Genomic DNA, 212,664 nt, shown 5'->3' on the forward strand with positions numbered 1-212,664 from the left:
GGCTGTGGCTCAATCAGTTGGGCTCCCATCTACCATATGGCAGGCCCTGGGTTCGCATCCTAGGGTCTCCTTGTGAAAGCAGGCTCACCTGCATGGTGCGGAGAGTTGCCAGGCCCACAAGTGCCACAGAGAGCCAGCCCAGCAAGGTGACATAACAAAAAAGGGAGACAAGCAAAAACACAGAAGAGCGCACAGCAAATAGACACAGAGAACAGACAGCAAGCAAGTCACAAGGGGGCAGGGGAAATAAATAAAAATAAATAAATACAGACACAGAAGAATGCACAGCGAACGGACACAGAAAGCAGACAGCAAGCAAAAAAGAGTCACAAGGTGGGGAGGATAAAAAAAATTCATCGAGCAATTAATAATGATTTGTTAATGACTTTGTATCTCTATTAAAATAAACAAAAACCAATGTTCTTTTGGTAGAAAATGGTGTTTTTTTTCATCCCAGCTGAAAGAAGGGCCATTCATTTGTCCCAATACATGACATCTTGGATTCTATCACCAACTTTAGTAGACAATTCAGGCAGAGTCTGATAGCAAGAGCAACAATCTTTAACTCATTAAGTATAACGCTAATAACTAATCCCAACATGAGATGATAATGGTTTATTGGAGACACAAAGCTTTCTATGCTGTCTCCTACCCTAATAAATTCAGTCGCTTTGAGTTAGTCACTCCTACCTCTCTCTGTTCATTCAAAAAACATTTATGATGTACTTTTTCAACCTGACCCTGTGGTGGAAATGAGTAGATAAGGATGAATAATCACATCTCAACCCTTTCTGTGTCCAGGCCAAGTGCTTATGAAGAAGGCTAAAGCATATGATTACCTTTCTTCCCTTACAGACTTTGTGAGATTTCAAAAACAGTACGGAACATAAATGAGGGTGAAAAGACATCTTCCTTGCTCCTGAAATCCCATTATCTATTCAAAAAGCTAAAACTGTCAATTATAATCCTCCCCAGCACCATTTCTTCCCACTTACAAAATGATAGCATTAGAAACTGTAGTCAAAGGCAGACTTCAATTCCCCTTTTGAAAACCTACTAGGGAAGCAGATGTGGCTTACGTGATAAGGCCTCCACCTACCATATGGGCCTCCTGGTGAAAAAGAGAAAGCATGTCTGCGGGGTGAGCCAAGGTGAAGTACAGCAGAGACCAGGAACTGAGGTGACACAGTTGACAGGGAGCCTCTCTCCACATCAGAGGTCCCCAGGATGGAATCCCAGTGAATCCGGGAGGAGAAGACAAGAAGACATAAAAAGAAATAGATGCAGAAGATCACACAGCAAATGGACACAGACAGCAAAAACAGCAGGCAGGGGTGGGGGTTGGGGTGGGGGTAGAGGCGGGGCCAAAAAAAAAGGAAGAAAAAAAATTTAAAAATCTAATAATGAGTATGTCTTGCCAAAGTTAATGTTTATGAGGTTCCTATAACAAGAGCCATAAAAATGATACCATTTGTCAAAGTAATTTTACTCATGATAATTTTTTTAATCCAAACTAATATAGAAGCCATGTAGGGAGATTTTCATAACATTATCTGTGATGTCTAAGAATGGAGACATTTCAGTTATATTATGATTGACAACTAGATGAATTAAGGGATATTGTAAGAATCTTATGACAATAAGAACAGAACTATTATTTAATGGAAGGCTTTAAAAAGAATAATGCAACATGTGTGTGTCCCCACCAGGGTTTCTCAACCTTGGGACTATTGATGATTTTGACCAGATAAGTCCTTTTTTTGAGAGAGAGTTGTGCATTGTAGGATGCTTAACAGCATCCTTGGCATCTACTCACTGAATACAAGAAGCAACCACCCAATCCCAGATTGTCGTGACAATCAAAAATATCTCCAGACATTTCCAGCTGTCCCATGGGGACAACATCACTCCCAGTTGAAAGTCACTCTAAAATCACAGCTATTTAAAATATATGCACATATGGACAAAGCTGGAAGTAAATGCAAAGGAAATTGAAAAGACATTTGTAATAAGATTATGAAGTTACTGAAACTTTTTAACATTCTCTTTAATATTCTGGCAATAAAAAAATTAAGAGGTGTTGACATAAAATTGAGTATTGTGATGATGATTCACAAACTCTTCTAAGGAGCCTTAATCTTTAAAGATTATTATGCATTTTCACTATTGGAGATAATTTTAATCTTCCCACTGTAATCATATCATCAAGAGGAACTTTTAAAAATGATTTCAAAATCATTAAAAAAAACAACCTAAAACCAAAACTGATATGTGATTCAGATGGGGAAGAAGGACCAAATGAGTCATTAAAATTAGGCATGATTCTGACTCTGCAGAAAGCTTCTTGGAGCTTGTTCAAATTCAGAATTGCCACTGATTTCAAAGGAAACTTTGCACGAGAAAAAAAAAATCAAAATTATTTCACTCGTGATATCATCACTGGATTTGAGGAAGAATTTAATGTATGTTAGGCTTTAAACAGAAAGTTACTTAAAATATTTCAACAAAATCCAGATTTTAAAAACTGCATTAAGATTACAGCATCTAACATTTGCGGACTGCTCTGCAGTGTTCTTTCATTTAACGGATGTGGGCACAAGAAATAGAATCTCGTTTATGAACATGTGCCAAGTAATATGGCAAGGATAGAATATGGAACAAAGAGAGTAGGCTACTCTAAGACCGCATGGCTGTGAAACAATAAAACCATTGTCAACTTCTGTATGGTCGTTCTGTTCCTTACTTCAGATGATTAAAAACTGTTTTTTAAAGTTTCAGTGGCATTTTTCTGAAAGGCAATATATGTGAGAAGTGGGCGATCCAGTGGAACCTAAGCCTTAGTGGAGAGAGGGATGTGGACGGTTGACATACACTCTCTCCTGTTGTGGGTCTACATTTGAATCCATACGCAGGCACTGGAGTGTGACTCGACTTATAGAGAAATTATGCAGGAGGCGTGGGGGATTTGAAGGCTGAGGAAGAAAGGAGAGGGAGAAGGTTATGAACAGGTATCTGGAAAGAGGGGCGTGGACAGCATGGCCTCTCACTCCTCCACCTCCACCCCACACCTAGGACTCCGGGTCCTTGTTAGTATCAGAGGCTGGAGAAACTTTCGCAAGGGGCTGTCAAACTCGGCACATAAGAGCACCATTTTCAGTACAGCTTGGTGCAGCAAAACAGATGCAGCAAGTGCTCTGTCAACAGAAGAGCAGAATATACACGGAAGGCCCCAGGCCCCGGTCAAAGCCTTCTCAGCCAGGTTTGATCAGGAACTTCCACCCGGAGACCAGACCACCACAGGAACAGAAGCAACTTGTGATTTTTTTACTAGGAGCACACTTCAAAAAACCAATCACAACTCCCCAAATAACTGGTGAAGATTTTGTGAGGAGAAGTTATTGAGATCTTTTTGGTAGGTTTTTATTGTTATAGAACTTTTTGGTTCCCACAGTCTGACAAGGTCTGTCAACATTCTGATTATATCTGATTTACCAAAACAAAAAACAAAGAAAACACTAGTTCCCAGTTTTATATTCCATAGGCATTCCTTACTTTATAAAATAAATATTTTGGTAAAGTTCACTATAAAAAAATATGATTATAAATAAAATATAATGCTACTTGCTTGTGGGTACAGTATTTGTACACAGTACCCATTAAAAATTATTTCCAAGTGGGGAAATTTTTTTTTTAATAAACTGGGTTAAAAACTTTTAATAATCAAGGGCACTGAAATGAAAAGTTAGGCTGGAGCAGGCTAGCCGTGGCCAAACCAAAAAGGATTTTCCTTTGTTACATATCCCTTACTTCAAAATTATTTTTCTGCTGTTCACCATTGCCATGGTCTCCGTGCTCACAACTACCAGATCTTAAATTCCTATTTATGAAACCCACATTAGGCTCTACTCTTCTCAAGTGCACATGAATCATTCTCTAGGACAGACCATATGTTAGGTCACAAAACAAGTCTTGAGAAATTTAAAAAGATAGAAATCATATAAAGTGTTATCTATGACCACAAAAGAATGAAGCTAGAAACAATAACAGAAGAAAAACTGGATAATTGACAAATTCGTGGAAATTAAACAATACACTCTTAAACAACCAATGGGTTAAAAATGAAATCTCAAAGGATTTAGGAAATATCTAATTCCTAGGTGAATAAAAACAAAAGCACAACATACCAAAACTCTTGGAATACAGCAAAGGCAAGGCTAAGAAGGAAATTTGTTTATTTTTATTCAATTTTATGGAAATATAACAATAAACCACACAATTCATCTACAGTGTACAACCAATGGTTTTTGGTATAATCACAGAGTTGTGTGTTCATCGTTGCAATCAACATTACAGCATTTTCATTACTCAAAAAAAAACCCAAAACTTCCCTGCCCCATAGTAGTCACCTCTCAGTCCTTCTATCCTTAACCTGCCATACATAACTGCTAATCAATTTCCATCTCTATAAAATTTTCTAGGGTGTACTTTATTTTTTAATATATTTTTATTTATTGTTAAAATATACTTAGATTACATAAAATATTACATGAAAAATATATAAAGGATTCCCAGATGACCCACTCTCCACACCTCCCACTTTTTCCCACATTAACTTCTTTGATTAACGCGGTACATTCATTGCAACTGATGAACACATTTTAGAGCATTGCCACTCAACATGGATTATAGTTTACATTGAAGTTTACACTCTCTCACAGTCCATTCTGTTGGTTATGGCAAGATAAATAATGGCCTATATCTGTTGTTGCAATGTCATTCAGGACAATTCCAAGTCCTGAAAATGTCCGCATTTACACCTCTTTTTCCCTCTCCCTGACTTCAGCACCTACAGTAGCCAGTGTCTCCACATCAATGATATAATTTCTTCCACTGCTAGCATCACAATAAGTCTATAGTAGAACACCAGTAAGTCCACTCTAGTCCACATTTTATTCCCCAGTCCTGAGGATTCTGGGATAGTGATGCCCACTTTACCTCTAATTGAGAGGGGCTTCAATCCTTTATGGCTAATGGATGGACTCTCTTGCTTGCAGTTGTAGACTCTTCTCAGTTCTTTCGTGTGGTGGTTGTCCATCCTCACCTCCTTGTTAGTTGTCCTGGGTGCCCATCTCTGTAAATTTATTTTTATTTACATTTGGTATAGAGGGAGTTAAACAATATGTAGTACTTTGTGTCTGGTTCTTTCACTTAGCATACTAACATACTTCCTTTTTAAAATTTTTTACCATTGATGGAAAATATTACTATTCTTTGCAGCTCATATTCTGCTTTGGTTGTATATTTTTCTCTATTTTTAAAAGAGTTTCAGATTACATAAATGTTACATCAAAAATATAGGTGGGGGGAATGGACATAGCCCAAGTGGTTGAGCGCCTGTTTCCCATATACAAGGTCCCAGTCTTCATTATGGTTCACTTTTTGCACCATGTACTTTAATAGATTCTGACAGAGGGTATACTGGCCTGTAGCCATCATTGCAAGATCATACAGAACAATTCCATGTCCCAAAGATGCCCTATGTTCCACCCACCCTTCCCTACTCGCCCTCCCTCCCCCCCAGAACCTACAGCAACCACTAAGTTTCAGTTTTTGAAGAATAAGGTTTATAGTTACATGCATTAACATTGAGGGCCTGACATACTGGTCTGTTTTCTTTTATTAGGCACTGCCTGTGTACCAATACGTTCTAGCCCCTCTATTTGAGAATGTAGCAGGACTCTCCAGGATGGGAGTTTAATACTTTCTTGTTTATTGTGTAGGTCTCCACCCACTGAGATAACACCCTATACCAGAAGGAAGGAAATAACAAAGATTAGAGCAGAGATAAATGAAATAAAGAGAATAAAAAAACAATAGGGGAAGTGGACTTGGCCCAGTGGTTAGGGCATCCGCCTACCACATGGGAGGTCCACAGTTCAAACCCCGGGCCTCCTTGACCCGTGTGGAGCTGGCCCATGCGCAGTGCTGATGCGCACAAGGAGTGCCGTGCCACGCAGGGGTGTCCCCCGCGTAGGGGAGCCCCAATGCTCAAGGAGTGCACCCTGTAAGGAGAGCCGCCCAGTGCGAAAGAAAGTGCAGCCTGCCCAGGAATGGTGCCGCACACACAGAGCTGACATAACAAGATGATGCAAAAAAGGAAACACAGATTCCCGTGCCGCTGACAACAACAGAAGCGGACAGAGAAAAACACACAGCAAATAGAGAGAACAGACAACTGGGGGGGAGGGGGCAAGGGGAGAGAAATAAATAAAATAAATCTTAAAAAATATATATAAAAAAATTATTCTTTCTTCACCTCCACATTGGTCTTGGGGATTAGTTTCCCACTGAACAGAAAAAATTCATGTATTAGATATTGAACTGACTGCTTTCTGGATTTTAGGAATAAAATGTACACAGACAGCATGGTAAGTACATAAATATCCCAGGACTTTCTTCTGTCAAATATTGCTTTATCTTAATAATTAAATTAAATGCATGTGTATTGATTTTTAAAATGGCTTATATTATAAATGATTACTATAAATGGAACTTGTTCATTTTAAGAATTAAACATTAAAAAGAGACCATCACTTTAAAAAAAAAGAACTGTAAGAGGATATTGTGAACAACTGTATGCCAACAAATTATATAACCTAGATGAAATAGATAAATTCCTGGAAGCACACAAACTACCTATACTAACTGAAGAAGAAATAGAAGATCTAAACAGACCAATGACAAGTAAAGAGATTGAATCAGTCATCAAAAACTCCAATAAAGAAAAACCTAGGACCAGATGACTTTACTAGTGAATTATACCAAAAATTGCAAGAATAATTAATATTAATTCCACTCAAACTCTTCCAAATAATTGAAAAGGGGGGAGCACTTCCTCATTCATTCTATGAAGCTAAAATAATACCAAAGCTAAATAAAGTTATCACCAAAAAAGGATATTACAGGCCAACATCACTTATAAATATAGATGCAAAAATTCTTTTAAAAATACTAGCAAAAAAAACACAAAAACCTGCAGACCAAACCCAAAAGCACATTAAAAGAAGTATATACCATAATCAAGTGGGATTTATCCCAGGAATGCAAAAGTATTTAACATGAGATAATCAATCAACGTAATATACCACAAAATTAGAATAAAAGGAAAAAACACACCATCATCTCAACTGATGCAGAAAAGGCATTTGACAAAATCCAATACCCCTTCTTGATTAAAAACATCCAGAAAACTAGAAATAGAAGGAAATTTCTACAATGTGATAAAGGGCATATATGGAAAAAACACAGCTAACATCCATACGCAATGGTGAAAGATTGAAAGCTTTCCCCCTAAGATCAAGAATGAGATAATGTTGTCTGTTTTTACCACTGCTATTCAATGTTGTTCTAGAAGGTTTAGCCAGAGCAATTTGGTAATAAAAGAAATAAAAGGCATCCAGACTGGAAAGGAAGAGGTAAAACTTTCCCTATTTGCAGATGATGTGATTTATATGGACTATTCCAAACAATCTGTAAGAAAGCTACTAGAGCGGATGATAAACAAATTCAACAAAGTAGCAGTTTACAAGATAACACAAAAGTCAGTGATGTTTCTATATACCAGCAGTGAGCAATCCAAAAAGAAAATCAAGAAAACAATTCCATTTACAATAGTAACTAAAAGAATAAAAGATCTAGGAGTAAGTTTAACCAAGGATGTAAAGGACTTACACAAGGAAAACTACAAAACACTGCCATAAGTATTTTAAAAAGACCTAAATAAATGCAAAGACATTCTGTGTTCTGGATTGGGAAACTAAATATTGTCACAATGTCATTTCTACCCAAAGCTGTGTGGTACTGGCACAAGGACAGACATATAGACCAATGAAATAGAATTGAGAGTCAGAAATAAACCCTCATATCCATAGACATTTGATTTTTTTTATTAGAGAAGTTGTAGGTTTACAGAAAAATCATGCAGAAAATAAGAGTTCCCATATACTAGCCCCCACCCAACCCCACCCACTCCACACATGCAGTTTTCTCTATGGGTGTTTTTTCCTATCTTAGTGCAGCAGCACCGCACCTGCACCTCTCTGCACAGGTCTGGGACAACTTTTTTCTTTTTCCTTTTTTTTTTTTCTTACCAGTTGGTCCTGGAGATCGAAACCAGGTCCTCATATGGTAAATGGGAGCTCAACTGCTTAAGCCACAGCCGCTTCCCAGTTTTTCCTATTATTAACACTTTGCCTTAGTGTGGTAACTTTGTTACAATTGATGAAACAATATTATTATTTTATACTGTTAACTATAGTCCATACTTTACATTAGTGTTCACTGTTCATGTTGTACAGTCCTATGGATTTTTAAAAAATTTTTTCTAGTAACATATATACAACCTAAAAATTCCCTTTAATTGCATTCAAATATACAATTCAGTAATATCAATCACATTCACAATGTTGTGCTGCCATCACCGCCATTCATTATCAAAACCTTTCCAATGACTAATTAAAGCATGAACTCCCCATTCTCTACCCCTACCCTGACCCCTCTAGTAACCTGAAGTCTAATGTGCTTATTTGAATTATTTCATGTGAATGTGCTTATTTGAATTATTTCATATCAGTGAGATCATAAATAGCTGACCTTTTGTTTCTGGTTTATTTCACTCAACTAGATGTCTTCAAGGTTTATCCATGTAGTTGTACGAATGATAACTTCATTCCTTTTTATGCATGGACACTTGATTTTTTTTTTTTTTAACAAAGGTGCCACATCCACTCCATGGGGAAAAATAGTGTGATGCTCTATTAACATATGGTGCTCAGAAAACTGGATATCCACATGAAAAAGAATGAAGTGGACCCCAACCTCATACCATATACAAAAACTAACTAAAAAATATTAGCGCTAATATGATAAATTCTTAGTCAAAACAACAGGGAAATGTCTTCAGGGCCTCATATTAGGCAATGGATTCTTAGATTTTACATAAAAAACACAAGCAACAAAAGAAAAAAATAGATAAACTGGACTTCACCAAAATTAAAAACTTTTGTGCATCAAAAGACATTATCAAGAAAGTGAAAAGACAATCAATAGAATAGGAGAGGGCGGCGGACTTGGCCCAGTGGTTAGGGCGTCCGTCTACCACATGGGAGGTCCACAGTTCAAACCCCGGGACTCCTTGACCCATGTGGAGCTGGCCCATGTGCAGTGCTGATGTGCGCAAGGAATGCCGTGCCACGCAGGGGTGTCCCCCACGTAGGGGAGCCCCACGTGCAGGGAGTGCACCCTGTAAGTAGAGCTGCCCAGTGTGAAAGAAAGTGCAGTCTGCCCAGGAATGGTGCCACACACACGGAGAGCTGACACAAGATGATGCAACAAAAAGAGACACAGATTCCCGTGCCACTGACAACAACAGAAGCGGACAAAGAAGAAGATGCAGCAAATAGACACAGAGAACAGACAACCACGGTAGGGGAGGAAGGGGAGAGAAATAAAGAAATAAATAAATCTTTAAAAAAAATAGAATAGGAGAAAATATTTGGAAACCACAATCTAATAAGAGTTTAATATCAAGAATATATAAAGAGATTCTATAACTCAACAACAAAAAGACAAACAACCCAATTTAAAAATGGACAATGTGTTGACAATGTGTTTGGAAAAAAATATGTTAAATGTACCCTATAGACCATAGTTAGTGATGACAGTTAGGTGATATTCTTTCATAGTCAGTAAAAAATGTTCCACAACAAAGTAAGATGTTGGTGGAGGGGTGCGGTATGGGAATTCTGTACATTATGTATGATTGTTTTGTAAGTTCAAAATTTCTACATATATATACATATAAAAGAAAGAAAATGGACAATGGATTTGAGTAGACATAGTAGACATTTCTCCAAAGAAGATACATAGTTAGCCAATAAGTACATGCAAAGATGCTCAGCATCATTAGCCATTAGGGAAATACAAACCAAATCACAGCAAGACACCACTTCACCTCTACTAGGATGGCTATTTTTTTAAACAAAAAAGAAAATAAAAAGTGTTGTCAAGGATGAAGAGAAACATGAATGCTCATGCATTGTTGGTGGGATTTTAAAATGGTACAGCCACTGTGGAAAATAGTTTGGTGGTTCCTTGTTACTTCATGACCCAGTAAATCCATTTCTGGTTATCAAATCAAAAGAATTGAAGGCAGAACATGTATTTGTTCATAGTAACATCATTCACATTAGTCAAAAAGTAGAAACCAACCAAGTGTCCATCAACAGATAAATGGATAAACAAAGGTATATGTGTACAATGGAATATTATACAGCCTTAAAATGGAATAAAATTTCGATATATGCTACAACCCGGATGAACCTTGAGGACGTCTTGTTGAATGAACTAATTCAGACCCAAAAGGAACACAGGCCTCACATCCTTTTCAAGGAGAGGGAAGGATGGGGCCAAAGATGGTGCCAGCTATATCTGTCCCTGTTGTATTATTTCATTGACCAGAACCATGTCACATGGCCAAGCATTTGGCTGGGACAGCTCATATCTAGCCCAGAATGAGTCATTGTTGCCCTAACAAAATTAGAGTTATCCCAAAAAGGAAGAAATGTTAATAGTGTAGGTAACTCAACAACGGTGTCTACCACAGTCTTCGAACCAAAATGTGCTTTTCTGGAGTGTAAGCGATCTAACATGACACAAGATCATGTTTTTCAGGTGACAATGCATCAGAAGGCCTGAAAACTGTTCGTGACCCTAAAGATGGAGATTCTGGAGTCTTTATTTTCTAGACTTTGAAGAGTTTAGCTTTCTATAGCTGACATCATTTAATTGTTTTCTGCAATTATATAACAAAGCCCAGGAAGAATCTACAGTACCACAAACATGTGGGGCTAAGACAATAAATTTATATAACATTTTAAGACTTTATTTCTCCTCTCTAAGTTAAGTTTTGGGTTTCTGCATATCTTCTTTCATATGGTGACTTTTGGCTCACCAATGGCATCAAGAAGTGCACCATCATTGTTGTCCAGCATGCTGTAAGAACTCTCGTAGGTGAACACACACAATTAATATCTATGGTAAGTTCTAAATGTAGCTACGTATAACATATTGTAGGCTCATATATGAGCTTGTCACTACGGATCAACAGTTCCCATACTCATGCCCAGCATACCCTGTGATAAAACCTTATTCATATGGTGTGGACCATTGACCATGAGGTGCAGCGGTGCTCAGAGATGTATTCACCAAATGCAATGAATGTCTGATGATGATGGAGGAGTGGGGTGAGGGGAGTGGGGGGTATATGGAGACCTCATATTTTTTTAATGTAACATTAAAAAAACAAAGACAAAAAAAAAAACACCTTATACAGCTCTATCTTGCTTGAATTCAAGTTCCAAATGCAAGGATCTTTCTTTTGTTTCTATCACCAGTGCCTAGAACAGTGACTGAATGTATTAGTCAGCCAAAGGGGTGCTGATGCAAAATACCAGATATTGGTTGGTTTTTATAAAGGGTATTTATTTAGGGTAGGAGCTTACAGATACCAGGACATAAAACATAAGTTACTTCCCTCACCAAAGTCTATTTTCACGTGTTAGAGCAAGATAGTTGCCAATGTCTGCAAGGGTTCAGGCTTCCTGGGTTCCTCCCTTCCTGGGCCTTGCTTTTCTTTCCTCTGTGTACTTACTTCCTGAGGCGTCAGCATCAAACTCCAACATCAAAAACTCTCAACTCTGTCCTTTGCCATGACTTTTATCCATGAGTCCCCACCCACCAACAGGCAGGGACTCAATGCCCTACTGACATGGCCCAATCAAAGCCCTGTCATAACTCAATCACAACCAGGTACAGACCAGATCACAAACATAATCCAATATCTAATTCTGGAATTCATAACCATATCAAACTGCTAAACTGGAATATACCAGGGCTCAGCAAACATTTCTTAATTGAATAAGTGAATCTCCTTGCTTCCCCTTTTCCACCTCCTACCTCTTTTTCAGAAGAAAACCATAATATGCTACGCACATGAGGTACTTTACCATGAAAAGTAGAATTGTGCCCTAGTTCCCATTCTATCGAGTATTTTCACATATTCCAGTCAGCAAACGGGTATTATGAGGAAGAGGAAATGTACAAGGGACTAAGAGGCCAGTTTTCTCTTAAAGCAGCAGACTCTCCGTGGAAGCATAAGATCAGAAGTTCCCACATGCAGGATGAGGGGACTGGAGAATCAATACAGGTAGTATATGATGAAGCCAGCTCCCACAGCTCACAAGAATCAGTTGTCAAAACTTCAGTAATTTTGTGAACTGGTTGACACCATGTTGGTGCTTGAAATTGATCTTGGTGGGCGTATTTATAACAAGGAAGTTAGCAAATGCTACAAATCAGAAACTGTTTTCATTTTTTTTCCCCAGAGAACCAGTTTTTCAAAATTTACCAGCACACCACTGAATAGAGGCCTGTGATGGAACGAAGAACCACATGCTTAGATGCCTCTATGAGTAAAGGCATATGGACAGGGAAATGGATGTGGCTCAACCAATTGGGCTCCCGTCTACCATAAGGGAGATCCATGGTTCGATGTCCAGGGCCTCCTGGTGAGGGCAAGCTGGCCCATGCGGAGTGCCAGCCTATGTTGGAATGCCGCCCTGCACAGGCGTGCCCCCCTGCATGGGAATGCCCCCCAGCATGAGAAAGCCGCCCCATGCAGGAGTGCCAGCCGACGCAGAGAGCTGGTGCAGCAAGATGACACAACAAGAGACACAGAGGAGAGAAAATAAGAAGACATAGCAGAATAAGGAGTTGAGGTGGCGCAAGAGAGTAATCGCCACTCTCCCACTCTGGAAGATCCCAGGATCGGTTCCCGGAGCCACCTAATGAGAATACAAGCAGACACAGAAGAACACATAGCAAATGGAAACAGAAAGCAGACAACAGAGGGTGGGGGGCTGGAGAAATAAAGAAAATAAATCTTTTAAAAAAATACACTTAAAAAAAAAAGGCATATGGACAAAGCGATCAACTCCATCAGTGCTAGCAGCAGAATCCTCCGAATGGCTGGAAAGGAAGAAACAGTTGCCCCTCAGGGGTCATCATCAAGGATAAGACCAAATTAGTCCTTCTGTAGCAGAGGCCAGCAAGGACCCTGATACCACCTGCATCCGTGGCCCCCTTCCCCTACTGTTACAGAACTGTATAGACCATTACCCTGAGCATTTATCCTCACAATAGAGACAGAGTCCACCAAGAGACTGTTTAAAATGACTGTTTAAACAAAGAGACTTTTGATTGGCTAGTTTAACATTTTTCACAGTGTAACGAAAGAAAGTAATGCTCCACAAAATCTCCTTGAGGCATGGGGAAATGGTTTGCTGCAGGAGCTGGGTGGGATTCTTCTAGTTACTAAGAGAAGAGAGAGGTTTTTAAAAAAAATAGATGGTGAGAAAACACTGTCATAGACGAGAGGACAGACATCTATGCTTTCTGTAGACTTCCTGATTGAGTCAGCTTTCTTTGATCTGGTTTATATTAGATTCAATGGTTGGGGTGGAAATTATATATAAATACCAAATAGGATCCGTTATTCTCAGTTCCAAGAAATCATTGTAATTTTTATCTTTGTAATAATGGGGGTGGAGAGTGGACTAAGGTAAGGAATGTCTACTGCATCCATTACTGCATTTTTAAAAATAGTGATTTCACATTTTTACAGAACCATTTTGACCTGGCTACTGTAAAACAGCTGTTTCAAAAAGTCCTGCTTCAGACCTGTATTCTACTTGATCTTCCAACCTGAATTCTACTTGATCTATCCTCACCACCTCAGTCCCTGCTCCCTGAAACTTCAGACTAAAGAACACAGGAACATTTGCCTGTAGCAGAGGTCACAAAGAATCTATTGACAAATAATAGACGGCTTTTTAAAAGCAGTAGGAGCAGAGGTAAAGCCTATGCAAATTCTTTTTCCATCCAGGAATAATTTTTTAAATCCTAGGCATTCATCTCCTTGTTCGTGATTGAATTATCACCTCAATTCCTCACACTTACAAATCTCTTTCTAAATATATTACACCCAAATCACTGAAGTTTCTCAGTCCACAAAACCACCATATGTTAGAAGTGAAGGAGACTCTGACTTCATTTAGCTCACTCCACTTTTACCACACAGGTGAAGAATCTGAGCCTAGCCCAGAGTCCATAGCCAAGAACAGCAGAGCTGTAACTCAGCCCACCTTCCTTCCCTTCCATCCACTGCTTTTGCCTGGCTGTCCCCTTTTCTTCTAGTGTGATTTAATCACATAATCAATTTTTTTCTTCTTAATTGCATTTTTATAATGTGCAGGGCAATTATTGAAAATAATATAATGAACTCAACAAGATTATTTTGTGTGGTGGAGACTGCAGAGAGTTGGAGAATAATGTTCAAGAAGAGAGAAATGGGATAAATCACTATTTTTTAAGGAGGTATCAGGGATTGAACCCAGGACCTCAAAAGCAGGCATTCAACCACTGAGCTACATCCACTCCCCTGGTAAATCACTTTTTTTTTTTTCAAGATTTATTTATTTATTTCTCTCCCATTCTCCCCCCCGCCCCAGTTGTCTGTTCTCTGTATCTATTTGCTGCGTCTTCTTTGTCCGCTTCTGTTGTTGTCAGCGGCACGGGAATCTATGTTTCTTTTTGTTGAGTCACCTTGTTGTGTCAGCTCTGTGTGTGTGTGGCGCCATTCCTGGGCAGGCTGCACTTTCTTTCACGCTGTGCGGCTCTCCTTATAGGACGCACTCCTTGCGCATGGGGCTCCCCTACGCGGGGGACACCCCTGCGTGGCACGGCACTCCTTGCGCGCATCAGCACTGCGCATGGGCCAGCTCCACACGGGTCAAGGAGGCCCGGGGTTTGAATCGTGGACCTCCCATGTGGTAGAGGGACGCCCTAACCACTGGGCCAAGTCTGCTTCCCGGTAAATCACTTTTGATTATCCCTTTCACATGCCTATCCCCTCTTCATTCCTCATATTAAGCATGTTTTTAGATATGAAATCTTGAATATTTCACAATTCACAGAAAAAAATAGTGGTTGGCCAAAATCACTTTTATGCAAACAAGTTGCTTCTTTTTTCTCAGCACACTGCATTTCTGAAATACAATTTAATCTTCCAGAAGGGATCAGTTGATATGCCAAATTCCAGCCTTGGTGTGAGCATCTCACACTTACTTGAACTGAATCTGGTTTATTCTTTTTTCCCCTTCCCTGCCTCCACCCCCACCCCCACCCACACCCCCACTCACACCCACACCCACACCCATACCCTCACCCCCACCCCGCTGTTTTTGTTGTCTGTGTCCATTTGCTGCACGATCCTCTGTATCTATTTCTCTTTTTGTCTTCTCTTCCCGTCTTCCTCCTCTAGGATTTCCCAGGATTCGATCCTGGGGACCTCTGATGTGGAAAGAAGTTCCCTGTCAATTGCGCCACCTCAGTTCCTGGTCTCTGCTGCGCTTTGCCTTGACTCTCCCCTTCGTCTCTCTTTGTTGCATCATCATCTTGCTGCGTGACTCGCACAGGCACTCAGCTCACTGCACAGGCACTTGGCTTGCCACAGGAGCACTTGGCTTGCCATGCAGGCACTCGCATGGACACTCAGCTCACCACGCAGGCACACTTTCTCTTCTTCTTTTTCACCAAGAGGCCCCAGGGATCGAAACCAGGTCCACCCATATGGTGGAGGCCTTATCACTTGAGCCATATCTGCTTCCTGGTTTATTCTTGTATAGTCTTTCAGAAAATATTTAAACCTTGTTCTAAAGAATATAGGAATAACATAGAAGCTAAGGGAGGAGTTCCTTCTCTCCCCTCCATATGGTGTGGTGTGTAGACGTGAGTTTGGGGACAGCTGACACCATTTTGTTAGCATGGGAATTGCCAAAAGGAAGTCATGGGGAGCCCTAGGATGAAGCTGACTCTACAGAAGGCAGAGGAGACAGACCAAGAAGAATAAGGTCCTTGGTGACATTGGATCTGCTACACCAAGCTTACCCGAAGCTCTGGAGCTGTCAGCTGCCCAAGCCAATCAATTTCCTTTTTCATTTAAAAATACTTAAGGGAAACGGACTTTGGCCCAGTGGTTAGGGCGTCCGTCTACCATATGGGAGGTCCGTGGTTCATACCCCGGGCCTCCTTGACCCGTGTGGAGCTGGCCATGCGCAGTGCTGATGCGCGCAAGGAGTGCCGTGCCACGCAAGGGTGTCCCCCGCGTGGGGAAGCCCCACGCGCAAGGAGTGCGCCCGTGAGGAAAGCCGCCCAGCATGAAAGGAAAGAGCAGCCTGCCCAGGAATGGCGCCGCCCACACTTCCCGTGCCGCTGACGACAACAGAAGCGGACAAAGAAACAAGACACAGCAAATAGACACCAAGAACAGACAACCAGGGGAGGGGGGGAAATTAAATAAATAAAATAAATAATTAAATAAATAAATAAAAAATAAATAAAAATACTTAAAAATAAAAGCAACAGGGAAGCAAATGTGTCTCAAGCTATTGAGTGTCTACCTACCACATGGGAGGTCCCTGGTTTGGTTGCCGGTGCCTCCTAAAGAAGACAGAGAGCTGGCGCTACAAGAGACACAAGAAGAAAGACATAACAAGAGACACACAAATCAGAGAGTGCAGGTTTCCATTGCCCCGTAAAGAGGACAAGCAAGACAGCAAGTTGACACAAATTGACACAAGAAGAAAAACACAATGAGAGACACAACAAATGATGAAGCACCTCTCTCCCGTATCGGACGTCCCAGGTTCAGTCCGGTGCCTCCTAAAGAGAAACAAGGAAGGTGAACAGACACAGCAAGTGCAAACAATGAGAGATAATAAATAAGTAAACTAAATCTTTAAAAAAATAAAATAAAAGCAACAAGGCCCAAGTTGCAAGAACAAGAGGCCGCAGGAGGAAAGAGAAGCATGAAAAGAGAAAGTGAAGCTGGCCACAGACAAGTGCGAGCCCCAGGCAAATCCGTGAAGGAGAAAAAACCTCATCCTCCATGTCCTTCTTCCCTTCCTCGACTTCGAGGCCTGTGCTGGACATAGCTTAGGCACCACCTCAGCTCCTCTGATTCCAGCATTTCCGCCTGGTGGGCTCCAAATCTTCGCAAGGGCCTCTCACCTAAGCCTGCCTCCCACAACTCCTGCCTCTTCGCCAAGGCCTCACTGTCTCTGAGGGAGAGGCGCCTGGGGAACCTTTGGCATTCACACCTGTGTAAGCCTGCCCAACAGGGGAGCCAGGCCGTGGAGGGAACCTTCCACCCAGTGCGGGGCTGGAGCTTCCCCTCTCTGCCCACAAATGGGCACAGAGACACACTGCACACTGCTGCCTGCTGCCGATTTGAGAATCACCCTGTACTGCTCCCCCTCCTTCCCTGCTCTGCTTCCCCCGTCCTTCACGCCTGCTCCCTGGGGTCACACTTCCCTCTAAAGTACTTGCACAAAAGCCATTTGTTTCAGGTTCTGTTTCAGGTTCTTAACCGCCAGGGCCCTCCCTTGGCCGCCTCCTCTGGGCCTGTTATTCTGGCTGTGCCCCCATTAACCCTCCTGATCTCTCACTGCCAAAGAAGAGGACGCTTCTCGAATATTTCACAGGGTTTCTTCTCTGGCCTCGAAAAAATAGAGATGAGCCTGGGGTGCCCGGAAGTGAGAGGGACACCAGGGTCACCCTGGGCGGATTTGTGGCGCTGTTCCACGTCCGTCCGTCCCGCCACCCTCTTCTCATGCAACACCGTCACTGGCCAGAGAGAAGCTGGGGGCAGGCAGCTTGGCTTTCTTCTCCTGGTCCCAGTCCCCAGCAGGCACGCGTCCAGCTTGATCTGCCCCTTTCATTTTCTCAACCAGTATTTATTAATTGTCCTTTATGGATAAGGTACACACTCAAGTGTTTTGGGGACTGTAGCAACGTACAAACCACAATCCTCATTTCTCCTCTGAGAATTCATAATCTAGAACAGGAAATGAGAGGCATACACAAATTATGATTTTTTTTTAGGAGGTACCAAGAATTGAACCTGGGACCTTGTATGTGGGAGGCATGCACTCAATCATTAGCTACATCTGCTCCCCCAGACTATGATTTGTAAAAAGTTGCTACTTTATAAGTGTCCGAGGAGTTTTAAAGAAGACAATGAATCAAGCCCCTTGTGTGGCTCTTTCCCTCAAATGCTATATACACATCTTCTCATATAGCTGAAACATAGCTTGCATTCAATTGGGAGATCTGTCCCTTAAAGGGTCATGCCAGTCACCCATTAAAAGTTATATAGACTAAACATGGAAAAATGAAAATGGTTCATTTGTTAGAGGGATGGAATTATGAGGGATTTCCCCCAAAAAAGTTTTGATTTGCATTACCATAATATAATCGCATTTATGCATTTTTTTTATGTTTAGGAAAAAGGCTAAAAACTGTTGTCTCTATAACTCAGCTCTAGGGACTGATTCCCAAGTTAGCCCAGTTCATCTCTGAAATAATCTCCTGAGGACCTGAGAACTCTGCAGGGCTCCACAGAGCACCGACAGCTTTCTAAAATCATAACAACACGTATTTAAACCATTTGAGGATATTTTATGTATCTATAGTAAAGTATTAAACATTTGAAAATTGATGTGCCTATAGAGCTCATCTCAAAACCATTGTTGATTTTTTCTACATCCTTTTGATATTGGTGACAACAATCCCACACAGGCACACTAACCATAAGTAAAAGCTACAGGACGCTGTGTTAGGGAAGCAGGTGCTAGCAGCTACTGGTTTACTAATTACTGCTACCAGATTATTTGCATTTAACACTTCCCAGTCTAAGTCAAGAGACCACAAACGGGAAATGGGGCTCTACCAATACTAGGAGCCTTTGGCAGCCATCAAGCCAACCCAACCTTCAGGACTCCCAACCCAAAAAAGGGCAGAGGGCTAGTAGTGGCTCCTCCTCTGCTGCAGTCTGGGACCCCTCCAGAAATATTCTTCTACCCCTTCTCCCCATCGGTATCCTCCAGCACTGTGCCCAACTCCAAACTTTCAGGAAAGCACTTAGAGGGTATAGATCTCCATTTTAGTGGATAATTTGACCAGAGTGTATCTGAATCTGTATGGTAAGCCATGGTATGGCAGTGTTCTATAATTCTTGGTGCTATCACCGATGGGTGTCCTGTATAAAGCTTAGTAGCAGACTTACTGGAATAAATTCAGTAATAATAATAATAATAGCATTGATTGTGCTGGAAACATACCGCATGCCAAGCACTTTGTTAAACACTTGACATGCATTAACTCAAGTAATCCTTACAGGAACACTGGCAAGTCGAAACTCTTACTATATTTTGCCAATAAGGAAAGTGAGGCTGGTTGTTCAAATAACTTTCCTAAAGTTACGCAGCTAATAAGTGACTGTTATAATCAGGTTTTATTGGGTTGCAAATAACAAAAAACACTTCCACAAAATTAAGCACCCCCTCCCCAAAGAAAGGAAATGTATTTTATTTTAAGAACAAAGGGTCTTTCAAGGAGCCAAAGGGGTCAGTTTGCAACACCAGGCATCAAGATGGATTGGAATCAGGAAATGGAAGTCTGTTAGGAAGCAACGCAGTTAATATCTCAGTCTCCCTCTCCCTCTCTTCTTCTTTTTCTTCCTCAAAGTCTCTGGCCTCAATCTCTGCATATCTGCATCCTCTTCTTTGCTCTTTCTCTTCTTTGCTCCAGACTTATGCTGTGCTCCTCCATATGTGCATGGCCAAATATACCTGCCCCCATCTTCCAAGTTTACTTGTTCTAAATCCAAGTGGTCACAATTCTTAATCTCAGGAGACAGAATCTAATTAACTTTCTTTTCTTCTCTGATTCCATCAAATATGTCCAGGCAGGCAGACATATAATATAAACATGGTTACAGGGCACTTCCCTGGAGGCAGTTCTTAGAGAAGGAGGCTTGTGGTATGAGCAGACTTCCCAAAAGGTATATCCTCCAGTGCTTAAGACTGGGGTTGGAACTCAGGCCTTTCTGACTACAAAGCCAGAGTTCTTAACCACCATACTACTCTGAAAAAAGGAAACAGAATACCCACTGGATTTCCACCTTGTTAAAATAATAGCAAAAAGTGTATTTTTTTAAATTAATCTGGATGAGATTCATTATAATATCCTAAATATTTTTGTGGATCTAATGTATTTAATGATTTTTAAAATTACAGTATCATAAAACATTTAGATTTTAGAAGAAAATCCAAAAAGGACTTCAATGTCTAGCAATATGGTGACGTAACTGGTCAGAGAAATCCTCAGAACAAAACTCCTAAAAATGCTAAAAAGAGTATAAAAAACTTTTTTTAAAAATGCATGGTTGAACTGGATGGTAGTTAAATGAAATCCTTGGGATCAGTGACAACAAGAGAGCGAGATTACAGAGAGGTAAGCGAGTGTCATAAGTGGTGTTTGCCCTGGAGGTATCTGCTGATCCCTGATGACCTAGCACTTGAGTTTTAATAAATCTCTTGAGCATGAGGGCAACAGGAGAAAAGTCTTTTTTGAGATGAGATGTTAGAAAAGAAACCTCCATATAAAGCTAAAACATCCTAAAGATAACTCACTAAATGGATGATTAAAGGGGATAAAACCCTCATCAAACAGAGGAAGATGGGGAGATCCTTATCTGCCTTCGCCCTGAGAAATCCTAACCACGACAGTGCTCTCACAAGGATTCTAGACACATCCACACGGCCTATATGGCCCCAAATCCCCAAGCTGAAAACCTAGTTCAACTGGTCAGAGGTTGGTAATTCTTCCAAGCATCTGATAGGTAAAATCAAATTCTCTTTTTAAGCTCAGGCATTACAGAATTCCCACAGATGAATTTGCAAGCAACATGACCTCACAATGAACAATCATAAAGCACATGAGGAAACAAGCCACCATAAGTGAGTGTCAGCAGAAACAAAAGACAGCAGAATCAGACCTGCAAAAAAGTTTTAAATATTGAAATGATTAGTCACAGAATATATTTAATGCTGAAAGTGTAATGAAAGAAGAGGAAAATATAAAATTGGCCAAGAAGATTTGAACAATTAGAACATTTAAATAATAAATTTTTAAGAATTAAAATTAAAAACTTCATGGACATTCTCAAATAGAGAACATCTCCCAAATAAATGGGCAAGAACAGATGTTCTCAAATAGAGAGGCAAGAATATCTTGAGTGAATAGGCAGTGCCTAATAAAACAAAACAGACCAATATGTCAAGCCCTCAATATTAAAGCATGTAATTATGAACCTTACTTTTGTAAAATAGAAACTTAGCCTAGTAATATATTTTACCAAAGAGTTATCTCCTGAAAACCTCCTTGTTGCTCAAATATGACCTCTCTCTAAACCAAACTCAGCATATAAATTCACTACCTTTCCCCCAATGTGAGACATGACTCCCTGGGATGAGCCTCCTTGGCACAGGGATTAATACCAAACACCAACCAGTGATGCATTTGAAAAAAGACATTTACCAAAAGGGGGAAACATCAAATACAAAAGAGTTTTTATGGCTAAGAAATTTCAGAATGAGTTGGGAGGTCTTTCCAGAGGTTACATTTATGCATGTCTCAGGCAGATCTCACTGCCACTGTGAACAAAGTCTCAAATACCACCTAGATATTATAAGCAAGGCTCACAATCCCTTGAAATCTGTCAGTGGGCCTTACCTTGGAATATATGTTAACCTATTTCCCCAATGTAACAAAGTTAGACTCATTCATAATTTCCTTACACAGGATTCTTCTATCCCTTTTACTTGAGTCTATAATTAGCATATGGATGTCTCAGAACTTAAATCTTTGGTCTGTTCATATTCCATTTGAGCTCTGAGTTTCAGAGGAGTTGCAACCAACTCTAACTCTCCAGATCATTGGACTTGCCCTGGACAACTAACAAAATGATGATGATAGACAACACCTATACCAAAAAACAGAGAGTATATACAAATGCAAGCTAAACAATTCCTTCCATCTGCCCCATAAGATCTAAGCCCTCTCTCAATCTGAGGCAGAGTGGGCATCAGCATCCCCAAATCCTCAAGGTTGAGGAATGAACAAACATAAGGGGGGATGCAATCATGGACAAAGTAAACTTATTAATATTGTAGTAATGAAAAAACACGTAACATTGTTATAAAGATAGTGGTTACAGGGAAGCAGATGTGGCTCAAGTGACTGCGCTCCTGCCTAACACCTGGAGGGGTCCCAGGTTCAGTTCCCAGTACCTCTTGGAGAAGATGATCAAGAAGCAAGCTGCCATGATGGGCAAGTGCAGCAAGCTGATGCAACAAGATGATGCAACAAAAGAGACTCAAAGAGGAAAGACAATGAGAGACAGCAAACAGGGAGCTGAGGTGGCTCAAGCAATTTAGCACCTCTCTCCCACATGAGAGGTCCCAGGTTCAGTTACCAGCGCTTCCTAAAGAGAAGATGAGCAGACACAGTGAGCACATAACAAATGGACACATAGAGCAGGCAGTGAGCACCAACAATTTTGGGGACAATAAATAAAAAAAATAAATCTTTTTAAAAAAAGAGTGGTTATAAGAGGTTCTGAGGGGGAGGAGGAGGAAATAATAGGTGGAACATAGGACATTTTTAGGGCACTGGAATTAAGTGTAAACCACAAAATAAACTATAGACCTTGGTTAATAGTAATGCTTCAATATTTATTCATCAATTGTAACAAATGTTCCAAACAATTATGAGGTATTATTAATAGGGGAAGATGTGGGAGGGGAAGGTGTGTACATGGGACTAATTTATACCTTCTATGTAACTTTTCTGTAATCTAAAACCTCTTTAAAAATAAATTTATTATATTAAAAAAAAAAAAAACTAAATGGGTATCTCACCCTCCTGATTTCCAAAACTTACTACCAAGCCACTGTAATAAAACAGTGTGGTATTGGCATAAAGATAGCCATATAACCCAATGGAATAGAATTGAAAGTTCAGAAATAAATCTACATATCTATAGCCAGCTAACTTTTGACAATGGTGCCAAGTATATAATTAGAAAAAGAATGGTCTCTTCAGCAAATGAAGCTTGAAAAACTGGATATCCATGTGCAAAAGAATGAAAGTGGACCCCTACCTCATACCAAATGCAAAAGTTAACTCTAAATGGATCAAGGACCTAAATATAAGGTCTAAAGCCATAAAACTCTTAGAAGTAAGCATAGGTGTAAACCTTCACAATCTTGGATTTGGTAGTGATTTCTAGATATGATACCAAAAGCATGGCAACAAAAGAAAAATTAGATCAAATGGACTTCACCAAAATTAAAAACTTTTGTACATCAAAGGATGTTATCAAGAAAGTGAAAAGACAAGGAGGAAAATAATTTCTAACCATATGTCTGATAAGCATTTAGTACCCAAAAGATACAAATAATTGATACAACTCAATAACAGAAAGATAAACCAATTCAACAATGGTCAATGGACTTGAATAGACATTTCCCCAGAGAAGATATACAAATGGCCAATAAACACATAAAAAGATGCTGAATATCATTGATAATCAGGGAAACATAAATCAAAACTGCAATAAGATACCATTTTATACCCACTAGGATGACTATTATTTAAAAAACAAAACAAAAAAGAAAAGTCTTGGTGAAGGTGTGGAGAAATTGGAAACTTTATACACTGTTGGTGGATTGTAAAATAGTGTACCCACTATGGAAATTAGTTGGGTGTTTCCTCAGAAAGTTAAACACAGAATGACCATATGACTCAGCAATCCCACTTCTTGGTACATACCCCAAAGAAATGAAAGCAAGGACTTGCACAGATAATTGTACACCAATGTTCACAACAGTATTATTCACAATAGGCAAAATGTGGAAACACCCAAATATCCATCAACAGATGAACAGATAAACAAAACGTATTTACACCTGTGGAATATTATTCAGCTGGAAAAAAGAATGAAGTTCAGGTACATGCAACAACATGTATTGCATGATCTCACTTATATGAAATACCTGGAATAAGAAAATTCATAGAGAGAGATAGTAGATTACAGGTTACCAGGGGACAGAGATTGAGGGGAAGGGAGAGTTATTGCCTAATGGGTACAGTTTCTGTTTGAGGTGATGAAAACATGTGGGTAATGGATGTTGATGATGGTAGCACAATATTGTAAATATAATTAATACCTTTGAACTGTACAGTTTAAAGTAGACATTTTGAGTTGTGAAAAAAATGGGTTATTTATAAAGGAATGAGAATCAAACCGGCATCAGTTTTCTTATTAAAAAAACAGTAGATACTAGAAGATATTATAGTAATATCATTAAAGTTCTGAGGAAAAATGATTTTTCAACCTACAACATTATACCCAATCCCCTACCATTCAAATACAAGAATAGATATTCAAGTGCTCCATAAGTTTACTTTCCTTGAATCCTTTTTTAGGATGTTACAATGGAAGGTACTGCAAACAAATGAGAACATAAACTATTTAAGGACAGAAACCAGACAACAGTGGATTCAACCAAAAGAGAGTAAAGAGAAATTCCAGAATAAACATAGAAACAGGTCTTGAGATTAACCACAGCATAATAGAGCAGGAAGGTAGAGGGCTCCAGGTGTTTGTCTCCTGGGAGAAAATAAAGTGATTTAAATAGGTTAAATAGAATAAGTGAAATGTTGGAAAAAGCTGAAGATATTCTAAAGTCTCAATAAAAAGAAGATAAAAAGGAAAGGCTATTAGAAATTTCAGGAAAATAAATCTTTGTAATAAAATATGGATGGTCCAAATACGAAGCATTACAAAAACTCATAACATCATGCAATTAATAGGCCAGGGAAAAAAATAGGATGGGGAAAAGTTCAATATTTCTACCATGAGTGTCTCAGACATTACCAAAGAGATCTCACAAGGTGTTGTGCATACTTGGATTTCAAAAGAGAGCCAAAGACATTTTCACAGAAATATCACATTTTATGTGTAATATAAAATGCAATCATATATTAGGTATATAACAAACTACATACACAACAAAGGTTTGCAAGTGAATAGATGATATATACAGTAATTGGTAAATGCTATCCATAGTTAATACGCCTATTTAATTAACATCAGATTGAATGCCAGGCAAGTCACATATCAGTTGACTTTTCATCCTATTTCATTGCATTTTAGGGTTTTTAACAGCATTCCTTAAAGGTGGATCTTCATGTAATAAAAATAATTGCATAGTTTTACATTTTCATATACTTAATTTTAGAAAAAAATTGCTGGCATCATTTTAAGAAATGAGGTATATAAAAACTGTATTCCATGAAACAGTCTAAAATTGTTTTAGCATAAAATATTAAGAAAATTAGAATTACAGATTCTATTAGGTATTTTCTAAAATTATTTTTAGTCATGTGCCTTGATCTCCACTGCTAAATGTATAGGTATATACAATGTTCTATATCCATCAGCTTAAAGTTCCAATATCTAATTTTCACTACAACTTAGAACCAACTGGTTTTTACTTGGTATTGACATTTGCATATTAAATTTGAGAATGAGTGTTATTTTCATGATTCTATTAGCAGATGGTTTGTTATTTGGATCATGCTGGGGGAAAAAAAATCTGAATGAGCAAGTTAGTACACTAAAAGCAGTAAAAACAAATGAAAAGAGAATTAGTAAACTGGAAGATAAATGTCAAGAAATTGCTCAGAACACAGCACCAAAAGAAAAGGGATATTTCTAAAAACATTTCAGGAGGTAAAACATCAAAAGCATCCGTAAAATCAGGAATAAAATAAGGATACCCCCTCTCATCTCTTCTATCCAATATTACACTAGGTGTCTAACCAGCCCGAAAAGACAAGAAAGAAAGAACTAGAAATGTAGATATAAAACTGCCAATATTTGCAGACAATAGAAGATATAGAATAATATACAGATTTTTTTTTAGAATCAAGAGTTTGGCAAGGTTCTTAGATACAAAAATCAATATGCAAAAATCAACTGCATTTCTATAAAGAGTAAGAAATAATACATATAATTTTTAAAATACCACTTATAATAGAAGTGAAAATTATAAAGTATCTATAAATAAATCTTATAAAACATGTTCAATAGCTCTATGTAGAACAATATAAATGGAAAGACATATCTTTTTCATGAATAGAAAGACTCATAAAGATGCCCATTCTTCCCAGATTGATTTATAGATTCAGTGCAATTCTGAATCATAACACCACCAGGTCGTTTTCTTTCATGGAGCATTACAAATTTATTCTAACATTTATATGGAAAAGCAAACAACCATTTTTTGCAAGATACTCCTGATGAACAGGAATAGAGACTTGCCCTACTGAATAGTAAGACTAACTGTAAAGCTGTAATATTTAGGACTCTGTGGTTTTGACTGAGAGACAAACAGAGCAGCAGAATGGATGAAGAATCCATAAATAGACTCACACGTAGAGACCTAATATATAAAGAATTGGCATTGCAGATCTGTGAGGGGAAAAAAAAGTATATATACACTATTCAATGATTAGTTTGAGATGAATATTCATATGGAAAAAAGCGAAAAAGATCCCTTTTCCACCCCACCTCACCCCCCACCACCCACAAATTAATTCTAGATGAACTAAGGACTTTGGGGAAAAGTAAAACTATAAACCTTTAGAAAAACATATGAACCAAAAATGCATTCAAAGTAGAGAAAATTTCCTAAAGACACAAAAAACAAACTTTAAATGAGAATATTGATAATTTCTACTACAAAAAAAAGAACTAAGGTTGATCAAATGACATGATAAAGAAGGGAAAAGACAAGCCTCAAACTGAATGAAGATATTTGCAGCACAATACTGACAAAGTAGTACCTGGAATGTTTTCATTTCCTAGCTGCTAAAACAAATGCTACACCATGGGTTGGCTTAATAACAGGAAATTTTTGACTCATAGTTTCAGAGGCTCAAAGGCTTGCTTCTTCCTGGGATTGGTATCTTCTAGCTGGCTGGCAATCTTTGGGGCTCCTTGGCTTTTCCATCACATGGCAATGCTCGCAGTGACCTCTTCTTGTTTCTCTTCCAGGTTCCATTGACTTCCAGCTTCTGGCTGGATTCACCTTCCCTTTCCTTTGCTTACAAGAATTTCAGCCATATCGAACCAAGCCCACCCTCATTCAGTTTGGGCACACCTCAACTAATAACATTTAAGTTCCTATTTACAAATGGGTTCACATCCACAGGACCAGGGATTGGGACCTAAACATACCTTTTGGGGGGAACATCATTCAATCCACAACACAGAATATGTAAAGAACTTCTACAAATTAATTTTTGTGAAAGATGAACAATTCAATAGAAAAATAGGTAGATGTGAACAGACATTTTACAGAGGAGTAAAGAATGGTCAATAAACAAGAAAGATATATCATTAGTAATGAGAGAAATGCAAATTAAATATGTTATACCGTTTCATACCTATTAGAGTGGCAAGTACCGGGTGTTAGTGAGAATGTGAAACCCGGGAAACTCAGGCACTACTGGTGGGAGGATAATTGGCACAACACTTTAGAAAACAATTTGGTATCACTTAGCAGAGGTAACAGATGGGCATGCACTACAGCCCAGTATATCCACTCCAAAACAGCCTATTAAATAGTAAAAACCTGGAAACAACCCAAATTTGCATCAAATGGAGGAATTGATAAATATATTCGGAATATTTCAGCAGTGAAAATGAACTACAGCTACACATACCACAAAAACAGTCATAGACGCATGTATATCTATGATTCCATTTATATAAAGCTTGAAAATGGCAAAATCAAACAATATACTATTTAGAGATACATTTGTATATGGTAAAACTATAAAGAAATAACAGACAAGACTTTGGTGGGAAGAATTGAATTAGGGAGTTGTACACAAGCGCTTTCGAAAGCATTGGTAATGTTCTACCTAAGCTGAGAGATTTTTGTTTTATTATTTTTCTTTAAACTGTACACATACACAATGCATACTCTTTTATATGAATGATATATTCACACATTTAATTTAAAAGATAATCTGAGTTCATTTTTTAAAATCATTAAAGTTGGAAAAATGCACAAATATTACAAAATTAAAGATTCAGTATTGTATGCAGCTCATATAAATTGATCACATAACTACTAAGACCCTATTAGAAAAACAAACAGAAGCCATGAAGACACAAATTCAAACAAGAGGAAATATAAATAGTGATTAAACATATGGTATTTAAAAAATCCATCATACTAGTATTAAAAATAAAATGAAATTTAATATTTAAGTTGTATTGTGTCTCAAATTAAGAAAAGGTTTTAAAAATATCATAATTGTTAGCAATATACTACTGATGGGCATACAAATTGATAGAAATTTCTGAAAAGTAATTTATCAATTGCGATCAAGAATCCTAAGGTGGGGTGGGGGGGTATATGGGGACCTCATATTTTTTTAATGTCACATTAAAAATAAATAAATAAAGACAAACAAATAAACAAAAAAGAATCCTGAAGTGTTTCTATCCTTTGGCCAAATAATATCATTTCCATGAATCTGTCCTATGGAGATAATCCTTATATGTGAACAAACATTTTTTGTTATGAAACAAATAATTAATATTTATTTACTGCTTATGCTGTGTGCCAGATACGGTGCTAAATAATTTGCCTGTATTGCACTATTTAAAATTAAATATAATTATTATCATTATTCCTTTTAATATGTGTCAATTTGAGGGTTAAAATAGTTATCACATTCTATTGTTTTATTTTGAAATTCTTAATGAAGAAGATTAAGTATTTTGTCCACATGCTTCTGATCATACATATTCATTCTTGGTGAATTGCCTGTTCTCATACTTTTCTAATTTTCTATTGATTTCTTATTCACATTGTCTTGGGAAAAATTTCTACATATTAAAGTCAGTAACCTTTTTATTATAACATACATTTCAAATTGAACACATTTTCTTATTTATTAAGAAAAAAAACTAAAGTATAGTTCTATGAGATAGGTGGCTTTTTTTTTAAGGCGCCAAGGATTGAACCCAAGACATCATATGTGGGCAGCCAGTGCTCAACCACGGAGCCACATCAGCTCCCCTGAGTTGATTTTTCCATTTGTTTGCTTATTTGGTTTTGTTTGTTTGTTTGTTTTAGGAGGCACAAGGAACTGACCCAGGGACTTCCCATGTGGGAAGCAAATGCTCATCTGGTTGGGCCACATCCACTCCCCAAGACAGGTGGCATTTATAAGCCCCTTCTCATAAATAAAGAGACCAAGATTGGATAGGTTATTGCCCACATTACTTAGCCTGAGAGTAGCAGGGTCAGGATCTAAACCCAGGCAATGTGATTCTAGGGTTCACATTTTATAGAGTTTAAGTGTCACAGTATAGTGTAGCATTGCAGTATTGTTTCTAAAAAACAAAAAGTAACCAATTTAAAAACCTGGCAACAACTTAAATGTCTATAATAACAAACTAGTAAAATAAAGTATGGTATATTTATGCATAATAGGAAGGGGCGAATTACTCATTCTGAAAATTTTTAGTACACGGGAAAGCTGCATCTTAGAATTGAAGAAATATGGCATCATGATTCAGTGCAAATGTGCAAATGTATCACTGTTCTAAAAAAAACTAAAAAGGAAAGTCCTACTCATGATGAATCAGTAGTATCATCTTAGCAAAGGATAGCACATAGGTACGGCTTCTTCCATTTAATTTTAAGAGGTAATGCAATTTACATGGTCCAAACATCAAAAAAGTATAAAAAGGTACACAGTGATGTCTCAGTGCGCCTGCCCCCGTCTCAGATCTACTTGGTTCTCATCGTCACCCCAACATATCCTTGATATTAGTAGGTTCTTACTTAGTCTTCCAGAACATTTGCTACCTGGTGCAAGACAATCTATATTCTCTGTCCTCTCCCGCTTTTATACAAATAACATACCATTGTGTGTTGAATTGTGACCCCCAAAAAGATATGACTGAGCCCTAACCTGCAGCACCTGTGAATGTGACCTTTTTGGGAATTGGGTCTTTACAGAAGTTGTAGTTCAGATGAGGTCATATATATTGGATTAGGGTGGGTCCTAATCTGATATAGCTGGTATTCTTATAAGAATAGGGAACTGTGAACACAGAAACAGACACACGAAAGGAAGAGGCAGAGATGGGAATGATGCTGCCACAAGCCAAGAAACAGGGGACTATCAGAGCATGGCCTTGCCTACACCTTGATTTGAACTTCTAACCTCCAGAAAGCCACACAGTTTATGGTAATTTGTTGTAGCAGCCTTAGGAAACTAAGACACTATACACATTTTCCAGCAACTTACTTTTCTCAATTACTATGTCTTGAAGGTCTTTCAAAATCACCACAAAATGTACTTAGCCTTTTTATAGCTATATAGTTTTCCACAATGTAGCTACTGCATAATTTATGTAACAGGTTCCCTACTAATTGACATTTAAGTTGCTTCCAATTATTTGTTACTACAAAAAAAAATGCTACAATGAATAATATTTCTTAGACACTATCTCTAGAAAATATTATTAAAAGTAAATGCTAGGTCAAAGGGTACATTCAGTTGTAATTTAGTAGATATTGTCAAATTAATCCCAAACAGGCTAACCTCTTTATGCTGTCAGATCTTTCTTCCCAAGAAGAGAGTCTGCCTTTCCGGTTATCCCACCTTTCTTTTGGAAAGCAAAGACAACACATCCTCCCCAGATGGATCCTTCATCTGTCTGCCCATTGTTCCCACTTGTCTGCTCACTGTGTCCACGCATTGTCTGTTCACTTTCTTTAGGAGGCACCAGGAACTGAACCTGGGAAGTTGCCTGTAGGAGGTGGGGACCCAACTGTTTGAGCCACATCGGCTCCCTGACAACACATTTTGAACCCATTCCTTTTCCAAAAGTAGGACACAAAACTACATATCAGGACTTTAGTTATGCAAAAAAAAAGAGATGAGAAGGAAATAAGTAATTACGTTAACATTAAGAAATCTATTGGGAGAGGGTGGGATTATGGATTACCTCTGTATTCTTCTTTATCCTTTTTTATATTTTCAATTTCTTGCTTTATTGTGTTTTGTTACAATGGGCATGATTGCTTTTTCAATGGAGGCTTTTGATAAAGGTGACCTTGTACAGCTTTTTGGGCTCACTCTGACACAATGAGTCAGTTGAAGCAAAGTGACAGGTCTCAGGTCCCATTAAACTATTCATCTTGGCTGGACGACAGTTCACATTTCCTACTTCTGAGTGTGGGTTTTGTTTTGTTTCCCATTTCCCACCCCTCATGGCTTCCTGCAGGGACAGAGCTTTTAGTTGCTTACTATGGTCTGGAAAAGTGGGTTCTGTAACTTTCATTCTGTTATTATGGAGTGTTTTTAAGCTTGATTTAGTGCTGAGTTTCTAGACTGAGGCCACATTATCCTGAGAATAATTGTCTCCTGAGAAACCCAATACATTGCCACCACCTCTCTGAAGACTAAGCTGAGTGCAGGTTCACCTGCCAATTCCCCCTCTTTTGTCCAACAATGTCATTGCCCAAAATTCTACCTGGATCTTTGAAACCGATGTTTAACCTGTAGAATAGGGGAGAAAAAAAAAAGATGCATTTAAGGCTTTTGTTTGGTGAAATCCAGCCTAATATTGTGACCAATAACCATAAGGTAATAAATACAGCAGAAATTCTACACTTTGGGGAAGACATTGTTCAATAGAAGTGAGGCATTTAAAGACGTACTGTGTTAATAATAGGGGGACATGGAAAAAAATATACCACATGGACACAATAGAGCATAGTTAGTGGTAGTAGTCTCACAATATTATCTCATAATCTGTAACAAATGTTCCACAACAATGTAGTGTGTTGGTGGAGGGGTGTTGAATGGGAGTTCCACACATATAAGTGACTGTTTTGTTAAGTTCACAACTTCTCCAATAAAAACATTTTTTTTTTTTAAAAAGATGAAGCACGGTACAGCATGGGAAGCAGGGGAAGTTAGGAACACATAGGTTTCTGGAAGCCTGTGGGAAAAAAGCACAGGTCTGCAGTTACACAGTGAAAATGTAAAATATTTTTTTGAAAATCCCAAAATAGCCAATAACTTTTCAAAGTAGTAAGATTTAACACTATTCATCAGAATGAAAAATGCTTTAAAGCATGAAAAATTGGTCAGGAGGGTTAGATGCTTCAAGAGGAAGTTGTAAAAATCAAACTCCCCTTTGACCTTACTAAGTGTTATATTAAGTGAAAAGCTCATCAAACGCCAGTAAAAAAGAACTATACCCTTGCTTTGAGTTTGACCTTTCTCAAAGCAGAATGTGGTTTTGCTAAAAATAAGTAAAGAATCTATCAAGGTCAAGACATACTGATTATCCTACAAAATTTGGCAGAAGTTTTCGCCTACATATATCAGCAATGCTAACAATTTCGTGGAAGAATTTGTGTAAGTTGAGGCATCATCTCATTTTAGGAAACTTTGTTGTCTTAGGAAACCACAGTTTAGAGATGTGTAATTTGATTTTCCATAAAGAATTTCTGAATGGAAAAATTTTAATCTAGAGATTAACTGAAAGAAAATTTTACTAAAATTTTCCTTTATGGGAAATTTCCAATGTGGCATAAATGACTTTCCCCTCTTTGGTCAATTCTTATAATAATTCCTTTTTTATGGGCTAAAACCAGTTTGAACTTCATATTTCAGGAAGAAGGAAGGAAGGAAAGGAAAGAATAAAAAAAGCAGGCCTTAAAATTCTTTTAAAAATAAAAATAAAAAGTGCCTTCCCCTTAATTACATAAGGGTTCATTCTAGGTAAAATTATAAAGAAGTTTCACGTTCTTCTGCTACCACATCCATTCACCCCAATATCCTTTCCAACTGTTTTTTTATTTCTTCAAATACTTGTTCCCAGCTAAATTCAAAAATAGGAAGTTACCTAATAAACAAATCCTCACTAAGATGGTTTACCTTTCCAAGGAATATTTGCATTTAGTAGCGATTTCTAAAAGCCGAAAAAATCTAAAGGCCAAAAGACCCTATATCTGATATTGGTATTTTAGAGAAGGAGAGCAAGAGGAGAGGAATGGGGCCCTTGCAGTATCCCTCATTCATGATTCAGACAGCCATCTCCTTAAGGTTAGTCCAAATCCCCAAAATGTCCTAGGAGAAGGATCTTGGTTAATTCTACCTTCAATTAAAGTAAAAAGGAAAAGATTTAAACTGATATATAAGTTTTATTTTTATTTTTCTAATCAAATGATACCCTCAGTCCATGGTTCCAAACCATATTTCATTAGGGTTTCATTTAATGCATTCAAAATTTATTTAAAAGGAGATTCAAAGAAAAGTAGTAGATAAAGGTATATACCACACAAAATATGAACTTCAGTACAAGGAATAATTAATCCTCCTAATTATAAAATCATCTTTTTCTGTTACTAAGCAGCTTACTAAATTTTCCCAGATCAATGGCAATGAAAACTCTCACCTACTATAGCAGAATGTTTGTACATTTCCTGACTTAAAATGTGAGGTGGCTTAGAAAGATTCACAAACTATACAAGATTAAAATGAAAAAAAATGAAGAACAATAGATAAGTCATAAATGAAGGTTAGATGATAAAGAAATGATGTGGTTACTATACAAAAGTCACACCATGGGGCTCTTTCCCGTTAAGATAGGTGGCTTGTAGATTCAGCTCTGAGCTTCCTAGCAGCAAAACAAGAGGGAAATAAGATCCGTTCAAATAATCAAAAGCAAAGTTGGAGTTCTTGTTACCCAACTCAAGAAAAGAGGGCCCAGATCTTGTTAGATACAGCGTTACACATTTATTTAAGCTGTTCCATGAATATATTACCAAGGACCAAGACATAGAATCATGGAAGAGTCAGGACATACGTAAGGGAGAGCAAGCCCCTCACTGAATCTGATGGCGAAAGGGGAATCACAAACTAACTCCAGCAAGGCCTCTGGGGGATACAGTGGCCGCCTGGCTCATCGCAGCCTAGCAGGGGAAACTCAATGTCCCACAGTTAAGAACAACCACTGAGAACTCCATACAAAATAATATAAGAAAAATGAAAAGCGTTCATGATACAGCATAAAGAAAAGAGTAGACGGTATGAAAAATGACTGATGATTACATGAGAAACAGAGATGGGAATGTGATGAGGATGGGGATCAAAGATGCTGCAAATGTAGTTAGAAATAGTTTATCACAAACATATAAATGGACATAAAACTTAAAAGAAAATACGCCAAATATTAGTAACTCAGTTCTTTGAGGTGAGAAAACTTTGCACTTCATACTTCTCTGTACATGTTAAAACTTATTTAAATTTAAAAAAAGAAGGAAAATAGAAGGGGGTACAATGGTAAAGGACCCCTAGAAAAAATGAGTTTTGAGCCAAAATGTAAAAAACAGACCTTGGATGGTCTCAGGGGAAAGACATCCACATCAAAGGCTGAAGTTGTTTCTGCTTGAAAAGGTCTTGGGTTCATTTCCCCAAGTTGTGCTAACTCAAAAAGCACCACACATAGTCCCTATTTTTCAGAAGCTAATTAGGGATATAAAAATTATATATGTGAAACACTCAGAGACTAATACATGGACACGTAGAACTGATGATTTTTGATAATGATTGTGTAACTATATAAGTTTTATTTTGTGATTGTTAAAAACTTCCTGACTAGCCCTGCTTGTACTCCCTTATCTTGTTTTACAACTTTAAAGTCTTATGACCATGGGAGCAGATGTAGCTCAAGTGATTGAGTGCCTGCTTTCCATGTACAGGTCCAAGGTTGGGTCCCCAGTACCTCCTAAAAACAAACAAACAAAAAAACCAGTTCCATTGGGGAGTGGCTGTAGCGCAATGGTTGAGCATCTGCTTCTCTTGTGCGAGGTCCCCAGTACCTCTTAAAAATAAATAAATAAATTCTTGTGATCACTAGTCAGCCCCGTAATGTTTATTAATGAAGGAACTAACCTACCCCAATTCCTAAGTTATCCTACTGGACAAAGCTAGATCTAATCAAAACTGGCCCGCCTGACACTCACAGTAAGTAAACCATAAACAATAAGTGACCTATAACTCATTATAATGTTAAAAATCATCCCCATCATATTAAGGTTGCCATTTTCTTACGTTCTATGATTACGCATGTAATCAGTTTGTCCCTGCTCAATAATTAGATAATTTCTGACTTCATCATCTTGAGCCATTACATTCATTATCCTAAAACCCACCTGTCTTTGAATTCTATAAAACTATCAGAGTGACTGTCACTGGGAGACAAATTTTAGTCCCCTAAGCCATCTGATCTTCTTGCTTTGCACTTGGCAATAAACTCTCCCTTGGAAACCCCAATGTCTCAGGACTTGGTCATTTGAGCTCACTGGGCAGAGACACGCCTGCTTTGATTGGTAACAGCAAGAATAAATTTCTTCAGAAGGAATAATTACTATGGACTGTAGTGAATAGTAATATATTAATATTTTTTCATCAATTGTAAAAAAAGAGAGAGAATTAGCATAAGTGACAGAAACCAAACACAAAGTGCTGCATATTGTTTGCCTCCATTTATATAAAATGTAAATATAAGTTAATTTAGAGAGATAGAATTAGATTAGTGGAAATGTGTGGAAGAGGGTGGATAGAGGGATTGAAAGGTAACTGCTAAGGGGGTAGGGGTTTTTCCTTTTTGGAGTAATGAAAATGCTCTAATATTGACTATGCTGATAAATGCACAGCTCTGTGATTATACCAAAACCCACTGAATGTACACTTTGGATGAATTGTATGGTATGTATCTCAATAAAATTGTGTTTAACAAAAGAAGTTTCATATACTCAACCTCAAATATACTTTCTACATGTTTTAATCAGTCACACATCCTTATACCATCACCACACCACTGATTTCCTGGAATGGTCTAGAAATAAAGAAAGGAAAGAGAGGAGAAAAGGGAGAAAAAAGGGAAATCGGGAGAGGAAAGAAAGCAATGAATGTCTGGGGTAACTCACTAACTTGCAGGGTTATTGTATGTCCTAGAAGACCACAACAGATGAGCCACAGTATCAGCTTAGGAAATAATTGTTAGGTTTTGAGGGACAAAAGTAAAGGTTGCCCTAGAAGGATACAAAGCAAGTCGCTCACCCTGTGACTAAAATATACCTAAACACTTCTGGTTCTGTTGGGTTGGCTATTTTTGAATGTGGTTTCAAAAAATTCCTCCCCTTATGTTTCTCAATCCTGTTTGTATCCCACACAAGTTCTGATGTCATTTCCTTTTGAAGGATACTTAATTATCTTGGTATCTTTTGGTAATCCTGTGTATTAGTCAGGGTTCTCTAGAGAAACAGCACTCACAGGAGATATCTGTAAATACTATGAGATTTTTATAAACTGTCTCATGCAACTGTGGGGATGCATGAGTCCAAATCTGGTAGGGCAGGCTGCAAGCCAGGAATTCTGATGAAGGTCCTTGATGAGTTCCCCAGGAGAGGCTGGAGGCCTGAAGTAGAGATGGGGGACCTCTCTTCTGATTGCTGAAATCACCTCTCCTTTTAAGGCCTTCATCTGATCGGATGAGACATCTCTCATTGCTGAAGGCAATCTCCTCAGTTGATTATAGTTGTTACCAACCATCTATATAATCAATTCACTGATGATTTAAGTCCACAAAACGTCCTCACAGTACAATTTGGCCAGTGCTTGCTTGACCAAACAACTGGGCACCATTACCTGGCCAAATTGACACATGAGCCATCCATGTCAATTAATAACATAAGCCACAAGACACCTGGCAACAGATGCTGTTATCATAGCTGCAAAATATATCTTAAAACTGCATTTTAATTTTACCTTTCTGAGTTTGAATAAACAATGACTCCATTATAATGCTACTGAGCACATAATGTGAGCATTCACAATACTTCCTCTATGGCAGGGGTTCTTAACTTTTTTGTTTCACAGACCCCTTGCCAGTCAGGTGAAAACCACAGACTCCTTACTAAGTTCACACTATATTGTGTATTATAATATATATATCACACCCATATCAACACATCCCCACAAGACCAATGTTTTTTTGAATTTCAATTCAAGCTCAGGGACCCTGGTTAAGAACCCCTGCACTATGGTAAGAGGGTTTGATTGCCCTTTTCTCCTCAACCCTCAAAGACTGAAAAGCCTGTTGCCTGGTTAAAAACAAATGCTTTTAAGTCCTACAGACCAAAAGCAATAAACCATATTTACCATATTCTTTGAGGAAATATGCAAATACTTTCCCCACTGTTACTGTATCTTAGTCTTCAATGAGGTGTATTTTTTCCAGAGAAAATAAAAGGAAAATCTCATGCAGACAACAGTGTTTAAATGAAAGGGGAAAATAAGAACATTCAAATTTCCCTGAAACTAAATTGTAAATTTCAACAGCTTCCAACAATTACTTAGCTCTTATGAGACATATTTACCATGGCAACCACCACATCAAATTTCTCTTAAACAAGTTCTGAGCCATACTAATTGAATTTGGCAATATATTAGCTTTATTTTTGAAGAAGTTTTGGACCACAGAGGGATTCAACTAGGGCAGGGGAGGAACGCTGGTGTGGGGTGTTATTGATGGGGGACATGTGGTTGGGAGGGAGTTCTCCAGGGCAGTATATAGGGTACATAAAAATGTTTGGATATTCATTGGGTATTTTCATAGCAGTTACAGTTACAAACGACAACTGAGGGAGTGTTGGGGTCCTAGCCAGGGAAGCTCTGTCACATTCCCCAATGGAACACCAACAATCCCCCAAGTGCAAAGAAAAGACCAGTGAAGAAGGGAGGTCCAATGATGAGCCCTTGATACCAATGACTATGCTTATGAGCCTGTGTGCCTGAAATTTCAGCAAGGCCTAGAGCTGCAGGGTGTCTAAGAGTTACCTCCTGAGAGCCTCCATGTTGCTCAAATGTGGCCACTCTCTAAGCCAAACTCAGCATGTAAATGCATTACCTTCCCCCCAGCATGGGACATGACTCGCAGGGATGAGCCTCCCTGATGCCAAAGTATTACTACCAATCACTAACTAGTGACACAACTAGAAAAAGACCTTGAATAAAAGGGGGAAATGGTAAAGACAAATGAGTTCATAAGGCTAAGAGTCTTCAAAAAAGAGTAGGGAGGTCATTAGAGGGGTTGCACTTACACACACAGGATCCCAGAGACAGCCAAAGTAGATAAAACCCCAGGTGCTGGTGCTCCTGAGGGCTATGGAGACACACAGTTTCTATGGTCATGGCAGGTGGCTCTGGAGTCCAGTGCCTTGTCAGTGTGCCCTGCTTTGGAGTTTGTGTTCCTGAGTGTGATGGAGTTGGACTCAGATGTGACCTTTCTATACATGCCTCTTCTGTCACTTTTGCTGAACCTGTGTTTGGCACTGGAGTTGGTGTATACCCAGGAAACTTAAATCTCTGGACTGGCCATGTGCCAGTTGGGCCTTGAGCCTCAGCAGAGTTGCAACTCCTACTCTCTGGTTTGTTGGACTTACCCAGGTCAGCTGGCAGGGAGGTGAAGATGGTCGACCACCACACTGGGGAGCCAAGAGTGCCTACAACTCCAAGCAGGAGAATCACATCCATCAAACATGTGGGATCTAAGCCCGTTCTCAATATAGAGGTGGAGTGGACATCACCATCCCGGGGTCCACAGGATCCAGGAAAAAAATATGAATTAGAATGGATTTACTGGTATTCTACTATAGAACTATTGTGACTAGTAATGGAAGAAACTGTAGCATTAATGTGGAGACAATGGCCACAGTAGTTGCTGAGGGCAGGGAGAGGGAAGAAGCGGTGAGACGTGGGGGTATTTTTGGGACTTGGGGGTTGTCCTAAATGATATTGCAGGGACAGATGCTGGACATTATATGTCCTGCCATAACCCATTAAATGTACTGGGGGAGAGTGTAAACTATAATCCATGTAGTGTAGCAGTGCTCCAAAATGTATCCACCAAATGCAATGAATATACTACAATGATGAAAGAGGTTGTTGATGTGGGAGGAGTGGGGGGTGGGGGTGGGGTATATGAGAACTTGTTATATTTTTTAATGTAACATTTTTTGTGATCTGTGTATCTTCAAAAAATACAATAAAAATTTTTTTAAAAAATCTATCAACAATTAAACATTTTTAATTTTTTAATTTAAAAAAAGGGGCGGGGGAGCAAGAGAAAAATTTTTTCTCCTAGACCCATATTTGTTGAATCTGGAGGAAAGGGGGTAGCCAACATAATATGATAACATAAAAATATTACATGTGCACTGTGCTTTCCTCTTTATATGATACTTCATATTTACCATGTGGTAGCTGTCCTTATGGTAGTGAGATGTTTAATTATCTTGATCTCCCTGACATTGCAGAAAGGACTTCCAGGCTATTTAACTATAAATTGGAGGTCTTTACCAAATGGTGTGGAGAAGTCCCTCTTTGCAGGGGACTGTTGAAATAGTGTTAAATTCTTGAAGTTCCTTCCATATCACAAGTTTTCTCCCATACTTAGTTTTATATTTTACAGGAAAATAGACAAGCATCTTAAGGAAACAATCTGATTGTGGACAAAGATATAGGAACAAAGATATTCAGGGCAACATTACAATAGCCAAAAAATTAAAGAATGCTCTAACTCCTCCAGTCTTATTACAGCAAAACAAGAATAGTAAGAATCAAGGAGTAAAGAACAGGGAGCCAGGAGCCAGGCTGCCTGGTTTAAATCCCAGCTCTGCCACTTCCTAGATGTGTGACCTCTGTGTCTCTGTTTCTCAGCTGTAAAATAGGGATAATAATAGCTACTTACAAGAGTGGTTTAAAGTTTATATGAGTTAGTACATGCATAGGAACATCAACAAAACAGCCCACAGCAAGTGCAGTGTTTGCTATTATTATTATCATTATGAAGCACAGGTTATCAACCTTATTGTGCTTGCCCCAAGAACCTTTACATACCTTAGCTCATTGAATCATTGCAGAGAACTTACATGATAAGTATTATTAATATCATTGTGTAAATGGAAACTGAGACACAGAAAAATGACATAATCTGCCAAAATCACAAAATAAAACAACTAGTAAGTGGTAGGATCCATCATGGCATAGCTAATTATGCAAACAAACTTCAGATCCTGGATCAGTTTTTGTTAAATCTAGATGGAATATTTGCAAAGGTCTGACTTAAAATTTTAGGCTACATGGTTTACAAAAAATTGATTTTGGGAGAGCACAAGGAGGTGGTTATATCCAGAGCATCTGATACTCAAGTACAATGAAAGGTCATTGTGAATGCTGAGTCATACCACATATACAAAGATGCCACAGGCAGAGAAAAGAAAGAACAATCTCAAATATGAAACCCAAATCAGAAATCGCAGGGCAGGCTCACCAAATTGCACAGTCAGTGAGCACAAACTGCAATCTAGCCGCTGCTCAGAAGCATAACTCTACGTGGGATGGTTTGGGATGAGTAGAAACAAGCAATTGATGCCTGCTGATTCTCTAGAAGAGGAGTTGGCAAACTAGGGCCCCTGGGCCCAATCTGGCCACTGCCCCTTTTTGTAAATCAAGTTTTATTGGAACATAGCCATGCCCATTTGTTTACATATTGTCTATAGCTGCTTTTGCACTGCAATAGCAAAGATGAGTAGGTGTGATAGATACCATATGGCTTGTAAAGCCTAAAGTATTTACTATCTGTCCCTTTATAGAAAACATGTGCCAACCCTTGCTCTAGAGCAATATTGGAGAGGCCAGCCTATCTATTTCATATTTATGAGATTTAAAAATTTATATATTTGTGCATGTGTTTTATGTGCATATATAAATACATATTTTTTTGTTTTTCTTTTTAGGATTTATTTATTTATTTCTCCCCTCCTCATTGTTTGGGCTTGCTGTCTGCTGTGTGTTCTCTTTGTCTGTTTATCTTCTTTTTAGGAGGCACCAGGAACCAAATTGGGAACCTCCCATGTAGGAGGGAGGTGCCCAATTGCTTGAGCCACCTCTGCTCCCTGCTTGTTGTGTCTCTCAGTGTTTCCTCATTGTGTCTCCTCATTGTGTCATCTTGCCATGCCCATCACGTCAGCTCGCTGTCTTGCTTATCTTCTTTAGGAGGTACTAGGAACCGAACCCAAGAGCTCCCATGTGGTAGGTGGGTGCCCAACTGCTTGAGCCACATTTGCTCCCCAATACATAGACTTTTAAAAGGGAAAATACATTTGAATTATAAATAATTAGATTTAAAAATGAATTATGTTGCTCATTTTTTATGCAGCATAGTTTTGTGTACCCAGTGTTGAAGCAGGTGCTCAAACTAACTGTTCCCCTGTACCCAAGATTTTTAATAACTGTGACACATGTGTTTTATAAGGAAAAGGGTCTGGGAGAAATGATGAGCTCTGTCTTGGCTAGATTAAGCATATAGCAACAGTGATACATCCAAGTTTCTGCTTTGTAGGACATTTACTAGGCAGATGGGGATAGAAGTCTGATGCCTGGGAGACAGAACAAGCCTGAAATCTGATGCCTGGGAGACAGAACAAGCCTGAAGGTGTGGATTTAGGAGTCATCAGTAGAAAGGTGATCTTTTGAACCCATAAAAATGTGTAAGCATATGTGGGGAAAAATTTTAAATAATAGCACCCTTTAATTCAGTACTTCACTTCCACTCCTTGGTACAAATATTAGTGAAACTCTCACACAAAGATATGTACACAAATGTACATAGCAGCATTGTTTGTGATTGCAAAAATCTGAAAACAATCTAAATTTCCATCAACAGGAAAATGTATAAACGAAGGGAAAGTGAATAGACTTCAACTACATGCAACAACATGATAGTTCACGAATATAAAGTTGAGGGGGAAAAATCAGACTGAACAAGAATAAAGTATGTAGCACTAATTGAGGTGCACCAAATATACATTTTGGCATAAGTCCAATAAGGTAAAATTAATATGTGGTTGAGGACAAAGGTGAATATCAACAGCAAAGAATGACTTCTGAGAGACAAGAATAAACCTGAATTTATATTTAAAGTATTATTTACTGCTATTTTATTTTAATTTTAGTATATAATACATGAACAATAATTCTGTTAGCATTGTCAGGTGCTATTTTGGTTCTACAATCACTGATCTGCCCATGTGTGATATAAAAAAGACACTTTCAATAGAGGTCAGAAGAGGCGTAAGAGGCGGCAGACTTGGCCCAGTGGTTAGGGCGTCCGTCTACCACATGGGAGGTCCACAGTTCAAACCCCTGGCCTCCTTGACCCGTGTGGAGCTGGCCCATGAGCAGTGCTGATGTGCGCAAGGAGTGCCGTCCCACGCAGGGGTGTTCCCAGCGTAGGGGAGCCCCACGCACAAGGAGTGTGCCCCGTAAGGAGAGCCGCCCAGCACGAAAGAAAGTGCAGCCTGCCCAGGAATGGCGCCGCCCACACGGAGAGCTGACCCAACAAGATGACGCAACAAAAAGAAACACAGATTCCTGTGCCGCTGACAACAGAAGCGGGCAAAGAAGACGCAGCAAAGAGACACAGAGAACAGACAACCGGGGTGAGAGGGGATGGGGAGAGAAATAAATAAATCTTTAAAAAATAAATAAATAAATAAAAGATTTATTCTCTGATTCCTTTAAAAAAAAAAGAGGAGTAAGATATTTGGGGGATATATAATTTTTCTCTAATACTTTTTTCTTTTCAATTAATATTGTTTATTATGTCTGAATCCAAAAATGATTTTTTATAGCTGTCATACATGATTTTGGAGTTTTTATCTTGGTGAAATTTTGAGATGGCAAAATTGACATTCTGCTTTAAATTTATCCTCATAAGAAGAGAAGAATTCCCAAATGCAGCTTTTCATGAACAATTCATAATCTAAATGGAATTTAAAACTAAAACTTAGAGTTCTTAAAGATAATTTTACTTCATCTACTGCATAGTAATAGACAAACAATTGTAAGATGACTATAATTATGGTATAATCTAATATCTATTATGTTGATGTATCACATACATTTTATAAACATTTATTGACAATAAAATTTTCTACTCCTCCTTAAATTGTCTATGCATCTTTCCCTATTTATTTAACTATTGGAAAGTTCTTAATAATTTTTGTACATAAATTTAACAGCTTTCACAATCATCATACTACTCTTGCAATAATAAACATTTGTACTTCAACTAATAGAATTTCAAAACTCTAAGGCATATAGAGATTTTCACTCTGACACCTAAAATGCTAACCTATATCTGAACATGAATTCCCAGCTATTAGCAATAAATCTAAATGACATGCCTTGTTAATATATGTGATGGTACCTCCATCATCACGTGATCACTGATCCGGTGACCCCAGAACTGGGTGCCAGGAATGATACCCAAGTAGGCTTTTGGCTACTTGGCCTCCCAAAAGCCAAAGCTGACACTGAATTCTAAAGTTTCCTCATTTTGGAAAGCTTTAAAATATGCAGACCACCTGATGGTGTTTAGGGATTACAGAGAATGTAACTCTATGTAATTACATTCCTTTAGAGGAAAGGTGGGGCAAGCACTGGGGGAAAGATACACAGAAGGGCCAATTGTATTTGTAATGTTTTCTTTCTTAAGTGAGATAGTGGAACTTGAATATTTATTATTATTCTCTATGGGTTTTTTTGAACGCCTAAATTTTTTTATAATAACAAAGGAATAAGAAAAATAGCAGAGAATCAAAAACTGTGCTTATAAACCAAACAAAAAAACTGCTTACTAAGAAGTCTATATAGTTCTAGAGACCAGAAGGTTAGGTTCTCATTTATAGATCTTTTTTATTAGGAAAAAAAATTTAAGTAGGAGTTTATCTTTTCTTTAAAGATGAAATTATTGGTTATAAAACATCTGCTTAGTAGATGATTTATTTAAATCTTTAAAAAAAGCTGAAAATAAGAATGATGCTAACTACCATAGATCTTTTCTAAGGGCAAACTGACACAGAACATCTTTCTGCTACAATGATAGTAATTAGAGGCAAAAGGAAAAAATTGGTAAGAGGAAAAGAAACTTAACGTTGATGGTGATTGAAACCAAAAGAGCAACAGTAAAATCTGCTGTCTTCAAGGGCAGATCTCTACATTAAATTGATCTGTGATCCAATATCAAAAGCTGGCTCACTGTAATTCCCTTGCTTCTGTTTGGGCATGGTTGTCATTTTTTAGTATTACTTGATACAAATTGTTGCCATTTTTCTCCACAGTTCTCAAACCCCAGTGAGGCAGGCTGGTAAACTAGGGAGTCAATAGATGTATCTTCCCACAAGATGACTGCGGGAAAACCTTTGCAAGCACCCCCATTTTGGAATGAGATTTCCTCCAGAATAAAGGAGAAGCCCGGAATATTCTCCAGGGGCCTTATTATTGGGCCCTCCCGGGGAACTGAGAAGAGGGGACATCAATCAAAACAGCAAATAACTGGGACTCCCCTCCCCTGTCATTAGCAAAGGGGCAGAATAATTAATGGTTTAAAAAGCAAGTGCAAGAGCCAATCCGGCTCTGTTCTTTCCATTTTCTCCCCCTGCCTGGATCAGCACGCAAGTAAACCTGGGGATTTGTAATCTGTAATGAGGATTTGTAGTCTGTAAATCAGCCCTCTTTTTCTCTTTTCAGCCCCTTCCTCTCTAGGTAGGACCTACAATCTGTTATTTTCTCTCATTTCTCTTCTCTCAGAGAGCCCTGGTCCAGGAACCCCTTGATTTTCGCTGTTGGCCTGTGCCCAAGCTTGTGTCGTTTCCTGTTTTCTCTCTTATCTAGATAAAACAAGTACAAAGTGAGCAGGATATGACAGAAGGAATGCTGCAAACAATGATGAAAGCAATTACTCTAGGCCTGTTTGCTCATTTTCAATTCAGAAGGAAAATGATACCATCTCACAGCAAACCACTGAGGCTGAACCCTCAAAGCTCCTGCTGTCGCTCAGCGGCTGTCTGGCCTCTTTAAGCCTGGGGCCATTCTTTTAAAAAATTTAATTAAAGCCTTCCCATTAATCAGGCTTTGGGCTTTGTAGCTTTACCTTTACATCTTTATAAACGATGCGTACCTCTAAGACTTTGTAAAAAAGGCTGAACCATAAAACACATAACCAAGATTTGGAAAAAAGGATGATTCTTCAGGACAAAACGAGGAAGGACTAGGGTGTTGACAAATTCTGCTTTCGCCGAGTGCACTACTGAATCAATTCCTTCACAAAAATTTCTCCCACGGCTGACGAATTGCCTTTCATGATATATTTAAATCTACATTCCTACCCTGAAGCTCATTTTTATGGTGTTTTCTGTTGACCTTCCAACCTAAGATCGGGCCCTTTTAAAAATTTGTTCTTGAACAGAAAATAGATTATTGGTCGCCTGGGTCTGGGGGTTGGGAGATGAGCCTGCAAATGGGTCGGGGGTTACTTTTCTTTTTTCTCCCCAATTACTGAAGTTGTAGGTTTACAGAAAACTCATGTTAAAAATACAGCATCCCTATATACTCCCCTATTGGTCACACTTTGCTTTAGTCTGGTACCTTTGTTACAATTGATGTAAGAATATTAAAATTGTACTATTAACTATAGTCCATAGTTTTAATTAGGTGTATTTTTCTCCCCTAAACCACCCTATTATTAACACCTTGCATTTATTTGGTACATTTATTATAATTCATGAAAGAACATTTTTATACTTGTACTATTAACCATAGTCCATCATTTACAATAGGGTTCACTGTGTTATACAGTCCTATGTCTTATCTTTTAATTTTTATTCGAACAACATATATATGACCTAAAATTTCTAGGGGTTTTTTTTCTGGGATGATGAAAATGTTTTGAATGTAGATTGTGGTGATGGCTGCACAGCTCTGTGAATATACTAAATGCTTTAAATGGGTAAATTTGATGGTACGTAAATTGTATCTCAATAAAGATGTTTTTAAAAAATCTGTTCTCATGAAGGAATCGAGAAAAGAAAAAAGAGTGCCATAACAAGAAGTTAGCGCTCTTTTAGATGTAAGTAATCTCTGTACTAAAGCACTAAGGTCAGAAAACAAAGGACAGATCTCAGGTGTTGTTTGTTTTTTAATCCAAATTATCCTAACATTCTACCATTCCCCTTCCCATCTCTCATCAAGGTCCTTCCTTTTTATTTACGTAACGAATAATCTAACCCAATACCACCCTGTGATAGACAGTGGATATTGGCAACTCAAAAGCAACAAACCCTCTTCTTTTGCCTTCTTCTACAATAGAAACTGTAAAGCAAAATAGTCCATTTTCTTTCCATTAAGCTAGGGATGGCCATATGACTCAGTTTTGGCCAGTAAAATGTAAGCAGAGGTCTCTTAGGTAGGATTTCTAGGAAAATTTTACTTTCAGGTGAAAAAGGATACAACTGGTAGAACCCTTTAGCCCCTTCATCTTTGTTATCTCTTTCCCTTTCTTCATGCCGAGAAAACAGGCATGAGACCTGGAGAGGCCATAATGTGACCATAACATGACAAGCCAGAGGATAAAAGCCCATAAGGTGGGAAACAGATGTGGCTCAAAGTAATTGGGCTCCCGTCTACCATATAGGAGGTCCAGGGTTCGATGCCCAGGGCCTCCTGATAAGGGCAAGCTGGCGCATGCGGTGAGCTGGTCCATGCAGAGTGCCGGCCCATGCTGGAATGCCACCCTGCACAGCAGTGCCTCCCTGTGTAGGAAGGCCGCCAAGCACAAGAAAGCCACCCCATGCAGGAGTGCCAGCTGATGCAGAGTGCTGGCACAGCAAGATGACACAACAAGAGACACAGAGGAGAAAAAATAAGAAGACGTAGCAGAACAGGGAGTTGACGTGGCGCAAGAGAGTAATTGCCTCTCTCCTACCCCAGAAGGTCCCAGGATCAGTTCCTGTAATCGCCTAACGAGAATACAGGCAGACACAGAAGAAAACACAGTGAATGGACATAGAGTGCAGAGAATGGGGGGGAACGTTTAGGGGGAGAAATAAATAAAATAAATCTTTTTTAAAAAGTCCATTAGCTAAGAAAGGTGGAGCAGAAGGAGAGAAAGAACCTTGATCCTTGTCAGCAATTTTTAGCAGCTGTATCAGTGCCGGACTGCTCATCTTTGGACTTCTAATTATGTGATAAAAAGAAAACCTTTTTGATTAAGTTATTTCTACTTTCTTTTGCAAATAGGTGTCCTGTTACTTGCAACCACAAGCATTACAAAGAAGCCAATTAGTAGATGTTCATACTTTAAAATTATTTAAATATGTCAATATCAAAATAGGTCCATTTTAATGTATAGGACTTGCTTCTTGTACACAGAACAGACCACTTGTAGATAACTGGGCTTTTAATTAAGATGCAGCTTATTAAAGTAACACATTTTCCTGAAACTTTTAAGTTTAACTTAAAATATTTTATCTTATATGTCTAATATTATAAATGTCAGAGATTCCTGCAAAGAAGAAGAAAAAGAAATATTTGGTTCAGGTAGGCCTTGAAGAATGAAGAGAAGAGTAGAGAAAATTCCAGGCAGAAAGAATAGCACATAAACTCAAAGGCATGAAAGAGCATGATGTGTTAGATGGGTAAAGCAGGGAGAAATGGAGATACGGTTGGAAAGTACACTGAGACCAAATTGTTTTAAGCTCCTGTATATCAACTAAAGAGTTTGAGGTTTATCTGATGGAAAACAGGAAGCTCTTGGAGGTTTTTAAGGAACTGAGTGATATGGTCATATAGATGTTTTAGAAAGATGCTCTGCAGCTGTGAGAAAAAGAGATTGGAGGCAGTCATAGAGAGACTATTTGGAGACGACTAAAGTAGAAATAAGAGAGGTTAAGGATCTAAACAAAGAGAAGACCCCACTTCAGAGGCTGCAGTTGGGTGGGTGACCAACAGAAGACAAAGCAGAGGTCAGGTTCCACATTCAGAGAGAGCTGAGGGATGGCCGAGTCTGCAATGGAAAGATGGCCGATGCTCCCAGGAAGCATCGTCAAGGCTGTAAGGGTTGCAGCTTCAGAAACCAGCAGGGGACACAGCAAACAGGTGGACAGGGACAGAGGAGGCAGAGGACCCCAACCCCAAGAACCCTGGCTCTTCCTGGGACCCTGGCAACAAAGACCCTCCCTGTTCCCCATATATCTGCTCACCATGTTAGGGAAAGAAGTTGGGATAGAGGAAGGTTATCAGAGAAGGCAGCATTTCTATCCAATAAAAACTGAACATATCTGTGGAAAACAAAGGTATGTTGTTTCCATGGAAGCAAGTTACTTCCTTGACCACCAAGACATGCTGTCTTTGAATTCCAGACCAATCACCAATACCCAATAGTTGTTCAGCAGAAATAAGAACGGGAGGACTCTGTACTGCATTACAGCTTGCAATCATGTTGGCTTCATCTGTCCACCAGGTTTCAAATTGCAAAAACTCAGCTGGGCTTAAAACAGTTCTAGCCAGCATGTCCCAATCCCAGGGGATAAGTTGGTCAGCTTGAGCCAGCCCCTGCACTAAGCCAAAAGTGTAAGGACTATTAGTTCCAAGTTGTGCACAGCCTTGTTCTTTCAGAATTTTAAATGTCAGGGGTTCATGATGAGAATTATACCCTCCTTGAGGGTTATTCGCATCTGGGGGAACTTGTTGAATATTTACCAGGAAAGCTGTTAGTAATTGCATCAGTTCATGATCCCCCTGTCAAGATCCTTGCAGCAAACAACGCATTAAGGGAGTAGTTGGAACTGGATTAGGTACAAATACGTTGTTAATGTACGGCCTGGTGTCAATGCATCGGTAACTATTCCCGGGGCTGTGGACAGTGTAACCGGTGGGACCGTAGGGGCTACATTACACAAATTAGGGTAAATGCTGGCTTTAGAAATATTCAATTTAGACATCTGCTTAGGCAGAAAGGGGTTAGTTTCTGTCTCATCAGGGGGCTTATCCTCATCCTCGTCCTCTATTTCCTCACTGTCCTCACTCTGATGGCTGTGTCATGGGGCTCCCTGGAAAAGATGGTAATTTCTTCCTCCTCCGCTTCAGACTGCAGCGGATCTAAGGCTACTGCAATCTGTTGCCCTAAAGCCCACACCGATAGTGGTATAGCTTCTCCTTTTTGGTATGCTCTACGTAGAGCCTTCATTACCTGATTCCACTGTTTAAGTTTTTTTGTTTGTTTGTTTTTTCTCTCCCCATCCCCCCCCCCCAGTTGTCTGCTCTCTGTGTCCATATACCTGTTCCCCATATACCTGCTGTGTGTTCTTCTGTGACCACTTCTTTTTTTTTTTTTTTTTTAATAAAATATTTATTTATTTTTTTAAATTACATTAAAAAAAATATATGAGGTCCCATTCAACCCCACCGCCCTCGCCCCCCACTCCCCCCACAGCAACACTCTCTCCCATCATCGTGATACATCCATTGCACCTGGTAAGTTCATCTCTGAGCATCACTGCACCCCATAGTCAATGGTCCACATCATAGCCCAGACTCTCTCACGTTCCATCCAGTGGGCCCTGGGGGGATCTACAGTGTCCCGTAATTGTCCGTGAAGCACTATCCAGGACAACTCCACGTCCCGAAAACGCCTCCACATCTCATCTCTTCCTCCCGTTCCCCACACCCAGCAGCCCCCATGGCTACCGTTCCCACACCCATTCCACATTTTCTCTGTGGACATTGGATTGGTTGTGTCCATTGCACACCTATGTCAAGTGAGGGCTTAGATTGCACATGGGTACTGGATACACTCTTCCCGCTTCTAGTTGTAGACACTCTAGGCTCCATGTTGTGGTGGTTGACCTTCTTCAACTCCATGTTAGCTGAGTGGAGTAAGTCCAATAAGTCAAAGTGTAGGAGCTGAAGTCTGTTGAGGCTCTGGGCCTGGGTGTCATATTATCAGTCCAGAGATTCAAATCCCCTACATATATCTTAAACCCAGAACCAACTACAATTCCAATAAAGTAGCATGCAAGTCTTGTGAAAAGAGATCCCCTCTGAGTCCATTTCCATCACGCAGAAACACCAGCTCCAAAGAAGGGCCATCTGTCATGGCAGTGAACCCCTTCTGCCATGACCATAGAACCCGTGGGTCTCTAATCCCTCAAAAGAACCAATACCTGGGGTTGTATCTACCTTATCTGTCTCTTAGACTCTGTTCAGTTGTACATAGGGGTATTCCTTCTGACAACCTCCAGACTCTTTTTTAGAGACTCACAGCCTTATAATCTCATTTCTCCTTTCCATTTCCCCCTTACATTAGGTCAAACCGCTTCCCGAAGTCATGTTATTATATGTAGACAGGTATATTCTGCTGTTCCGCATTGAATCTTTAATTCAAGGTCATTTTCTAGTTGCTTCTTCAGGTGGTATGTGGTAGTGATCCCTCGGTGCCAGGGAGGCTCATCCCCGGGTGTCGTGTCCCACGCTGGGGGGACTGCATCACATCTACACGCTGAGTTTGGCTGTGTGTGACCACTTCTATCCTTATCAGCGGCACTGGGAATCTGTATTTCTTTTTGTTGCGTCATCTTGTGTCAGCTCTCCGTGTGTGCGGCACCATTCTTGGGCAGGCTGCACTTTCTTTCGTGCCGGGTGGCTGTCCTTAGGGGGCGCACTGCTGGTGCGTGGGGCTCCCCTACGTGAGGTACACCCCTGCGTGGCATGGCACTCCTTGCGCGCATCAGCACTGCACATGGGCCAGCTCCACACAGGTCAAGGAGGCCCAGGGTTTGAACCGCGAACCTCCCATGTGGTAGATGGGTGCCCTATCCATTGGGCCAAGTCTGCTCCCCCACTATTTAAGATTTAAAAGATATTTTTCCTTGTGGCTAAAACCAATAACAGTGTTTTTGTACTAGACAAAAAAAAATCAGCAGTTTTCACTGAGATTCCGACAGTATTTGAAAGAGTCTTTAGTACCTGTGAATATTCTTCCAGATGTCCTGGCTGATTTCCCATACCCTGATGCTAGCGGAAAGCAAAATTATTGAAGATTCTTACCACTGTATTGTCAGACTCAAGTCACATTTCGATGGACGCCTCAACCTTTCAGGAAGGTCTTCAGTTTCTGTGCTCCCAATACTGCCATGGAAGAATCCCTGCTGCAGTCACTGTTTGGGCCCCACACTGGGCACCAGCTGTAGGAATCACAGACCTGAAGGGTATCGGGAATAAAAGACAAAGAGAGATTGGGATCAGGGAATCTGAGAGCATTGAATCCTCAAGCTCATCAGACAAGTTTATTGATCTCAAGTTTATTTATCCCAAGCATTCGTGAGAACAAGCAACTATCCTAGTTAGCTATTCCCATTACCTCAGCCTGTGTAATACACAATGGATCAAAATCTATGATTATCAAAGTACAGAATTTCAATGTTCTATTATATTGTCAAGAAAGTATATCCATAAATCTCGTTGCCCAGTTCACCTTGTTCTACCTAGTCCTTGTTCCACCTAAATGTACACATCTCCTTGCTTGATTCATGACCTGCATGTAAGCTATGGAGACAGCATGTCTCGGTGGTCAAGGAAGTAACTTGCTTCCACAGAAACAAAATACCTTTGTTTCCCACACATATCTACAGGAGTCATTAGAAGTTTCAACATTAGTATGCTTTATAACAGATTGGACAATTAGCTAATCTCTATCCCTCCACCCCTACCAAATAACCAAGTGGGTGGGGACTCAGAAAGACTAGATCAGTTATGGACAAAATATTAGGAAAGTCCATTTTCTCTGGACATTAAAGTTGTAACACGCAAAACAAAACAAAACAGAAAGAAGGATAAAAAAATAAAACAAAACAAAAAGTTGTAGCATAAGTTAAATTATGCAGTTCTGGGAAGAGGCTGTGACTCAATCAGTTGGGCTCCCATCTACCATATGGGAGGCCCTGGACTCACGTCCTAGGGCCTTCCTGTGAAGGCAAGCTGGAGAGTTGACAGCCCATGTCCATGGACAGCGGACGGCCCAAACCTGCGGACAACTGATGGCTGTGCCTGTGGAGAGCTGCTGCAGCAAGATGACACAACAAAGGCAGACGAGAAGAACATGCAGCGAATGGACTCAGAGAGCAGACAGCAAGCAAGCTGCAAGGGGAGGGTAGGATAAATTTCTTTTTTTTAAGTATGCAGTTCTGATACAGAAGCAATGCAAAAGCAGAGGCAAAGACACGTTGATTGATTACATCCAGCACTGTTCAGGGGAAACACTGAAATGGAGGGACATCAGCAATTTGATCACAGGAGAGGAACTCCCAGTTGTGAAGCAGCAACATTTCCTTGGATCACATCCTGGTCCGAGACTCTCCAGCCCTTTGCTCCAAGCCATGTTCATCAATGGCCCCGGATTAATTCCCCATCACCAGTTCTTCCATACTAGAGAAGGGAGAGAAGGATGTTGCAGGCACTGGGTTAAGAAAAACCCTCTTCTAAAGAAATAGACTGTAGCTGGAGCGACCCTAACTCACGACCAAGTCATGCCAGCTATATTGTGCTCCCCTTAAATTACTTAGTTTTAATATTTTGAAGTCAGTATTAGAGTCTCGTCTGAATACCAGCTGTGCCTCCTTGGCCCCAGTTTCCTTCGAGCCTCGGTTTTGTCAGCTATGAAATGACAGTGGTTATATCTCCCTCAGAAGCCACATAAAGACCCCCGGCATGCACATCACCTGGCACAGCAGATGGTGAGCAATGTTGCTTCTTGACTCTTTTTCCCCCAACCTGCAGCAGATCCCTGGGATCCTAAAGAAGGTCTACGTCTCCTAGGGCAGGGGTTCTGAACCTTTTTTGTTCATGGACCCCTTTGCCTGTCAGGTGAAAACCATGGACCCCTTATTGAGTCCACACCATACGGTGTATTATTTAATTCATCACCAACTCGTCCCACAAGAATAATGGGGTTTTGTTTTTTTTGCATTTCAATTCAAGTTCAAGGACCCCTTGTTAAGAACCCCTGTCCAATCAGACTGGGGCTCTTTCATAAGAACATGATCAGACTGGCTTCAAGGAAGGGGCAGAGGGGGTGGTTTCAGAGAAATGTTTACTCCATGGTTCTCGGACTTGAGTGAGCATGAGATCCAGAGAATCTATTAAAAATGCAGATGCCCCAGTTCCTCCTCAGACCTACTGATCAGAGTCAATAAGAATCAAACCCAGGAATCTGTATTTTGCAGATTCTAAAGTGCTCCAAAGTTTGAGAACCATGCCCTGTCTGGGAGCTCCTCCCTCCTCCTTTTGAACTGGTAGACCTCTGAAGATAGAGCTGGAGGCGGGCCTGTTGGGGGCCTGTCCTCATTTCCTCTCCTCCTGACTCCACTGGTCCCTTGTACAACCACACTTCTTTATAGAATGTGGGTAACCCCAAGGAAACTGCCAGTTCCGCTGCCACTCTCTGACCTAGATTCAGTTTTAGACTTTTGAAGAGGAGTAGAAGTGGGGCTTAAATTTTGCCCTTTCAAGCCTCTCACCTACCACAAGAGAGACACAAGATTGGCCTGCAGGCTTCTGACCTCAGTAAACACCAAACCGAAGTGCAGTCTCCAACCAAAGGCCAGGGAGCAAAGATCTCTCCCCTAGAATCAGAGGTCAGTTCCGTCTGCTGGTATCATCTTATGGACTCACTGACTACCTTGACACAGACCCTGTCTGAGCTGCCCTTGGCCTTTTGAGCCCAGTCATGTGGTATCTGCCAGACCCCTCCCATCTAGCCAGATTCTCTGCACTGTTAGCTACGTATTGGTAGTCAAGCCTTTCCTCATGACCCCAAAGGTGTTGCAATAAACACCCACAGCCCTTCCCACCCGAATGTGCCCCAGGAGTCCAAGCAAAGTCTCTTCTAAAACCAGCCTGTCCTGGCCATCCTGCGAGCCCATTGCCATCAAAATGGTTCCCACCCTGCACCACTCACCCTCTAGGCATAATGAGCCTTTTCATCTTGAGTTCCTTCAGACTTCCCCCCCTTGATCCTTGGGGTCTCTAGCTCCACACTTATGATGTACCATCATTTTGAGTAACAAACCTGGAAATCATCAAACTCCTTTGTGTTCTCACCTTGCTCAGTGAGGAAAGTGTATCTGACTCCTGAAGTTCTTTCCTGGGTATGAACTCACAGACAACAGGCTCAGATTCTCATGATGTAAGAAGGACGAGAGCAATGAGGTCGCTATTGTCAACTCTCAAAGGTTCCAGGAAAGTGTATATTTAAATACCATCAACTGTTAGTAAAGAGTGTGGAGAGTGCTACTAATCCCCATTATTTCCATCTCTTCTCCTTTACGCTATATTAATAGAACCCCTAGAATAAAGACTACAGATTTCCCAACATACCTTGCAGTTAGAAATATGTGAATAAACTGTCCAATGGGATGTGAGAGGGTGTGGTTGTGCAACTTTTAGGATGTGTCCTTTAAAAGAAAGCTTCACAGCCCTTCTCCAGTCCACTGTCTCCACGCCACCCCTCCCCATTCTGCTGCTCTAAATGTGGACATGGTGACAAATGTTCTAGGCCCAGTGGACTAGGTGAAGCAACAAGTTAGAGGGCAGCTGTCCCCAGACAGTTGGGTTGAGCAGAACTGCTATATAAGCCTTGGACCATCTGTTGCAATAGACAATCCACCAGGTCTCTCAATGTCCCTCAATGTCCTTTCTGTGTATGACCATTCTTTATCTGGCCATTTCTAAGAGCTGAGTTTGCAGTGAGCAACCTTGAGAAATGAGGAAACATCTCCTCTCTGAAAAAAAAAGCAGGCTTGCTCACACACATTATAAAAGTGTATATTTTTCATTCTCAGTGTTCCTAAACAATGATGTAAACCCACTCTGTGCACAATGTCCACCTCGGCCCGTCCCTGTTTCCACTATGGGTCTTGAGGATTATGGGAAGCCAGTGCCAACATGTTTATACTGTTTGCCATGCGGTGAGTAATATTCTTTGTCTCATTCCCAGGAGTCTTATGTCTTCCGCCAGCATCCTTGAACCAGTAATTTATTAGTTTACAAGTAGGGTAAAATCCCAGAACCTGACACACCTACCTCTGGACTGTTATTAGAAGAGAAATCAACATGACTCTTTCTTAAGTGACTGTTATTTGGATCTCTGTTAGAAGCGGCCAAACCTAACTATAACTAATCAAAGAGTAACTTCGGTAAGTTCTGATTTGGCAAAACATCATATTATTACATCTTGTCAAAGATTATCATTCAAACTGAGCCAAATAAGGTCCATTCAAAAGCAAGAAATTATAAAATAGTGAGAAATGTATGCTACCTGGAATCTCTCAAATAAGTGTTTAAAGAAATTAAGATGCCCACACTATGACTAATTCCCATGGTTAGCCAATATTGAAGACACTTTTACTGAATCTGGCTGGCAAAATTATGGTGAATTATCCACATTTACTTATAGTAAGATAAATTTAGAATTTAACTTGACTGTTATTTTCTGCCAAGGAATTTATTCACCAATGATTTTTTTAAAAACACTTTTGTGGTAACACACATATATATAAAAAACAAAATTTACCATTTTAATCATTTTAAGTGTACAATTCAGTGGAATTAACTACTTTTACAATGTTGTGCTTCCATTGCCTTTTTCCATTACTTTAAAATTTTTCATCACCTGAGACAGGAACTATTTACCCATTAAGCAATAACTCCCCTTCGCCCTTTCCCCCAATACCTGGTAACCTCTATAATCTACTGGCTCTATGAATTTGCTTACCCTAGATATCTCATATAAGGGAATCATGCAATATTTGTTCTTTTGTGTCTGGCTTATTTCACTCAGCATGATGCCATCAGGGTTTTCTTGGGATTGAATCAAGTACCCCACAAAAGACATTCAAATATATATATTTTTGTAACATCCCTCCTCCCCCCACAGATGGCTCCCTCTCTGTTTGCTCATTGTTTTTGCTTGTCGTTTTTTGCTCACTGTCTGCTTGTTTTTTCTTTAGGAGGCACTAGGAACCAAAACCCAGGACCTCCCATTTGGGAGGCGGGAGCTCAATTGTATGTACCACATCCACTCCCTGCTTGTTTTGTTTTTGCTCATTGTCTGCTGATGTTTGCTCATTGTTCTTTTTTTTTTTTTTAAGATTTATTTTTATTTATTTCTCTCCCCTTCCCCCCCACCCCAGTTGTCTGTTCTCTGTGTCCATTCACTGTGTGTTCTTCTGCATCTTCTTCTATTCTTGTCAGTGGCACAAAGAATCTTTTTTTTTTTGTTGCATCATCTTGCTGCATCAGCTCTCCGTGTGTGCGGCACCATTCCTAGGTAGGCTGCCATTTTTCACGCAGGGCAGCTCTCCTTACGGGGCACACTCCTTGCGCATGGGGCTCCCCTACATGGGGGAAACCCCAAGTGGCACAGCACTCTTTGCATGCATCAGCACTGTGTGTGAGCCAGCTCCACACGGGTCAAGGAAGCCCTGGGTTTCAACCACGGACCTTCCATATGGTAGGCAGACACTCTATCTGTTGAGTCAAGTCTGTTTCCCTGCTCATTGTTTTTTTTCATTGTTTGTTTATCTTCTTTAGGAAGCACTAGAAACTGAACCGGGACCTCCCATGTGGGAGGCAGTGCTCAACTGATTGAGCTGCATCCACTCCCAACATTCAAATACTAATCTGTGTTCCTGTGGGTGCAAACCCCTTTATAAATAGAATCTTTTTTTTTTTTTTAATTTATTTCTCCACCACCCCCTCCCCCGTTGTCTGCTGTGTCCATTTGCAGTGTGTTCTTCCGTGACCGCTTCTATCCTTATGAGCAGCACCGGGAATCTGTGTTTCTTTTTGTTGCGTCATCTTGTTGCGTCAGCTCTCCATGTGTGTGGCACCATTCCTGGGCAGGCTGCGCTTTCTTTCGCACTGGGCGGCTCTCCTTATGGGGCGCGCTCGTGGTGAGTGGGGCTCCCCTACGCAGGGAACACCCCTGCGTGGCACAGCACTCCTTGCACGCATCAGCACTGCACATGGGCCAGCTCCACACGGGTCAAGGATGCCCGGGGTTTAAATCGCAGATGTCCCATGTGGTAGGCAGACGCCCTATCCATTGGGCCAAGTCAGCTTCCTAAATAGAATCTTTTTGAAGATGCTATTATTAGTTAAGGTGTGGCCGAATTGAAGCAGGGTGGGCCTTAATCCGTATGATTGGAAACCTTATAAAGAGAGAAAATTCAGACACAATCAGAAGAAGCCTAAAGTCAACAGGAGGCAGAGAGGAAAGAGAGAGATCACCATGTGACAAAGGACTGCATCACCAGAATGCTGCTGACACCAGGGGAAAGGACAGCCTCTCTGACATCTTGCTTTTGGACTTCTAGCTCTCAAAACCATAAGATATTGTTTAAGCCAACCTGTTAAGTGGTATTTGTTATAGCAGCTCTGGCAAAATAAGACAAGGTTCATCCATGTTGTAGCATGCATCAGAGCTTCATTTCTATTTAAGGCTGAATAGGATTCCAGTATACAGATACACCATATTTTATTTATCCATTCATCCATCAGTAGACACTGAGTTGTTTCCACCTTTTGGCAATTGTGAATAACGGTGCTATGAACTTTGGTGTTCTTGTATCTGATTATTTGCTTTCAATTCTTTGGGGTATATACCTATAGCAGTTTGATATTATTTATGAATTCCAACAGTGGATATTGGATTGTGTTTGTAAACTGGTCTGTTCCTCTGGGCATGTTAGATTGTATTAGATTCAGAGGTTTCACTTTAGTTTATTAAATCAAGCTTAGGGCTTTTATTTGACTATGTCATTAGGACGTACAGGGTTGAATCCCCACCCCCTTGATGGGGTAAAACAGACTCACACAGGGAAGTAAATACACAGAGAAGAATACAGAAGATACAAAGAAAGAGAGAGTGCTCCATAGACACAGCCCCAGGAAGAGAAATGAGCCTGATAATCTACAGCTGACCCTGTGGCAAGAACAGAGCAGCTGAGCCTGGAAAGAAATGAGCCCCAGGGAGAATGACAAGACTTATGCCAACCTACAGCTGAGATAGGAAGAAGCTGAGCCTTAAGAGGAAGGAGGAAGGCTGAACCCTCACTGTCATCGCCCGTCATCTTGCACCAACATGTGGAACAGACTTTGGGTAAGAAAGTACCTCATATGGTACCTTGAATTGGACTCTTTAGGGCCTGGTAACTGTAAGCTTCTACCCCAAATAAATACATTATAAAATAAATACATTATACAAAATAAAATAAATACATTATAAAAGCCAACAGAGTTCTGGTACTTTGCATCAGCACCCCTTTGGCTGACTAATATAATACCTAAGAGTAGAATTGTTGGTTCATATGCTAATTCTATGTTTAACTTTCTGAGGAACTGTTAACTGTTTTCAAGTGGCTGTACTATTCTACATTCTAACCAGCAATGCGCAAGGATTCCAATTCTCCACATCCTCACCAGTAATTGTTATTTTCCATTTTAAAAATAATAGCCAGCATAGTAGGTATGAGGTGGTATCTCATTGTGGTTTTAATTTGCATTTCCCAATAGCTAATGATGTTGAGCCTTTTTTCATGTGCTATTGGCCATCTGTGTCTCTTCTCTGGAGAAATGTCTGTTCAAGTTCTCTGTTCATTTTTTCAGTTGGGCTCTCTGTGTTTTTAGTGTTGAGTTGTAGGAGTTCTTTATATATTCTGGATATTAAACCCTTATTAGATATACGATTTGCAGTTATTTTTCTCTCATTCTATAGCTTGTCTTTTCACTTTCTCAATAATGTCCTTTATTTTTTTTTTAAAGATTTATTTATTTTATTTATTTCTCTCCCCTTCCCCCCTCCCACCCTGGTTGTCTGTTCTCTGTGTCTATTTGCTGCGTCTTCTTTGTCCGCTTCTGTTGTTGTCAGTGGCACGGGAATCTGTGTTTCTTTTTGTTGCATCATCTTGTTGTGTCAGCTCTCCGTGTGTGCAGCACCATTCCTGGGCAGGTTGCACTTTCTTTCGCGCTGGGTGGCTCTCCTTATGGGGTGCACTCCTCGCGCATGGGGCTTCCCTAGGCGGGGGACACCCCTGCATGGCAGGGCACTCCTTGCGTGTATCAGCACTGCACATGGGCCAGCGCCGCACGGGTCAAGGAGGCCCAGGGTTTGAACCGCGAACCTCCCATGTGGGAGGCGGATGCCCTAACCACTGGGCCAAGTCCGCCGCCGTCGATAATGTTCTTTGATGCACAAGAATTTTTAATTTTGATAATGTCAATTTTCTGGGTTTTTTTCTTGTTTCTTGTGCTTTTGGTATCATTTACCTACTCTTTCTGATATAAGATTCCATATGGAGTCTAGATATACTTGGAGAGCAAATTTCCTGATAAGCTTTATCCTCAGAGTTCTTTCTAACATGTCAGCAGCTCTTGTCCTTTGTACAATAGCAGTGTAATTGAAAACATTGAGGTTCAAATGAGGTTGCACCATTACCACATTAATCAGGACATGGAGACAGACAAAATGATAAAGGAGAAGTGGGAATGTGCCAATACCTGCTATTGAACCACTGCTAAAATGTTGATAGCTCTTCTGTGTGACAAAGGTATTTTGATATTCAAAATGTAATTGAGAGTTAAGAATTAACAAATGATTATGATTACTGAAATATCACATAGTTGCTTTTTTTCTTACTTTTCCAGTGTATTATAGAATAGTAAAAAGTTAATACCTAAAATGACTAGAACTCCCTAGACTGATCTTCTTATCTTTGTTTATGGTCATAGTAAACTAGTCTCACCCTTGTGTATACTTACTATATGATGGGAACTGTTCCACCATCCTGTTTGAATCCATAAAAACCCTGAACTCCTCAAAATCTGGGAGACAGAATTTTAGGTCTTTAGGCCACCTGTTCTCCTTGCTATGTACTGGCAATCAACTCTCATGTTGAAACCCTGATGTCTCAGGAATTGGTCTTTGAAGTGCATCCGGCAAAACCCACTTTTGCTCAGTATCAAAAATATTCTAAATGCTTGATCTCTCTACAACAGTCCCATATGCAGTTATTTCTTATTGCCAGCTTTTAGCATGTTAATAATTCTCTAATGAAATTAGTTCCATTACGCCTTTTGGTGGGTGCATTTTGTTTTTGCAGCAGGTAATTGGTTCAAGAGGGCACATGACCCAAATTCAATACTGAAATGTTAGCTGGTCCTGTTGGGAATGAGAAGTTCACTTCATGTTGACATTGCTCCTGTAGGACAATATAAACCAAGGAATGGTAGAAATCACTAGGATGAAAGAACAGTCTTGAAAAGAAGGCAACATAGTAGAAAACAGAACAAGGAGAAAGAGAAAAACGAAGTCCGACAGATAGTGTTTTAGCCCAGATCCAGCTTCCAGTGTCCAGAGTTTATATGGTTGGTTTCCTTCACATGATCAGTGGAATCAATGCCCACGTGGTTGATCTCAGTCTCCAGGCCTTCCTCCCCTCCCAGAGGTCAGGGAGGTCCTGCTGATATGACTGGCTCAAAGGCCAAACACCCCTAATCATATGGTTGGACTTTCTGGTGAGGCCAGCCCCATCCTCTTATAGTGTTAGCATATGACTACCAAGAACAGCAAAAGACACACCTGCCATGGGAAATTCCACAAATTTAGAGGTCATCTGCCAGGAATTGATCAAGAACAGCCCAAGTTCTTCATTATACAACATAGCTATTACTTGAATATATATACAAAAAATTAATTTCTACCATAGCAATAATAAATTAGGCAAGAATCATCTCAATAGATTCTAAAACCATTGGGTGAAATTTTGTGGGGCAGCAGTATATTTATACCTCCTGATATGATGCACTGAGGAACTGTTCTAGAATTAAAGAAGATCAAAAGAGCAACCAAAGGTAATACATGATCCTGTACTGGATCCTGTTCCACAAAAAAATTACTGTAAAGGACATTATTGAGAAGGTTGGCAAAAGTTGACTATGGACCATATATTAGATATGATAATTTTTAAAATATTAGGTTTCTTGATTTTGATAATTGTATTGTGATTAGGTAAGAGAACATCCTTGTTCTTAGAAGATATATTTAAAATATTTATGGGTGAAAGGTCATGATATGAGCAACTTACTGTAAATATATCAGTAAGTTGCTGATACATTGTGGATGGATAGATAGCTAAAGAGCAATAAAGAGCAAGAGAGGGAAGCAGACTTGGCCCAGTGGTTAGGGCATCCGTCTACCACATGGGAGGTCCGCGGTTCAAACCCCGGGCCTCCTTGACCCGTGTGGAGCTGGCCCATGTGCAGTGCTGATGTGCGCAAGGAGTGCCCTGTCATGCAAGGGTGTCCCCCATGTAGGGGAGCCCCATGCGCAAGGAGTGCGTCCTGTAAGGAGAGCCGCCCAGCGCGAAAGAAAGTGCAGCCTGCCCAGGAATGGCGCCACACACGTGGAGAGCTGACGCAACAAAAACAAACACAGACTCCCGGTGCCACTGATAAGGATAGAAACAGTCACAGAAGAACACACAGCAAACGGACACAGAGAGCAGACAACTGGGGGCGGGGAGGGGAGAGGAGAGAAATAAATTTTTTAAAAAAGAGCAAGAGAATCCAAATGTACCAACATTTTAGAAATTGGTGAATCTGGATGAAGTGTATATTCTTCCAATTTTCTATAGGTTTGAAATTCTTCAAAATAAAAAGTTGCTTTTTAAAAAGATGATAAAAGTAACAAACTTTAACCTTAAATTAAAGCATAAATTCCAGATTTTCTCTTTGATCCAGCAGTTCTACTGGTAGGAATTTTGCTACCTCCATTCCTGCCTAACCTTACAACGCAGTATATACTTGGGCATTCATAGCAGCAGTGCCTATAATTTTCAATGCTGGGAACAACCTCAAAGTCCATTGATAAAAGACAAATCTGGTGCATTCCCCAGAGGAATACTTTGCAGCTACAGTAAGGACTAGGTTAAGCTACATGTATTGATATGAAAAAACTCCAAATTATATGGTTAAATGACAAAAGCAAGATACGGAAGTGTAAGTCTAACACAATCTCATTTTGTTTTGTTTTAGCAGAGATCCTATATTGTATTTCACTTCGGTTGATTTTCAAAATTGTTTTTAGAGTGGGTGTAGCTCCATGGTTGAGTGCCTGCTCCATATGTATGAGATCCTGAGTTCAATCCCCAGTACCCCCTTAAAAAAATACATAGGGAAGCAGATGTGGGTCAAGCGATAAGGCCTCCGCCTAACATATGCGAGGACCCAGGTTTGATCCCTAGGACCTCCTAGTGAAAAAAAGGAAGAGAAAGCTTGCCTGCATGGCGAGCCAGTGCCCGCATGGTGAGCTGAGTGCCCATGTGGGTGCCTGCACGTGAGCAGAGTGCCCATGTGGTGAGCCAGTGCCCACATGAGTGCCCACATGGCGAGCCGAGTGCCCACATGAGTGCCCATGTGGTGAGCCAGTGCCCATGCAGCAAGGCAGTGCCTGTGTGGTGAGCCAAGTGCCCACACAGTGAGCCACTGCCCATACAAGTGAGTCACGCAGACAGATGACGACGCAACAAAAGGGAAATGAAGTGGAGAGTCAAGGTGAAGGATAGAGACCAGGAACTGAGGTGATGCAATTGACAGGGAACCTCTCTCTACATCAGAGGTCCCCAGGATCAAATCCCTCTGAATCCTAGAGGAGAAAGATGAGAAGACAAAAAAGAGAAATAGATACAGAAGATTGCATAGCAAATGGACACAGAGCAAAAATAGCAGGGCAGGGGGGGAATAAATAACCTTTAAATATACAGATATTCTTTTCATTTTTATCAGAAGTAATGCATATACTTAATTAAAAAACAAACATTACTAAAATACATATAATGAAAAACAACACGCTTGTCCTATCTCTCCCTAGCTATTAGTCTCACTCATCTGAGGCAGCTATTTTTAACCCTTTTAGCTGCTTGGCTTTTATTGTTTTTGGTTTTTATTTTTTATTTTTTTAAGATTTACTTATTTATTTCTCTCCCCTCCCCCCCCACCCCAGTTGTCTGTTCTCTGTGTCTATTTGCTGGGCATTCTTTGTCTGCTTCTTTGTTTTCAGTGGCACAGGAATCTGTGTCTCTTTTTTTTGTTACGTTATCTTGTGTCAGCTCTCCGTGTGTGCGGTGCCATTCTTGGACAGGCTGCACTTTCTTTCGCACTGGGCAGCTCTCCTTACGGGGCGCACTGCTTACGCGTGGGGCTCCCCTATGCAGGGCACACCCGTGTGGCACGGCACTCCTTGTGCGCATCAGCACTGCGCATGGGCCAGCTGCACACGGGTCAAGGAGGCCAGGGGTTTGAACCGCGGACCTCCCATGTGGTAGACGGACGCCCTAATCACTGGGCCAGGTCCACTGCCTGTTTCTGGTTTTTAGATGAGTTTGGAAAACTGCCAAGTCCAGTCTGAGCCTTCACATTATCATATCTGTGAGAGAAGGCATTTCCTCGGTCTGTTCTTTCTTCCCTCTACTCTTTATATATATATATATATATATCTTTTTTTTTTTTCATTTTATTTATTTATTTCTCCCCACCCCCTCATTGTTTGCATTTGCTGGGTCTTTTTGTCTTCCTTGTTTCTTTAGGATCTGAAGCTGGGCCTCCAATGTAGGAGGGAGGCACCCAATCACTTGAGCCACCTCCATTCCCTGCTTTGTTGTGTCTCTCATTGTATTTCTCTTCTTGTGTCTCTTGTTATGTCATCTTATTGCATCTGCTTGTTGTGCAGGCTCACTGTCTTCTTTAGGAGGCACTGGGAACCAAATCGGGGACCTCCCATGTGGTAAGGAGGAGCTCAATTGCTTGAGCCACATCCCCTTCCCTCTCCCCTTTACTCTTAGCTGCTTGTTTTTTAAAGGATATACATAAGGTGATGTTCAAAATATTTGAAAACTAGAAAGATGCGGCCCTGAGCCAATCAGAACCCACTATGGCTGATGGGTAATTCATGCCCCCGTATGCCAGCTCAGTAGCGGCCTTAGAGATGTATGTGTGTATTCAGATATATATACATCTGTATTGGTGTATATATATCAGTGTGATATATGTGTGTGCTGTGCACATATCCTTGTATATGTATAATAATTGTCTGGAAATATATCCAAGAATCCACTAATAATGGCAGTAGGTAAACTGAGGTTCTAAGAGGTATGCCCGAGGTGTAATAAATTGTCATTAGGGCTAGCTTTGAGATTGTTTTACTGAATGGAACATGCAAAGTTGAGGTCTGGAAGTGATTTTTAGAAGGTGTCTTATTTCACCAGGCTGCTATGACAAATACCACAAGATGGGTTAGTTTAAACAGTGGGAATTTACTGGCTCACAGTTTGGGGGCAAGAAGTCCAAAATCTAGATATTGGCAAGGCATGCTTTATCCCCAGTGACTGTGGCATTCTGGTGCTGGCTGAAGGCAATCCTTGGGGTTCCTTGGCTTTCCATCACCTATAAATGTCCCCTCCTTTCTCTAATGGGTTTCTGCTAACTTCCAGCTTCTAGCTCCTCTCCGTGACCTTCTCTTTATCAGCCTCCAGTAACAGGATTAAGACCCATTCTGATCCAGTTGACCATTCCTCAACCAAAAAGACCTTCTTCAAAAGGTCCTATTTACAATTGGGTCACACTCACAGGAATGGAATGAAGATTAGGAACATTCTGTTGGGGGAGTACATAACTCAATCTACCATAAAGGAGGTGGTTTTTTTTTTGGAGGGTGTGTGAAAGAAAAGAGGATTTATGATGCAGTAAGCAGGGAAGAGGAACTTTGAGAGAAAAGAAATATACTCTTTAATAAAATTTTAAGTTGCTCCTAAGTGTTGTATGATTTTACTTTTTTTTGTCTCCCCATAAACCTTCAGTTCGTTTATATCTGTTTCTTATTTCTCTATAGGAGAGTTGGGTCTGTTTTCTAGAATGAGATAACAGGATGTATGCAGCCCCAGAGAAGGCTGCAGTCAGCCCTATAATATCACATTTTACCTTGAGCTTGTTTACCTTTAAATTTGGGGAAGAAGAGATGTGATGTGGGAGCATTTTCGGGACTTGGAGTTGTCCTAAATGATATTGCAGGGACAGATGCTGGACATTATATTTACTGCCATAACCCACTGAATGAACTGGGGGAGAGTGTAAACTACAATGTAAACTATTATCCATGTGGTGCAGCAGTGCTCCAAAATGTATTCATCAAATGCAATGAATGTGCCACAATGATGAAAGAGATTGTTGATGTGGGAGGAGTGGGGTGACGGGTGGTGGGGGGTATATGCTAACCTCTTATATTTTTTGAATGTAACATTTTTTGTGATCTATGTATCTTCGAAAAAATACAATTAAAAAAATTGATGAGGTAGGAGGTGGGGAGTGGGCTATCCCCTACATTTTTTAATATAGCATTTTGTGTGAGCTATTAACTTTTAAAAAAAGATAATTTTTAAAAATTTAAGACAAATAAGGCTATAAAGAATAATATAATGAACCCCCATGTTTCCCTCCTTCACAAGTGAAACAATACCTAAGTACCCTTTTCTGATTCATTCCCTTCCTTCCTCTGCTACCTTTAATTGGCGTTTATCATTCCCAAGCACTCCCTGTGTTTTCACTGCTACATATTTATCCCTATATATCTTGTGTTGTTTTGCAAGTTTTTAAATTTGACATGAATGATGTGTGTATGTACCCTTCTGCCACTTGCTTTTTTTTCACTTAATATTATAATTACAAAATTCATATAATTATAAAATTCATGTTTGAGGATGGCTTGAACCCTAGTGCATTCATTTTCCTGTTATATATGGATATACTACAGTTTGTTTATTCATCCTTCAATGGTAGATCTTTAGATTACTGCGGGAAATTTTCTTGTGTACATATGCGGAAGATCACCTAGGGCGTATTCCAAGGAATGGAATTGCTGGGTTACGAGTTATTGCTGGGTTTTATGCAATTTGACTATGCTGGGTTTTATGCAATTTGACTATACTAGATATTGACAGTTTGCCTTCCAGAGTGTTTTTACCAATTGCAACTTCCACCAGCTGAATGGATATGAGAAATGCTTCACACCTATTGCAGCATTTAATTTTTCATTCAACATTTATTCATGGCCTACTATGTGTCAGACTCTGTTGTAGGTGCTGAGATACAGCATTAAAATTTCTCACTCTCTTGGAGCTTCCATTATCTTGGTGGGAGAATAAACAAATAAACAAATAAGTGAATACATAAGTCCACAGTGCTACGTTTCCAGGGTCTGCAGGTGCTAAGGACCAGCTCTGGAGTCTTCTTTTCCCTCAGGAAGTGAATGTGATATCCTAATGAGCCCAACTTGACCTAATTCCTGAAACTGAGCTTTTAAAACTTGCTCTTATTTTAAAAATTAGAAGATGAGCACCTTTCATTGGTATAAAATGCCAGAATTTCTAGAGTTCTTTGATATTCATATTTTCAGTTGATGACCCCAATACTTGGCAGGATATAAGGAAGAGCTTGTATGGCCTATCTCTTCAGTCAAGCTGCCCAGGAACAAATCTTGGTTTCATCACTTACTAACCATGTGACCTTGGGTAAATTACTTAACCTCCCTAAGTCTCAAGTTTCTGTATCAGATAACAGAGCCTGACTCATCAGGGTGCTGAAAGGATTAAATAAGATCATGCATTTAACATGTTTATAATGGTGCCCAGTAAATTGTTAGCACTTTATATTTTCTAGCAATTCATTAATGATAATTTTATGGGCCAATCTTGTGATATTATTCCCATTTTATAGATGAGGAAATTGAGGCTCACAGTGGTTGAATAGATTACTCAGCCAGTGAGTGACAGTGCCTCTAGAGCCCATGTTTTCTGATACCAGAGCCAATTCTATTTTCATTTGTATATATGAATGGACAAATTGTATATATGAATGGACAAATGTAATCATTCAATAATTATCTATTGAGCATCGATGTGCCACTCACTGTACATGGTGAAAGAAATTCTAACGTAACTCTAATATGCCTGGGTATCTTTGGGCAATTACAATTACAATTACCATGAGGCAAGACCCAGCACTTGGTTTCATCCAGCACTGGCTGAAAATGAAGACTTTACTGAAGTACGATAGAGATGAGGATTATGTCCCATTAGAATGTAAGCTCCTTGAGGGCAGAGCTCATGTTTCACTTTTCAATGCATACCCAGCATCTGGCATAGTTCCTGCCACACAGTCACTGAATATTTGATGAATGAACAATTTGCCATGAGCAAAAATTGATCTATCTTCCTCAATAATTAATTTCACACATGCCCCCATAATGCGTTCCCCAGGAGCTGTTCCAAAATTGTTGCTAAAATAGAGTTGAACAGTGAAGAATTTTACCTCTCATGACCTTGATGGGAATCTCTCAGGTATTCCTGGCTTCCGGAAACAGGTGGTTTTCATCTGAAACTACCAAGTAAATATAGTGATGTTTGGGTTACCAAAAAATGTATCAGTCAAAATTCTACTCAGGGAGCTATCAGCTGAGTAAACAATAACAACCACTACAAGGAAATGTACCCACAGAAAGAATGACCTAATACAGTAGATACACTAGATAGTTTATTGAATTGACAATAAACCCTACTGGAGCTCAGAGAAATGAGAAAGAAACCAGGAGGGCAATAATGTATCAACCTGACTGAAGAGAATCTATTTCAGGTCTCTTAATAGACAAACTGTGAGGTATTGTGAGTTGGTTTTATTATATGTCAGAGAGCTTCCTCCAGATAGCAGCCTGTCAACAGCTTAAATCTTTGCAGCAAGCTTCAGGTGCCCAGGGTCAGCATACTCTCCAGTTTCTGTGCAGAATGAGGAGGTAGGGGCAGGGAACAAGGACTCGAATTTCCTTTTAGCTGCCTCCCCGAGCACTTGGCTTTGGGGACTAACCTCCAGCTGAGAAGAGGGCAGCCCTTATTCTTCACCTGTCCACCCTGTCCCCCTCTAGTTGAAAGAAAAGATAACCACGTTAAGAAATTCCTCTTTTATGTAAATGTCACAATCTTTATTCCCTATACTTCATAACTTCACCCTCAACCCCCAACCAAAAAATAAAAACAAATACCTCCTAGAGGGAAGTGGATTTGGCTCAACTGATAGAGCATCCACCTACCACATGGGAGGTCCAGGGTTCAAACCCAGGCCTCTTTGATCCATGTGGAGCTGGCCCACACGCAGTGCTGATTTGTGCAAGGAGTATCGTGTCATGCAGAGGTGTCCCCCGTGTAGGGGAGCCCCATGCACAAGGAGTGCGCCCCGCAAGGAGAGCTGCCCAGCATGAAAGAAAGTTCAGCATGCCCAGGAGTGGCACTGCACACATGGAGAGCTGGCACAACAAGATGATGCAACAAAAAGAGACACAGATTCTCAGTGCCACTAACAGGAACAGAAGCGGACACAGAAGATCACACAGTGAATGGACACAGAGAACAGACAACTGGGGCGAGGGGAGGAAGGAAAGGGAGAGAAATAAATAAAAATAAATCTTAAAAAAAAAAAGTTGTTAAAATGGGAAATGTTATGTTGCATACATGCTACCAAAATAAAAATTAAAAAAATAATAATAATAATTTGATGATGGTCCTGGACCAATCTGACTTTGTAGATAGAGAATTTTTGCTTAGAAAAAGAACATTTTTAAGTACACAAATAATCTTTTAGAGTATCACTATGGGACTGGAAAATGGGATTTTTTTAAACAAATCAATTTTGTTGTTACATATTAAAAAAGCGTAAATCCATCCTAAGTGTACAATCAGTGGTATTTGATATGATCACACAGTTGTGCATTCATCACTTCAATTATTATAGAGCATTTTCATTATTCCAATAATGACAATGAAAAGCAAAAAACAAACAAAATAAAACTCATCACCTCTTGATTTCTGTGTCCCCTCCTGAACATAGCTACTATTTTGTTTGTCTCTCTAGGTTGTGTTCATATTTTGTAAAAACTGTCATAAACAAAACAAAAAAGAAAAAACAAAACAAAAAAATAACTTTAAAAGTCTCTCATAGATGCAATATTACTCATATTTGTATTTCACATGTCCTTAGACTTTCCTTTTCAACCACTGTCATACCTATATAATAGCTGTGCTAGTCACAAACACCATGATGTGCTGTCATCATTCACAAACAACCTTTTTACCAATTCTGCACAAATTAACCCTCAGCTTTCCATTCTCTACCTTCATTCTATTCTCTGGTGTCCTATGTTCTAATTATTAACTCCATGAGTTTACACAATATATTTAGTTCATAGTAATGCAATCATAACTGTATTTGCCCTTTTCTGTCTGGCTTGCTTCACTAAACATAATGTCCTCCAGGGTTACCCATGTTGTCATGGATGCTTCCTAACTTCACTTCTCACAACTACATAATATTCCATTGTATGTATACCCACAGTTTATCCATCCATCAGTTAATGGACACCTGAGTTGTTTCCATCTTTTGGCAATTGTAAATAATGTCTCTATGCACATCGGTGTGCAGATGTCTGTTCATGTCACTGCTCTCAGTTCTTCTGGGCATATACCTAGAAGTGGTATTGCTGGGTCATGTGGCAAATCTATATTTATCTTTTCAGGAACTAACAGCCCTCCACAGTGGCCGTACCAGTCTGCATTCCCACCAACAGTGAATAAGTGTTCCTACATCTCCATATCCTCTCCAACACTTGTAGTTTACTGACTTTTTAATAGTGGCCATTTTGATGGGTATGGAATGATATTTCATTGTAGTTTTATTTTGTTTTGTTTCTGTTTTTGTTTTTAGGGTAGGCAAGTAAAGAGTTTATTAAGAAATAAGAAAATGAGAAAAGTATACGGTCTGAGGCGAGAACCGCAGGCATATTGCAGAGTGAGTGGTGCGCATGGGACCCCAGGTCAGGGCTTTTTAAAGTCTGTTTGCAGTTCTGATTGATTGCCCCACCTGTCATTTCTCAGGGCCCCAGTGGTGAGACCTTTTGAGGATATCTGGGGCTTTCCCTTGACCCCAAAGAGGATTCTCATTCCAAATGAGATTCTCGTTCCAAATGAGATTCTCCTTCTGGGTGGAGTCTCACAGCCATGTGGTCTGTCAACCATGTTATCTGTCAGCCTGTTTTCTGCCAGGTCTTCAGCTGTGACCCATGTCTTCCCTTTCCCTATAGGAACCTGCCTCAACACCCCCTCCAATGGTTTATACTCTTGTTCCTAAGGGGGTAGTGAAGGGCCATGGTCACTCTTCTGTAGCTACTTCCTGCTGGTTAGGGGGAGTAGGCCCTACCTGACAAGGTGTAAACCCTCTGGCTATTCATTATAGATGAGACAAGATGGGTCCTGTACCCTGGTTGGAACTGGATGAAATCCCCACATGACTAATAAGGTATTGATTCTTTCACCATTATCCAATATTCAACAGGCGAACCCAAAATTTGATTTCCTAGGCAGGAACAGAGAGTCTTTGCCAGGTGTCAGGGAGTGCCACTTGCCTCTCTGTCTCCTGGCCTGGCTCACCAAATAATGTTACCAGATGGCTCTGGGTTCTGGTCTTCTAGGTTCTTGGCTTATGTTGCACAAAAGAATTTAAGGATATGCCATTGGGTAAGAAAGGGAGTAAAGAGTTTATTAAGAAATAAGAAAACAAGAAAAGTACACAATCTGAGGCATGCACTATTGGCATACTGCAGGGTGAGTGGCCCTTTCATTGTAATTTTTTTGTTTTTTTAATTTCTCCTTCCTCCCTCATTATTGTTGTTGTTGTGTGTGTGTGTGCTTTTGTGGGGGTTTTTTTTTGGCACTTGCTATGTCTATTCATTGTGTGCTCATCTTCTTTTCTTTTTAGGAGGCTCCAGAACCAAACCCAGGGCTTCTCATGTGGGAGGGAGGTGTCTAATTGCTGGAGCTACCTCCACTCCTTGCTTGTTGTGTCTCTCATTGTGTTTTCCTCCTTATGTCTCTTTGTTGCATCAGCTTGTCCTGTCAGCTCACTGTCTTACCCATCTTCTTTAGGAGACACCAGGAACTAAACCTGGGACCTCCAGTGTGGTAGGTGGGAACTTAGCTGCTTGAGCCACATCTGCTTCCCTCTCACTATAGTTTTTTTTTTTAAGATTTATTTTATTTATTTCTCTCCCCCCCACCACCATTGTCTGCTTTCTATGTCCATTCACCGTGTGTTCTTCCATGTCCACTTGTATTCTCGGCAGCACCAGGAATCTTTGTCTCTTTTTGGTTGCGTCATCTTGCTGCAGCAGCTCTTCGTGTGTGGGCGCCACTCCTGGGCTGGGTGTGCTTTTCTCACGTGGGGTGGCTCACTGCAGGGAGCACTCCTTGTGCGTGGAGCTCCCCTACACAGGGGCGCCCCTGCGTGGCACGGCACTCCTTGCGCACGGCAACACTGCAGATGGGTCAGCTCACCACATGAACCAGGAGGCCCTGGGTTTGAACCCTGGACCTCCCATATGGTAGGTGGACGCGCTATCAGTTGAGTCACATCTGCTTCCCTCACTATAGTTTTGATTTGCATTTCAAAATGGGATATTTTTGATGTAAGAAAAATCAAAGTTTGTGCCTAATGGCTGACTGGAGTACAAGGCAGTCTCACTTGGGGCAACATATCTTAAACCCTTGAAAGCAAAAGGAAAAGGAAATCAAAAAGAGGGCTCCTTACATCTTAGAAAGACATCTTGGTATGTTTCGTTTCCTACCAATCTGAGCAATAAGACCTCCCCTAGTGACCCTTGGCATCGGCCACTCAAAGGCATGTCTTTTCTTCTTTCACAATATGAGTTTGGCAGAACATTGAGAACTGGCAGCTGAGAAGAAAATGCAGTTTTCCTACTCAGAGAGGAGATCCTAAATCCTTGCTAACAGTGTTATCAAAAGGGTTTGTGTATGAATCAGCCACAATGTTAAGTGGGCTGATGAAATCTGCAGAGTTCATGAGAATTTCTAAGGGAGCAGCACCCAAGAGTGCCTATTGCTTATTGTATGAGTGTGGCACAGTCTGTAATTTGACTTGTCTTGGTCTTTGGGTAATTATGCTATGCTTCACTGAAACCTGTTGCAAGCCCTGTTTTTCTTTTGCTACCAGAATTCTCCTGCTTCATGATGGACATTGAGACTTTTTGGCAAGAAAGATAAATGCTCCGGGAAACGGACTTTGGCCCAGTGGTTAGGGCGTCCGTCTACCATATGGGAGGTCCGCGGTTCAAACCCCGGGCCTCCTTGACCCGTGTGGAGCTGGCCATGCGCAGTGCTGATGCGCGCAAGGAGTGCCGTGCCACGCAAGGGTGACCCCCGCGTAGGGGAGCCCCACGCGCAAGGAGTGCGCCCGTGAGGAAAGCCGCCCAGCGTGAAAAGAAAGAGCAGCCTGCCCAGAAATGGCGCCGCCCACACTTCCCCTGCCGCTGACGACAACAGAAGCGGACAAAGAAACAAGACGCAGCAAAAAGACACCAAGAACAGACAACCAGGGGAGGGGGGGAAATTAAATAAATAAATAAATCTTTAAAAAAAAAAAAAAAAGATAAATGTTCCTTCAAACTACACAGGCAGAAAAGGCTGAGAGACACTTATTGTGTTTTATTAGCATCTGATTGCAGGAATATGATCCCAATTCTCCTGATTTTCTAATCACGGATGCATTTCAGCACTCCACAAGCACTGTCAAGCAAAGACCTGCTTATCGTGCAGAGAGGGTAGGTAAAACATCCTTAGACTCCCAGCACCTCCCCCTTTCTAGACCTAGTATCTCTCTAGAGGTGTCAGATCCAGCCAAAAAATACACAAGCTCCTGTATGTTATCTGAAAACCCCACGAAGGCACGAAGGCTTGTAGTAGCCCTGACTTAGTCCTCAGCTACCAGAATTTATTTCTGGAAATAATATTGAGATAATTCTTCAGATCTGAGGGCAAAATTTCCCAAAGTTTGGTTCCAGATAGCCTGCATTAGAATGACCTGAGAAATCTGGGACAAATGCGGATCCTAGACTTACAGAAACAGGAATTCCAGGGGTGGACCTGTGAACACGCATTTTTTAAAAAATCTCCTTAAATAATTCTGAAGCACACAAAAGCATAACAATCATTAAATGACCTTGTTGTCATTCCTCCCCCAACGGTACATAACTTCAAATCTTCTTTCTAACTGTGGAAAAGGAAATAACGACAGTACCTACCTGGTATTTACAAAGGTCTCAGTAAACGTTCTTTTAACCCAGGGGTTCTTAACCTTCTTTGTTCCACGGGCCCCTCTGCCAGTCAGGTGAAAAACCACCGACCCCCTATTACGTCCACACTATACTGTGTATTATTTAATAAACATATCACACCCGCACCAACATATGTCCACAAGAACAATGTTTTGTTTTGGTTTGTTAATTTAAATTCAAGCTCACCCTTGTTCAGAACCCCTGCATCCTTTCTGAGAGGAACTTTGGATTTCGGGAACAGGAAGAAGTAGATCTCCGAGGTGACTTCCAAGTCACCTGAAGAAAAAAAAAATGTTTGGCCCCGTCATCTCTAAATCACTGGGCCCTAGTCTACCTATCCCTGGCCCTGCTGTGACCGTGACTCCAGGACGGCAGTCAGCACCGCCTTCCAGGCAGGGGCTCCCGCAGAAACGGGCCAGGGCGCTGCGGGACCAGCCACATGGCCCGCACGCGGCGCGCACGAGAAGCCTGCATCACAGGCCCCGCGTTGAACGTTATCGCGATATTTCTCCTTTAGCACAGACAGTTAAATTAAACCAGAAATCCGCCCCCCCCCCCACCTGCTGCCTGCTTTTCCCCGACACTTTCTTGGACAGTCAGACTCCATCACTAACGGACTGCTCACCAGGTGTTTAGAACCATGTGCTCGAGAAGGGGAAAGAATTCTAGAGTCAGGAATTGGCCTTGAAAAAACTACAGGTCCCAAAATGCAATTTCATCTTCCACATTCCCAGCATGCAATAGAGCCAGAGCCAGTAGAGGGAAAGGACTGAGTGCAGGGTTGGAAAAGTGGCTGTTGTGCCAGCCCGAGGCAAAGAAGTGAGTGAGAAAGGGCCCGCAGGATATTTTTTGTCGGAGTGGTCACTCCCTAAATCCAGGGAAGGAAGGGGAGGAGCCTGAGCCGTGTCACGTGTCCCTCCTCTAATAAACTTCTGTGGTTCCCGGCTCGGCGGCAGCAATTTGAAGGGCTGGGAGTAGCTGCACGACCCGAGTGTTCCCCATGACTTCGGTGACCAGATCCGTGTTCGGAGCCCTGCCCGCGGCGGCAGGGACAGTGGAGAAGTTCCAGCTGCGGTCAGACCTGCTGAGAGTGGACGTCATCTCCTGGGGCTGCACCATCACAGCTCTGGAGGTGCCAGACAAGCAGGGGAGAGCCTCAGACGTGGTGCTGGGCTTTGCCGAGTTGGAAGGTGGGTTGAACTCTGCCCTGGGGTGCAGGCCCGCCTCCCGGACCTGCGCACACATCCCGCCCCCACCTCCAGAGAGCTGCTCTAGGGGCAAGAAACGCACCACCGAGGAAAATACCTGAACCTGGACGGTCAGCAGTGCTTGGATCCGGCTATCTCAGGGTGGTGTTGCTATCCATAACTTGGGGAAGAATTACAAAATGAATATAAACAGCCATAGGATTCTGCCTCTGGTTATCCATTCAGGCTTTGCTTAGTTACTTTTTAAAAATCAGCTCAGGGTAAAACTCCAGCAACTTGGAGAGATCTGTGAGCTGGCATGTCCCCTGAGAGGGCAGCAGAGGAAAAGCGGCAAGAGGAGGTGTGGCACCTAGTTCTTCCCTTGATCCCTCCCTGAAGAAGGAAAATCAAAAGACATGTGCCTCCTTCCTTTTTCCTTTATCAGATACTCTTAGCAGTGTGGTCATGTCCGAAACGTTCCATAATGCAAACTCAGTGAGTGCAGGGGGCTTAACTACTTTGGTCTGGGGTACTGCGTAGCTGGTCAATACTCCTGTATTGAATTAAATGGAAACCCCCCAATGCATTGTCTAGAAATAGGACTTCCATCTGACTAGAATGGACTTTTATTCCACCGGAAGCCAGGAGCATTAAGATGATGCGTTAATTCATGCACACAAAAACTCTGCTGTTCAGTTAATTCATAAAGCAAGATAAAGCCCCCAACCTGCATGGAGCTTGCAGTTTCGCTGGACTAGACTTTAATCAAATGGTTGCATAAATAAATAATTACAATTACAGTTCGACTGCAGCAAAGGAAAATGCAGTAGTGCTGTCTCTTGGCATTACAGTGTAGCTAAACAGAAAATGAAGTCTGAAATGAAGTTGGCAAAGGGTAACTGCTTGAAAAGTAACACCCTCTGCTCAGTGGTGGGGGGGTATGGGCAAAATCTGCTAGAGTGTAGTTTTGAGGTTTTCCTTTAGGTGTGTCTTTGTTTTAGTTCTTTAGATATGTAACTTGATTCATAGTTTGAGGTCAACAGAAAACTCTGCAAGTGTTGTTTTTGTCTTAGGAGTATGAAATGTGCTCCTTGTTTCTTTAACAAAATTTATTATAAGTATATTCCTGAGGATCCTATTCTTTGCTCTCTTGTCTTTTTCTGCCTTGGAGCCTCCACAGGTTGGCTTGGAGAATGGAGAGCTGGGCCGGTAACCTTCTTCCACAGAATTTCTTTGATAACTTGAGCAAACCTGTCACAGGAGACTCACTGGTAGGAAGGCACAGGAATTGGGAAAATCAGCTCTTCTTCCTCTCCAAGTCCCCTGCACTTCTAGGGGTGGGATTCATATTTTCTGCTTTCAGAGTCAGAAGGCAAGAAGGTTGACAAATGATACTTAAAAGAAGACTCTTTAGAATCATGTTGCTGAGTCACCTCTCTCTGATGGTAGCATCACAAAGAGATTACATGACTGATGCAAAAGCAGCCAGTGGAGCCAAAGGAGAATTGGGTGTATAGCCTAGAATTCCAGAATCACATGAAAGAATTGGAGCTGATAAGGTGTGGGCACTGCCTTATCATCTCTTGCCTTATCACCATTTACAAAGGTATTTACCCTCTTCCCTACACAGGCACACATACACACACATTTATTAAAATTTTTACATCTAATTTAAGATTCACGTGGCTCTAAAAGCATGAGGCGTTTTTGTGGAATTCACGTGAAATGTGCACCATGACGACGGAGCACCAGCTTCTTGATAGGGGCGCCAGTCATAGTCTCTGAGTCTATGACTCTTATGGTGACAGAAAGTATCATCCCCAAAGAGTGGGGAAAAAATTATATCCCCTTAGATCACAATGATCTAGCCTATATGTTATTGCCCTCCATACTATGATTATTTCTTGAGAACACTGAATAACATTTTCTCACCAGGATGCCTCACAGGCTTCACAAAATGCCAGGTCGAAGTAAAGCATTTCAGATATTCTTCTAGGTGCTGGATCAAAATGGACTTTTTCATTCCTATGCTGTACTTCATATAATTTAGTTATTTATTTTAAAAAGAAAGAAAACCTTTTTTCATAAGAGAAGAAGTTGGGGGAAAAAACTTAAGAATTTTAAGTAATGCTACCTACTATATGATCAACCATCTTTGAGGTCACTTCAAGTGGCCCCCCTTTTCCTTTTTTATGGCCTTTTGTTTTTTTGTTTATTCTTTTGGTAGTGCCAAAGATAAAAACGATTTGTCATAACAGGAAGCATAGTTGCCTAATGAGATTAGTATGAAATGGCCTTCTGCTATTATGATAGCTGTGAACAAGAAACTGGTAATGGCAGTTGTCTGGGTATCTGGGGAGCAGGGGTAGGAAGGAGACTTAGTTTTCATGGTATGTTTAAAATGTCTGAGTTTTATACCATGTGCACAATCGCCTACTTAAAAAAACAGACAAATTGTATAAACAAACAGGTAAATAATAAAATAAGAGTAGTAAGACTGACAGAATAAGGGGTCATCTTCATATTACTATGTTCAAAAATGTTTTGAATCACAGGGAAACACTGAGCACAGATAATTCCACAAGACCTAGTCCTCTCAAAAGGCCAAGTTGCATGTGAACTTTGTCTACTTTCCCAGATTACATAAACCGGTTGGATGGGTGCTGTGACCAGAGGTCAGGATGGTTCAGTTTCTCCCTGGGAAAATGAGCTCTTTCCTCTGTAGAATTCTGAAGAGGTAAATTAAATGATCTTTTAGTTATAACTTGGAAAAATCAGTCATGCATCATGAGAATTTTTCTCTCTTTTTTTATATTTGAAAATGATTTTCATCTCACCTCCCACCTTTCATTATGACCTCTTTCAAAGTTTGTGATGAGAATATTTGCTTATAAATGACCTACCCATGCAATCAATGAAACTCCTTCCTTACCATCCACCCCCTTGCCCCCAACTTATCACCGAAACTCAGCTATTACTGTCTGGACAGCCATTTTAAGGAAGAAAAAAAATAAACAGTGCTTTTAGAAAACCTGGGTTCAGAGCAGCAGGCGGGAGAAGAGAGAGCAGTTTAGAGACTGCATCCTTAGGGACAGCTTCCCAAGGTGCCCCTGTAGGAGCCTGAAGGAGTCCGATTTTCATCTGCTTTATCCCTTAAAACTCTATGCCCTCAGGCAAGTCATTTAACCTCTCCAGACAGACTTCCTCCCCCGAAACCAAAGGATTATGGTGGTTAGAAGTTCTGTCTCCGGTAAAAGGCCACAGTGAGAGTTTCATAATTTTTATTACCTTACTTCCTTTGTCCCCACATACTGCAAAAAAAATGACATGAAGAAATATCTGGAACAACCAGCAGCCATTGAAAAACATCTGATAAATGTCAACTAACAAGGTTTTCTTTCCTCATAAAATCAAAGGGCATCATAGGGTGTAGAGGTTTTGACTGTGCACGCTGAGTAATTTTATTTTCGACTTCAGACACTGGCTAAGGTTTGGACTGGCTGAGGTGGGTGTCATAGCTGGGGCCCCTGGGGGGTTCAGAGGAGTGGAAAAGGACGTATAACCCTAAATTAAGCATTTATGAATTTATTCTGGCCAGTACCTTACCCAGGAAAAACAACATGCTTTTTCCTTACCCTTTTCCCCATCTCCAACTCACCCAGACTTGATTGAATCAGCATTCGAAGCCTGAGTAGGGGCTTTGTGCTCTTTCAGGAAAACAGTTTTTTCTGCATTTCAAAACAAGGTTTTTAGTCCTGCACTATTCAGGATTCGGGGGCTGTCGCTTTTTGTATTTCTGATTTGATGTATACATTTGAAGATAGTATAAAACCTGTTTGTTCTAAGGGGTTTTTCAGAGACAGTTGGGAGCGGTGGTTTCTGCTGTCTTTATGGTTTAATCCTTAAAAGCTGTTCATTGCCAGGAAGTGGTCACTTCTGAGGGGATTCTTGTACCCCACGGTGAGGCAGGAGTCTGGCTGTTGGGCTTGTCCTGGATTGTCAGGTGTTGTCGTGTGTCTGCATTGCCCAGGACGCTGCTGGCCGAGAGTGAGACCTGGTGTCTGTTGAATGAATCAAAGGGTTCAAAAAATAGATATAGTCAAATCAATTTTTGACCAAAAAAAATCTGCTTTTCTTCAATAATGAAAAGCAAATGAAACAAAACAAGAAAAGGTTATTTGGCCCTTTGGGACCCCAATCATATGTCTGAGCAAAGCTGAACCTTTCAGAACCTTATTTCTGCAATCAGTGCCTTTTTTCTTTGTTAGGAAGAGCCCACCAGTGGCTTCTTCTGGTTACCCAGTATAAGGGGCTTGACAGCCACAGCTCTGGGGAGAGAGGTAGGAGTGGGTGGAGAGCTCCGCCTGGCCTGTGCGAGGGAAGGGCAGTCACCCTGAAAGCCCTGTGCTTTCAGATACTGGGATGGACTCAGGAGCCAGACTGCCTGGCTTAGCATTCTAGTTCTGCCACTTACCGGCTGTGTGTTTTGGGGCAGGTTTCTTGACCTTTCTATCCGCAGTCTCCTCATCTGTAAAATCTGGGTAATAATAGTATCTACCAAGGAAGTGTTCTGAGGTTGAGCTGAGTTAAATGTAAACCACTCAGAAAGTGGCAGGGACTCAGGAAGGGCTCAGTAAGTATTCATTATTATGATTAGTCCATGGGTAGGGCCCTCAGGAAGTGAACCAGGCAAGGTAAAATGCTACCTTGGTGATGATACAAAAACAAACTACCAGCAAACCTTAATAGCTTCCATCGTAAACTAAACTAAAAAACTATAGTACAGAGGAACCTAAAGAGAAGGAAAATATCGGAATATACAGTTGCACAAAATTATAAGTACAAGAATATTCATAGCTAATTGCTTTTTATAGCAAAAAAAAAAGAGAGAGAAGCCAAATAACACTTCATGCTCATCAGTGCACTCTGTGGACATCATGTTAGTGGCATGGTAGAGATTAAGACATTTGATAAGTGAAAAAATTAGTTACAAAACAATGCATATAGCACGATCCTCTTTATATAGAACTTGTATGTATATGTATGTGCTTATATGTAGTTAATTCAAAACGAAAACTGAAAGTGTAAACACCAAACTATTACCAGCAGTTACCACTGAGAAAGGAGTAGAGATAAAAATAATAATATGAGACATTCTTACACTGAAAAATTATTCACTGTTCAGCTGAAATTCAAATTTAACTGGACATCCTATAGTTCATCTGGCTACACTATTCTATATACTTCTGGATTATTTAAAGCTCTTTTATTTTCATATGTAAATTGTATGATTATTTTACAAACTAAAAAGAGAAGGATAAACGAGCTTCCTCTCAAGATAGCACAAAAGATAGTTTTTGGTTAGGAAAATTGATTGGCCTAGTTTAAAAAAAAAAGATTACAAAGCAGCATGTACACTAAGATCCCAGTTTAATGAAAAGAAAAAAAAACAAACACGTGTGCATATGCTAAAAGAGTAGAAGGATATATGCATAAGGATGTTTACAGTGTTAAATGATCGGATTAAGGATGATCCTTTGTGCTTTATAAAGTTCTTAAAATTGTTTTACAATGAACGTGAATTACTTTTGAAAGGGAAAAGATCATATGCAAAGGGCACCATTTTTCTGTTCTTCCACGAAGAACCTTGATATGCCTGAGATGTTAAACTGCTTATAGCTTCCCTCAGAAGATGGTAGTGGGTTGAGCCTTGCCTTTGCTTTGAAGTTTTAAAGCATGCTACCATCCCATGTCCTCGCAGGGTACCTCCAAAAGCAGCCCTACTTTGGAGCAGTGGTTGGGAGGACAGCCAACCGAACTGCCAAGGGAACATTCACGTTGGAGGGGAAGGAGTACAAGCTGCCCATCAACAACGGGCCCAACAGTCTGCACGGAGGACTGAGAGGGTTTGATAAGGTGAGTCAGGGCATTTGGCAGAGTTCAAACCTGGCACACTTCACAAAGTACCCTCAAGCGTGCCGTCTTTGTGCCAGGCACAAGCCTAGGCCCTAGAGCAAATGCCAAGTGGTGCGGTTAGCAGAGGTAATGGCTGTGTTCCAGAGCCCGGCCTTGAGCTCATCTGCTGTAACAGGCAGGGGGGGCCCAAGGAAAAGGACTTAGGGAAGACAGGGAGTGACTCTCAGTGCTGGATTTGGGAAGCCAGGTTGACCTGAGGCACATCAGCAAAGTGCGTTAAGAACAATCCCTTCCATTTACTGTACAAGGCTTTCACGTGCAGCATCTCTAACCCTCACTAAATCCCTATTAATCGCCAAATGAGAAAGCTGATGCTCCAAAGGGCCACGCAACTCCGAAGTGGGACAGCCAGGCCTGCCTGACCGAAGCCCTCCTTCCTAGTTACAGCACCGGTGTCCTCCAAGACCACCACAGGTGCCACTGATCCAATACACCTCATCAGATAAAGCCCCTTCCCCATGCAGTATAGGCCACACCCAGGCCTGCCCTTCACTGAGTGCCTCGTGCCTTAAAATTACCTCAGGTTTGCCCCAATTCCCCATTACCAAATTAAAACTTACATTTCCCATGTAAATCCCTGGAAAATAAGGTTAGGAAAGCAAGCTGATCAAACTGCTTCTCCCTGAGGTACTATGCCTGGTATCCTGCTTCCTAGCCCCATGAGAGCCTGAGGATTAACCCTGATGACTCGACGGAGATAATTTTGGTAGTTAATGTTCTTTAAATGACACCACTGGCATTATTTCATAGAGGAGAGCCAGAGAAGACAGGAACATCTATGGTAGCTGAGGGCCACGATTTCTTCTTTTCTGCCACTGGCTGCCACCTGCCCTGTTGAAGAAAGGCCACTCTCTGTTTCCTCTTTCCCACCAATTTCCTGTCTGTGGTTGGGAATGAGACTGTCCCATCAGTTTCCCTTTCCTCAACGATGGGACTCCATGCTAGGGAGAGCAGAAAGGCAGAAAGTAGAGTCTGCTCTGCCAGTATGAAGTCCGAGGGACCTAGACTATGCCAGCTCCATTGGCAAATACCAACCAGAGGAAGGAAGGCCCACCTCTGTTTGGACAGGGATCTTCAGAGGAGTTTTGGAACAGTGCCTCATTCTAGCTTGTTCTTGCTCCCTCTGTTCCACAGTGGTTCTTTTTATGTTGTTTCCTCTGTATGCCCTTTATGAACATAGCGAAAAAGGAAGTGTGCCTATCTTTCCTTTCAGTGTGTTTACTGAGCATTGAAAGGCTGGGGATACCAAACCCAGCAAGGCCTAGAGCAGTCCCTGCCCTCCGTGTAGTGAGGGAGACAGACCTTACCTAAATAACTAGAACAGGCAGCCTGCCACAAGCACCCAGCACAGATGCCCACAGTGTGCTATAGCAACTGAGTTGATCCAGATTAATTGCAACTGGGCAGGTGGGGTGTGAACTGCCCATGAAGACAGAGAGCATTTCATTGACTATGTGGATGTCAGAGAGAATGGTTGTGCAGTGCCCAGAGAAGACTGAAGAAAGACTTGGAGTGTTATCATGGAGCCACTAAAGGTTTTCCAGCACAGCAATAAGAGTAGCACCAGGTGAAGTTTGGTTAAGTTGAGTTTGATTCCAACACACAACCATCTGCCCATCTTCAGTCTTTGAATTTGCCAGTAGTGTTACCTGATCAATTTTTAAGTATTAGAAGGAACACCAGTACTTTACTTATTGAATAATTATTGGTTTGGAGATATGAATAATATTTTTCTATTTACATCAACACATGTTTTTAAAAGTTGAAATTTGAATAACCTGGCAGAATTAAAAATGGTATAGGTAGGCCCAGAGGTGCAAATTTCTGGAAATTTTGGGAACTACAGGGTCAGGAAAATCCTTCCATGAAAAGGAATTATGCTTATCTGATAATAACGGTTTACACAAAAATCTTTCCACTTCATTCTTTCTCTAAAGGAGAAAAACTAGGTTGCAGTTTAAAACCATTTTTACTTCAAAAACGTTATTCCTAAAATTCCAAATGTCTAAAATTTTCCATTGGGGAATTTTTAAAAAAATTATACACACAACAGGCTTTATATTTTAAGTATCTTGAAAGTTAAGAATTTCTAGGAGATAATAAGGGTGTAAAACTAATTTTACTAAGGTCAGTGACTTTGTTGTTTGTTTTTTTTAAAGATTTATTTTTATTTATTTCTCTCCCCTTCCACACCCCCACCCCAGTTGTCTCTTCTCTGTGTCCATTCGCTGTGCGTTCTTCTGCGTCTGCTTGCATTATCTGGTGGAACTGGGAATCTGTGTCTCTTTTTGTTGCGTCATCTTGCTGCATCAGCTCTCCGTGTGTGCGGCGCCATTCCTGGGCAGGCTGCACTTTCTTTCGCACTGGGCGGCTCTCCTTATGGGGCACACTACTTGCGTGTGGGGCTCCCCTATGTGGGGGACACCCCTGCGTGGCACGGCAATCCTTGCATGCATCAGCACTGTGCATGGGCCAGCTCCACAAGGGTCAGGAGGCCCAGGGTTTTAACCGTGGCCCTCCCATGTGGTAGGCAGATGCTCTATCAGTTGAGCCAAGTCCACTTCCCAGTGACTTTGTTTTAATACCAACTGTGTCGCTGTAGGTAAAGGCAGAGGCCTCTGTTCCCGTTGTGCTCCCTTTCCTGGCAAAGACAACAGCAGGGAGAGCCAGGCCTTGCCTGGGACAGGTGGGCAGAGCCTGAGCTCAAAGGCCATCCCACTGGCCCACGGAGATTATTCTCTTTCAAGTCTGTTTGGAATGACAGAGTTTAACTCTCCTCCTATAACTGAAGACTCAAACAAAGCATTCCCTGAAACTAGGATGTCCAGTGGAGTGGCCAGTCCGTTGGTGTACACAGCCAGACCTGAGGTTAAATTCTAGGTCTGCCACTAACTGCATAATAACTTTAAATAAGGTTGTTTGTTTGTTTCTTTTCCTTTTAAATAATAGGCATGAAGTATAAAAGGGCTCTGCCCCTCTCCCTTGGGAAGTGGGAAGTGGAAAGGGGCCAGTTAACCCCATGAACTCGATTTATTCATATGCAAACTGGGAGTAATAGCATTAGTTGGAGCTTTATGAAATTCCCAATGTTTGACTCTTTTGACCTATGAAAAGGGTAATTTTATTTGATTCAACCAAATCCTTACCCTGCAAGGTAATTTATAGAAAGCCCTGGGTCACTATCTGGTGAGTGCTCAATAAATGGAGGTCTTAGGTCTGCAGCAGGCCCCTTCACTAGTGGTCACCGGGCATTGGAGTGGGGATGGGGGACCTCTGGCCAAATCGTCATCTGATAGTGTAGAATCAGAACAGGCACAGGCTCACACGCAGACCGCTTGGCTCATATCCGCTGCCGCTTGCCAGCCGTGTGACCCGGGGCCTCGGTTCTCTCATCCTTCAGTGAGGATAAGGAGACCTACTTCAAGATTGCGGAGACGTGGGTGAGAGAATGTCTGTGAAGTTTCTAGCCAAGTGTCTGGGCTCCTATTGACACTCAATGCTGATTTCCCCTTCCGCATCACTGTGAGCTTGGGGCCTCCAAGGCAGAGCTAAGAGGAACTGTATGTTAATCCAAAATTCCTATTCCTATTTCCTAAACACTCTAGGAAACTTTTCTTCCTCTTTTTCTTGCCATTCTTGTAGTCATATTTTCCAGAACAAAAGAAACATTTGAGATCAGTTTTTCATTCTCTTTACTTTATGGAAGAGATTGCCACCCAAAGCTGGCCCCCAAAATCAGAACTGACTTGTGGGCTAGAGCTCTTTCTAATGAAACAAGTGCCTTCTCATTTATTTATTTTTTCTCTCTCCCCCTCCCCCTCTCCTCCCTTCCCCTTTCCCTTCCCCGCCTCCTCCCTCTCCACCCTGCTGTTTTTGCTGCCTGTGTCCATTCACTTTGTGATCTTTTCTGTTTCTTTTTGCCTTCTCTTGTTTTCTCCTCTAGGCTTCACCAGGATTCAATCCCAGGGACCATCAGTGTCAGACAGAGGTTCCCTGTTGCTTGTGCCACCTCAGTTCTTGGTTTCTGTTGCATCTCGCCTTGACTCTCCCCTGTGTCTCTCTTTTGTTGCATTATCATCTTGCTGGGTGGCTTGCCATCCAGGCCTGGCCCGCCTTTACCAGGAGTCCCAAGGATCGAACCCGGGTCCTCCCATATGGTAGATGGAAGCTCAATCGCTGAGCCACCTCTGTTTCTGACATTTATTTTTAATTCTACCAAAGGATCATAGAAAACCTTAAAGTGTTTTCTTGAAGTATTTGCATATAGCACCCCCAGGAGAGAAAGGCTGATTTTTTGAAGTTACTTTTAAATACTATTAGCAGCTATTGCTGTATGACATTTAGCAGAATGGTACTCTAAGATGAAAACATATAGAAGAGAAATAAAGAGGGGAAGAGGAAAATATTGGTCACATATACAGATAAATTTAGGGAGAGAGTAGGGGGAATGTGGGTAGGTGAAGAGAAAAACATTTTCTTCTCTCAAAAGCCCCTTTTCTGTATAAAACACAATTTTAGAATGATTAAATCCAGGGTGTTATTCTATTATTCATACTCTGATGGTTGATAAAGCCATTTCCCTTCTTGGAACCAGTCATCTTTAAATATTGAAAGGTGGCATTTAACTTGGGATCAGAGCAATTAAAAGCTTTACAAACACTCTTTTTTTCCTAGGTCCTCTGGGCCCCTCAGGTGCTGTCAAATGGCGTCCAGTTCTCGCGCGTCAGTCCAGATGGTGAGGAGGGCTACCCTGGAGAGTTGAAAGTCTGGGTGACATATACACTGGATGGTGGGGAGCTCATGGTCAACTACAGAGCACAGGCCAGTCAGACCACACCAGTCAATCTGACCAACCACTCTTATTTCAACCTGGCAGGCCAGGTGAGTGCACTTACCTCTTCTCCCCTACTATAACCCATGTGCTTTGTGGAATGGGGGGACGGGGTGTGAGTTGGAAACACCAACCTATTGTGGACTTAACTCTGGTGATGGGGTCATCTCCATGATGATGAAAAGTGCCCAGCAGAGCATCTGGTTCATAGGAGATGCTCAATAAAAGGAAGTTAGAGAGAAGGATAGAATGAGTACATTACAAGCCAGGAAAATTATCTGTTTGCCACATGCTTCATACAAGTATTTGCTGTTTCCAGAATGTGCTGTCATCTAGTTGTAATGTGTGCTTACGTTTGCTTCCCCTATTCTACTATCCCCCCCAAAGTACTTTCAGTGAAGTGCCTTCCATTCTTTGCTCTTTGGAAAAGTGCTTGGCCCAGTTCTTCTCTTATAGTCCCTTTGATACGCTGCCAGGGTCTGTGTGCTCCCACTGTGCCTCCCACTTTGGCTCCTTCCAGAGCTTCTGTGGCCAGTCATGCCCTGCACAGTATGGTGGAGAGAACTAGGCTTGGATTTAGCAGACCTGGTTCTTTAGATTGATAGTCCTAGTCTCATTTTCATAGTAAGAGCTGCCTACTATTTGTCAGACAATGTATTAGAAGCACTTTATCAAGTCGTTGGTAAAGTCATTAAACAGCCCAGCATAGGGAAACCCCCGTGGAAGGGCACTGAGGATGTTCACGTAGGAGAGTGTGGAGCCGCTGGCAACCCCCTTAGGAATTAGAGGTGTTCCTCTCTAAACAGCCTCCTTCCCCGTGAAGGGCAATATTGTAGCTGGTTGAGGAGGCTCCCACAGAGACAAAATAAAAAGTTTAGCTGAACTCTGTAGATTATACCTCTTACCCCTTAGCTGAAGAACTTGTTACTGTATCCTCTACATATTCTAGTTATTTCATATAAATGGAAATACCCAATTTTGTGTCAAACTGTTTCACTAAGGATAGCTTCATGGTTCATCCATATTGTAGCATGTTTCGTTCCTTTTTTACAGCTGAATAATATTCCATTGTAGGTATATACCACATTTTTATTTATCCTGTCTCTGTTGATGGACGTTTGAGTTGCTTCTAACTTTTGGCTATTGTGAATGATGCTGGTATGAACACTGATGTACAAGCAACTGTTTGAGTTCCTGCTTTCAATTCTCTTGGGTGTATACCTACAAGTATATAGTAATTCTGTGTTTTAACATTTTAAGAACTTACCAAACTGTTTTTCACAGTGGCTGCACTGTTTTTCATTTTCATTAACAAAGTACTATATGGTTCCTCTTTCTCCACATCCTTGCCAACACTTGTTACTTTCCATGAAGAAACAGTAATAATAGTCATTGTAGTGGGTGTGAGGTGGGGTCTCATTGTGGTTTTAATTTGCATTTCCCTAATGACTAATGATGTTGGGCATCTTTTCATGTGTTTAGTGGCCATTTGCACATCTCTAGAGAAATATCTGGTCAAGTCCTTTGCCCATTTTTCTATTTTATTTAGTTATTATTTCTCCCCACACCCTTGTTGTTTGCACTTGCTATGCCTGTTTGTCTTGTTTCTTTTATGAGGCACCAGGAACCAAACCCAGGACCTCTGATGTGGGAGTAAGGCACCTCATCACTTGAGCCACCTCCATTCCCTGCTTTGTTGTGTTTCTCATTGTGTTTTTCTTCTTGTGCCTCTTGCTGCATCAGCTTTCTGTGCTGATTTTTATTGCATCAACTCACTATCTTGCTCATCTTTAGGAGGCACTGGGAACCTCCACTCCCTGCTTTGTTGTGCCACTCTTATGTTTTTTCTTGTATCTCTGATTGCATTATCTTTTTGCTTCAGCTTGCCATGCCTGCCCATCGTGCCAGCTCACTGTCTTCTTTAGGAGGCACCAGGAATCGAATGAGGGACCTCCCATGTGGGAGCTCAATCACTTGAGCCACATCTGCTTCCCCTTTTGCCCATTTTTAACTTTTTTTTTTTTGTCTTTTTGTTATTGAATTATAGAGATTTCTTTATATATTCTGGATTTTAAACCCTTATTAGATATATGATTTCCAAATATTTTCTCCAATCTGTAGGTAGCTTTCTCACTTTCTTGATAATGTCCTTTGATGTACAGAAGTTTTTAATTTTGATGAAGTCTTGTTTATCTAATTTTCCTTTTGTTGCTCATGCTTTTGGTGTAAAGTCTAAGAATCCATTGCCTAAAATAAGGTCCTGAAGCTATTTCTCTGTATTTTATTTTAAGAGTTTTGTGTTTTTAGCTTTTATATTTATGTCGTTGATCTATTTGAATTAATTTTTTTATGTGGTGTGAGGTAGGGGTCCACATTCATTCTTTTGCATGTGAATATCCAGTCTTCCCAGTACCATTTGTTGAAGAGACTGTTCTTTCTCTCTTGAGTGGACTTGGCATCCGCGTCAAAAATCTGTTGGCCATACATGTATGGGTTTAATTCTGAACTCTTTAACTCTGTCCCATTGGTCCATATATCTGTTTAATGTCAGTACCACACTGTTTTGGTTACTGTAGCCTTTTTAAAAAATTTATTTTCGTGCATAAAATACAGTAATTCCATATGCTACCTTATTATTACTGCCTTGCATTGGTATGGTACATTTGTTACAATTGACAATAGCACATTTTTATTATTTCACTATTAACCGTAGTCTGTGGTTTAACTTAGGGTTCACAGTTTGTGTTGTACAGTCTGTGGATTTTATTTTTAAATTCTAGTACCATATATACAACCTAACATTTCCCCTTTAAACCACATTCAACAAATATGTAATTTAGTGCTCTTAATTGTGTTCATGGTATTGAGCTATCCAACCACCATCCATTACCAAAATTTTTCCATCTCTCAAATAGAAACTGTACATTTTAAGCCGTTGCTCCCTATTCCCTTCCCCCACTCCATTAGTGATTACTGCAACTTTGTAATAAGTTTTGAAATGGGGAAGTGTGAATCCTGCAACTTTGTTCTCCTTTTTCAAGGTGGTTTTGGCTATTCAGGGTCCCTTATCCTTCCATATGAATTTTTTTCACTTCTTTATTATTATTTTTTTAACATACATTTCTCAATTAAATGTACTGATTCTTAAAAATCATACAATGTGTTACACAATATATTTGGTTCATAGTAACGCAGTCATACAGTATTTGTCCTTTTGTGTCTGACTTGCTTCGCTCAACATAATGTCCTCCAGGTTCATCCATGTTGCCATATGTTTTACAACTTCATTTCTTTTTACAGCTGCATAATATTCTATCATGTGACTAGACCACCGTTTGATTACCCATTCATCTGGTTTTTTTCCCTTTATGTAAATTTTTTTATTATTGTATTTTTTAAATGCCCATTCATCTGTTGAGGGACACCTGGGTTGTTTCCAACTTTTGGCAATCATGAATAATGTCACTGTGAACATAAGTGTGCAAATATCTGTTCATGTTACTGCTCTCAATTCTTCTGGGTGTATACCCAGTAGTGGTACTGCAGGGTCATGTGGCAACTCTGTATTCAATTTCTTTAGGAACTGCCAAACAGTCCTCGGTAGTGACTTTACCGTTCTGCATTCCCACCAACAGTGAATAAGTGTTCCTGTCTCTCCACATCCTCTCCAATGCTTGTAGTTCTCTGTATTTTTAATAGTGGCCATTCTGATAGGTGTGAAATGACATCTCATTGTAGTTTTGATTTGCATTTCCCTAATCATTAGTGACGTTGAGCAATTTCTTCATGTGTTTTTTTTGACATTTGTATTTTTTCTTTGGACAAATGTCTATTCAAGTCTTTTCCCATTTTTTAATTGGGTCATTTGTCTTTTTATTGTTCAGTTGTAACATCTCTTTATATATCCTGGTTATTAAACCCTTATCGGATATGTAATTTCCAAATATTTTCTCCCATTGAGTTGGCTGCCTTTTCACCCTTTTGACAAAGTCCTGTGAGGTGCAAAATTGTTCACTTTTGAGGAGGTCCCGTTTATCTGTTTTTTTGTTGTTGCATGTATTTTGTGTAAGGTCCAAGAAACCACTACCTACTGCAAGGTCTTGAAGGTGTTTCCCTACATTTTCTTCTAGTTTTATGTTCCTGGCTTTTATATTTAGGTCTTTGATCTATTTTGATTAATTTTTGTATAGGGAGTGAGATAGGGGTCCTCTTTCATTCTTTTGTTATAGATATCCAGTTGTCCCAGCCTGATTTATTGAAGAGACTGTTTTGTCCACTTAACATTAATGTGATAGGTTTGTCAAAAACCAGTTGACTGTGTAGGTGAGGGTTTATTTCTGGGTTCTCAATTCTTCCACTGATTGATGTGTCTAAGCGTTATGCCAGTACCATGCTGTTTTGACCACTGTAGCTTTGTAATATGCTTTAAGGTCAGGCAGTGAAATTCCTCCCACATCACTCTTCTTTCTTAAAATGCTTTTGGCTATTCAGGTGCACTTTCCCTTCCAAATGAATTTGGTAATTGCCTTTCCTAATTCTGTAAAGTAAGCTGTTGGGATTTTGATTGGTATTGCTTGAATCTATAAATCAGTTTGGGTAAGATTGACATCTTCACAATATTTATTCTTCCAACCCATGAACACTGAATGTCTTTCCATTTGTTTAGGTCTTTTTAAAAAAATTTTAGCATTGTTTTATAGTTTTCTGCATATGGGTCCTATACTTCTTTTGTATATTAATTCTTAGATATTTGAGTCTTTTTGTTGCTCTTGTAAATGGAATTTTCCTCCTGATTTCCTCCTCGGATTGTTCAGTGCTAATATACAAAAACATTACTGATTTTTGCTTATTGATCTTGTATCCTGCCACTTTGCTGAAGTCATTTTATTAGCACAAGTAGCTGTGTCATGGATACTTCAGGATTTTCTAAGTACAGGATCATGTCATCCACAAACAGTGAGAGTTTTACTTCCTCTTTTCCTATTTGGATACCTTTAATTTTTTTTTCTTATCTAATTGCCCTAGCTAGAACTTCTAGTACAATATTGAATAAGAGTGGTGACAGGAAAGCAGACTTGGCCCAATGGATAGGGCATCCACCTACCACATGGGAGGTCTGCAGTTCAAACCCAGGCCTCCTTGACCTGTGTGGAGCTGACCCATGCGCAGTGCTGATATGCACAAGGAGTGCTGTGCCACGCAGGGGTGTCCCCCACAAAGGGGAGCCCCACGTGCAAGGAGTGTGCCCCAGAAAGAGAGCCACCCAACGCGAAAGAAAGTTCAGTCTGCCCGAAAATGGCGCCACACACGGAAAGCTGATGCAACAAGATGATGCAACAAAAGGAGACACAGATTCTTGTGCCGCTGGTAAAGATAGAAGCGTTCACAGAAGAATACACAGCAAATGGACACAGAGAGCAGATAACTGGGGTAGGGGGTTGGAAGGGAAGAGAAATAAAAAATAAACCTTAAGAAAAAGAGTGGTGACAGCTGGCATCCTTGTCTTGTTCCTGATCTCGGGAAAGTTTTCAACCTTTCCCCATTGAGTATGATGTTAGTTGTAAGTTATTCATATATGCCTTTTATCCTATTCAGGAATTTTCCTTCTATTCCTATCTTTTGAAGTGTTTTTATCAAAAAAGGATGCTGGATATTATCAAACATCTTTTTTTGCATCGATTGTGATTATCATGTCATTTTTTCCTTCAGTTTGTTGATGTGGTGTGTTCCATTGATTGATTTTCTTATGTTGAACCAGCCTGGCATACCAGGAATAAATCCCACTTGGTCATGATGTACAAGTCTTTTGATATGCTGTTAGATTGAATTTGCAAGTATTTTGTTGAGAAATTTTGCATCTATGTTTATTAGAGAGATTAGTCTAATTTTTTTTCTTATAGTATCTTTTTTTTTTTAATAACTTTAAAAAAATTTTCTTTCCCCTTACCCCCCCCCCCCCGCCCAAGTTGTCTGTTCTCTGTGTCTATTTGCTGTGTGTTCTTCTTTGTCTGCTTCTGTTGTTGTCAGTGGCATGGAAATCTGTGTTTCTTTTTGTTGCATCATCTTGTTGTATCAGCTCTCTGTGTGTGCGGCGCCATTCTTGGGCAGGCTGAAATTTCTTTCACACTGGGCGGCTCTCCTTACGGGGCGCACTCCTTGCGCATGGGGCTCCCTTAAGCAGGGACACCCCTGTGTGGTAAGGCACTCCTTGTGCGCACCAGCACTGCACATGGGCCAGCTCCACATGGGTCAAGGAGGCCCGGGGTTTGAACCGCGGACCTCCCATGTGATAGATGGATGCCCTAACCACTGGGCCAAGTCCGCTTCCTTCTTATAGTATCTTTATCTGGCTTTGGTATTGGGTGATGTTAGCTTCATAAAACGTTGGGTAATTTTCCCTCCTCTTCAATTTTTTGGAAGAGTTTAAACAGGATTGCTGTTAATACTTTTCAAAATGGCGTGGTAGAATTCCCCTGTGAAGCCATTTGGTCCTGTACTTTTTATTGCTGGGAGATTTTTGATGATGGATTCAATCTCCTTAAATGTGATTGGTTTGTTAAGTTCTTGTATTTCTTGTAGTGCCAGTGTAGGTTGGTTGTGCATTTCTAGGAATTTGTCCATTTCATCTAGGTTGTCTAGTTTGTTGGCATACAGTTTCTAATAAGATCCCCTTATAATTTTTATTTCTGTGGTGTCAGGTGTAACTATTCTCCCCTTTCATTTCTGATTGTATTTATTTACATCTTTCTTTTTTTCTGTTAGTTTAGCCTAGAGGTTTGTCAGTTTTATTGTTTTCAAAGAACCAGCTTTTGGTTTTCTTTGATTTTCTCTATTTTTTTTAAAGATTTTTAATTTTTTAAAATTTATTTCTCTCCCCTCCCCCCGCCCTCCCCACCCCACTCTGGTTGTCTGTTCTCTCTGTCCATTTGCTGCATTGTTCTTTTGTCTGCTTCTGTTGTTGTCAGCGGCATGGGAATCTGTGTCTCTTTTTGTTACTTCATCTTGCTGCGCCAGCTCTCCGTGTGTGCGGGGCCGTTTCTGGGCAGGCTGAAATTTCTTTCGCGCTGGGCGGCTCTCCTTACGGGGCGCACTCCTTGCGCATGGGGCTCCCCTACGCGGGGGACACCCCTGTGTGGTAAGGCACTCCTTGTGCGCACCAGCACTGCACATGGGCCAGCTCCACATGGGTCAAGGAGACCCGGGTTTTGAACCGCGGACCTCCCATGTGGTAGACGGACGCCCTATCCACTGGGCCAAGTCTACTTCCCTCTATTTTTTTGTTGTTGTTGTTCTTGTTCTCAATTTCATTTATTTCTGCTCTATTCTCTTCCATATAAATTTGATAATTTCTTTGCATTTTTGCAAAGAAGGCTGTTGTAATTTTGACTTAGAGTGCATTGAATCTGTAAATTGCTTTGGGTAGTATTGATATCTTTTTTTTTCTTTAAAAATTTATTTTTTATTTATTTATCTCCTCTTCCCCTCCCCCACCCCAGTTGTCTGCTCTGTGTCCATTCACTGTGTGTTCCTCTGTGTCCGCTTATATGCTTGTCAGTGGCACCAGGAATCTGTCTCTTTTTGTTTCATCATTTTGCTACGTCAGCTCTCCATGTATGTGGTGCCACTCCTGGGCAGGCTGCACTTTTTTCGTGCTAGGTGGCTCTCCTTACAGGGCGCACTCCTTGGCATAGGACTCCCCTACCCAGGGGGACACTCCTGCATGGCACAGCACTCTTCGCACCCATCAGCACTGCGTGTGGGCCAGCTCATCACACAGATCAGGAGGCCCTGGGTTTGAACCCTGGACCTCCCATGTGGTAGGCGGACACTCTATCCATTGAACCAAATCTGCTTCCCTGATATCTTAATAATATTGCCTCTTTCAACCCAAGAGCATGGAATATCTTTCTGCTTATTTAGGCCTTCCTTAATTTCTTTTAGTAATGATTTATAGTTTTTAATGTATATGTTGTTTACATCCTCAATTAAATTTATTCTTAGATATTTTATTCTTTTAATTGTAATTGTAAATGGAATTTTCCCCCTAGATTTAATTTTCATATTCTTCATTACTGTTAAATAAAAAGACCATTGATTTTCGTGTTCATCTTGTACCTCACTACTTTGCTGAGTTCACTTATTAGAACTAGTAGCTGTCTTGGAGTTTTTTTGGATTTTTTATATGTAAAATCACATCATCTGAGAATAGAGATAGTTTTACTTCTTCCTTTCCAATTTCATGCACTTTGCTCTGGCTAGAATTTCTAGCACAGTGTTGAACAGAAGTGGTAAAAGTGGGCATCCTTATTTTATTCCTGGTCTTAGGGGGAAAGCTTTCAAATTTCTACCTTGGGAAATGGATTTGGCTCAGCTAATAGAGCATCCATGTACCACATGGGAGGTCCAGGGTTCAAACCCAAGGCCTCCTGACCCATGTGGTGAGCTGGCCCATGCGCAGTGCTGATGTGTGCAAGGAATGCCAAGCCATGCAGAGGTGTCCCCCATGTAAAGGAGCCCCACGCGCAAGGAGTGTGCCCTGTAAGGAAAGCCACCCTGTGTGGGAAAAAAAAGTGCAGCCTGCCCAGGAGTGGTGCTGCACACATAGAGAGCTGATGCAGCAAGATGACACAACAAAAAGAGACACAGATTCCTCATGCTGCTGACAAAAATGCAAGCAGACACAGAAGAACACACAGCAAATGGACACAGAGAGCAGACAATGGGGGGGAGGGGAGAGAAATAAATTAAAATAAAATCTTAAAAAAAATAAATTTGTACCTTGAGTATATTAGCTGTGGGTTTTTCATATATGCCCTTTACCATGCTGAGGAGTTCCCTTCTGCTCCTAGTTTTCTGAGTGTTTTTCTCAAGGAAGGATGCTGGATTTATCAAAAGCCTTTTCTGCATCAATTGAGATGGCCCTGTGGTTTGTTTTTTTCCCTTCATTCTATTAACATGGTGATTATATTAATTGATTTTCTTATGTTGAACCACCCTTGTATTCCTGGGTTAAATCCCACACAATTTTGGTATATAGTTCTTTTAATGTGTCATTGGATTCGGTTTGTTTGTATTTTGTTGAGGATTTTTGCATCTATGTTCATAAAGGATATTGGTCTGTAATTTTCTTTTCTTGTGTTGTCTTTTCCTGGCTTTGATATGAGGGTGATGCTGGCCTCAAAGAATGAGTTAGGTAGTATTCCCTCATCTTCAATTTTTTGGAAAAGCTTGGGCAGGATTGGTGTTAAATGTTCCTTAAATGTTTGGTAAAATTAGCAAATGAAGTCATTTGGTCCTGGACTTTTCTTCATTGGGAGGTTTTTGTTTTGTTTTCATTTGTATAACAATTTATTGAAATATACCATTCACACATGAACATACATAAACAATAAGTGTATAGTAAAAGTTGTGAACTTACAAACAACATGCATATATCATACAGGGCTCCCATCTATCGCCCCAACACCAATACCTTGCATTTTTCTGACACATTTGTAACAAATCATGAAAAGCATCATCAAAGTATTACTACTAACTATAGTCTATATCTTACATTTGGTGTACTTTCCCCCAATCCACCCTATTATTTTTTTCATTCATAAATAGTACAATTTATCAATAGCAGTTGGTACAATCACTAGGTTGTGTATTTATCACATTCTAATCAATATTAGAGTGTTTTCATTACTCAGAAACAAACTACAGGGAAACAGACTTTGGCCCAGTGATTAGGGCGTCCGTCTACCACATGGGAGGTCCGCGGTTCAAGCCCCGGGCCTCCTTGACCCGTGTGGAGCTGGCCCATGCGCAGTGCTGATGCGCACAAGGAGTGCCATGCCACACAGGGGTGTCCCCCGCGTAGGGGAGCCCCACGCGCAAGGAGTGCACCCTTAAGGAGAGCCGCTCAACGCAAAGGAGGGAGCAGCCTGCCGAGGAATGGCGCCGCCCACACTTCCCATGCCGCTGACGACAACAGAAGCGGACAAAGAAACAAGACGCAGCAAAAAGACACAGAAAACAGACAACCGGGGGAGGGGAGGGGAATTAAATAAATAAAAATAAAATCTTTTAAAAAAAAAAGAAACAAACTACAAACCACCATATTACCCAATTGTTACTGTACTACTAATTACAAATCCTATGATCCTATTATGTGCTTTCACCATTTCTATTCATTTGCAAACATTTGCAACTTTTTACCAATTCTACACAGATTAAACCCCAGCTTTCCTTTCTCCAACCACATTCTTTTCTTTGGTGACTTATACTTTAGCTATTAATTCCATGAGTTTGCTCATTATATTTAGATATAATAGCAAAGTCATACAGTATTTGTTCTTTTGTGCCTGGCTTGCTTCACTCAACATAATATCCTCCAGGGTCAGCCACGTTGTCATATGCTTCACAACTTAATTTCTTCTTACAGTTGCATAATATTCCATTGTTGTATATACCACAATTTGTTTATCCATTTGCCAGTTGATGGATGCCTGGGTTGTTTCCATCTTTTGGCAATTGTGAATAATGTTGCTATGAACATCAGCGTGCAGATGTCTATTCGCATCACAGCTTTCAGTTCTTCTGGGTATATAGCTAGTAGCAGTATTGCCAGGTCACATGGTAGATTTAACTTCCTTACTGCCAGACTTCCACAGTGGCTGTACCATTCTACATTCTCACCAGCAGTGATGAAGCATTCCTCTCTCTCCACATCCTCTCCAACACCTATAGTTTTCTGTTTTGTTAATAGTAGCCATTCTAGTAGGTGTGAAAGGATATCTCATTGTAGCTTTGATTTGTATTTTCCTAATAGCTGGTGATGCTGAGCATTTTTTCATGTGTTCTTTCACCATTTGCATTTCTTCTTTAGCAAAATGTCTATTCGGGTCTTTTGCCCATTCCTTAATTGAGTCATTTGTCTTTTTATTGTTGAGTTGTAGACTCTCTTTATGTATCACAGACATTAGACCCTTGTTAGATGTGTGATTCCCAAATACTTTCTCCTAATGAGTCAACTGCCTTTTTACCATCTTCACAAAGATCTTTGAAGTGCAGAAGTATTTAATTTTGAGGAGATCCCGTTTACCTATTTTTTCTTTTTTTGCTCTTCCTTTGGGTGTAAGGTTTAAGAGACTCTCCTCCTACTACCAGGTCTTGTAGATGCTTCCCTACATTATTTTCTAGGAGTTTTATGGTCCTGGCTTTTATGTTTAGGTTTTTTATCATTTTGAGTTAATGCTTGTATAGGGAGTGAGATAGGAGTCCTCTTTCATTCTTTTGGTTATCTTTCATTTATGAATATCCAGTTCTCCCAGCACCATTTGTTGAAGAGACTGTTCTGTCCCAGAAAAGTAGACTTGGTAGACTTATCAAAAGATAGTTGATAGACATGAGGGTTTATTTCTGAACTCTCAATTCAATCCATTGATCAATGTGTCTATCTTTATGCCAACACCATGCCATTTTGAACACTGTTGCTCAATAACACACTTCAATGTGAGGAAGTGTGAGTCTTGAGACTTGGCTCTTCTTTTTTTTTTTGAGGTACCAGGATGGGAGATTGAACCCGGGACGTCTTATCTGGGAAGCAGGCAGCTCAAGCACTGAGCCACATCAGCTTCCCTAAGTTGACCTTTTCTTTGTTTGCTTGTTGTTTTGTTTTTGTTTTTTAAGGAGGCACCAGGGACCAACCCAGGACCTCCCATGTAGGAACCAGGTGCTCAGCTGCTTGAGCCACATCCACTCCCTTGCTCTTCTTTTTTAGGATGTCTTTGGCTATTCAGGACCCCTTCCCTTCCAAATAAATTTGGTGATTGACTTTTCTATTTCTGTAAAGTAGGCTGTTGGAATTTTGATTGGTATTGCATTTGAATCTGTAAATCAATTTGTATAGAATTGACATCTTCACAATGTTTAGTCTTCTAATCCTTGAACACAGAATGTACTTCCATTTGTTTAGGTCTTCTTTGATTTCTTTTAGCATAGTTTTGTAGTTTTCTTTAAATTCCTGTTTAAATTAATTCCTAGAAGGAAATGAATGTGGCTCAACCAATTGGGCTCCCGTCTACCATATAGGAGGTCCAGGGTTTGGTGCCCAGGGCTTCCTGGTGGGGGCAGACTGGCCCACGCAGGAATACTGCCCTGCACAGGAGTGCCAGCCAATACTGAGAGCTGGTGCAGCGAGATGACGCAACAGGAGACACAGAGGAGAAAAGGTGGGAAGACATAGCAGAACAGGGATTTAGGGTGGCACAGGAGAGTGGTCTCCTGTCTCCCACTCCGGCAGGTCCCAAGATCAGTTCCCGGAGCCGCCTGGTGAGGGTGCAGGCAGACACAGAGGAGCACACAGTGGGTGGATGCGAATGGTGGGGGAAACGGGGTGAGGAGGAATGGATAAAGAATAAATCTTTAAAAAAAAATTAATTCTTAGATATTTGACTCTTTTTGGTGCTATTGTAAATGCTTGTTCATTACTAGTGTATAGAAACGCTACTGATTTTTGCATGTTGATCTTATATCCTGCTACTTTGCTGAACTGATTTATTAGCTCAAGTAGCTTTGTTTTTAGTTTTTGTTCACTTTCTCTTTTTTTTCCTGTTTCATTTATTTCTGCTCTAATCTTTGTTATTTCTTTCTTTCTGCTTGCTTTTGGATTTGTTTGGTATTCTTTTTCTAGTTTCTCCAGTTGTTCAGTTAGTTCTTTGATTTTAGTACTTTCTTCTTTTGTAATATAGGAATTTAGGGGTATAAATTTCCCTCTCAGCATTGTCTTCACTGTATCCCATAAATTGTGGTATGTTATGTTCTCATTTTCATTCATCTCAAGATATCTAATAATTTCTCTTGCAATTTCTTCTTTGACCTACTGATTAAGAGTATAGTTCTTATACTCCATATATTTACAGATTTTCCCTTTTCCCACCTATTATTGATTTCCACCTTATTCCATTATGATCAGAGAAGGTGCTTTGTATAAATTCAGTCTTCCTGAATTTATTAAGAGCTATGTTTGGCCCAACATGTGGTCTATTCTGGAGAAAGATCATGAGCACTTGAGGAGAATGTGTAACCTGCTGATTTCGGTTGCAATGTTCTGTATGTCTGTCAGGTTCTGCTCATTTATCATATTGTTCAAGTTCTCTGTTTCCATATTGATCTCTGTCTAGTTGTTCTATCTCTTGATGTGAGTGGGATATTGAAGTCTCCAACTATTATTTTAGAGGTGTCTATTTTTCCTTTCAATTTTGCCAGGGTTTGCCTCATGTATTTTGTGGCACCCTGGTTAGGTGCATAGATATTTATGACTGTTACTCCTCCTTAGTAGATTGGCCTTTTTATTAATATATAATGGTCTTGTGCATCTCTCATAAATTTTTTGTGTTTAAATTCTGTTTTGTTGACACCAGTATAGCTATTACTGTTCTCTTTCGGTTACTATTTGCATGAAATATCTTTTTCCAACTTTTCACTTTCATTCTGTTTGCATCCTTGGGTCTAAGGTGACTCTCCTGCCCATGGAATATGGATGGCTCATGTTTTCTTATCCATTCTGTCAATCTGACTTTTGATTGGGGGGCTCAATCCATTACCATTCAATGTAAAGGCATTACCTCATCCATTTTATCCTTTTGCTTTCATATGTCATATCTTATTTTTGTCCATCTTTTTACCTTTTTTGCTACCCTTTCTGATAGTCTTCACTTCTACACTCTCCTCCTAGCCTCTCTTTTCTCTTGTCTTTTCTCACTGCAGAACTCCCTTTAGTGTTTCCTGCAGAGCTGGATTCTTGTTTATGAACTCACTTGGTTTCTGTTTATCTGTAAATATTTTAAACTCACCTTTATATTTGAAGGACAGTTTTACCAGATAAAGAATTTTGGCTGGCAGTTTTTCTCTTTCAGTACTGTAATTATATTATACCTCTGCCTTCTTGGCTCCATGGTTTCTGAAGAGAAATCCATCCTAAGTCTTGTTGGACATCTCTTCTATGTGGTGTTTTCCTTTTCCCTTGCTGCTTTCAGAATATTCTCTTTATCTTTGGCATTTGGCATTCTGCATATTATGTGTCTTGGAAAAGGTCTATTTGGATTTTTTTCTGATTGGAGTACACTGTGCTTCTTGGACAAGTATATTGATTTCTTTCATGGGGAAGAGAGATGGGAAATTTTTGGCCATTATTCCTCAAATACTCTTTCTGCCCCCTTTTCCTTCTTGTCTCCTTCTGGAACTCCCATAACATGTATGTTTGTGTGCTTTGTGTTATCATTCACCTCCCTGAGCCCCTGCTCAATTTTTTCCATTCTTTTCTCTGTTCTTCTTTCTCTTCAATTTCAGTTGTTCTTTCCTCTACTTCACTGATTCTTTCTTCCATATTTCAAATCTGCTGTTATGTGCCTTTATTGTATTTTTTTTTTAAAGATTTATTTTTATTTATTTAGTTCCCCTCCCCTCCCCTCCCCCTGTTGTCTGTTTTCTGTGTCTTTTTGCTGCGTCTTGTTTCTTTGTCCGCTTCTGTTGTCGTCAGCAGCTCGGGAAGTGTGGGCGGCGCCATTCCTTGGCAGGCTGCTCCCTCCTTCGTGCTGGGTGGCTCTCCTTATAGGTGCACTCCTTGCGCGTGGGGCTCCCCTATGCGGGGGACACCCCTGCGTGGCACAGCACTCCCTGCGCGCATCAGCACTGCTCATGGGCCAGCTTCACACGGGTCAAGGAGGCCCGGGACTTGAACCGCGGACCTACCACATGGTAGACGGACGCCCTAACCACTGGGCCAAAGTCTGTTTTCCCCTTTATTGTATTTTTAATCTCACTTATTGTGTCTTTCATTCCCATAAGCTCAGTTATTTTTCTATCCCATATTTCACATTTTTCTTTGTGCTCATTCAGTGTCCTCTTAATGTCTTTTATATTTTCAGCCATGTTGTACTTCAACTCCATGATTTGATTTAGGAGATTTGTATGAACCTCATTGATTAGCTGTTTTGAGCCCTGGTGTCTCATCTGGAGCTTTGATTTATTCATTTGCCTGAGTCATCTTCCTTTTTCTTTGTATGGCTTGTAATTTTTTGCTGATTTCTAGGTATCTGATTCTGATGCTGAGGTTACTCTGATGTTGTTTCTCTTTCTTGCCTAGGGATTTACTGTTAAGTAGCCATTCTTTGATTCTGGTTCAACTTGTTCTAGATATTTAGGACTGTCCCTGCTTAACTGCTCAAACCAGGGCCCAAGACCCAGTAAAGGGGTGCAAGCCAGTTTCCAAAGGCCCTGGAGAGGATAGCAGTAAAGGCACCTGCTTGAGACCCACAGGTTCTATGGTCATGGCAAATGGAGTTCAGTGCCATGCCAGTTGTCCCTTCTTTGGAGTATGTGTTTCTATGTGATGGAGCTGGACTCAGATGTGATCTTTTTTCACAAGCTTCTCCTGTTACTTTCACCAGAACTGTAGTTGGTGCTGGGGTTTAATATATACCCAGGGGATCTGAATCTCTGGACTGACCATTTGATAGCCAGGCCCTAAGGTTCAACAGACTTCAGCTCCTACACTCTGGTTTGTTGGACTTACCCCACTCAGCTAACATGGAGTTGAAGAAGGTCAACCACCACACCATGGAGCCAAGAGTGCCTACAACTGAAAGCAGGAGGATTACATCCAGCATCCATGTGGAATCTAAGCCCCCTCTTGATATAGATGTGGAGTGGACACAACCATTCCAAGGTCCACAGGATGGAGAATAGAATATGGATTAGAGTGGACTTACTGATATTCTATTCATGAACTATTGTGATTAGTAATCGAAGAAAATGTGGCATTGGTGTGGAGAAAGTGGCCATGGTGGCTGCTGGGTGTGGGGAATGGGAGGAAGAGATGAGAGGTGGAGGTGTTTTCAGGACTTGAAGTTATCTTGGGTGGTGCTGCAGGGACAGTAATTGGACATTGTATGTCCTCCCATGGCCCACTGGATGGAACGTGGGAGAGTGTGGGCTGTGATGTGGACCATTGACCATGAGGTGCAGCGGTGCTCAGAGATGTATTCACCAAATGCAATGAATGTCTCATGATGATGGAGGAGATTGTTCCTATGGGGGGAGGAATGAGGTGAAGGGGGTGGGGGGTATATAGGGACCTCATATTTTTTTAATATTAAATAAATAAATAAAGACAAAAAAAAAGAAAAAAAAAAAAAGGCACCTGCTTGCCACTTTTATTTATTTATTATTTTTTTCCCTTTTTCATGCACTTTCCAGGCCTGGCCAGCAGATAGCACTCCTTGGCAGACCTCTCAGCTCACACCCCAGGTGCTACGGGGGAGTGCATTCCATGTAACTGACTCCTCGGGTGGGGTCAGGGTGCATAAGCAGTGTCCTCAGGGCTGGCCAGTCCTCACACACACTTTCTCAGAGGCTGCTCTCCACCCTCGACTGGCCACACCCACTCCTCTGTGTCTTCAGCAACAGGCCTGAGGCAGTAGGTAGGGTGTTTGAGAAGGCAAATTGGCTCTAAGGGCAAACAATGGTGGGGCCCTCCCTAGCTTGGAAATGTATGACCCCTCCAATACAGCAGACCAAATTCACTGGCCCAAATCTGAATTTATTGTAGGTTGTATCCCTTCACCTCCCCTTTCTTGGGGAAGAAAACCCCTGCTACCTTCTTAGACTGCAGTCGCTTTAGTCCACAGACTGCTATTTGTTCTGTAGGTTGAAGAAGAGCTCCCACTGCTGTTTTTGCAGCTCTACTCGTGGGATTTTTCAGCCAACTGAGACTCCTTTCCTTCGTCCCTCTCTTCTGGGTGATGTCTCACCTTCCCCTGGTGTCCTGACCCCCAGACACCCTTCCAGACAGTCTCTACCTGTCATCTTTTTTTTTTCCTGGGAGAGAAATGATCTCTCCATCTCCCTAATCCTCCATCTTCCTGAAAGACTCCTGTTGGGAAGTTTTTGATAGCCGATTCAGTTAACTGTTCTTATAAGTTCTTCCTTTGAAAAGAAGAAAAATGGTCCTTAATTTTTTGTTCCACATCATCAAAGACTTTCACTAACTTTCTTGAGGTCTTAAAAGCAAAACAATAAGCAGTACAAAATAAATGCTCAGCCATAAGACACTGCAGTAATCTGCATCAAGGCCCCACATTTTAAAATAAGTTCAGAATGAAATTTTACAGAAGTAGAACAAAATATTAATAGTGTTATTAATAGCTAGTGGATCATGGTGATTTTTGTACTACTTTCCTGTATTTTTCTATAAATAAGACATCTTATTTTATAATAGTTGCAGTCTAAAGGAATAAATTCAGAAATGGGAAGAGAAATTTTTCATGAAGTATTATATCTGCCAATATTTTCAGTGAAGGAGACAATACGGTAAAGGGTCACTAAGGCTCTTTCCATTCACCCGCCTGGAGGACCTTCCTAACTAGGCCTGCCCTTCTTTCTCATCCAAAGAAGATATGGAGTGACGGGTAATTCTGAATACTTCCAGAGGTTAGAAGTTTCCCAGATCACAGACCCCACCCAGAAAGGTGCTCAGTGCAGTAATGTCCCTTCCTTGTACTATCTTGGGTAAATGCCACTAGAATACACAGTCACTAGCTTTCAGGGCTAAGCATTGGGTGGGGACCACCAGCCTTTTGGAGCATTCAGGTAGGGTGGACAGTCATCAGGCCCAGGGCCAAAACCACTGTGCCTCTGGATCATCTCTCACCCTACCCTGGGAAGCATTATCATCTATCTCAAACCCGCCCTGGTTAAATAGCCAACACTTGATATTTAAAGTGGCAAGCTCATCTTATATTTTTTTCTTTTCTTTTTTTTTTTTTAAATTGAATAGGCAGTATTTTTGTTCTACCTGGTGCCCAAGCATGAACAACTCATCACTTCTGAATTGTTTGAGTGTTGCAGGTGTCAGAGGAGGGAAGGACTGTATTTTTCAAAGAATGGAAAAGATGTGTAGGTTACAGGCTGGGAAATTTGGGTTTTTGTTTTTATGTTCTGTTCTGTTTTGTTTTGTTTTGTTTTGTTTTTGTTTGGGCTGTTTTCTCCTGTGCCTAACATGAAATGGGAGAACAGTTTTTTTAATTGAAACTAAAGAGCTGTGAAAGCAGCCCTGGGGGAATCTGAGATGAGAAGCAATAGCTGTGGTTCAGATATGACTGGATGTTTTAGTTTGCTAAGCTGCTCAAAGCAAATACAATGAAATTGCTTTGTCTTTAACAATGGGAGTTTATTAGCTTACATGCTTATAGTTTTGAGGCTGAGAAAAATGTCTGAATCAAGACATCATCAGGTGATATTTTCTTCCCAAAGCCTGGCTGCTGATGATCCTGGTCTCCTGTGTCTCATGACAAGGCACATTTTGGTGTCTCCTGGTCTTTCCCTTCTCTTCTGGGTTTCGTTGCTTTCAGCTTCTTGCTTCTATGGCTTCCTTTCTTTGAATTTCATTCTTTTATAAAGGACTCCAGTAAGAGGATTAAGATTCACCCTGGGCCATGCCTTAACTAAAATAATCCTATTGAAAGATCCTATTTACAATAGGTTTACACCCTATTGTACACCCTACAGGGGTGGATTAGCTTTTAAAAAATGATTTTCTAGGATACATATGGTTCCAAGCTACCACACTGGGAAGGTATGTCATCAAGGTCCCAGGTTCTTCCATCTTTCCGTTCTACTTCCTCAGTGTTCTGGCTTTAGTCTTCAGGCTTGACCGGTCATAGTCACAAAATGTCTGCCACAGCTCCAGGAATCACTTCCTCATGTAGTCACAGCCAGAGCCAAAAAAGGATCTATTCCTTTCTGCATATCTTTAATGTTCTCACTTTAAAAACAATCAAAATCTTTACTAGAAGCTGTCCAGCAGACTTTTCCTCACTTTTTATTGGCCAGAAGTATGTCCCATGCCCTGTCAAATCTGGTCACCATCAAGGGTGTAGACCACCAGGACTGGTGTAGACATGCACATTCATCCTCCAGAGCTTGGATGGGAGTTCCTTTCCCTGCCTTTATGGACTAGCCTGGGATGAATAAACAAATCAGGATTCTGCCAAGGGGAAGGAAGGGTTCTGGTAAAAGGGTGGCTGTGACTTTTGGCAGTAACCAATAGAGTCTATGTCCTGCTAGAGGGATTAAGACCTGGATAAAGGCAATGGTAGTGGCAGGTCACAAATAGGTCTGTAAAGCCCCTTGCAAGCCGTAATGGGCTATATGAAAGTTAATGTTACAGAAGCAGTTAACAGCTAAGCAAAGTCAACCAAAACAAACACTGAACTCAGAGATAAGCCTCCAGATCTGTTTGCCAAGTTCTCATTAGCCTTGAAGGGAAATGAATCCAACGGTAATATTCCACCAGAGTAGATCACTGCATTCCTCCAGTCCAGGAGCAACATAAAATGCTTCCCTTCTAGTGCATCTTAGTAACCCATTGGACATTATTATTATTTTTATCAGTAAGTCCACTCTAATCCATATTCTATTCCTCAATCCTGTGGACCTTGGAATGGTTGTGTCCACTCCACATCTATATCAAGAGGGGGCTTAGATTCCACATGGATGCTGGATGCAATCCTCCTGCTTTCAGTTATAGGCACTCTTGGCTCCATGGTGTGGTGGTTGACCTTCTTCAACTCCATGTTGGCTGAGTGGGGTAAGTCCAATAAACCAGAGTGTAGGAGCTGAAGTCTGTTGAGGCTCAGAGCCTGGCTATCATATGGTCATTTCAGAGATTCAGATCCTCTGGGTATGCATTAAACCCCAGCACCAACTACCAACGTTCTGGTAAACGTAACAGGAGAGGCTTGTGAAAAAAGATCACATCTGAGTCCAGCTCCATCACACAGAAACACAAACTCCAAAGTAGGGCCAACTGACATGGCACTGAACTCCATCTGCCATGACCATAAAACCTGTGGGTCTCTGTAGCCCTCAGAAGAACCAATACCTGGGGTTGTATCTACTTTATCTGTCTCTGAGACTCTGCTCAGGTGTGCATAAGGGCAACCCCTCTGATGACCTCCTGGCTCTTTTTTGGAGACTCATAGCCATATAAACTCATTTGTCCTTTCCATTTTCCCCTTGATTCAGGTCAAAAGCATTTTTACCTCCTGGTATTATATGTAGACTGAGATATTCTGCTGGTCCAAGTTGACCCTTGTATTCAAGGTCATTTTCTAGTTACATCATCAGCTGGTACTTGGTAGTAATCCCTCGGCGCCAGGGAGGCTCATCCCCAGGAGTCATGTCCCATGCTGGGGGGAAGGCAACTCATTTACGTGCTGAGTTTGGCTTCAAGACTGGCCACATTTGAGCAACATGGAGGCTCTCAGGAGGTAACTCTTAGGCACCATGCAGCTCTAGGCCTTGTTCTTATTTCAGGTGCACAGGCTCAAAAGCATATTCATTAGTATCAAGGGCTCATTGTTGGACCTTCATTCTTTTTTGGTCTTTGCTGTTGCACTTGGGGGATTGTTGCTGTTCCTTTAGGGACTGTGATAGAGCTCCCTTGGCTAGGAACTCAGCACTCCCTCAGTTGTTTTTAATTGTATCCACTATGAAAATATCCAAACATTTTTATGTACCCTGGATATATGCCCTATAGAACTCCCTGCCAACCATGTGTCTCCTGCCAATAACATCCCACAGCAGTATTCCTCTGCTGCCATTGTTGGACCTCTCTGTGATCCAAAACTTCCTGAAAAGTGAAGCCCAATATATTGCCAGGTTCCCTTATTAGTAAAATGGAATATAGCGATGAGTTTAGAGGTGAGATATAGAATACTTATTATCTTGGAAAAATTAAGGTAAAAATAAATTGGGGTATCAAAAAATTAAAAAATGCAAAAGCTTTGTTTTTGATGTTTTGCTTTCCATCACTGCAATAAGTGTTGCCCTGTATGCAACTTGGCAAGGCAACTACTTCCGTCTTTTCCTTGGTGTCTACGTCCTGTCCTTTTCTTTTTTCTCTAAGATGTGTTTCTTGTAGACAGCATATAGATGGGTCATATTTCCTTATCCAATGTCCCAGTCTGAATCTTTTGATAGGTGAGTTTAATCCATTGACATTCAGTGTTATTACTTTCAAGGAGTTATTTATGTTAGCCATATTTTGATTGGACTTGCGTTTGTCATATTTTGTTTGTTTTTTTCTTCCCTTTTTATCTTTTTTGTTGTTCTTACACTCTTCTCCAACTCTGCCTCTCCTGTTTCTTCCTTTCTTCCTGCAGAACTCCCTTTAGTATTTCTTGAAGGGGAGGGTTCTAGTTGGCATACTCTTTTAATTTCTGTTTATCTGTGAATATTTTGAGCTCTCCATCATTTTTGAATGCTAGTTTAGCTGGGTAGAGTATTCTTGGTTGGATATTTTCTTTCTTTTAGTACCTTAACTATATCATACCACTGCCTTCTTGTCTCCATGGTTTCAGATGAGAAATCAGCACTTAATCTTATGGAGCCTCCCTTGTATGTGATGATTTTCTTTTCTCTTGCTGCTTTTAGAATTTTCTCTTTGTCTTGAGCATTGGATAATTTGACAAGTATATGTCTTGGGGTGGGCCTGTTGGGATTTATGATGTTTGGGGTGTGTTGTGCTTCCTGGACATGTACATCCATCTCTCTCAGTAGATTTGGGAAGTTTTCAGCCATTATTTCCTGCAACACCCCTTCTGTCTCCTTTCCCTTCTCTTCTCCTTCTGGGATGCCTATAATACGTATGTTTGTGCATTTTGCATTGTCATTCAGGTCCCTAAATCCTAGCTGGATTTTTTCTGTCTTTTTATCGATCAATTCTACTATCTGTTTGATTTCAGATGTACTGTCTTCCATGCCGCTAATTCTCTCCTCTGCCTCTTATAATCTGCTGCTATTTTCTGAGAGTGTATTTTTGATTTCTTGAACTGTGGTGTTCGTTCCCATCATATCTGGTATCTTTTTGCGTATGTCTGCAATTTCCTTTCCAAGTGTTGTCTTCATATTGTTAATCTCTTCCTTTACTTCATTAAGTTGGTCTCTAATATATGTTTTGAGATCTTTAATTACTTGTCCAATGTTCTGCTCCCCTTCCTGGTTTTTAGTTTGTTCGTTGGCTTCAGCCATGTTTTCCTGATTATTGGTTTGGTTTGTAGTTTTTTGTTGCTGTCTGGTCATCATTTTATCTTGATGGGTTTAATCAGTTCCTTAGCTTCTTTGTCTAGTCTTGGGGATTAATTAGTTGCTGTTCTTGCATAAGTGTTATGTCTTCTCTTTGTCACTTTGTTTTTCTTACTCAAATTTCTTGTTGCTGGCTAAGTTCACTTTGAAGGAAAATATTAGGGCCAGGGAAAGGAAAATGTGTAAGAAAAGAAAATGTGTAAAGTAGTATTGGTAATAAATGTTAACAGAGCAACAATGTGAGATCTGGGAGAATGGATATTAGACTCATGTAAGTTGTATAGAGTTATAGCAGTAAGTAGAGTACCTATAATGATATAGTCAACTGAATATGGGGAGGAATATAGTATGAATTAAAAAGCCAGTGTTTTCATGAGAGAGGGAAAGAGAAAAGAAAGACAATGATATCAAGAGTGGATAAAAGAGAGAAAACAGAACAAAGGTATTAGAAATTAAAAGTTAGACAATTTGGGGGCCAAAGAAAGGGAGGTGGAATGTAAGAGAGACAGTAGATGATGGAGGATAGCAAGATGTGGGGGAAAGGGGATAGTGTAGGTGGCCAAAATCAATTCACACAGAAACGAGGAAATGGAGGATGAGGAAACACAGCAAATGTGAAGCGCTCCCTGCAGCACCTATTATATAAATAAAATAAAATAAGAAGAAAAAGAGAGAAAAGAAAAAAAAGAGAAGAAAAAAGGGAGTGGGCAAAGAAAAGGGAGGGAAACAAGCAAGAAAAAGAAAAGAAGGAAAAAAAACTAAATAAATGAAAAAGGACCTTGGGGAATACAATATTATTGTATAATGATATTATACAATATATATGAGATAATGCAATATTAGCAACCAAGACAATAAAAAAAAGAAAGAGAGGGGGAAAAAAAACCCACAAACGCTGAGGGCTAGGATAATCAAGGACCTCAGATGGACCTCAGGGCATGGTGGATTCAGGGATGGGAAGTCTGTGATATTGCAGACTCAAGTGGTGTGAGTCTCTGGAGTGTGGGCCACCAGGGTTTAGGGGGCACAGACCTGGGAACCACGCATCCGGTTAACAGGGAGCCTGGGAGCACCGAAGCGCAACACAGCCTTCAGGGATCTCCGCAGCTGGGCGCCAGCCTTAGGGGGAGGGGTCATGCCCGCAAACTCTGACCTCCATGTCAGAAACCCAAAATTCCACCTCTCACAAGAATCTCCTCCGTCGCTATCTCACCAAATCAACTACCAGACACCTCCCATCCTGCAAGCCCCCGAAGCAGCCCACTCAGGGCTTGGGAATTCCCCAGTGCCGCAAAGCCTCCAGGAATTGCTGCCGCCGGGCTGCCAGCCCCAGGGGGAAGGGTCCCGCATGCAGCCCCACCTCCGTGAAAGAGACCCAAAATTCTACCTCTTACAAGAATCTCCTCTGTCACTGTCCCACTAAATCGACGTCCAGACACCTCCTGCCCTGCAAACACCTGAAACAGCCTGGTCCAGGAGGACTCCAACCCTACTCAGGTGCTTCTTTGCCCCATTGGACATTATGACAGTGGGTGCCCAGTGCACTTTCCTTTCCTTCTCCTCTTAGGCGTCTTCTTAACATCTCAAACTCATCAACATATTTGGCATGTGATTTTCAAGTTGAATCATTTCTTCCTGCCCTAGTGCTAAAACACAAACAGAAAAAGGAATTTCCTGGGGAGCAGATTTAGTTCAAGTGGTTGAGCCCTTGCTTCCCATGTATGAGGTCCTGGATTTGATCTCCATTACCTCCTAAAAAACAAACAAATGAAAAGGCTAAGTCTTGTTGGGGAGCAGATGTAGCTCAGTGGTTGAGTACTGGCATCCCATGTACAAGGTTCTGGGTTCATCCCTGGTACATACAAAAAAAAAAAGGAAATTTCCTAATAATTTTACTATTTATTCATAATAATAAAAAACTGGGAACAAGCCTAAAGTCCATCAGCAGGAGAATAGATAAACTATGGTATATTCACACAACAAAACACCCTGTTCACCAGCAAAAAGGAACAGACATGGCTGAATCTCGAAAGCATTATTTTGTGTGAAAGAAACAGTGTACCAAAGAACATTATGGTTCCATTTACATGGAGTTCTAGAACAGGCAAAACTAATGGATAGCAACAGAAAATGACCCCCAATTGAGAACTACTGGTATAGCTTATTCTTTCTTCTTCTTCTTCTTTACATTCTTCTTCTTCTTTGTTACACTCAAAAAATATGAGGTCCCATAAAGCCCCCACCCCCTACCCCACTCCTCCCACATCAACCTCTTCCATCATCATGGCACATTCACTGCACCTGGTGAATACATTTTGGAGCACTGCTGCACCACCTGGACAGTGGTCTACATTGTAGTCTACACTCTTCCCCAGTCCACCCAGTGGGCCATGGCAGGACACACAATGTCCAGCTTCTGTCCCTGCAGCACCACCCAGGACAACTCCAAATCCTGAAAATGCCCCACATCATATCTCTTCTTCCCTCTCCCTACCATCAGCAGCTACCGTGGCCATTTTCTCCATATCAATAATACGGTTTCTTCCTTTACTAATCATAACAGGTCCTCAGCAGAACACCAGTAAGTCCACTCTAATCCATACTCTATTCCTCCATCCTGTGGACCCTGGGATGGTTATGTCCAGTTCCCCTCTACATCAAGAGGGGGCTTAGATTCCACATGGAAGATGGATGCATTTCTCCTGCTTGCAGTTGTAGGCACTCTTGGCTCCCTGTTGTGGTGGTTCTTCACCTCTCTGTTAGCTGGCCAGGGTGAGTCCAATAACCCAGAGTTTAGGAGTTGCAAGTCTGCTGCTTATTCTTGATTATTCACATCTCCTTCCACATCTGCTATCATGAAGCTTTAAAATATACTACAATTAATTATACCTCTATAAATCCTTTGTATTAGAAATGTACATATGTCAAGGGTGTTCCAGTCTGCCAATAGCACAACATGCCTTCACGGAATTGTTTCTCCCCAGAATCCTGGAAAAGGTGGGAGCATCATTAGCCCAATTTTACACAAAGAAAATTCTGGGAGGTTAAGTGACTTCCCTGGGGCCAACAGTAACAGCTGGTAGTAGACCCCAGGCCTTCTGACCACCACCTGTACTTTTCATACCGGCTTTGGCTCCCCCAGGAGGACAGCCTGCATCTTTATGGAGCAGGCAGGAGGGAGGAAGCGAGTCCCCTGGGTGGGAGCTGGGCGAGAGGTGGTGGCAGGTGCACTACCTCTATCAAGCCTGGAGGCAGTGCCTTCGCTGTGCAGGTCTGTGTGTTACAGGCACTGACCCTCACTCCTCTTTGCCTGGCATGTGGTGGGTGAATTAAAGAAACCCCTCCACAAATATGCCACGGTCCAAAGACTTCCAACCCACTGTTATCTCTCTGACTTTTCATCTTCATAATTCCATTTAGAAAAGACAGTGCATGCTGGGGGTCATACTTGCAAGCTTGTTGTAAATTCATTGGTTACTATTTTGAGGCCTTATCTAGTTACACTTAAATGAACATATTTAATCATTACCATAGGCCAAATGGAAATTTTTTTAAACTTTTGTCAGTGCCTGAAAACATTCTACAAGGGAATTTATAAAGCAAGTATATAAAATAAGACTCCACAATAAGTCCTTTTTTCTTTCTCTGCCTCTTCTCCCCCAGGGTTCTCCAAACATTTATGACCATGAAGTCACTATAGAAGCTGATGCTTTCTTACCTGTGGATGAAACCCTGATTCCTACAGGTTGGCAAACTTAAACTTTGTATGGTATAAAAGCTGGAGTATGATTTAAGGAGCATTAAAAACTTCATCTTTCCAGATGGCCTGCCAAAATGTCTATACTTACCATTATTAGTCATTTATTTTGGTTAAAGTTGGGTGACCATATAATTTAACATGCAAGCCAGTACACTTTTCAGAGTGAAAGGGGGTGCTGTTAATAATTAAGCCAGGTCAACTAGTATAAAACTGGGACAGTCCAAGCAAACTGTGTCATACAGTCATCCTAGCTGGAGAATTAGACTCCAAAAGGTTTCCATTAAAATGTAAATCTGTTGCTTCTCAGCACCTTAGCAAAAATTATTTTACCTGAACATTACCTTAAACATTGACTGTTGATGGAACACAATGTAGTTTTTGACAGAAGATGGAAGGGTAGAATGGATATCACCTGAGAAGGGCAGATGTAGGTAAGTCACCTCTGAGTCACATGGAGGGTGGGAATGGAGAAGGCCGAATATCGAAAGAGGTGAGGGGCTGCCACAGTCATACTCTGTGTGGTATGTCTTCTAGGTTAGCTGGATTGAGATCATTTTGGTTATTACTATTTGGGAGCGGATGTGGCTTAAGCGGTTGAGTGCCTGCTGCCTACATGGGAGGTCCTCCGTTCGGTTCCTGGTGCCTACTAAAAAAAAACACACAAAAACAAACAACAAGCAAACAAATGGAGGGAAAGTAAAAAACAACAACACCAACTCAGGGGAGCTGATGTGGCTCAGTAGTTGAGTGCCAACTTCCCACTGACAAGGTCCCGGGTTCAATCCCCAGCCCCGGTACCTCAAAAAAAAAAAAAAAACCTTGTTCAAATTGGCAGTTTAGTAGTTGCTGGGGACTGGGTGGAGGGGGGATGGAGTGATGCTAGTGGGTAAGGGGTTTCTTTATGGGGTGATAAAAAATGTCCTGTAATAAAATAGTGGTGATGGTCACACAACTCTGTGAATATACTAAAAACCACTGAATTTAAAAGGGTGTCTTTTATCGTATGTTGATTATATCTTTCAGTGTTGAGGATTAAAACCTGTTCCCCACAAAAGGCATGATCAGGTCCCAGCCCCTGGTCCTGTGGGTGTGAGGCCATTTGTAAACAGGACCTCTGAAGATGTTACTAGTGAAGATGAGCCCAAACTGAATGAGGGTGGGCCGTCACCCATTATGGCTGAGGGCCTCATAAGCCAAGGAAAGTGGACAAGGAAAGAGAACCCACAGGAGAAGCAAGCCAGAAATCAGTGGAACCCAGAAGAGAAAGAAGATGCTGCCATGAGCTTTGCCACGTGACCGAGGAGCCAAGAAGATCCCTGTCAGCCAGCCCTGGAATGCCTCAGTCTTCAGAAGAAAGCATTGCCTTGACGATGCCTTGATTTTGGACTTGTAACCTCAAAATTGCAAACCCATAAATTCCATTCTTTAGGGCGGCGGACTTGGCCCAGTGGTTGGGGCGTCCATCTCCCACATGGGAGGTCCACAGTTCAAACCCCGGGCCTCCTTGACCCGTGTGGAGCTGGCCCATGTGCAGTGCTGATACACACAAGGAGTGCCCTGCCATGCAGGGGCGTCCCCCGCGTAGGGGAGCCCCACACGCAAGGAGTGCCCCCCATACATAAGGAGAGCCGCCCAGCACAAAAGAAAGTGCAGCCTGCCCAGGAATGGTGCCGCACACACAGAGAGCTGACACAACAAGATGACGCAACAAAAAGAGATACAGATTCCTGTGCCGCTGACAACAACAGAAGCGGACAAAGAAACAAGATGCAGCAAATAGACACAGAGAACAGACAACTGGGGTGGGGGGAGGAAGGGGAGAGAAATAAATAAATAAATAAATCTTAAGGGAAAAAAATTCCATTCTTTAAGCCAACTCATTGTGTAGTATTTGTTTTAACACCCAATTTAAAGAAAAAGAAAGAACGAACCTTGGCACATTGTCTCCAGGATTGAGTAACTCATGGGTGCACCCTCATCTGCCTCCTGGGGTCAGAGGGATCATGGTAAGGTGGCTGGCAGAGGGTGCATGGTAATGGAATGCAATTATCATTCATGGCAACTTATGGAAATTAATTTGAAGTAATTATCCCCAAAGCGTAGATAAATGTTTTTTGAGATTTCATTGAAATCAGACATCAGATGAGGATAGAAGCGAAATAAAAGTAAACAAAAGTAAGGGGTGACAGGAAAGAAGACGAGAAATCCTGAAAAGCATAAACACTCTTACAGCAGCTCTTCTTTAGGGGAGTCCCTGCCCTCATACTGGTCCTTGGCTCATTGTTACGAGGTTCCCCTAACAGTGCCCTGTCTGTGCCTGACAGTGACGTCTTGGAGCTGTTACCTCATCACTCCTTTATCAGGCGCTATGACCATTCTCTTGGGCCTCCGCTCGGAGGGTCAGCCCTCTGTGAGCCCTCGCTGCTATGGCAGCTACTGTGGAAAGCCGGGAAGGCCTTTTCCCTTTTGCTCCTACCCCACGTAAGAGTGGTACTATTTTAATTGTTGCTCCTACTCCCTTGAAGAGATTAATAGGGGGAAACAGACATGGCTCAACCAATTGGGCTTCCGTATAAGAGGTCCAGGTTTCGATACCCAGGGCCTCCTGGTGAGGGCAAGCTGGTCCACACGGAGTGCTGGCCCATGCGGGAATGCTGCCCTGCGCATGAGTGCTGCCCTGCTGCCCCGTGTAGAAGTGCCAGCCAATGCGGAGAGCTGGCGCAGCAAGATAACGCAAAAAGAGACACAGCGGAGAGAAAGTAAGAAGACACAGCAGAACAAGGAGTTGAGGTGGCGCAAGAGAGTAATCGCCTCTCTCCCACTCAAGACGGTCCCAGGATCGGTTCCCAGAGACGCCTAATGAGAATACAAGCAGACACAGAGGAACACCCAGCAAATGGACACAGAAAGCAGTCAACAGGGGGAAAGGGGCGGGGAGAAATAAATAAATCTTTTTTAAAAAAAGAGAGAGATTAATCTGGTAAAAAATGAGAACTTAAAAGCCAAGGCAACATCGTAACAAATTGACTCCGTGTCACCCGTGATACCATGCTCTGCGGAACACACCACTCGTCTGGTATTTAAAAAGGCATAATCTCGACCCACTCTGGGCTCTTTAGCCTAGTCCACTCAGGAGAACAACCCAAATGAGGGCCATTCTACAGAGTAACTGACCAGGGTCTCAAAAGTGTGAAGATCACAAAAGACAAAGACTGAAGAACTGTCACAGGAGACTCAGGAGATATGACAGCTAAATGCACTGTGGGATCCTGCATTGGATCCCAAACCAGAAGAAGGTCACTAGGAGGAAATGGCTGATGTTTATAGTGTTGGACCAATATTAATTTCTTAGTTTTGCTAATTGTGCCATGGTTAATTATGTAAGATGGTAACTTTAGGGGAGGCCAAGTGAAAGGTACACTATTTTTTTACGATTTTGTAACTTTTCTGTAAGTCTAAAATTGTCTTGAAATTTTAAAATTAAAAAAAAAAAAAAAAGCCAAGGACTCAAAGTGAGATACTATTTTAAATTTACTGGATATATGCCTTATATTAGGGAAGGGCTTTTGTTTTATTTTGGCCCCTTTAACACAACAGGGCTGTGTTTGTGACTGTTAGTTAAATCTTTTTGTATGGAATGTGAGCCTGCATACTAAACAGCAACTTCAGTGAACAGCAGGAATTTGAAACTCCCATAAATACGGTGACTAGAAACTAATTGGAATGAAAGTGAGAAATGGAGATAAATTGACTAAATTTTTTGACATCACAGCTTTGAATGTTTTCCTAGCTCCAGGGCTGGGTTTAAAGGGTTTAATATTTGTCTTGGTAGTGCCTGTCATCTTCTGATATGTACATGGCTCAATAGAAGGCCTGAGTAAGTTGACCCATCTTGTCCTAGATACAGAATTATTGCATTAGAATGATATGTTGTGAACCGCAGGGAAAAAATAGTGGTGTCTGTTTTGTGACTGATAAGGAAGAAAATGAACTAAGTGGCTTATAAGTGGAAGTTATGAAGTAAGTGCATATTTATTTGTGCATATTTATAAAATCTTACATTATCTTGTTGAATTTTGATTGGATGAAAATCACAAAAATGCATAATTCATGCCACATAAAGGTCATTTGTCATGATTGCAAGAGGTACTTATGGCATAGTACAGCACTGCACAAAACTCATGCTCATTTCGGTTCTGCACCATAAATGGCCTAGGGTCAGAGACTCTACCTTCTACTAATTTTGAACAACTATTAATTTGTTGGACTCTGGGAGGCAAGAGCCCTGGTCTAGACCTAGCTTTGTTGTCAGCTAGTTAAGGGACCGTGTGTGTTTGTGTAATGCTTGTAAACTTAACCTCTTTAGAATTCTCTTTCCTCCTCTGTAAATATGAAGGTTTTTGTACTAAATCAGATTGTACAGAGCGGTAAATTTCCCCTAAAAAATCACTGATTGATACAGCGTTGCTCAACTTTTCATTTTCCCAAGTTAGAAATCTATTGTAACTGCAGGGCTGTCAGAACTAATTGGGAATGTATGCATGTTATATTTCAATTAAACGTTTTTTAAAAACAAATTAGAATAATAATGAGAAATAGATAAGTGGACACATTTATTGGAAAAAAATCACACTATTTATAATCACCATCTTTTCGTAAAATAAAGAATATTTTATACCACAAAAATGGAAACTATTTAATCTTACAATAAAGGACAGTCCTTCAGGGAAGCGGATGTGGCTCAGGTGACTGGGCTCATGACTACCACATGGAAGGTCACTGGTTCAGATCCCAGAGTCTCCTTAAGAGAGCGAGCTGGCACGACGGGCAGGCATGGCAAGCTGATGCAACAAGAGATGTGGGGAGGAAAAACAGAATGAGAGACACAACAAAGCAGGGAGTGAAGATGACTCCAGCGATTAGGCACCGCCTTCCCACATCAGAGATCCCAGGCTCGGCTCCCTGTGCCTCCTAAAGAAACAAGGAAAACGAAAAGACACAGCATGGGAGGCAGATGTGGTTCAATTGATAGAGCGTCCGCCTACCATATGGAGGGTCCAGGGTTCGATCCCCAGGGCCTCCTGACCCATGTGGTGAGCTGGCCCATGGGCAGCGCTACCACGCACAAGAAGTGCTGTGCCACACAGGGGTGCTCCTGCGTAGGAGTGCCCCACGCACGAGGAGAGCGCCCCATAAGGAGAGCCGCTCTGCATGAAAAAAGCGCAGCCCGCCCAGTAGTGGCGCCACACAAAAAGGGAGAACTGACACAGAAAGATGACGCAACAAAAGAGAGACACAGTTTCCCAGTGCCGCCAAATGATGCAAGTGGACGCAGAAGAACACACAGCGAATGGGCACAGAGAGCAGACAACGGGGGGGGGGGGGGGGGAAGGGGAGAGAAATAAATAAAATAAATCTTTTTTTTTTTTTAAAAAGGACAGTTCCTCACATTGAATTCATTTACCTTTTTAAAGATAATATGATAGATTATTGGACTGTGCCGTGCCTCTGTTTTCTGTAGACCAGTGAAAATTTCCTCATGGATTCATGATTGAGAGCCAGTAATTACTCTGTAAAGCCCCTTCTGGCTCTCACATTCTGAGATTCTGCAAGGCTCCTTGTTTAACATTTTACCAGTTTCCACCACCCTTCAAATCCATTAGAACTCTGTGGTGGAAGTAAGTAAGTTGCAGCAGTTTCAGAGCTCATGAAAATTTCTTAATTCTCTTCTACCTCTCCATAGGTTAATCAGTCCTAATAACTTATACCAATTTGTCCAGTGACCCTTAAACAGAAATAGTATATTTTGAGTTTTCTTTCATTTTTTTTTCTCTTCCCCTTTCTTGGCAACACTTAAGAAACAAGCTGGGAGGCAGATATGGCTCCCACCATATGGGAGGACCTGGGTTCAATCCTGGTGAAAAAGAAGAAGAGAAAGTGGCCCTGTGTGGTGAGCCAAGTGCCCACATAAGTGCCACATGGTTAGCCAAGAGCCCATGTGGTGAGCCCAGTGCCCACATGAGTTCCCACGTGGTGAGCCAGTGCCCACGTGAGTGCCTGCGTGGTGAGCCAGTGCCCACACTGCAAGAGAGTGCCCATGTGGTGAGCCAAGTGCCTGCAGGAGTGCCCACGCAGTGAGCCAGTGCCCATGCAAGTGAGTCACACAGCAAGATGATGACACATCTTGCTGCGTGAAAGATGAAGGGGAGTCAAGGCAAAGTGTAGCAGAGACCATGAACTGAGGTGGCACAATTGACAGGGAACCTCTCTCCACATCAGAGGTCCCCAGGATCAAATCCCAGTGAACCCTACAGGAGAAAAAACAAGAAAAGACAAAAAAAGGAAATAGATGCAGAAGATCACACAGCAAATGGACACAGACAGCAAAACAGCAAGGTGGGAGTGAGGGAGGAGGAGGGGAAGGAAAAAAACAAAAACAACAACAAAAAAGAAACAAGCTAATGGTATGATTCCTTTGGAACTTCCTTCATAAATGGGTGGTAACAGCTACTCTGCACTTCAGTGACCTAAGAATTCATGTTTCTGGCTCACTTGCAGCCAAGAATAAAACTCTAGGAGCCCAGATTTCATCTGACCCTTGACACTGACCAAAAGCCCACAAGCAGGTGGCTTTATTCTGAGACTCGTCCAAAGGGCCTGCCTATCATTTGGTCAATCAGAAATGCCTCTCCTGTGCTGCTGGGCTCCCCAGTAGCAAAGGAGCCAGCCAGAGTTCTATCCATTAGCCTGGAGAGTGTCAAGGGAGCGATAAACAGAAGTAATTAGGAGACTCAACACAGAGGGGGGAAGCACCTGCCTGGGGGACACTCAGATACAGGAGGTGAGAGTTAAATAACACCTTGAAGGGAAGGTAGAAGTTTGCAAGGCATGGAGAAGGAGAAATGTGTTCCTGATGGAAGTCAACAGGCCTGCCAGCTGAGGAAACCACAGAACTACCCCTGGGGAAGTGCTGCACTTTGAAGCATAGGAGACATGCCTCTGGGATAGAAGATGGACAGGCCTGGGGAGGTTGGCTGGGACAGGGTCAGATCTGCACTAGGCTGTGGTGTGGCTGCAACCCCTCGGCTGGCCCTGGATGACCTCAGTCTGGCCTGGAGTTCATGTCCAATCCGCCTTTGTCCCTGAGTCCAGACTCAAACTCAATGGGACTGAACTACAAGGGAGAGGAGACCACTTCCCTGAGACATGCTGCAAGAGCCTGTTGGGCCAACCACACTATGTCAAGACTTCTGGGAATTGATATGCAGCATCTAGACATTGTGGTTTTGTTGAATTGAGAAAAAGGAAGATACTGGTTATCTGTGAGATGAGTTGAAGGTTTATGATAATAATAGCTCCTTTTCAGAGAACACTTTATATATAATCCACTTAGTAACCAGATAAAGTAGGTTCTGTCGGGTTTTCTTCTTTAACAGATGTAGACACTGTAGCACAAGGAGTGTAAGTAACTTACTGAGGGCCACCCAGTTCACAGTAGTGGAAAGCTGGGATTCAGGCTTATTTTAGTATTAGAACTCAGGCTCCTAAATAGACCTATACGCTCCAGGCCTTACTATGTGATTATAATCAAGAAGCATTCTTTGGGTCTGGGGAAAGAGAGGGAATATAAAGAGAAATTAATTTCTTGACTATATAGATAAGTTCACCATATAGTCAAGAAATGGAAAATAAGATTTAAAAAAAGCTTGATAGTTGTCAGTTCTCATTTCTTTTATTTCTTTATCCCCTCCCCCGCCCCATTCTTTGTACTTGCTGTCTGCTCTCTGTGTCCATTTGATGTGTGCTCTCTGTGTCTGCTGGTCTTCTCTTTAGGAGGTACCAGGAATTAAACCTGGGATCTTCCATGTGGGAGAGAGGCATTCAATCACTTGAGCCACCTTAGCTCCCTGCTTTAGTTGTGTTTCTCATTGTCTTTCCTCTTTGTGTCTCCTTGTTGTGTCATCTTTTTGTGTCACCTCGCTGCACCTGCCTGTTGCACCAGCTTGCTGTCTTGCTTGTCTTCTCCAGGAGGCACTGGGACCCAAACCCGGGACTTCCCATGTGGTAGGCAGGAGCTCAATCGTTTTAGCCACATCCGCTTCCCTAGTTCTCATTTATTTTGCCATCTTTCACACAAGAAGCCACACAGTTCTCTGTTTCCTTTCTATTCTCCCCTCCAATTTATTACTCCTTTTCTTTGAAGAAAACAAAAAACTAAGCTTGTTCAAATTATATTTAAAAAAAGAAGAAAAAGACCTAAAACCTTTTCTATAATTAAAAAGCATGAATTTAAATATCTGGTTTTGTTAGCATGTCAAGGAAGAGAGTAAAGAAAAGGAACATTTTGTGTGATATGTGTATCTTTAAAAAAAAAAAAAAAAGATAAGAAAAAAGAAAAAAGGAACAACCCAAGACAGGCAAACTGAGCTCAAAATTATTCTCTCTGCCTGCTCAGCAAATCTTGGAGGTCACTGCTCAGTTGCAAAACATAGTTGGTGACACATCCCTTGTCTTTGCTGGCCCTTGGTTTTCTCATCTGCAAAATGTTGTTAATGAATTGTGTTAAAAGTTTATTTTCCTTGGGCTATGATGTGGACCATTGACTATGGGGTGCAGTGATGCTCAGAGATGAACTTACCAGGTGCAATGGATGTATCACGATGATGGGAGAGAGTGTTGCTTTGGGGGGAGTGGGGGGCGGGGGCGGTGGGGTTGAATGGGACCTCATATATTTTTTTTAATGTAATTAAAAATAATAATAATAAATAAATATTTTAAAAATTAAAAAAAAAAAGTTTATTTTCTTTGAGTATGTTAGTTGGTTACCTTCTCTGTTGAAGATGATAGGAAAATCACCTTAGGAAGATTTTCAAAGACAGAAGAAAAGCTTTACCACTTGCTGGGATAGATTTCATTTATCTAGAATGTTCACGTATGGTGGGATGCCTCATTTATCCAATGGGGATGCTGGATAATGAGTTCACTCTAGACTCTTGCCCTCTGCCTGGCTTTCCCTGGGGCTGCTGCCATGCAGAGATGGGCAATAGAAAATTATTCTACCAACAGCTTTGGTCTCCTTGCATGTGAATGGCTTTTACTCCATAAATCAGTTCTTTTGCTTACCGTCCCAGTCCTCTGCTTTCCACCCCAAACTCTTGTGTTTTTTTTTAAAACCTTTTTTCCTAGGGCAATAAATCTTCATTAAACTTACTTGTTGCTCCTGCAGAGAAAAGTTTCCATTATCATCATTTTACTGGAAAAGAAACCAAGCCCCAAGCACTCTTTAACTGTACCCAGTGCCTAAGAGCAGACAGCAACAAAGCCCTGTCTAAAAAAGTGGCTCAAGCAGAATTTGTGGGATTTGCAGGAACCATGGGGCCTCTTACCAGATCGTCTGCATTCCTTAAATTCTGTTTGGGTTTGTACCCCATGGTTAATCTGACAAACCACAATTTCTGTAGCTTCATTTGGTCAACATTCTGTTGACTTGTAGACATGTCCCACCGTGTTGCTTCTAATTTTATATATCCTTCTGTGATACAAAGATATTTTAATAGCCCCTTCCCTGCCTGATATGGCTAATAATGTATACTTATACTTGTTTCTCAACTACTTAGTTTGTCCTACATAAAAGCTATAACTTGACCTTTTAGTTTTTTAAAAGATTTGTTTATTTATTTATATTCCCCCACCCTCACCCCGTTGTCTGCTCTCTGTGTCCATTCACTGTGTGTTCTTCTGTGTCTGTTTGTATTCTCATTAGGCATCTCCAGGAACCAATCCTGGAACCTTCCGGAGTAGGAGAGAGGCAATCATTCTCTTGCACCACCTCAGCTCCCTGATCTGCTGTGTCTCTTATTGTCTCTCTTCTGTGTCTCTTTTTGTTGCATCATCTTGCTGCACCAACTCTCCACATGGGCCAGCACTCCTGCGTGGGCCAGCACTCCTGCACAGGGCAGTACTCTGCGCAGGCCAGCACTCCATGTGGGTCAGCTCACCTTCACCAGCAGGCCAAAGGCATCAAACCCTGGACCTCCTATAATGTAGGTGGGAGCCCAATTGCTTGAGCCACATCCTCTTCCCAACTTGACTTTTTTTAAAAATTGTTTTAGGAGGAACTGGGGATTGTGCCCAGGACTTCATACATGGGAAGGAGGCGCTCAGCCACTGAGCTACACCCACTCCCCACTTGACCTTTCTTGAGGGAAACGATGATGCAGACCTAAACTTTGGGGGTGTTTCCATCATGGTTGCATACATTGGGCAAACAATTTTTGATGACACTGTAGCACGGTAGATTTAATACTGGCCCCAGCATTCAGGAAAAGGGAACCTTCCTGTGTGGGTGTTTTCTGTGGGAGGAGGGCCCCTGTCCTCCTGTTTTGTCGCTCCTGGTTCACTGCTCAGGACTTATCATCTGAAAGGAAAGAGAGGCTCTGGCGCACAGTCACAGGGAGCCAGGGCGAGCACAGTATGATGAAACGCCTCGTGCCTGAAACGTGCAGCCGCCATTTAGACCTTTACCCCAGGCTGGGACCAAAGAACCTGCTTTGTCTCTATCTGCCCTGAAAGCAGGTGGTTTTAGACTCAGAGCTTACTTTCTCTTTGTAATTCTAGAAAAGCCATCTGTCGAGGTACATGGCAAAGGCCTGCCTTGGATCTTTAATGCTGGTTTCAGATCTTGAGTGACCCAGACTGCTGCCCTGCCGGGGTCTGGCTTTGTGAGGTCTGGACTTCCAGCAGCCTCTGACACCTGCTTCACTCCTGCCCTTTTTCCTGCTGGAAATGTATTGGGGCTTGCAAATTACCTGCAGCCTTCCGTCAGCAAGACAGTGGAGGCAATAGCCAATATCGTGTGGCTCCTTTATTCTCCTCCTTTCTCTGCTTTCCCAAATATCAAAATACTGTTGTTCCCAAAGCCCAGTGGAGTTAGGCACTTCAAATGAGCCCATTCAAGTAATTTAAAGTCACCCCACCTGACGCAGGAAACTTTTGCCCTCTTGTCAGCCCTGGAGGCTTTCTGACACAGGTAAATCCCCTTTGTTTGTTGTTAGGTTGGAAGACTTTACCTCCACCATCTATGCTTTTCTTCTTGGAAGAAAAGGAAAATTTATTAATAAAAAAAAATAGAATCCACCATTTCTGAAGCCACTGCTCTGGATGAAATTCCTTGCACTTTGGAGCCAGCAGTGGTGTCTTGAAGGTGTGGCTCTTGCTTCACAGCTGCCTCTTGCCTGTGCTGTAGCAGCACCAACAAGCAGGCCTCTCTCTGCAAAGCTGGAAGCTCCTTTCACCGCTAGACCAGACCAGGAACAAAGTTTGCAGCTAAGCTCTCAGGCTGGGTTTGCACATCAGCAGTTAGGTTAGCTTTGCTTCTTCCGAGCAATTGCTTTTCATTACCAAAAAAAAAAAAAAAAAAAAGGCAACCCATGAAGCATTTGCTGCTAAGTAGGAGGCAAGCACACCCTACTGTCAGGGCATGTTAAGGTCCTCTTGAGAACATTTGTTGTCAGTTTCCCAGAAGTGGAAATCGATTACCAGAAAGGACAGGTATGGAACTGAAGTCCAGAGATCAAGAGCACTCCAGTCCTGATCCTCCTGCTGCTATGCCAGACATGTAGCTTTGAGACTGAAGCTAATGCCCTGCTCAGATATAAGCCAGCCAAAGGTGAGCAGGTGAGAACATCCAGTCCTTCCGATTTCCATGGATTAATCCATCCCCAGCAGTGTAAGTACTCCATTTCACCCTTTCACCTTCTAGAATGGTCAGACTGAGGTGATCTGGGCAACCTGTAATTCACTGCCCAGCAAGATGTTATATACTACGGATGTACTGTAAAGACATTTATAGCATTTAGCATTTTTTTAAAATTATCTTTTTAATTTGGCTAGTCTTTATTTGTACTCATAGATAAGAAATTAAGAAAGCAAAAATGAATTCTTTGGCTAGGTCTTTTGCCTCTTAAAGTAGCATTAGTAAAATCTTATCCTATTTTCCTTGAGAAAAAGTACCTTTTGTTTTTATAAAACTTCACCCAGTCTACTATGTTCCCAACCATATCTGTGTTCATGTGTAGTTCTTGCTGCTTTTCAAAGTTTTTGAAAGATTCTAAAATTACATGAAAGCAACCCCATTTTGACAAAAATAGAATTCTGATAAGGAAAAACTTACCACCAGGCGTGGAGAGAGGCCCAGATAGACCAGATATTTTATTTTTATTTTATCTTATTTTGTTTTTATACTTTACTTTAAAAATTATTAGTGAAGCTGTAGGTTTACAGAAAGATCATACACAAAGTACAAATTTTGTTTTAACCTCTCTGGTTCAGCCTCCAAGTTCAGTTGACAGTGTAATTACTCTCCTAGAGCTGGCCTGCATCTCTGCCCTGGAGAAATAACAAATTCCAAACTAGTCTCTTGGGTCAAAGATGCTGAAATGAAGACTGGTTTGATCTTCAAGTATTAGCATTTGGGTTTTAATCTGTCTGGAGCTCCTTACAGAAAATGCCTTTAGACTTTGTAAATCTAAAATATTGGACATAATATTAGTTTCAAGCAACTATCAATGTACTTCCTATTTCCTTCCCTCTCCCCCATATCGTTAGTCCTTAGGCCTTCCTGATTTTTAACAACTAGTATTTCTCAAATCTGTCTCCTCGATATGTACTATTGATTAGAATTCCATCTCTTGCTACTGTTGGGTTTAAACTCTCTTTTTTTGGTCTCAATTGGTGCCTGCCTTCTATTATGAGTTCCATACGTTGGAATGAATGAATGAATGAATGTAGACAATAGCTCCGTAACTGAAAAAATATATATTTTTTCTTAAGATCTGTCCTCCATCTGGCTACTGAAATTACCTATCTAAGATACAGATCTTACTTTGATCCTTTCCAGCTTAAAAAGCCTTTACGTGGCTGCCAGGTCCATCCCCCACGGCGCCTCCCTTGTCCTCTTGCTCACATATGCCCTTGCCGCACCTGCCACTGCACCGCTACAGGACCACCAGCACCCCCTTCTTGCTGCACAAACCCCTACTTTTCTTTCAAGACTCATATGTTCTCCTCAGAAAGCCTTCCCCAACTTCCTGGAAACATTATGTTCTTTGTTGCTTGGGAGTTTTTGTAATGACCGAAACTGTTTGGTGTTTCTGCGGCCCCTCCACAAGTCTCCCTAGGAAGAGCTATTAGGGTTTAGTTGCAGATCCTGAGTAGGGAGCTGAAAGGGAGCTTCAGAATTGGTCTCTTTGGGTCAAAGCTAGGAAACCGGCCTGTACTAAACACAAGAATGAAACCCAGTAATAGCCCATCAGTAGGATTGGCCAGGAATACTTCTTTCCCCCACAGCTCCCCTCTCTGCACTCTTCCCCCTTCTCTACCTGTGTTTTAAACACAGGAGATTAACCTGACTGCAGGTGTGCTTCCGCCTTCTCGAGGCCTCACCAACCTTATCTGTAAAATCTGGTTAGCTGCAGGTTGCATTGGCTGAACCCCAGTTCAGTCCATTTCTAATGCTCTGATTCAACTCCACTTTGAAGTTCTAATAAACAAGATATTCTTAACCAGGACCCTTGCAGGTCTTGGACGATGAGGAAAGAACCTCCAGGGATTCATGAGCCTCTGAGATTCTATGTGAAGCCCTGTGTGAGCTGGTCTCACCACCTTGGTCCTGCAGAGGGGTTTTCTGGTCTCTCTTCCTCTCTAGGGAGTGAGTCTTTGGTTGCCCTGCTATGTATTAGTACATAGAAAGACAACCAGCATTTTTTGGTAAAAGTAATATTTTAATAGTGCGGTTTCCTCTTTGTTGTCTTTGGGGTGTTCTTTTGTGTTGGGGTTGGTTAGGATTCCCCCTAATTCATCATCATTAAATTTCCGGAAGGGAACTAGAAGGCTAGCTAGAGAAGGAAAATGGCACACCAGGAAGAAAAGCAGCTTCCCCAGCAGGAAGCTGCTACTGGAGCAACAGCCGCACAGGACACCGGGGTGGATGGCCAGCTTCCCTGTTTCTGCTTAATGAAATCGCTCTCTGCTCTCACCAGCTCTTGGTGCAGTCAGAATCCAGACTCGGGCAGGTGCACGGCGGGCCAGCCTGTAAGCGGGAAGCCGAGCACAGAGGGCCGGTCAGTGCACTGCCCTCAGCTCCTGCAGCTCCGATCCACCTCCAGGCTCCTCTGTTTCCTGTTCTTGTGTGCCAGATTATATAGAGTACTTACTTCCTCATGCCAGGCACTCTGCCAGCCCTGGAGAAGCAGCGTTGAATAAAATAGATAAGCCCTGTCTGCAGTGGAGAACAGACCATCCTGTACATAGAACAGGTCCTCAAAGAAACAAGACACAGGGAAGAAAGCACTTGAATAACACTTAAAAATGTAATGCGTGACAGGGATCTTACCGAATGCCCTTTACTCTAAAGCTGATTATGCCTTGGCGGCTGCCTCCTAGCCAGTGTTCAGGGAGGTTCCAGGAACCCCTTGTGGTAGCGAGGATACTCCCTAAGGGGCACTTTACTGAAGCCCACTAAAAAGCACAGCGTTAGGAGGCTCCAGAGCCACGCCCAATGCTGCTCCTGCTCTCTGCCAGAAAACATCACCGCTATGAGACTGACAAACATAGCCAGCATGGTGGAAACCTTGGCAGGAAGAAAGCCCATAAATTAGCACTTGGCCGGGCAGCTTGTAATCCCTGTGAAAATTGCAGGCTACCTTCAAGTGTGTTTGTCCGAAAGGGAGCTATTTGCTCAAGCTCTGGCTGCCACCTGCAGAGATCTGATGGTTTAATCTTCTCCCCGCTCCCTGGGTCTGGAAGTCACCCCATTGTGACGGGCTGAGAGGGGAAGTGTGGCCTTTGAAGGCTGGGCCTGAGGCTGGCTCAAGTGACGTCCCGAGTGGACTCATATTCCGCTAATGTGGAGCACCTGCTGATTGTGCCACGCTGCCCGATGCCCTGGCCACAGAGCAGCTCACGAGGAGTCTAATGTGGACAGGGCAGTGGCAGAGATAAAGCCCCACAGCCTATGAGAGCTAGAGTAGAAGGAGATTTTCTGGAGGGGATCACTTTGAGCTGCAAGAGGCCTGCTCCTCTGTGCAACTCTAGCTACAAGGAGAACGATAATATTGAAGCACAGATTGAAGGAGTGGGGGTGGACTGTCGAACCCAGCGGCTGGAGAGGCAGAGGGGCAGGAGGAGCTCAGGGGGAGGTAAGCGAGGCTGGCACCTAGGGTGCAAAATTAAAGCAGAGCTCACTCTCCGAGTCCTGTGTGCACAGGGTGGACACCTGAAAGTGAGCGTCTCCTTAAACTGTGTGGCCTGACGCCCAGCATGCCTCACCCTGGCCCCAGCCCACAGCCGGTTGCGGTCATGGCGGCCTTCTGTGCCAGGCTCACGAACCAGCGTTTCCTCTTTAGAACCAGGGGGCTTTGCAGAGTTTTGAGCCAGGAGAGTGAAATTTCTAAGAATGGCATTTTAGAACTATCACCCCAGCAATCGTTAGGGTGGAGGCAGCGACCAGTTAAGAGGCTATTTTAATATTCCAAGTAAGAAATGAGGAGGACCTAAACAAGGGATCAGGAGGAAGAAATACAGTTTTATAATTTTCGGTAGGTAAAAGTCAGGAGACCTGAGATGAATGAGGAAACAGGAGGGTCCACAGTGACTCCTAGGTTTCTAGGGCAGCTCCTGGGCAGTAGAGATGGAGATCTGCGTGGTGAATATAGAAGGAGGAGCAGTCACAGAGGCGGGGATGGGGTGGGGGTGGGGTGGGGGGCGCTGGATCTGATCTCAGAAATATTTGAGGTCAAAGTGCTTGCGGGAGGGAAGCGGACTTGGCCCAATGGATAGGGCGTCCGCCTACCACATGGGAGGTCCACGGTTCAAACCCCGGGCCTCCTTGACCCGTGTGGAGCTGGCCCATGCACAGTGCTGATGCGTGCAAGGAGTGCTGTGCCACACAGGGGTGTCCCCCGCGTAGGGGAGCCCCACGTGCAAGGAGTGCGCCCCGTAAGGAGAGCCACCCAGTGTGAAAGAGAGTACAGCCTGCCCAGGAATGGCGCCATCCACATGAAGAGCTGATACAACAAGATGACGCAACAAAAAGAAACACAGATTCCTGGTGCCACTGATAAGGATAGACGTGGTCACAGAAGAACACACAGCGAATGGACACAGAGAGCAGACAACTGGGGAGGGGGTAGTGCGGATAAATAACAAATAAATCTTTTTTAAAAAAGGTGCTTGTGGGGCATGGGGGGGAAGATGTCCAGCAAGCAGTTGGATAGAGTATGGTGAGACCTCTAGAGAGCTGAGGCCTGGGGATATAAATCAGCATATACTCTGTAGATCGAGCCGGGTGGTTCCCTAAGGAGGAAATGTAGATTGAGAAGAGCAACGGGTTGAGGACTAAACCAAATGATGGCAACACGAAAGCTGCCAAGGGAAATGGTCAGCGGTAGAAGGCAAAGGAGAGAAAGGTGTCCTGGATGTCCTGGCAATGACCAGCAGTGTCAGCACACCGGAAGTCACATCAGAGGAGACCGAGAAGGGGCATGGGCTGTAGTTGTCCTTCCTGCTGGCCCCACTTAACGGACCGGTGAGGGCAGAGGCTGGATTGTGACCCCCGAGATTCTGGCCCAGTCACCCAGCAGGGGGCCAGGGAATCAGTGCATCCAGAAAGCCGCCCAGGCGAGCTAAGATGGAAGCCACTGGTGTTGAGTCCACTGCCAAAAAGCCGTAAAAGGAAGCAGAGAGGGTGCCTCCATGAGGTGAGCATGCAGGGTCAAGGCAGGGGTTTGTTAGGGGAGAGGAGCTGGTTTAGGACAAGTAAAATGTTTGTCAAGGGGCACTGAGAACCCGGTAAGGATTGAGACCGTGACTTTGCAGTAGCCTTGATCGGTGCTTTCCCCTCGTTCCCTCAGCTGCATGGAGGCAGAAGCAGAGAAGGCAGATGGTGGTCGGGTTTTGCCAGGTAAGAGGGACAGAAGGACAGGGTATGTGGTAGGGCAATAAGGAGGTCGCTAACCAAGTGGCTCAGGACACAGGCCATGGGCCCAGTGTTAAAAACTTTTTATGCAGATCTCACAACTTTACTGAGAAATTCACGAATTGGGCAGCGTCCCATCCCAGAAATAGAAGGGAGCCCCACCAAGGGAGTGGAAAGGGAGAGCAAACATGGAAGCAAGTGAGGAAGTGTTGTGACTGGCTGATGTTAAGTTACCATGGTACCCAGGGGGGACTTAGAGAGTGTGGAGCACATATACTTTGATTACTATGGTAAATCCATTCTGATAATCTATCTCTCCTGACCTAAAATGCTTTATCACCAGGTGATACTTATCTGCAACCCTGTAGGGTACCTTCTGTTTTCTTGGAAAACCCCTGCAGGTCAGTTGTTTTTGTCTTCTGCAAAATCCCTTCTCAGAAAAGTGTCCCTCTCAGCAATGTCCAATGCAGTTGGCCATTTAATTTTTTTCAAATAATTTTTAAAAATTTTGTTTATTCCACCCCCCAGATGGCTCCCTCGTCTGTCTGCTCATTTTTTCTGTTTATTGTCTACTAGTTATGTCTGCTTGTCTTCTTTAGGAGGCACCAGGAACATAACCCGGGGCAGGCAGGTGCCCAACCACTTGAGCCACATCCAGTCCCTGCTTACTGCATCTACTTGTTGCATCAGCTCCTTGCATCATCATGTCTTCTTTAGGAGGCACTGGGAACCAAACCCAGGATTTCCCATGCAGTAGGCAGGAACTCAATTGCTTGAGCCACATCCGTTTATCCCATTTTATTTAGCTTAACAACAGCTGGCTAGTGAAGGGCGTAAGCAGCATGATGGATGCAGTGGCCTAGCTGACAACCTGGATTATATGGCCTAGAGGTCTCAGGAGGAGAGCAGGAAGGCTTAGGAGGTGGCAGGCAGAGAGTGGGTAGCTGGAGGGCAAAGCTTCTGCTGGACCCAAAATCCCCAGATAATCTCCTGATGGTGGTCTAAGATAGAAAAGTTCCCTGCCCTGAAAGTGCCTCACAGGGCCTAACTGTGAAGTGTAAAATTGCCTTTACACTGAAAACAGCTTGCAGCTCAGTTTAGCATTTTATGCCTCAGATGTCGTGTCATAATCCAGAAGCAGATATCCTCCCCCACTGCAAGTCAAAGTAAAATCAGAAAATGCTCAGTGGAAAGAAGAAGAAAAAAACAGCAGTAGAATAAAGCCACAACCCAAGCATCAGCAGAGGAAAGGGAAAAAAACAGCAGCCCAGACGAGCTGTGGGGCTGTGATCTAAGTGAACGTCTAGAAATGGTACATTAAAAAAAAATCCCAAGGTGCTTCAGTTGCCAACCGCAGGAATGAAGTCAAAATTCCCTCCTGGGGCGTTACTTTTAATTACCATTCTTTTATGTTGTTTCCTAAAATAATAACAGACTGTCTAGAGATGATTTATACCAAGATGGTTTAATCGGGTGTCAGATGAGTGCCTGTGCCCGAGAGCTTCCTTATGCAAATGTGACTGACTCTTCTGAACCTGAGGAGATAAAGACACAGACCTAGCGGGAGCAGCTGGGCTGGAAGCCGTCCCCATGGAGACCGGCCTCCAGCACCAAGCCCGCTCTTCCGGCTGCCACCGCCTTCCTCCTCGCTGGTTTTTTTTCAGAGGTGGCTGCAGCAGTGGCCGCTGCACCTGGGCCTCCCTTGGAGGGGCCCTGCGTGAGTGCTCTCAGCCTCAGGGAGCACGAATCACCTGGGGACCTTGCTAACATCAGGCTCTGCCTGGAGATCCGGGAGGAGGCTGGGCCCCCAGGAAGCCAGATGGCCCTCCAGCCACACTACTTAAAGGGCTCTAAAAGCTCCCCCTAGCCCCAGGTCACAGGGTCTTTGTTGCTTTTTCCCTTTTTAGCACCGATTTTTTTCCCCCTTTTGATTCCCTCCCCAGCTACCTCAGTCCCCTCTTCGGTACTGTACATTCAGATGCCAGGCCTCTTTCATCAAGAGCCCTTCTCTGTCAGTCATTCTGCAAGGGACCGCTCTCAGCCACCGGCCCACCTAGATGAGACAAGCGGAAATGTTTATTAAGAGAGAGAGAAATACCCCAAATATCACACTTTGTCCCTGAAGGGAAAAGCCTGCTTCTTTGTCACATGGGCCTGGTGGTCCTACAGTCCTGGAATGTCAGAGGTTGAAAAGGACCTTATCCTGTCCAGCTAACCCCCACCTGTCCCATATGTGAACCCCAGAACTGTGGGCTCCAGCAGCACTCAGAACCGCTGGGACAGAGTGCTGTCAATCCAGGTGGTCAGTCCATCCGGGTTCCTTGTGTCTTGAGGCCTCTCTGCCTTGGATGCCCACAAGGAGCTCACAACTGTTACCCCCTCTTCATGTGACTCATACTGAACTTAAGGTGATGTTCACATCTGCTGTGGCTCAACTGCGTCTCTCCCTAGCCGGAAATAATAATTACACTAACGTTTATGAGAGCTACTGTAACGAGGCAGGTAAGAACACAGGCCCTGGAACAAGACTGCCCTGGTGTGAAGCACTGTGGTGTGCAAGTGCTAGCCGTATTCATCACCCTCCTCCTCACCATCATCCTGTGGGCTATGCACCATGCTAAGTGCTTTGCCAATATGAACTTATTTAATCCTCCTAAAACCCTGGGAGATAGGGGCTGCTCTTTTTCCCAGTTTTACCAATGAGGACACTGGGCCCAGGATTACAGTTATAATCTAAGCCCAAGCAGCGTCCTCTTTTTATTGGACCCTTAAATGCCGGGCCATATCTGTTTCTGGTCGTAAATTCATGTTGGAGTCAGTGCTTTACCACTTTTCAGTGTCTTTTGGCTTCCGGGTTCGGTCGCCCCAAATGGCTCTAACTTCGTGCTGCGTGTCCTCGTTTGAGAAGAACACCTTCTACACCTACATCCAGATCAGTCCCGAGTCAGGCGCCATTTGGCCACGCCCTCGCGGGAGCCCGGATGCTGAAGCCCGGATGCTGAAGCCCGGATGCTGAAGCCCGGATGCTGAAGCCCGGATGCTGAAGCCGTGATGCCCCACGTCTCTCGAGGCCGCCAGGGCCAGGGCCTGGTAGCGCCCCCGCCCGAGAAGCCCTCGAGGGGGGCGGGGCCGGGGCCGGGCGTGAACTTGAACGCACTTGTGCTCCCTCCTCCCTTTCAGACGTAGACTTCTTCCCGGGACAGCCAGCAGTACCTGTGTCTGGTTTGTAAAGCGACCCTCTGGGCAGGAACAAGGAACACACCTCCCAGAGAGGGCAGGGGACACTCCTGCAGACAGAGCGGGGAGGCCAGCCCCCTGCCTCCGGGTTCTGCAGCACAGACACAGCCCTTCTGCGCCCCTTCTCCCAGAGGAGGCTGATGCTGAGCATCTCCTCACGTGCCTATTGGCCATTTGTGTATCTCCTTGGGGAAAACACTGCTCACGTTACAGGGCTGATTTTGACCTAGTATTATCAGGGAAACAGCGGTTGAGGGTGCGAACTCAAACCCTGACTGCTGAGGAGTAAATCCAGCACTTACAAGCTCTGTGATCTCAGGCAGTTTATTTAATTTCTGTCGGTCTCGTGTGTAAAGTGAAGATAATAACCAGACCTGCCCTCATAGGGTTAATTGTGACAATGCAAAGCACATAAAACAGTTCCTGGCCTTTTTTTTTTTTTTTAAGATTTATTTTATTTATTTCTTTCTCTCCCCACCCCCTCGTTGTTTGAGCTCACTGTCTGCTCTCTGTTCATCTTCTTTTTGAGAAGGAGGCACCCAATCACCTGATCCACCTCCGCTCCCGCTAGTTGAGTCTCTCATTGTGTTTCCTCACTGTGTCTCTTCGCTGTGTCATCTTGTTGCATCATCTCACTGTGTCAGCCCCTCGCATCAGCTCACCGTCTTGCTCGTCTTCTTTAGGAGGCACCAGAAACCGAACAGGACCCCTCCCCTGCTGCATGGTAGGTGGGCACCCAACAGCTTGAGCCACATCTGCTTCCCAGTTCCTGGCCTTTAAGTAGGAGTTTTGTAGGTATGAGCTATTAGTATTACTATCATCATCATCACCATTGCCACCATGTACCCAGTGTTCCATTTGAGAAAAGAACTGGATTCGCTCATGGAACTACCCTTTGAAATAGACGATATCCCTATGATCACCGTTTCCCTGTGTAAAGAAACCGACATTGAGAGAGGTAAATAATCTGAAGAGTTTAAAAAGGTAAGGGACTGGTGGTGCCAAGATTTGGAACCAAGTTAGTCCACCTCCAAGGCCTGTGCTGTAGTGCTGTTCACCGGTGTCCACAGTAAGGGCTGTCTACCTGAATTCTTTCTGTGTGCATGGGGAGTACTGAGTACTTTACGTGCCTCACCTTGATTAATCTTCACAATACTCTTACGTGGTGGATACTCTTACTGCCCCCATTTTACAGAGGAGTAAATCAAGACTCAGAAAAGTTAAGCAGGGAAATGGACTTTGGCCCAGTGGTTAGGGCGTCCGTCTACCATATGGGAGGTCCGCGGTTCAAACCCCGGGCCTCCTTGACCCGTGTGGAGCTGGCCCATGCGCAGTGCTGATGCGCGCAAGGAGTGCCGTGCCACGCAAGGGTGTCCCCCGCGTGGGGGAGCCCCATGCGCAAGGAGTGCGCCCGTGAGGAAAGCCGCCCAGCGTGAAAAGAAAGAGCAGCCTGCCCAGGAATGGCGCCGCCCACACTTCCCGTGCCGCTGACGACAACAGAAGCGGACAAAGAAACAAGACGCAGCAAATAGACACCAAGAACAGACAACCAGGGGAGGGGGGGAATTAAATAAATAAATAAATCTTTAAAAAAAAAAAAAAGAAAAGAAAAGAAAAGTTAAGCAACCTCCACAAATTTTTTTTCTCCCCCCCACCCCCCCGGCCTGCTTTTTTGGCTGTCTGTGTCCATTCGCCGTGTGATCTTCTGTATCTTTTTCTCTTTTTTGTCTTCTCTTCTTATCTTTCTTCTCTACAACCGGCCTCTGATGTGGAGAGAGGTTCCCTGTCAGTTGCACCACCTCAGTTCCTGGTCTCTGCTGCGCAGACTCTCCTCTTCCTCTCTCTCTTGTTGCGTCATCATCTTGGGCGTGACTCATGTGCACGGGCACTGGCTCACCACACAAGCACTGGCTCGTCACATGGGCACTTGGCCTACCACACGGGCACTCAGCTCACCACATGGGTACTCAGCTTGCTGCATGGACACCCACATGGGCACTCAGCTCACCATGTGGTCACTGGCTCTCTGCGCAGGCACGCTTTCTCTTCTTCACCAGGAGGCCCCAGGGATCGAACCCAGGTCCTCCCATATGGTAGGCAGAGGCCTTATCACTTGAGCCATATCCGCTTCCCAACCTCCACAAATTTTTATAGAGAGAAATCTAGGATTTAAACACAAGCCTGCTTGACTCTAAAATCCCTTCTACTCTCTATTGAGCTTGACTGACAAGCAGAGGAGCAGGATGCGCCTGTGAAGCTGATAACAGTAATTGGTGCTCTTCATGCCTGATACCCACTGCAATCCAGGGGCACACAGTTTGCCTAATCAGTCCCATTTTCTGAGCTATCATTAGGGGCAATTTCCACTTTCTCTGATGCTTCATTTTCCTGCAGTTTTGGAAAGCTGTTGATTTGCTCAAATTAAGACACGCTTTTGTGCCTTTCACATGCTAGTTTTTTACATGCTGCCATAATGAGGAGTGTCATGTGTTATGCCAAGCTTTGGAGGAATCTGTCAGGAGACTCCCAGACAGATTCTTAACCAGGAGTGCATGACTGGGCTTCAGAGGTTCTGGGAACATTCTTTCTGTGTGTATGCATCTTATTGGAGAGAGAGCCCATAGCTTTTACAAAATTCTCAAAGGAATTATGACTCAAAAAATAGTCTAAAAACCACTGTTCTTGATTTTAAAATCACTAAGAAAGGAAGTTTAGCAAAAGAAAACCCCTAATTTCTTCTTTAGAGAAAATGGCCATGCTCTCTGGAGGCAGGAATGCACCTTCCTGTGGCATTGATGCCCATGCTCAGATGCTACAGAGAACGTTTCAGTATAGTCAGTGTTTAACCAGTAGTTCACTAATTCACCTTCTACCCCATTTTGTAAGACTCTTGCTCCATACATTGTCAGAAATTGGAGCCCATAGGTTCTATAATATAAATTGTCCTGCCTGGACCCCAGATACAACTTGACAGGTGACAGGAGTCCGTTCCTACACTTGTTCTCTGCTGCACCATGTCCAATTAGCTAGCCCAACTTGTCCTTCACAAATGGGCTCCCGACACGGCCCCTGGAAAAATCTTTACTGGCGCTCACGGCTGAGTTAGGTGCTTGTTCTCTAGGCTTGCCTGGAGCATCATGACTGCTGCTGCCTTGTCATCTGTCACACTCTGCTCTAAGTTCTTATTTTCTTGTCTGTTTTTTTCCCACCAGGTTCTGGGCTCCCTTAGGTCAGTTTAACATCTAGCATATAAAAGATCTTAAAAATTGGTGAATGAACAATTTTTGTTTCTCCCCCATCTAAAAGTAATTGCAAGAATTAGTTTTCTTATGGTAGAATCATCTAAAGGCACTTCTGACTGTAGAAAAACTCCAAAACACAACAACATGAACCTCCTGTCAGGACTTGTTTTTCCATGCCAAGAGGAGAAACATTGTAAAGTAGAATATTAATTATCTATTGCTATAAACCAAGTTCTCCAACACTTCATTTATTGTCTCTCGTTGTTTCTGTCAGTCGGGAATTTAGACCAGGCATATCTTGCCTCTGCACATGATGTGAAGGGGCATGGCTGTTAGACTAGAGCACCCTCCATACATGGCCTCGCCTTGTGGCCTGAGCTTCCTGGCTGGATTGCCAGGGCAAGTGTTCTGAGAAACAGAGGCCAGGCCAAAGTCACTTTGTGTTCTATAACCTGACTTCAGAAGTCACACAGATCACCTGTGCCACCTTCTATAGATTGAGGAAGTTACAAAGTCCATCCAGGGGAAGCGGACTTGGCCCAATGGATAGGGCGTCCGCCTACCACATGAGAGGTCCATGGTTCAAACCCCAGGCCTCCTTGACCTGTGTGGAGCTGGCCCATGTGCAGTGCTGATGCGCACAAGGAGTGCCCTGCCACGCAGGGGTGTCCCCCATGTAGGGGAGCCCCACGCGCAAGGAGTGCACCCTGTAAGGAGAGCCACCCAGCGTGAAAGAACATGCAGCCTGCCCAAGAATGGCACCACACACACGGAGAAATGGCACAACAAGATGATGCAACAAAAAGAAACACAGACTAGCTATCAGGGAAATGCAAATCAAAACTACAATGAGATACCATCTTACACCCATAAGATTGGCAGCTATGAAAAAAAACAGAAGAATACAAGTGCTGGAGAGGATGTGAAGGAAGGGGAACACTCATCCACTGCTGGTGGGAATGCAGAAGGATCCAACCATTCTGGAGGACAGTATGGCGGTTTCTCAAAAAACTAGCCATAGATTTGCCATATGACCCAGCAATACCACTGCTGGGTATATACCCAGCAGAACTGAAAACAAGGACACAAACCGATATATGTACACCAATGTTCATAGCAGCATTGTTCACTATTGCCAAAAGTTGGAATCAACCCAAATGCCCATCAACAGATGAGTGGATCAATAAAATGTGGTATATACACACAATGGAATACTACTCGGCTGTAAGAACAAACACACTACAAACACATGTGATAACATGGATGAATCTTGAGAACCTTATGTTGAGTGAAGCAACCCAGACATTGAAGGACAAATACTACATGACCTCAATGATATGAAATAAACAAGCTGCCCTAGATAGCAAGAGACTGAACGATAGGCTTACAGGAAATCGGAGGGTGGAGGAAGGATATGAGCCGATGTCTGCAAGGGTGGAATTTAAGACGAGATGGTGGTAAGTATGAACACAAAGAAGAGATAAAAGGGGGGCAAGGGGCTGCCTTTGGTTGGGGTTTTGCGGGTTTGAGGGTGGCTGGGGAGGGACGGATGGGTAACGTTGCCCAAAAGTGGGGGGAGGGAGGGGTAGCATACGAACACAGGAGAGGGTCAGGTGTTGGTGGAGAGTAAAATGCCGAGAAAATCATATCAAAATATAATAAAGAGGGTTACCTGTTTAGAATGCTCGGAGGGGAGGGTCTGATGCAGGACGGGCTCCTGGGGAATGTCTAAATGCTCATTCTGCCAGAGTGGGTGACACCATGGGGTAGAAACCCAAGTAGTGAGAGTGGGGGTGGACCCACATCCTGGGGAGGACTAATGCCATCAAATAGAGGGAACTGTATCCCTCAAGAGAAAGGGTGGCTCCCAGGGCATTGGGGCAGTTGAGCAAGTTAGGCCCTGAACACTATTCCATCTATCTCTGGAAGTGGCTCCTCAGGAAACGGAGGTTGGCTGTCACTGTGGGCACCAAGGTGGAAGGGAAAATGGACGTTAAATGTGTGGAACCAAAGTAAATGGGGGGTAAGAGAGGATTTTCTTGAGAGTACACAAGGATGGATATAAAACATGTAATATTACACCATAACATATAGGAGATGACAGACTGATAATGTAAACCATAATGTAAAACATAGGATAACTAAAAATGTAAAGAACTGTGTATCCTAAAGTATGCACCATAATGTAAGCACAGATGTAAAGTTACCTTGTTAGACAGCTAATGTCTCAGACTCTGTACATCACTTTAAGTAAATATGATATGAATAGGGCGTAAGAGTATCACTGTGGCAGGGAAAAGGTTTTCTGGTGGATGTGTGGGAGTGCTGTATATTATATATATACATTGCTGTGGTCTAGGACTCCTGTGAAGAAAAGCTGAATAATTAGGGGGGGAAAAAAAAAAAAAAAAGAAAAAGATAGGATGTGGAATTTTTTCAAGTCAACATTCTTTATCTAAGTTCTTTATCTAACTTTATCCAAGTTCTTTATCTATCCTTCAAACCCATCGCTATATGCCATTCCCTAGTAAGGGACCATGACATTATATTGGGCTTCAAATTTCGGGGAGTTCTGGATCACAGAGTGTTTCAACAATGGCAATGGAGGGATACTGGTATGGGATACCAATGACAGGTGATATATGGCTGACAGGGAGCTGTACAGAACATATGTCCAGGGTGCATGGTAATGTTTGGATATACTCATAGTGGCAACAATTAAAAACCACAGCAGGGGGGGTACTGGGTTCCTGGCCAGTGGTGCTCTGTCGTGGTCCCTAGGGGAGCAGCAACAGTCTCCCAGGTACAGTGGCGGGGACAGGGAGGGAGTGAGGGTTCAACAGTGAGCCCCTGATGCTAATGACTATGCTTGTGAGCTGATAAACCTAAAATAAGAACAAGGCCTAGAGCAACATTGTGCCTGGGAATTTCCTCCTGTCAGCCTTCATGTTACTCAAATGTGGCCAGTCTCGAAGCCAAACTCAGCATGTAAATGCAATGCCTTCCCCCCAGCGTGGGACATGACACCCGGGGATGAGCCTCCCTGGCAACGAGGGACCACTATCAACTACCAACTGATGATGCAACTGGAAAATGACCTTATACGGAAGGTTCAATGCGGATCAGCAGAATATCCACGTCTACATAAAATACCATGACTTTAAAATGCTGTTTGACCTAAAGTAAGGGGGAAATGAAAAGGAGAAATGAGTTTATATGGCTACGAGTTTCTAAAAAAGAGTCTGGAGGCTGGCAGAAGGATTGCCCTCATGCACAACTGAGCAGAGTCAGAGAGACAGATAAAGCAGATACAAACCCCAGATATTGGTTCCTTTGAAGGCTAAAGAGACCCATGGGAGTTATGGTCATGGCCGATGGGGTTAACTACCAGGGCAGATGGCCCCTCTTTGGAAATGGTGTTTATGTGTGATGAATCTGGACTCAGATGGGATCTCCCTTCATAAGACTTTCATGCTAATGTGCTGGAGGTGCAGTTAATGTTGGGGTTTAAGATATATTTAGGGGATTTGAATCTCTGGACTGACAATGTGATAGCCAGGTCCTGAGCCTCAACAGACTCCAGCACCTACAATCTGATCTATTGGACTTACCACACTCAGCTAAGATGGAGTTGAAGAAGGACAACCACCACACCATGGAGCCTAGAGTGATTACAACTGAAAATGGGAGGATTGCATCCAGCATCCATGTGGAATCTGAGCCTCCTCTTGACATAGAGGTGCAATGGACACAACCAATCCAATGTCCACATAGAAGAGGTGGCATTGGATTGGGAAAAGTGGACATGGTGGACGATGGGTATGGGGAAAGGCAGGAAGAGATGAGAGGTGGAGGCGTCTTTGGGACATGGAGCTGCCCTGGATGGTGCTTCAGAGGTAATCACCGGACATTGTAAATCCTCACAGGACCCACTGGATGGAATGGAGGAGAGTATGGGCCATGATGTGAACCATTGTCTATGAGGTGCAGAGGTGCCCAAAGATGTACTTACCAAATCCAATGGATGTGTCATGATGATGGGAACGAGTGTTGTTGGGGGGGGAGAGGGGGGATGGGGGGGTGGGGTTGAATGGGACCTCACATATGTATTTTTAATGTAATATTATTACAAAGTCAATAAAAAAAAAAAAAAAAGAAACACAGATTCCCGGTGCCACTGATAAGGATAGAAGCGGTCACAGAAGAACACACAGCAAATGGACACAGAGAGCAGACAACTGGGGGTGGGGGGCAGGAGGGGAGAAGGGGAGAGAAATAAATAAAAAATAAATCCTAAAAAAAAAAAAAAATGTCCATCCAGTTTCAAGGGAGGAAACAAAGATTCTACCTCTCAGTGAAGGAGTGTCAGCATTGTGATGTGAGAAGAGCATGTGGGATGTGATAAATATTGGTGCAACCATCTTTGAAAAATACAGGGAAGCAGACGTAGCTCAAGTGATAGAGCTTCTGCCTACCATATGGGAGGACCCAGTTCGATCCCTGGGGCCTCCTGGTGAAAAAAAAAGAGAAAGCATGCCTGCGCAGTGAGCCAGCGCCTGCACGAGTGCCCACATGGTAAGCATGAGTGCCCGTGTGATGATCCAATGCCTGCACAAGTGAGTCACGCAGCAAGACGATGACGCAACAAAAGAGAGACAAGGGGAGGGTCAAGGTGAAGCACAGCAGAAACCAGGAACTGAGGTGGCACAATTGACAGGGACCCTCTCTCCCCATTAGAGTTCTCCAGGATCGATCCTGGTGAATCCTAGGAGAGAAAATGAAAAGACAACACAGCAAAAATAGCAGGGCAGGAGGAGAGGAAAGGGTGGGGAGGTTTAATTAATAAATAAATAAATAAATAAAAGAAAGAAAGAAAAATACAACCTGCCACAAGCCATCATGGGGAATAGGCCAACTTCCTCATCCTAGAATATGAGTATAAATCCCTTATGTGAGATAAAGGATAGAATCCAGACAGGTTGATTTCACAAAGGCAGTGTATTTTTCCTTCCTTCCAGAGTGCAGGTAATTATAACTCTGTCAAGAATGTAAATAGAAAAAGGAAGATTTAAATGCCTTGTAACAGAGATCTGGAATGTTAGAAAATCCCATTTCTAGTTATCAGTTCTATCTTCTTACAAAAAGGAGGTAACTAGTTTCTGGCGTGATGCCCATGCAACCCCTTTGCGGTAGTCATGTATAGACCCTCCTCCACGTCACTGCGCCTCGGTCCTGGCTCACTGTCCCTCCAACAGCACTCACAATTCTTGATTATTACATTATCTCCGTCGATGATTCCCTGACCTCTCAGCTTCTTGACATCTTCTCTTCCAGTGATTATGTCCTCCACCCTTCTCAGCTACTCGCTTCTGTGGTCATAACAGTCAAACCCTTGACCCTGTCGTTACCTCTGATTGCAGCCCTCCATGATCACAATTTAAGATGTCTCCACCCCAACCACCACCTCCTATAGTTTAGCACCAGTAATTCTTTGGTACCAAAAGAACCCATAGTCCCTTGATCCTCCCCCTCTTTTGCTGCCCCTCACCACCTCACGACCTCACTCCCTCTCCTTCTCACACCAGGTAGATCCAAGTCCATCGTTAGAATCACCCAGCACACATGTTCTCAACCCCCTTGTCCTGTCCCCTTCTTTGTCTTCTAATCCTGATAAAATCCAGCCCTCCCCTCCTGTCATTATGGTACTGGTCTTACTCTAAATTCATGACCACAGACCTCAAATGGGTCATTTTTTTTTTAATGAAAGAAATGATTAATTTATTTCAAACTCTCTGTTACTCAGCATTACCACTTAAACTTGTTATGGTAATTCAATATTCTTGTCAACAGAGCTATCATATATACCATGGATTGCCAGATGGAAACAATAAAGCTCATTTTGAACTTATTTGTAAAAACTTTACCAAATATAATACATCCTTTGTAATACAAATAACAAGATCATCATTTACTGGAATAAACTTTTTAGCTTTTGAAGATGCTTTCACAGCTACTGTTTTTTGTTTGTTTCTTTTTTAAATATATTTTTTATTTATTTTTAAAAGACATGTAGAACACACAAAATGTTACATTAGAAAATATAGGGGACTCCCATGTGCCCCACTGCCCACCCCCCCCACTTTTCCCACATCAACTTCTTTCATTAGTGTGGTACATTCACTGCAATTGATGAGCACATTTTGGAGCACTGCTATCAAATGGGTCTTTAGTGCTGCCTGGCAGTCAGATTTTCCTGGGAACAGGGAAGCAAAAGTCCACCTTGGTCCACTCCTCTGCCCCAGAGCTGTAGCCCCACGTCTTTAGGGGTTAGATGCCGCCTGCCACCACTTGCCAGATGTCTCTACTAAGACCTGAACGCACACTCAGTCAAACTTGAGGAAAATAAGAAATTCAGAATTTTCTTCAGAAAACAGCCTCTCTCTGTGGGCACCCCATCTTTCTGGTGGCTTCCAAACCCATGTCTGATGATGCGACATCCTCTCTGTGGGCACCTTTCCCAGTTCCACTTCATTTCCTGTACACTCAGCACTGCTGAGAGCTCTTTTGACCTATTCTCTTCTCAGCACCAAGGCACAAACTCCCATGTACAGACAAACCAAAGTCAGAAGAACTTCACGTTCATTTTCCACGTTCTTAATGAGAAGAATCAGGAGCACCTGGGAGGGTTGGGGGTGGGCAAGGCTGTAACGGAATGAGTCCCTCCAGGGTGAGGTGGAAAGTAAGGGCCTGGAGACTTCCACACTGTGGAGATGTGTGATCTCAGGCAAGTCCCTTTAGCTGTCTGGGTCTTAACTTCGTCACCTGCAGAGTGAAGAGATTGGATGAGATGATTTCTATGGTCCTTTCTAGTTCTTTCATTCTGGCTTTGTCACAGGATGCTATAGCATTCACAGATGCCCCTGTTTTTCTGTCTCTATTTCATTAACTCATTAGTTACTCAATCAAGTAAAGGGCTCTGCTTCATAACCTAGAGGATACAAAGATAAATAGGACACAATTCCTGCCTGCTAAGAGCGCACATTCCTGATAGACAAATAGCTGAATATAATCCTATAGTTAAGCTATGATGTGTTGAATGTTTTGGGGACAGTAAGTTCAAAGTGGATGGCAACAAAGAAAAAGGGATTAGTTCTGTCTGTGGAGGTTTGAAACCTTCAAAGAGGAAGTGGCATTAGAAAGTATGATCATTTGGGCTACATGATCAATTGGGCTTTGCCAGGGGTTGGTGGGGGAAGGGGGCATGGAAAGGAAATTCCAATGTGAGAAGGGGCCCAAAGACATGGTGAATCTGGGGAACTAATTCCTAGATGTGGATCTGCCTTATTATTAAATGCATGAAGGAATACAGCAGAGCATGTGACTGGAGAAGATGTATAAAACCTTCTCTATTTTCCTCTTTTCATTTAGCAAAAATCTCATTTTAGAATTACCCCAAATTTCTCATTTTAAATCAGGGCTTCTTTGCCATTCTTGCTTCGCTAACCTCTCACCTCTGCTTCGTGTATGTTATGCTGCATGGGAAAATGGCCTTTTTATTTATTTATGCCATCTTCCAAAGATTCCCAAACATCACTTATCAAATATTTCCATGTAATATGTAAGGCAGCAAATAATAGCTTTTACAGAAGTAAACATTGACTGGTGGATTGATCAATATCAGGTAAACAGATCTGAAATATGCCTTGGCTCCTTCCACCAGGAAAATTCCACAGCTTTCTTTGTTCCATTCAAGTCTCCTAATGAGTTATACTTTTTTTTTTTTAAGATTTTATTTATTTATCTCTCCCCACACCCTGTTTGCACTTGCTGTGTCTATTTGTGATGTGCTCATCTTCCTTTTCAGGAGGCACCGGAAATCGAACCTGGAACCTCCCATGTGGGAGGGAGACACCCAATCGCTTGAGCCACCTCTGCTCCCTGCTTGTTGTGTCTCTTCATATGTCATCTTGTTGCATCAGCTTGCTGTGCCAGCCCTTCACATCAGCTCACTGTCTTGCTCGTCTTCTTCAGGAGGCCCTGGGAACTAAACCGGGGACCTCCTGTGTGGTAGGCAGGAGCTCAATCACTTGAGCCATATCTGCTTCCTCATAGTTAAACTTTAAGGGAAATAATTGTAAGCAATCTTGATTGACCTGGGGGCATTTATGTTGTAACTGTGATAATGGTTAGATTTTAATCAGGTGTGGCTTTAGGAAATCACTAAATATTGTGAACACCATATCAGGTTAGGAAGAAAGCTTAATGTAAATTACACTCAGAAATGGGTTGATAAGGTTCCTGAGCCCCTGCAAATAGCTGCTTCTTTCTCGCAGTGCAATTATTTCCACCAGGAGAGCTCCACTATTGCCTTTCTTTAAGTCAGCATGGGAGGTGGCTGGTCACACAGGCGCCTCAGGAAAAAAGTGCCCAGGTTTGGCCTTTGGCCTTAAGGAGCCAAAACGTTCCACAACCATTTTTCCTAGAACTTGATCTGGTTTGGAGGACTGACTCACAGAGCTCAGAGAAGGTGGATGGTAGTAAAGTAAGCCCTTTACGTTGTGTTTCTAGCACCATCTGCAGGGAAACAAAAGTGCCTTTATTAGGAAACTTTCAGTTGAAAGTGTCAGAAATTCAACTCAGACCATCTTCACTGATAGTAGGTAGCAGAGGGGAGGAAGGAGCAGCTCAGCATAGATTCTAATAAACAGAGGGTTAAGTTTATTGTGGTGAAGTGATTCCTTTATAGATGTAATCCCTAAAACAAAAATTTAGACCTTCTAATTATCAGAAGTGCACAAACACAGATCATGTAATAAAAAGATTTTTTTTAAAAGACCAACAACTGTAAGTTATAAACACAGAAAGCATACCATAAAATATGATGGTAGAACTTAGAACATGGATGTGTCATATTAAAAGCATAAAACACCCCTATTAAACAAAGTCTCTCAGATTAGCATCACAAAGCTGATTTCAGCACAGAAGGCATTCAGTTTCTCAGAGGAAGATACTGTAATGGTAAAAGAAGCAATTTATGATGAAGATTCACAAAAATGACTGTACCTAAGACCATAAAAAACACCCCAGGCAACTCCATAAAATATAAATAATATGGCCAATGTTGAGCTAGAAAAAAATTTTTTAGCTCTCTTAGGTAGTTCTTGGATTAAAAAGAAAAACGCCAAAAAAGAAATACCTAGAAAATAACTATAATGGAAACACTTCCCTGGTGATATAGCTGAACTATTGCTAAAAAGAGAATTTTAGGTGTAAATACATTTTGAATTTAAAAAATACATAAAACAAAACTACAAAATCATCTTTCACTAATCTTTATACAACATCTCTGTTTCTCATAGTGCACAAAAGCTTCTGTATTAAATTGACTCATAACTGCTTTTTTTTTTTTAAAGATTTATTTATTTCTCTCCCCTTTCCCCCATTGTCTGCTCTCTGTGTCCATTCACTGTGTGTTCTTCTGTGTCCGCCTGCATACTCATCAGGCTGCACTGGTGATCTGTGTCTCTTTTTGTTGCATCATCTTGCTGCGTCAGCTCCCTGTGTGTGCTTCGCCACAAGTGGGCAGGCTGTGGTTTCGCGCGGGGCAGCTATCCTTGCACAGGGGCCACTCCTTGTGCGGGTGGGGGTACGCTTAGGCGGGGTCATCCCTTCATGGGCTGGCACTCCTTGCATTGCAGCAGCACTGTGCGTGGGCCAGCTCACAACACGAGCCAGAAGGCACTGGGTAGCGAACACTTGGACCTCCTATATGGTAGATGGATGCTCTATCTATTGAGCTACATCCACTTCCCCATAACTGTATTTTGTATTTGGAGAGAGTATGACCACTGAACCTGAAATCTTTAAAGATGTTAATAATATTGAACCAGTCAAATAACACAAGACCTTTGAAAAAGAATAACAAAATAAATGCAAAAAATCAAAAGAAGTTAACAAAAATAAAAGCAGAAACCAATAATTTTTAAAAGAGAGAAAATAAAATAAATTTAGATATATATTATAAAATAATCCAAAAGCTGCTTCTTGGGGGTGGGGTAGGGGAAGGAAATAAAAACAATAAAATAGATAAAACATTAGCTAATATCTTCAATATACGAAATAAGAAATGGGCATGGTGAAATAACTACAGATGACATGAAAAGAATCATAAATGATTTCTCTGTTCAATTCTTTCCAAAAATTTGAGTTATAGGGATGAAGTGGATAATTTTCTAGAAAATGTAATTTTGTAAATGTGATCCCTGAAACTTTAGACAAACTGCCATAGAAAAGTAGAGGAAAATATGAGTGCTTATGAAATTGTCTACTGAAATACCTAGAAATAAATAAATTTAGCAACAACCTCCAAAATACATTGTCTAATGAAAAGACCAGGATTTCAGAGGTATTAAAATATGAAAATAAAGAGTGCCTTAAATTGATGAAACACAGTATAACAGCACCATAGGTTTTTGTTTAATGATATGAAGTTATGTGTGTCTGTTTCCTCACCCATTACATGACAGTTTGGACCAAAGGAACTCTGAGAACTTTCCAGACCCAATACCCTTGAGATTTTTTTTAAAAGATTTATATATTTATTTTACTTCATTTTATTTAATCCCCTTTTCTGTTTGCGCTCACTGTTTGCCATCAGCTCTCCACAGTGCCATAGGCCATCAGACCAGCTTGCCTTCACCAGGAAGCCCCAGGAATGGAAGCCAGGGCCTCCCATATGGTAGACGGGAGCCCAATCACCTGATCCACGTCCACCTCCAACCCTCGAGATCTGTATCACCATGAAGGGATGGTCCTGCCCGGGCAGTGGGGGTGTGGTGATGGCCAAGACAAGCCCTATCCAGGTTCCTTCTCTGCTTTGCCCTTTAAGATAGGAGGGTCCCCACACTGTAGACTCCTCCCACAGAACTCACCACCCACCCACATCCCTGGGAAGAGGCTCCAGGATGGCCTACCTTGATACGAGAAAATATAATACTCTGGGAAGAGGCTCCAGGATCGCCCACCTTGATACAAGAAAATATAATATTCAGGGAATGAGGAATCTGGCTTCGATGCAAGAAGGAGGTGGTGATTGCCTAACCAGGACTCCTCAGGAATCACTCCTGGAGGCAGAGAACTGTCATTCAAAGGATGGACTCTAAAATGGGCATATAGTAGAGTGGCCACATGTCCCAGTTTGCCCTGGATGGTCTCAGTTGAGCCATTAGTCCCATGTTATTTATTTTTTTTATTTTTTTAAAGGTATAGATCACAAAAACATTACATTAAAAAATATGAGAGGTTCCCTTATCCCCCCTCTTGTTATTTTTAATAGCTCCTGCTACGGTTTAGATAGTGTCTACAGGCTGATCAGGAAGGTGATTGGGGCAAGGATTTTCAACAACCCTTTGACTAATAATGGCCCCCAATGGTGTGAGAATCATTGATTAGCCACTGTGAGAGCTTGGTTATGAGCCCTGGGACATTTCAGCACAAAAGCCAGGAATGTCGTCAAGGTGACTGATGCCATGGTCAGAAGTTGGCCCTCACTCTTTAACCAACTTAGCCCTTAATAAAAATGATGCTTCCTTGATTTTTGTATATTTTCACACTTAATGATTCTTAAATCATGTTATAAGAATTCATGTTACGTTGAATTCATGTTATAGCTACTGCTCTTGTAATTAATAGCATCCTACAGTTAAGTAATTTGTTCTTCTTCATAGGATCTGAGCCCCCATCTCCTTTACAAATTGAAATGAAGGCTGAGAAGGTTGGACCAGTGGGTCTTTAGATGCTGTATTAGTCAGCCAGAGGAGTGCTGATGCAAAGTACTAGAAATCTTTTGGCTTTTATAAAGGGTATTTATTTGGGGTAGAAGCTTACAGTTACCAGACCATAAAGTGTAAGTTACTTCCCTCACCAAAGTCTGTTGCCATGTGTTGGAGCAAGATGGCTGCTGGTCTCTGTGAGGATCCAGCCTTCCTCTTCCCTTTAAGGCTCCGTGGTCCCAGCTTCTTCCAATATCAGCTGTAGGCTAGGATAAGTCTCATCTCTCCCGGGGCTCATTCCTTTCCAGGCTCAGCTGCTCTGTTCGCTCCACTAGGCCAGCTGTAAACTATCAGGCAAACAGCTCATCTCTCTTCGTGGGGCCTCTGCCGCGTCTCCAGGAGCTTTCTCTTTCCTTACATATCTGCTGCTCTGTATTCTCCTCTGTGTAATTATTTCCCGGGGCTCCAGTGTCAAAACTCAAACTCTCTCCTCTGACATGGGCAAGTCAAAGCCTTAATCATAATTTAATCAAGTAAAAGTGAAACCTCTGAATCTAATATAATCTAATATGCCTAGAGGAACAAACCAGTTTACAAACATAATCCAATATCTATTTTGAAATTCATAAACAATATCAAACTGCTACAGATGCTGTATATAAAGATTTGATTTTTTTTTTCCTGCTGCTTCCCACCAGGAGAAGTTGCTTCAGTGCAAGGAACCGCATTTGACCTGAGGAAGCCAGTGGAGCTCGGAAAACACCTGCAGGAATTCAACATCAATGGTTTTGACCACAATTTCTGTCTGAAGGAAACTAAAGAAAAGCATTTTTGTGCAAGGTAAGGTACATTTCATTTACTTCATCTGTGAGGAAGAAGAGACAGAATCTCCTGTTTGAGGGGGCCATATACTCCCACGTTCAAAACCCCTGTTCCACAGGCTAGCCTTGTGGGATTTATCTTCCCCCTACCACATTACCATTTTTCCTGGGCCTCCTGGCTTATCTTCTCCAGGAGGCACCAGGAACAAAACCTGGGACCTCTGATGTGGAGGGAGGGAGGGAGGGAAGGAGGAAAAAAAACAGTGGATCTAGCAGCAACCCACAGCAGGACTGTTCTAGGGAGAGCTTTGACTGAAAAGCAGACTGCTCCAGCCCCAGGAAAAACATTTTGATTTAGAAGAGCCTATTTCTCTTTCCTAAGGCATGGCTGGAATCCTCTGTCTTTGATGTCTCTCTCCCCACCTTTTTTTTTAGATTTATTTATTTCATCCCACCCCCCTCATCATTTTACAATTGCTCTGTGTCTGATTTATTGTGTGCTGATCTCCTTTTTTAGGAGGCACTGGGAACTGAACCCAGGACCTCCCATGTGGGAGGGAGGCACCTAATTGCTTGCACCACTTCTGCACCCTGCTTTGTTGTATCTCTCATTGTGTTTTCCTCCCCGTGTCTCTTGTTGTGTCATCTTGTTGCATCAGCTCGCTGCGCCTGTTTGTCACATCAGCTTGCTGTCTTGCTTATCTTCTCCAGGAGGCACCAGAAACAAAACCTGGAACCTCCAATGTGGAGGAAGGGAGGAAGGGAGGGAGGGAAGGAGGAAAAAAAACAGTGACTCTAACAGCAACCCACGGCAGGACTGTTCTAGGGAGAGCTTTGATTGAAAAGCAGACTGCTCCAGCCCCAGGGAGAACAATTTGATTTAGAAGAGCCTATTTCTCTTTCCTAAGGCATAGCTGGTTGTTTGTCAGGCCAAGTAGAGAGCTCCAACTCTTTAGAATCCCAGTCCCCCTCTCCTCCCAGAACCCTAAACCACCCCTCTCCAAACTGGCTGCCTAATACCACCAAAATCTGACTGAGGTGAGTCCATTTTGCCCTTCCCAAAGAAGCCAAGACCAGAGTAAGAAATGGGTATTGAGCATACTCAACTCACCTGCTCATACCTCACCTGTGTGGCAGCAAGAATTCTCCCATCTGGATCTTCCTGCCTTTGTCTCCATCCATCTTGTCCCTGCTGTGGTTCTGCTTCCCAGCTCCTACCCCTTCTGGCTTTTCTGCCCGGGACTCACATGTGCTTTGCCTTTATTCCCAGAGTCCATCATGCTGGAAGCGGGAGGGTGCTGGAAGTGTACACCACCCAGCCTGGGGTCCAGTTTTACACAGGCAACTTCCTGGATGGCACACTGAAGGGAAAGAATGGAGCGGTCTATCCTAAGCACTCTGGTTTCTGCCTTGAGACCCAGCACTGGCCCAATGCTGTCAATCAGGTAAAGCTGCAGGCCCACTGGTCAGAGCAGTGTACCCAAAGTCATACTGTATGCCAAAGGTCATGGCACTCAAGCAAGGTCTGTATGACTCAAGGATCCACGTGGGTTCTCTTTTCCAAGTCATAAAAACACCCTCACCCAAGATACTAACATGGCATTGACATGTCACAAAAACCAAAAGCTCAAATTTTGTACCTTCAAGGCCTTTGTTCTATTTAATGTTTTTCTCCATCAGTACCTAGTTATTTTTTGAATCCACACCTTTAAGGAGATTTTCTACCTCCTCATCCTATTTGCTCCCTCACAACCTTTTCTAGTTGTTGACTAGAGTAATGTTCCTCAAAGTGCCAGTCCATTAGAAGCTTGCACCAGAATGTAAATCAACACACGGCTTCCTTCATCCAGGATGTCTTGCTGTAAGAGACAGCCTCAGTGATGTAGGTGATTTTCATTCTGGCTGTAACTCTCTATCTCATTGCAAACCAATAACCAATAGTTACCATACTAGATACTAGTCCACACCCTGAATTTCCAAATGGCTAATTGTGTGACCAGTAGGGCCCAGGTTGGCAGAGTGTAACTTGTCTGGTCTCCCTTTCACAGCCCCACTTCCCTCCTGTGCTGCTGAAGCCTGGCGAGGAGTATAACCACACCACCTGGTTCAAGTTCTCTGTGGCTTAAGGAGGTGTGAAGACAGGACCTGTTCTAGGCCCAGGCTGGCAGCTTCCTTGGCAGCCTTTTCCTCTACAGAGATGACGTGAAGATTTAAAGGTTTTGAAAGTGATCCTGTGAATTAAAATCCTACAAATGGTAGCTGTCACTGATAATTAGGCTCAGTATTGATTCCCTAGGAGCTTTTCCAGTAATTGCTCCAGCCATGCCTAATGGCCAGCTCTATTCCCTGTGCAGGTCAGAGGACAAGGGAGCCCAACCACCGATATCCTAATCTAAGCCCTGACTCTATCCCAGGAGTGGTGCCCAGGACCTCATGTTCAGAGGTAGCAGTGCCTGGCCAGCTGCCGTGTGTTCCTCTCTCCACCCCCCACCCCCACCCCCCTGATTTTCACCCTTCCTTTTATCCTGCTCAAGCCTTTCTTCCTTTTTTCTCCTCCTCTACCTCAAACCACCTTAACCTTGTGCAGCACTTTAGAGTTTTCAGGGATCATGTTCATTCACCACAGTGGCAAATGGACTCCATTGCCTCTGAATAAGGCAGTAGAGATTGAGAGATGAAGGAGCTGAGATGTTTTAAGTGATCCCCCTCCCCCAAAAGGCATACAGCTAGTAAAAATTTTAGCCAGGACTTGAGCTCAGACCATGTGAATTCAAGTCACCTCTTCTTTACCTGCTTTTCCACCTTGGTCTGCCAGAGCATTCCCAGGCCACTCAGGATCAAAGACTCATGCTCTAGTTGTCAGAGCTAGCTTTCTCACCTTCCTGAGAAGCCACAAAGTTTAACTGTCTCTTGGCCCTAAAAGAATCTAATATATACACTCTGCCTTTGGAGTGAACAGAGAAAGCTCGGCCAAGCACAGGGAGAAAGCAAGCCACTGGAGTCAGAGGCTGTTAGTGTCAGGAAAATTTTCTGCCTTTGGAGGCACAGTGAGGATTACACACTGCATGGGAAGCACACGTGGTGTTAAGTAGACAAGGCTGGGGCCTCCCTCCTTTCCTGGACAATCTAATCATCAGGGGTTTGGGTTGGTGATTTTTGAAGAACTGTTGTATACACTAGCAATTAATTCAAATAAAACCAAAGTCTGTACCTTCCGAAGACTCTGGTTCTTTCACCCAATTTTAAATCCATTTGTCGTGGACCTTTGGGAAATGGACAGGTATATGGTGTGTTCTGGATTCAACTGTGCTCTCCAGTACAGGCCCTGGCATTTTCCTAGAGGACAGCTACCTAACTGGAAGTCCCCTCAACTTCCCATAGCTTCCCATATTTTCTCTTTCTTAGCAGCCAATAATAATCCAAAGATACTTAGTCTTTCATATATTTCAGCTTGGATTTTCAGAGTACACAGTCCTCTGCCAGGTCTCTTAAGGAATTCAAAAGACAGTGTATGAGAGGTAGTACCTTCATGCAGGGATCTCAGAGCCTCTCTGGGGAAGACAAGACTGAGACGTGTTCAACTGTTAAGAGGATGCAGAATTGACCCCATGACAGAGCTGGAGCCCCAAGCACTAACTTTGGCCCTGCCATTTACTATTATATATATAGAAATCTTGGCGAACAATGGGAACCTGAGTTCACTTGGCCTCAGTTTTGTCCCCTTTAAGACAAAGAGGTCGGACTTTATCTGGAAAACAAGTATATGGCTACAAGGCTAAAACTAAAGCTGGGCCTCAGGTCACATTCTTTTTCCTCAGGGCCTCCCTGTGTTTGGGGTGAAGGGCCTGAAAGGGAGGACAACACCCTACCCGGCCAGAGAGGAGTCCGGTTGCCTGGAGCTGTGCTCTTGCTTCTCTTCCCTGCCAGGCTTGAGCAGGCAGTGGAGGCCTAACCGTGTAACTGTTTAGAGCCTGAGAGTTTGTTCTAGTACACATCCTTCTGGAACCCACGAAACCAGGGGTTCTTAACCTTTTTTGTTCCACAGACCCAGTCCACACTAAACTGCATATTATTTAATAAATAGATCACACTCACACCAATGCCCCAAGAATATTTTTTTGAATTTCGGTTCAAGCTCATGGACCCCTTGTTAACAAGCCCCGCTCTAGAGAAGCAGATGTGGCTCAAGTGATAAGGCCTCCACCTATACCATATGAGGATCCAGGTTCGATCCCTCGGACCTCCTGGTGAAAAAGAAGAGAAAACGTGCCTGCGCGGTGAATCAGTGCCCACGCGGTGAGCCGAGCGCCCACATGAGTACTCACGTGATGAGCCAGTGCCTGTGCAAGTGAGTTACACAGCAAGATGATGACACAACAAAAGAGAGATGAAGGGGAGAATCAAAGTGAAGCATGGCAGACACCAGGAACTGAGGTGGTGCAATTGACAGGGAACCTCTCTCCACATCAGAGATGCCCAGGATTGAATCCCTCTGAATCAAAGAGAAGACAAAAAAGAGAAATAGATACAGAAGATCATATAATGAATGGACAAAGCAGAAAACAGCAGGGCGGGGGAATGGGTGGGGGAAAAATTTTTTTTTAATCTTTAAAAAAACAAACAAACCCTGCTCTAGACAACTGAATTGTTACCACTTCGCTAGGATTCTTCATTAATGGCTCATTCCCACTTCATTTCAATGATTGCCAGAGCACCTTTGAAAGGATGATTTCATTGGGCCCTTACAACCTTCAGTTATGTAGGTAGGGAGGTCCTCATCAAAAAAGAAGAGACCACCAGCAGGATAAAGTAGCACTGCCAGAGAGTGGGAGAAGTAAAACACAAGCCCCACATCCAGTGTATGTTCCAGTGTACCACACTCAAAAGTCCCCATTTTCCTTTCAGAGAGGAAAGAAACCTAACATTAATAATGTGGCATTGATAAAGGGAGAATTTTTACCCAATCACCACTGATAGCAAAGAAAATAAATAGCTTTTTGGAAAGAACATCTGGTAGAACCAATATTGGCCTGCTTGTAAAATCCATGATGGGGGAACAGGTGTAGCGCCATTGGTTGAGCACCTGCTTGCCATGAACAAGGTCCTGGGTTCAATCCCTGGTACCTCCTAAAAATGAATAAATTAAAAATCCATGATCTAACAACTTCATGTCTAGCAATCTGTTTTATAGAAACAATGGCCTGAATATAAAAAAAGTCAATCAAACAAGTGTTCACTGCAACCTATTTTATAAAGATGAAAAATTGTAAACTACCTAATGTCATCGTTTCTCAGCCAGTAAAACAAATACCATACAGTGGCTAGGCTTTTACAGGAATGTAGGCTCAGTTTCAGAGGCCAGGCGCTTGCTTCCTCCTGGTGTTGGTACCATCTGGCTGGCCAGTTATCTTTGGGATTCCTTGGCTTTTGTCACATGGCAGTGCACACAGCAGCATCTTCTTCTTTCTCTTCCCGGTTCCAGTAACTTCCAGCTTCTGGCTGCTCCCCATGGCTTCTATTCCTGTGGCATTCTCTATAAGGCCTTCAAGAGTAGGATTAAGACCCATCCTGATTCAGATGGCTTCCACCTTAACCGAAGTAACCTCATCAAAAGGTCCTATTTATGACGAGTTCACACCCACAGGAATGGATATTAAGATTAAGAACGTGCTTTTCTGGGGTACAAAACTCCAAGCCACCAAAGCTTTACTCCATTAAATGGAGTACTTTGTGGCTGTTAAAATAGACGAGGTCAAATAATATGTACAAGAATTTGTAAAAACACGTATATTTGTAAAACCTGGAAATGCACATCAAATTATTAACAAGGGTGACTTTTAGAAAATACAATTTGGAACAGATAGGAAGATTTTCACTTTTCACCGTATTAGCATTGTGTGAATTATCAAAGACAAGCATCTTTCTTTTGTAATTTTGAACTCACAGAAAAATTTTAAGAAGTGTGAAAACTCCCTGATGCCCTTCACTCAGAGATCCCATTCAAATTTCCCCACCTATCTCCCTTGATTGCCTTCCTAGCAAAAGCATCACGAATTGTATTGTGTCTCCAGTCTCCTGCAGTCTAGCAGAACTCCTCAAGCCTCCCTTCACCTTTATGGCCTTATATTTTCAAGGACTGGAGGAAAGCTATTTTGAAGCATGTCTCCCCATTGGGGTTTGTCTGATTTCCTCATGGTTAGATTCATGTCCTATATTTTTAGTAGGAATATCACAGAAATGATGCTGTGCTCTTGGCACTACAGCCATCATGCAGTACACATGATCAATTTGTCCCATCACTTTGTTCACTGGAGTAAGATGTTGACTGCTAGATGTCTCCATTTTAAAGTTACCAATGTGTACATTGACCAAGGGGGCTGAGTGGTGAAATATGAAGCTAATGGCAACCAATCTACTTGTTTAGATACTATGATTGAATTAACTGCTCGATGCAGGATTACAATAGTCTAGGTACCAGAAATCATCAGGAAACCCTAAAGAAGACAATATGTTGTTTTACACAAGGAAATCTAACAAACTACAAATTAGTTCTCATTTTAATGGCCTCTAGGTTTGCAAATACATTTATCGGGTAGCGGACTTGGCCCAATGGATGGGGCGTCCGCCTACCACATGAGAGGTCCATAGTTCAAACCCCAGGCCTCCTTGACCCGTGAGGAACTGGCCCGTTGCGCAGTGCTGATGTGCACAAGGAGTGCCCTGCTACGCAGGGGTGTCCCCCGCATAGGGGAGCCCCACATGCAAGGAGTGTGCCCTGTAAGGAGAGCCACCCAGCACGAAAGAAAGTGCAGCCTGCCCAGGCGCCACACACACACAGAGCTGACGCAGCAAGACAACGCAACAAAAAGAAACGCAGATTCCTGGTGCCGCAGATAAGGATAGAAGCAGTCACAGAGGAGCGCAGAGAGAGCAGACAATGGGGGGGGGCGGGAATTAAAAAAAAGAAAATACATTTATCGCCCAAGTACTTTGCTTTCTTCTGTACTAAAAAAGAAATCACTTTTATAATAAGCCAAGTCTACAGTAACCCACAAGGCTATTCCCATTTGGGGTAGTTGACAGAAATTATCTGTATTTTAATTAACTGTGTTTATGAATGACGTTAAGGAAGGCTGTTTCCAAACCATAAATCTGATAAAACTAAAAATGGATTAGAGAAATTAGTCTTTTGTGGTAGTAACCAATTTATCGTTTTTTTTCATAAAACATACACAAAAGAGCTTTGCTTTAAGACCTTCAACATAGTTATGAAACATGTAGTGTGTGACAGCATGTGAACATAATTGTGGTACTTTGATTTTATGACGAAATCACTGAAGGCCTCAGCAAGGAAAAAAAAAAGTTTGGCCAGTTCCCATTATCAGTCCTAAATGGTAACTATTTTGAACAATTAGATCACTGGCTTGTTTGCAGTGGGCTATTTGGACAGTTTTGACATGAGTGCATTCCTTTTCCAACCCAGGCATTTATCTTCTCCCATTAAGTCCCAACTTCTCCAGTTCTGTTATCCACATCACAAAGTCTCAGATGCTTTAGACAGCATTTCCAACTATAGCCAAGGGAGGTCATCAAATTCTCCTCCCATAAATGCCACCAAAATGCTGAAAAACTTGACAGTAATTGAGTGTGGTCCACTGGAAACTGACCAAAGGCATACAATAAGCAAGCTGAGAAGTGTTTATGCCTGAAAACTGCTGGACTTTGGGTGAGAACAGTGGTGGTTCTTGCCTGGTGATGCTCCTGTTTCCCCTAATGCCCAGCTCTCATTGTGGAGCTTTGATGCCAGCACAGGACAGAACATAGGATGAGCAGACTGTCATGATTGAAGGGGTTCACCATGCCCATGCCCAAAAGCGATGTCAGTAGAAGTGATGATCTTGGTGTCGTACAAGCTGGGCAGGGCCAAGGGACCTACTAGCCTGAGGTTATATGTATAGTTTGCTGACTGGCACGTGCAGCAGGGACCAGAAAGGATCCACGTCTTCACACACTCCTGGCCAACTTGGAGGCTGCATGTGTGTGCAGAGGAGATAAGAATGGGCTCAGCAAACAGTAAAAACCAGGGCAAACTTGAGAAAGGCTGAACATTGGATGTACTCCCCTACCTACAAACAGATCCACCAGCATAGGGCAGAAGTGCTACTGCTGGTCGACATGCTTGAGCACATCCTCTCTCCAGACATTGGCTGTCCACTAACCTATGCAGAGACTTAGGGTAATCCATTAGGGAAATCAGGGTTAAAAATTTTTCAAAGAATGTAAATATATTCAAAATTGGACAGAGATAGCAGTTACTAAAAAGAGTCAAATGAAAATTCTGGGATTGAAAAGTACATTAACAAATGAAGTTCAGCAAATTCAAGATGGCAGAAGAATACGTAAACTTGAAAAGAGATCAATATAAATTACTCAACCTGAAAAACAGAAGAGAATGAAATGAACTGAACAGAGCCTCAGAGACCTATGAGATAAGATCAAACACATTAACATGTGTAATGGGAGTCCAGGGAAAGGAAAGAGAGAAAAGGCAGAAACATATCTGAAACAATAATGGCAAAAAAAAAAAAAATTTGCAAATTTGATGAAAACCATTTATCTGCACATCCAAAAAGGTCAACAAATTCCAAGAAGGATAAATAGATTTGAGAGATTTGCAACTAGATACATCATATTCGAACTAATGAATGCCAAAGACAAAGAGAAAATTTGACAGCAGCAAGAAAAATTGACTCACCAGGTACAGGGGGTCCATCCACACAGTTAACAGCTGACTTCTCATCTGGAACAATGGAGTCCAGAAAGGAGAGAAATGACAATAGTCAAAGGGCTTAAAAACCAGGAATTTTATATTACCCAAAACTGTACTTCAAAAATTAAATGAAATAAAAGTATTCCTAGGTAGACAAAGACTTAGAGCATTCATTGCTAGCAGACCTTCCTTGAAAGGAAATTACACCAAGACAAACCTATAAGAAAAAATGAACATCAAAAATGGTAAATATGTGGGTTAATAAAAATTTTCTCTGAAAATGTATTTTATCACTTCATCTCTTAAATTCTTTAAGACATAAAATGTAAATAGTAACAATTACACCACTGTAGTGTTGAGTTTATAAATCATAGCCTGATATGTGACAATAACACAAAAGAAGAAAATTTAAGGAAATATATTAGAGCAAACTTCTATTTTATCAGAATGTTAATCTTCAGTAGACTGAATTGAAATGCAGATTGTATTCCCCAGAGCAATCACTAAAATTATTTTTAAAATACAGTAAAAAATCAAGTTATTAAAATGTTACATTAACAAATATTTAATACAAAAGAAAGTAAAGGAGGAAGAGGACAAAAAAAAAAAAATGATATAGAAAACAAATAAAATGGCAAATGCAAATCCAACCATAACAGTAATTCCACAAAATGTGAATAGTCTAACTACCCCAATCAAAAGGTGGAGTTGTCAGACTAGATTAGAAAGTAAGAGCCAAGCAAGCAAGATGCTGTCTAGAGATTTACCTTAGATTCAAAGACATGAATAGGCTGCAATGAAAGGATGGAAAACACGTATCATACAAACAGTACATAAGAGAGCTGGAGTGGCTACATTACTATCAGACAAAATAGACTTTAAGACCAGAACTAATATTAGCGATAGAAGTTTCAAAGTGATAAGAGTCAAGCATCAGGAAGATACTCCAATTACAAATGTATATAAGCCTAATAAAGCCTCAGATGCTTTGAAGCAATAGTTGTGGCCACAGGCCATGCCTAGAGTTGGCCTTAATGTTGGACATAACCCAATAGTTCTGGTAAATACTGCTTTAACTTTCCCAAGTAAAATATAACGTTAGCTTTTTTGCAGATGAGTATTTCTTTGAGCACAGCGCCCCCTATTGGTACTGATATAAATTAAAATGCGGTTCCTGCCATTTTCACAGAAAGGTTCTGTTTCGGCTGGTTAGAGGACCAGAAAAACCTGGAAGGTCCGAGGATGCAGAGTAGAACCGTCCTTTGAATCACATGTAGTAACTATGGGGCTAAGCCAGGCCAATCTGTCCATAACTAGTGAACAAGGAACTGGCTAACACTAGCCTCTAAGAGCTGTGCTTTTTAATCCTGGCTGCATACTAGATTCACCATGGGAAATTTTTAGAATTTTAATGCCCAGGCTTCACATTCAGTGAAATTTGTGTTTCACTAAACTGGAACCCAGGCATTCGAATATTTTTAAAGATAGTGTGGGGTAGGGGGGGTGTCCTGATATGCAACTAGCAATGAAAACCACTGTCCTCAAGTAAAAGCTTTCCCACTGTTGTCCCATACGTTTTCAGCATTATATATATTAAGCACATAAGCATGTTTAGCTAGAGTTTGTCCTCTAGAGTCACGAAGCTCTTCGTCAGAAAATGGGAAGCAATCTTCACAGGCCAAAAGTATGGCCCTGCCAACCCTACAGATAAGCCTGGCATCCAGTTCTCCAGAGAAGATAATTTCAAAAAAATAAACTTGACGACAAATGTCCTAACTAGGGGTTGTTCCTTTTTCTTTGTAAAGGGCCAGAGAGTAAATATTTTAGGCTTTGTGGGCCACAGAGTCATGGTCCTTATTCTGCCATTGTAGCAACAAAAGCAATCCTAGACAGTAGGAAAACAAATGAGAAGGGCTGTGTTTTAATAAAGCTCTATGAATACAGCACTTGAATTTCAAATAATTTTCGTGTTTCAAGAAACACTGCTTTTTTAAAACTGAAAAAATACAAAAACCACTCTCAGGTCATTAACTGTATGAGAACAGCAGTGACTAGATTTGGTCTGTGGGCCATAGTTTGCTGATCCCTGGTCTATAGACACAGCTTGCACCTGAACGAATACAAACATTAAAGAATAACACCCATCTTTTTCAGGCAAAGGAAGCAGTATGTTCTTGTTAAAGGCATCTACAAACTAGTGATGGTTCTCCTGCAATGACTTACGTCAATTGGCCTACCTACCTTTATCTCTGTTATATCTCCTCCTGCCCCCTTTTTTTAGGAGGTACCGGGGATTGAACCCAGGACCTCATATGTGTGAAGCAGGCACTTGACCGCTGACCTACACCCACTCTGCATCCCTCCACCCCCCTTTTTACCTTGCAGAGCTGAATAGTTGTAAATCACATTTTCCTTACAGATAGATTTTCTATCTGGCCTGAAATCTTGGCAGTGAAAAATTCATTTTCTAAAATTAAGATTTACTGAAGATATGTAAAAACAGATTGAGGTCTTTGTATAGGATCCCATTCATGCATCTTTAAGCCTTAGAGTAGCACAGTGACTCTATGTAGCTGGATAGTCATAGTAACTGGAATATAACTTGATCTTAGAAGGACCAGCCTGGCTTACTTGGGCTCAGCAGCTCTTGGTGGTGGGTGATTCTGCACCCTTTCTGCAGAGAACTTTCTATGCAGAACTTCACACCCTTTCTGAGCAGAACTCTCAAAGCAGCAAATCCCACAGTTAACCCAGATAAGGAAAGAGAAAAACCTTGCATTAGGGCTGCAGAGTAGAGCTGGACATTGAGAAGAACAGCCTATTTCAGTCAGGAGTCAGTCTTAACAGGAGCTAAATGGAGAAGGTGGGTTTTTAATGGAAATGGTGATTATAATGGTCTCACAGAAGAGAAGAAGTTCCAATTTTTTATGGTTGGTTTAGTAGATTAGGAGAATTCACTCATTTTTCATTCATTAAGTATTTAAGTGTTTAATGCATGCCGGGCAATAAGGAAACTGAAATAGGACTGATTCCTGCTGTCAGAATTTCTCTTGTCATAGGATATATGCGTACAAGTATACAGCAATTACAGTGTAAACATAGTCTCAAAATGTTAAATTCAGGGAGGCGGATTTGGCTCAGTGGATAGAGCATCTGCCTACCACATGGGAGGTCCAGGGTACAAACCCAGGGCCTCCTGACCTGTATGGCGAAGCTGGCCCACACACAGTGCTGATGCGCACAAGCAGTGCCATGCCACACAGGGGTGTCCCCTGCATGGGGGAGCTCCACGTGCAAGGAGTGCACTCCGTAAGGAGACCCGGGGCTCCACGTGGGAAAAAAAAGAAGTGCAGCCTGCCCAGGAGTAGCACTGCACACACACAGAGCTGACACAGCCAGATGACACAACAGGGAAGCAGACTTGGCCCAATGGATAGGGCGTCCGCCTACCAGACTTGGCCCAATGGATAGGGCGTCCGCCTACCACATGGGAGGTCCTCGGCTCAAACCCCGGGCCTCCTTGACCCGTGTGGAGCTGGCCCACGTGCAGTGCTGACGCGCGCAAGGAGTGTCCCGCCACACAGGGTTGTCCCCCGTGTAGGGGATCCCCATGCGCAAGGATTGCGCCCCAGAAGGAGAGCTGCCCAGCACGAAAGAAAGTGCAGCCTGCCCAAGAATGGCGCCGCACACACGGAGAGCTGACACAACAAGATGACGCAACGAAAAGAAACAAACATTCCCGGTGCCGCTGATAAGGATAGAAGCGGTCACAGAATACACAGCAAATGGACACAGAGAGCAGACAACTGTGTGGGGGGGGTGGATTAAATAAATCTATTTTTTTTTTAATGTAAGTTCAGGGTGCTGAGAGCAAGAGAAGTTAAGCCACACTTTGGAGCACATGGAAGTTCTCCAGAGTAGAGGGAAAACATTTTTTTAAAACCTAGCTTTTAATCTGAAAAGGCTTACCTTAGGAAGGTAAATGAACAAGATGAAAAGTCTGACAAATTGTGGCCAATATTGTAGGGAAAAGAACTTCAGAGAGATAGTGGTGACAGAACAAAAACAGCAAAGATTAAGAGTTCATTTTTAAAAACCAATAATTCATAGAAAAAAAATTACAAGCTTTTGGCAAGATGTGCCTTTCTCATGAGGACTATATATTGAAATAAGTTGAGCATAGAATTATTATATGACCCATCAATTTCACTCCTAGATATATATACCCAATTGAAAACAGGTGTTCAAGCAAAAACTTGAACACAAATATTCATAGCTGCTCTAATCACAGTAACAAAAAGGTGGAAAAAGCCCAAATGTCCAACAGCTGATGAATGGATAAACAAAATGTTGTATATCCATACAGTGAATATTATTCAGTCCCAAATAGGAATAAGTACTACATACTACAGTATGGCTGAACCTTGAAAACATTATGCTAAGTGAAAAGAAGCTAGATACAAAATGACACATGCTACAAGATTCCATTTACATGAAATATCCAGAATAGGTCAATCTAGAGGCAGAACTCGTATTTGTGGTTGCCAGGGGCTAAGGGAAACAGGGAATGGGCAGTGTCTACTTAATGGTACAGGGTTTCTGTTTAGGATGATTACAGTTTTGGAACTATATAATGGTGATGGTTGTACAACACTGTGAAGGTACTAAATGCCACAGAGTTGAACACTTCCAAATGGTTAACATAGTTTTATCTTTTACCACAATTAAATTTTTAAAAAGCTGAGACATCATTTTTAATTGGTTAAAAAAAAAAGTTTGATAGCCCACCGTGTAAGCAGTGGTGCAAAGAAATTGGCCTTCATACATTGCCACCAGGACAAACTAACAATACCTGGCAAAAATACAAATGTATATTATCCTTTAGCCCAGGAATTCAACTTCTAAAGATTATTCCACATATGCCAGCTCAGGTGGGCAATGATGCATTGTATAAGGTCATTCACTGCAAAACTGTTTATAATAGGAAGTAGAAACCTTACAATGTAAACTATAATCCATGCTGTGTGGCAATGTTCCAAAATGTGTTCATCAATTGCAATGAATGTACCACACTAATGAAAGAAGTTAATGTGGGCAAAGTGGGAGGTGTGGGGAGTGGGCATATGGGAATCCCCTGTATTTTTTTTAAGTAACATTTTATTATGTCTATGCATCTTTTAAAAATAAATTAAAAATAGATTAAAAAACAAAAAACCACATTCATATCTAGCGACAAGGAACTGGTTCAATTTACTTTTTTGCTCAAAGACCCTCAGAGGAAAGAGAGCTCTTTCCAAGTCCTACAAGGTCCTGCATGAACTGTATGTATCTTGTTTGTCCCTCCCCTCCTGTGCCATCTCTTACTACTCACCCCTTTGTTCACTTTACTTTGGCCTCCCTATTCCCCTACAACCCATTTTAGGGCCTTTGCATTTACTGCACCCTCAGCAGAAGTCAATGTGACCTGCCACACTTCCTTAATTGAAGTCCTGTCATGTATCACTATCAGAGACCTTCCTAGACCACACTTTATAAAAGAGCAATTACCCCATTATTCTCCATGACAATTACCCATGTGATATTTGTTCATCTTCAGAAGACAAAGAATGGAGTCTACTGATGGATCTGTAATTCCATCAATTTGAGGTTTAAGTGAATCTTGAGGGTTAAAGGAGCATGGTGGGGAAGCAGATAGGACTTAAGCAGTTTGGTGCCTACCTATCATGGGAGGGAGGGGATCTTGGGTTCGGTTCTTCATGCCACCTAAAAAATATGAGCAAGACAGAGAGCTGACATGACAGGCTGGGGTGGCAACACTGATGCAACAAGATGACACAATGAGATGAAGAGTTGACACAACCAGGAGACACAAGGAAACACAATGGGAGACAAAACAAGCAGGGAACAGAGGTGGCTCAAGCAATTGGGTGCCTCCCACCCACATGGGAAGTTTGGTTCCCAGTGCTTCCTAAAAAAAAAAAAAGACCAAAATAGACCAGCAGACACAGTGAGCACACAATGAACAGACACAGCAGACTGCAAGTGCAAATGAGGGGGGAGGGAGAAATAATAAAATCTTAAGAAAAAAAAGGGCGTATTTTCCCAAGATATATATTAAACATACAGGAACTGAAAGCTTTAAAACTGATAGCAAAGAGTTGCGAAAGTGAAGAACAAGTTTTCATCTCTGAATCTTAGCCACAACTGTTGCTTGGGGCCTTTGGGAAGGAGGGCTACATAACTGAGATGAATGCATGATTATGCAGGTGGTAAGATATGAAGCAGGTAAGGTGAAACAAGACATGCTAGATGGGGCTGATCTTGGATTGGCCAAGTTTGTAGAATGGTGAGAGTTTGAGACAAGTCAAAGGAATAGGGCAAAGCTAACTAGGTTTATGTTATGATATAAACATTAAGGCTGTTAAGTCCAGAACTGTCTTAAATGAACGGGGAAAAAACAGAACTAGTTTATAGTTTCAAGGCTTCCAAAGACTGATGGCCTTGACCATGGCTACAGCAGGTTGAGTCAAATAAAAATCCCTCAAAGCTTGACTTTTCTATAAAAGCATCAAAGGATATCACTTAATCCCCACAACAAATGAAGTACTGCTTTACCCCATTTCACAGAAGAGGAAATGGGCTGAGAGGGATTATCTTAAACAGATTCATTCAGCTGGTAGGGGAAAGTGAACCTAAAGCTGTGACTCCTATTGCTTTTAATGAATAAAGTGTCCTACTCCTCTTTAAAAATGAACATTATAGGGGAAAAAATCAGAAGATACAAGGACAAAACAGAACACCCATGGTCCTACCCACCGGCAACTATGCCAATGTTAAGATCCGGCTATTTTCTGCTCACTTAATAAGGCAAGCTATGCTGGGTAAAAGGGTAATCATGGAGCATATGGAATATAGTAAATAAGTCAGCAGGACCGCTTCTCAAATTTAGTGCCTCTGCCTTCATCGGCAGGTTCAAGGTCAATTCTATTTTTCATTTTGAATTGGTAACATAATCAAGGTATATACAATGAAAAGGTTCTCCATCTGACAGCTATCCAGTTCTCTCCCAGACAGTAAGCTTAACAGTTAAGTAGCCCGCTCAATTAACAATTGCTTTATAAGCAAATACAATTTTCTTTTCCCCTAACACAAAACGGAGTATATCTTATGCATGTCTATTACTTTTCTATCTAGTATCTTGATCTTTTATAAGTAAAAACGGTCCTTCATTTTTTTTGTCATGTTTAAGTTGCCTGGATGTTGTATAATTTATTCAGTGAACATTCTGAGCCCCCCCTTCAATGTGCCAGATACTGCACTAGCCTTGGGATACAGAAATGAACACAAAAGATAGTGAAGTCACTCAAAAGATGGAGCAATCCAAGCAACCATCAACAGATGAACAAAATATGGTACATATAATGGATTCAGACATAAAAAAGGAATTTAGGTCTGATATATGTAACAGACCACCTTGAAGTAATCACATAAGAGTAATAACATACGTCAGATTCAAAAGGACTAATATCCTATGCTCTTACTGATATAATTAAAATATGCAAATCCATAGTCAAGAACTAAAATACAGGTTACCAGTAGCTAAGAACAGGAGTTCACGTTTAATTGATAGTTTGGGGTGATGGTTAACACAATTAACATCACTGAATTTATTTCAACTGTGGTTCAATTGGGAAATTTTAGGTTACTAGAACAAAATTTTTAAAAAACACAATAGGACTCTAAAAAGTGACCCCCAACATGAACTATGGACCTTCATTAACAGTATTATTATTCAACTGTGTGTGGGGGGGGTATATGGGAAACTATTTTTGCATGGCTTTTTCACATGAGTGTAAAAGCACTCAAAATTAGGTTCTATGTATTTTTGGTTAGCTAATTAGTGCCAAATTTAACACAAAGTCTGGAGTAGCATTTTTCAGGTCATGGAATTTAACAGTTCCAACCACTTAGATAAAGTGTTTATCACTGAGACATATTAAAGGATACTAAGGTCACAGTAAAAAAAATGAGAGCAAATGATCTATATGCCTAGTTTCACCTTTTCCCTCAAGAGTTGAGGTTTCTATACTTGTTTCTTAAAACTACTTTTGCCCACCCCTCACCACCATACTTTTATCCTTTCAAACCAATTTTTCTAGACTACTAGTAATACCAAAACTATGGGATTAAGAATATTTGTTAGCTCAAACAAAACTCCCATCTCCATATAGTGCTTCAAAAACCGAGTATCAAATTTTGTTCAATCTCTCCAAATTTATTATTGTGTAAACTTATCTTTATATATAATACAGAACAATTTTTAAAGCTGACCAAGTGCAACAGATAAATAAGCCTGCCGATTATACATATAGCTTTATACCAACCATATATGTAAGTTCAGCCAGTTAAGTCAAAATTCCCAAAAATAAAGCATCCAAATAACTTCCAACACACTAGTGATCACTCAGACTACCAAGTAAATTTGAGGGAGACCAGCATTCCCAAATAGCAATGCTATCCAATGATTTTGTGGAAAAGCAAAAAATTGATACCAGTTGAATCATCTGAAGTCTTTCTTTTTGCACCAAGTTTAGAGAACACCTGGCAAAAAGCTTGACCAGGAAACTCTCAAGTTACTGTTAACTGTCCTTTTGTTATTACGGTCTGAATAAAGAACCTACTGGCTATGAAATAAAGAGTTCTACCAAAAAAAAAAACTTAGCTACCTAAGTGTTGCTAAATATAGGTGAAATTCACAAAACTGCTGGAGTCTCACATTAACATTTCTGATTAACATCTTTACTTTGACCAGCCTGGCAAAATGAGAAATTATGTTGATCAGAAACTGAAAAACCTATCTTGGAAATTAACAGATCTCCTGTTCAAAGTAAGGTAATCCACTTGAAGGAATTATAGTAATTAGGTTCGAAAATTTTGCAAAGCTGGTTTACACGAAGATGTTTTGTCCCAAATGCAGGCAAATCCTTCAACATGCACTCTTTTAGTACAAAATTGGTTGACTAATGTTTAAAGAAAATCACATTAAGAACTCCCCAAAATGGAGAATTACTATACAATAGACTTTAGGAGTCAGATTGTTTCTCTAGCATCAGGTTCAACTACTTCTTATCTACTTTAAAAAACTCTTTGCTTAAATTCCCGTTAGGCAACTCTGTGGTCCCTTCAAGGTTAACAGAAGGACATCATCAATGTGACATCTATTAATTCCAACCTCAAACAGCTCTTAATTTAGGACTTGTCTATGAGGCATTCGTGCTCTTATGGGGGACTCAAGATCAGATCATCTTACCCAAACCAATGAAGGTAAAATGAAACTTTCAAATTTCCCTAAGACCGTGGCCAAGTGTATGTACAGAACAGTTAATGATATTCAAGACTTAACCAACACCATTAACTTTGTATTTCTGTAGGAATATGGTTAACAACAATTTAGGAGTTTGACTACTAAATTTTACCAAGTTGAAAAATGTTAATATTGAACACAAATCGAAAATCTAGTTAGAAACATTTTATTTAAATGTGCCAAATAAAAACCCATGTTTTCAGATCACAGGATGTTAATACATTCAACAAAAATTTATCTTACTGCTGTGAATTTACAAAGCGTAATAATCCACATCCATTTTGATTAGATGGTTGAAATACCATTCCTAGGTTATACTTTAACATACAGCACAAATCCCTTATAATAATGTAAACAAAATAACTTTCTCCTAAAAGATGAACTTGAGAACTTCAGTCTATTCTTTCAGGACTTGCACTTCTGCGTGGACTTCCTGATGGGGAACGACTAAAAAAAAAAAAAAAAAAAAAAAAAAAAATCAGGGTTGGAGCCAATTAGTGTCCACTGAAACTATTCTCACATAACATATGTCAGGGCAATATTCAGCTTCAATAAATTCAAAGGTGGCCAACATTATTCAGTTGCTGTGGCAGCAGTCTAACTTGAGATTTACATACATCATTTATCCTTAAAATTGCTATGTTAAATAGGACAATTAAAGTTTTTTAGTTATTAACTAGCATAAGCATATAATGGTTTAGGTGGAAGCTTGCAACCTAAAAATTACTTTATCCATTTTGTGTGATCACTACATCTATAAAAAATTCTTTAATTCAATATAAAAATTAATTTACCCCTTTCCTCCTGTGGTCATTGTTTTTACCCCCCATCCATATACAGGGACAAAAAAAAAAAAGCATGGGGCATGTTTCTTTCTCACCATGAAATTCTACAATTTGAATTCATAGGACTAAACACATTTTAATAACATTTTAGCTAACATCTAAGCAGGGAAAGCAAAGCAACTTCAGAATGTTACTATCTAATATTTTAATCTATATAGCACCAATTCTCTAAAGAGCTCAAAGACTACAAAGTAAGGCAGTATGCACACAAATTGTGCTAAGAAAATTATTTTAGCTTACCTTCTTTTTGGAGATGGTGATCTGGACTTTGACCGGCTGTCAAAACATGAGAAATCCTATTAAGAAGAGATACTAAACCAATCCCTTTTTTAATGGAGCACAATGAAATGACCTCCCCACCCCATTTCCAAAGCTTAAGATGTCAGGCTGTAGTTAAACTTGAGAAAGAAAGAAAAAAAAAAACCTACTAGTTGTTGCTAACAAAAGCTAATCCCCCTTCCAACAACTCTTTTTTCATAAAACGAACAATGAACTGCTTGCTGTACTTCATTAGAATTGATCTTTTACACTCTTACTTTTTAAGCACATGCTTGTCACAATGCCCCTCCAAGCACCAATCAGTTTTAGTAAACAAAAGCCTTATAAGAGAATCCCCAACATTAAGTCAATTCTCATTCCCTTAGTCAGGAAGTCAACCTGTAACAAGACCATTCATATATGCAGTTCTAACATTTCATTTGGTGACAGAATACAAGATCCCCACTTAATGCTAGTTTTGGAGTTAAAGAGTTAAAATTTCAACCATTTAGAACATTTTGAATTCTTTGAATATTGGTGCCATAACTAGAAGAGAACTAATCATTTTCACCCTACCTGCTCCTTGGTCGTGATATAGACCTGGATCTTGACCTTGACCTTGAACGGGACCTTAAAAAAAAAAAAAAGGCAAATTACACTTAAACCATTAGCCAAAAGGAAAAATTCCCTTAAAAACACCTACGAAACACATTAGGTACTCTAGGAACAAAGAGACTAAATTTAACTGAGATGAAATTTTGCCCCCCATTTGTCAAAAATGTGAACAGGTATCTTTGCAACAAGCTGTTATCAGATTAAAGCAGGCACCATTTTGTTTTACTCAATGACCTGTTTTTTTGTCAATTCCTGTAGAGAGAAGCAATATTAGGTTTCACACTGAGTAATATCCAAAAAACAAAAATAGGTACTAAAGTTTAGAAATATTTTCATCAGTTTTCAAAAGAAGTTGGTGATTTGATTTGGAAACAAAATCTTAGACCAGGCAAGAGCACCCAAACAAAGTTCAATTGCTTAAGCCTGGTAAATGCAAAGTAAAACTTTACTCTCATATCAGCATGCTACCCTGGTTCAGTGCTACCAATTTGTCTGGCAAACTTATCAGGCCATGCCATACACGTTTTTTAAGATCTTGGGGTCCCACATCAAATTAAGCGCACTTATCTAAAGGAGATCTGGGGATTTCTCCAATGGACTAGAACATTTAAATATCTCATGCTGTTATTACTGAACAGCATATTCTCCACTGGCATTATTGACCACTAACTCATCATCTCTGAAATATGCTATTAACTTGCTTTCTAGCAATTTACTTACTTTATAACCTTTTAAGGCCCCCTGCAGGGAAATAACAAAATTAAGGTTCTTTGTTTGAATTTTAACTTTAAATTTCAATGTGTAAGCTGCCTTATTAAAGTACACACTCATCCATGTGTTTACTAACATCCTAGACACATTTTTCAGGGTTGCAAATTCGTCCCATGATGCCCTCCCAAAGTGCTAAATGTTTCAGCTTGTTTCTAAATCCCTTTCTGGTTTTAACAGGCCTTATCAAGCTCAGGCAACTACTGTTTTCAGAGCTTTCATTTACCTGAACTCCATACACAAATGCAATGCCAGAAAAGTAACACGGCAACATGCCTAACTCAAAGTTTGGAATGATCTGAGGATTTGTGCTAACTCTTATCACCACAGCCTTTCTAACAAGGCTTAAAACCTTATGCTTCTCTTCACCTGCAAAACTAGGGAAACAGCCATTACAGATTTTATATAAATTCCACTTTTTACATTTCCACCTTTTTCTGGAGTAATCTTTTCAAATTGTCTGTAAAAGAAACTACCTACTGCTGCCTTTAATATGTGACAATCCTAATACAAATAAAGGGGAGAAAAACTGTTACATACTGGAAATACCTCGATCCTTTTATAGAACCAGACCTAGATCTTCTGAGTGAAGCAGATCTCGACCTACGGAGAGACACAGATCTTGATCGCCGAGGAGATGCTGATCTTGACCTAAAAGTTAAATCAAAGTTAAGTTCACCTCCAAATAAAGTATTTTGATTTGCAGACTTTTATTTTAAGCAAGATCTCTTCACCTCCGTCCTCTGCTCCTGCTGCGTGAGCGAGAATATCGCCTTCCTCTGGATCTTGAATGCGATCTAGACCGTGACCTATGTTTCAAGTTAGAAAAAATTAAAATGTCAGATGGCAACTCATTTAAAGAGTTTATGTGCCTCTGCTGAAATCAAATCTCAACACTATTTAAATTTAGTGTCTCATTTGGAAATAAACTCTGGGCCTATTTTTTTTTTTTTACTACCTAAAAAAAGATTTGTTAAAAGCTGAATTACATCTTAGAATTACAAAATATAAAAACACTGTAATGTGTATTTAAAATAAACCTTGCAAGTTTGCAGGTCGACCCTCTTTGGCCCATGGTCTAGTAGATCTAGACGATCTAGAAGTATCTATAGCCGATCGCTGCATCTAGATGTTTTCTTCAATCTAACGACGATCAAACTGACAGCCAAATGAGCCAGGTGAGGCTTGATTGACGCAAGAAGATTTTTCTAGTTGGGAATGTGGTCAATCTGGTGTTCCTCTTTCTAAACCGGAGGGGGCCCCAATTGTAAGCCAAATTTACTGTTACGGCGATCACCGTCTCAAATTTTCTGCCCTTTAAAGAATAAGGTGAAGCTAGGTGTAGATGACTCGAGGGGATCTGGCCTCTTATGCTGATCACCTCAAGGTCTAGGAGGATCTTAATTGTCGGATTTGCAAGGCGCCTCAGCATGATATCATAAGGCTCGTGACATTCTGAATCAAGGCGACTGACTCAAACGAAGAAACCTGAAAGGTTTTGACCAGGTTGATTATTAATATATTAACATTTGTTTAATTATACAAAAATTGTAAAATACACCTGTACAATTAACATTCAAGTTTATAGAAAAATACTATTTTCTGCCTTGCTAATAAAAGAATTACTTGATTAACTTGTATACCAACCACTTTTTCAAAATAAATACCTGCTCCTTCGCCGTCGGCTATAGCGATGACAATCATAAGCATAATGTCCCTTTTCACCACACTCATAGCATCTATCATTAGGATCAAAGGGACGTCGGGCAGGTGGTCTATCAAAACGAGATCTCCGAGGCATGCCTGTTGATAGCTCAACTCTCACTCGTGAACCACAGATCACCCTAGAAAGGAAACAATCCTAAAGTTAAAAACAAGTGAATGCTACAACCTCTCCAACCACTTCTTCCACCCAGAAGCTTCAGTTATCTTTTCTGTTCTTTTAACCTTCAGGCATAAACGAACTATGGTCAGGTATTTATTGTCACCTCAATATAGAATTCAAGATTGGCACCCGCCTAACTACCTAACATTAAATTGTGTAACTGACATCTTACTTACTTCCCATCCAGTCCTCGCACAGCATCTTCTGCATCTCTGGGATCTTCAAATTCCACAAAGGCAAATCCTGGAGGATTTCTCGCAATCCACACAGTTCTTAACGGACCATAATAACTGAAAGCCCTTTCTAACTCTCCTTTGCCAGCACCAGTTCCCAGGTTACCAACATACACCTTGGTCTCTGTTTAAAAACGCAAATAAAAGAAGGCATGTTATGCAAAACTCTGCCTATGTTTCAAATGAATTCTTTAAGGACCACCCTTAAGGCTATGCAAAACGTGCTAATGGTCTATCAAGGGTTTAATTTACACATTAACCGGTCAAGTCGGTAAATTCTGGAAAAGCTGGGCTCGAAGTTCTTAACATATTTACAACCCTCTACAACACAAGCAAAGATGCGTGGTAGGACATGCGGAGGCTCGGGGCGGCCCCTGCCCTGGCCCCGCCCCCGCGTCCCGGCAGCCCCGGGCACGCTCGCAGCGCGCGGGCCGCTGGTGGCGGGCGGGCCCCGGCAGCGGCTCGACCCGCGGAGCAGGGCTGCGCCGGCTCTCGTCCTCCGCGGCAACCGCCCCAGGCGCAGGCTCGCCCAAGACTCCAGCTCCCCGCCCCAGAGTCATAATCCGCGCTCGAAAAAGCTAAAAGAGAAAAGAAACCAGCCGCCAGACGGGGAAGATTATTTCCCTACTCCTATTCCGAAAGTTGACCGATTGACGAGAATGCGCAGCTCGCGGGTGCCTCACTTTAGCTCCGTCTCAAATTTAACCTGCTTTTTATAACTGCGAACCGATCGGTCCACTAAAGTGGCGGGAAAACGCTGAGGAAATGCGCCACCACGGTCGTCAATGTGCGCAAAATGGCAGCCGCCGCCGAAAGCGGGGGGGGGGGGGGGGGGGGGGGGCGGCGGGCGGCTCCAGGACGGGCAACCGGAAAATAGTGACCACCCCCGGCCCCGGGCCTGACTGACAGCGAAAATACCCAAGAATGAGTAAGGAACCAGGTACAAACGTACACCCGCCACCCTCTTCCTTCAATACCCCCGGCTGCCTCCTGCTTCGTAAGGCGTGCGCCGAAGCCGCCATTACGCACGCGGAATAACCGTCTCCCAACCGCCGCTTAAACACTACGGCCTCCCAATACCCACTACACCCGCACCACCGTCCCTCAGTGGGCCCTAGTCTCTTACCTCCCCCGTACCGCCCGTAACGCGACATCACTGGCCCGCGTGCTCTGCTCTTTCAGCTCGCAACGCCCAGGAAATGACTGAAGAGAAAGCTACAGTACACCTTCACTCTCCAACGATCCCGGCGGCACTACAAGGAAGAGCCCGGGTTCGGATTTATATATGCGGCGGCTTGGCTTTGCGCATGCGTAATCTCGACGTTCTGCGCGGCACAAAGGAGCTGGGCGGAAACAGCCAAGAAGCCGCGCGGAGGGAAACTGAAGACTGAAAGACTCTGGTCACGGGCGGAGGGATACGTTTCCATGGGAACGCCACTATCTTGCTTGTAAATCGGCCGCCTTTCCCCCTTGTCCTGCTTTCCCCGCCCCCTTCCCCCCCCCGTATTCTCCCCATTTTCTTTCCCTTCCCCCTACCCTTTTTCCCCTTCCATTTCCCCCCATTTAGGGACCCTCAGTTCTAGGAATCTTACAGGTGCATTAGGCCGGCCTTATGAAAGGCTGTAAAATTTAGTCGCTGATGTTGCGGCCGTCGCTACCTTTCTGCTGGGGGACCTGGCCAGTCAGCTACCCTGTGATTCTTGGGGCTCATCAGAGGTAATCGGGAATTTGGCCCGGGTGGGAACTCCATGACCCCCCCTCCCCCACCCCCCGCCGCCCTTTCTGAGTAGTGGTCTCCTTACGGCCGGCCCCAAAAGGCATGACGTGTCCAGGGTACTGGTGATAATACCTCCCGTCCCGCACAGACCCCGGAGCTCTCCAGAACCAACCACCAGTTTGTTGCCGACACGCTTGGAATCTGGGGGACAAAGGAATAGAGAGTTTTTTATGTTTTTGGTTTGGTTTTGTGTTCCCCACGTTATATTGAAATTGTGACGAAACTCCAAATCCTTAAAGCTTTCTGAAATCATTTGCATCTGAGGCATCAATTTATTTGTGCTTCCCTTTTGGTCCTTTATCCTTTGAAATGGTAACATCTTATCCGCTAGTATTCTGAAATCTTTAAGGGTTTGGACTTTCTCATCTTTGAATCCTCGCACTGGAGTAGCCCCTGCTCAGCCGCTCAATATGTATGGAAAAAAATGAAAACCTTACTTACATTAGAACTGCAAAAAAACCCAGTTTTGATTTTATGCATTGTATTTGCCAGACACATTTCTACAAATGCAGATTCAAGTTCATTTTTACCAGCCCGCAAAGAACAGACATTATATCATAAGTATTTGGAATACCCAAGTTTGGAAATGTTCCACATGAAAGAGAAAATCCTTAGGTATTTTTGTGTTTATCTTTTTCATTTCTTCTAACTTCCCTTTGTGATATAGGTATACACGCAGAGAAGAGGCCTTAGGTGAATAAAGGATAGATTTTCTGTCCAGGTAATGTTACAAATCTATACATATATTTCAAATCTATCCAAATTATCAAAAGGAAAATCAGCAATGTCTCTAAAAATATCTCTAGCAGAAAAAAAAATTTATAGAGTATATTTCTTCTTTAAGGCTAATTGACTTTTATTGACATAATGGGGTTCTTCTCAAAATGATTTAAATAATCATAGAGATCTTTCTGTATAGTCCCTGTAAAACAATATCAATTCCATAAAGCCTCAATAATTTGACTTTCTTTTATTAACAAGTTATAAAAATTTCTATTGAACTAAGCATAAGATAACTTATTGGAAGATAGTACTTATTATACTGCATAGATACTAATAGGCCTCAATAACTATTTTTTGGCCCTGAATACAAGTCTGTTGTACTACAGAGGATTTCTAAGCAAATTACAGTGTAAAACAAAATAATAAGAATCAGTTTTCCAAATTACAACAAACTGCTTTCAAACATATAAAAAGGATAGCATGCTTCCTCCGGAGGCAGATACTTTGATAAGCCAATTATGTATTTATCTTTAGTAAACAGGGCCTCTTTTAGGTGGCTCATTACTAACCTGTTTACCATGAAAAAAATAATACTATATACTATTTCTATACTATACTATATACTGTTTTACTAAACACTCTTTCTCTAAGAACATGTAACAAGACTTCAATAAATGTCAATTCAAATCGGGGAGATTTTATTATATAGAGTACTTTATTCTTACTGATTCTTTGAAATCAGTTTCACCCGCGTAAAATTATGCCTCTAGAATTGTGTTAAATTAAGGTTGCATTCCCAGATTCAGTTTGAATGTAAAAGCTATTTAATTCAACATATATTCTAAGATGAAATATTGAGTGATCCTTGAAATTTTGTTGTTAAACATTGACAATATTATTAGGGTTTTTTTTTAAGGGGGAGTAATTCTTAATCCTTTTACAGCACTTTTCAAAAATTACCTGCGTGTCATAAATTCATTATTATCAGAGAAGCATTTAAAGAAAAAGTTCACTTTTTATCTTACTTCCTTCTCCATTTTAGTTTCACTTTTAAGTCCTTGTCACCATTTTAGTTTGGATGTGAAAACTTTAAATCAAGAAAAGTAATGAAAATGTAGACCTTTTGTACATGTACTTATTTATATAAGGAAATAATCTGTAGTAATAAATATTTATCTTTTAATATATTTGTGTGTGTACTCTATGAATGCACTGTAGGTCAACCCAAACAGCTATGTTCAACCACAGCTGTATTTTCTTTTTCAACATTTCCTAATCTCCTGTTCTTTCTAGATGCTTTAGGACATTTTGGGAAGGAAAAGTTCTTAGAGGCATTTTTATAATTCTCTCATTTTTTGTAAAGAAATTAGCTTCCCGTTAGCAAATACTGGACAACAGTCAGTATTGAAGCATAGGGAGTGGGGAAAGCAGCAATTAAAGAACCCCAGTGCTTTAATCAACTTCAGGGAGTGAAGGAAGAAGAAAAATGTGATGCAAGAAATAACTATAGGAATTCCCTGCTGTTATATTATCTAAATGGGTGAATTAGGAGTATTAAGCAATCTAGAGAAGAGTGAGGCTTTCTGAGGAATGCCTCATTGTATAAAATGTGTGTAACTGGAAAACCACCAAACCCTAAGTTGTTGCCTCTCTAAAGGAAAAATATTAATGAAAGGGAGTTGGCCTGCTTGGTGCCTGAACTAGAAAAAAAGTTTTTAGCAGTTCATTCATCACTATCTTGGAAGGAGAGAATCTTGTAGCTAGGAATATTAACTCACTAAAAAGGTATACTTTAGTAAAATAGGTATAATTTTAGGGGCTTTTCCCAGGTAATAGGTCAAATATCTCTCAAGACCAGTGTACATAAGAACTTAGTGTGCGTGAGAATTGCTTGGGTACTGTTAACAGTGCAGATTTCAGAGTCTCAACTCCAAAGATGCTGATTCGATAGACCTGGGATTGACCTAATGGACATGCATTATTAACCAGTTCTGGCCACACTTGGAGAAACTTCTCAAGTGGCTTCTCAAAACCATTGACTTTTTCTTGTTTGATGTTTTGATATTGATCTTCTAATCCCTGAAAAGAATATATTTTACTGTAAATTAATAAAAACTATTTAAATTCATAAATCCTTTACCTAGGAAAAGTGGAATAGTATAATGATTAAGAACATAAACTCAGGGAGTGTGAAAGAGCTAATGTGAAGTTTGGCTATACTACCTAATAGCTGCCTACTCTTGACCAAGTTTTTAATCCTCTGCTCCTTGAGCTGCTTTATCTGTAAAATGGAGTTTAATAATAGCACCTATCTCTGAGCATTGTTACCAGGAATAGATGAGGTAGACCATGTAAACAACAATAAATCGTGTAGCTCGTAGTGAGTGTTCAATATGTATTAGTTATAGTAATAGTATGAACAGCAGAAGTAGTTTGGTTGACCTGAATCAATTGCTGAAAGTTTTATATAATATAGGTACATTGAAAAAACTCAAGTTTTGTTTCTGCAAAGCTGGGAGACTAGATTCTAGAACAGGGTGACCATCCTTAGATGAGCAGCCAACTCCCTCCAAGACATTTTTGTCTCTTCACTTATTTAAATAAGGCAAAATTTTCACTTTCTTTGAGCCAATCCACAGAGAAAAAAAAATGATCTGGCACATATAAGAAGGAACAACTCAGAAAAAACTTTTCTTCACGGAAAGTAGATCCCCAAGAATCTCAGATTTAAATGCTGAAACCCTAAGGATTCTATCCAATGATATTTCCCCGTGGACTGAGGAGATGTGAGTTCATGAGCAATAGGGTAAGATTAGATAAATGTGTCACCTTTTAATTATTAGAAAGTTAAATTTTTGAAAATAATTTCTATATAGGCACAACTTTAAGGGAAAAAAAAGACAAATATAATCCCAAGCCAAGGATAAATGGATACGTATACCACAACTCTCATATAGATAATTAAGTTAAACTATATATGAAAGAAATAGCTTGAAATTTAGAATTAGAAGGAATCTTAATAGACCATTAGTTTAACTACATTGTTCTCAAATGAGACTCAGATCTAGAATTACAGTTGGTATGTGCAATGGTTCCCAAATTCTACAAGAAATGGTCTGGTCTGTCTTTGATGAAAATTTCTCTAGTCCCAGAAAAATAGGATCTTTTGCTAACCACTCTTTCTTGGGAATAACCTTCCTTTATTCAGTAAATCTGTCTTTCCTATTTGTTTCTTTTTTTTGTTCTATTTGTTTCTTTTGAAATGGTGCACCCCCTTTTAAGTATGTTTCATAGTGTGAAAAAATGTCCCTCTTAATATTTTCCAAATCTAATTAATTCTCCAAATCCAAAAGTCAAATCTCTAGCACTGAACAAAACATGGACTTACCACTACAACATATTGTCAAAAAAAAGAAACTGACATTTCTTTAGAAAAATAAAGAGCGCAAATGGCCAAAAAAGGGAAAAAATGTCTATCGTCACAAATAAAGAAATGCAAATTAAAACATCATGCTAATTTTTTTTCAAGAGTACAGGGAAATGAGCACCTATGCCCATTGATGGAAATATAAAATGATATAATATATTCAATACATATTTAAAATCAATTTGGTAATATGTTTTTAAATTATTATATTGTGTGTATATTTTGGCCCAGCAATTCTACTTCCTGGAATTTATCCAGGAAATAATCGTAAATATGCGTTGTTTAAATATCTTATCGCTATTAAAAACCACATTGTAGAAGAATTTATAATGTTAGAAACATGATTTATGATATATAGTTAAGTAAGAAAAGCAGGCTTCAAAAGCAGACTTCATGTTTTTCCTTCGTGTCACTTGTTCTGTCAGCTTGCCGTCTTCTTTAGCAGGCACCGTGATCTGAACCAGTAACCTCTCATGTGGTAGGCAGGAGTCCAGTCACCTGAGCCACAGAAGTAAAAAACATAATGAGAGACACAACAAAGCAGGAGCAGAGGTTCCTGGTGCCTCCTAAAGGAAGACAGTGAGCCGAGATGAAGGGCAGGTGCAGGGAACTGACACAATAAGATGACACAACAAGAGACGCAGGGAGGAAAAACCTAATGACACACACAACAAAGCAGGGAGCAGAAGTGGCTCAAACGATTAGGCACCTCTCTCCCACATTAGAGGACCCGGGTTTGGCTCTTAGTGCCTCCTAAAGAAACAAACAAGGAAGACAAATAAATACAGCAAGTGAAAAAACAAGGGGGTGGGGAGAAATAAATAAAATAAATCTTTAAAAAAAAAAAAGACTTTAAAACCATATGAAAGTGGAGTGCGTGTAGCTGAGTGGTTGAGCACCTGCTTGCATGTATGAGGTGCTGGGTTCAATCTCTGCTACCTCTGAAATATATATAGAAAGAGATATAGATATTATATACATACGCACACATACAAAGAATGACTCTGGTTTTGTTAGATTGTACTAATAAAAGTAAGTTTTTTGTTTTGCTTTTATATATTTTACAATTTTCTATAGTAATCATATTTCTTATTTTTTAAAAAGTATGGGGCTTGGAGATAGAATTCAGAATTTGAATTAAGAAATCACGGGAAACAGACTTGGCCCAGTGGTTAAGGCATCCGTCTACCACATGGAAGGTCTGTGGTTCAAACCCTGGACCTCCTTGACCTGTGTGGAGCTGGCCCATGCACAGTGCTGATGCGCGCAAAGAGTGCCCTGCCATGCAGGGTGTCCGCCACGCAGGGTGTCCCCCGCGTAGGGGAGCCCCACTCGTAAGGAGTGCACCCCATAAGGAGAGCCACCCAGCGTGAAAGAATGCCCAGGAATGGCACCGCCCACACTTCCCATGCCGCTGACGACAACAGAAGCAGACAAAGAAACAAGACACAGCAAATAGACACAGAGAACAGACAACCGGGGGGAGGGGGGGGCGGGGATTAAATAAATAAATCTTAAAAAAAGAAAAAAGAAATCACTAGTTAGTAGCTATGTAAACTGGCTCTAGACTTGCCAGGAGAAAATGGATGTAGTAAAGGTGCTATCCATGTATGGGTGGTATTATGAAAGTAGTTTACATGTGTTTTGGTTATTCTTTGAGTTTTCTGTTATGAACCACATTACTTTAATAAAATAAATGTAATATTTTTTTGAAAAATAAAATAAATATTTTAAATGTGAGTATGATTGGGGGAATTAAAGGAAATAGTTATTGTCAGGAGATCCTAGCATTTATATAAATATATATAAATATTTTGGGAAACTATTAATTGCGGTCACCTCTTAGAAGTGGATAGAGTTGAAGATAGGGAAGGACTTTCATTTTTTCCTATATAGTCTTCTGTTTTAATTCAAAGTTTTCTTTTTGTCTTTTTTCTTCCCCTTCCCCTCCCCATCCCTCACCCTGCTGTTTTTGCTGTCTGAGTCCATTTGCTGTGTGATCTTCTGTATCTATTTCTCTCTCTCTCTCTCTCTTTTTTTTTTTCTTTCTTTTTTTTGTCATCTTATCTTTTTCGTCTAGGATTCATGGGGATTCAATCCTGGAGACTTCTGATGTGGAGAGAGATTCCCTTCCGATTCAATCCTGGAGACTTCTGATGTGGAGAGAGATTCCCTTCCTTGTCAGTTGTGCCACCTCTGTTCCTGGTCTCTGCTGCACTTCACCTAGACTCTCCCCTTTGTCTCTCTTTTGTTGCATCATCATCTTGCTCCATGACTTACTTCCACAGGCACTAGCTCACTGTGTGGGCACTTGGCTCACTGCACAGGCACTTGGCTCACTAGCAGGCACTGGCTCACTGCGTGGACACTAGGTCAGGACATGGCACTCACACAGGCACTTGGTTCACCACATGGGCACTTGCCACGTGGGCATTCACGTGGGCACTTGGTTCACTGCTTGGGCACTGGCTCACCACGTGGACACTCACGTGGGCACTCAACTCACCATGCAGGTATTTGGCTCACTGCATGGTCCCTGGCTCACAGCATGGGCACTCAGCTCACCTCATGGGCCCTGGCTCGCCAGGCAGGCACGCTTTCTCTTCTTCTTTTTCACCAGGAGGCCCCAGGGATCGAACCCAGGTCCTCACATATGGTAGGTGGAGGCCTTATCATTTAAGCCACATCCACTTCCCAGTTTTCTTTTTTTAAACAATAGTTTGTGACAAACACTATAACATGCCTTTCCCCCACAGTCTCTATCTCTCTTACTCTTTATGTTTCTACATAGCACTCCTACTATCTGACCTATTTATTGCATGAGAGTCTTCACCAGCTAGAATGTGAGATCCTCCATCAAAGACTTTGTTTTAGGCACTGTTGACTTCCCACTGCCTAGCATTGTGCTTGACTTGTAGTAGGTTCTCAAATACATGTAGAATTAATGAATTTTTAAATTAAAAGGAACTATTTCAATGCCTTTCACCTGGTTATTGCTCAATTAATATGTGCTGATGAATATTTGCCTACGGTTATATAGCTATTCAGTGTCCAAATCTGATCCAGTGATTCTCCCAGTCTAGAGAATGTTCTTTTACAACAAACTGCCTCTCTAAAATTAATTTGTTTTGGCTTTTTATCAGTTATTTGAGAGCAGTGGTGAGACATCTGTTTTATGTTATAAAAATTTGCTTGTAAACCTGTTTTTATACTGGTATTTTCCAGTGGGACATTGTTGCTATTAAACACACAAGGAAAAAAAACACTTCATCCTAGAATTATTTTATCTGGTTAATATACAATGGGAAGTTGTTTATTGTATTTTTATACACAAATAACTCATAATTCCTCTCTCTTCTCCACCCTGCCCCCAAATGCAGCAGGAGTGGGGCTTCTCATATAGGTTAGTGAATTACTACAATGTATAAAATGTCAGTGATAGAGCTCAGTTTGCTGAGTTGCTCTTTCAGGTGTAAAGAACCAAATTACTTTCATTTGGCTGGCCACACTCATGCCAGCCTGATACTGGAAGGCATCAGCATCATCTGGATTTCAGTCCCCTCAGATTTCAGGGAGGCAGTGTGTTGCTACGGTAAATGTCTTAGAATGAGAAGCTAATGTGGTCTAAGTTTTGTTTCCCATAGAATCCTCTAGCTTCCTTGAAAGGAAAACTTGAATATTTATGTATATCTATTTGGGGTACTGGGAGGACAATATAAATATCTTAACACTCTCTTTACTCTGCCCTCATCTTTTCATCCTCAAAAGCTTGTATTATTCAGCTAATAGGTGTAAGTAACTGTGCTTGAAAATAAATGTATGGACTTTGCCCTCAAAGAAGCCCAGTAGAATACAGAAACATAAAATATATATTTTTAAAATTATAATATTTTAGTATTTTAAAAACCTGATGGATGTGGATTCCATTATTTCAGATTAAATAACAGTTGCTCTCACTTGTTTATTTTCTATGAATTACTCTGTTTTTTTCTTACCCTGAGCTTTGCTTAGAGTCCTACTCAAGGTTTTCACTAATTATTTCCCACTTTTTTTACACATTCCTGCCCCTGGTACTGTGAAACTCCAAAGCTACTACTTTTGATAGTATATTTATCTTTGCATAATTTCTCTGGCTCGCTCCTGTCCATTTCCTTTGTTTGTAGTTAGTCTTTGGCTTGCACAGGTCCTGGTCAATCTGTCGTCTGTTAAATTGCCTTGAAGCACATCTGCCCATATTTTCTTTTTTATTTGTAATGGGTTTTTACCTCCCACCCTCCAACAATGGGAAGACAATCTGGTTAAATCTTATAGAAAGATTTCCTAGGGTTTGTGGTTCCTGGCTTTATCCCAAAGCTCAACGGTTCTTGTAGTCTTTTAGTGAGAGCCTCCTTCTCTGCTACTATAGGTCTTTAGGCATCCTGAAATTATAATACGTCATTTTTACCTCTGTTGTTTTCTTTCATTTCTTATTACATTGCTTTTATAGCTTACTTACATATATTTATACTCAGGTGTTGTATATATAGAGAGAGAGAGAAAGAATAAAATTGCATTTTCCAAAATATTCCTTAACTTTTCACTGGTTCAGATAAAATATTTTCAATTATTATATAATTTTTTTTTTCTTTTTTTAAAGATTTATTTATTTTATTTTTAATTCCCCCCCCCCCCCCCCCGGTTGTCTGCTCTCGGTGTCTATTTGCTGCATCTTGTTTCTTTGTCCGCTTCTGTTGTCGTCAGCGGCACGGGAAGTGTGGGCGGCGCCATTCCTGGGCAGGCTGCTCTTTCTTTTCACGCTGGGCGGCTTTCCTCATGGGCGCACTCCTTGCACGTGGGGCTCCCCCACGCAGGGGACACCCTTGCGTGGCACGGCACTCCTTGCGCGCATCAGCACTGCGCATGGCCAGCTCCACACGGGTCAAGGAGGCCCGGGTTTTGAACCGCGGACCTCCCATATGGTAGACGGACGCCCTAACCACTGGGCCAAAGTCCGTTTCCCTATTATTATATAATTTTGATATATTACTGAGTATGGTGGCCTGCATGACAGCTCTTTCTTTGGAAAAACAGTCCCCATCCATTTGTGCCTTAATGTATTAATATTTGCAATATATAAGGATTGAAGCTAATGTGGAATTCCATGAATATATTTTTTTAAAGTCACACTGACTTTCACACCCTCGCTTTTTAAGACTGAGTTCTCTTTAAAATCCCTGCGATTCAATGATATTATAATTTCTTATTAAAAATAATCCTGAAATAAATGTAATTTGTTTAGATTTTTATGCACATCTCTCATAACTTCTTTTTTTTTTTTTTTTAAGATTTATTTATTTCTCTCCCCTTCTCCCCACCCCCCGTTGTCTGTTCTCTGTGTCTATTCGCTGTGTGTTCTTCTATGACCACTTATATCCTTATCAGCAGCACCGGAATCCGTGTTTCTTTTTGTTTTGTCATCTTGTTGTATCAGCTCTCCGTGTGTGTGGCACCATTCCTGGGCAGGCTGCACTTTCTTTCGCTCTGGGCGGCTCTTCTTACGGGGCGCACTCCTTGCGCATGGGGCTCCCCTACGCGGGGGACACCCCTGCATGGCAGGGCACTCCTTGCGCGCTTCAGCACTGTGCATGGGCCAGCTCTACACGGGTCAAGGAGGCCTGGGGTTTGAACCGTGGACCTCCCATGTGGTAGACGGACGCCCTAACCGCTGAGTCAAGTCTGCTTCCCTCTCATAACTTCTTTAGGATAATTCTGTAAGTGAAATCGCTGGGTCAAAAAAGTATGAAAAATGTATAAGTTTTTAAAACATGTAGCTGACTAGTTCTCCGTAAAGATTGCATCCATTTATACATCCACTGATAAGTCTATAAGAGTATTTGAATCTCTGTGCCTTCATTAATGCTGGGAGTTATAATTTTTTTTAAATGCTAATCTGATTTTTAAAATTTTTTAAATGGCATTCTTATTTTTCAACAGAGGTTGAATGCTGTACTAATTGGCAATTTGTTTATGTCCTTTGCTGATTTTTCTGATGGTTTCTTCTGTCTTATGGATTCATAGGAACTCTTTCTAAATGAAAGACATCAATTCTTTATATTCACTGATAAACTTTTCTGACTCTTAAATTTTTTAAAAAGTTAAATGATTACTTCACTTGAAATTTATTTTATAATGTGTACATAAATTGAGAATTATTAAAGCCATTCAATAAATATTAATTTAGTTTAATGGCTAAGTCATTAAACTTAAGCCAGTCATACTTGGTGAAGAAGAGAGATATAAAAGACAAAGTCAGAAGACAGACATTTAAAAATATATATATACACACATACATATATATATCTATGTACACACATATATACACATACATATATATCTGATGCTGTGATAGAGGTAAGCACAGAGCACATGGTAACACATAGGATATTCATGTTCATTTATCTTACACTGGAAGAAGAGAGATCACCCCATCACTTTATTGTTCTTCTTAGCATAAATCAATAGCTGGCATGTTATTTATTCATTTATTCTTTCTGTCTCTCACCACAACGTCCCTCCTCAAGGAAATCAACTTCATAAGACCAGAGTCTTTTTTTCACGGCTGTATCCCTGGCACCAAGAATAGTGCTCCACATGAACAAGGAGCTCAATTAAGCATGTGTCCAAGGCTCCTACTCCCTTCACCTGTGCTCTGTGCATCCCTTTCTGTCTCCTTTTTATCAATTGTTCCTTTCTGTTTCTTCACCCTGTCCCTCTCTACCTAACTTAAGCCTCTGACTGATCTTCCGGGCTTAGTATTATCTTCCTCTACTTTACTCGCCTCACTAGAATGAGCTTTCCAAATGCAGATCTCTCTCGCTCCATTTAAATCCTTCAGTGGCTCCCGTTACCTTTAGAATAAAGTCCATATCCTCAGGATGGCATATCTGGCCTCATCATGATCTGGTTTCTGCCTCTCTCTCTAGCCTCATCTCTAATCCAGCTATCTTCACCCCGTAAAATGTCAAGCTCCAGCCAGTATAGGACTACTGAGGTTTTTTGGTGGAAAGAGACAATTTCAAGGAGAGATTTATCAAGAGTGCCAGGGGTGGCAGAGAGGCTGAGAAAGAGATGAAAGGTATCTGTTAGATTTAGCAAGCAGGAGGCCATTGTTGACTTGGCAAGTGAAATAACATGTTAACAGTACCTTCCCAGATTTAGACTTACGAAGAAAGTATAACCTAAAGAGTATAGCACTGATTATAAACTTTGGGTTTGTGGATAATTTTCCTTTAGTTATTCTCATTATAATAAAAAACATTTATGCAGAGTCTACTATATGGAAAAGCATTTTCCCACTCTGAGGAGAGAGGCTATGTGCCTATAATGGTGGCATATGAGAGGTAATAAATTATCTGATACAGACAACATGATAAGAAGGAGGAGTACTTATTGTCAATTGAGGTGATTAAAGAAGACTTTATGGGAAAGGAAGTAAAAATTGAGTGGAATTCTTAAAGAAAAAGAAAAACTTAGATGGACAGAAGTAGAAACATTTTAAGACAAAACATTCTAAGGGAATAGTAACAGGAGTGTGACTTTGCCTTTGTAATCAAAGGCTTTGGGGCTCCAACACAAAGCAATCTGCATCCCAAACCTCATTTAAAACAACACAGTAAGCACCTACTATAAGCCAGGATATGGGGAGGAGGGTCATGGATACAAAATTACTTTTAAGGGTCGACAATAACATTCTGGGGGGGAGGGAGGGGAGAGAAAAAAAGAAAGAAAGAAATCTTTAAAAAAAAAAATTCCTTTTTCCTAACCTGAGTTGAACCAATGAGTTATAGATGCAGGAGTCAGGTGGAAGGAAGCCAAAATGTGACTTTTTAAAAATTAATTAAGCTGATAATGATTATGGCTTCAGGTGCTGCCAAGTGGGCCCGTTTAACCACTTCACATCTTAATTAGGTGATCCCAGGCACAGCTGGACCATGGCAGGCCTGTCATCAGAGGACCAATGGCGGAGAACAGAAAACAAAATCTTCCTGTTTTTTGGCCTCAGACTTTGGACAGCCTAGATCCAAAAAGGAACCCAGAAGGCACTGAGCCACATTTTCCCAGTTTCTTCTTTCAATTCCCAGCCAGAAGGCAGCCCTCTGGCCAGAGGTATCCCTCCAGCAGAAAAGTTTCCCCATAAGAACATTAAGAAATGGAGAGTAAGTTTCTTCCTAACATCTCTGAAAATTTTTATCATTGACTATATAAGCATTAATCTTTGAGGTAACAACAGAATCCTAATCCCAAATAGAACTAGTGAAAAAAATACAAATAATCCTTGTTATAGGGAATTCATTGTGGATATATCTTCATGTGCATGTTGTAAGGAGGGAGTTATGTGGCTGGAAGATGAATTTACAACTTGGCTTTCAAAACTTCCTAGAAATCTTTTGTGGTCACCTGAGTTCATTAGCAAATATTTATTAGTGTCTACTTTGTGCAAGAGAGTGTGCTAGAATTGGAATATAAAGCTGAATAAGACAGATCTTGAATAAGCAGCTTGAAGCTGCTGGGCTACTGATGAAACAGGCATATACGTGATTACAAGAATAGCCAGAAATAGGAGCTATGAACAGCGAGGGAAGCATAGAGAGATTGAGAGGTGATGGATTTTCCTGTTTGTTTCCTTTTTATTATAATTATTGAAATAATGAAAATGCCCCAATGATGAGATGATGAATGCACAACTATGTGATTGTGCCAAATACCATTGAGTGTTCACTTTGGATGAATTGTTTGCTTTATTAATATGTATCAATAAAATTGATTTGTTAAATAAGTAAATAAATGATTACAAGGTAGTGAGAGAAACACCAATGCAGATATATACAGGGGGCCATGAAAGTGATTGTGCTGACAAACTGGGTGGGGAAAGTTTTTCAGAAAAACTAAAATTTGATCTATCTTGAAGGGAGGATAGGGATTCTGTGGAATATAATTTGAACTCATTTTCGTTTAAGCCAGAAGAAGGGAAACTTCCCTTGGGATGAACCCGGCTCTCCTCTGTTTCTCTGCCTAGGCTTGATCATGCCACTACTATTGCAGCCCCAAGCATAATTTCCCTTCTGATGGGCTACATGACTTTTCCACTCAGATCTGACCCTTCCAGATAAATGAATAATTAATTTAGCTTTCCAAAGTGATTATAGTTGCTAATACCTGGAAACAAAGCTGCACTTTAAGGTGTAAAAATAAGCAATATACCTAAAATAACACCTCTGCGGCTGTCCTTCTCCCCATCATCTTTTTTCTCATAAATATAACAATGTATTTTCCCTCTGTTTGTATAGAAATCTGCATCTCTTTCTTCCTGCTTTTCTCCTTTTCTTTTCCCTTTATTATTCTGTTCACCTTTGCCTCCCCCTCCTCTCTTTTTGTTTCCCCCCGCTTTTTTTTAGAGGTACTGGGCTTGGGGATTGAATCTGGGACCTCGTGCATGGAAGTTGGGGCTCAACCACTGAGATTCACTGGCTCCCTACCCCTTGTTTCCCATACATGAATACAGAATTCATATATGTTTTAAAGTATACTTGTAATTATTTTAAAACATTGTAATAACTGATTAAAGTATCATGTTTGCTATTTCTACTTTTGAAAATAGCTGAATGGAGCTTCTGTGTTATGAATAAATTAAGCTTGCTGTTTGTAATTAGTCTTCAATTGTAACCACCCTACGTTCCAGATGTTAAATGACTCCCAGTAGCAAAAAAGATTTCCCACCTAGAGACTATGGTAATGCTGTGATAACAACTCTTGCATTTGAATTTTATTTTTTTGTAACTAACAATGCTAGGAAAGATTTCTAGTCACCACAGCACTTTCCATGTCCAAAGTCCTATACAATTGACCATAATATTTCACCAAGACCTAGTTTTCAATGAAAGCATATGCAAGTACAGTGGTGGCACCAAGAATAGTGTGGGACGATTTTTCATTCTCAAAATCTTTATTCTTTGGTCTGGACAATTCACCTCTTTTTTTTAAGATTTATTTTTTCTCTCCCCTTCCCCCCACCCAGTTGTCTGCTCTCTGTGTCCATTTGCTGTTTGTTCTTCTATGTCCACTTCTATTCTTGTCAGTAGCCCGGGAATCTGTGTCTCTTTTTGTTGTTGTTGTGTCATCTTGCTGCATCAACGCGTGGGCCTCCCCTAGGCGGGGGACACCCCTGCGTGGTAGGGCACTCCTTGCGTACATCAGCACTACATGTGGGCCAGCTCCACATGGGTCAGGGAGGTCCTGGGTTTGAACAGTGGACCTTCATGTGGTAGGCGGACACTCTATCCATTGAGCCAAGTCCACTTCCCAGCCTTTTTCTCATCTTAAGTAGAGAGCTATGCAAATACATGCCCCTTCCAGACAGATTCTTGCTCCCCCAGCCTTCTTATAGAGAAATTTTACAGCTACCACAGTACAGTTGTACAACACCAATACTCTGAAGCAGGGGTTCTTAACAAGGGGTCCATGAGCTTGAATTGAAATTAAAAAAAATATTCTTGTGGGGACGTGTTGATGCGCATGTGATATATTTATTAAGTAATACACAGTATAGTGTGGACTAAGTAAGGGGTCTGTGGTTTTCACCTGACTGGGAAAGGGGTCCGTGAAACAAAAAAGGTTAAGAACCCCTGCTCTAAAGTTTATTTCTATGAAAATGATATGTTGAAGGGATGATCACAAAAGAACTTTTCTGTTTATAAAGGATTTACATCATAGGGTCTTAAAAGAGCATGTTTCTTTTAGTCCATTGCAAGTTATTTGAACTTTTTAGGAATGTATCTTCTGAGTAAATAAAATTATGTTTTTTTTTTTTCTCTTGCCTGACATAGATGAGAATACCCTAATGCTGCCCTTCACAGCTATTAGTTTGTTTGCTTGTATTGTAACAGCAACACCTCAGGCTGAGCTTTGTGTGGAAGAAGTGACCACTGCTAAGAGAGCAGACGCAGTCATCATTGCAGCCACAGCATTCCACTTCAGTTATTTCCCATCTCGGAAGTGGAGAAGCAAATATGTCACTTGTTCTAAGTAAAAGAGAAAATGATGAGGACAAATTTGAAGATGCCTATGAAATTATTCCGGTGGCAACAACAATGAATCTAGTGTGTTCCTTGGAAGAATGCACAACTGGATTGTATTTATTTCTAAATAACAGATTCTCAGATGCCATAAATCTCATTCATCCATGGTCTAATAACAGCACATACCATGCCCTCCTTTATAGTATCCTTATGGCTGTCAAGGCCATCCTGACTTTTGATCCACATGATATACAGATTGGAATGGCTGCTGCCAAGGAAGCTTTGAAAACCTGCAACCGGTTCCGAAGAAAATCTAGGATAATGACTTTATCTCGAATAGTGAGAAAACAGGGATTAAAAGCTGTCAAAGAAGAGGAATTGCATGCAGAACTCTGCTATGCTGAGTGTTTGATCCTGAAATCCTCTGTATCGTTTATACAGGATGACACTATACTTGGTTTTCTGAAAAGTGGGATCAACGTTGGGTTAAGTTACCAAATATACAAGGACTGTCAACAAGTATTATTACAGACTCCTCATTGCCAGAGCAAAGCCTACAAACACCTGGTTGGAGGAATAAAATTTGGACTTGGAATATTCAATTTGATCTTATCACTTGTACCACCAAAGTCACTTAAACTTCTCAATGTTGTTGGATTTGGTGGTGACAGAGAGGTAGGCTTGGCTTTCCTTCATGAGAGTGCATCTGAATCCCATATAAATAATATCTTAAGTGTTTTGACTCTACTCTTTTATTACAATTATATCTATATAGCTTTTGGCATTGGAAAGGGTTACAGTTCTACCATAGAGGGTCTCTTCATAATCTACCTCCAGAAATTTCCAAACTGTGTCATACTTATATTTTTTCATGCTCGTTTTAGTATGTTGAAAGGATGTTTTGAACTTGCACAGTTGAAATTACAGAAGTGCATTTTTATTCAAAATGAATGGAAGCAGGTGCATCACCTCTGTTACTGGGAACTTATGTGGTGCCACATTTTTCTGCAGGAGTGGAAGCAGGTTTACCACTATGCCAATCTACTGTCTCAAAACAGCAGGTGGTCCAAGGCAATATATACATACAGCAAAGCTATGATACTGGCCTTGCTTCCTTCTGATTTTATGAAATCTGTGAGTGAAGACATGATCTCTCTCTTCTTACAAGTGGATAGCCTGAGAATAAAGATTTTAGGAACTTCTGTGCCAATAGAAAAGTTTGTTGCAGAGAAGAGTAAGCGCTATGCTACTACCTCAGGCTGGTTTACAGCACAGCCCATTCTGGAATTCATTTATGCCTGGAGTGGTTTCCGAGTCATGAGCAAAAGACTAGACCTTATTTCAAGCTGGCTATCAATAATTGAAAAAGGACAAGTTCTTTTACAAGAAAATCCAAATAAAGAGTATGGCATGGATGACACAAGTTTGTTAAATTTACTGAAAGGCATATGCCTTAAACACTTAGGCAAATATAAGAGAGCCGAGACCTACTTTAATTGTGTCATTGAAAAGGAGAAAGTGTTAAAATATGATCACTATTTGGTGCCATATAGTTATTATGAACTGGGAATTCTGCACTATCTAAAAGGAGATTATGCCAGTGCAGTAAAAAACCTAGACAACATAAAAAACTACAAAGACTATGCCATGGAAGCCCGGTTACATTTTAGGACTCATATAGCCCTTGAACAAATAGCTAAAGAAAAGTGATTTAAACACAAAGTGCGGCTTTGTTTAGTATGAGTGAAATGTCCACAATAAACAAAGTAAATTAACAGAAAAATCATTATTTGTGGAAGAAATCTAAGAAGAGGGAGCTGCTAAGAATCTGACCAGTAACAAGCAAGAAAGGAATTTGCTATTACTTTCCCTTCTTTCCTTCTCCATACCTATAAAATGGAATGTCTTAGACTAGCAATTGGAGTGATTTACATTCTTGAAAAAGAAAAATTATGTACATTATAAAATATACGCTCTGTCATATGGTCATTAATCTATTGATTATGTCATATAACATTTTCAAAAACTCAAAAATATGTTTTACAATCTCACCGGATTATGTATACAAATCCCAAATGAAATAGGAAAACTCTCTATGAAAGAGATCCCAATGCCTGTAAATATTTTTTACTTAGTTATTTAATTAATAATCAAAATGACTTCAAGTGTCTTACTGATGATTCAAAACAACTCGATGCACTAAATAGCGTAGACCGAATGGTTTTCCCTTGTACTCAATCATGATTTTTTCGTTGGCCTCCTTTACCACAGGGTTTTTTTCCCCGTTTGTTCAGTACACTAGACCTTTCCACCCTTTTTCATTAAGAAGCTCAAGTATGGATTCATAATTTGCTACAGGGTAGAGAAGAAAGTAACCTTCCTACACACACATGTAAAACCCTTGGAAGATAATTGGAGACAGTCGAGGACAGATGAACTGGGTAGAAGATAAGAGTAGGCTGTTACCGGGGTGAGTTTTGTTACTTTGTAAGAAGGCCCTCTCTGGGATGTAATTCCTACCCGCTCTTCAACATAATTCATCTGCATGCATCTACCCTGTTGCCTTTGTTAGTGGGCTACTCTGAGAACAAATAGCAGCTGGAGAGATGGAGCTTGGTCTTTTCTTACATGCCTTGGGGATAAAATCAGTCCCCAGCTAAAGTATATTCTCTTTACAGTTACCCTTTGAAGTAGAAGTTCCTGGGAAAGTTTGGCTTGCCAAAATTTATCATGGAAATTATCTTAATGCTTTGGTGTATTGAAACAACAAAGTGGAACACAATGAGGAGCTGGTATTTCAGATTTAGAAATGCTTGCTTTTAGGAACATTTTCTCATAAATTAGAAATAGATTTTTAAGTCAACAATGTGCTTATATGGTTCCCCCCTTATTTAATTGGTATGATATAGTGGTTAAGAGGTCAGGGTCTGGACAGATTGCCTGGATTTGTATCCTAACTCTGCCACTAGCTGTGTAGTCTTAGGCCTCTGTGCCTCAGTTTCCTCAGCTGTAAAATATGAATAATAATGCCTATCTCATGGATTTGCTGTGGTAAGATTGAGTTTACTACTTTACTGCTATTACTAAGAATAATAATGTATTGTCCTTCAGTACAGAGAATTTGAATTCTTTTTGGAAAAAGCAAAGATCCCTGTGTTACCGCTTTGCCAACCTAGAATTTGACCTGTTAATTTGCTTTTGCTTTCTTAGTTTATCTTGGTCTTTTATGAAATAAGTCACTCTGCCTTAATTATGGTTTTGTGTTTTATAAAATATCCTAGCTTCTTCCAATGAATAGCAAATTTATTAATTGGCTAAACAAATAGGTATTGAATATCTACTATATACAGGCACTAAACTGAGGTACTGAGGAGATGAAGATAAGCATGGTCTCTGTCCTGAGCATCTTATTAGGGAGATAAATTAGGAAAATTTTTATTGTGGTGGAAACACCTGAAACAGTTGCTTACTTACACAGGACTTTTTCAAAAAAAAAATAAATAAATCTGAAGATAGGTAGTCCAGGGCTGGTATGCTTTTTTAAAAATCTTTTTTTAAATCTTCTCCCTTATCCTGAGCAGGTAGGCCTTCTTCTCATGCATTTCTCCTCATGGTAGAAAGAGATTCCCTCACTTCCAGGTCTTATATACAAGCCAGGCAGGTAGGAGAAAGAATGGTAAAGGTACAAAAAAGGCTTTCTCCTTTCTAGGAGGCTTTCCCTGTTTATTTTGGAAGTGACAGCCTTCCTAGAGACTTCCACATATCACATTGGCCAGAAGTATTCATTGGAACAACCCTATCTGTAAGGGAAGCTGAAAATTGAGATCTAGCTTTCTCACCTCATTAGGAGGTTGTGGGAAAGAGTTGTAAAATGAACCAACCTACAATACATATATAAATAACAATAAAGTACATAATGGTATCAAAGGGGGCAAAACAACAATGAGGTCAAGGTAACACCTGGAGGAGACTGAAGATCTCACAAGACATCTGGAGAACGGCATGCCTTGTTGAAGCCACTGCCCACAGTCCCAGTTCTGAGACAAGAGTTGACTAGGCATATTGAGATGGAGTCTCACCAATCATATAAGAGATGGAGGTATATTTATTTATAGTTGGACTATTACAGAGTTTCCAAAGTTGAATTCCTATAGGGATCAGGCAGGTAATACAAATATCTGAAGCAGCCAGGTATAAAATAATGAGTGATAGAAAATTAGTTATGAAGAAGAGAAAGCCTATCTAAAACTTCAAATTTTAAAAATACATTTTTTTTCATGGAGGCAGGTACCAATGTACACAAACCCATGTACACAACCTAGTTTGTGACTTCTGGTCTATTCCTTTGTATTTACTAGAAAGTGCCTATATTTTCCTCCAGAGCACCATCTCTTCCCTTAAATAGTATATGTGGAAAACTAGTGAAGGGGTCACAAGGGAGGCAGATAGTTTTAGAAATATTTATTACAGACCAGAATGAGATCTGATGAATCCTGCATTTCCACAGTATACACACATCCTCACAAAGTCCCTGCCTCCTAGATTCAGGGTGTCTGAACAAACACCCACAACCTATTGCTTTCTGACCTTTCTTATTCTATGTCTTCTGCTGCCAAACCTGGGTAACTGAATGGTCAAGTAGAATACAATATTTTAAAATTTTCTTTTACTAAATACAATCCTGTTCCAGTCCTGCATCTCAGAAAATACAATCAGGTTACCTAGTTTGGAATTTCAATTGTTCCCATACTTTTTTGGTCACCTGGATTATAGATGGTCTCTTTGTGCAAATTAATTACAGATTTAATTACATCCATTTTAACTTTTTAAAAAATATTTTATTGTATTTATTTATCCCCCCTCCATTGTTTGTAGTTGCTGTCTGTTCTCTGTGTCCTTTTGCTGTGTGCTCTCTGTCTGCTTGTCTTCTCTTTAGGAAGCACCGGAAACCGAACCCGGGACCTCCCATGTGGAAAAGAGGTGCTCAATCATCTGAGCCACCTCAGCAACCTGGTTTGCTGTGTCTCTTATTTTCTTTCCTCTTTGTGTCTCTTTTGTTGTGTCATCTTGTTGCATCAGCTTGTCACGCGTGCCTGCCATGCCAGCTCACCTTCTCCAGGAGGCACTGGGAACGAAACCTGGGAGCTCCCATGTGGTACAGACACCCAATCACGTGAGCCACACCTGCTTCCCATTTTGTTTAACTTTTAATGTCAGTTTATAGGAGCTTGGAGGAAGTTGCCTCCCTATACCATAAATACATATAACATGTTTTTTTAAAAATAAAATTTTATTTAAGTATATCATTTATGTATGAACATACATGAACAATAAATGTGTAGTAAAATGTGTAAATTTACAGAACAAACATGCATATCATCATACAAGGCTCCATACATCTCCCCACCACCAACACTTTGCATTGTTGGAAAATATTGGTTATAAACTATGCAAGAGCATCATCAAAATATTACTACTACTAACTATAGTCCATATCTTACATTTGGTATATTTTTACCTCAACCCACTCAATTATTTACACCCTATATTAGTATTAAATATTTATTTTCATTGAAGAGAAAAAGTTCTCATATTTGTCCTGTTAACCACCGTCCATCATCCACTACTGAATTTCTTGTCAAGTAACATGCTTCTGAAGCACTTCTTATTCCATATAAACCTTTTCTGATCTAATTTTTAAAAATTTTTATTGATAATTACACTGAATGCTAAATGTCCACCTTTACAATAAATAAAGTAATTTTAACACTAAAACAAAACATGCATCTGATAGCCATTATTTTTCTATTTGGGAGAGTTTTAAAATTATTTTTTGGTCACACACACAAAACAAACAGGAATGTACCTATACAAAGGTCCGCAATAGGCTATCCTATTAAAAAAGTGTTGATTCACAAAAGACTGTGAATATAGCATGTAACTAGTTAATACAAATTTAATAACACACCTTGTATAAAATATCACATGAAGAAAAGACTGTCAAAAAAAGTGGGTTTGTTCAGACAATCTGACAAATTAACAAAAAAAGTGTTTTCTAAGACATAAGGAAATGCAACATTATTATTCTTGAACACTTTTAAGTTCAAGACTTTCTACTCAATAGACTAGCTGAGAATCTGAAACTGAGAAAATATATTTGAGCACAAACAGCTTGTGCAACTTAGTACTTTTTTTTCATCAGAGGGTATTACTCAACTCCAATCAATGTGCCTGCTCCATACACAGTTCAGATGTGAGAAAAGCACTTCCCTGTACAGGAACTGTACTGTCTTCCATCCACTGCTTGCAGTGGTCTAACACAGGCAATCAGTTTTCTCCCCCATTTTGTAGTAACTTAATCTTCCTAAAATCTTCCCTAAAGAAGTAACCAGCCCCCATGGACATAAGGTGCTAGAGTCATAGGATGACTCTATTTTTCATTTCCATGTTTGGAATTCTTGACGCAACATTCCAGAGCAAGTGCTCAGGACCTGCTGCGTCCAAGGGACTGATAAAGGAAAAAAAAATACAGTCATTCACAGGAAAACTTAATACACAATAACAGAAGTTGGTCGTTAAATCACATCTAATCTTTCAGCACTTCGGAAGCAGATGATTTCAGTTTTCCCAAACCTTGGCGTCTAGCTCTTTTGTAGTTTTAACACTACAACATCAATGATGCATCATGTCCAGAATCAGTTAAAAAAGACTGTCAAGGCAAGAGGATGTGGCTCAACTGATAGAGCATCCATCTACCATAAGGAGGGTCCAGGATTCGATCCCCAGGGCCTCCTGACCTGTGTGGTGAGCTGGCCCATGCGCAGTGTTCCCGCACACACACAGTGCTGTGCCACTCAAGTGCTGTGACATGCAGGGGCGCCCCCACGTAGGGGTGCCCCATGTGCAAGGAGTGCACCCCACAAGGAGAGCCACCCTGTGCGTGAAAAAAGCGCAGCCCACCCAGGAGTGGTGCTGCACACATGGAGAGCTGATGCAGCAAGATGACACAATAACAAAAAAAAAGATAGTTTCCCAGTGCCGCTGGATAATGCAAGTGGATAATGCAAGCCGAAGTAGAACACACAGCGAATGGACACAGAGAGCAGACAAGGGGGGGTGGGGAGAAGGGGAGAGAAATCTTAAAAAAAAAAAAAAAAGACTGTCAAATTTCTTTTCTCTTTTTTTTTTTTTTATTTATTTTTTATTTTTTTTTATTGACTTTGTAATAATATTACATTAAAAATATATATGTGAGGTCCCATTCAACCCCAACCCCCCACCCCCCCTCTCCCCCCCCAACAACACTCGTTCCCATCATCATGACACATCCATTGGATTTGGTAAGTACATCTTTGGGCACCTCTGCACCTCATAAACAATGGTCCACATCATGGCCCATACTCTCCTCCATTCCATCCAGTGGGCCCTGTGAGGATCCACGATGTCCGGTGATCACCCCCGAGGCGCCATCCAGGGCAGCTCCACGTCCCAAATACGCCCCCACCTCTCATCTCTTCCTGCCCTTCCCCATACCCATCGTCCACCATGTCCACTTTTCCCAATCTAATGCCACCTCTTCTATGTGGACATTGGATTGGTTGTGTCCATTGCACCTCTATGTCAAGAGGAGGCTCAGATTCCACATGGATGCTGGCTGCCATCCTCCCATTTTCAGTTGTAATCACTCTAGGCTCCATGGTGTGGTGGTTGTCCTTCTTCAACTCCATCTTAGCTGAGTGTGGTAAGTCCAATAAATCAGATTGTAGGTGCTGGAGTCTGTTGAGGCTCAGGATCTGGCTATCACATTGTCAGTCCAGAGATTCAAATCCCCTAAATATATCTTAAACCCCAACGTTAACTGCACCTCCGGCACATTAGCATGAAAGTCTTATGAAGGGAGATCCCATCTGAGTCCAGATTCATCACACATAAACACCATTTCTTTTCTCTTAGTACTTGAACTTTTCACTGTCTCTTGGTCCCAGAATTTATCTGAAAGAGTAACCTTTCCACCTTCTCTGCTATTGCCCCTTGGGGTGCTCTCGATGGTCCCAATGTTTTGTGGGCTGTTTGGGAGAAGGAGCGTGGGAAGATTGTGTCACCGTTGGGAGGTTGTAGGTCACCAGGATTCTTGTGGGGATTATCCATCCATGGCCACAGGAGGGCCTGCCGGAGCCATGCACATGATGCCTGGAGGGTGCTGTATGTGGTGCCATAGAGCTCTGGATGAATTGCTTGCTCATCTATTACTGACCAAGGAGCTGTTGGATAACAAAAAATTCCTTGTTCACACAGTTTCTTAAGCTTCCTGGGATGCAACCTGTAGATTGCTCAGTGGATCTCAGTAGCAGCTGCCTTCCTGATCTCTAATGATGCTTGCTCACTATACCAAGCCGTGTAGGGAGTACAGATTAGATTTGTTGCATCTTTCAATGGGTCCTGAGCAAAACTAAAAGGCTCTGATTCGTGCACACCTCTCGGATCCTTCCTTCCTTGAGGACTTGGGCTAAGGCTTTCTCATCCACCAGTCCACGGCGGGCCCTATTCACCAGGAACGCTCCTTGCCTCATCTTGATAGTAAAGTCACTGACGAGGTGGTGGTTATGTTCATTGAGATTGCGGTGCAAGGAGATGCAGTCGCTCCGATTCAGCAAGACCTGCAGCGTGTAGCTCCTCTGCACGCCCAGGAACTGCTCTATACCATCCTCAAGTACAGGTCATAAAACAGGACGCTAAATCCAAAGATTTCCGCTCGGAACAGCATCCACCCGCCCCGTGCCACCAAAGCCAACGAGGCCAACGTCTCCCCACGGATGCTTGCCGCGCCCGAGGCCATCTCGTGGATCTGCTAGACACTGAACCCGCCAGCCTTCCCGCAGGGCCTGGTACTGCCGCATGATCCGCTGGTAAAGGCTGAGGATGTGGCACATGGCGGAATCTGCAGTCTCTTGCACTGCTGCTGGTGGGATGTTGCACAGGCAAAAGGAAGCTCGCCAGCAGCCTAGATGTTGTCAACACTTGCCGTAGCTGCTGCCTATCCGCACGACCACTCTGGAGGCCTTGAACTTCTCTCGGTCTTCCCTGGTGAAGGTGAGGGTGAGGGTGCGGTAATTGGCGCCGATCGCTGGGTTTAAAACCTTCTCACGATCTCCGGTGTGGACTGTGCATCACGGAGGGCCACGGAGGCCAGGTCCTTGAGGATCGGCACCTCACGGTGCAGTCCCTGCGGTTCACGACCTGGGGGCGGATCCCTTCACAAATTCTGTCCACTCTTTGTCGTTGGACTTTGTGCTTATCCACAAGGGCCGGTCTTTATCGAGCTTCGCAAGTCCAAATCAAAAGGCAAAGCAGCGCTCTGAGAACTTCGGGGAACTTGCAGGAGTCCGCGGGCATTACGCCACTACGGGCCCATTATATATCTGTCCACAAATTCGATAGTTCACACGAAGAACTGGCCGTCTTTTTAAGGGAATAAGCGTCATTGGTTCAAAATAATTTAAGGCAATGAAACCCTAGTTCTGCTAAGCCTGGTCGGCAGGTCGGGCAGGTGATTTTATCTAATTGAACGTTAATAACTGTTTGGAGGCCTGAGAGCCTGAAAAAAATGAAAAGGAAGGGGAAGAATTGTGGATGAAGAATTTCTTTTACAGGCCTGGAGTTGTCAAAGTTGTACCAACCCAATCAATCGTTAAATCCTGCTGATTCCGCCTTTGAAATATCTGTTAAATCCACTTTTTTTTTCATTGCCACTTTTATCACCTTAGACTATACTTCATCACTTCCTCTCTAGACCACTACAGTAGTCTTTAGGAACAGTAACTGGAGTAACTCAGTGATGAACATCCTTATTTTATTCCAAGACATGTCCAGGGAAAAAATAAAAATGGTTAACCCTATTCTTAGTTCTATATAAATGTAGGGATGGTTTTTACTATCAATATCTAATCTAATATACAGAGTCACATTAAAGCAATCAGCCAGTCATTTAATGAGTGAAGGGCAGGGAAAGACTGTTTGAAATGATGACAATAAGAATTTACTTTAAGAATTATATGGAACCCAAGTCTCGGGTAGTAAAGGAAAAACTGATTAATTTTTAATATGTTTTCTGCACTATGGTATCTTCATTCAATTGTTGTAAATTCCCTTTTGGTGTTCACATTCACAGGAATCCAACATTTACCACCTTATACCATTTTTCTGGATAACCAGGCCCCAAAAAGTTACAAAGTATGCTAGAAACCAACTAAGTGTGTGACAGAAATCTGTGGTGGAAAGGAGTCTTTTACAATTTTCCACTGGTGGGGTTTTAGTGAGTGGTTTGCTGGGTGAAATGCAGCTCTTATCTGGGGTCATTTCTTTCCACCTTCTGCAACCTTTCCCAGGACTATACTACCAGGGCACATCCCAAAGGTGCAGGAATTTTTTTTTAATTGTTATAAATTGATTTATATTTACATTTTATATAAATTGAATCATATAATATGTTACACAATATATTTAGGTCATAGTAAGTAATGCAATCATGCAGTATTTGTCCTTTTATGTCTGACTTGCTTTACAATGTCCTCCAGGTTCATCCATGTTGTCACATGCTTTGCAACTTAATTTCTTCTTATAGCTGCATTATATTCCATCATGTGAAAACAGCACAGTATTTTTTATCCATTCATCGGTTGATGGACCCCTGGGTTGTTTCCAACTTTTGGCAATCGTGAATAACGCCACTATGAACATAGGTGTGCAGGTGTCTATTTGTGTCATTGCTTTCAGTTTTTCTGGGTATATACCCAGTAGCAGCCTTGCAGGGTCACATAGCAAATCTATATTCAACTTCTTTAGGAATTGCCAAACAGTCCTCCACAGTGGCTATACCATTCTACATTCCCACCAACAATGACTAAGTGTTCCTATCTCTCCACATCCTCTCCAACACTTGTTTTTTTCTGTCTTTTTAATAGTGGCCATTTTGATAGGTGTGAAATATCTCATTGTAGTTTTGATTTGCATTTCCCTAATCATTAGTGATGTCGAGCATTTTTTCTTTTTTTTTTTTTTTGCCATTTATATTTCTTCTTTGGACAAATGTCTATTTAAGTTTTTCACCCATTTTTAAATTGGGTCATTTGTCTTTTTATTGTTGAGTTGTTACATCTCTTTAAATATTATGGATATTACCCTTATCGGTGATATTACCCTTATGTGATCTCCAAATATTTTCTCCCATTATGTCGGCTGCCTTTTCACCCTTTTGACAAAATTCCCTAAGGTGCAAAAGTGTTTAGTTTTGAGGAGATCCATTTATCTATTTTTTCTTTTGTTGTATGTTCTTTGAGTGTAAGGCCCAAGAAACCACCATCTACCACAAGGTCTTTAGGATGTTTCCCTACATTTTCTTCTAGTAATAGTATGGTTCTTCTAGTAGTATTTGGTTATGCCAGTACCATGTTGTTTTGACCATTGTAGCTTTCTACTATGTTTCATGATTAGGTAGTGAAATTCCTCCCATGCCTTTCTTATTTCTTAGAAGTCTTTTGGCTGTTTGGGTGTAATTTCCTTTCCAAATAAATTTGGTAATTGCCTTTTCTAATTCTGTAAAGTAGGCTGTTGGAATTTTTAATGGTTCAGGAGCAGGAATCTCAACCGCCCTATATAGGCCAAACAAGAAATACCTCCAACGTATTTTCACTTCGCATTTCTAGAGCTTTAGGAATTCAGATTTGTACCTAGAGGGTCTATGTGTTTTGATTTCCTGGCAAAGGTGCATTTTCACGTCTACTATGAATGAGAAGCTGACACGAGCCTTTTCCTCTTCAATGAACAAAAAGTTTGTCGTAACAGTGAACCGTAACGGCGCTAGCAAACATGATGATTTTTTAAACAAAATCTCAGCCCCAGCACGCGCCGTACTCTCCGCCATTATGTCGCCGGGCTCTAGGTCTCAGCAGTCTAGGGAGCGACACGAACCGAGGACTACAAAACAGAGGATTCTGGGGGAAGGAAGTGACGATCGACGCAAAGCATGTTGGTCTCGCGCGGGCTTCGCTTAAGGGATTTCTTGGCGGCGTGGTTGCTGATTACCTGGTGCTGCAAAGGTTATTAAACGGTATTTTTTCTCGTTTGTTAGAATTAAATATTAAATACCAATAATTTTAAGTAGAGCTTTAAATGGTACGACTGTAGGATAGGCCAGGTAGTCTGGAGCTCTATAGTCTTACTAAGCAGCTCCCTCCCCCTTTTTACATCCTCCAAACACATTTTAAGAAAAAATTGTAACAAATCCGGGGGGGGGGTCTCCATGGCGAGGTCTAACCGAGACCCATGACCTGAGAGCGAGTGAGTGGGTGGGCATCAGAGTTGTTCTTTGCCCCTCTTTTGGCTAAATGTAGTGTGAAGTAATCTGGTTGAGGGAAAGTAGTGTTGGGCATCTTCTGCAGACCTGAATGACGTTTGAAATGGAATTGGGGGCGTAGATTCGATGCAGATGAGTTACCCCAGACGTCTCCTGTGGCGATTTGGTGTCCCTTTAGCATCCAGGCTGGATTGCAAATATTAACTTTTATTTTTCCAGATCTATTTTGAGAAAATTTCACGCAGTTTTTACGAATGTGTTATTTCCCCCTAACCATAGCAGTTTCTTAAACATACATTGAAACAGTTGTATTAACTACTTAAGAATTTGAGGCAAATCAGACGATTCTCTGCCTCTAGGAGGGAGATAATTGGTAAGACATCTATTTGGGTGGAACATATATATTAACTGGAACTAGTGGTTTTTTAGATCTACACAGCTGGTACCCATGAGTGAATGGATGAAGAAAAGCCCCCTAGAATGGCAAGATTACACTTACAAAGAAGTCAGAGTGACAGCCAGTGAGAAAAATGAGTATAAAGGATGGGTTTTAGCTACAGACCCAGTCTCTGCCAAGTGAGTATGCGACTTCCTTCCTGAAATTGTTGACACCCTTTTGTGATGCCTATATGCTATATCAAAATTTAGAAAGCAGATAAGCTAATTCTCATCTAAGAATTTCATTTCCTTTTTAAACACATCAATTTTATTGGTACATGTTAATAAAGCATACAGTTCATCCAAAGTATACAATCAGTGGTGCTTGGTATAATCACATAGTGTGCATTCATCATTCACCTTTTTTTTTTTTTGAGGTACTGGGGCCAGGGATTGAACCTTAGACGTTTTGTGTGGGAAGTCAGCCTTCAACCACTGAGCTACATAGGCTCCTTTGTGTTGTTTTTTTTTCATTTGTTTGTTGTTATTTTTAGGAGGTACCCCCTCATATGGGGGAAGCAGGTGCTGAACAGCCCGAGCTACATCTGCTCCCTCATTTCCTTTTTATTTTTTTTTAAGATTTATTTTATTTATCCCCCTCCCCTACCCCCCATTGTTTGTGCTCATTGTCTGCTTATCCTCTCTTTAGGCACTGGGAACCAAACCTGGGACCTCCCGTGTGAGAGAGTGGCACTCAAGAGCTTGAGCCACCAATACTCCCTGCTTTGTTGTCTCTCTCATTGTGTTTCTTCTTTGCGTCTCCCTGTGTGTCATCTTGTTGTGTCAGCGCGCCTGCACCAACCTGTCTTGCCAGCTTGCTGTCTTGCTTGTCTTCTCCAGGAGGCACCAGGAACCAAACCTGGGGCCTCCCATGTGGTAGGTGGAAGCTCAATTACTTGAGCCACATCCTATTCCCATCTTTTCCTTTTTTTAAAAAAATTTATTGAAGTATATTGCTCACATATAAATATATATAAACAAGTGTATAGTAATAATTATGGATCTATAAAACAAACATACATAGCATCATACAGGACTCTAATAACTCACCCTACCACAAATACCTTGCATTGTTGTTAAACTTTTTTTTTTTTTAAAGATTTATTTATTTATTTAATTTCCCCCCCTCCCCTGGTTGTCTGTTCTTGGTGTCTATTTGCTGCGTCTTGTTTCTTTGTCCACTTCTGTTGTCGTCAGCGGCACGGGAAGTGTGGGCGGTGCCATTCCTGGGCAGGCTGCTCTTTCTTTTCACGCTGGGCGGCTTTCCTCACGGGCGCACTCCTTGCGCGTGGGGCTCCCCCACGCGGGGGACACCCTTGCGTAGCACGGCACTCCTTGCGCGCATCAGCACTGCACACGGCCAGCTCCGCACGGGTCAAGGAGGCCCGGGGTTTGAACCGCGGACCTCCCATATGGTAGACGGACGCCCTAACCACTGGGCCAAAGTCCGTTTCCCTAAACATTTTAAACTAATGATTAAAGAGCATTGTCAAAATAGTACTACTAACCAAAGTATTTTCCCCCAACCTTATTATTATTATCTTTATATCATTTATATAAGAACATACATAAATAATAAGTGCATAGTAAAAGTTATGGACTTTCAAAGCAAACGTGCATAACATTATACAGGGGTCCCATTCATCAACCCTCCACCAACACCTCACATTGTCATGAGACATTTGTTAATAGATTATGAAAGAATGTTGTCAAAATCTTACTACTAATTATAGTCCTTATCTTACGTTTGGTGTATTTTTCCCCCAAACCAACCTTTTATTATTATTATTTTTTAAGATTTATTTATTTATTTATCTTCCCTTCCCTCCATCCCCATTGTCTGCTCTCGTGTCCATTCACTGTGTGTTCTGTGTCCCCTTGCATTCTCGTCAGGCAGTATGGGAATCTTTGTCTCTTTTTGTTGTGTCATCTTGCTGCATCAGCTCTCTGTGTGTGTGGTGCCACTCCTGGGTGGGCTGCACTTTTTGCTCAGGGCAGCTCTCCTTCGGGGCGCACTTCTTGCGTGTGGGGTACTCCTACGTGGGGGACCCCCCCTGCGTGGAATGGCACTCCTTGCTCATGGCAGCACTGTGTATGGGCCAGCTCACCACACGGGCCAGGAGGCCCTGGGTTCAAACCCTGGACCTCCTATATGGTAGGCGGACGCTCTATCATTTGAGCGACATCTGCTTCTCTACTATTTCTTAAATATGTTTTTTATGACAGAAGTTGTAAGCTTATAAAACAATCATCATGCACATGTGCAGAATTTCCAAAACAATATCCATCTACCAACACACCACACTGGTGGAACATTGGTGACAGATAAAATAATATCATCTGATTGTTACCATGTCCATAGTATACATTTGGCACACATTCTCCATACTGCCCCATTATCAACACAGTAAATTTTTGGCATAGTGATATTACATTATCACTGCTAACCACAGTCCATAGGTCACTCCAGTTGTATTTTTCCCATACTTCTCCACATTCCCATACCCTGCAGTAGTGATATACATTTGCTCTAGCTCACAAAGGACACTCTTGCATCTGTACCATCAACCACAATTCTCATCCACCTCTTGGTTTACTGTGCTGTTCAGTTCCTAGATTATTCTCTAGCATTGTCAATTGGCATTTACATACATAGACTATCATTTTCAGCCACATCCCATTTATAAACTAGCTGTTACTCACTATGTGTTACCATCTATTCTATACATTTCCACACTAACAGTAAAGCTAATTAAAACTTCTCCATACATTAAACATCAGTAGTCCATCTCAGTCATCCTCTTACCTCCTTTAAGAATCCACCACCTACCACCAGGTCTTGAAGATATTTTCCTACGATTTCTTCTAGAAGCTTTATGGTTCTTGCTTTTATATTTAGATTTTTGATCCATTTTGAGTTAATTTTTGAATAAGGTGTGAGATATGGGTCCTCTTTCCTTCTTTTGGCCATGGATATCCATTTCTTTCAAGCACCATTTGTTGAATGGACTGTTCTGCCCGAGCTGTGTGTGTTTGACAGGCTAGTCAAAAACCACTTGACCATACATGTGAGGGTCTGTTTCTGAACCATAAATTTGGTTCCATTAGTCTATGTGTCTGTCTTTATGCCAGTATCATGCTGTTTTTACTGTAGCTAGGTAATATAATTTAAAGTCTGGAGATGAGAGTCCACTTTTCCTTTTTAAGATGTTTCTGGCTATTCAGGACCGTTTACCCTTTCAAATAAATTTGATAATTGTGTTTTCAATTAAAAAAAAAAATGCCAGTGGAATTTCTATTGTGATTGCATTGAATCTATATATCAATTTGAGTACAGTTGACGTCTCTATGATATTTAGTCTTCGAATCCATGAACATGGAATGTTCTTTCAGTTATTTAGGCCTTTTTTTGTTTCTTTTGATATTGAGTTGCAGTTTTCTGAGTACAAGTGCTTTACATTGTTGGTTAAGTTTATTCCTATTTGAGTTTTATCTGTCATCTTTCATTTTCCCTACTCTTTTGACACTTTTGGTTGCTTTTATTGATATAATCTTCATTTCTGTACTCTCTTCCAGGCCTTTCTCTCCTATCTTTTCTTTTCAGGCTCTGGCACACCCTTTACCATTTCCTGAAAATCTGGTCTTGGTTAGAAATTCTCTCAGTTTCTGTTTATCTGTGAATATTCTAATCTTGCCCTCATTTTTGAAAGACAGTCTTGCTATATATAAGATTCTTGGCTGGAAGTTTTTCTCTTGTAGTATCTTAAATATATCAGACTACTGTCTTCTTGCCTCCATGGTTTCTGGTGAGAATTCAGCACTTAATCTTATTGGGCATCCCTTATATGTTATGCATTGCTTTTTTCTTGCTGTTCTCAGAATTTTCTCTTTGTCTTTGGCATTCTACATTTTAATTAGTATGCATTTGGGAGTTTGTCTCTTCGGATTTTTTTGGATGTGAGTACATTGTGCTTCTTGGACATGGATATCTATGTTCTTCGATAGGGTTGGGAAATTTTCTACCATTACTTCTTTAAGTATTCCTTATGCCCCTTTTCCTTTCTCTTCTCCTTCTGGACACCCATGACATGTATGTTTGCACATCTTTTGCTGTCTTTAAATTCCCTGAGACCTTGTTCAACTTTTTCCATTCTTTTCTTCATCTGTTCTTTTGTATGTTCACTTTCAGAGGCCATTTCTTCAAGCTCACCAATCCTTTCTTCTGCCTCCACAAATCTGCTATTATATGATTCCAATTTTTTGTGTTTTTTAAGATTTATTTTTAAAATTTATTTCTCTCCCTTCCCCCCCCCCAGTTGTCTGCTCTCTGTGTCCATTCACTGTGTGTTCTTCTACGTCTGCTTGCTTTTTTGTCAATGGCACTGGAAATGTGTGTCTCTTCTTGTGTCATCTTGCTGCATCAGCTTTGTTTGTGTGCGGCGCCATTCCTGGGCAGGGTGCGCTTTTCTTGCACGGGGCAGCTCTCCTTACAGGGTGCATTCCTTGAGTGTGGGGCTCCCCTATGCGGGAGACACCCCTGCGTGGCATAGCACTCCTTGTGTGCATCAGTACTGAACGTGGGCCAGCTTACCACTCGGGTCAGGAGGCCCCAAATTTGAACCCTGGACCTCTCATGTGGTAGGTGGATGCTCTATCCATTGAGCCAAGTCCACCTCCCCCAGTGTTTTTTTAAAATTTCATTTATTGTGCCTTTCATTTCCATAAGATCTTTTTCTATGTATGCTTTCAAATTCTTCTTTGTGCACATCCAGTGTCTTCTTAATATCCTTAATCTCTTTAGCCATCTCGTTGAGTTTTTAAGGAGCTGTTTTGTTGTCTCAACTCCTTTATGTCATCTGGAGACTTATCTTATTCCTTTAACTGGGCCGTAGCTTCCTGTTTCTTGGTGTGGATTGTCATTTTTTGTTGTTTTCTTGGCATCTGGCTTACTAGAGTATTTATTTTGGGTGCATTTTTTCTCTTTAGTTTAGAACTTCCTGCCCTTTCTCCCTTGCTGGTTGTGCAGTAGGAGCCAAGGATGTAGTTGGTGCTGTAAGTTGTGGAGGCTTAAGCTCCCTCATTGCCCCAGGGACCAGTGACATGTCTCCCAGCTTTCTCTTTTGCCAGGGGTTGGAAGAGAGTCACAGCTGTGTGGAATAATCCAAGCTCTCCAGGCCTAGACTGTAGTTGCCCAGAGAGACTGATGAGGTTTCATGTCCCCTTTCTTCCCTGCCTGGGGCAGGGATGGAGCTGCAGGTGTGGGAAGCAATCCATGCAGTACGGGTCCAAGATGAGCACAGTTGCCCTGGTAGACTTCTGATTATTCAGTCTGTGCCAGCCAAAGGTACCTGCAGTTACCTGGATAGGCTGGTGCAGGGTCAGCCAGCCTCCACCCTGCTAGAGGTGGGGCTGAAACCTAGGCTAGGGCTGATCTGGGTGAAAAAAATGGGTTCCTGTTATCACTGTGATTTTTGGTCTTGGCTTTTTTCTCAGGCTGGGGAAGGAGTCTAAGTGCTGGCCACCGACCTTTTTCCAACTTGGACAGATTCACACCCCAGCTGTTTCCTAAGGTTACACCTTAGCCCACTGAGTCTACCCAATCAGTAGCCAAAATCAATGGCCAGCCATCTCCTCCCATGTTTTTTGGGAAATGGAGCTTCCAGTTCCACCACAGAATAGCTCCTGGGGCAGCTTTGCATTGCCAAAGTAGGATAATCACTGGCCTTTATGGCTCGAGCTGCTAATTTCCTAGAGAGGCCAGAGCAGGTCCCCCCAGCTCCCTCCCTGCCAAAGTTGGGGCTGGAGCCTAGGCTAGAGCTGTAATCCGATCTCGAATGAAAGAAACCTGTCCCCACCAGCACTGGGATTTTCTGTCCACCCTGCTTCCCCTCTTGCCAGGCTTGAAGTTAAGATGGTGGCTACTGGCCTCTTTCTGACTTGAATAGGCTCAAACTTTAGCTGTTCTCAGGATTATACTTTAGCCCTCTGAATTTACTCATGAGTAGCTGAAGTTGGTGCCCAACAGTCTCTTCCTCCCCCATTTTTGGTGAGTGGAGCTTTCAATTCCAGCTGCGGAATGGCTCATGAGGTGGCTGGCTTGTGCCTCCAGTGGAGGATGGGCACCAGCCTACGTGGCATGGAGCACTCTACTTACGAATCTTCTCTGCAGATGGGCAGTCTCCTCCTTCCATTTCTTAAAGGATGTGGCAGGATGCTCTTCTGGTCTCCTGGAGCCCCCAAACAGGTTCTTCAGCTAGCTCCAGATAGCTGTAGATGTTTACCAACTGCCCTGTAGAAGGAGCTGATTCTAGGACCTCCTTACTCCACTGTCTTGCTTGTTATCCCCCCCAGCATTTCCTTTTTTTTTTCTTTATTTTTTTAATGTTACATTAAAAAAATATGAGGTCCCCATATACCCCCCCACCCCCCTCCTCCCCCCATAACAACAACCTCCTCCATCATCATGAGACATTCATTGCACTTAGTGAATACATCTCTGAGCACCGCTGCACCTCATGGTCAATGGTCCACACCACAAATTTCCTTTTTTTAAAATTTATTTATTTATTTATTTATTTTTTTAATGTTACACTAAAAAAATATGAGGTCCCCATATACCCTCCACCCCCCTTACCCACTTCTCCCCCCATAACGACTCCTTCTCCATCATCATGAGACATTCATTGCACTTAGTGAATACATCTCTGAGCACCACTGCACCTCATGGTCAGTGGTTCACACCATAGCCCACACTCACCCAGTGGGCCATGGGAGGACATACAATGTCCGGTAACTGTCCCTGCAGCACCACCCAGGACAACTCCAAGTCCCGAAAACGCCCCCACATCACATCTCTTCCTCCCTCTCCCTACCCTCAGCAGCCACCATGGCCAGTTTCTCCACACCAATGCCACATTTTCTTCAATTACTAATCACAATAGTTCATGTATAGAATATCAGTAAGTCCACTCTAATCCATACTCTATTCCTCCATCCTGTGGACCTTGGATTGGTTGTGTCCACTCCACATCTTGGTCTAGAGGGGGCTTAGATTCCACATGGATGCTGGATGCAATTCTCCTGCTTTCAGTTGTAGGCACTCTTGGCTCCCTGGTGTGGTAGTTGACCTTCTTCACCTCCATGTTAGCTGAGTGGGATAAGTCCAATAAACCAGATTGTAGGAGTTGCAAATCTGTTGAGGCTCAGGGCCTGGCTATCACATGGTCAGTCCAGAGATTCAGGTCCCCTGGGTGTACACTAAACCCCAGCACCAATTACAGATCCGTTAAAAGTAACAGGAGAGGCTTCACATCATTTCCTTTTAATCCATATGCTGGGCTAACTGGGATTACCCTATCAGATCAGCCAATTTTATAGAAATGGGGCACTTCTTTTCTTTTTTTAATAGGAAATTTCAAATATCCACAAATGTAAGAGAATAGTGTAACATACACTACGCTTACCTCTCCTCCAGATATTTTAAAGCAAGGTATCATATCATTTTGTTCATACATATCTCAATACATCTCTTAATAGGTAAGAACTTTTTAATTAAGGTAACTATAGTACCATTATAACATCTAACAAAATTAATAATTCCCAGTCCGAGTTCGGGTTTTCCTGGTTGTCTCAAAATTGTCTCTTCATATTGGTTTATTAATTTGGCTGATATATTTTATGTATTTTAATCTGCACTTCTCTCCCTCTTTGTTTTGTCATTTATTCATTGAAAAACTAGGTTGTTTGTCTTGTTGAATTAAATAATTTCTAGATTTAGCTCATTGCATTATTTTGGTGTAGTTTAATATATTCTTTTGTCCTTCATATTTCTTAAAACTGTTATTTAGATCAAGAGGTTTGGTTAGTATCAGATTCATTTTTTCCAAGACTATTTCAGTTTTATTTTGGAATAATTTTAGATTTACAGAAAATTGACAAAGAAAGCACTGAGAGTACTATTATACTCTTCACCCAGCTTCCCCCATGTTAATAATATCTTAACATAACCATGATACATTTGCCAAAACTAAGATATTATATTAACTAAACTATAGACTTTATTTTGATTTAACCAGTTTTTCCACTTATGACCTTTTTCTGTTCCAGGATCCCACGTTGCATTTAGTTCTCATGTCTTTAGATATTCTCCAATATGTGACAGTTTCTATTTTTTCTTGCTTTTCAAGACTTTTGAAGAGTACTGTGAGGCGTTTTGTAGAACGTCCTTCAATGTGGGTTTGTGTGATGTTTTCTCTTAAATAAATTGGGATTATTGGTGTTGGGGAAGGATACCACAGAAGTAACTTGTACTTACCACATCATATTTTGCATTGTATTCTTGAGATTAGGTGATAGTTTTCCTTTTTTATCCTCTCCTTCTCTGCTCTTGGTCTTAGGGTTATACTAGCTTCATCAAACAAATTTAAGGCATACTCCTTTTATTATAGTCTTCCATGGAAAGATTTTTAACTAGTCATTCAGTTTTTCAAAAAAGATTATAGGACTATTTACATTCTCTAATTTTTTTTTGTCCATAGCAGAAATTTATATTTTCTAGGAAGTTTTCCATTTTGTTTAAATTCTCAATTATTAGCATAACTTTTTCCTTTTTTTTTTTTTTTTTTAAGATTTATGTATTTATTCCCCTTCCCTCATTTACACTTGGTGTCTGCTCTCTGTGCCCATTTGCTTTGTGCTCTCTCTGTCTGCTCCTCTTCTCTTTAGGAGGCACCAGGAACTGAACTTGGGACCTCCCATGTGGAAGAGAATTATTCAATTGCTTGTTCCACCTTAGCTCCCTGCTCTGCCACGTCTCTCATTGTGTTTCCTCTTTGTGTCTCTTTGTTCCGTCAGCTTGCTGCATCTGCTCACTTTTCCAGCTTGTCTTCTTCAGGAGGCACGGGAAACCAAACCTGGTATCTCCCATGTGGTAGGCGGGAACTCAGTTGCTTGAGCCACATCAGCTTCCCTTACCTTAATATTTTCTAAGTTTAATCTTTGCTGCTTTATTCCTATTTATTTATTTTTCTTAATTTATTATTTATATGTGCCTTCTCTCTATGGTTATCTATCTACCCTGAGTTTTGTGAATTTTATATGCCTTTTTTCAAAGAGCCAATTTTTGGATTTGGTTGTTGACTCTTGTTACCTATTTCATTAATTTTGCACCTTATTTTCTTTGGTCTGCTTTGGGGTTATTATTTAATAGTTGTTTTTAACTCTAAAAGTTAAATTTGTAGCCTTTTTCTTTTCTAATATACACACTTAAGGCAGTCATAACTCTTAATCTTTGCATCCCACATTGATTTGCTTTAGACTGAATAAAAAGCTCAGAAACTGTGTAGGACCCTCAGCAAATGCTTGTTGAACAAGTGAAAACATCTGACAATCGAAGGGTTAATGTTATACAGGGAACGAGCACCCCCCCCACAATTGTAGTGACTTTTGGGATAATTGGTTTTCTTGTTGGGGTTGATGATGCCTTGCATTTTGTTGCTTCCTTCCCAGAGTTGTATGGGCCTTTTAAGTTTGCTTCTTTGCAAATCTGTTCTGACTTTATTTTCTTCCAAAGTATTGTCCTTGTGAACTTCCTTGAAGATGGCAGCATGTCTGTGACTGGAGTTATGGGACATGCCGTGCAGTCTGTTGAAACTGTGAATGAAGGAGACCAGAGAGTGAGAGAGAAGCTGGTGCATTTATTCATGACCGGAGACTGCAAAGCATACAGCCTTGAGGATCTGGAAAAAAGAAAGAACAGCCTAAAGACATGGCTAGAGAAGAACCACATCCCTATTACTGAACAGGGAGATTCACAAAGGACTCTCTGTGTGGCTGGGGTCCTGACTATAGACCCACCGTATGGCCCGGAAAATTGCAGCAGTTCTAATGAGATTATTCTGTCCCGTGTTCAGGATCTTATTCAAGGACATCTTACAGCTTCACAGTGAGAGGCCAAAAATTTTGAATGAGCTAATTGAAATAGACTATTTTTTTTTCCTTCCTGAGATGTTTTTAATTTAAGTCTTCATATTACAGAACTTTAAAGGTGTGTATGTGTTTTGATTCTTTGTTGTTTTGGTAAAATCAAAGGTGTGGATTATGGATTATGGATGCTAATTTCTTTGGGAAAGAGCTGACCTGGGGCAAGGATAGCATCTCATGCAATAAAATTGACACAGGTATGTCAGAATCATGAGGGTTTTTTCTTATAATGGGGATATTCCTCCATTTTTGTTAGGCAAGAAATGTACTTGGAAAAATGCAACATGTTAGATTCAATATAAAATGTTAAGGTAAAATCATAGTCTTGTTAAGTCTTTTTATCTTATTAATTACACTAATCATATGTATTTTTAAAATGTTTATATCTTTTATTTTGGTGTTGATGATGAAGTAGTTTTTGAGTCAGAACATATCCTTTTTTCATTTTCACTATTAGTAAAATCAACACATAAGCCTTATAACACCCAATGCTTTTACAGTAAACATCGGCTGATAACTCTTGAGGAAAAAGGGAGGTGTGTCAAGGTGTTCTGCTGCTGAACTTAGCCCAGCTTCTTTTGCCTTTTGTGGTTTTAGCCCAAGTTTCAGGCTCAGTGCTGCTTGCCTATAGTCTTATTCCCCAGTTCAGAGCTTCGCTGAGGGAAGAGAATGCAGGAACCATGCCTTACTTCCTGACCCTATCCTGTCGGAAGCCAGTTATGAATTGGGACTCTTTATGGAGGTTTCTGGACCGGAGAGACACCTCAGACTGTTAGTTTGGGAGTCTTTTCTGGGTCATATCTAGAGTGGCCCCAAGGCTCTCACATCACATAAATCTCTGACTCTAGGACAGGGTTTGGCAAACTGCAGGCTGTCAGGTCAAATCCAGCCTGTTGCCTCTTTGTTAAATGAAGTTTTATTGGGACCAAGTCACACCCATGGGTTTATGTTTTGTCTGTGGGTGTTTTCATCCTATAATGGCAAAATTGGATTGTTGAAACAGAGACTGTATGGCTTCTATTTACTATGTGGCCCTTTACAAAAAGTTTACCCTAGGAGATCGCTTCTAGGAGATCTTTGCACTAGCCTGGTCTGACAGGTTAGGGCAGACTGCACGAGGCAGTTTTGACCTTGATAAGCCCCTGAGGCTGCTACTGGCTAAGCCCACTCATATTTCCTGGTCCATCTGCACAAGATTTCTCAGTTCCATGTTGTCTGTCGTTTGGCAAAACTTTTGTAAAATGACAATGGGTACATTTTGGAATACTTACTTTAACATATTCAGAGTTACTGTGTCTTAAGCCTAGCCATTGAATACATTTTGATAACATAGCTTAAATTATTTTCCTGCAGAGTTGCCTAATAACAGGATGTTGAATCCCAGTATTTCTCCCGCTTTAGCAAGCATCAGAATCAGCTGGAGAACTTGTTACAACAGATTTCCTGAGCCCTACCCCCAAGAGATTTTGATTTAGTTGGTCTGGTGTAGGGCCAAGAATTTGCATTTCTAACAAACTCCCAGGTGAAGGAGGTGCTGCCAGGCCCAGACTACACTTGGAGACACAAATTAGAAACTTCGGGAAGGTCCCTCCTTCACAACTTTAAAGTTCTGTTATGCTGCAGGGTAAATGAAGGCGGAATGCCCTTTCCGTGAACCTCAGGTCCTGGAATGAGGCTGGGTTGGTCTGGCCAGCCACCTGACTCTTATAAACAGGGCACTACATGTGAGCATGGAGGGAACACCTGTGATAATAATCAGGAGGTCTGGTAATTGTTAACTAGTAACCCTTGTGTCCTACTGTTTGTAACCTTATAAAAGCTGACTGTGTCTGTTAGGCAGTGTGGGAGCATGGCACAGAGCTTCGTCCGGCTTGTCGCCACCGGTTTCTGTGTATAAATAAGTAATAAAGGCATTACAGTTGCTGGGCTCCTGTGTGGTTTCTCAAATATCAAAGTAGTTGGTCAGGCTTGACTGCCCGTGTTACAGTTGGCGTGGTCAGCAGGATATTTCAGAGTCTCCTAACTGTAAGAGCCATGGATGGCATGGCTTTTACATTGGGAGGTCTGTGAGGGAAATCTTGCCCTTTACTGGAAAGTATGTGGGGAAAAAAATCCCTGGGTGACCCCATTCCTCTTTGTGGTTGTGTTTAACCTTATCAGTCTGCTTGGGCCTAGGAAATCAGACTTGGGGTCCTGTACGTGACTTGGAGGACACCCCGTATACGCCCGCAGGGTTAGTACAGTTAAGAATGTTGAAGATGTCTTCCTGAAAAAGAAAAAGCATCAGGCCGTGGCTGTGGCCACTGCTTGGCCCTTAGTTGCCTTGGGAGATGGCTCCAAAAACAAGCTTGCATGTTACAGGCAACACTGATTCCAGAAGAGATCTTGAAAGCAGTGACAGTCAGAGATGGAAAATGATGGAGAGCTTAGAAAGAGCCATACGGAGGTAGTAAAAGTTATGAGTCAAATTAATTTGTTGGTGTGTCTCAACTCTTTGTGTCTTTGTTCCAGATAGGATACAGAAAGTGCAGAAGGTCCATGGAACAGGAATTTTGGGGGTTAAAGCTGAGTAAGATTTGATGGGTCTGAAAGCTTTAGTTAGAAAACAGAATGAGGGATATGAGACTTGACATAAAGTCAAGTTGTTTTTTCTGTACTGTGGAAGTAAAATCCTGGGTTCCTTTTTTTTTTTTAACTTTTAAAGGATACATAGGTCACAAAATAAAATACCTGTTGATTAACATCATCACAGTGGGGGTGTAGAAGTGAGAAGCAATGTAAGTTTAACGTGTTACTCATTGCATCGGAAGTATTTATAAAGTGTATGAAAATTAGAGAAACTTCAGTGTGTTGCAGTTTCAGACT

At 41.4% G+C, this 212,664-nt stretch overlaps 4 protein-coding genes, 1 long non-coding RNA gene and 1 pseudogene across 10 annotated transcripts; 3 read left to right on the forward strand and 3 right to left on the reverse strand.

The window, feature by feature from the left end:
* The first annotated feature begins 74,126 nt into the window (after positions 1-74,126).
* Positions 74,127-150,524, forward strand: GALM (galactose mutarotase). The gene is made up of 7 exons (XM_004466014.4): positions 74,127-74,568; positions 80,327-80,481; positions 85,216-85,422; positions 111,167-111,248; positions 147,187-147,328; positions 148,580-148,754; positions 149,358-150,524. The coding sequence occupies exons 1-7, from the start codon at positions 74,379-74,381 to the stop codon at positions 149,433-149,435; spliced, it is 1,029 nt and encodes a 342-aa protein (XP_004466071.1). The 5' UTR covers positions 74,127-74,378; the 3' UTR covers positions 149,436-150,524.
* On the reverse strand, positions 125,482-131,176 carry LOC131273941 (uncharacterized). Of its 2 annotated transcripts, none has more exons than XR_009181117.1 (3): positions 131,066-131,176; positions 130,186-130,291; positions 125,482-125,581 (listed from the first exon to the last, which is right to left on the reverse strand). It is a non-coding gene; the product is annotated as an uncharacterized lncRNA (long non-coding RNA). The 2 variants fall into 2 exon arrangements; XR_009181118.1 differs by lacking the exon at positions 125,482-125,581 and adding an exon at positions 129,685-129,773.
* A 15,069-nt stretch (positions 150,525-165,593) lies between the features above and the next one.
* On the reverse strand, positions 165,594-171,360 carry SRSF7 (serine and arginine rich splicing factor 7). 2 transcript variants are annotated; one of them, XM_004466009.5, is made up of 8 exons: positions 171,174-171,360; positions 169,991-170,171; positions 169,597-169,773; positions 168,664-168,738; positions 168,470-168,580; positions 167,123-167,176; positions 166,529-166,564; positions 165,594-165,890 (listed from the first exon to the last, which is right to left on the reverse strand). In XM_004466009.5, the coding sequence occupies exons 1-8, from the start codon at positions 171,199-171,201 to the stop codon at positions 165,836-165,838; spliced, it is 717 nt and encodes a 238-aa protein (XP_004466066.1). In that variant the 5' UTR covers positions 171,202-171,360; the 3' UTR covers positions 165,594-165,835. The 2 variants fall into 2 exon arrangements, with proteins under 2 accessions (XP_004466066.1, XP_004466067.1); XM_004466010.5 differs by having other exon boundaries at positions 168,479-168,580; positions 171,174-171,305.
* Positions 171,361-171,472: 112 nt separating this feature from the next.
* LOC101445820 (tetratricopeptide repeat protein 39B-like) lies at positions 171,473-189,017 on the forward strand. 3 transcript variants are annotated; one of them, XM_058278420.2, is made up of 4 exons: positions 171,475-171,763; positions 172,492-172,545; positions 183,922-184,169; positions 186,837-188,946. In XM_058278420.2, exon 4 carries the CDS (start codon positions 187,020-187,022, stop codon positions 188,736-188,738), a length of 1,719 nt encoding a protein of 572 aa, XP_058134403.1. In that variant the 5' UTR covers positions 171,475-171,763; positions 172,492-172,545; positions 183,922-184,169; positions 186,837-187,019; the 3' UTR covers positions 188,739-188,946. The 3 variants fall into 3 exon arrangements, with proteins under 3 accessions (XP_023446783.2, XP_058134403.1, XP_058134404.1); XM_058278421.2 differs by lacking the exon at positions 183,922-184,169 and having other exon boundaries at positions 186,837-189,017; XM_023591015.3 differs by lacking the exons at positions 172,492-172,545; positions 183,922-184,169 and having other exon boundaries at positions 171,473-171,763; positions 186,837-189,017.
* A 5,364-nt stretch (positions 189,018-194,381) lies between these two features.
* LOC101412543 (C-terminal-binding protein 2 pseudogene) lies at positions 194,382-196,510 on the reverse strand (annotated as a pseudogene).
* Positions 196,511-199,024: 2,514 nt separating this feature from the next.
* Positions 199,025-211,720, forward strand: GEMIN6 (gem nuclear organelle associated protein 6). 2 transcript variants are annotated; one of them, XM_004466008.4, is made up of 3 exons: positions 199,025-199,123; positions 199,810-199,956; positions 209,390-211,720. In XM_004466008.4, the coding sequence occupies exons 2-3, from the start codon at positions 199,829-199,831 to the stop codon at positions 209,763-209,765; spliced, it is 504 nt and encodes a 167-aa protein (XP_004466065.1). In that variant the 5' UTR covers positions 199,025-199,123; positions 199,810-199,828; the 3' UTR covers positions 209,766-211,720. The 2 variants fall into 2 exon arrangements, with proteins under 2 accessions (XP_004466065.1, XP_012383556.1); XM_012528102.4 differs by having other exon boundaries at positions 199,052-199,134.
* Positions 211,721-212,664: the final 944 nt, after the last annotated feature.

The sequence above is a fragment of the Dasypus novemcinctus genome, chromosome 17, assembly GCF_030445035.2.
Source record: "Dasypus novemcinctus isolate mDasNov1 chromosome 17, mDasNov1.1.hap2, whole genome shotgun sequence".
Classification (NCBI taxonomy): domain Eukaryota; kingdom Metazoa; phylum Chordata; class Mammalia; order Cingulata; family Dasypodidae; genus Dasypus; species Dasypus novemcinctus.

Excerpts from the sequence above, each read along its gene's own strand:
- GALM (XM_004466014.4), top strand. The coding sequence starts at position 74,379 with ATGACTTCGGTGACCAGATCCGTGTTCGGAGCCCTGCCCGCGGCGGCA. Across the intron at positions 74,569-80,326 it reads GGGCTTTGCCGAGTTGGAAG|GGTACCTCCAAAAGCAGCCC; the intron begins GTGGGTTGAACT and ends ATGTCCTCGCAG. Across the intron at positions 148,755-149,357 it reads GGCCCAATGCTGTCAATCAG|CCCCACTTCCCTCCTGTGCT; the intron begins GTAAAGCTGCAG and ends TCCCTTTCACAG.
- SRSF7 (XM_004466009.5), bottom strand. The coding sequence starts at position 171,201 with ATGTCGCGTTACGGGCGGTACGGGGGAG. Across the intron at positions 167,177-168,469 it reads AAAGGATCGAGGTATTTCCA|GTCCCGTTCAAGGTCAAGGT; the intron begins GTATGTAACAGT and ends TTTTTTTTTAAG. Across the intron at positions 166,565-167,122 it reads ATATCACGACCAAGGAGCAG|CCGGTCAAAGTCCAGATCAC; the intron begins GTAGGGTGAAAA and ends ATGTTTTGACAG.
- LOC101445820 (XM_023591015.3), top strand. The coding sequence starts at position 187,020 with ATGTCACTTGTTCTAAGTAAAAGAGAAAATGATGAGGACAAATTTGAA.
- GEMIN6 (XM_004466008.4), top strand. The coding sequence starts at position 199,829 with ATGAGTGAATGGATGAAGAAAAGCCCCCTAGAATGGCAAGATTACACT. Across the intron at positions 199,957-209,389 it reads ACAGACCCAGTCTCTGCCAA|TATTGTCCTTGTGAACTTCC; the intron begins GTGAGTATGCGA and ends TTTCTTCCAAAG.